The following is a 288358-nucleotide window of genomic DNA, read 5'->3' as shown; positions in this document are numbered from 1 at the left end:
CTATGTACCTCGGATATAGCAGTGAACAAGGCAGTCAAGCTCCTTGCCTTCATAGAGCTGGCAATGTTTTTTGATTTTTTTTAATATATATAATTTTTATTGTGCTTTAAGTGAAAGTTTACAAACCAAGTCAGTCTCTCACACAAAAACCCATATACACCTTGCTACACATTCCCAATTACTCTCCCCCAATGAGACAGCCTGCTCTCTCCCTCCACTCTCTCTTTTCGCATCCATTTCGCCAGCTTCTAACCCCCTCAACCCTCTTATTTCCCCTCCAGGCAGGAGATGCCAACACAGTCTCAAGTATCCACCTGATCCAAGAAGGTCACTCCTCGCCAGCACCCCTCTCCAACCCATCATCCAGCCCAATCCACGTCTGAAGAGTTGGCTTCGGGAATGGTTCCTGTCCTGGGCCAACAGAAGGCCTGGGGGCCATGACCACTGGGGTCCTTCTAGTCTCAGTCAGACCATTAAGTCTGGTCTTATGAGAATTTGGGGTCTGCATCCCACTGTTCTCTTGCTCCCTCAGGGGTTCTCTGTTGTGTTCCCTCTCAGGGCAGTCATCGGTTGTAGCTGGGCATCATCTAGTTCTTCTGTTCTCAGGATGAAGTAGTCTCTGCTTCACGTGTCCCTTTCTGACTCTTGGGCTCGTAATTACCTTGTGTCGTTGGTGTTCTTCATTCTCCTTTGATCCAGGTGGGTCGAGAATGATTGATGCATCCTAGATGGCTGCTTGCTAGCGTTTAAGACCCCAGACGCCACTCTTCAAACTGGGATGCAGAATGTTTTCTTAATAGATTTTATTATGCCAATTGACTTAGGTGTCCCCTGAAACCATGGTCCCCAGCCCCCTGCCCCTGCTACGTTGGCCTTCGAAGCATTCAGTTTATTCAGGAAACTTCTTTGCTTTTGGTTTAGTCCAATTCTGCTGACCTCCCCTGTATTGTGTGCTGTCTTTCCCCTCACCTAAACCAGTTCCTATCTACTATCTAATTAGTGAATACCCCTCTCCCACCCTCCTTCCCTCCCCCCTTTCATAACCACAAAAGAATGTTTTCTTCTCAGTTTAAACTATTTCTCTGGTTCTTATAATAGTGGTCTTATACAATATTTGTCCTTTTGCCTCTGACTAATTTCACTCAGCATAATGCCTTCCAGGTTCCTCCATGTCATGAAATGTTTCACAGATTCCTCACTGTTCTTTATCATTGTGTAGTATTCCATTGTGTGAATATACCATAATTTATTTATCCATTCATCTGTTGATGGGCACCTTGGTTGCTTCCATCTTTTTGCTATTGTAAACAGTGCTGCAATAAACATAGGTGTGCATATATCTGTTCGTGTAAAGGCTCTTATTTCTCTAGAATATATTCCAAGGAGTGGGATTGCTGAATCGGATGGTAGTTCTATTTCTAGCTTTTTAAGGAAGCACCAAATCGATTTCCAAAGTGGTTGTACCATTTGACATTCCCACCAGAATTGTAGAAGTATTCCCATCTCTCTGCAGCTTCTCCAACATTTATTATTTTGTGTTTTTTGGATTAATGCCAGCCTTGTTGGAGTGAGATGAAATCTCATTGTAGTTTTGATCTGTTTTTCTCTAATGGCTAATGATAGTGAACATGCCCTCATGTATCTGTTAGCTACCCAAATGTCTTTTTTAGTGAAGTGTCCATTTATATCTTCTGCCCATTTTTTAATTGAGTTATTTGTCTTTTTGTAGTATCGTGTAGATTTTAGAGATCAGGCACTGATCAGAAATGTCATCGCTAAAAACTTTTTCCCAGCCTGTAGTCATTTTACTCTTTTGGTGAAGTCTTTGGATGAGCATAGGTGTTTGATTTTTAGGAGCTCCCAGTTATCTACTTTTTCTTCTGCATTCTTTATAATGTTTTCTGTACTGTTTATGCCATGTATTAGGGCTCCTAACGTTGTCCCTATTTTTTCTTCCATGATCTTTATCGTTTCAGATTTTATATTTAGGTCTTTGAGCCATTTTTGAGTTCGTTTTTGCGCATGGTGTGAGGTATGGGTCTTGTTTCATTTTTTTGCAGGTGGATATCCAGTTATGCCAGCACCATTTGTTAAAAAACTGTCTTTTCCCCATTTAACTGTTTTGGGGCCTTTGTCAAACATCAACTGCTCCTATGTGGATGGATTGATGTCTGGCTTCTCAATTCTGTTCCATTGGCCCATGTATCTGTTGTCGTACCAATACCAGGCTGTTTTGACTACTGTGGCCGTATAATAGGTTCTAAAATCAGGTAAAGTAAGGCCTCTCACTTTGTTCTTTTTCAGTAATGCCTTATTTATCCGGGGCCTCTTTCCCTTCCATATGAAGTTGGTGGTTTTTTTCTCCATCTCATTAAAGAATGTCGTTGCGATTTGGAGCAGAATAGCATTAAATGTACAGATCGCTTTTGGCAGAATAAACATTTTTATAATGCTAAGTCTTCCTATCCACGAGCAAGGTATGTTCTTCCACTTATGTAAGTCTCTTTTGTTTCTTGCAGAAGTGTACTGTAGTTTTCTTTGTATAAGTCCTTTACATTCCTGGTAAGATTTATTCCTAAGTATTTTATCTTCTTGGGGGCTACTGTAAATAGCATTGATTTGGTGATTTCCTCTTAGATGTTCTTTTTGTTGATGCAGAGGAATCCAACTGATTTTTGTATGTTTATCTTGTATCCCGATACTCTGCTGAACCCTTCTATTAGCTTCAGTAGTTTTCTGGAGGATTCCTTAGGGTTTTCTGTGTATAAGATCATGTCATCTGCAAATAGAGATACTTTTACTTCTTCCTGGTGCTGGCAATGTTTTTAATAGGAAAACTAAAGGAGGGGGTAATGAGCAATAAGGGGTTCAGATGTAGGGGATGGTTATAAATGATCCAAAAAAACCAATAGGGTATTGTGTGTTCTGTGCAGTCTCTAAAAAGGCTAAAATTGATCTGTAACCATTGCAAGCCGGAGAGTAAAGTAGCAATTTTTTCCCCCATAAGAATGGAGGACCGCGCATCTTGGGCTAGAAGCAGCATTCAGAATCCAAAAGCACTATGTCTCCACTTAATCCCAAGGGAAATGGGCTGTGGGTGTGGGGGAGAACAATCCCATAAGAGAGTTGCCAGGAAATTTGGGTCATTTAGGGTGAGATGTAATGGAGTTTGTTTGCCTGAGATGAGACATTTCAAAGAGCATTCACAGGGCACGTGAAAAGATATGGAAGGAAGAGAGAAAGAGCGGACAGGAGTGTTAGAGCAAAAGCATTGAGTATGTGGAAATTAAGAGTAGGGGAGACCCTACAGGACCCGCCTGGAGTTTACATTGGTGGGAGTAACCAAGGTTCATGGGCATGATGAGACTATCTGATGCCATTTCTCAAAAGAATTAATCAGCACCCAGTTTCAGCTTCAAAATAGAAAGACCTTGGAAGCAGGGCTTCAAACCAGCTCAAATCAGCTCAAACCAGTTCACTTGGCCCACAAAGCAAAACAGGAAAAGACTTGAAGTTTTACAATTTGGCAAATTCGGCTCAGTATCTGAAACAAGAAAAATCAAGGGTCAGAGCCCTGGAATGGGAGACTCAGAAAAGGCACTGTAAGCCCTTTCAGGAGTCTGATATGTGAGACTGAATTATTGGCAGGACTGTAGGAGAGCAGTACATTCAAAACAGCACAGTTGGCTGCCATCTTTGAGTGGGGCACTGCCATCTTTGAGGGGGGTACAGCATTGATTCAGGCTGTGCTCAAAATCCAAGGGCAAGAGGTTTGGTTGCTATGTTCTCTAAGAGGGGGATTAAGTTTCTAGCCGGGCTTCAACCTATAATTTTTCCATTTCCTGCTATCTTTCTGATTCACAGTAACTTTAAAGATTTGGCTCTGTTCCAGTGACACTTCCTCGGCCATAACTGAACATGACTGAACTGGGCAGAACCAGTTTGAAGCCCTGCTTGGAAGTCATCATCACCATCCTTACAACAAGAAAAAGCTGAACAAACTAAAAATCATGAACTTTTCTTGAACCCATCTGAGAACTGAGATAGCGAGGAAATACCACCACCCAAAAGCGTGGAGAATTAGGTGAATCTAGAGAGAGAGAGAAACTGAGATCTGCTTACCTGGAACAAAATCCAGTAGAAGCATAAACTGGCAGGAACAATTAACTGGTAATACTGGCAAATTGCTGAAGGTTAAGTGAGAGTGAGAAACACCTGGAGGCCACAGTCTTGGGGAGGGTGAAAGGTACCCAGGAATTTGATTAAACAATTCATTTTTAAACAAGAAACTGTTATACTGCCCAAGAGGTCAGGCCATCAGGATATTCCATACCTGACTTTTATGAGAAAAAGCAAGTAGCTAGTAACTCAAACAAACAAAACACCCCCATATCAGAGATTTCTTCAATAAAGTCAAGTCTAGGTGTTCTCCTAGTGTTGGTCTCCTTTCCCACGGTCCATACCACTGACCCTTATCATTACAGTAAGAGCTTTATCCTCAGCACTTAAAGGTTTGGGGAAAGAATGGCTAAGAAGTGGTGCACATGCTAACAGTTTACACTTATATTTCAATCCACTCAGCCCAGACTAGGTCTTATATTTTCCATTCAGTATTTCAGGGGCTCCCTCTATCCGACATATAGCAAGTCATTCTGGGTCATGACGCTTACTATTTACTAATACTTCCACAAATGTTATGCTATCTTATTTTTCAAGTAACGCTGTAAGATAAGTACCCACCTATCTCACTGCCATCGAGCTGATTCTAACTCTCATAGCGACCCTATATGACAGAGTAGAACTGTCCCATAGGGTTTCCAAGGAGAGGCTGGTGAATTCAAACTTCCAACTTTTTGGTTACAGCCAAGCTCTTAACCACTACACCACCAGGGCTCCACTAGGTGAGAATAGTACCTCCATTTTAAAGGTGAAAGAATCAAAGCAATGGTGTGATTCCAGGCAAAGTCCCAGCCTTAGTCTGATCCAGCAGAAGACTGCAAGGGGGCAGGACTTTTATGTGCTTCCCGAACCCCACCAAACCCCTGGCTGCACTCCCCCTACCCGCACTCCTCCACCTTCACCCCCTTCCATGATCATTGCCCTGAGTTGCCCTGGGGAGTGGAGGGATGGGGAATGTATACTCTCAGGCACTTTGGGCTCTTTAAACAAAAAAAGCAGTTGCCTGGGAGTAGACTCTGACTCATGGCTCCCTGATATGTGTCAGAGCAGAACACTGCTCTATAGGGTTTCCAATGGCTGGATTTTTTAAGTAGATCACTAGGCCTTTCTTTCGAGGTGCCTCTGGCTGGACTTTTTTCTTAGGTTAGCAGCCAAAAGTATTAACAGTTTGCAGCACCCAGATACTCTTTGGGCTCTTTGGCATGAAGTAATTAGGGTCCAGCAGCCCGAAGGCAGTGCTCCAAAGAGATGAAGGTTGCCAACCATTAGCAGCAATAGCCCACTGAAGCTAGGGGTGGATGCAAAGATGTGATAAAAACTATTCTAGGGGATTTGGGCAAAACACTGAAATTAAATACGGATCTTCAAACCAAATCGTCACTATTGGGTTGAGCCTTCCATTGTCTGAAAACATTGCTGTGGTTTCTACTAACTATGGTCTCTACCTGAGCCCTAACCTCCACTCACTCTGTGCAGACCTTGTTACAAAGCTACATGAAATCACGTAATAAATCCCAAAAGACATAATAATAGGCCCTGCTAACTTGACTGCTAAAAAAATAATAGGTAACATATTTTGTCATGTTACTGGTGATACTGTGGCTTCCTTCAGCATGACAAAGGCTGAGACATAAGAAGGAAGGACAGATGACTGTTGAAAGAATGACTTGAATAGACTATCTAAAGTAAGATGAATTTACAGGAAATGAAGCTTCATTCGCTCAGATGCCTCCATATGGAACTACTTGTTTGGTCAAGAGCTTTCCAGAAAACCATATGAAACCCTGGGAAATGTCTGTTTTGGATGCAAGAAACCTCAAGGGATTTTATGGATTCAAATCTTTGTTATGAAAAAAGAAACTTTGCATTTAGCCTGGGACGTTTGCTTTCTGGGAGACGTGCCAAACACAAAGCTGATGTGATTTGCAATAACCTAGTTAATCAACCATAAAAATCAGGATTTTATTGTGTTTTTTTTTTTTTTTAGAGATAATCACACACTGTAATTTTGAATAGTAAGACTTATTGTTGGAAAACCATGTGCTTTAGCTAGGGTATTTGCTTCCTTAAAAGACAACTAAATGCAAGATACTCAACCAGGAACATACTCTGTACATAAATGCCTATATACTGATGTTTTCAGATCCTATTTGCCTATATTTTTTAAAGATAAAGTGACTTCAGAGACATTTCAGGACTTAAACTCGTCTTTAGTTATTTTTTTTTCTCTTTTTATTTTTTAAGAAACTGATTTCCACTGACAAAGGTCAGAAATTCACTCATCATTTACCATGTAGTGTGAAGCCATATTTCACATGGACAAAACAGACTTTTGAAACTAGAACACGGCAGGCTCATTCTTACTGCAGGCTCTGTCTGAGACTGTCACTTCTCTTGAATAGTCAGAATTTTGCTCTGCCCCCCCTCCTTTTTTTTTAAATACAGGATGTCTGCAATCCTAAGCAGAAATTTCATAAAGGGGCTAGCAAAGCACTTTGGAGGGTCTGGCAGGAAAACAGGGTGGAATTGAAGAGAAAAGCAGATCAAAAATGTCACTTCCAAGAGAAATAGTGAAGAAAGCAAACTTGGGCTATAGGTTTTCTGTCTCCGACTTCCTCCCCCTCTGTTTTGAAAGCTCAATTTTGAAGCTACTCAGAATCCAGCAGTGGTTTTTATCCAGATATGCCCAGCAGAACAACCCATGGAGCTTCAAGAGATAAATAAAAACAGGACCTTGAGCCTTGCGTTTCTGGCAGTGTGGCACGCTGCAGCAGTTCCCACAGTGTGCTCTGGGACACTATCAGAGGTCTGCAGGGTTTAAACTATTTTCATGATAATGCTAAGATGTTATTTGTCTTTTCACATTGATTTTCCCTTAAGTGCATAGTGTTTTCAGAGGCTGTATGGAGTGTGATATCACAGCAGACTGAACACCAAAGCAGAAATGAGAATCCAGCTGTTTTCCATTAATCCAGACATTAAAGGGGTTCACAAAAATGTAAAACAATGCCACTTTTCTAATATTTTTATGTTATAAAATACCATTATTTCCCATTAAAATTATATTTGTTAACCTATAATAGGTCTATTGTTATTTTTAAATGAATTAATATTTTTTTAATTTCTCAGTTTTACCTTATAATATGAAAAATATTGATAGAGAGAATACACATAAATAAAAGAACTATGTACTGTTCAATCATTTTTAGGAGTGTGAAGCAGCTCTGAGACCAAAATGTTTAAGAACTGCTAGGATATAAGGATGACCCTCCTAATATAAAAAAAAATAAAGAACTAACACATTTTATAAAATCTAAACTACATTTTTAGATGCAACCTGAGCTGACAGAGTAGTGGAGGATTTGCAGAGTTCAAAACAGTAAAATTAGGCATTCTGAAATGTAAGCAAGAGACAAAGCCAATTGTGCTCTGATGGTAACCATTCAGCTCTGGAAATCTTGGGCTTCTACTTGGTGGTTGCAAAGGGGACAGGAGACAAGAGCTAAAGGTAGGCCCTCTGGAAAAACTGGAACATCAAAGGGTTATGCCATTACACTGAGACCCACAGTACCAAGTATGCCAAGGTGTGGCTACTGGCCAATAAGGAGATCATCGATGTTCTTTCCAAGGAAGAAATGAGTGAGGAGAAAGTGAACAAGTCTCTCCTTTCACCCCTGCACCTAGAACCATCACCAATTTATTGATAATAAATTGTACCACAAACAAGATAATGTGAAGAAAATAAAACACTCAGTGGATTGAGTAAACAACCAGATGTAGTTAAACAGACATGTCATGAGATAAAAGATCACAGCATAGTATGCAGAACACAGTGCAAAGAGAAAACAATTAGAAAGTAAAAAAAGATTAAGGGATGCAGAGGATAAAGTGTAAAGTTCTATTATATTCCTAATTAAAAGTTACAGTTTGAAATAATAGAAAGAAGAAAAAAGAAGCAATATCTGGAAACAAAATGGATGAGAATTTTTCAAAATTATTGGAGATCATGAATCTTCAGATCTAAGAAGCCCAAAAACAAATCCACACATATCATCTCAAAATGAAAGAATACCAAAAAATAAAAACTAAGAGCAAAGAGACAGAATAAATAAGCCAATATCAAAGGAATAAGTTACATTGAAAGTTGATTTTTCCATAGCCACCATGGAAGTTAGAGAGAAATAGAATAATATTTTAATCAATCTGAGAAAAAATAACTCTCAAACTACAACTTAATATTTAGCAAAGCCTCCTTTAAAGAGTAAAGACAAAATAAAGTCATTTTCATACAAACAAAAAGTAGGAGAATTTATCACTAATAGGTCCTCAGTAAAGAAAATTCTAGAGACAATATGACCAGATGGAAGGAATGACGAGCAAAGATTGGCAAATATGTGGAACATTCAAACACTTACAAATTGATTGATTGACTTCATAAAAGAATAACAATATTTAATTTGTGGAGTTAAAAACAAGATGAAAGTAGAATATTGAACAAAAGCGCATATAATTTTGGAAAGGATAATCAAGTTCAGAATAATCTAAAACACTGTCTTATTTAGAATGATAAAGATACTGATTTTCTTTTTTTTTCTGAAATGACTAAGCATGCATGTTAAAAAACACCTAGGATAAAACTAAAGAGCGGATATAAAGCATATAACTTCCAAGCAGGCATTGAAGAAAAACCTCAAACAAAAAAAGGGCAAGGAAGGAGGTTAAAACAGGAGAGAAGAAGCACAAAAATATGAAAACATAGAAAACACATAGTAGAAAAATCTAAATGTATCCAAAATCACAATAAATCTAAATGGATTAAATGATTGAGTTAAAAGACAAAAATCATCAAACAAAAAAATGTTTTTAACTACTTGGTGTTAAGTAAAACTCTAAAACAGAGTTGTCAAACTACAGCCACCAGCCCATATCTAGCTCACCAGCGGTTGCTATATGGCCTTTGAGCTAAGAATTGGTTTTCTAGGTTTAAAAGGTTTGAAGGAGTGGGAGGAGAATATTCAGCAGAGACCACATGCGACCTGCAAAGGCTAAAATATTCAATATCTGGATTTTTTGCAGAAAAATTTTGCGAATGCCTGCTTTAAAACATTAAACCAGAAGGTCCAGCATGATTGAAAACCAAAATATGGAGACAGATAGTTTTTCCCAAATATTCAAAAATTAGCTAGATGTCTTAGTTTCCCCATAACAAAAACACCACAGAGGGTGGCTTTGATTAAGATAATTTTATTTTCTCACAGGTAGAAGTCTAGAGTCTGAATTCAGTGCAACAGCTCTAGAGAAAGCCTTTTTCTCTCTGTCAGCTCTGAGGGAAGGTCCTTGTCTCTTTCCAGCTTCTGTTCCTTGACTCCTTGGTGATCTCCATGTGACACTGATCTTTCTCCATTTGTCTGGCTTGCTTCTGTGCCTGATCGGCCCTTTTTTAGCTCAAAAGTGATTAGCTTAATTAAGATACACCCTACACTGACATAGCCTCATTAGCATAACAAAGAAATCCCTATTACCAAATGAGATTGCATCCACAGATATGAGGGTGAGGATTTATAATACATAACTTTGAGGGGAGGGAGAGCCACAATTCAATCCATAACACTGGTTACATGTATAACTTGCTAAATACCACATTTGCTAACCTCCTTTGTAATTAGGCAGGGCCAATGAAAAGTGAACTGAAATGACTTATACAGCTTCCAGGTCAAGTCTTTATAAAGAATATATATGCCCCTTCCACTCCATTTTCCTACCTTCCCATAGAAAAGGGAAGAGGGAGCAAGGGAAGAAGGTGCACCATCTTTGACCACGTGGATGAGGTCATCGCTCTGGAGAATAGGACAGCAATAAGAGAGAAGGAGCCTGGGTTCCTCGATGACTTATGGGAAGAGATGTGTCCCTGTATGGCCCACCTCCAGATCACGACAGATTAGGTGGAAATAAACTTATCTCTGATTTAAGCTCTTGTTAGGTGGGGTTCTTTGTGACTGGAACTTAGCCTGTATTCTAACTAATACATCAAGCAAATGCTAACTAAAAGAAAGCCAGGTAGATATAATAATATCAGACAAAATAAACTTTAAAGCAAAAAGGGATTAAAGGGGCTATAATGCTAAAAGTTTCATTTTATTGGAAGAAATAACAATTCTAAATTTATCATTCTACACTTATGTATTTTCACAGAACTACAAGAAATTAACAAATCCACCATCATAGTGAAATATTCAACACCTTTCTCTCACTAGTCATTAGATGAAACAACAAAATAAAATAATCAAAGATTTAGACAGAAAATTAATATGGTTCTTCTATTGAACAGAGAGAGACTATTGCATCCAATAATTGAAGAACTTACATCCTATTAAGGCGCAAATAGAACAATTTCAAGAATTAAACACATTCTAGGTCATAAAGCTATCTTTAATACAATTCAAAGGATGGTAAGATATAGAACACACTCTCAGACCATAATAAAAATCAGCCAATAACAAAAATAATCCAAGAGAAAAAAAAGTGTTTAAAAATGTTATAAAATTCTAAGCAACTCAGAGATCAAAGAAGAAAGAATAATGCAAGTTACAAATATTTAGAAATGAACAGTAAAATACTACGTAAAGGCAAGGGAGTTAATTTACCGTACAGACCTCTTCGAGTTTGTTTTGTTGCAATGAACTAAGCATATGATTTATGAAGTTTGAAGAGAAAAAAAAACAGCAACATGAACCTAATGAATAAAAGATAAAGATAAGAGGAAAACTTGATCAACTGCAAAGCAAGCAGAGTGCCTACATCCACAACAGGATGCAGACAGCTGGAAGAGCACTGCCCCCAAACTGCAGCAAAGAAGAGCCAGACTTACTTCAAATTCATGACTTTTTTTTTAACCCACTAAGAGAGCTGAAATTGCAGGGCAACCAGCTGATCCAACATCTAAGGAGGCAGGATATGTGCAGGAAGAGAGAAGACATAAACACTGAGCCGGGGAAACCAACTGCAAGAGGACCCTAGTGAAACATATGACGCTACAATAGTAGAAAATTGGTGAAGGGACTGGCTAAGCAGTGTGGCACCCCTGGAGGCTGCGGAAATTGAGAGAGTCTGGACCTGATTGTAGGACCTTTGCCCACAACCTCCCTTGGGTGATCATAGAAAAGATCAGAAAGGGCCCTAAGGAGCATCCACTGTGGTAGAGGCAAGGGAGAGGGGAAGAGCTAAGTGCAGGAAAGACAAGAAACTGTTGCTGCCCTAGGACACTGGCGACAGTTCATAGCAGCTGGCAGAGAGAAAATTGGAAACCTTATACCTAGGGAAGGGGCAAGATTCCACCAGCCCAGAGCTATAGCCAGGGGAATGGCACACTGGCAAGACACAGATAAGCAATGAGTGCCTAAAATGGAGGATTAATCAAAACAGCAGAAACCAACAACCCCAGTTTCAAGCTAACAAGCTTCAAATAGTAAGTAACAGCAGATTATTGACAGGAAAGGGGCCAAAGAACAAGAGCATGGAAAGAAATCTTTGAGGTATGGTGCAAACAGAAGACCTAAAACTGAGAATTAAGCAGACAGACCCCCAACATAAACAAGACACCACTAAAGGGAGTACACTGTGGTACACTGAAAAAAAAAAAAAAAAATTGCCATCCAGTATATTCCAACTCACAGCAACCCAATCGGTCAGAGTAGAACTTCCCCATAGTGTTTCCAAGGAGCAGCTGGTAGCCAAGCTCTTAACCACTGTACCACCAGGACTCTGAGGGCTACCATAGCAACAATAAATCTCAAGCCCACCCAATCATATTCTGGGCCATGAAACAAACCACAACAAATTTAAAAGAACAGAAATCACACAAATTATGTTCTCAGACTATAACAGAATTAAATTGAAAATCAGTAATAGAAGAATATCTATAAAATTCTAAAGTGTTTGGATATTAAGTAACACATTTTCTAACTAAACCATGGGTCAAAGAGGAAGTCTCAAGAGAAATAAATACTTTGAACTAATTAAATGAAAACAAAACACATAATTTGTTGCCTACAGGTAAACTGGTGCTTAAAGAGAAATTTATAACCTTTGTATTATAAAATTTAAGAAGATTACAAATCAATAATATAAGCTTTCACCTTAAACTAGAAAAAGAAGAACTAAACCTAAAGCAAGCAGAAGACAAGAAATAATAAAGGTAAGTATACAAACCAATGAAATTGGGAAAAAAAAAAAATACATGAAACCAAAAGCTGATGCTTTGAAAAGATTGACTAAGAAAAAAAGAGAGGTAATAGTGGTTAAATGCTATGGCTGCTAACCAAAGGGTTGGCAGTTCAAATCCACCAGGCGCTCCTTGGAAACTCTATGGGGCAGGTCTACTCTGTCCTGTAGGGTTGCTATGAGTCAGAATTGACTGGACGGCACTGGGTTTAATACAAATTACCAGTATCAAGAAGGAAAGAGAAGGTGTTAGCACAAACCCCACAGATATTAAAAGAATAATAAGGGAATATTACAAAAACTCTATGCATATAAATTCAACAACTTCGATGAAATGGATCAACCTTTGAAAAACACAAATTATCAAAACCAAAACTAGACAAAGACATAAGAAAAGAAAACTATAGATCAATATTCCTAATGAATACAGATGTGTTGTTATAGTTATTGTTAGGTGCCATCCAGTGGGTTCCGAGTCATAGCAACCCTATGTACTATAGAATGAAACACTGCCCAGTCCTGCGCCATCCCTCACAATCGTTGTTATGCTTGAGCCCATTGTTGCAGCCACTGTGTCAACCCATTAATTGAGGGTCTGCCTTGTTTCCGATGACTGTCTACTTACCAAGCATGATGTCCGTCTCCAGGGACTGATGCCTCCTGATAACATGTCCAAAGTATGTGAGACATAGTCACACCATCCTTGCTTCTAAGAAGCATTCTGGCTGTGCTTCCTCCAAGACAGATTTGTTCATTCTTTTGGTAGTCCATGGTGTATTCAATATCCTTTGCCAACATCATAATTTAAAGGCGGCAATTCTTCTTCAGTCTTCCTTATTCATTGTCCAACTTTCACGTGCACGTGAGGCAATTGAAAACACCATGGCTTCAGTCAGATGCACCTAAGTCCTTAAAGTGACATCTTTGCTTTTCAACACTTTAAAGGGGTCCTTTGCAGCAGATTTGCCCAGTGCAATGCGCCTTTTGATTTCTTGACTCCTGCTTCCATGGATGTTGATTGTGGATACATGTAAAATGAAATCCTTAACAACTTCAATCTTTTCTTCATTTATCACGATGTTGCTTCTTGGTCCAGTTGTGAGGATTTTTGTTTTCTTTATGTTGAGGTGTAATCCATACTGGAGGCTGTGGTCTGATCTTCATTAGCAAGTGCTTCAAATCCTCTTCACTTTCAGCAAGCAAGGTTGTGTCATCTGTGTAATACAGGTTGTTAATGAGTCTTCCTGCAACCCTGACTCACCGTTCTTCTTCATATAGTCCAGCTTCTCAGATTATTTGCTCAGCATACAGACTGAATAAGTATGGTGAAAAGATACAATCTGATGCACACCTTTCCTGACTTTAAACTACTCAGTATCCCTGTTTGAATGACTGCCTGCCAAATGACATATCCCTCCCCCCAAAATTCTGCAACAAATTACCAGCAAATCGAATCCAGTGATATACAAAAAGGATCATGTATCATGACAAGTGGGATTTATTCCAATGTGTAAGGCCAAATTAACATTCTCACATCCATTAATGTATTTGCAACCTCCTGTGAATCTGTAATTATTTCAAAAGTTAAAATAGATTTTAAAATAAAATGAAACTAAACACAAAAAAAAAAATTCCTTCAAGGTCAATTCAGAAAATCATTTAACGAAAGTTCTTTCAAAATAAAAACTCTCAGCAAACTAGAAATTAAAGAAACTTTGTCAGTCTGATAAAGGACATCTTCAAAAAGCCTACAACTAGCATCATATTTGACGTGAAAAATTGAATGCTTTTCTCTTGAATTAAGAAACAAAGGAAAAATTCTTCTATAACCTTCCTATTTAACATCATACTGGAAGTCCTCCCAGTAAAAAACCCAGTGTCGTCGAGTTGATTCTAGCCAGCATAATAAGCCAAGGAAAAAGGGGGGGGGGAGACCATATAGATCAGAAAAAAATAAAAATCTCTATTTGTAGACAACGCTATTGTATACATAAACTCCCCTCCCCCCCCCAAAAAAAAATCCATTGCCATCGAGTCAATTCCAACTTATAGCGACCCTTCAGGACAGAATAGAACTGCCCGTAGGGTTTCCAAGGAGTGACTCCTGGTGTATTTGAACTGCCAAATTTTGGGTTAGCAGCCAAGTTCTTAAACACTGTGCCACCAGGGCTCCACTGTATATATAGAAAATATCATTTTAAAAAAAAAACTAAGAATCATTTCCTAGAACAAATAAATGTGTTTGGCACTGTGACAGAACATAAAGTCAACATACAAACAGCAATTTTTATTTCTATATACTAGCAATAAACAATTGGAATTCAATTTTTTTTAAGTAATAACATCTGCAATAGCACCAAAAAATGAAATACCTGAGTGTAAACCTAACATACTATATGCATGATTTCTATGCTGCAAAATATGTACAAACGATGATGATGAAGGAAGACCTAAATGGTCTGAAACAATGAACATGGTTAAAATGCTGTATCACTCAGGGGTCAACGTGAGAAACTGTATCAATAGGACATAGATACTGTAGACATAAAGATAAGGCAGAGGTTGATTTATTACAAGGGTACAGTTCAATCTTTAACAGTGGGTGAAGTGATTTTTACTTATTTCCCTAGCTCCAGAACTGACTTCACATCCTTTTTTTTCTCCATGATAAGTTTTATCTTAAAAAAAACTAAAGAATGAGCTGCATCCTTTCATAAAGCTGTCTTTACCAAAGGAAGTTTCATACAACCGATCTTAATTGGCTCATCCTAAAGGTGTGGTGGAAGATGAGGGGCTATATAAAATTAGCCAGGCTCAGTATTAACTACGCATGAACCTCAGCAGCAATTCTTTCTTTTCAAAGCGATGACACACCTTGAATTCACAGGGCGTGGCAAGGCATTCTAGTCTGAGTTTTACTGATCGATTAAGTCCCCAGCGATTTTTCTTCTAGGTAGTGTTGAATTCAGGACTTCAAACCAGTTCTTTCTAGTTTGAACTCCTGCTGAGAATTTGCATTTCCATCCTAGATATACTGAATCAGAATCTACACTTTATTAAGATCCCCAGGTGATTCTTATGTATAACAAATTTTCACAAAACCACTGCTCTACTAGTGGTTCTAGAATTGGTCCCTAACCAGCAGTATTAGCATCAACTGGGAAATTGTTAGAAGTGCAAATTCTTAGCAGGGGTTTGAACTGGAAAGAACTGGTTCAAAGCCCTGGTAGAATTAGATTTAACCTGACAGCTTCTCCAGGCAGCTTGTTTTCTTATATCAAGTGTTGAACTGAATCTCTTTCTTCTGATTCCCTTGGTTCTTTTTAGTTGAGAATAACCCATCTAATCAGTTCTACATTCTTCCTGGATTTAAATAAAACCTTTAAGGCCTTCTTGACTTAACATCGCAATAAATACATCGAATGCAGGTAAAAGAAGAAAAGAGAAAGGGAGTTGTCAGCACTAAAAGAAAAGAAAGGCCTGGACAGATCTTCTTTGTGTCTGACAAGAAAAGAGAACCCTTCCTGATATATATATTTTCCTCTTTAGGATCTTAATACAAGGTTATGCAATCAATCTCTTGATAGCAACTGACAATGGACATTGTCATTGTCTTAATACATATTATTTAAACATTAGTGTATGAAAATGACTTTTCCCACCACCCATTTGTAGTATGTCATACTGTGGTGGCTTGTGTGTTGCTACAACTGGAAGCCCTGCCACTGGTATTTCAAATACCAGCAGCGTCACCCAGGGAGGACAGGTTTCAGTGGAACCGCCAGATAAAACAGACTAGGAAGAAAGGCCCGGCAATCTATGTCTGAAAATTAACCAATGAAAATCCTATGGAGTACAATGCTCCACTCCTGCCCATGAGCCAAAGCTGAGTCGATGGCAGCTAACAACAGCAGGTTTACCTGTAACTCCAAATTTTCTGACATTTTACCTTTGCCATTGCAACAGAGTCACCGCTGCAGTCCTCCGTGTCAAGTGAAGTCTTAGAGGAAGGCCATGCTAAGATGGCAACATCTGACCCCAGAAACTCCAGGTCATAAAGCACCCATTCATTGAACTACTTTTTTGTGAACAGGCAGATTTCTAGTGATGGAGTAGTTAACGTAAGTTTTTATGGCCCTGCCTGATTTTTAAGGTCACTCTCCATAACCTAGCACCATCCTATCTAACCAAAAAGACCCCACTGCCGTCGAGTGGATTCCGATCTAGCCATCCTTAATTCCAACGTTTTACCAGTACAAAGTCTCCATTTCCAGCAAGCAGTTTGCCACAGATTTACAAAGACTATTGGGAATTTAGGGATGATATTCTAATTTGTGGAGCCCTCTCTTTTTGCTCCACCTATCCTAATGTTTTTTATCCTAATGTTGGAAACCCTGGTGGCATAGTGGTTAAGAGCTCTGGCTGCTAGCCAAAAGGTTAGCAGTTCAAATCCACCAGACACTCCTTGGAAACTCTATGGGGCAGTTCTACCCCATCCTACAGGGTCGCTATGAGTCGGAATCGACTGGATGGCAATGGTTGTTTGTTTTTTGCTTTTAATCCTAATTTTTGCCGGTCATCAAGATCCACACTAACTGCCTCCACCTTCAAGAATGATTTCCAAGCCACTCTGGCCTTCATTAGTTTACCCTTTACCAAGCCTCAGGGCACTTAAATACTGCGCCACCCAATTGGATACTCAATTGTGATGGTTTTATAAGGTCGTTAAATGGATCCATGTACACTTCTCATATATTATATTATTTCATTCTTCTCAAGTAGTAGGTAATTTCCCCAAGGACAGAACCTATATCTTATTCATCTCTTGCATTTTAGGATAGCATGGGCATGTAATATAATAATTTATCACATAGAGTACAATTATTACTACCAGGCAAATTCCTAGGCATTTTAGCTGAATTATTTAATTTAATACTATAAGGTCAACTTTTATTATTCTCTGTCATAAAGATGAGCATTCTGAGGTCTGAAACTAAATACCTGGCCCAAGGTCAGAGAGCTAGCAAACCACAAAACTAAGAGTTAATTCCAGGAATTTTTTAATCCAGGTTCTAGATTATAGCAGGTCTTTAACACAAAGTTGATTGTTGACAGTTCTTTACTACCAATTTTCTCTAATAAAATTTCAACTTGTTTGTAAGAAAATGTCACGTAATTAGCCTGACAAACCTATAGTATTCCAGTGAATAAGAGAGCATAGGGCAAATTTTTCCAAGACCACTGAGATTTTTTTCAGTTTGTTTTCGGAAATTTCAGTTCTACGTCATATTTTCCACTTGTAGAAATAAAGCCCACCCCAATGAGGACAGAGGCGGGGTAATCAGAGCTTGCTGTAGCGAGGGACTCAGCGACCATCCCTTGCATTGGGCAGCGATTCAAAGGCAGGCTACTGGAAGCAGAATGTCTTATGTCTGATTGGCTGAAGAAACATATTTGGCTTTTTCTGATTGGTTCTGAGTTGAAAGGGCGTGGCAAAAACCAAGGGAGGTGGCGGTCATTGACCAAGACCTGACCATTCTGGGCTGACAGCTAGGGGTTGTGATTTGGTTCTCCACGACTGTTGGCTGCAGAGGTTGGGGGTCAGAGTTTCATTGTCATGAATGGTATGTCTAGCTATTCTCCCTTGGTATAGTCGGTTTCTCACACTTACCCTTCTATCCTAATTTACATTTTGCAGGTACTCGGAACTCTGATTCTATTTTTGATTGTAAAGAAATCCAATTTTGTTTCTTTCCAAAGACTTAAGTTTAGAGGGTTAATAGATTGCTTCCTTAGAATACGCAATTTTCTATAGAGGCACCTCACTCTTAAACAGTAAGTTTTTTCCCCCAGAAGTATGAAGAAATAATTAAATCAAAGTATGACTACAAATCTGACCTTCCTGCATAAAACACTCAGTGAAATTCTAGTGACAAGAATGAATGCTAGTTCAGCCACCTTAATTTATAAATAAGGACACTGACATGGTTTCGATACATACATCAGTAAGCCCTCTCCCATAACTACACTCAATACTACCTTAAATCTGTGAAGGCTTTGACATTTCTAAGCTTGTTTTTTTTTTTTTTTTCCATTTTCACAAAGTTCTACCTCGCTTGTTTCAGATAGTACCCAAAATGTAAAAGGAAAGACCCCATATGGAATAATTTTTTTTTCCTGGTAACTAAAAAAAAAAAAATATAACTAGCTCATTTTAATTTTTAAGTAGACTTTATTATTTTGAAGCCGATTAAGGTTTACAGAAAAGTTGTGCACAAAGTACAGGCTTATCATATGCCCCCTCTCCCTGCTGCACACAGTTTTTCCTATTATTAATTTCTTGTGTTCATGTGGTACGTTTATTACAATTGATAATCCAATAAACCCATTGCCATCGAGTCAATTCTGACCCATAGGGACCCTACAGGACAGAGTAGACCTGCCCCATAGGGTTTCCAAGGGGTGGCAGGTGGATTCCAACTGCTGACATTTTGGTTAGCAGCCTGAACTCTTAACCACTGCGTCACCAGGACTCTGATAACGCAATATTGATACATTATTAACTAAAGCCCATAGCTTACATTAGAGTTAAATCTGTGTGTTGTACAGAGCTTTGACAAATATATGTATAACGTTGTGTGTTCAATAACACAGTACCATACGGAATAGTTTTACTGCCCTAAAAATGGCCTGCGCTCGCACTTCATCCATCTCCTGTTAACCGCTGATCTTTTTACTATCTCACAGTTTTACCTTTTCCAGAATATCGCTTGGCTGGAATCATACAGTATGTACCTTTTCAGATTGAATCATTTAAGCTTCCTCCATGTCTTTTTGTTTCTCAGTAGCTCGTTTCTTTTTACCACTGAGTAATATTCCATTGTATGGATGTTCCATAGTTTGTTTGTCCATCCATCTATTGAAGAAATCTTGGTTGCTCCCGTTTTTTGGCATTTATGAGCTCATTTTAATTTTGGCCAGCTAATTTTGTCAAACCCAGAGATTTAGGGTCTTTGGTCTCTAAAATGTTTATTTATTTAGATGTTCATTTTCACCAAGCCAGTTTCTCCTGGATACTACTGTAAATTAAACAATTCTCTTTAAGCTGCTTACATCAAACTGGAAACTGGAATTGGTTTTATTCAAAGCTCTATTCTTGGGTACCAAAAAAAGAAAAAAAAAACCCAAACCCATTGCTGTTGAGTCAATTCTGACTCATAGGTACCCTAGAGGACAGAGTAGAACTGCCCCACAGGGTTTCCAAGGAGCGCCTGGTGGATTTGAACTGCTGAGCTTTTGGTTAGCAGCCATAGCACTCAACTAGTGTGCCACCAGGGTTCTTGGGCACAATAGTGTGCAATTCTCCATTATTCAAAAGAGTGTCATTATCTCTTACTTGGAAATAAGGGGAAACAGCTTATTCTTATCAAAAAGATAAGCAATTTTCTCAGCAAAAAAGAAGAAATAATAAAAATCTTTTTGAAAATTCTGGATTCTTAAAAAAGAAGATTAATTAATGCATAACACTTTGTGCTATGGGCAAAAGAAAAAAAAAAAAAACAGAACCTGACCTAGTTTTCAAGATATTAATGCATTCATTAGCATGTACTCCAAAACAAGGGCAGAAAGCAGGGTAGAAAGGAGAAGATACAAAATATTGGTATGAAGGATCAAAGAGGGGAGACTTCCTGGAGGAGGCTAATCCTCAGCCAATTCTTGAAAGATGGCAGAAACACAGATTACATTTATAACAACATATGTTAGAAAATATTTTAAATATATTCTATTAATTGATGGTGGCCACCAAAACTCCCTTGACTGCTTGCATCTGCTTGACTTCAACTTTAGAGCTGTAAATTCTGGCACTATCAACTTTGGGCCTAATTCTGCCCCTCAGTGGGGGTAATAGGGAAATTTTTCAGAATTCAGCATCATACCAGCCCAGCTGCCAGTCACAACGTTATGTTATGCGTTATGGGTGATAATATACTGTACATTAAACACCTGGCAGCACAATTGCTTTGTATATAAGAGATGTGAGATACACATGTTGAATGCGGGAAGCTGTTGCATTCGCTATGTCTGGTTAGGTCAGCTAAGTCCCGTCCTCCAGTCAGGATTTCTGAACTCTCTTATAATTATGGGACCACAGACATATATGTGGTTGGATGTTGCCTGAATGGACATTATGCAGCACATGACTGTGTGTGTATATATATATATGTATATACATATATATAGCATATTTACACTCACACACACATATATATATACATAGGGAGAGAGAGAGATTGATTTTAAGGAATTGGCTCTCACAACCTTTTGGTTAGCAGCCGTAGCACTTACACTATGCCACCAGGGTTTCCTCACGATTGTAGGGGCTGGCAAGTCCAAAATCCATAGGTCAGGCAATAGGAATGGTGAAGAGTGGAGTTCTGGCAAAATGTCTCTTTATAGTCTGGAGGTCAGAGTACACCCTAGGAAAAAGTCCCCTTTTGCTCTTAAAGCCTTCAACTGATTGGATGAGTTCCACCCACATTGTGGAGGGTAATCTGCTTTACCTTCGGCCAACTGATTTAATCACAAGTAACTACTTCATAACATCATCGAGACTAGTGTTTAACAAACAACTGGGCACCATAGCGTAGCCAAATTGACCCCTGAAATTAACACCCTGCTTAGTGAATAAATAATGTGGCTTACTCTTCCCAACATGCTTCCAGGTAAACATGTTTTCCTGCTTCCTCTACTTCTGCTGACATTAAAAAAAAAAAAAAAACTTTAATGTGTGGTGTTAGAAACCAAAAAAACTACACCCATTGCCGTCGAGTTGATTCTGACTCATAGTGACCCTACAGGACAGAGGGTTTCCAAGGAGCGCCTGGTGGATTCAAACTGCGCACCTTTTGGTTAGCAGCCATAGCATTTAACCACTAGGCAACCAGGGTGGTGTTAAAAAAAAGCCTAGAGTAAATTAATCGGCATTAGTACACACACACGCGCGCGCACGCGCGCACACACACGCACACACCTTAATACTTGCAAAAGCGTTTGCTTTTCAACCCAACTGAATAGGTGAGTGATATGATTTCAGGTAAAATTTGAAAGTCGGCCTCAGCATGTGTCTCCTACCTGTGACCGTTAACTAAGTCATGTGCATTTAAGGTCAGCCCTGGAGAGAAGGAAAGAGCTGCGTTTGTGCCCCCCAAAGTAATCATCTCTGTACTTGTCTCCCCCACGCTAGGCTGGGAGCTCCTCCAGGGCTGGGGTGAGTTGGCAGTAACTCCCTCAGGGAAGCAAATGAAAGATCTCACTGCACTTCTGCCCACCTGCATCACTTTCTCGTCCTTGGCAAAGTCAAACCTTCCATTGTAAAGCATTTTGATTTTGGTCTCATGGAAGCCATGGTAGAATTACTTCTAATTTGGCAACTGCTTCATTGCTTCACCTCTGGAACCAGCAAAACAAAGCCAACTCTCTCCCCAGGGTGTTTGACTGCATTGTTACTGAGCACCACGCGGTTTGCATGTGGTCTTTAAATAACAGTAAGTCTGACTTTCCCAGCCCACAAGCATTTGTGGACTAAGTGCCCTTGACAACTGCAGCCGAGCTGGGATTTGACGATGAACTAGATTGGATGTGCCTGCACTGGGGTAGGACACTCGACCGTCTGCTAAAGGCTGATTATGAATAACTTACAGTAAGTGATCAGGCTGAAGTCATGTCCCTGATAACAAGACTGTTTGGGATAGCAAATACCAAACTTTTTAAGAAATATTAGAGATAAAGGGTATCTCCTGAAATGCCTGGCCTGGTAGTTAGGAGCCAGTTTATAGTCTTCCAATTAAAGTGATTCATTCTTGGTTCCATGAGGGGCAAGAAAAAAGGAAAGCCTTGGAAAGAAGAGCAAATCATTAGGGTAAAGCTATTCTGAAGTATAAACAAACGATTTGGGGGCATGATATTAAATATTTAACCACTCTTTAACTGCAATATCTGTATAGTGGTGATCATGAAACACAATGGAAGAGAGGAAGATGAAGAGAAAGGAGGGAAGGATGGGGAAAAGGAAGGAAAGAAGGGAGTAACGGAGGAAGAAAGAAAAAAGAAAGTAGCTTCCGTACTTTCTCAGGTTTACCTGACAGTTTTTCCCTCCTCAGCACAGTAGCTGTATCTTTTAAAGTAAAGAATGAAAAGCTGTATGAATGAAGACGTGTTCATTATGCCCACAGTAACTCAGATATGAGAGAAAGATTAATAAAAATTAATTCTGACCCAGAAGTAGAATTAGAAATACAGGTTCTTTTAGTGGTAAATCAGATTTTTTATGATTTTCAAACTAAAAAAGGAAAAACCTAAAATCAGCCAAACCAGTAACTGATGGAAAAGTCTTTCAAAAATGCAGAAATGAATTGAAAATTTCTGCACACAATTTTAACGATAGTGGGGTGTTGTTTTTGTTTTTATTTTGTTCTGTTTTTAGTGTTTCTAAGATCTCCAGCTTTGAGCTAGGTCCCAAGTTATCATTCCATTTCAGCACATTTTAATGAAGGGGAAATGGCAAACACTGCTCTCTGAATTTTGCTGTAGTAGTTTTCAGCAGGAAACACTGGTGGCATAGTGGTTAAGAGCAACAGCTGCTAATCAAAAGGTCAGCAGTTTGAATCCACCGGGCGCTCCTTGGAAACTCTATGGAGCAGTTCTACTCTGTCCTGTAGGGTCGCTATGAGTCGGAATTGACTCGACGGCAATGGGTTTGGTCTTGTTTTTTTTTTTTATTTTTCAGCAGAGTGCCACGACTGTGTGCTCAGTACTTTGGTACTAACAGGATTTAGAAACCACTATGGTGGGATGAAGCTTTGAAATTTGTGTTTTCAGTAAAACAATTTAATAGCATTAGTTTCCCTCGATAATAAAAAGTGATTCTTCTCTGGAATTTCTAAGCATTTACAAAGAAGTAGGGCACGAAATATCCCCAGCACAAGCTCTAGCTCACAGGCACTTGTGGTCTAATATATATTTCTCACACGTAAACCAAACCAAACCAGAGCAAACCCGTTGCTATCGAGTCGATTCCGACTCATAGCGACCCTATCATAGCAACCCTAAAGGGCAGAGTAGGGCTGCCCCATAGGGTTTCCAAAGAGCAAGCAGCTGGTGGATTCATACTGCTGACCTTGTGGTTACAGCCTGGGCTCTTAATCACTGCGTGGTGTTTAAAAATGTACTCATATTCATCAGCTTCTTATAATTTTATAAAGATACGGGAATTGAAAGATAATGCACTTTGAGACAGTTTCTATCAATAGATTCTCAGCTGGAAAAAGTTAAATACGATTTTAGGTTTCTTAAGAGAGTAGGGACTACGAAAAAACCTCAGTCATTAAAACCATTCCATTGCCGTCGAGTCAATCATTAAGACATTAAAAAGTTGTGGGCGGCAAATTCTCATAAAAAGACCAGACTTAATGGTCTGATTGAGATTGGAAGGACCCTGGTGGTCATGGCCCCCAGGCCTTCTGTTGGCCCAGGACAGGAACCATTCCCGAAGCCAACTCTTCACATGGATTGGACTGGACAATGGGTTGGAGGGGGATGCTGGTGAGGAGTGAGCTTTTTGCATCAGGTGGACACTTGAGACTAGGTTGGCATCTCCTGCCTGGAGGGGAGATGAGAGGGTGGAGGGGGTTAGAAGCTGGCTAAATGGACACAAAAAGAGAGAGTGGAGGGAGGGAGCAGGCTGTCTCATTAGGTGGAGAGTAACTGGGAGTATGTAGCAAGGTATATATGGGTTTTTGTGTGAGAGGCTGACTTGATTTGTAAACTTTCACTTAAAGCACAATAAAAATTATTAAAAAAAAAAAAAAAAGTGGCCACAGGGAAAATACTTCAACCAAAAAACCCTGATAAACTGGAAATTTAACAAAGACCCAATCTGTGACACAGTATAGGGGAGACTATCAAGATGACAGCCTTTGGGTGACCTACCACCCACATGTTACTCTGGGCAGGAAGCTGGGGCCCCAGAAACAACACATGTAGGGCATTAACAACGTCCCCATGTACATTTCCAAGCTAGCTCCTACGGTACAGGAGGCACATGCCAAATTACTACCTTTGCTTCTTAAAATATACGCACTTTAAAATTGTATTCCGAATTGAGTGAATTCAGTGAAGAAATAAGTAAATTTGACTGTTGAAACAGGTGCAAGTGATTCCCTAGATTAATAAGTCAGTCAGCTGTAAAAACTACTGAAGGTGTTTAATGATCTCTAACAGCTCAAATATGCTTACTGAAAAATAATAATGTTATAACAAGCCAAAATTAGGAATGGTAGCCTGATATAGTTTAGTGAGAAAGCATGCTTTGTTGTTAATTGCTTGCTGAAAATTAAGTGAGATCAGAATTTGTGGGCTCTCACCCAGATCCTAAGGGGCCAAGAGGTCTGACCGCACGTTGTGCGGACTGACTCCTTCTTACCCAACTCTCCCAGCCCGTGTCTCTGCTGGAAAATCCCCTTATTTTGAAGTCCCAGCTAGAATGCTATTTCCTTCATGAAACCTTCTCCGAACTTCCCCTCCTCTCCAAGTTCACTGCTCTCTTTTCACTGTACTTTGTGGCACTCTTCCTGGCAGCCTTGACCAGACACAGCACAAACACTGACTCGTCTGTGTCTTTGAATTCCCATGGTGTTGTTGTTAGCTGCCTTCAAATCGGCCCCCAACTCAGGAGCCAATGTACAATGGGAATGGATCATTGTGATCCATTTCCCACCGATTGAATTTTAGAAGTAGATCACCAGGCTTTTCTTCTTAGTCTGTCTTAGTCTTGAAGCTCCCCTGAAATCTGTTCAGCATCATAGCAACATACAAGCCTCCACTGACAGACGGTGGTAGCTACACCTGAGGTGCCCTGGCCAGAAATTGAACCCAGGTCTCCCACATGGGTGGCAAGAATTCCACCAGTGAGCCACTGCTGCTTCCATTGAATTCCCATAACGCCTTTAGTAAACTAAAAATAACAGCAGCTAACTCAGACAAAATGCTTACCACACACCAGGTGCTGTTCTAAGTATGTGTATTAATGCATGTCTTCCTCAGAACATCCTTGAGGAAAGTAGTATTTTTATCCCCATTTTTTCAAATGAAGAAACCCAGCAAGGTTAGGTAACTTGCCCTAGGTCACATGGTTGGTGAGTGCTAAACTGTCTGTCACATGATAAAGAATCAAATTCAGGGCACAGGCCTAGATTTATTTGTTCAACCAACCAAAATTAGCCATGAAGAGTTTGGCGAAGTCACCCTACCCTTATCAATTTATTCTTGTGAAGTGTATCTGTGTGTGTGGATGTGTTAAAAAAAAAAAAAAACCCATTGCTATCAAGTTGATTCTGGCTCATAATGACCCTACAGGACAGAGTAGAACTGACCCAGAAGGTTTCCAAGGAGTGGTTGGTAGATTCAAACTCCCAACCATTTGGTTAGCAGCCAAGCTCTTAACCACTATGCCATCAGGGTTCCGTATGTATGTGTTGGAAATCTAAACCTATCTAGCCTCTCAGAATAGTTTTTTAGAGATTTAAGGTTTTATATATATATATATATATATATATATATATATATATATATATATATATATATATATTTTTTAAGCATGATCTGGAACAGTGAAGACAAGCCTGGAATACCAGCTTGGGACAACCTGACTCTACCTAGCAACACCACGCTGTGAATAACCAAAAATACCAGTCTACTCCAGTCCTAATAGAAGAATTGCCACTCTGTGTGGCAATGTGTTCGTACTATTAGAAAAAAAATATCATTTTTACTTCCTTGAACAAAATTATTCCTTTTCCTTTCTTCCTTTCAGTTCTTTTTATTTACATGATAGCAAACTGGTTATCTTTTTCTGCATTTTGTATTAGGTTTCCACTGCTGACTTAACAAATCACCACAAATTTAAACAGCAAAACACAAATTCATCATCTCACAGTTTACAGGGGTATAGTGAGGGTAACGAGCAAATTGCATCCCACCTCCCAGTTTCAAGGTGAATAGGCCTTGAAAGCAGGATGCCTCAGAAGAAGCGCCTTCCCCCCTTCTTGTCCGGCTGCCGTAGTCAGGCGCCTGTCATATTTGTGGCCCCTCAGAATGTCATTCTGTGCCTTCTCCTGGGACCCCTTGAACTTGCACACCTAGGGCAAGTGTCCCCCCCTCTAATCCACCCACCCACCCACACCTTTGACATATTGTAGGTCAGAAGTCAGAGTTGACTTTGCCAGCAAGTTGTAGGGTGGTGTTGTCTGTCCAGGCTTGGGTAGTCTTGACCACTACTTTCATCTCTAATTTTTGCATAGATTTGCTGAGGGCCATTCTGTTATCTCTTGGTGCCATGAGCTCCTCCTGCATTCTCCTCCTCTTCTCCCTGACTGTCAACATGCGATTCTTGTTCATACATTGTTGTTAGTTGCTATGATATTGACTCCAACACATGGCCACCCGATGTGTGCAGAGGACGACAGCTCCACAGGGTTTTCAAGGCTGTGATCTTTCCAAAACATATCACTAGGCCAGGTACTTCTGGGTGGGTTCAAACTACCAATCTTTTGGCTAATAATCAAGTGCTTAACCATTGCGCCACCCAGAGACTCCTTTTCGTTCATGAATAAAAACAACTTATTTGGGCACTATCTTCAGCCTCCGTTTGTACAGTAATAATAAACGTTATGGTTCTGATCACTTCACTCTAGGTATACACTCAGCAAGAGCCAACCCTACAAGCCATTTCTTTTCACACAAAACATAAAATGGGAAGGAGCCCAGTGAATGGGGATTTTCTCTACTTTCACCTGCCTTGAATTTATAATAATTTGTTTCCTGATAGATGATCTCATTCAAGAATCAGGCTGCATTAGTATTCCCATTTTACAGATAAATAAACCGAAGTTCGGGACACTTAAATAATTTGCTGAAGGTCTCAGAGTAGAGGCGGGATTCAAACTTAGACTTCCTGCCTAAAATTCCATGCTCTTTCTAACAAAACATGATGCTTGCCCAAATACTCCTTGTTTCTCTCACTCTCCAATTCTGTCAATCTAGTAACTCTATCAGAGTCCCTGGGTAGTTCAAATGGTTAACGTGTTCAGCTGCTAACTGAAAAGTTGGAGATTCAAGTCCACACAGAGGAGCTTCAGAGGAAGGGCCTGCCAATTTGCTGCCAAATAACCAGAGGAACTGTTTTTCTGTCCTTGAAGAGGACAAGCAGAGAGAAAAGGACTTACTGCTTTGGTGTGCCTCTTACCTTCCAGGGTCTACCGTGCTCTGTACTTACATTCATTTTCTCTTTTAATTTCCACAAACGCATTGTAAGTTAGGAAGTAGTACCAGTACCTCTATTTTATGGATAGTAACACAGATTCAGCAACAAACACTAACTTGCCTGATCTACTCAGGTGCTGGCAGTCAAGCTAAAATTTCATTCCGGATCTGTCCGGTTCTGCTAGACCAAGTTACTACCCACAGTGCGCGCTCATTCCAAATCTCGGCTCCTTTTCCATTCATTCTTATTGATTGTTTCTCGGAGAACTCAACGTTTCTGTAACTACACCTGTAAGTTATTTTTGTAACATAGGGTAGAACCTATACTGCTATGTGGACACAAGTAGAGATCCCAAACACCCTTTTACTGTCAGGTGGTACTAATTTCTTCTCATCATTGTTAGTTCCCTCTTAATGTTTTTGACACAAAGTCAGATGTCAGCAGTTCAGCCTTCCCCTTATCCTTTGTTAATATCGTATATCTTTCTCAAGCAGAAGAGCTCTTTTTTCCTCCAAAAAGCCATTTTTGCTGTCTTGAGCATTTTTCAGAAGCTTCAGCGCAATCTGGGCTTAAACTTTCTTTGTTGCTGCAAACTCTATGATTACAGTGCTACTTCTTCCAGAAGTTTTTTCCTCTTTTAAACAGCAGCAAGACTTTCCTCATGGGTGAGAATGAAATTCCCAGGAACGGTTCCCAACTCACTGAAAGAAGGAAATTGGTCCATAAAGCAAGCCAGGTATTTATTGAAGATACAAGTTAGCCAGCAGGTGCCTGGATGGCAGAAGACCCCAACACTGCGGCATGATGTGCCATTTTCATTATCTGTATTAAAACTGAAGGAACATAAGAATAAATTTTATCAAATTCTGCTGAATGGTGTTAAAGCAGTGTTCCAAAAGAAATTAAAACTTCAAATATTTATATTAAAAAAGACAGAAAGTCTAAAATCAGTGATCTAAGCTTAGGAAGCTAGAAAAAGAAGAGCAAATTAAACCCAAACTATACATAAGTAAAAAGATAGCAAAGATGGAAATCAGCAAAATAGGAAATAGAGAAAAATCACTGAAACCAAGAGTTGGTTTTCTGAAAAAGACCTATAAAATTGACATCTCTAGCTAGAATGATCGAGAAAAAAAGGAGATAAATATTAATTATCACTATCAGAAACAAAGGAGGTGACTGCTAATAATCATACAGACATTAAAAGGGAAATAAGGGAATATTAAGAACAGCTCTATGCCGATATTTGCAACAACTTGTGTAAAATGGACAAATTCTTTGAAACACACAGATTACCAGAACTGGATCAAGAAGAAATAGATCATTTGAATAGTCCCATCCAATTTAAACTGGTGTCTTCTTTGAATCATGGTGTTGGTCAAAAATACCAAATATCCCATGGACTGCGAGAAGAACAAACGAGTCTAGAAAGAAACACAGCCAGAATTCTCCGTAGAAGCAAGGATGGCCAGACTTGTCTCATGTACTTAAGCATGAGACAAGTGATTTCATCTTCTTTGTATTTATGTCATAGGACATCATGCCTGGTAAAGTGAGGGGTCAGCAAAAAAGAGGAAGATCCTCAACAAGATGAACTGACCCACTGGTTGCAACAATGGGCGCAAGTGTAACGATTGTGAGGATGGTGCTGGACCAGGCAGTGTTTTCATTCTGTTGTACACAGGCTTGCTATGAGTCTGAACCAACCCCATGGCACCTAACAACAACAATTCAGTTTTTAAAAATCCATTTATAATTGTAAATCTTCTCACAAAGAAAACTCCATCCCAGATGACTTCACTGATGAACTCTACCAAATATTAATGAAAGAAATAATAACAACCCCACACAAACTTTTAGAATTGGAAGAGGAGATATTCTCAGCTCATTTGGTGAGGCCATTATTTTTCTGATTCCAAAACCAGACAAAGACATTATAGAAAAGAAAATTACAGACCAATGTTCTTACAAACATAGATGCAAAAATCAGTAACAAAATATTAACAAATTGAAGCCAGCAATATGTAAACAAAGAACACATTATGACCAAATAGGGTTTACTGCAGGAATGCAAGATTTGTTTAACATGAGAAAATCAGTCAATGTAATTCACCATGTGAGCAGACTAAAAAGTAAAAGCCGAATGATCATCTTGATAAATACAGAAAAATCATTTGGCAAAGTTCAACACCCACTTACGATTAAAATTCTCGGCAAACTAGAACTAGAAGGAAACTTTCTCAACCTGTTGAAGGAGATTCATTCAAAACAAAACTACAGCTAATCATGTGTGGTTTGTATTCTATTTCTATTTGACAGCACTGATCAAAGTTTTCACAATCAAAATATCAGCAAGCTTTGTTATAGAAATTGACAAGTTAATTCTAAATAATATATGGAAGTTCAAAGGACCTGGAACAGGCAAAATGATTCTGAAAAAGAATAAAGCTGTAGAACTTGTTGTGAGGTACCGTAGAGTCAGTTCTGACTCATAGCGACCCTATGAACGACAGAGGAAGCACTGCGTGGTCCTGCTCCATCTTCACCATCGTTGTTACGTTTGAGCCTATGATTGCAGCCACTGAGTCAGTGCATCTTGTTGAGGGTCTTCCTCTTTTCCGTGACCCTCTACTTTACCAAGCATGATGTCCTTCCCCAGGGACTGGTCCCTCCTGATAACATGTCCAAAAGAAGAATAAAGCTGTAGAACCTGCACTCCTTGTTTTGAAGAGTTACTCTAGAGCTAGAGTAATCAAGACAGTGCACTATTAGCATGAGGAATAAGCACATAGACTAATGAAAAAGAGCAGAGTCCAGAAATAGGCCTATATTTACATAAAAAACAAAAACCAAACCCAGTGCCACCGAGTCATAGGCAGCAAATTTTCAACAAGTACCAATGTAATTCACTGAGGAAAGGAGAGCCTTTTCAATAAATGGTGCTGTTGTTGTTGTTCTTGTTGAGTGCCATAGAGTTGATTATCTGACCCATAGTGTCCCTATAGGACAGAGTAGAACTGTCCCATAGGGTTTCCCAGGTTGTAATCTTTGCAGAAGCAGATTGCCAGGTCTTTTCTCCCATGGAGTTACTGGTGTATTCAAACTGCTGACCTTTTGATTAGCAGCCAAGCACTTAAGCATTGTGCCAACAGAACAACTGAATATCCATATGCAAAATCAATCAAATAAAAAACGAACCTGGACCTTTACACCAAATACAAACATTAGCTTGAAGTAGATCATAGACTAAAATTTAAACATAAATTATTAAACTTGCCAAAGAAAAAAGTGGGAAAATATATTCATGAGCTTGGAATAGGAAAAGATTCTTAGATAGGACAAAAAAACACTTGAATCATAAAATTAAAAATTGATAAATTAAGCTTCATTAGAATAAAAAAGCCTGCTTTCTGAAAGACACCATTAAGAAAATAAAAAGGCAAGCCACAGACTGGGAGAACAAAACCACAATACATAAATCATGCAAAAGACACAAATCCAAATATACAAAGAACTCTTATAATTTAATAATAGAAGACCAAAAAAAAAAAAAAAAACCTAATAAAACAATGGGCCAAAGATTTCAACATATCTATCACAAGAAAAGATATATTGATGTGCCAATAAGCAAATGAAAGAACGCTCAGCATCATTAATCATCACAAAAATGCAAATTAAAGCCACAATGAGATACAACTACACACTTGCTGGAATATCTAACATTTAAAAGATTGACAATATTAAGTGTTGACAAAGACCCAGAGCCACTGGGATTGTTACACATTGCTGTTAGGACTATAAAATGATGCAAACATTTAGAAAGCCATTTGGCTGTTCCTTACAGAGTTTAACATACATTCACTACATGCCTCGGCAATTCAACTAAGCTTTTACCTAAGAGAAGTGAAAATATATGTTTCCACTAAGATTTGTATACCAGTGTTAAGCAGCTTCTTCCTAATAACCCAAAACTGTTCAGCAACAGCTGAGTGGATAACCAGATCATGGCGTACTCATGCAATGGAATGCTACGCAGCTATGAAAAAGTAAACTGCTAATACATGCAACAACGTGGTTGAGTGAAGAGTAATTATGCCGAGCAAAAGTTGTCAGACAATAGAGAAAGTATACTATATGATCCCATTCGATGAAATTCCAGAAAAAGCAAAACCAGTCTATAGTAACAGAAAGCAGATCAGTGCTTGCCTAGGGCTCGAGGTACAAGTGGGAATTAACCAAAATGGGCAGGCCAGAGGGAATTTTGGGGAGGTGATGGAAATGTTCTATATCTTAATAACAATGGAGGTTACATGGTTATATACAGTGGTGAAAACTTACCAAGCTTCACACTTAAAATAGGCGTACTTATTGTATATAAATTATAACTCAATAAAGTTGATTTTTAAAGTGTATCCACAGAAATAACGAAAAAAATACAGAGGTACATAAATCAAGGTTTTAAGTGGTTTGGTATTCCTAGGTGGTAGGATTGTGGGTAATTTTTGTTTTCTTTATTTTGCTCTTCTGAGCAATCCAGTCCTTCTAAAATGATTATATACAATGCCAGCAATTAAAAAATACATTAAATTAAAAATAAGTCATTCATTTTTTTTTTAAAAGTTGTATATTTTTCTCGTCTCCTTTAGTACTTTTTTCATCTCTTCATGATAACAAGAGCAGGCTTATTTACCTGTTTACCACCTACTGAGCCCAGAGCCCAACAATGTTGAGGGAATTGAACTGAAATGTTAGACTCACTTTGGTTGTCGTGCGTACCTAGACTGCCTTGCCTGCTTCCTATTGAGAATCATTTAGAACTTTCTTCATCCATGCTCTTTTTCTGGGCCTTTTATATTGTCCTCCACAGCCAACTAGTTTTATAGTTCTGTTATTGCTGTTAGTTGTTGTCGAGTAGGTTCCAACTCTTAGCAGTCCCATGCAAACAGGACAAAACAGTTGCCTGGTCCTGGGCTACCTTCACAATGGTTGGTATGCTCTAGTCCAGTTGTTACAGCCACTATGTATTTTGAGTGCCCTCCAAAGTAGCAACTCATCCTTCAGGACTGTATTGAATAATATTCTGTTGTAATCCATAGGGTTTTCTTTGGCTAATTTTCAGAAGTAGATTACAAGGCCTTTTTTTCTAGTCAGTCTTAGTCTTCAAGCTCCACTGAAACCTATCCACCGAGGGTGGCCCTGCTGGTATTTGAAATACTGGTGGCACAGCTTCCATCATCACAGCAACATGCAAGCTATCGTAGTACAACAAACTGATAGAACGGTGGTGATTTATATTTGTTTGGGCCTTTTCTCCTCTCACTTCAAATTTTTTCCAGTGTCTGCTAGGTGCTGGGTTTCCTGCAGGCTCTCCTTTCCCTGTAAGACACAGCAGGTAACAACCCTCTGTGGGGCATCACCAAAACTGCCAATCCCTTCTCCCGGAGCAGGGCCAGGCCTTTTCCAGGATCTGAGCATGCTCTTTGGCAGGGAGAGGTACTGCTTCTTCTTAAGGCCTGACGCACCTCAAACATATCGGTGAGCTCCATTTGGGCAGTGTTCTCCTGGTATTTCCTCCATGTCTCAAATCTTTTTTTGCCTGCTTTTGTAGGCTTCTGTCATTGTTTTTTGATCTTATGAGGAATTCCTTCGTCCTCCTAGAAAGTTAGATGATACAAGTGTTACTTCATTCCTTTCCCTTCCTCATTCCTCTGGCAGCAAAGTGGTTTACATTTGCATCCCAGGCCTTGGGGAACCTCCTCCAAGAAAAAATAAAGAAAATACCTAGTCTATCCCATGGAGTACAGGAATGCCGTCTTTGAAGCCAGGGCAACAGAACTGATAAATGACATCAGGAACAATGGGATTGTCTCATGCAGAGGAAGTTAACTTTCAAAACACCAGGAAGCAGCGAGGCAGGCACAGGGCAGGAAGCTTAGAAAGGTATAAGGTATCCACGTGTCTGATCATCTTCTTCCACTGTACCTCCTCTAAGTGTTACTTTTTTTTTGGCAAAGTTTTAAGCATCATGTCAACAGATCACCTGAAAAAATCGCTGAAAAGATGCCACTTCCAGAAGTGTGGTCAGGGGAGTTGCCTCCCTGCTTAGCCATGCTTCCATTTGTACAACAGAGGTACGGGGCACTGAAGAGGCCAAGAGGCTGATGGGCTGGAGAGGACAATGACCTGTGGTCCTGAGCTGCTGGAGCCAAACAGAACTAGAAGCAGTGACAGAGTCCAGAGCTGTAAAAACTCTATTGTGGAACCCTGGGCTTCTGCTCTTGGATGCAGCCCACTTCCACCTCAGAAGAGAAAAGAAAGGCTGCTCTCCATCTTCTCTCCTCACATTTCCAAGCACCTGATCCTTCTAAGCTATGTCAACTTCTTCTGCTCCTTTAGGTTTGGTCATGGGGGAGTCAACTTCAGACGTTGTATCAAGACCAAGTTATAGCACTACTTTGGGTTTCCAAGTTTCAAAATGAATTATGCTCTCTGTTTCTCACCTGCAAAACCTTCTCTGCTACTCTACATTTTTCCAGGGAACTATTGTTTTGTTTTTTTTGTTTAATAATTTTTACTGTGCTTTAAGTGAAAGTTTACAAATCAAGTCAGTCTGTCACATATAAGCTTATATACACCTTACTCCATACTCCCACTTACTCTCCCCCTAATGAGTCAGCCCTTCCAGTCTCTCCTTTCATGATAATTTTGCCAGTTTCTAACCCTCTCTACCCTCCCATCTCCCCTCCAGACAGGAGATGCCAACACAGTCTCAACTGTTCACCTGATACAAGTAGCTCACTCTTCATCAGCATCTCTCTCCAACACATTGTCCAGTCCCTTCCATGTCTGATGAGTTGTCTTTGGGAATGGTTCTTGTCCTGGGCCAACAGAAGGTTTGGGGACCATGACTGCCGGGATTCCTCTAGTCTCAGTCAGACCATTAAGTCTGATCTTTTGATGAGAATTTGGGGTCTGCATCCCACTCATCTGCTCCCTCAGGGGTTCTCTGTTGTGCTCCCTGTCAGGGCAGTCATCAGTTGTGGCCGGGCACCATCTAGTTCTTCTGGTCTCAGGATGATGTAAGTTTCTGGTTCATGTGGCCCTTTCTGTCTCTTGGGCTCATAGTTATCGTGCGACCTTGATGTTCTTCATTCTCCTTTGATCCAGGTGGGTTGAGACCAATTGATGCATCTTAGATGGCCACTTGTTAGCATTTAAGACCCCAGACACCACACTTCAAAGTGGGATGCAGAACGTTTTCATAATAGAATTATTTTGCCAGTTGACTTAGAAGTCCCCTTAAGCCATAGTCCCCAAACCCCCGCCCTTGCTCCGCTGACCTTTGAAGCATTCAGTTTATCCCGGAAACTTCTTTGCTTTTGGTCCAGTCCAGTTGAGCTGACCTTCCATGTATTGAGTATTGTCTTTCCCTTCACCTAAAGTAGTTCTTATCTACTAATTAATCAGTAAATAACCCTCTCCCACCCTCCCTCCCTCCCCCCTCTCATAACCACAAAAGAATGTGTTCTTCTCAGTTTATACTATTTCTCAAGATCTTATAATAGTGGTCTTATACAATATTTGTCCTTTTGCATCTGACTAATTTCACTCAGCATAATGCCTTCCAGGTTCCTCCACATTATGAAATGTTTCACAGATTCCTCACTGTTCTTTACCGATGTGTAGTATTCCATTGTGTGAATATACCACAATTTATTTAACCATTCATCCGTTGATGGACACCTTGGTTGCTGCCAGCTTTTTGCTATTGTAAACAGAGATGCAATAAACATGGGTGTGCATATATCTGTTTGTGTGAAGGCTCTTATTTCTCTAGGGTATATTCCGAGGAGTGGGATTTCTGGGTTATATGGTAGTTCTATTTCTAACTTTTTAAGAAAATGCCAGATAGATTTCCAAAGTGGTTGTACCATTTTACATTCCCACCAGCAGTGTATAAGAGTTCGGGAGCCATTGTTTTTATGTAGCTCCTGGGTGGTGCAAATGGTTAATGTGCTCAACTGCTAACAAAAAGGTTAGAGGTTCCAGTCTACCCAGAAGCTGGACTATATAAAGAAGAACTTGGTATCAGGTTTGGAGGAAGACTCATTTACCTGTGATATGCAGATGACACAAGCTTGCTTGCTGAAAGCCAAGAGGACTTGAAGCACTTTCTGATGAAGATAAAGACTACAGCCTTCAGTATGGATTGCACTTCATCATAAAGAAAACAAAAACCTTCACAACTGGACCAATAAGTAACATCATGATAAATGGAGAGAAGTTTGAAATTGTCAAAGATTTCATTTTACTAGGATCCACAATTAACACCCATGGAAGCAGCAGTCAAGAAATCAAAGAAGTGTATTGCATTGGGCAAATCAGCTGCAAAAGACCTCTTTAAAATATGAAAAAGCAAAGATGCCACTTTGAGGACTGTCTTAGTTATCTAAAGTGCTATTATAACAGAAATACCACAAGTAGATGGCTTTAACAAACAGAAGTTTATTCTGTCACAGTTTAGGAGGCTAGAAGTACGAATTTAGGGTGTCAGCTCCCGGGGAAGGCTCTCTCTTTCTGTCAGCTCTGGGGAAAGTCCTTGTCATCAATCTTACCTTGGTCTAGGAGCTTCTCAGTGCAGGGACCCCAGGTCCAAAGGATGTGCTCCCATCCTGATTCTTCATTCTTGGTGGCATGAGGTCCCCCTCCTCTCTGCTCACCTCTCTCTTTTATATCTCAGAGGAGATTGACTCAAGACACAACCTAATGCCGTAGGTTGAGTACTGCCTCATTAACATAACTTCCTTTAATCCTGCCTCATTAATACCATAGAGGTTAGGATTTACAACACATAGGATAATCACATCAAATCACGAAATGGAGGACAACTACACAATACTGGGAATCATGGCCTAGCCAAGTTGACACATATTTTGGGGGAACACAACTCAATCCGTAACAAGGACTATAGTGCACCTGACCCAAGTCATGATATTTTCAAGCTCCTTAAGCAGGACAATGAATTAGGAAGACCAAAGAAGAGTTGATACCTTTTAATTATGGTATTGGCAAAGAATGTTGAATATACCATGAACTGCCAGAAGAACACACAAATTTGTCTTGGAAGAAGCACAGCCAGAATGCTCTTTAGAAGAAAGGATGGTGAGAGTTCATCTCATATACTTTGGACATGTTATCAGGAGACACCAGTCCCTAGAGAAGGACATCATGCTTGGTAAAGTAGAAAGTCAGAGAAAAAGAGGAAGATCCTCAATGAGATGGATTGACACAGTGGCTGGACCAACGGGATCAAACGTAACAACGATTGTGAGGATAGTGCAGGACCGGGCAGTGTTTTGTTCTGTTGTACACAGGGTCTCAATGAGTCAGAACCCACTCAATGGCACCTAACAACAAAAACAACCCAGGATTCACAGAGCTGCATGATTCTGTAGAACAGATAGTGAAAATTTTTTACTTACTTTACCTCTTAAGGAAAAAGATAAACAGAAAAATCTGTGGGGTATGAAATGAGGCAAGCCTAGCTAGGTCTTTGTGATATTTAATATTTAAAAAGAGCATTTATAAGTGATGAAATAGGTCTTTGAATGGCAGGAAAATAAACCCTTTCATCCTAGTATACTAGGTGTTCTCCATGAATGAGTGTACTCTGCTGAACTGAAGCTAAATGGAGACACAGCACAATCGATGTATTATGCCAAACTGAAATCCAAAGGCAGTGGAAAATGCAATCCCCTCTTCTTTCTCTCCATATTCTCTATTGCACTTAAAGAGAATGCTTTTTTAACATGTCTTATCTGTTATCAGTACAGCGTGCAATACATAGAATCATTCACCTTCAACAGTTGCTCATTAGAAATCTTTGAGATGTTATTGTGTGATCTTTTGCACTTTTGGTTCAATGTTCTTTTGTCTGCATACAAGGAAGCCACCAGAGCTTTAATTAAGTGTGCCCAATGAGATTACCCTTGGTAAATTCTTAATTATGTAGAAGAATCTATTAATTCATACAAAAACTACCATTTTGTCTGCAATTTACAGCTTTAATATTTAAATAAAATATTTTTGAATCCTAATGTGCTTCAGTTACATGAGATCAGGAAATTCATTTATTCTAAAAAGGAGAGAAATATATAATCCTATAAATAAAATAAGTCAAAATTTAAAATACATATATATTATTGATTATTAAAAAAGTTTCCTTAGTATTTCAGTAAAGCAGGCTCACAATAAAGCTAGCTCTTAAAATATTAGGATGTCATTATACAAAAATAAAATCATAATATATGTATAAGTTAACAACTTTCCTATTTCAATCAGAGCCTATTTTTCAGGCGAAAATATAGTAAGGTATCCTTTAGCAGCTATCCCTAAGAATTAAAAATAAAATTGCACTTTTTAAATATTATTATTCATGCATTTCTGAAATTACTGAAGAATATTTTAATTTGTTCATTAAACTAATGAGATAAATAGGTTTGATAAGTTGACAACTTAACTGTAATTTTCATTTTCATCAAATTTATGAGTCTCAATTCTGGATGTATAATAAGTAGCTATTCTGGAATTGATTGTCACTCATTATTGTGAAGGGGAAAGTGGAATATGGCTAAGAATTTTTGGACTCTACTAACAATCTGTTATCTGTGCTCAGAAAAAGATGGCATCAATGGCCTAAGCCCTGAGTCTCAGTACTCTGCACAGATATTACTTGAAAGGACCTTTCTTGTTGTAGGATTCTGTAACGTTACAACTCAAATCATACTTATGGGTAGAGCAGAACAGTCACTCTGAATGCATTATGTTACTCTCTGCAGCCCATTCTCTCTTACCTGTTGGGATTTTTGAGCTGGCACAATACTCAGCACCATTCTTCCCTATCAGAGTCTTAAACAATGGAAAAACAAGACAATGGGATAAGGCAGATGAAGAATAAGGCAGGACTGGAGAATGTGGCTCATGTTTGAATTCACCCAGGGAAGCTTGGAACTAAGGACAATTTGGGGCCAGGGTAGTCTCATTTCCTTCCCCTCACATCTTCCTTAGCCTTATCTCCCCTCCAGAGTCTGTTCTGGGAGGGACAGTAAAGGAGAACTCTTATTACCTATAGGCAACTTACTTCCAACACACGCAGACTGTCCTTCCAAAATCACCTATGCCTCACTCCATTTCTCTATGGATGGAATGAGTAAGAGACACAGAGACAAACAGATGCTTTTCCAAATGCAAGGATATATCAGAATGACTATATCCCATAATATTGCCCTTGGGAGACTTTATCAGTGTGTCTTATGTCAAGGTTTGGGGGTCTGAGACTAAGCCATGTCTATGTCTAATCCAAGGAAGGCAAGAGGTCTCATCCTACAGGATAAATCCCATGACCGTGACAGATCTTCCTGGAATACTAGCTGGTGAGGATGGTGGAGACATATTTTGCCTCAGTGGGGAAGAATGTCATGATGGTTTGGTGATACCTAACACAGATAGGCATGGGAAGATGAGTGACTGAAAATGTGCTATCAATTTCCCACCATAACTCCTGGGGCCTGTGAATGGGCTCTGTGACATCAGCGACCATCCAAGGAGTCGAAGGGGGATAACGTGGATTCCAAATCCTGCATTTACAATTTCTCCCACCAAAAAATAAAAGTGTTTTTATTATGCTGCTCCACACTCAAAAACTCAAAGTCTTCCCCAGCGCCTCTGGAATGAGGTCATGTGCTCAGCCTCTCAACTAGTATCTACATTTCTGCCATGAATCTCCCATGCCAATCACAATGGACTCCGCCTCCACTTCCATAAAATGGATTGACTCTCTGCCTGTCCTCCCAGCTCGAATACAGAGTGTTTTACCTGGAGAGCATGGGTGAAAACAGCAGTTGCCACCAAGTCGATTCTGACTCATGGTGACCCCATATTTGTCAGAGTAGAGCTAAGCTCCAAGGTCAATGACTGACTTCTAGAGAGCAGAGAGTAGGCCTTACTTCCAAGTTGCCTCTGGGTGGACTCAAACCTCCAACCTTTCAGTTAGCAGCCAAGCATGTTAAATGTTTGTATCACCCAGTGAGTCCAGAACATGGGTAAGAGTTAAGTAATCTGTGACTCTTTTGAAATTGGTTGAATACGTTTGTATTTTTCTTGGAAGGAGTTTCATAGCTTTTTCAAAAGAACTAGACCCCCAAAGGGAACAACTCTGCTCATCATCGTCCCTGGCACAGGTAATGGGACAGGTCATGGCACAACACACTTTCCTAAAACACCCTCTTTGTCCTAGATCATACTTCACCTGGACCACTCTCCCATGTAGAAACATGTCAAAGGTGCTGCCTTTCATCAGATGAGGAACAGGGAGATAGATATTCTGTGTGTTATTCAGATAGTTTGGTGCTGTCCTTTGCCTTGCTCCGTTACAATCCTAGCTTCAGTTGTTATCGCCTATCACTGCCATAATTACAGACCTGACTTTTTGCTCAGATTCCAACAAATGCCACCAAACCCAGGGCCTACCTTTTGGAAATATCCATTGACTTTGGTCACTGAGAATTTCTTGATTCTGCTTTTTTTTTTTTTTTTTTAACCAGTTAGCCTAGTTGAGCAAGTTTTCCAGTAGAGACTTGGTGAATCCTTGTGATACTGAATACAGCTTTCTCCAAGAACTGTAAGTGCTGGACATGCAGTTGGCCCAGAAGGGAAGTTTGGCTGAGATGGAGTTCGTCTCAAGTTTAACATACCTCCTGCTGTTGTTGCTATTGGTTGCCATGGGGTGGGCTCCAATTCAGGGTGACGCCAGGCACAACGGAATGGAACATTGCTAGGTTCTGCACCATCCCCATTATCTCTGACATGGTTGAGTCCATTTTTGCAGCCATTGTGTAGTGCCTTCCAAATAGAGGGTTCATCTTCCAGCACTATTTGGATGATATTCTGTTGTGATCCATAGGGTTTTCATAGGCTAATTTTCAGAAGTAGATTACCAAAAAAAAAAAGAAGTAGATCATCAGTCCTTTCTTCTGAGTCTGTCTTAACCTGAAAACTCTGCTGAAACCTGTCCACCATGGTGACCCTGCTGGTATTTGAAATACCAATGGCATAGCTTCCAGCAACACAGCAACAGGCGAGCCATCTCAGTGCCATAAACTGATAGGTGGTGGGTAATTCCTTCTAGTGGGTCGGAGAAACATGCTCTGCTAGCATTGACTGCTGTTTGTGGATGCAAATTCCAACATAGGGCAGAAAGCAAACCACAGTTCTTCAGGTGCTTGACCTATCTTAGAACATGAAAAATTCCTATCCTGGCCCTTCACTGAAGAGTCTTTCTACAAATATTGTTTCAAAACGTGGTCTATAAAGGCAGGAACTAAGTTGATGCAGATGGCTTAAATCTCCTCATAAGTTTTCCAAGATATCCTATATCCTGATGAGCTGGAAAGATTACTGAAGAACCCTTACCACGATGCCTTGCACTTCTTTGTATATAATTCCAACTCAAAAGAGAAGAGAAATGTTTGTGGAAACCTAAAAATAAAGGAAAACAAAACAAAACAAAAAACCCACTTTCTTAGACCTTCACTTAATGAAGCCAAGACTTCTCTTTGCTCTACCATTTTAAGAGTACTTTATTCTGGAAAAAATAACCAAGCAAGTGTTTAATTCAATTTGATTTTAAGAGAAACATTGGGAAAAATTGAAGAGGTTGCATAAACATGAAATTTAATTCAAAGTGCACTTCCAGAGTCTCTGCTTCACTCCTTTGTTTTGCTTCCTATTTGAAGTGAAATTTTTATTTAGACCCAAGTCATGGATTATTAGGGGCATGTACTAAAAGGTGTTGAATGTGCAGCTTAGCCAAAAGGATTCTTTCTTCCTCTTTCTCCCATCTCACAAACAGGGAGAGAATTTGCTTCACTGCACTTTCTGGAAACCAGAGCTGCAGCCTAAACTTGGCCTGTAAACGCGGGAGGAACTTATTCTCTGCTAATGTGAGAGAGACAAATTCAATCTTGTCCCCAGGCAGAACTGGTAGCATCTGTGGTGGTTTTTCTGTATTCAGAGCCCCCCCTCCCCCACATCCCTGGCCAAATCCCAGGCCCCACTCAGGCTCATGAATTAGGACTTGGAAGTGAGAAAACCCAGAGAAGGTTCTGAGGGAGTATCATCTATCTTACATCCTCAGGAATGTACCTAGTACTAACCTCCTCACCCCAAGGAAGCAAATCAGGCAGAGTTTAACTTGGAAAGCTTTCAAATCCGAGCTCTTTTGCTCTAAGGTGAAGTCTCCAAAATTACATTTGAATCAAATTCGTGCATTTCAGTTACAGAGGTAATAAATTCTCTTGTATCAAGTCATGCCGTTAATTTTTTTTTTAATTTCTGAATTAGAATAGATAATAAAGTTACTTGTTAATAAAGTTTGTCAGTTTGCTTAATTATGCTAATAACTGCTATTTGCTAGAAACATCAGTGGGTTAAACAAATGCCCCTCTTACGTTTTCATTTCAACGGTTTAGTAGAAAAGAAAAATCAGTGGAGAGGTCTTGAGTTACACTCAAATAACAGAAAAGAAATATTTCCAAGGGATTTCTTAGTAGAAATGTTGATATACTGGCTCTTAGCTAAGAAGAATCCACTTATGAAAATATTTGGAGTGGTCTATGAAACATCATTAAGTTTAGAAGAACACTCTTGGGTAAAGCCCAGGTATCATGTTGCAAAGCCTAACTTCATTCATGTGATTGTTATCGTGCTGATCTTCAAATTAATGTTTCTACATAACTAAGAGTGAAGTTTCTCTGAATTATGATACTTTCTAAGTACTTAATCTCAGTTTTCATATCTGAACGCCAGACCCAAGCCCCTGAAAGTAGATAACGACAAAGTGAAGCTAGACGTGATATTTCCTATTAGAAACCATGCATGTCGTGGTGAAGCCGACGTTAACAATTTCTCTCCACGGTTACTTTGCACAAATCATGAATTTGATGCATTTAAAGATCATGCAGTTTTAAAAAGGAATGCCAGCAATACAGTCCGACTAATACCTAGCCAAATGACATATTTCATCCTGAAGGAGCATTTATAGTTGAGTGAAAAGTTGGGATTGAATGAAGAACACATCCGAAATCCCGTCTCATGACGGAGCTGCCATAAGCACGCTCTGCAGAGGTCAAGTTGAACTTACAAACTGGTGACACAGCCCCTCCCACTCCGCTTTGTGTGGGCCAACAGAATTCTGGCGCGTCTGTGGTTCCCTGGCCTACAGCTGAAGTTCAGCCTGGAAAGGGTCCTTAATGAAAGCTCCATTTCAGAATTGTTCCTAGGAAAAATGGCAAGGGTGAATGACCTCCAAGTGGGCTGATTAGGTTGGGGCCTCCCCCAGAATTCAGACACGGTTGTAGAGAGTTCTCCAAATAAACTATAAATAAACTACTCCACCCCATGCAGATCCAGCAGTGCTAGGCTGAGTCAAAGAGCAACAGTAGATACAAGCATACGTTTGTGCATCATCTGCTCTTCTCACACACAGCTAAGAAACAAAACATAGCCTGGTTTTATGGGTCATTAATGCTTAGTGTTCTTTCTTTAATAAAATACTTAGTGGTTTTCTAATTTTCTGATAAAGTTATTGCGCTTAAGGCTGAAACTTTGTAGGCACGTGTGTGCTTGTATATCTCTGTCAGAGCAGCTCAAGGAGAGACAGTAAGACACCTTGTTCTGCTCAGTCACATCAGCAGCAAGGACACGGTATTGAAAGACCTTGTTTTTTTTAAATCACAGACCTTGAGAACTTAGTGTTTAAAACCGTATCAGGGAACACAGAACAGAATAAACGAGCTGTGCCCTGGCATAGGTCAGAACGCAGAGCACGGTAACACAGCCTTCAGTCAGTCTGGGAGCCAATGGAAATCTTTTCTTCCTTCTGATAGAGCTGGTCATAATCTTTCCGCTTGCATTAGAGCTCATCAAAACCTTCTGCATTTATCCAACACGATATGGTATGTAAGATCTGCTCATATACTGGTGAAACCCTGCTTCCAAATGCAGGTCTTGTTGCCCACCAAGTATAATGAATTCGGTTTTGTCTTGTAGTTGCTCTCGTATTCTTCTTATCATGCATGTCTCTAAAATATATTTGTCTGGTCAAACTTTGATGTCCTTGTATTTATTGTGTAGGCAGAAAACTCAGAGCATGAAAACATCTTACTGGTATCCATTTAGTCTGAAGCCAGTCTCTTAAGCCTCTCTGAACCATTGCTCAAATATAAATAAAGGTTAATTATTAGAGATTAAATTGCATTCCCACAAAATACATGTTGAAATTCCCACCCACATACCTATAAATATGACCGCTCGGAAACGGGTTTTCTTGTGTGGTGATAATGAGGTCATCCCCGCACCTGGTGAGTCCTAAACCCAATCACTTCCGAATTATAAAAAAGCAGAAGAGACACAGACACAGAAGGAAGACAAATGCCAAGGAATGCCAAGGAACTCCCAGGAGTTCCCAGGACTACCGGCAAGGAAGGCTCTCCGCTGACAGCTATGCCCTGAATTTGGACATTCAGCCTCCAGAAGTGTGAGAAAGGAAATTTCTGTTCTTTAAAGCCAAGCCACCCACTTGTGATATTTCTGTTATAGCAGCAACTAAGACATTCATATTCACAGGATTGTTCTGAATAGCAAATGCAGAAACACTGTGTAAGACATATAAAGTATTTACAAATGTTCGTTATTTTTATAGTATATAAATGCATTTACTGTATTTTTCCTTAGCTTCTACACTACAAAGAAAAATTAATACTGTAATCATAAACATCTGCAAACACAACTTTAAAAATGCTCACCTATTGCTTTTGAAATACTCTTTTTCAGACCCTGAAATTCATTAACTTGCATAAGAGTATATATATGTGCACATATGTATATATATATAATCTTGAAAACTACCAATTTAAAAACATTATTCACCATCTACATACACTATGTGCTCATATCATGCTACATGTTAGACTGAATATGTTAATATGCATAAAAGACAGCCCCTAGTCTCAAAGAATATATAATTTGTTTAAGGAGATAAGACAAATGCATACAAAATAACTAGAGAGTAATGTAATACTAAACATCATGATCCAGAATAAGATACAATGTGAGTTCAAATAAACAATTATAAATGAAAACTTGGCTTTTTGGTTTTTTTTTTACACTATTTGAAAACTAGAGAATCTCATTAAGAAAGAAAGCAATCCATAAGACTAAGAGAAATAAATCCATCAGACTAAAGGTACTAAACATAAGTGATTCTGGAACTCAGTTCCATGCTCTAGGTAAATCATATTCTCATGGTTTACCTTGGAATTATTATTGCTATTATTCTACAGAGAACACACAGAGAAACAGATCTAAGGAGTGAAAAGAACCCATAGAGCATGTGCTCTTTTATCACTTCAAGGAGTAAACATTTTAAAATACCTCACCAGCTGGAAAAAGTGTATCATTTAATACATATAATTAGAAAACTTTGCCCAACTTTTTGAGAATATGTATCTTTCTTAAACACACATGGAACATTTATAAATCTTGGCCACATTCAATATAATATGGGCTACAGTGTGTGTCTATAACAAAGTGAAGGGAAATTAAAAACAAAATTAAAAGTATGTTTGGAAAATTGAAATTATACTTTTAAATAGCTATTTTTATTAAAGAATACATAGTGAGGCGGGACCAGGATGGCTGACTAGGGAGAAGCTACCTCCGATCCCTCTTGCAACAAAGATTCGGAAAAACAAGTGAATCGATCACATACACGACAATCTACGAATCCTGACCATCAAACACAGATATAAAGAGTTGACCTGAGTGGTAGAAACTGAGAATGAACAACCACGGGGAAGCAGCAACTGTTTTCGGAGCCTGGAGCCAGCGTCCCGGTCAGGAAACCTTGGCACCGGGCTTTGGACTGGGAGCAAGGAAGCTGAGCACGGCATCCTGAAACGGCGCAAACACGGGATGCAGCCCTAGCCCCCAGAAGTGACCTCAGGGGAAGCCCAGCCAGTGCACACAGGCAGCGCAGTGATGCAGCTAACAGGAGGAGAAGTCATCAGGAGGCAGCAACTGATTTTGGAGCCTGGAGTGCAGTGTCCCAGCCGGGGAACCTTGGCACTGGGCTTTGGACTGTGGGCGGAGGAACTAACCACGGCTTCTGAGACAGCGCTAGCACGGGACGAAGGCCTGACCCTCGGGGGCAATCTCTACCCAGCCAACACACACAGTCAACGCGCCCCTCGGGAATCTCAGATAAAATGGTCATCCCAAGCAAGATAAGTAACTTTGCCTATATTCCTGGGTTGAACCCTCCCCACCCCTTCACAGGCGGCTTAATTAACATTGGAATTTCCTGAGCCAGAGAGAGAAGTGCACTGTGGTTTTTCTTCCCTGTTTTTTTTTTTTTTTTGATCTTTTCCTAACCCATTCTCCTGGCCTGAGAGAAGCAGCTACAAAAAACCCAGGGACCAAAAATCCTTCCCTAATTGGACTAAAAACACAGAACCAGCTCCAGCCAAACATATCTGATCCACAGTCTCGGGCTTTCATCCCTACAGGGAACAAGGTGGATATTATAATGCAAAGGCATTTCTGATAGGGATCTGACTGTAATTGTTTTAGCAGATTACTAGAAAGACAAGTTTCCCAGGTCTGATATATCCACATATTCAACAGAGCCCTCACTGACCCACAACAGGGAACTGAGGGCTGAAGCTCCGCACAGACCACCTAGCCTCCTGCCTTAGTGGTCTAAGGAGGGTGACACCTACCAATCTGTAGAGGTACATGCATTGGGGGCCTATGGTACAGCTGCAGAGACCACCCACCAAAGTGCTTTAGGAATAGAGACACACCTACCTCACTGGCACTTGGGAGAAGCCTGTCAGCATCCTGTCCCCCCACCCCCGGAGTGTGAAACCCTGCTGCTACTAGAATCTGGTGCACACAACTATCATCACTACTTCTCCAGCTGGATAGGTGACTGTCTGCACCACACACTTGATGACCCAAAATCAGATCCTACTCAAGAATAGTAAATGGACTCTTAGGCTTACACATCTGGTAACAGCCCAAACCAGCTAGTAATAGGACATAAGTGATTCAAGGGCTACAACAATCAAGACAGCACAACCTAGTAGCCCAACTACGTATATTGAAAAAAAACAAAACAAGATAAGACTCAATGAGCAAATATAGAATAAGTCACTACAATATCTTAGAGATGGCTTGGAGACAGCAGTCGATATCAAACCACATAAAGAAGCAGACCATGATTGCTTCTACAACTCCCCAAATTAAAGAATCAAAATCTTTCCCAAATGAAGATACAATCCTGGGATTACCAGATACAGAATATAAAAAACTAATTTATAGAATGCTTCAAGACATCAGGGATGAACTCAGAAATGAAATAAGGCTATCTACAGAAAAAGCCAAGGAACACACTGATAAAGCAGTTGAAGAACTCAAAAAGATTATTCAAGAACATAGTGGAAAAATTAAAAAGCTGCAAGAATCCATAGAGAGACAGCATTCAGAAATCCAAAAGATTAACAATAAAATTACAGAATTAGACAACTCAATAGTAAGTCAGAGGAGCAGACTAGAGCAATTGGAATGCAGGATGGGGGATCTGGAGGGCCAGGGAATTGACACCAATATAGCTGAAATAAAATCAGATAAAAGAATTAAAAAAAATGAAGAAACCCTAAGAATCATGTGGGACTCTATCAAGAAGAAAACTTGCATGAGATTGGAGTCCCAGAACAGGGAGGGATAACAGAAGATACAGAGAGATTAGTTGAAGATCTGTTGGCAGAAGACTTCCCTGACATCATGAAAGATGAAAGGATATCTATCCAAGATGCTCATCGAGCGCCATTTAAGACTGATCCAAAAAGAAAATCACCAAGACGTATTAACATCAAACTTGCCAAAACCAAAGATAAAGAGAAAATTCTAAAAGCATCCAGGGATAAAAGAAAGGTCTCCTACAAAGGAGAATCAATAAGAATAAGTTCAGACTACTCAGCAGAAACCATGCAGGCAAGAAGGCAATGGGATGACATATATAGAGCACTGAAGGAGAAAAATTGCCAGCCAAGGATCATATAACCAGCAAAACTCTCTCTCAAATATGAAAGTGAAATTAAAACATTTACAGATAAACACAAGCTTAGAGAATTTGCAAAAACCAAACCAAAGTTACAAGAAATACTAAAGGAAATTGTTTGGTCAGAAAACCAGTAATATCGGATACCAACACAACACAAGGTCACAGAACAGAACATCCTGATATCAACTCAAATAGGGAAATCACAAAAACAAATTAAGATTAATTTCAAAAAGAAAAAAATGCTCAAAACAGGGAATCATTGAAGTCAATATGTAAAAGATCACAATAATCAAAAAGAGGGATTAAATACAGGTGGCATAGAACTGCCATATGGAGAGGGATACAAGGCGATACAGGACAATACAAGTTAGGTTTTTACTTAGAAAATTAGGGGTAAATATTAAGGTAACCACAAAGAGGTATAACAACTCCATAACTCAAAATAAAAACCAAGAAAAACATAATGACTCAGCAAACATAAAGTCAAATACAATGAAAATGAGGAACGCACAATTTACAAAGATAAACATCTCAGCACAACAAAGTAAGTGGAAAAACGAAATTGTCAACAACACACATAAAAAGGCATCAAAATGACAGCACTAAACCCATACTTATCTATAATTATGCTGAATGTAAATGGACTAAATGCACCAATAAAGAGACAGAGAGTCTCAGACTGGATAAAGAAACATGATCTGTCTATATGCTGCCTACAAGAGACACACCTTAGACTTAGAGACACAAACAAACTAAAACTCAAAGGATGGAAAAAAAATATCAAGCAAACAATAAGCAAAAGAGAGCAGGAGTAGCAATATTAATTTCTGACAAAATAGGCTTTGAAGTTAAATCCACCACAAAGGATAAAGAAGGACACTACATAATGATTAAAGGCACAATTGACCAGGAAGATATAATCACATTAAATATTTATGCACCCAATGACAGGGCTGCAAGATACATAAAACAAACTTTAACAGAACTGAAAAGTGAGATAGACACCTCCACAATTATAGTAGGAGACTTCAACACACCACTTTCGGAGAAGGACAGGACTTCCGAAAAGAAGCTCAACAGAGACACGGAAGACCTAATTGCTACAATCAACCAACTTGACCTCATAGACTTATACAGAACACTCCACCCAACTGCTGCAAAGTATACTTTTTTTTCTAGTGCACATAGAACATTCTCTAGAACAGACCACATATTAGTTCATAAAACAAAAGCATCTTCTCAGACCATAAGGCCATAAAAGTGGAAAACAATAACAGAAAAATTAGGGAAAAGAAATCAAATACTTGGAAACTGAACAATACCCTCCTGAAAAAAGACTGGGTTATGGAAGACATTAAGGAGGGAATAAAGAAATTCATAGAATGCAACGAGAATGAAAATACTTCCTATCAAAACCGCTGGGACACAGCAAACGCAGTGCTCAGAGGTTAATTTATTTCGATAAATGCACACATACAAAAAGAAGAAAGAGCCAAAATCAGAGAACTGTCCCTACAACTTGAACAAATAGAAAGTGAGCAACAAAAGAATCCATCAGGCACCAGAAGAAAACAAATAATAAAAATTAGAGCTGAACTAAATGAATTAGAGAACAGAAAAACAATTGAAAGAATTAACAAAGCCAAAAGCTGGTTCTTTGAAAAAATTAACAAAATTGATAAACTCTTGGCCAGACTGACTAAAGAAATGCAGGAAAGGAAACAAATAACCTGAATAAGAGACGAGATGGGCCACATCACAACAGACCCAACTGAAATTAAAAGATTCATATCAGATTATTACAAAAAATTGTACTCTAACAAATTTGCAAACCTAGAAGAAATGGATGAATTCCTAGAAAAACACTATCTACCTAAACTAACACAGTCAGAAGTAGAACAACTAAATAGACCCATAACAAAAAAAGAGATTGAAACGGTAATCAAAAAACTCCCAACAAAAAAAAGCCCTGGCCCGGTTGGCTTTACTGCAGAGTTCTACCAAACCTTCAGAGAAGAGTTAACACCACTATTACTAAAGGTATTTAAAAGCATAGAAAATGACGGAATACTACCTAACTCATTCTATGAAGCCACTGTATCCCTGATACGAAAACCAGGCAAAGACATCACAAAAAAAGAAAATTACAAACCTATATCCCTCATGAACATAGATGCAAAAATCCTCAACAAAATTCTAGCCAATAGAATTCAACAACATATCAAAAAAATAATCCACCACGACCAAGTGGGTTTTATACCAGGTATGCAAGGCTGGTTTAATATTAGAAAAACCATTAATGTAATCCACCATATAAATAAAAGACAAAAACCACATGATCTTATCAATTGATGCAGAAAAGACATTTGACAAAGTCCAACACCCATTTATGATAAAAACTCTCAGCAAAATAAGAATTGAAGGAAAATTCCTCAACATAATACAGGGGATCTATACAAAGCCAACAGCCAACATCACTCGAAATGGAGAGAGCCTGAAAGCATTTCCCTTGAGAACGGGAACCAGACAAGGATGCCCTTTATCACCGCCCCTATTCAACATTGTGCTAGAGATCCTAGCCAGAGCAATTAGGCTAGACAAGGAAATAAAGGGCATCCAGATGGGCAAGGAGGAAGTAAAATTATCTCTATTTGCAGAAGACATGATCTTATACACAGAAAACCCGAAGGAATCCTCCAGAAAACTACTGAAGCTAATAGAAGAGTTTGGAAGAGTCTCAGGTTATAAGATAAACATGTAAAAATCATTTGGCTTCCTCTACAAAAACAAAAAGAACATCGAAGAGGAAATCACCAAATCAATACCATTCACAATAGCCCCCAAGAAGATAAAATACTTAGGAATAAATCTTACCAAGGATGTAAAAGACCTATACAAAGAAAATTACAAGGCACTCTTGCAAGAAACCAAAAGAGACCTTCATAAGTGGAAAAACATACCTTGCTCATGGATGGGAAGACTTAACATAGTAAAAATGTCTATTCTACCAAAAGCCATCTATACATACAATGTACTTCCTATCTAAATTCCAATGAAATTTTTTAATGTGATAGAGAAACAAATCACCAACTTCATATGGAAGGGAAAGAAGCCTCGGATAAGTAAAGCACTACTGAAAAAGAAGAAGAAAGTGGGAGACCTCACTCTACCTGATTTTAGAGCCTATTTTACAGCCACAGTAGTCAAAACAGCCTGGTACTAGTACAACAACAGGCACATAGACCAATGGAACAGAATTGAGAACCCAGATATAAATCCATCCACATATGAGCAGCTGATATTTGACAAAGGCCCAGTGTCAGTTCATTGGGGAAAAGATAGTCTTTTTAACAAACGGTGCTGGCATAACTGGATATCCATTTGCAAAAAAATGAAACAGGATCCATACCTCACACCAAGCACAAAAACTAACTCCAAGTGGATCAAAGACCTAAACATAAAGACTAAAACGATAAAGATCATGGAAGAAAAAATAGGGACAACGTTAGGAGCCCTAACACAAGGCATAAACAGAATGCAAAACATTACCAAAAATGACGAAGAGAAACCAGATAACTGGGAGCTCCTAAAAATCACCTATGCTCATCTAAAGACTTCACCAAAAGAGTAAAAAGACCACCTACAGATTGGGAAAGAATTTTCAGCTATGACATCTCCGACCAGCACCTGATCTCTAAAATCTGTATGATTCTGTTAAAACTCAACCACAAAAAGACAATCCAGAAGTGGGCAAAGGATATTAACACGCACTTCACTAAAGAAGATATTCAGGCAGCTAACAGATATATGAGAAAATGCTCTCGATCATTAGCCATTAGAGAAATGCAAAGTAAAACTACAATGAGATTCCATCTCACTCCAACAAAAAAAAAAAAAATTTTTTTTTTTCTGGCATTAACCCAAAAAAACACAAAATAATAAATGTTGGAGAGGCTGCAGAGAGATTGGAACTCTTATGCACTGCTGGTGGGAATGTCAAATGGTACAACCACTTTGGAAATCTATCTGGCATTTTCTTAAAAAGTTAGAAATGGAACTACCGTACAACCCAGAAATCCCACTCCTCGGAATATACCCTAGAGAAATAAGAGCCTTCACACAAACAGATATATGCACACCCATGTTTATTGCATCTCTGTTTACAATAGCAAAAAGCTGGCAGCAGCCAAGGTGTCCATCAACGGATGAATGGTTAAATAAATTGTGGTATATTCACACAATGGAATACTACGCATCGGTAAAGAACAGTGAGGAATCTGTGAAACATTTCATAACGTGGAGGAACCTGGAAGGCATTATGCTGAGTGAAATTAGTCAGATGCAAAAGGACAAATATTGTATAAGACCACTATTATAAGATCTTGAGAAATAGTATAAACTGAGAGGAACACATTCTTTTGTGGTTATGAGAGGGGGGAGGGAGGGAGGGTGGGAGAGGGTTATTTACTGATTAATTAGAAGATAAGAACTACTTCAGGTGAAGGGAAAGACAATACTCAACACAGGGAAGGTCTGCTCAACAGGACTGGACCAAAAGCAAAGAAGGTTCCAGGATAAACTGAATGCTTCGAAGGTCAGTGGAGCAAGGGCGGGGGTTTGGGGACTATGGCTTAAGGGGACTTCTAAGTCAATTGGGAAAATAATTCTATTATGAAAACATTCTGCATCCCACTTTGAAGTGTGGTGTCTGAGGTCTTAAATGCTAACAAGCGGCCATCTAAGATGCAGCAATTGGTCTCAACCCACCTGGATCAAAGGAGAATGAAGAACATCAAGGTCGCACGATAACTATGAGCCCAAGAGACAGAAAGGGCCACAGGAACCAGAGACTTACATCATCCTGAGGCCAGAAGAACTAGATGCTGCCTGGCCACAACCGATGACTCCCCTGACAGGGAGCACAACAGAGAACCCCTGAGGGAGCAGATGAGTGGGATGCAGACCCCAAATTCTCATCAAAAGATCAGACTTAATGGTCTCACTGAGACTAGAGGAATTCTGGCGGTCATGGTCCCCAAACCTTCTGTTGGCTCAGGACAGGAACCATTCCCGAAGACAACTCATCAGACATGGAAGGGACTGGACAATGTGTTGGAGAGAGATGCTGACAAAGAGTGAGCTACGTGTAGCAGGTGGACACTTGAGACCGTGTTGGCATCTCCTGTCTGGAGGGGAGATAGGAGGGTAGAGAGGTTAGAAACTGGCAAAATTGTCACAAAAGGAGAGACTGGAAGGGCTGACTCATTAGGGGGAGAGTAAGTGGGAGTAAGGAGTAAGGTGTATATAAGCTTATATGTGACAGACTGACTTGCTTTGTAAACGTTCACTTGAAGCTCAAGAAAAATTATTAAAAAAAAAGAATACATAGTAAGGGGAATTAGAAAATTCTTAGAACTGCTTGAAAATACTATCATCTAAACTTGTGGGGTAAAGCTAAAACAGTGCTTAAGGAGAAATTTATAGTATTAATTTCTTATTTTAGAAAAGAAGAAAGGTTGAAATTTAATGAACTAATTCTCAAAACAACAGCAGATTAAATAAATTGATCCAAAGAATATAGAAGAAATGAGATTATAAAAATAGGAACAGAAATTTAAGATGAGAGTAAATATATCACAGTGGTGATGCTCACAGCCAAAAGCTGTTTTGTTTTTTGCTTGTTTGTTTGTTCGTTTTGGAAAAGATTGATAAAATAGACAAAAATCTCATCAAAAAAAATAGCACACACAGACACAAACAACTTAACAACAAGAAAAGGGATTATAGCACAGATACATCAGAGATTAAAAAGATAACAAAATAATAACATAGATGACTTTACATCTATGAAATTTAAAAATTATGTAAAACATATTCTTAAAAAATACCATTAAACGAAGTTGGGTAAAAGAAAAATACAAAGCCTAAATGATTAAGGAATTGAACCAGTGGTTGACAATCTCACCACAAAGAAAATATCAAACTTGGTCACATTATGGGCCATTTCAGTTTTATGCAAAATTTTCCAGACAAGAGAAAAAGACAAAACACTCTCTAGCTCCTTCTTTGACACTAAAATTACCTTGATGCCAAAATTATCAATCCAAGCAACATACCTAAGAGTTTAAACAATCATATCGTACTGTTATATCTCAAGAATTCCAGGTTGGCTTAGCATTAGAAAATCTATTAAAATAATTCAGCGCATCAGGGCTCCAGTAGATTGAGAGGGTAAAAATAGATCATATTCTTAAAATACTCAGATAAAATCATGATAAAATTCAAAATCTAAGAAAAAATTTTTAACTTAAATTAGAAACAGAAGAGGGTATATACTGAGGATATACAACAAATATACTTAATAATGAAGTAGTACAAGTATTTCTTTTTCAATCAGAAACAAGGAGTGTCTTACGTCATTGTATCTAATAAATGCTCCAGAGCTCCCAGAAATCAAACCTGCGTAAGTTGTGCACGAGACTTCCAAATGTCACAGCGCCAACAGCCATAGTTCCAGCCACACAGCTAGGACAGGGCTGGCACCTCACATGAACCTGCTTGTCATGGAGTTTCTTCATAAAAGCCTCCCAAATCATAGCCAAAGGTCTCATATACATAGGCATTAAAAAGCGGATATCAGTCCGGAAAAGAACCCTGGTGGTGCAGTGGTTAAGCACGAGGCTCTTAACCAAAAGGTTGATAGTTCAAACCCACCAGCTGCTCCAGGGGAGAAAGATATGGCAGTGAGCTTCTATAATGACAGAAGAACAAGCAAGTCTGTTTTGGGAGAAGTACAGTCAGAATGCTCCTTTGGATGGCGAGACTTTGTCTCACATACTTTGGTTGTGTTATTAGGAAGGATCAGTCCCTGGAGAAAGACATCATGCTTGGTAAAGCAGAGGGTCAGTAAAAAAGAGGAAGACCCTCAATGAGATGAATTAACACAGTGGCTACAACAATGGGCTCAAAATATAGCAATAATTGTGAGAATGGCACTGGGTTGGGCAGTGTTTGGTTCTGTTGTGCATAGGGCTGCTATGTGTTGGAACCAACTTGATGGCACCTAACAACAACAGAAACATGGAAGCCTGAGATGTATCACATTTCTTCAGCCAGATTTAGGAGGCAGCCTGCAGTCACTGAGCTCAGTGGTAAGAGCACCACCACGCTCATAAAATCTGTGATGTCCAGATGATCCTAACTAAGGAAAGCCTTTGTAGACTGTGCTTATTCAGAAACTCTCCCTCAGCAGACTCCCCAGTCCATTCACATGACTGAAATTTTCCATTCCTGGTTTCTGAAGGAAGGCACTCCTAGCATTCTTGATGTCCTAGAACACTTGTTCTCTGCCGTGTATTAGATTCCTGCAGCTGCTGTAACAAATTACCACAAATTAGTGGCTTAAAACAACAGAAAATTGTGTTCTCACGGTTGTAGAGATCAAAAGTCCTGAATCAGTGGCACTAGGGACAAAATAAAAGGTGTTAACACAGCTGTGCTCCCTCTGGAGGATCTAGGAAAGAATCCGTCCTCTGCCTTTTCTGAATTCTAGAGGCTGCCGACATTCCTTCGCTTGTGGCCACATCACCGCAATCTACCTCCATGGTCACATGGCTTTCTCCTCTATGTATGTCAAATCTCCTTCCACCTCTCTCTTATAAGGAAACTCGTGATTGGATTTAGTTTACCCAGATAATCCAAGATAACCTCCCTTGGCAAGATCCTTAACTTAATCACATCTGGGAAGACCCTTTTTCCTTATAAGGTAACATTTACAGATTCCAGGGAACCTGGACCTATCTTTGGGGGGCATTATTCCCTGAGTGCATTATAAACAACTTGGTTCAATATTTTTTGTCTGGTCCTGGGCTGCAGCCTGCCCTGTGATTGGTATGCACCTTACAGGGAATTGTTAATATACTATGTAAATGAGGTGAGTTGTAACCCATCCACGCCTACTATGCAAATGAAGTGTCTGTGATCTATTGAGAGGGGATTGGCTAGTTCGTTGCCCTGGTGGGAGTGCCATGTCTTGAAATTGACAAGGAGTTGTGTATTTAAGCAGCCAGCCCTCAGGGATTTTGTCAGACAGAAAGAAGCAGGAAGAAAGAGAAGAAAAGAAGCAGAGAGGAGGCAAGGAACCTCCTAAAAGAGCTGTAATCCTCTGTTGGAAATCTGGATCATTTAGATTCAAATAACTTCTCATAAAGCCATCATAAATGTAAAGGTTAAGAATCTTAAAATGCAAAAAATACCATCTGGTTGGTGTACTGTATTTACTGAGGAATGGATTTTTTTAAATATAATTATGCTCAAAATCTAATGTCAAATTCACAGTGTATCGCTATTCCTCATCTTCATCTATACTCTTTCCAAACCTTCAATAAACTTACTAAACATTCTCATTCTTTTAGACTCACTTGTCAGATTTTTTTTTCATTGTTTTCCTATACCCGTTTCATGACTGGGAGTGAGGGTCCTTCTCCCTAATCCTCTGGCTGAAGGGAGAGTTGGGCACATTCCTTGTCCCTTACCCAGCTATTTCTAAACAATCTTAGTCTAGAAAAGAAATCAGATGCCTTACTTTCTGCTTTATGGGAGGGCTATATTTAAAATATTGAAGAAGTGAGAAAGAAGAGAAATCAGTACAGAATTAAAAATTCCAAGCCAGGCCAGTACCAAACGGGTAGTCCTGCCAGTTGCTGACAGACGTTACTTCTACTATAGTAATGCTGAGCTTGGTGAGGACACTGGCTTTCACCAACTTGGCATTGTATATTGAGGTCACTATGTATTAGAAAAGGAGCCCTGATGGCGCAGTACTTAAAGCACTTGGCTTCTAACCAAAAGGTTGGTGCTTCAAACCCACCCAGCTCTCTGCAGGAGAAAGATGTGGCAGTCTTCTTCCGTAAATATTACAGCCTTGAAAACCCTATGGGACAGTTCTATTCTGTCCTATATGGTCTCTGTGAACCAGAATCGACTCTATGGCAATGGGTTTGGTTTTTTGGTATGCCCTAGGGACAGTGCAAGGCACTGAATTAGACAGGACAGTCTCTGGCCTTGAAGAAAGTCCCTTACCCATTATAACAGTCCTGAACCAAATGATTGTAGAAAGAGAAGTTCACACGCAGTGCATGGCAGGATACAGAATCTGGACACGGCATTAGATAGTCAGGAAGTGTTTCACCAAGCTGATATCACATTTGGTATTTGAAGGATGTGGAAGAATTCCCCAGGCTGAAAAAAGAGGAAAGTGGTAATCCTGATAGAAAGAAAACTGCGTACAAAAGAAACCTTGTGCAGAAATTCCTGAGGCCACTGAGTGGTCAGGAGTCTACAGAGTGCACGACAAGGGAAAGAGTAATACATGACACAAGAAGTGCAGACTGAGGCCAGATGATGAAGGATGCTGGTCATCATCAGAAGAGTCTGGATTTACCATGTAGTCACTAGGAAGACCCCAAGGTTTTGGAAAAATAAGAGAAAGATGATCAGATTTGGATCTGGTGAAGCAAGGACAAGAGAGAGTTAAAGTGGAGAAGAGCTTGGTGGTGGGGAGATCATTTGGGAGGCATTTCTTGTCAATCCAAGTGAGAACTGATGGAGGTCTGAAACAAGCCTGGAAGCTGGTGGAGTGAGGAGGCGGCAGATTTCAGAGAGGTCCAAAGGTAGACTCAACTGGATTTTTCACACTTGGCCAGAAGAGAAAAATGACATCTATTTCACCTGGGCTTGCTAGCTTGCTTGAACAGTGTGGGCAGGGTGTTTAACTGAACTATTCATAAGAGAAAGAACAGATGGGGTACAGGTTTTAATAAGCTCTGTTGAGGTGACCCACTGCCGTCGAGTCGATTCCGACTCACAGCGACCCTATAGGACAGAGTAGAACTGCCCCATAGAGTTTCCAAAGAGGGGAGGGAAGATGAAAAGTACTAATGGTGAACGTGGATAGGATTAGAAAGCATTTAAAAGTCAAGCAAGACAGCTCTATGCATATTCTAAAAATCATTGGATTATATGCTTAACATGGGTGAATTTTACCATGTGTGAGTTATGTCTCAATAAAGCTGTTTAAAAAAAAGAAAAAAGACCAGGGAGGAAGAAGCCACAAAAACAACTGGAGCAAAGGTGACAGAATCTCAGGGAGAAGAAGGTGAATCCCTTTACATCGGTCCTTCCTTTTCCTACCTTTTCATTCCGGAAACCCCCTACTCCTTCTGTCTGCCTTTTTCCTATTCCAATTCCCACCAGGAGGGGCCTGCAACCCATTTTTCCTGGAATCCAAATTCTGATGACTGATTCAGTAGTAAATTCACTTTTGCTAGAATTTCTCAGAAGGGAACTTGTGACTTGAGGATAATTGTTGCGTTTTTATTCGATTGAGCATATGCAGAATGCCATAAAAATTCAGTGCACTGTAACTAGAAGATATGCTTTATCTAATTGGTTTTTAAATGATTTTTGAACAACCATATTGGGGAATCTTAGCCATATACAAATGCTAAAATGTTCATTCAGAGTAAAAATTATTTGTATTGGGTACATTCATAATCCTGAGTGTTCTACACTGTGATAAAGTCACATTGATACACTCATGATGGTGCCTGAGGGAAAGGAAAAGTAATCTCAAATCATTCAATTTACTCAATGCACTAGAAGGTGACAACGTAAGTTTTCTACGTGGGAGAACTATATTACCAAAAAATTAACACTGAAAGAGCACTACATGCTAATTTACTAAAAAGGAGAAAAACTAGTTTGGAGTGATCTGTTCAAACACAGGCCAGATCAAGTCACTATTGTGCCTTCCCATCTTATCTACAATAATACAATGCCAAGGGCCTTTTAATGGCCTGTGGCCCAGCTCCCTAGGACTTTCCTCCTGACGCCTCCAACCCAGTCTCAGTTTCCTGTGAGCACTTGCTCCTGTAACCCTGGCTCTCTCGCTCTCCTGCTGTGCCTTGAACACACTACGCAAGCTCTTGCCTTAGCCCTGGCTGCTGCTGGGCCCTGTGGCCGGATAGCCATGTGGATGGCTCCATCGCCTTCTTCAAGGCTTCCTGGTCTCACCCCTGAACCTCCCTGTCCTCCTCCCTGCTCTGCACTTTCCCATAGCATCTGTCCCTTCAAATAATACTTTACTTCTTTGGTTTCCTGTCCAGTTCCCCACACTTCAACATTGCCTCCTCAAAGGCAAGGACACTTGTCTGTTTTGTTTATTTGTGTCTTCCCAGCGCCCAGAGGAGGGCTGGCACATAGAAGCTCTCAATCAAAATTTTTTTTTTAATTGTGGTGAAAATATATATAAGAAAACATGCCATCTCAAAAACTTACACATGTACAACTTGGTGTCACTGACTATGCTCTTCAAGCTGTGCGGCCAGTCTTGATGTCCCTTTCCAAATCATTCTACTACTGTTAACATACCTCAGTGTCACCTAAGCAAAAGCTAGCCCTCCTCACCTTCCCCCCACCCCGGTAACCCTCACAGCGTTTAGTGTCTATGCACTCACTTATTTCGTGTAAGTGAGCTCATACAGTACTTGTCCTTTGCAACTGCTTACTTTGCTCAACATGATGTTTTCACAACATTTATCCATATAGTGAAATTTTTTTGAATGAATGAAAGAATCTATTCCTTTAAGCTTAGGCAACACATATTTATTCAATAAGTATTGTAGAAATTAATACATTTTGGACAATTAAAAAGAATTTTTGATTAACACATATTAAGAGGTGTAGTATATTTCTAATTTAGACTTCACCTCTATAAAGTGCTGTGAATCCAGTATAAATCTTAAATAATTAAATATTATGAACCCTATAAAGGACATAATTATATATAAAAATTATTTTTAGTCCAGCTTATGGTTCGTTGCTATTAGCACCTCACTATATATATCAAGTATCTATTAGAAGCTAATCCAAACAGTGAAGAGTGCTGAAAATCTATGAATACATATCTCTATTTATAAAAACAAGTTTATACAAAAATAATCTTAGTAAAGTCCCTTGAATTCTTTTGCACAGGTACATATGCTTTGTTTGAACACATTCTTATTTTTCTCCAATGTTTTGTACTATTGTGCGATTGTTGACTCTTTTTTTCCTTGTATCATTTTCTTCAGTTTTACTAAGTAGACTAAAGACAGTCCATAATATATGTTGTTGAATTTTGAAAGCACATAAAGAAAAGACTGAGAGGAAGGACTGCATGTATGACATTTTTGGAATAGTCCCGAGACACAATTAATTTGATTGTTTCACAGTCATTGTTATAGATTGAATACCACCCACCAAATGGTGTCCTCAAAAAAGACATGTTGAAGTCATAATCCTTGTACCTGTAAACGTGACCTTATTTGAGAATAGGGCCTTTGAAGATGTCAGTTAGGCTAAGATGAGGTCATGGTAGAGTAGGGTGGATCCTAACCCCATCTGACTATTGTCCTTGTAAAAGAGAAGAGACACAGAGAGACAGAGGAAGGATGGCAACATGAAGATGTGTCTACAAACAAGGAACGCCTGAGGCTACCGGAAACTGGGGAAGACATGAAAGAATCTTCTCCTAGAGATTTTAGAGAGAGCAGAGCCCTGCCAACATCCTGAATTCAGACTTCCAGCCTCCAACCATTAGACAATAAATTTCTATCCTTAGAAGCCACCAAGTTTGTGATATTTTGTTAAAGCAGCTGTCGGAAAGTAATACAGTTGTTTTGTCCATTACTATCTCTTCATGGACTGCCAAAAGTGAACAAATCTGTCTTGGAAGAAGTATAACCAGGATGCTCTTTAGAAGCAAGGATGGCGAGATTTTGTCTCACATTTTTTGGGCATGTTATCAGAAGGGATCAGTCCCTGAAGAAGGACATCATGCCTGGTAAGGTAGAGTGTCAGGGAGAAAAAGGAAGACCCTCAATGAGATGGATTGACAGAGTGGCTGCAAAAATGGACTCAAGCATAACAATGATCGCAAGAATGGCACAAGACCGGGAAGTATTTCATTCTATTGTACAGACCTGAATGGCACCTATCAAACAAACAACCTCTTCATAGAGTTCTACTCTGATTGAATAAATAAATAAATGAAAATCCTTGTCATTTATAATGTTTGAAAAAATAGCCCCTGAAGAGCCAAAAAGAACCAAACCCATTGCCATAGAGTCCATTCTGACTCATAGCGACCCTATAGGACAGGGTAGAACTGCCCCATAGAGTTTCCAAAGAGCACCTGGTAGATTCGAACTGCCAACCTGAAGAGCTATCTGAAAACACACACACATACACATTTAAATGAGAGCTTCCGTTTCAGAATCTTAAGAACATCTGGTGCATTGGGGAACTTAGATCATAATCTTAAGAATCTGGGGTGGCTAAAGCCCAAGAGAATGAAATGCAGTGGAAAATATACTCAACACTATTGGAAATCTGTTTTATTGCAAAACAGTAAAGATTTACGATAGAGTCAAGAGGGTTAGCAGTACAGCTTTCTTACTTTCTCATATACATAAATCATATTAATAATAACTTTGTAAAACATCGGCAAGGTACAGGGCAATTTTTAAGCCACATAATAAACAGTGACTAGAAACATTACTAAACCAATTAAAATTTATATTCAAAAATCCCTAGTAAATTCAACCATAATTATTTTAGAGGTCTGTGAAGGTTTCCATCTCGCCGACCTCAATTTAATTACTGCTGAACATGTTTTATGCAAATCTGTTTAAAAGAATGTTTTATATAGATTATTAATTAACATCTCCTATTTCCCTTGTCTGGTTGAAAGGCATATAAACAAGAGAATTAAGAAAGTGTAAAATTTGCTGTGTATTCTTTTGTCCCAGGTTTAATACGGTATAAGTGTTCTTCATTTAGAAATATATTTTTCAAGGATAATTTCCTTAAACGTAAATAAAAGACATTAGTAATGCCATAAAGGCAAAGCTAGCCATATAGTAGCAAGGTAATTAACTAAAAGTCCCTTAGGAAAGTAGATTTTCTGACAGAATGTAGTGGAAGATATATTCTGGGATTTGTAATAAATAGTCTTTTGTGTGTGTGCTTTAAGTGAAAGTTAACAATTCTAGTCAGTTTCTCATACAAAAACTTAAGCACACATTGTTATGTGACCCTAGTTGCTCTCCCCCTAATGAGACAGCACACTCCTCCTCTCCACCTGTGTTTCCCCGTGTCCATTCAACCAGCTCCTGTCCCCCTCTGCCTCCTCATCTCGCCTCCAGACAGGAGCTGCCCACACAGTCTCATGTGTCTACTTGAGCTAAGAAGCACACTCCTCACCAGTACAATTTTATGTCTTGTAATCCAGTATATTCTTTGTTTGAAGAGTTAGCTTTGGTGTAATAAATATTCTGACTTCAAATTTTATTATATTAATTCTTTCTTTATGAGTTTTAAGGATATGGATAGAATTCTACTGGAATCCTCAGAACCTCACTGTCGATGTGGTGTTAGCAGGCAAAATTTTCAGATCCAAGTTTTGCTGCTCAGGCTGCTCAGCTGAGCTCTATAAGCACCACCTGGGGGCTCCTTTGCCCCTAAATAAGTCCACTTACTCCTTTTAGGGAAACATAATACAAGACATTTGCAGAAGTATGGTGTAAGATCAGTCAATGTTCCCTAACAATTCTAAATTCAGATAAGAATGTTCTCTTATCACTAAAGTCAAATTATAAAGCCTGGAACTCCAGGGGGAAAAATGCTAAGCCCCCAAATATAAATATCCAAGGAGTACGTTACCTCTTCCAGGACTTTCCCCCACCCTCTCAGCCTCTGTCTGACTATAACTTGTCTCCCCAACTAGCATGGGCCACAGGAGGTTGCTAACCAGGAAAGACCTTCTGCGAAGCAAATATGGAGGGAACTCCCAGACTCTAGTTTGGGGGTAATTTCCATAGGCCTTCTGTTGCCTAGCTGTATCTCTGGGTCCCAGGGCCTCCTCCATATCATTCTCTTCTCCACCCTCTGCCTTCTGACCTTTTGGAAGCAGGGCCAACTTTACAGAGCTAGTAACCCAAGTATATACTATTCCTGGGGAGATATTGGGCTGGCCTTATGTCCAGAAACGTCTCTATCTTCTCCTCTTGTGAAACCTGACATTTCATCATTAAAGAAAAATTCACACCTTTGAGTTTCCTTAACAGGGAAACACCAATGGAAGGCCATAAATGTTTCCAGACTTACAGGTCTGATGGAAAGGAACTAACACATATGTTAAAAAGAAGTTGTCAGGCTTCCTGTTTAATGAGAAAGGGCCCTACCACCACCTGGTTCACTGTTTCCCAAATGTCCATTAATACTCTAAAACTTTTTTAAATATATATATACAATATGTATATTATATTATATATATAGCTTATATCTTGGAAACCCTGGTGGCGTAGGGGGTAAGAGCTACAGCTACTAACCAAAAGGTCAGCAGTTCAAATCCACCAGGTGCTCCTTGAAAACTCTATGGGGCAGTTTTACTCCATCCTATACGGCCACTACGAGATGGAATCAGCTCGATGGCAATGAGTTTGGTTTTGTAGCTTACATCTGTTTTGTAAACTAAGAACAATAGAAGATGACAAGCCAGAGTCTAGGGTGAAAGTTTACTGCCTGCTGCGTTAGTAGGGCTCAACTGCAAAACAGAATAATGGTTAAAAAACCAAAACCAAAGTCATTGCCATCGAGTTGATTCTGACTCGTGGCAACCCTATAGGACAGAGGAGAACTGTCGCATAGGGTTTCCAAAGAGCAGCTGGTGAATTCAAACTCTTTCGGTTAGCAGCCAAGAATCATGATTACCCCACAGTAAACCAGTACAATATGGTTGGAAGGAAGAAATGAGAAAAAGGTTTTGATTTACTACCACCATGTCTCCTTAGCTAAGGCATTCATTTAAAACTTCCATCCCTACTGCCCACCAGAGACTGAGGCAGCCAACAGCCTAGACTACAAAGAAACTCTAAGGAAAAACACTAGGTGAGAGAAAAGTGCTCAAAGGAATTCATACTAAGGGGTTTTGTCTTTTGTGTACCAAATTCAGACCAAAAAGAATTACGTTCTAAGCAGTGAGAATCTGGCAGGTAAAAAAGAATAACACCAATCTTACCCCTCAACTCAGTCTAAAGGAATGGCACTGTATAAACAGTGTTGATCAAGACTCTGCCGGAAATAACAGGAACCTAAATTGTCTTAAGCCAAAGAGGAAACTTCATTAGTTCGGATATCTACACTGCAGAAAGGGCAGAGGTAAAGCTGAACTTGGGGACAACTACATCCAAGTGTCTCTCCTTCCTCCTGCCTGCCTACTACGTGATCCAAGAAGCCTACTCCTCACCAGTATCATTATCTGTCTTATAATCCAGTCCAATCGCTATCTACAGAGTTGGCTTCAAGAATGGTTCCTGTCTTGGGCTAACAGAAGGTCTGGGGACCATGACCTCCGGGGTCCCTCTGGTCTCAGTCAGGCCATTAAGTCTGGTCTTTTTACTAGAATTTGGACTCTGCATCCCACTTCTCTCCAGCTCCTTCAGGGATTCTCTGTTGTGCTCCCTGTCTTGGCAGTCACCGGTTGCAGCTGGGCACCATCTAGTTCTTCTGGTCTCAGGCTGATGTAGTCTTTGATTTATGTGGCCCATTCTGACTCTTGGGCTCATACTTACCTTGTGTCTTTGATATTCTTCATTCCCCTTTGCTCCGGGTGGATTGAGCTAATTGTTGCATATTAGATGGCCACTTGCTAGCATTTAAGACCCCAGGTGCCTCTCTCCAAAATGGGATGCAGAGTGTATTCTGAATAGTTTTAATTATGCCAATTGACCTAGATGTCCCCTGAAACCATGGTTCCCAAGGCCCCACCCCTGCTACTCTAGCCTTCGAAGCCTTCAGTTTATTCAGGAAAATTCTTTGCTTTTGGTATAGTTTAGTTGTGCTGACCTCTCCTGTATTGTGTGTTATCCATCCCTTCACTTAAATTGGTTCTTGTCTACTATCTAATTAGTGAGTCCCCCGTCCCTCCTTCTCTCCCTCCCACCTCTTGTAACCATCAAAGAATATTTTCTTCTCTGTTTAGACTATTTCTTGAGTTCTTATAATAGTGGTCACATACAATATTTGTCCTTTTGCAACTGACTAATTTCACTCAGCATAGTGCCTTCCAGATTCCTCCATGTTATGAAGTGTTTCATGGATTCACCATTGTTCTTTAACAAGGTGTAGTATTCCATTGTGTGAATATACCATAATTTACTAACCATCCATTGATGGGCACCTTGATTGCTTCCGTCTTTTTGCTATTGTAAACAGTCCTGCAATGAACATGGGTGTGCATATATCTGTTCGTGTAAAGGCTCTTATTTCTCTAGGATATATTCCAAGGAGTGGGATTGCTGGCTCATATGGTAGTTCTATTTCTAGCATCTTAAGGAAGCGCTAAATCAATTTCCAAAGAGGTTGTACCCTTTTACATTCCCACCAGCAGTGTATAAGTGTTCAGTCTCTCCACAACCTCAACATTTATTATTTTGTGTTTTTTGGGTTAATGCCAGCTTTGTTGGAGTGAGATGGAATCTCATTGTAGTTTTGATTTGCATTTCTCTAATGGCTAATGAAGGTGAACATTTCCTCATGTTTCTGTTAGCCACCGGAATGTCTTCTTTAGTGAAGTGTCTATTCATATCCTTTGCCCATTTTTTAATTGGGTTATTTGTCTTTTTGTTTTTGAGTTTTTGCAGTAACATGTAGATTTTGGAGATCAGCCGCTGATCGGAGATGTCCTAGCTAAAAACATTTTCCGAATCTGTAGGTAATCTTTTTACTCTTTTGATGAGGTCTTTAAAAAAAAAAAAAAAAATTATTTTTTTTTGGATGAGCATAGGTGTTTGACTTTTAGGAGCTCCCAGCTATCTAATTTCTCTTTTGCTGTTTTTGCAGTTCTAGTAATGTTTTGTATACTGTTTATGCCATGTATTAGGTCTCCTAGCGTTGTCCCTATTTCTTCTTCCATGAACTTTATCATTTTAGATTTTATATTTAGGTCTTTGATCCATTTTGAGTTTGTTTTTGTGCATGGCGTGAGGCCTCATTTCATCTTTTTGCAGATGGATATCCAGTTATGCCAGCAGTATTTGTTAAACAGACTTGTCTTTTTCCCATTGGGCCTTTGTCAAATATCAGCTGTTCATATGTGGATGGATTTATGTCTGGATTCTCAATTCTGTTCCATTGGTCTATGTATCTGTTGTTATACCAGTACCAGGCTGTTTTGACTACCGTGATGGTATAATACCTTCTAAAGTCAGGTAGTGTGATGCCTCTCACTTGGTTCTTCTTTCTCAGTAATGTTTTACTTATTCAGGGCTTCTTTCCCTTTCATATGAGGTTGGTGATTTGTTTCTCCATCTCATTAAAAAATGTCACTGGTATTTGGATTGGGATTGCATTATATCTATAAATCGCTTTGGTAGAATAGACATTTTTACAATGTTGAGTCTTCCTATCCATGAGCAAGGTATGTTTTTCCATTTATGAAGGTCTCTTTTGGTTTCTTGCAATAGTGCCTTGTAATTTTCTTTGTATAGGTCTTTTACGTCACTAGCTAGATTTATTCCTAAGTACTTTATCTTCTTAGGGTCTATCGTAAATGGTACTGATTTGGTGATTTCCTCTTCATTGCTCTCTTTGTTGATGTAGAGAAATGCAACTGATATATGTATGTTTATCTTGTATCCTGAAACCCTGCTGAACTCTTCTATTAGTTTCTGTAGTTTTCTTAAGGATTCTTTAGGATTTTCTGTGTGTAAGATCATGTCATCTGTAAACAGAGACACTTTTACTTCTTCTTTGCCAATTTGCATGCCCTTTATTTCTTTATCTACACTTATAGCTCTGACTAGGACCTCCAGCACAATGTTGAATAAGAGTGGTGATAAAGGGCATCCTTGCCTGGTTCCTGCTGTCAGTGGGAATGGTTTCAATATCTCTCTGTTTAGGATGGTGTTGGCTGTTGGCTTTGTATAAATGTCCTTTATAATGGTTAGGAATTTTCCTTCTATTCCTATTTTGCTAAGAGTTTTTTATGAATGGGTGTTGGGCTTTGTCAAATGCCTTTTCTGCAACAATTCATAAGATCATGTGGTTCTTGCCTTTTGTTTCATTTATGTGATGGATTACATTGATGTTTTTCTAATGTTGAACCATCCTTGTGTACCTGGTATGAATCCCACTTGGTTGTGGTGAATTAATTTTTTGATATGTTGTTGAATTCTATTGACTAGAATTTTGTTGAGGATTTTTGCTTCTAAGTTCATGAGGGATATTGGCCTGTAGTTTTCTTTTTTTGTGGAGTCTTTACCTGGTTTTGGTATCAGGATTATGCTGGCTTCATAGAATGAGTTTGGGAGTATTCCATCCTTTTCTCCCATGATGTCTTGTAAAGAGTAAGTTTTTATTTTTGGTATAGTTCAAGCCAACAATTTTTTATTTTTTATGTTCTGTGCTTTTGGTGAGCCCTGGTGTCACAGCAGTTAAAGCACTCAGTTGCTAACTGGAAGGTTGGCTGTTAGAACCCACCAGCCACTCTGCAGGAGAAAGATGTGTTAGTTTGTGTCCATAAAGATTTATAGACTTGGAAACCCTATAGGGCAGTTCTATTCTGTCCTATAGGGTTGTTATGAGTAGGAATTGACTCAGTGGCAAAGGGTTGGTTATTTGGGTTTTATATATGTATAAATAGGCAGATACAGAAATTGATAACAATTTTTTTATCAGTCTGAGGTCTCAAAGGTTTTCTGCCTGTTTTCTTCTAGAAATTTTATAGTTTTAGATTTTATATTTAGCTACATGACCCATTTTGAGTTAATTTTTGTTTGTGGTGTAAAGTAAGAGTTGAGGTTCTTTTTTTTTATTTTTTTTTTAATTTTTAATACAGCTACCCAGTTGATCCACCATCATTTTTTAAAAAGGCTTTCCTTTTCTCCACTGCATTTTCTTGCCATCTTTGCTATAATCAATTGATAATATATATGTGGGTCTATTTATAGATTCTCTGTTCCTTTCCATTGATCTATGTGTTAATCTTTTCAATAACAGATAACTGTCTTGATTAACTTCAGAAAAAAAAATTTTTTTTTTGCAGGTCTTAAAATCAAGTAGGGTAAGCCCTCCAATAATCTTTTCAAATTTTTTTCTCCATCTTAACTCCATTGCATCTGCATATATATTTTGGGATTACCTTTTCCATTTTACAAATAAGCCAGCTAGAACTTTGACTGAGATTTTGTCAAGTTTGTAGATCAATTTAGGAAGACTCTCGTCTTAAGAAAAATGTGTTCTAATCCATGAATATAATGTGTATCTCTCCATTTTCTTGTTTCGATCTTCTTTAATTTCTCTTTCTACTCTTCAGTAGTTCACAGTGCGAAGGTCTTCAACTGCTTTTGTTACATTTATCCCTATGTGTTTGTATCACTCAGGGATCAATCAGAGAAGCAAAATCACTATAATGTATCAATTTGTAGCAGGAATTGGACCTTTTGCAATTGTGGGAACTGGTTAAACAGTCTCTAAGGTTGTTGTCTTTGTGTCTGATGCTGAAGCCTACAGACCACAGGGCAGGAAATAGAAAGGGAAGATAGATGTAAAGCCGGGAAGAGCAAAGACAAGCAGAGCCCAAGAACATAACCTGAAATCCATGATCATGAGTTGCTTGGAATCTACAAGGCCAGACTGGAACTCTGTCAGTTCTCATTGTCATTGTCTTCACCTTGTTGAGTGGGTTTTGCAGGTGAAGCTAACACTTGCATCACATGATAAACACACACCTTCCCAGAAGTAGAAGATGAAGAAGGATTCAAGGAAAAGTAGAGGGGCCACTGGCCTACTGCTGCCCCTCATCAATGAGGCAAGCTAGCATATAAGCAACAGGATGAATGAGCTACTGAAAGAGTCTGCCCAACCTCCTGAGCATATTAACAAAATGGTTGTGTCTTAGGCTGGGTTCTCTAGAGAAGCAAAACCAGTGAAGCGTTTTGTGTGTCTGTCTGTGTGTGTGTGTGTGTGTGTGTGGAGGGGGAAGAGAAAGATTTATCTCAAGGAAATAACTCACACAGTTGTAGAGGCTGGCAAATATCAACTCCACGGGTCAGGCATCAGGCTGGAGGCTGCTCCTGGCTTAAGCAGCTGCAAGGGCTGGTGAACCCAAGGTTGGTAGGTCAGATGGCAGGCTGCTGCCTCATGGACTGTGGAGGCTGATGAATCAAAGATCAGCAGGTAAAGCAGCAGGCTGCTGGCTCAGAGCCTGCACAGGCTTAAAAATCCCAAGATCAGCAGACAATATGGCAAGCCACTGGCTCGAGTCCCAAGAACCAGAGGTCAGAAGGTGACAAGTCAGATGTAAGATCCAGAGCAAGCAAAAGGCAGCAAGCTTTGCCAGAATGTCCATATATATTTGATGCAGATCACACCCCTGAGGAAACTCCCCTTATGACTGATTGGCTGATCACATCAGATCATATCATGGAGGTGATTACATTATATCACAAAATGGAGGATGACTGCATCATTATATAACTGCCAGATTACATCATTACATAACTGCCAATTACATCATTACATAACTGCCAAACTACATCATTATACAATTGCCAAACTACATCATTACATAACTGCCAGGCCACTGAGAGTCATGGCCCAGCCAAGTTGACACAACCTTAACCATCACAGGCTGCTTCCTCACTTCTAACCTCCAAATCTTGCATGAAATCATCTCTTGTGACCCACCCTAACTGGACATATACAAGGAAGGGAATCCCAGGAAACAGTTCATTCTAGACAAGTTGACACATTTCAAAGCCACCTCAGTTCACTCCTTGTCAACTTGACACTTCTTGTCAACTTGTAAACATCTCTTTTTACCATACTTAATATCCAAATAGAAACAATAACATGGCCACATTCCCACCAAGCATGAGCCAACTACCATACATACAACTAAAACTTGGTAAACCTTTTCCCAAAAGGAGAGGCAAAGAATTTTCACTGTCTTGCGTTGATGTTCATTCTTCTTCTAGCTGATTCACACCTCTCATTTGATATTCTGTAACTCAAATATTGAATAGAAAGGTAACACAACTTAGATAGTAGGAGATTGGGAATGGGGAGAAAAACAAAAATATTGATTAATACATACCAAAAAAAATTTTTTTTAACATATCATATGAAAGAATAAATACTCAACTGTCACAGTACTCAGTTCTCTAATCAGACACATGGTCATAGGTGGTCATTATAACACAATTTCTCCACTACCCTTCCAAATTCCCCTTGCCCTCAGCAAGCACTTCAGCTGTCATGGTTCCTTACCTAGTAGCTGACCCAAACTTTCATTATTGAAGCATATGAATTATAAGTAGATTTGCTTGAATTTGGGTTGTTGTAGTTTTCCATTCACTTTAATCACACGGCAAGGGAGTACTAGGAAGTGTCCTGCATTTCAGACATACTTCTTACTCCCATTGTATAGTAGCAACTCAATCGTCCCTTATAGGTTAGGATCAATCACTCCAGCCAGAACAGTAACTACTTTTTTTTTTTGCCTGTTAATTCACTTGCCTGAAGATCCCAAACTGGCCAGGTGGCAGTCTCAACTTTCCATTCAGTGGAATCGTTATTGTGTCTCTCTGTGGGGGCGTTTTTCCCTTTGGAATTAAGATCGCCAAATAAGCAGAGTCTAAAGTTGCAGGAACATGATGCAAAAATCTTGCTGGTGAATCACTAGGGTTAATAGTAAGAGGAGACACTCCCATATGTAAAACTTAATTCTTGAATGTGTGAATCCTGGCAATGGGAGAAACGCCACCATATATCAAATGCTATATTACACCTTATACTGCATCCTGGAGGACATTCCTCAACACCCCCTCCAAGGTGTTGCACCTACCTGATGCTTCAAAAGGCCACTCCACCATTTGTTCAAGCCACCTGCTTCAGAATGACAGGGAAAATGGTAAGACTCAAGATCAGTGAATTCCATGAGTCTGAGCCCACTGTTGTGCTTCATTTGCTGTGAAATGAGTTTCTTGATAGAAGCTATGCTGTGTGGAATACTATGATGGTGAATACAATTTCTACAATTCCACATATGGTGGGTTTGGCAGAAGTATTGTGGGGAATGAAGACAAATGCATACCCAGAGTAATTGTCTATTGAAGTGTGAAAAAAAAAAGCACTGCATTTTCCATGATGGAAATGGTCCAGTGTAATCAACCTCCCATCAGAGAGCTGGCTGAACACCCTGGGGAAGGGTGCCTTATTGAGAAGTTAATGTTAGTCTCTACTGTTGGCAGGTTGTACACTCAGCAGTGGTTATAGCAAGGTTGGCCTTGGTAAGTGGAAGTTCATTTTGCTGAGCCCATGCACAACCTCCATCCCTATTACCATGGCCATTTTGTTCATGAGCACATGGAGCAATGATAGGAGTAGCTGGGGAATGAGGTTTATGAACTTGCACAGAACGGGTCATCCTATCTACTCGATTATTATAATCCTCTGCTAAAAAAAAAAAAGGCCACCCTTTAATAAGCATTCACTAGGAACACAAATTTTTTTTTACTGAGTAGGAAAACAAATAAATTCATACTGTGCCCATTCCGTAAGGTCTATCCACTTACCTCTTCCCCTGAGGATTGTCACTTGCACTAATTGGAGAGTGAATACCTCCTTCGATTTTGTGCGCTATGCACTTCACTTGCCTTGCCCTCGTCCCCACCCTGGGACATATTCCTAAGTACAAGTTATTGAAAGACCAGGAGTTCTTAGAACTTCTGTTGACTAATTTTTTAGAAATTGAGGAGAATGGAAAAGATGCCAGAGGACTGAAGTGGAAAAGATATTGGCCAGCCTTGATCAGAAATTTCAGAAACCACTCATTCACTTATTTGACATGGACTGCATGCCAGGCTGAGTAGTTGAGACTTTATGGTGAAAGTAGCTGGGTGCCATTGAAGAGATTTAAGCTAGTGGAGAAGGATTGCCATCATTAGGTTTACCACATTACCCTATGTGGATGGTTGTATCTGATTACAGTGTGGAAGATGGAATGAAGGAGTAAGAGTTTGGAGACAGGGAGGACACAACTTCTTCCTGAATGTGCGTAAAAGAGGTGGTTGTCATTATACTTCATTGAATCTGATCAGAAAAGAAGTAGTGGTCAGTTCTCCTCAAGACAGCCTAGGCTTAGGGTGGGGGTATTATTGAAATGAGAGCCAAAGAAAAGCTTATAGAGTCTTAGAAAAACATATAAATACTTAAAAGATGATAAAAAGGGGAAGAAGCATTGCAGGCAAAGAGAGACCTGATGATGGAGATTCAGTTTAGCAACCATCAGAGTATATGTTGTTGTTGTTGTTAGCTGCTATACACAACAGTTGAAATCATGAGAGTAGTTACTATGGACCTGGACAAGATAATATTGGAGAACATCAGCCCCTAGGGAAGAAGGAGATTTTTTCATGAAACCCTGGGAAATTTTAGAGTAGTACTTTGAGCCCTCATGCAATTAATTCATTTAACCTCTCTCAGCCCCAATTTGCACAAAACTGTGAAAATTATTATGAGGACTCCTAACATCCAATCCATTACAAAAAACAAACTCGTTGCCACAGAGTCGACTCCAACTCATGGCTACCCTATAGGACAAAGTAGAACTGTTCCATAGGGTTTCCAAGAAGTGGCTGGTGGATTTGAACTGCCTATCTCTTGGTTAGCACTCATAGCTCACCATAGCTCCCCATAGGTCTTAACCACTGCACTACCAGGAATGTTCATAAATGGCCAAGAAAATGAAAACCAAACCCAGTGCCGACAAGTTGATTCTGACTCATAACGGCCCTAAAGGACTTCCCTATAGGGTTTCCAAAGCTATAATCTTTACAGAAGCAGACTGCCATATCTTGCTCCTGCAGAGCAGCTGATGGGTTTCAATCACTGACATTTTGATCAGCAGCCACTTGCTTTAACTGCTATACCACAAAAAAAAAAAAAAACCACCAGGGCCCTCATAAATGGCAGTTATTGTTATTGCAATTATTAATAAGGGTAACTCCCAAATTGATAATTAGTGGATGTCACCCTGAAATGGAATGGTTGAGTGTCACGAATGATTAACTGCTCAACTACTAACTAAAATGTTGGAGGTTTAAACCCACCCAGTGGCACCTCAGAAGAAAGGTCTGGCAATCTGCTTCTGAAAGGTTGCAGCCTTGAAAACCCTATGGAGCACAGCTCTACTCTGCAACACATTGGGTAATGAATGAATCAGAATCAACTCAATAGCAACCAGTGCTGTCTTTTGGTCTTACCCTGAAATGAGATCTTGAACAGATTCTCTGTTAGGGTCATTCTTGGTTTGGTCCTATTCAAAATATTAGCAGTAGCTTAGATAAAAAATGGAATATAGGCTTATTAAATTTACAAATGACACCAAGCTGGGAGAAAAAGTTCATTTGCTGGCAAATTAGATTTCAAAAAGCGATCAAAATTGATGGCAGGTTAGACTTCAAGGCACAATTAGCAGAAAACAATAAGAAAAGATGGAAGAAATACAGAACCATTGTACCGAAAAAGAGGTGGTCGATGTTCAACCATTTCAGGAGGTAGTATACGATAAAGAACCAATGGTATTGTGAAGGAGGAAGTCCAACCTGCACTGAGAGCATTGGCGAAAAACAAGGCTCCTGCAACTGACAGAATACAAATTGAGATGTTTCAACAAACAGATACAGTGCTGAAGGTGCTCACTCACCTATGCCAAGAAATTTGAAGGACAGCGACCTAGCCATCTGACAAGAAGAGGTCAATTTTTGTGCCCATTCCAAAGAAAGGTAACCAAACAGAATGTGAAAATAATTGAACAATATCATCAATATCACATACGAAAGTAAAATTTTCCTAAAGATAATTCAAAAATAGCTGCAGCAATACATTGACAGGGAACTGCCAGAAAGTCAATCTAGATTCAGAAAAGGGCGTGAAATGAGAGATGTCATTGCTGATGTCAGATAGATCTTGGCTGAAAGCAGAGAATACCAGAAAGATGTTTATCTGTGCTTTATTGCCTATGCAAAGGCATTTGACTGCATAGGTCATAACACATTATGGATATCACTGAGAAAAATGGGAATTCCAGAACACTTAACTGTGCTCATGAGGAAACTGTACATAGACCAATAGGCAGTCGTTCAAACAGAACAAGGAGATACTGCATGGTTTAAAATCAGGAAAGTTGTGCATCAGGGTTGTATCCTTTCACCATACTTTTTCAATCTGTATGCTCCCAAAATAATCCAAGAAGCTGGACTATATGAAGAACGGGGCATCAGGATTGAAGGAAGACTCATTAAAAACCTGTATTATGCAGATGACACAACCTTGCTTGCTGAAAGTGAAGGGAGTTTGAAGCACTTACTGATGAAGATCAAAGACTACAGCCTTCAGTGTGGATTACGCCTCAACATAAAGAAAATAAAAATCCTCACAATTGGACCAATAAGCAACATTATGATAAATGGAGAAAATATTGAAGTTGTTAAGGATTTCATTTTACCTGGATCCACAATCAATGTGGAAGCAGCAGTCAAGAAATCAAAGGACATATTGCACTGGGCAAATCTTCTGCAAAAGACCTCTTGTAAAGTGTTGAAAAGTAAAGATGTCACTTTGAGGACTAAGGTGTGCCTGACCGAAGCCATGGTATTTTTAATCACCTCACATGCATTGGAAAGCTGGACAATGAATAAGGAAGACTGAAGAAGAATTTATGACTTTGAATTATGGTGTTGGCAAAGAATGTTGAATATTCCTTGGAGTGCCAGAAGAATGAACATATCTGTCTTGAAAAAAGTATAGCCAGAATGTTCCTTAGAAGTGAGAAAGGCAAACTTTGTCTCACATACGTTGTGCTTGTTATCAGGAGGAACCAGTCCCTGGAGAAGGATATCATGCTTGGTAAGGTAGAGATCAGCAAAAAAGAGGAAGACCTTCAACAAGATGGACTGACACAGTCGCTCCAAAAATGGGCTCAAACATAGCAAGGATTGCAAGGATGATGCAGAACCACGCAATGTCTTGTTCTGTTGTGCATAGACTCGTTACGAGTGGGAACCAATCTGAAGGCACCCAACAACAACAACAACAACAACCCTGTGGATAGTAACATTAATTTATACAAGTTAATTTTAAGCAGGGGATGACAAATTCTTATCTATTTTCTATAAGAGTGATTCAAATATTGATATATATTATTTCTCCCTGATTTTTTTTCTTAAGACAAACGTATTAACAGTTTGTTCAACCATTAGTCACATACCACTGTTTTGATTTCATCCATTATCTTGGTTGCCGGTTTCCACGAAGAAAATCCCAACTTCTGGCAACTCCATGTGTGTCAGAGCAGAACTGAACTCTATAGGGTTTCCAGTGGCTGATTTTTTGGAAGTAGATCACCAGGCAATTCTTCCAAGATGCCTCTAGGCAGAGTTGAACTGCCAATCCTCTAGTTAGCAGCCAAAAGTGTTTTAACCATTTATACCACCCAGGGACTCTGTTATCTTGGTTATTCTCCCATAAATGTGTTTTATGTTGCCAAAATTCTTTACGGATGGGTTTCAAACACAGAGCAGAGCAGGATTCTCCCCGTTTTCTTATTAAAAAAAAAAAAAAAAAACATTGCTGTCGAGTCAATTCTGACTCATAGCAACCCTATAGGATAGAGTAGAACTGCCCCATGCGGTTTCCAAGGAGCGCCTGGTAGGTTCGAACTGCTGACTTTTGGTTAGCAGCCGTAACTCTTTAACCAGTATGGCACCAGAGTTTCCTTATAGGTTATAGATTTATTACTGCCACCTAATGACATTGGGATATCTGGTAAACACACCATATTATGAAATTAAAGTCAAATGAGTCTCCGAAGTCTAGCAGGCTTCCATTTCATGAAGTTCAGTTGGGATGTGGTGGGTGTTTCTGCAAACTCAGTGTCTATTTCTGTGACAAGGTTATTTGATGGCATTCACAAATACAATAAGCCCCAACATATACTGTTGTCAGGCTTTTTGCGTCTAGGTTCTGCCTAGACTCAGATGTATACTGCTGGTCCCATACTCAGCATCCTTCCCTCCTCTTTTCAGGGAGTTGCCGTTTCCAAGCTAATGTAGAAATAAAGTAGGGGCCACACGTAGGGAGGCCGTGGTATGTTCTCTGAATTGCATGACTCCTGTTTTCTGTGTTGGTTGGCAGGGAGTGAGGGAGACATTGCTGGATTCCAACCTTCATTCTTGCCAGCAGCTTTGCTCTATTTCATCTGACCAAATAGCTTTCGGCTATCAATTGCAATTCTTAATTCAAGTCCACTAATATTTTAATACTTTATGGGAATTTGTCTCAGATATTTGCAATAGGTCGACTGATAGTTTTGATCTGTTTAACCCATTTTCGCAAATTTATAGCTGTTTTAGAGAAAGGTTAATGGAAGTAACTTAGGGGCTACTATCTAGGCAACATTTTAACCACTTCGATCCTCTCACCCATACTCCTTGAATTTCTTTACACGTACTGTTGGTAGCTTTGTTGTTGTTAATAATGTTGGTTGCCATGAACTCAGCTTCAACACATGACGAGCCCACGTATAATAGAACAAAACGTTGCCCAGTCCTGCACCATTTTCATGATCGATAGTATGTTTGAGTCCATTGTTACAGCCACTGTGTATTTTGAGTTCCTTCCGACCCAGGGAACTCATCTTCCAGCACTATATCGGGCAATGTTCTGTTGTGACCCATTGGGTTTTCATTGGCTGATTTTCAGAAGTAGATCCCCAGGTCTTTTTTCCTAGTCTGACTTAGTCTGGAAACTCTGCTGAAACCTGTCCACCATGGGTGACCCTGACGGTGTTTGAGATACTGGTGGCATATTTTTCAGCATCATAGCAGCGTGCGATTCACCACAGTCCGACAAACTGAAACATGGGTGGTGATTGGCTCCTCAGGGTAGATTAGCTGTTATTCTTTTCAACTCATGAGTAGAACTCTATACTTGTATTTTTTAAACTTCACCTTTGTAAATTCATTTTTCCAACCTCTTGAGATTGCTTTAGAACCTGTTTCTGTCCTCTTTTCACTTAATTATATGCAATGTTATATTTTCTATGACATAATAGGCTATGTTCTTGGTTAGAAATTTTGAAGTGTGAACCCTTTTCTTTGTACTTTTTCATAGATTTTATTGAAATATAACTTACATCATACATACATATTTACATTTTTAAAAATATCATTTACATACAGAATTACCAGTTGTCATTGAGTTAACTCCAATTCGTGACAACCCCATGTGTGTCAGAACTGTGCTTCATAGGATTTTCAATGGCTGATCTTTCAGAAGTAGATTGCCAGGCCTTTCTTCCAAGCCACCTCTGGGTAGACTCTAACCATTAACTTTTCAGCTAGCAGCAGAGCACTTAACCATTTGCACCACCCAAGGGCTCCTACATATAGAGTTACATACATTTAATTAAAATATAACATAGTTTACAAACATTAACCTTAAGCTTGATGAATTATTCACAAAGCAAACCTCCATGTAACGGCTACCCATTCAAGAAATGTCAAATTACTGCTCCTTCATAAGCCCTCCTTGTGCCTCTTCAAAGTTACTAACCCTATTCTCTCCCCAAAGTAATCACTATGCTGAGTTCTGAAAACACGTATTAATTTTGCCTGTTATTAAACACTGTATAAATGAAATCCTATTGTGCATTTATTTTGTATCTGCCTTCTTTTATTTAATGATATGTTTGTGAGTTTCATCTTTGTGGTTGCGTATAAGAAGCACATTTATTTTCATCGTTGCATAGTTTTCCGCGGTACGAATATACACACTTGATTTAACCATCCCACTGTTGATGGACATTGGTTTGTTCCCAGTGTTTGGCTCTAAAGAATACTGGTGCTAAGAGCATTCTTGTGTATGTCCTTTTGGTTCACGTATGTATGCATTTCTGTTGAGCATGTATTTAAAATTAGAATTGCTGCGTCACAGAGTTTGGGATGTTCAGTTTTAGTAGATATTGATAAAGTGGTTGTACCAATTCACATTCCAGTTGTTCCATGACCTTCACAGTTTTTGTTTTTAATGTTAACCTTCTAGTTCGTGTGTAGTGGTAACGTAAGTGGTTTTAATTTGCATTTCCCTGGTTATCAATGAGGCCGAATATATATATATGCATACATTTTTCCCCCTCAAAGATTATCAGCCTTTCGGGTATCCTCTTGTGAAATGCCCATTCAAGTCTTTTGTTTGTTTTTCTCTTTCTGTCAAGTTCTTTACATATTTTGCCTATAAGCCTTTTGTTTGTTGGATATATTGGATATATCTTCTCCTAATTTGTGGTTTAGCTTTTGCTCTCTTAAAGGAGACTTTTGGACGAAACTTCCTAATTTTAATGTGTTGTTGTTGTTAGGTGTCATTGAGTCAGTTCCAACTCGTAGTGACCCTATGCACAACAAAACGAAACACTGCCCGGTCCTGAGCCATCTTTACAATCGTTGTTATGCTTGAGCTCATTGTTGCAGTCACTGCGTCGGTCCACCTCATTGAGCATCCTCCTCTTTTCTGCTGACCCTGAACTTTGCCAAGCATGATGTCCTTCTCTAGGGACTGATCCCTCCTGACAACATGTCCAAAGTATAGGGAACATGTCCAAAGTATAGGAAACCCTGGTGGTGTAGTGGTTAAGAGCTGCAGCTGCTATGCAAAAGTTTAGCAGTTCAAATCTACCATGTGCTCCTTGGAAAATGTATGGGGCAGTTCTACTCTGTCCTATAGGGTCAGTATGAGTCAGAATTGACTCAACAGCAATGAGTTTTTTCAATTTTAATGTAGCCCATATTACTAATGTTTTATTTTATGATTAATTCCTTTCATATCCTGTTTAAAAAATCTTTGCCTACTACATGGTCATGAAGATTTTCTCTTACTTTTCTATTTAGATTTTTTGTGCTACATTTTGTATTTAAGAACTTGAAATTGACTTTTGTGTATGGTGTGAGTTAGGGATTCAAGATTTTCTTTTTCTTGTATAGATATCCAACTGCCCCAACACGGTTTATTGGGAGATCATTCTTTACCACTGCTTTAGAGTGCCACTTTGTTATAATCTATTGTCCATATGATTGCAGGTCTTTTTCTGGACGATCTATTCTGCTGTATTGATATATTTGTCTCACCAGTTGTCTGACCAATACCACGCTGTTTTAATTACTGTAAACAAACAAACAAAAAAACCTGTTGCCATCGAGTTGATTCCAACTCATAGCCACCCTACAGGATAGAGTAGAACTGTGGTTTATTTCTTCTTTATGTGTGCATTTTTTTCTTTTTTTATCCAATAGGTAATAAGCTACGAAAGGGCAGAATCACCTTTTTTACTAGGAAAATGAATTACAAATTATGCAGTTTTCACATATGTGCGATAAAATCTCTCTTCTGTTTTCTTCCGTGAACTAGATTAAAATCCCTGCTGGGACCAAAATGGAATGAACAGTGTTATCTGATAAACCTTGGTCCATATTCAATCACATCAAGTGATTGGGTGAATTTAAATGCATTTAGTGGATGTAAAGCCCTGCCTTAACATTATGGAACTATATGGCCTTTTTTTTTTTTTTTTTAGACAACCTTAAGTACCCAAAACTTATTATTTTCTAGGGAGCCCTGGTAGTAAAGTGGTTAAGAGCTTGGCTGTTAGCCAAAAAGTCAGAAGCTAGGGTTGCTGTGAGTCGGAATCAACTCAACAGCAAAGGGCTATCACTTTCTAAGTGAGTTTTAGGGCTACCTGATGTCGTTGTTAGTTGCCGTCAAGTTGGTTCTGACTTACGGAGATCCCACGTGTGTAGATTAGAACTGCTCCACAGGATTTTCAAGGCTGTGAATTTTTGGAAGCAGATTGCCATGCCAGCCTTTCAAGGCACCTCTGGGTAGGTTCAAACCACCAACCTTTCAGCTAGTGATCAAGTGCTCAACCATTTATGCCACCCAGGGGCTCTGTTAGGATTACCAGACTCATAAGAATAATAAGGTGTTTTGCTTCTAAAATCCGTAGAGTTCTTCCCAGTAGCAAAATGAAATATTTTTTATTTCTAATTGATGTCACTTCTTTATACTTAGACCTCTACAGAAATGCACAGCAATTGATCAGGCTGCCGTGTGCCTCACCCCCCAAATTTTATACACTTTAAGAATTTTTGTCTCTTCTCAAACCTCTTTTGACCTACTTTCTACTATTTTAAAAGTCATCTTTGCTACCCTTGAAATATGGTGGTCAAAGTCAGACAAAACATGAAGGAAGTGCAGGTCTATTTTTCAGACCCTGGAATTAATATTTTTTCCAAATATACGTTTCCAGCATCATTTTGGCCTTTTTAAAACAAAAGGTCTCAAAAAATAGCTCATATTTAGTTTATGATCAACTATAATGAGGTAAGCCCTCACCCATCCCTGACACCTCAGCCCGATTAATTTTGTAGGAACAAAAAGCAGATTATACAGCTTTGTCGAGTGGCTTCTCACCACCCTAAGAATGAGATGTCAGATGCCTACCATGGCCTTGCCTTTCTCCAGCCTCACCTCCCACGCCTCCTTTCTCTCTAAATTCCAGTCACACTTGTCTTCCTTTTCCTCAAATATACCTACCTCACTCCTGCCTCGGGGGATTTTCAAGAGATGTTTCCTCTGCCTGGAATGCAGATTCTCCTCATCTTTGCCTGGCTGGTTCCTTCTAGTTCTGCAGGTCTCAGCTCAAATGCCATCTCCCCAATGAGACCTTCCTGATCACTTAATCTGATTCCACATTTCCAGAGTTACTTGCATTCTGTCATAACATCATCTTAAAAAACAAACAAAAAACTAATCACCATTCGAAATTATTTTATATATTTATTATTAATTGATTGGTGTCCCTGGGAGGTGCAGATGGTTAATGCACTCAGCTGTTAAACAAAAGGATGGAGATTTGAGTCCAACCAGAGGCACCTTGGAAGAAAGTCCCGGTAATCAGCTTCTGAAAAATCAGCCACTGAAAACCCTATAGAGCACAGTTCCACTCTGACACACACGGAGTCACCAGGAGTCGTAACTGACTGAATGGCAACTGGCACTGGTATTATATGATTGCATTTGCTTTTCCACCATGAGAATATGGTGGCTCCATGAGCACAAGAACCTTGCCTGCTTGTTTGCTCCTGTGTCTTTATAGCCTTAAGCAGAGCTTAGAGAGAGAAGGTTTGCAAGGTATGCAGGCAGAATAAATGAGTGGACAAATGAAAGAGTGACTGAACTCTTTTATAATATGTCCGTTACATCCGCATTTTCATCTGCTGTCTTTCTCTTAGTTCTGACTTATTATTATATGTCATGGATTGAAATGTGTCCCCCAGAATATCTGTCAGCTTGGCTAGATCATGATTCCCTTGTATGATTGTATGATTCTCTACCATTTTATCTTCTGATGTGATTTCTCTATACGTTGTAACTTCTATCACTATGATGTAATAAGATGGCTTAGCTGCAGTTATATCGATGAGGTCTACAAAATTAGGTAGTGTCTTAAGCCAATACCTTTTTTTTTTTTTGAGTTCGAAACATCACACTTCCTCATCATTTTTATTAAAGGGTTTCTGTTATCAGTTACTATATTGTTTGTATCTGTCAGCATTGATAGCGGGACAGTTAAGTCTTGAAATATGATTGTGATTATGTCATTTTTTAAAAAATAATTTTTATTGTGCTTTAAGTGAAAGTTTACAAATCAAGTCAGTCTGTCACATATAAGCTTATATACACCTTAATACAAACTCCCATTTACTCTCCCCCTAATGAGTCAGCCCGCTCCTTCCTTTCAGTCTCTCCTTTCGTGACCATTTTGCCAGTTTCTAACCCTCTCTACCCTCCCATCTCCCGTCCAGACAGGAGATGCCAACACAGTCTCAAGTGTCCACCTGATACAAGTAGCTCCCTCTTCATCAGCATCTCTCTCCTACCCACTGTCCAGTCCCTTCCATGTCTGATGAGTTGTCTTCGGGAATGGTTCCTGTCCTGAGCCAACAGAAGTTTTGGGGACCATGAGCGCCAGGATTCTTCTAGTCTCAGTCAGACCATTAAGTCTGGTCTTTTTATGAGAATTTGGGGTCTGCATCTCAGGAGTTCTCTGTTGTGTTCCCTGTCAGGGCAGTCATTGGTTGTGGCCGGGCACCATCTAGTTCTTCTGGCCTCAGGATGATGTAGTCTCTAGTTCACCTAGCCCTTCCTGTCTCTTGGGCTCATAATTACCTTGTGACCTTGTTGTTCCTCATTCTCCTTTGATCCAGGTGGGTTGAGACCAATTGATGCATCTTAGATGGCCGCTTGTTAGCATTTAAGACCCCAGACACCACACTTCAAAGTGGGATGCAGAATGTTTTCATAATACAATTTATTTTGCCAATTGACTTAGAAGTCCCCTTAAGCCATAGTCCCCAAACCCCTGCCCTTGCTCCGCTGACCTTCGAAGCATTCAGTTTATCCCAGAAACTTCTTTGCTTTTGGTCCAGTCCAGTTGAGCTGACCTTCCATGTATTGAGTATTGTCCTTCCCTACACCTAAAGTAGTTCTTATCTACTAACTAATCAGTAAATAACACTCTCCCACCCTCTCTCCCTCCCCCTTCTCATAACCACAAAAGTACGTGTTCTTCTCAGTTTATACTATTTCTCAAGATCTTATAATAGTGGTCTTATACGATATTTGTCCTTTTGCCTCTGACTAATTTCACTCAGCATAATGCCTTCCAGGTTCCTCCATGTTATGAAATATTTCACAGATTCGTCACTGTTCTTTATTGATGCGTAGTATTCCATTGTGTGAATATACCACAATTTATTTAACCATTCATCTGTTGATGGATGCCTTGGTTGCTTCCAGCTTTTTGCTATTGTAAACAGAGATGCAATAAACATGGGTGTGCATATATCTGTTTGTGTGAAGGCTCTTATTTCTCTAGGGTATATTCTGAGGAGTGGGATTTCTGGGTTGTATGGTAGTTCTATTTCTAACTTTTTAAGAAAATGCCAGATAGATTTCCAAAGTGGTTGTACCATTTGACATTCCCACCAGCAGTGTATAAGAGTTCCAATCTCTCTGCAGCCTCTCCAACATTTATTATTTTGTGTTTTTTGGATTAATGCCAGCCTTGTTGGAGTGAGATGGAATCTCATCGTAGTTTTAATTTGCATTTCTCTAATGGCTAATGATCGAGAGCATTTTCTCATGTATCTGTTAGCTGCCTGAATAGCTTCTTTAGTGAAGTGCGTGTTCATATCCATTGCCCACTTTTTGATTGGGTTGTTTGCCTTTTTGTGGTTGAGTTTTAACAGAATCATATAGATTTTAGAGATCAGGCGCTAGTCGGAGATGTCATAGCGGAAAATTTTTTCCCAATCTGTAGGTGGTCTTTTTACTCTTTTGGTGAAGTCTTTAGATGAGCATAGGTGTTTGATTTTTAGGAGTTCCCAGTTATCTGGTTTCTCTTCGTCATTTTTAGTAATGTTTTGTATTCTGTGTATGCCTTGTGTTAGGGCTCCTAACGTTGTTCCAATTTTTTCTTCCATAATCTTTATTGTTTTAGTCTTTATGTTTAGGTCTTTGATCCACTTGGAGTTACCTTTTGTGTGTGGTGTGAGGTGTGGGTCCTGTTCCATTTTTTTGCAAATGAATATCCAGTTATGCCAGCACCATTTGTTAAAAAGACTATCTTTTCCCCAATTAACTGACACTGGGCCTTTGTCAAATATCAGCTGCTCATATGTGGATGGATTTATATCTGGATTCTCATTTCTGTTCCATTAGTCTATGTGCCTGTTGTTGTACCAGTACCAGACTGTTTTGACTACTGTGGCTGTATAATATGTTCTAAAATCAGGTAGAGTGAGGCCTCCCACTTTCTTCTTCTTTTTCAGTAATGCTTTACTTATCCAGGGCTTCTTTCCCTTCCATACGAAGTTGGTGATTTGTTTCTCCATCACATTAAAAATGTCATTGGAATTTGGATCGGAAGTGCATTGTATGTATAGATGGCTTTTGGTAGAATAGACATTTTTACTATGTTAAGTCTTCCTATCCCTGAGCAAGGTATGTTTTTCCACCTATGTAGGTCCCTTTTAGTTTCTTGCACTAGTACTTTGTAGTTTTCTTTGTATAGGTCTTTTACATCTTTGGTAAGATTTATTCCTAAGTATTTTATCTTCTTGGGGGTTATTGTGAATGGTATTGATTTGGTGATTTCCTCTTCGATGTTCTTTTTGTTGATATAGAGGAATCCAAGTGATTTTTTTATATTTATCTTATAACTTGAGACTCTGCCGAACTCTTCTATTAGTTTCAGTAGTTTTCTGGAGGATTCCTTAGGGTTTTCTGTGTATAAGATCATGTCATCTGCAAATATAGATAATTTTACTTCTTCCTTGCCAATCCAAATGCCCTTTATTTCTTTATCTAGCCTAATTGCTCTGGCTAGGACCTCTAGCACAATGTTGAATAAGAGCGGTGATAAAGGGCATCCTTGTCTGGTTCCCCTTCTCAAGGGAAATGCTTTCAGGCTCTCTCCATTTAGAACGATGTTGGCCATTGGCTTTGTATAGATGCCCTTTATTATGCTGAGGAATTTTCCTTCAATTCCTATTTTGGTGAGAGTTTTTATCATGAATGGGTGTTGGACTTTGTCAAATGCCTTTTCTGCATTAATTGATAAGATCATGTGGTTTTGTCTTTTATTTATATGGTGGATTACAATAATGGTTTTTCTGATATTAAACCAGCCTTGCATACCTGTTATAAATCCCACTTGGTTGTGGTGAGTTATTTTTTTGATGTGTTGTTGAATTCTACTGGCTACAATTTTGTTGAGGATTTTTGCATCTACAGTCATGAGGAATATAGGTCTATAATTTTCTTTTCTTGTGGTGTTTTTACCTGGTTTTGGTATCAGGGATATGGTGGCTTCATAGAATAAGTTTGGTAGTATTCCATCCTTTTCTATGCTTTAAAATACCTTTAGTAGTAGTGGTGTTAACTCTTCTCTGAAAGTTCGGTAGAATTCTGCAGTGAAGCCATCCGGGCCAGGTTTTTTTTTTTGTTGTTGGGAGTTTTTTGATTACCTTTTCAATGTCTTTGTTATGGGTCTATTTAGTTGTTCTACTTCTGGTTGTGTTAGTTTAGGTAGGTAGTGTTTTTCTAGGAATTTGTCCATTTCTTGTAGGTTTGCAAATTTGTTAGAGTACAATTTTTTGTCATCATCTGATTTGATTCTTTTAATTTCAGTTGGGTCTGTTGTGATATGGCCCATCTCATTTCTTATTCAGGTTATTTGTTTCCTTTCCTGTATTTCTTTAGTCAGCCTGGCCAATGGTTTATCATTTTTTAATTTTTTTCAAAGAACCAGCTTTTGGTTTTGTTAATTCTTTCAACTGTTTTTCCGTTCTCTAGTTCATTTAGTTCAGCTCTAATTTTTATTATTTGTTTTCTTCTGGTGCCTGATGGATTCTTTTGTTGCTCACTTCCTATTTGTTCAAGTTGTAAGGACAGTTCTCTGATTTTGGCTCTTTCTTCTTTATGTATCTGTGCATTTATCGATATAAATTGACCTCTGAGCACTGCTTTTGCTGTGTTCCAGAGGTTTTGATAGCAAGTGTTTTCATTCTCGTTGAATTCTATGAATTTCTTTATTCTCTCCTTAATGTCTTCTATAACCCAGTCTTTTTTGAGCAGGGTATTGTTCAGTTTCCAAGTATTTGATTTCTTTTCACTGATTTTTCTGTTATTGGTTTCCACTTTTTATTTATTTATTTTTTGGTTCCCACTTTTATAGTTTTGTGGTCTGAGAAGATGCTTTGTAATATTTCGATGTTTTGGATTCTGCAAAGGTTTGTTTTATGACCTAATATGTGATCTATTCTAGAGAATGTTCCATGTGCACTAGAAAAAAAAGTATACTTTGCAGCAGTTGGGTGGAGTGTTCTGTATAAGTCTATGAGGTCAAGTTGGTTGATTGTAGCAATCAGGTCTTCCTTGTCTCTATTGAGCTTCTTTTTGGAAGTCCTGTCCTTCTCCGAAAGTGGTGTGTTGAAGTCTCCTACTCTAATTGTGGAGGTATCTATCTCACTTTCCAGTTCTGTTCAAGTTTATTTTCTGTATCTTGCAGCCCTGGCTTTGGGTGCATAAATATTTAATATGGTTATATCTTCCTGGACAATTTTCCCTTAATCAATATGTATTGTCCTTCTTTATCTTTTGTGATGGATTTAACTTTAAAGTTTATTTTGTCAGAAATTAATATTGCTACTCCTGCTCTTTTTTGCTTGTTGTTTGCTTCGTATATTTTTTTCCATCCTTTGAGTTTTAGTTTGTTTGTGTCTCTAAGTCTAAGGTGTGTCTCTTGTAAGCAGCATATAGGCGGATCGTGTTTCTTTATCCAGTCTGAGACTCTCTGTCTCTTTATTGGTGCATTTAGTCCATTTACATTCAGGGTAATTATAGATAAGTGTGTGTTTAGTGCTGTCATTTTGATGCCTTTTTGTGTGTGTTGTTGACAATTTCGTTTTTCCACTTACTTTTTTGTGCTGAGACATTTATCTTTGTAAATTGTGTGTTCCTCATTTTCATAGTAGATGAATTTTTGTTTGCTGAGTTGTTATTTTTTTTTTTGGTTTTTATTTTGAGTTATGGAATTGTTAGACCTCTTTGTAGTTACCTTAATATTTACCCCTATTTTTCTAAGTAAAAACCTAACTTGTATTGTACTATATCGCCTTGTTTTCCTCTCCATACGGCAGTTCTATGCCTCCTGTGTTTAGTCCCTCTTTTTGATTATTGTGATCTTTTACATAATGACTTCAATGATTCCCTCTTTTGAGCATTTTTTTCTTTTTTAAAATTAATCTTAATTTGTTTTTGTGATTTCCCTATTTGAGTTGGTATCAGGATGTTCTGTTCTGTGACCTTGTGTTGTGTTGGTATCTGATATTATTGATTTTCTGACCAAACGATTTCCTTTAGTATTTCTTGTAGCTTTGGTTTGGTTTTTGCAAATTCCCTAAGCTTGTGTTTATCTGTAAATGTTTTAATTTCACCTTCATATTTTAGAGAGAGTTTTGCTTGATATATGATCCTTGGCTGGCAATTTTTCTCCTTCAGTGCTCTATATATGTCATCCCATTGCCTTCTTGACTGCATGGTTTCTGCTGAGTAGTCCGAACTTATTCTTATTGATTCTCCTTTGTAGGAGACTTTTCTTTTATCCCTGGATGCTTTTAGAATTTTCTCTTTATCTTCAGTTTTGGCAAGTTTGATGATAATATGTCTTGGTAATTTTCTTTTTGGATCAGTCTTAAATGGCGTTCAATGAGCATCTTGGATAGATATCCTTTCATCTTTCATGATGTCAGGGAAGTTTTCTGCCAACAGATCTTCAACTATTCTCTCTGTATTTTCTGTTATTCCTCCCTGTTCTGGAACTCCAATCACACGCAAGTTATCCTTCTTGATAGAGTCCCACATGATTCTTAGTGTTTCTTCATTTTTTTTAATTCCTTTATCTGATTTTTCTTCAGCTATATTGGTGTCAATTGCCTCATCCTCCACCTCCTCCACTCTGCATTCCAATTCCTCGATTCTGCTCCTCTGACTTCCTATCGAGTTGTCTAATTCTGTAATTTTACTGTTAATCTTTTGGATTTCTGAATGCTGTCTCTCTATGGATTCTTACAGCTTATTAATTTTTCCACTATGTTCTTGAATAATCTTTTTGATTTCTTCAACTGCTTTATCAGTGTGTTCCTTGGCTTTTTCTGTAGATTGCCTTATTTCATTTCTGAGGTCATCCCTGATGTCTTGAAGCATTCTATAAATTAGTTTTTTATATTCTGCATCTGGCACTTCCAGGATTGTGTCTTCATTTGAGAAAGATTTTGATTCTTTAATTTGGGGATATGTAGAAGCAATCATGGTCTGGTTCTTTATGTGGTTTGATATCAACTGCTGTCTCTGAGCCACCTATAAGATATTGTAATGATTTATTTTTATATTTGCTCACTGAGTCTTATCTTGTTTTCTTTCAATACACATAAATGGGCTGCTGGATTGCACTGTCTTAATTGTTGTAGCCTTTGAATCACTTATGTCCTATTACCAGCTGGTTTGGGCTGTTACCAGATATATAAGCCTAAGATTCCATTCACTAGTCCTGAGTGGAATCTGATTTTGGGTCACCAACTGTTTGGTGTAGACTGTCACCTATTCACTTAGAGGAGTAGTGGTGAACATTTTGTGCACAAGATTCTAGTAGCAGCAGGGGGTCACAGTGCAGGGGGGGCAGGATGCTGACAGGCTTCCCCCAAGTGCCAGTGAGGTAGGTGTGTCTCTATTCCTAAAGCACTTTGGTGGGGGGGCTCTGCAGCTGTACCTTAGGCACCCAATGCATGTACCTCTACAGATTGGTAGGTGTCACTATCCTCAAACCCCTATGGCAGGAGGCTTGGTAGTTTGGATGGAACTTCAACCCTCGGTTCCCCGTTGTGGATCAGTGAGGGCTCTGTTTAATAGGTAGAGATATCAGACCTGGGAAACTTGTCTTTCCAGTAATCCACTAAAACAATTACAGTCAGATCACTATCAGAATGCCTTTGCATTATAATAGCCACCTTGTTCCCTGTAGGGGTGAAAGCCCAGGACTGTGGATGTCATATGCTTGGCTTGAGCTGGTTCTGTGTTTTCAGTCCAGTTTCGGGAAGTCAGGGAAGAATTTTTGGTCCTTGGGTTTTTTGTAGCTGCTTCTCTCAGGCCAGGAGAATGGGTTAGGAGAAGACCAAAAAAAAAAGAAAAGAAAAAGAAAAAACCGCAGAGCACTTCACTCTCTGGCCCAAGAAATTCCAATGTTAATGAAGCCCCCTGGGAAGGGGAGGGGAGGGATCAGATAGATAGGAGAGAGTAGCACCCAGGAATATAGACAGAGTTACTTATCTTGCTTGGTGATGACTGTTTAGTCTGAGATTCCCGAGGGGTATGTAGCCTGTGTGCGTTGGTTGGGTCTAGATTGCCTCTGAGGTTCAGCCCCATGTCCTGTGCTTGTGCTGTCTCAGAAGCCGTGGTCAGTTTCTCCACTCCCAGTCCAAAGCCCAGCACCAGGGTTCCCCGGCTGGGACACCGCACTCCAGGCTCCAAAACCAGTTCCTGCCTCCTGGTGACTTCTCCTCTTGTTAGCCGCATCGCTGCACTGCCTGCGTGCACTGGCTGGGCTTCCCCCAGGTCAATTCTGGGGGCTAGGGCTGCATACCGTGTTTGTGCCATCTCAGGATGTCGTTCTCAGCTCCTCTGCGCCTAGTCCAAAGCCCGGCGCCAAGGTTTTCTGACTGGGATGCTGGCTCCAGGCTCTGAAAACAGTCACTGCTTCCCCGTGGTTGGTCATTCTCTCATTAGCCACGTCAGTGTGCAGCCTGCTTGTGCTGGCTGAGTCTCTGTCACATAGGTCAACTCTTTAGATCTGTGTTTGATGGTCAGGGTTCGTAGATTGTCATGTATGTGATCGATTCACTTGTTTTTCTGAGTCTTTGTTGCAAGAGGAATCCAAGGTAGCTTCTACCTAGTCAGCCATCTTGGCCCCGCCCTGATTATCAAGCCAATCTCTTTTGAGACATAAAAGAGAGAAGCCAAAAGAGACACCCAGGGACCTCATATCACCAAGAAAGCAGCACTGGGAGCAGAACACGTTCTTCAGACCTGAAGTTCCTGCACTGAGATGCTCCCAGACCAAGGGAAGACTGATGCATCACAAGGACCTTCCTTCAGAAAAAGAAAGCCTTCGCCTGGAGCCAGCACCCTGACTTCAGACTTCTAGCCTACTGGACTTCTCTTTGTTAAAGTCATCCACTTGTGGTATTTCTGTTATAGCAGCACCAGATGACCAAGACACTATACAAACATTACATGCACTCTGCACTTACGGTTTGTCTGAGCCTATAACTGCTGAAGTCTTATCTTACTTTATGAATTTTATGAGTCTATTTATATACCCACCACCTGTCCATCAGTTTGTGTAGTGTAGTGGCTTACATTTTTGCTATGATGCTGGAAGCTACAACACTCATATTTCAAATACCAGAAGGGCCACCCATGGTGGACAGGCTTCAGTGGTGCTTCCAGACTAAGGCAGGCAGGGAAGAAAGGCCTGGCACTTACTTCTGAAAATTAGCCTATAAAAACCCTATGGATCAGAACAGAATATTGCCCCCTACAGTGCTGAAAGATGAGCCCAGGTTGGAAGGCACTACACCATGGCAGCAATGGACTCAGACATACCAACAATCATGAAGGTGGTACAGGACTGGGCAACATTTTCTTCTGTTATACATGAGGTCGCCATGAGTCAGAGCCAATGGCGACTAACAACAACAACATACAATCATTATCTTTAGCATATAAATGTTTTAGATTCTTTACTTTTTGATCAGTTGCATTGTTTTCAATGATTGACAGGCTGTACTTGCCATTTGGTAACCAAAAAACCAAACCCATTGCCGTTGAGTCGATTCTGACTCATAGCGACCCTATAGGACAGAGTAGGACTGCCCCATAGGGTTTCCAAGAAGCGGCTGGTGGATTCAAACTTCCCACCTTTGGTTAGCAGCTGAGCTCTTGACCACTGCGCTCCCAAGACATTTCATGCTATTGCTGCATCTAAGTAACTTTATAAATACCTGAAATTTCTGTTATATAAAATATTCTTAGGTTCTCTTTTAAGAGTTTTGAAGCTTTTCTTATCGTTCCAGAGGGGGGAAAAATCTATGTAAACTAAAAAGGATAGAAGCTGGAAATATGTTAGCACGTTTGCAGCTGGGTTTTTTCTACTCCTTGTACATTATGTGGCTTACCCCAACTTGTGGAAAAGTACAGTAAGTTTTCACTGTAAAGGATGTTGTTACAGTATTATGTGGCTTATATGGTTTATTCTTTCTTGCAAATATTTTATAATAAACACAAAATATGTTGAAATCTTTTATCTATGATTAAGGTCAATTTGCTTAATGAAATATATATTTTTACCGATAAAAGTTCTTTTTAAGACGGTATATTTATGCCAGTTTTTTGCCTCTAGTGAAAAATCTCGAATCCCACAAATGTGCCTTTAGGTTTACTGAAGTCATTTATTTACAGAAGTTTATGTGGTAAGTCAGAGGTGTCCATTAGGAGAGACAAAAAGAAAAATTCTGAGTTATTACTATGCCAGGTTTGCTTACAAAAGCAAATGTACAACTTTTATGCTCCAGATAACATAATTTTTCTGCTGTACATTTATGTGTACAGTGTATTCAGTGTGTGTTGCTGTTCGGTGCCGTCAAGTTAGTTCCAACTCATAGCGACCCTACATGTCAGAGTAGAGCTGCCCCCATAGGGTTTTCTTGGTTGTAATCTATGAAAGCAGATCACCAGGTCTTTCTCCTATGGAGCTGCTGGGTAGGTTCAAACCTCCAACCTTTGGTTAGCAGCCCGGCACTTAACATTGTGCCGCCAGGACTCCTTATCTAGAATATATGCTCCATATATTACATTCAACATCAAATGTTTTTAAAAAGTTCCTAGAATTAATCACAATTGTATGATTTTGCTTCTTTCTGAAACTCTCAATGGTCTCTTGTCCATTTCTCTAAAAAGAAAAAGCAATTTTTTTTTTTTTTTTTTTTTTGCGTGTGTTTAAATTGAGCACTTAGAGGCCGTTAAAGGTCTACAGCACTATTTTTCTTTGGAAATATGAGAACTCATGGAAACTTAATATTATTTTGTTATGTTTCCATTAATTCTGATTTATACATACTAATGACATTCAAAAACATAGACTGAAATTTTTTTACTTCAAAATCTCACACTGGTGTAATTTCAAAACACCTGTTTTATATGAAAACTTGCTTAATATTAAACCAAATACTTATGATTCATATTATTGCATATTTTAACTTAACCCTACCTTTATTTGTACATTAAAAAATCTTATTTTACCATTTTATCATGCCAGTCAACAACAGAGGTAAAAAATACTCAACAATGGTATTCTATGATGAAGTTAGAGATAAATGACTAAATGGCCAGTGACTTTTTAATCTAGAATATTTTTAAATCTTTCTAGAAGCTGTTATGGATTGAATTGTGTTCCCCCAAAACATGTGTTAGACTCCTGGCCCTTGTATGTGTGGATGTAATCCTGTATGGGAATAGGGTTTTCTTTGTTATATTAATTAGATCATACTTGAGTAGTATTTTTTTTTTTTTTTTGAGTAGTATGGGTTCTAAATCTAATCACTTCTGAGTTATAAGAAAAGCAGATTAGACACAGAGACAAGAACACATGGGGGAAGAGAGATGCCGTGTAAGGATCACCTGCAAGCCAAAGATCACCAAGGAACCAAGGAATGCCTGGGGCTGCTGACAAGGAAGGACTCAGCACTGCTGAGACCCTCGTTTAGACTTTTAGCCTCCAGAGCTGTGAGAAAATAAACATCTGTCCTTTAACACTATCCAGTTATATTATTTGTGTTACGGAAATACTAGGACATTAAGACAAAAATTATCATTCAATTTGCTGATGTGCTATTGGCCATTCACTAAAGATGCTTGATTTTATCATTCCTATCCACATTACCTTTCTTTTCAAAATCTTCATCTCCCATAGACTTCTTAGAGAAGTCATAGATTTTCTTTTTTATCTGTCTTCTTTTATTTACAATTGTCATTTCTCTATAAGAAAAACCCTCCCGCCTGTTTTTAACCCTACCGTTATGTAAAGTCTTGTTCCAACTTCATTTCTTCAAGGAAACTTTTGTAATTATCCTCAAGGAAACTTTTGTAATTAACCTGATTTGTCTTTGAGGCATCTGTCTGGCAGCTATTTGAAATCAGTCTTGCGGTATACTTACTTGAGCTTGTTGATCTGTTCAGCTTTTTTAATGCATGTATTCTGTTGCCTAAAAAATTGAAAACTTCTTCTGGATAGAAATCACATCTTAAAATGTGCTTGTGATTCCTCCCAGCATCGCTGCATCAATGCACAAAGGACATTCTACAATTTAGTGAGTGGATTATGGGAAAAACCCTCACTGTGACAGAACACCATTATATACAGGTGTGTTCTAGGTTTGTAGTTGCGGCAGATTAAGCCTATACACACCAATCTATTGCTCAGACTGTGGTTTATTAAAATGCCCTTTTAAAATATAATAAGCATCTGCATTCAAATAGGTTTGTCCTTGCTTAAAAGAGTCAATAGTTAAGAACAGCAGAGTTTCTCTGCTGAAATTATTAACACATAAATAAACATATATTTAGAAGCTTATGGACAACATAGCTATTCATTCGCTAATGTCACACTGACATATTTCCGAAATGTTCACTGTAAGTCACAAAACAGTTTGCAAAATGGTTTACAGGGCACTCACAGTTACAACACTGAGTCTATTGTGGCAAAGCGGAAGTCAGGGTCTGTGGGAAAAAAAGACAAAAAATTCACAAAAAAAATTGTTCTAGCCCCAGGGTTCCTGTGTGCACTAACACAGAGAGCAATATTTGTAGCACGTGGCACGGGCAGTGCAGGTTAGGTGGCTTCATTTGGCAGCCCTGCAGAAACTAGACAGTGTACAGAGGGAGACTGCAAAACTGTAAACTTCAGTATCACTTCTTATTTAAATAGCCTTGAAGCTATTATGGATGTTACATCAGTCTACAACCCATGATGCCAAAATGTGCAGTGGTCCTTACCAACCATTTTAGTTAGTAGAAAATAAAATACGAAAAGAAGTAAATCATATACTTATAACGTATATGAATAAATAATATTAGTGGATAAAGCACAAAATATGACAGGACCAACATCTAAATATCAAATATTTTTGATAGTCTAAATTGTCTATGGATGTACCATGATCATTAAAAATGTCTGTTACTTATATGAGGTTTATGTCTCTAAATAGGAAAAAAAAATTGTGGTGACATTTCAGTATCTAAATAATGTCACCACAAATTTTTTTCCTACAAATAACACTATCATTTAGAGAAGTTAAAAATAATGGTCTTATGCTAAGTTAAAGGCAGATTATGAGCTTTCTTATTAATTATGTGTTCTGGGTTATTTCTCAGTTACATAACAGTATCTTTTAGATATTAATCAGCCACATGAAGCATATTGAAAACCAAAATTTGCTACCTAACATATTCAGAAAATAAAATAGGCTTTCTAACTTAAATTCTTTTTAGAAGAAGTTGAGGCACAGGAAAACAAATAAACATAGTATCTCTTCCATCAACATTTTATTTAGTTAAATTAAGGAGTAGATTGCAAGTGTTTATCTGACAACTTTTCTGTATGAATGTGGAAAATGTAATCTGTGTGTTTTATATATTTACATATACACATATATGTATATATTTACCAACGATAAAAAAGGAAATGCAATATTTGGGTGGGAAAATAGTATGCATGTGGGCACACACCCACTCAGACAGACTATAAAGTTAGATTATACTTCCAATTTAATTAGCCAAGAATATATTTAAAAAATTATATTTATACACATATATATGTACGTATATATATTTAAAAAGAAAAAACCATTGCCATTGAGTCGATTCCAACTAATAGCAACCCTACAGGTCAGGGTAGAAATCCACTAGCAGCCAAGCGCTTAACCACTGTGCCACTAGGCATGTATATATATATATATATATATATATATATATACACACACACATATAAAAACCACCTAGATGCAGCAGCAAGTAACCCAGGCTGCACAGGGAAATGCTCTTGGATGCGACAAGCTCAATAACTCTTCTGCCCATGCTTTTTTAAACTTGGGGTTTACATCTCCATCCTGGAAGAACTAAAATTATCATTTAGGAAAAAGTTAGCAAGGCCACATTCTCATGGGGGAAGAAAGCAGAGACGTTTTCAGGCTTGCCTAATGAATACCCATGCCTCCAGGTTACCAGTCTTCTGAAAAGCCCATTTTCTTACAGTTCTTCCACCATCCTCACAGGCCTGCCTAGAGTGATTCACATACTGTGTGCTTCAAGAATTGTCATCGCAAATCGATTGTCTCAACTATAATATTTGCATTTATAGAGAAATTACACCTAGTTCACAGGAGATTAACTATAATATTTTATTATTGATAGTTTTTGATGTATGGTGTTATGGACTGAATTGTGTCTCCTGAAAATATGCATTGAAATTTTAGCTCCTATGCCTGTGTTATACCTGTAATAGTGGCAGAAAGACGTGGCAGACTGCTTTCATAAAGATTACAGCCTTGGTAACCCTACTGGGCAGTTCTACTCAGCCCTGCAGTGTCGCTATGAGTCAGAATCAACTCAACGGCAGTGGATTGTACCTGTAACATGATCCTGTTTGGAAATAGGGTTGTTATGTTAATCTGGTCAACCCAAGTAGGATGGGTTCTAAATCTAATCACTTCTGAGTTATAAAAAGAACAGAGTAGACACAGAGACACACACGGAGGAAGACAAATGCCGTGGGAAGATTGTAAGCCAAGGAACCAAGGAATGCTCCAGGCTAAGGACTGAAGGAATCAACACTGCCAAGACCCTGATTTGAACTTTTAGCCTCCAGAACAGTAAAAAAAAAAAAAAAATAGGTTTCTGTTCCTTAAAGCCAATCATTGTGATATCTGTGTTATAGCAGCACTAGGAAGACAAGCCCCCATGTGTCTGTCAGTTTGTCATACTGTGGGGGCTTGCGTGTTGCTGTGATGCTGGAAGCTATACCATCGGTATTCAGATACCAGCAGGGTCACCCATGGAGGACAGGTTTCAGCTGAGCTCCCAGACTAAGACAGGCTAGGAAGAAGGACCTGGAAGTCTACTTCTGAAAAGAATTAGCCAGTGAAAACCTTATGAATAGCAGCGGAACATTGTCTGATACAGTGCCGGAAGATGAACTTCCTAGATTGGAAGGCACTCAAGGAAGATGAGTTAATACAACTATTATTCAATTTACGCACCAATCACGAAGGCCAAAGACGAAGGAGCTGAAGATTTTTATCACCTTTGCAGTCTGAAATTGATTGAACATTCAATCAGGATGCATTGATAATTACTGGTGATTGGAATGCAAAAGTTGGAAACAAAGAAGAAGAATTGGTAGTTGGAAAATATGGCCTTGGTGACAGAAACAATGCCAGGGATCAAATGATAGAATTTTGCAAGACCAACGACTTATTCATTGCAAATACTTTTCTTCACCAACATAAAGGGCCACTATACACATGGACCTTGCCAGATGGAACACACAAGAATCAAGTCTATTACATTTGTGGAAAGAGACAATGGAAAAGCTCAATATCATCGACTATCAATTGCTCACAGGCAAGTTCAAGCTGAAACCGAAGAAAATCAGAGCAAGTCCACGAGAGCCAAAATATGACCTTGAGTATATCCCACCTGAATTTAGAGATCATCTCAAAAATAGATTTGACACGTTGAACACTAACGACCAAAGACCAGACGAGTTGTGGAATGACATCGACGACATTGAACTTGAAGAAAACAAGAGGTCATTGAAAAGACAAGAAAGAAAGAAAGACCAAGATGGATGTCAGGAGAGACTCTGAAATTTGCTCTCAAACATCAAACAGCTAAATCAAAAGGAAGAAATGATGAAGTAAAAGAACTGAACAGAAGATTTCAAAGGGCAGTTCGAGAAGACAAAGTAAAGTATTATAATGGCACGTGCAAAGAGCTGGAGATAGAAAACCAAAAGGGAAGAACACACTTAGCATTTCTCAAGCTGAAAGAATTGAAGAAAAAATTCAAGCCTCGAGCTGCAATAATGAAGGATTTTATGGGGAAAATACTAAACGATGCAGGAAGCATCAAAAGAAGATGGAAGGAATACACAGAGTCATTATACTGAAAAGAGTTAGTCGACGTTCAACCATTTCAAGAGGTAGCATAAGATCAGGAACCAATGGTACTGAAGGAAGAAGTCCAAGCTGCACTGAAGGCATTGGCGAAAAACAAGGCCCCAGGAATTAACAGAATACCAATTGAGATGTTTCAACAAATGGATGCAGTGCTGGAAGTGCTCACTCTCTATGCCAAGAAATATGGAAGACAGTTTCCTGGCCAATGACTGGAAGAGATCCATATTTGTGCCTATTCCCAAGAAAGGTCATCCAACTGAATGTGGAAATTACTGAACAATATCATTAATATCACACGCAAGCAAAATTTTGCTGAAGATCTTTCAAAAGTAGCTGTGGCAGTATATGGACAGGAAACTGCCAGAAATTCAGGCTGGATTCAGAAGACGACGTAGAACCAGGGATATCATTGCTGATGTCGGATGGATTCTGGCTGAAAGCAGAGAATACCAGAAGAATGTTTACCTGTGTTTTATTGACTGTGCAAAGGCATTCAACTGTGTGGATTGTAACAAATTACAGATAACATTGTGAAAAATGGAAATTCCAGAACACTTAGTCATGCTCATGAGGAACCTGTACGTAGATCAAGAGACAGTTTTTAGGACAGAACAAGGGGATACTGAGAGTTTTAAAGTCAGGAAAGTTGTGCGTCAGGGCTGTATGCTTTCACCATACCTATTCAATCTGTATGCTGAGCAAATAATCTGAGAAGCAGGACTATATGCAGAAGAACGGGGCATCAGGATTGAAGGAAGACTCATTAACAATCTGCGTTATGTATATGACACACCCTTGCTTGCTGAAAGTGAGGACTTGAAGCACCTACTAAGGAAGAGCAAAGACCACAGCCTTCAGTATGGATTGCACCTCAACGTAAAGAAAACAAAAATCCTCACAACTGAACCAATAAGCAACATCATGATAAATGGAGAAAAGATTGAAGTTGTCAAGGATTTCATTTTACTTGGATCCACAATCAACACTCATGGAAGCAGCAGTCAAGAAATCAAAAGACGCATTGCATTGTGCAAATCTGCTGCAAAGGACCTCTTTAAAGTGTTGAAAAGCAAAGATGTCACCTTGAAGACTAAGGTGCGCCGGACCCAAGCCATGGTATTTTCAGTTGCATCATATGCATGTGAAAGCTGGACAATCAATATAGAAGGCCAAAGAAGAATTGGCACCTTTGAATTGTGGTGTTGGCAAAGAATATTGAATATAACATGGACTGCCAAAGAACAAACAAATCTGTCTCAGAAGAAGTACAGCCAAAATGCTCCTCAGAAGCAAGAATGGTGAGATTGCATCTTACATATTTTGGACATGTTGTCAGGAGGGATCAGTCCCTGGAGAAAGACATCATGCTTGGTAAATTAGAGGGTTAGCGGAAAAGAGGAAGAGAGTCAGTGGGTGGATTGACACCGTAGCTGCAATAACGGGCTCAAGCATAACAATGATCGTAAGGATGGCGCAGGACCGGGCAGTGTTTCATTCTGCTATGCATAGGGTTACTATGAGTCGGAAACAACTCGATGGCACCTAACAACAACAAGGAAGACGTGGTTTTATGAATCTTCCTGTGATCCCTCATTCCCACTCCTTCCTGGGTTCTGATGTGCACCACCAGGTGGGAAAGAGGCCCTGGTGGTTGCTGGTAGCTGCACTCAGATTAGTGGACTCAGAACTTGGAGGATTAGGAAATACTGCAGTGTAGACAGTCCACACCATTTCCTAGGGATGGGAAGTCTGTGAATGTAAAGTGCTACATTAACTGTAACACTATCAAAGTAAGGTGTTATCTCATTGAGTGCCTGACACTCCTTTGTCAGTTCCTCTGATTTTGCTAAGCAGTGTGGGAGATATCAAAAGAGAAGTTAGCTACATCCCTTGTTCTCATATAGCTTACAGTCTAGAAGCTTAATATGGAGCCACCCAGGACCATGTTTATTAAAGTGCTTAATTGCATGGGACAAATTATTTTTTTTTTTAGTGAGGTTTGGGATTGATACCCTGGGTGGTGCCAACGGTTAATGTGCTCAGCTGCTAACTGGAAGGCTGGTAGTTTGAATTCATCCAGAGGAGCCTTGAAGAAAGGCCTGGTGATGTACTTCCAAAAAATCAGCCATTGAAAATACTATGGTGCACAGTTCTAGTATGACACACAGGGGGCCGCCGCGAGTCAGAATCAGCTCAACGGCAACTAGTTCTTGTTTTGCCCTTTTTTAAAAATTTTTTAATGAGGTTTGAGTTAATAGCAATAGTAAAGTTTGAAATCTAAGAAATACGAGAACTAATAAAATATAATATTGGAAGACCGTCTAAGAATGGCGTGATCAAGATGTTTACTAGGAGTTTGGGAACCTAGCCAATCCAAAGCTCCTAAGAGATTATCATGCTTTATAATTATGGGAAAACCGATTGTGCTAGTATTTTAGATTTCTGCTTACCTTTTTCTTTCATAAATTCCCAACTATCAACTAAGAGGAAGTGGAGGCTGTTAGAGGAAGAAGTGTATATTGATAAATGTCATGATCACATCTTGTTATTTTTTTTGTAGCCTATGCTGACTGTGGAAACCCTGGTGGCACAGTGGTTAAGAGCTATGGCTGCTAATCAAAAGGTTGGCAGTTCGAATCCACCAGCTGCTCCTTGGAAACCCTATGGGGTAGTTCCACTCTGTCCTTTAGGGTCACTGTGAGTCAGAATTGACTCGACAGCAACAGGATTATGCTGACTGTGTGTGTAGCCACACCTCTGTTAGATCAGAAACATCAAAATGGCAACACACACTAATTTCCTTTTCCAAAAGATTTCTTTCTGTATATTTTCTAGCAGTTTGGATGAAGTTATTTTGCATTGGGTATAGTGGTGACTGGGGAGTAGAGACCTTCGTGCCCCACACGTCATTCAGTCTTCCTAACCTGTGTCTCCCCACCCCTCTACCCCATCCCTCCACCCACCCCTCTTCTATGACAAACTGCCTAGGGATTTGCGAATCTTAATGTTGTAGAAGAATACCTATTTAGAAGTCTTGGCTAGCGGAGGACACACGAGAAGAGGAAGGACATGTGTATTTTTATGAGTAAATAAAATGGGTTGGAGTCAGTGAACTACTACTGCTCAAAAGATTGATTTTTACCGATTTGGAGACTAGAAGGATAGTCACAGAAGGAGTAACAAAGAATGCAGCTGCCTGCTCCTTCAGTGGCACGGTGCGTGGGGAAAGCTACTGTACTGGACGCAGGTCGCTGGGGCTAACTAGGCGAGGGAGTGAAAACACTGAAAGTGAGATCTAGAGACAGAATGAGTGAGGGTGGAGTGTGTGGGTGAACGAGCCAAAAGTCACATCTCTACCAAAATCACTCTGGCATTTTGTTAAAATTTGCAGGTGATTTCTGCAAATCTCAAAAATACCATTGCTCGTCCTGTAGATTAATACCAGCTGACTAAAAAATGGAAACTCTGGTGGCGTAGTGGCTAAGAGCTGCAGCTGCTAACCAAAAGGTCAGCGGTTTGAATCCACCAGGTGCTCCTCGGAAACCCTATGGGGCCGCTCTACTCTGCCCTATAGGATTGCTATGAGTCAGAATCTACTTGATGGCAGTGGAGTTTTTTTGGACTAAAAAATAGACTGCCTGCGTGAAATTCTGAACACATCTTCTAGTTTCAAATTGTTACCAAATGCTTAGAAATCACAACATACACTTCTAAAAAGAGTTAAAAAAAAAAAAAAAAGTACACGTTGAACCCTAAGTCTGAGCAACACAAAGTCTCTTGAATAGAGGAAAACAGTTACTCCGTATTAGGTGGCTCGCAGTGCTGATATTCCCTACTGTCCTCCTGTGTTTGCTGCCTACTTATTACCTGTTTTGGTCGTTAGCGTCTCTGCCGTGTGAGGGCAGAAAGGAGAAGGAAAGCGCGAATGAGTTGATCCTTCTGGTGACTAATGAACTGGTTTAATATTCGGTTGCATAGAGGTTTAAATGAGATTAGGGATGTCAGCTCTTTGTGCCACTCCCATATTTGATTCTAGGAATAATGGGAATTAGTGAGCTTGACATCAAATTGAGAGGAGCCCTGGTGGTGAAGTGGTTAAACCGCTCTACTGCTAACCAAACAGTTGCCAGTTTGAACCGACCAGTCTGCTTCAGTGAAGATTTACAGCCTTGGAAGCCCTATGGGGCAGTTCTACTCTGTCCTACAAGGTCACGAGGAATGGAAATAGACTACATGGCAAGGGGTTTGGCACCAAATTGGTTTATATTTCTATTAAGTAGTCTAGCATGCTAAGTTTACCTTGCCACAAATTGTTTAAAAATGTTCTACCTATTTAGTACATTATTTCACATCGTCTGTGACAGTACGAAGGCATGTATAAAAAAAACAAAACCCAGTGCTGTCGAGTCGATTCCAACTCACAGCGACCCTATAGGACGGAGTACAACTGCCCCATAGAGTTTCCAAGGAGCGCCTGGTGGATTCGAACTGCCGACCCTTCAGTTAGCAGCCGCAGCACTTAACCACTACACTGCCAGGCTTCGCAGAAGGCATGTATAGTAACCTAATATTCCACATGCTATGCAAGCAAATTCTGACAGCTTAATCCTTTCAAAATAGTTGAAAATCTGGAAGTAAGTGAAAGTCCCAGGCCAGATAAAAATCAGAGCGCACGGTCTTACTCCACGGAAGCAGACACTGCACGTCGGTTCTCAAGCACAGGTCACAGTGTTACACCTGGGAAGGGCTGAAACAATTTCGACTCCCTCTGCATAATTATCTTGTTAAAACCCAAACCAAACCCACTGTTGTCAAGTTGGTTCTGACTCATAGCGACCCTGTAGGACAGAGTAGGACTGCCCCATAGGGTTTCCAAGGAGCGCCTGGTGCATTCGAACCGTCGACCTTTTGGTTAGCAGCTCAGCTCTTACCCACTGTACCACCAGGGCTCCAATTAACGTGTTATACACAATATTAGGTCATCTAGAGTTAATCAGGAAATTTTTAATTCTGCTCTGTGTCAATAACAGGATAAGAAAAACGATTTTGTTCAGCTCAGTTAAACAGACAGCATCTCTCTCCTCCACGGCCTCAGCTCCTGTGATCAGTCCTTGGTACTGACCAGCCCCTGGGTTCCAGGGATACCGCCTCCTCCTTAAACTACGTCCTTTGTTATAGCAGTTTCCTGCTCTTGCCAAAATCTGGGTTGACTCACCTTCCCATTTGTCCTGTCAGCTTCCCTAGCACTTTTGTACGCTGCTGTTGTTAGTTGCCATGGACTTGGTTCCCACTCACGGTGACCCCATGTGCACTCAGTAGACTGCTACATAGGGTTTTCAAGGCCGTGACCTTTCGGAAGCAGATTGCCAAGCACTTAGCACAACTTTTCGGTTAGTAGTTGAGCACCTAACCATTTGCACCATCCAGGGACCCTAACCCTAACTCTGTGCTCCCTGACTGGTACCTGACTGAGGCAGTGGGGTGATTATAACTTCAGTTATTGACAGGTGATGGCAGTGGGCAGTGGAGGCCTAGGGGATATCTGCGTGGAGTCAGGAACAGTATTTATTTGTTTAATTTCCAATCCACCATAGTCAGATATTTACATGAATATAGGACAATATGCAGTAAGATGCCCCAGCAAAGCCAAATTGCCATACAAGTTTCTAAATGGCTGTTTTCACATTCTAAATGTATCCCGCCCCGAGCTGTTACAAACAATTCATGGGCCAGCTGGACCACAGCTGACTCACAGACTGCACTTTGAGTAGCCTGAATCTAGGACAGAGCTAGAAAAAAGAAACTGCTCTGAAGATCAAAAAGTAGGTGGCATTTGAGATGGAAAGTTCTGGAGCCACCGGCAAATAGGTAGCTGGAGACGTGGAATTGGAAGAAACCACATAGGAAGAGCACAAAGACAGAAAAGAGAGGTGGATTGAGTACAGGACCCTAGTGAGCAAAGAATTTGAAGGGCTACGGAGAGCAGGTCAGAAAGATGACTAACAACAAGCAGACCCTTGGAAGAGAGAAGCCAGAAGTGAAGAAGGTGGAGGACAGAGAAGCCAAAGGGAGGGGAGAGAAGTGTCAGCTCAATAGCACGCAGTTGGGTCCGTTTAGAGTGGGTGAGCACCTTGGCCTGCATCCCTCATAAAGGCACCCAGTTCAGTGTGCTCTGCAGATTAAGGCAGACACACACACGTATTACACTCTTTAGGAAGTATTCCATCCAAACAGTGTACATAAAGGGTTTGCAGTCCTTTACCTGGGAAATTCAGCCACGGAGAAAACTGAAACCACAGCAGTTGCTGTCCAATTGGTTCTGACTCATGAGAACACTGCGTATGTCAGAGTAGAATGGTGCTCCACAGGGTGTTTTTTTTTTTTTTTTACAAACTAACTTCTCATTAAAGAGTTAATACACATATTGTTTTATGACATTGGTTAACAACCCCACAACATGTCAACACTCTCCCTTCTCGACCTTGGGTTCCCTGTTACCAGCTTTCCTGTCTCCTCTCCCCTTCTAGTCCTCGCCCCTGGGCTGGTGTGCCCGTTTAGTCTTGTTTTGTTTTACGGGCCTGTCTAATCTTTGGATGAAGGATGAACCTCAGGAGTGACTTCATTACTGCACTAAAAGGGCATCTGGGGGGCCATATTCTCAGGGTTTCTGCAGTTTCTGTCAGGCCAGTAAGTCTGGTCTTTTTTTGTGAGTTAGAATTTTGTTCTACGTTTTTCTCCAGCTCTGTCCGGGACCCGCTATTGTGATCCTGGTCAGAGGCTCCAGGGTTTTTAATGGCTGATTTTTCTGAATTAGGTTGCCAGGCCTTTCTTCTGAGACACCTCTGGCTGGACTTGACCCTCCAACCTTTCGGTTAGCAGCCGAGCACTTAAACATTTGTACCACCCAGGGACTCCAGTCATACAGACCACAGCCTTAATTGATAATACGGATAAATATGTGAAGCATTGGTGCTACCCAACAGAACTTTCTTTGATAACAGAAATGCTCTTTATCTGCACTGTCTGACAGGGTCCTCACCTAACTCCTATCTTTCAAAGTTATGGCTTCTCATTTGCGATTGCCCCTGCATTCAGAGGCTCGGGGGCATAATTTTATATCTACGCAGCTCACTCCCCAACTACCAACACTCCCACTGTTCACACTGACCTGTGAGTAATGTTTAAGTAACACACCCATTAGTGTAGGGATGCTCGTTTAGGTAATAGTCAAATACTCTTACATACTTTGAGAGACAAAAATCTCTGTGAAACAAAAGAATTCCAAGTCAAGACCAATGGTCCACTTCCCCTGAACTATGTACAGCCCAATAAATTCCAGTGCAACATGTCCCTAAAAGCTCATGACAGTCCCTAAAATGTTCATTTTCTAAAAGAGGAAATGTCCTGTGTCAGGGAACGCTGGGAATTGCAAAGGATTATTTTACTGGTGTAATTGACAAGATAAAAAAATTACTGGGATGTTCTGGTTTAGATGTGTTTTGTTTTCTCTCTAGTGCTCTAAACACATTTTTTAAAGTTTTTCGTTATGGTGAGGGCAGTGTGAGAATATTAAGTCTGCACTAGGCAGTAGTAAGGCCCTAAATAAGAACCTTGTTGTTCGTGGAGTCGGTTCCAAATCATGGTGGCCCCATGTGTGCAGAGTAGAGCTGCTCTGTAGGGTTTTGAAAACTGTTGAGTCAGGAGACCTTTGAGCCCAACCCTTTCCAAGAGACACGTGCTCTGACTTATCTTCCTACACTGCAGAGTAAGCTGCCCTTTCTGAATCAACTCGAAGGCACTAGGCTTGCTTTTTTTTTTTTTTTTGGTTTCTTCTGAAATTGTCCTTGACAAGATAACCACAGAATGGGCCATAGATGGCCTCAACCCACCTCTGGGTGGAGACTTAATATCTTAAAAATGAAGAAAAATTCATCCCCTCCTCCATCCTGGGGGATAGAGCCCTTGCCTAAAGAAAATGCACAGTCATCCCCAAGCTCTGAGGGCCTGCGGGAAGGTCAATCCTGAATATTCATGATGAATTTGCATTTCCCTGTCTGCTCTCTGTAAAACCCCACCACCCCAAGCTGCTTGTGAACAGCCTTGGAGGCAGCAGCCCCAACTGCTCCTTTCCTTGTACAAAGAAATAAAGGCGTCTTTCTGATCTCCCACCTCGGCTTCTTGTTTATTAGCTGTAACAAGTCAGGCCAAGCAATACCTGGGGTTTTCACCCGGCAACATTGTGACCTTTTGGAAGTAGGTTGCCAGGCCTGTGGTTTGAGGAGCCCCTGGGTGGGTTAGAACTGCCAACCTTTAGGCTACTAGTTGAGTACTTAACTGTTTGCACCACCCAAGGACTCCTTGTTGTTGTTAGGTGCTGTCTAGGCGATTTCAACTTATAGCGACCCCATGTGACAGAGTAGAACACCTTCACAGGGTTTCCTTGGAGCCCTGGTGGCGCAGTGGTTAAAAGATATGGTGAGGTATGGCGGACTACAGCTACTAACCAAAAGGTCAGCAGTTCAAATCCATTGGTTGCTCCTTGGAAACTTTACGGGGCAGTTCTATACTCTGTCCTACAGGGTTGCTATGAGTCAGAATTTACTTGATGCCAACAGGTTGTTTTTTAAATAGGTATAAGAGAAATCTTTGCTACATGTTTTTGACAGTAAATACTTACTATGTGAGTGGTTATTCCGTTCAAATTTAGTCATTTTGATAAGTATGGATTTCATCTTCTGAGTTCTCAATAGCAAAAACTAAATTAGAATATGTCTGTTGTTAATTTGCTGTAGACGTGACTCTGACTGATGGTGACCCCACGTGTTAGAGAGCAGAACTGCTCCACAGGGCTTTGTGGGCTATAATCTTTACAGAAACCGACCTCTAGGCCTTTTCTTTGAGGTTAGGTTGGTGGCCAAACACAAACAGCTCGTGTCATCTGTTGTTGTTAGGTGCTGTCCAATCAGTTCCGACTCACAGAAACCCTACGTACAACAGAACAGAAATACTGTCTGGTCCTGCACCATCCTCACAATCATTGTTATGCTTGAGCCCATTTGTTGCAGTCATCTTGTTGAGGTTCTTCCTTTTTTCCATGACCCTCTACTTTACAAACATGATGTCCTTCTCTAGGAACTGTTCCCTCCTGATAACATGTCCAAAGTACATCTTCTAAGAGGAGTTTTCTGGCTGTACTTCTCCCAAGACAGATTTGTTTGTTCTTCTGTAAGTCCACCGTATACTCAATATTCTTCGCCAACACCATAATTCAAAGGTGTCAATTCTTTGGTCTTCTTTATTCATCGCCCAGCTTTTTTGCATGCGTATGAGGTGATTGAAAACACCATGGCTTGGGTCAGGTGCCCCTTAGTCCTTAAAATGACATCTTTGCTGTTTTAACACTTTAATAAAGAAGTCTTTTGCCGCACATTTGCCCAATGCAATGCGTCATTTGATTTCTTGACTGCTGCTTCCATGAGTGTTGGTAAAGTAAAATGAAATTCTTGACAACTTCAATCTTTTCTCCATTTATCACGATATTGTTTATTGGTCCAGTCGTGAGGATTTTCGTTTTCTTTATGTTGAGATATAATCCATACTGAAGGCTGTACTCTTTGGTATTCATCAGTAAGTCCTCTTTGCTTTCAGCAAGCAAGGTTGTGTCATCTGCATACCACAGGTTACTAATGAGTGTTCCTCTAATCCTGATGTACCACTCTTCTTATAGTCCAGCTTCTCAGATTATTTGCTCAGCATACAGATTGAATAAGTATGGTGAAAGGGTACAACCCTGACGCACACCTTTTCTGACTTTAAACTATGCAGTATCCCCCCATTCTGTTTGAATGCCCCTTGGTCTTTGTACAAGTTCCACAAGAGCACATTCTTTGTAATGGTATCCATAATTTGTTATGATCCACACAGTCAAATGCCTTTGCATAGTCAATAAAACACAGGTAAACATCTTTCTGGTATTCCCTGCTTTCAGAACAAGGGATATCATTGCTGATGTCAGATGGATCCTGCTGAAAGCGAGAATACCAGAATAGTGCCACCAGGGTTTCCATAAAAATCCAAGATTTCCAAGAAGTGGCTGGTGGATTTGAACTGCTGACCGTTTTTTGGTTAGCAGCCAAACGCTTAACCATTTGCACCACCAGGGCTCCTACTGTCACCTAGTCTTCCTAAGACAGCAAAACTCTAAAAAACAAAAGAAACACACACACACTCACAAAAACCCAAGTTACTAAACACATCTACAGCAAAATTATTACTAAATAATAAGTTGTGAGATGGATGGTTGTTCGTTGCCATGGAGTCTGAGAGTAACACTACTCCATGGGGTTTCCAAGCCTGTGACCTTTTGGAAGCACGTTGCCGGGCCTGTCTTCCAGATGCCTCTGTGTGGGTTCAGAACCACCAGCCTTTAGGCTAAGTAGTCCAGTGCTTAACTGTTTGCATTGTCCATCTTATGAGATGGATAATGATGCATCCCAAAACACTGACTTAATTTTGAAACACTAGCTGGCTCACATTCTAGGAACAGTACACCGTGCTTGAGATTTTTCTATATGCTTTATTTTCTTCAAACATTTTTTGAAATCTTAAAAATGCCTTTAGAAATGAAGCCTGCAACTGTCAAGATAGCCCATCTGGGTATATGAAAGTCAGTAAACAGAGAACGTTCTCAGGGTACGAGATAGGCCAGGTAGGTGGGCGTCCCAGTAGGGTTACCGCATTCACCGAACTGGAACAGGCTCTCGGGAGTGCTGCGTAGACTGAACTGGAGTTTCCGGGCAGCCGGTCCCTGAGCTTTTCCCCCCAGGGTGGGGGTGAGACAGGAGTGCAGAAAAGGATGGAGGTGGGGATGGGGGAGGGGGCACGGAATAGAGAAAAGGTGGGGCGAGAATGGGGGGAGGGAGGACAGGTAGGGCGGGGGTGAGTGGGGGAGGTGCGGGGTGGGGGTGGGGCGGCAGAGGAGGGGCCTGGGGCGGGGCCGGCGCCTTAGGGGCGTGCACACACGGCAAGGACACGCGCTCTCGTCCACAGCAGCTCACTGAAGTTCCCTCCCTCGCTTTCTCGGCGACGAAGCCTCAGTCAGACCGAGCCTTCGCGGCCCCGCCAGCCTGGCCCTCCCGGGCTAGCGCGTCCTAGGCCGCTCGCTGACCCCGTGCGCTCCTCCCTCGCTGGCGCCTCCGCGCGTCCGGCCCGGGCCCGCGTTGCCAGCCGCGTAGGCAGCGAGGACTCCGCGGTCCCCGGCGGCCGGTGGCGGGCCCGCGCTCGGCCTCGCGCCCTCCTCTGGCGGTGGCGGCCGGGATCTCGTCTCTCTCGCGCCCAGACTCTCCCTCCGCGCCGTCCCCGAAAGCCAGGCGCCCGGACGCGGCCGAGGTAAGACTGGGCTGGGGCCGGGGACAATGCCGAAGCGGCTCCCGGCCGGGCAGTGCGGAGCGAAGCCGGGTCCGCGCCTGCAGCCTCCCGCCCGGCCCGGGGCCCCGCCAGCCCTAGACGGAGCCAGCCCCGGGGCCGCAGTGGAGGCGCCACGCCCGCCGCCTGTCCTGCGCGCCCCTCCATCGCCTCCCGGGCTGGGTCCGCGGCGGGCGCCGTGGGGTCCAGGGCCGAGTGGGTGTGGGGAGCGCTCGCCGGCTGCTGGGGGACGAGTCGGGACGCCGCTCGGCCCTTCCAGTTCAAGGTCTCTGGCTTTGCGCGCAAGGAAAGACAATGTAATCTCGGATGCTGAGTGCTTGGGCAGTATCGGTATTTCCTAATCCCTGGCCGGGAGTTATTGCAACTGATGCAGATTCAGAGGCTCTGAAAGCTTGTTTTTGTTTTGTTTTGGGTATTTCCTCCAGTTCCACCCACATACTCCATTGTCTATACTTTCTTTGAAAGCATGCAGATTTGAAGTCGAATTGAATGATCTTTGGCTCCCTCGTGCCCCCATCACTCCGCAGAGCTCAGTCACTTGGCAGTGACACCCCTGCGGGCCGTGGGGAGCCCCTGTACTGCCGCCCAGTAGAGAGTCCTGCTGTCGAAAGAACCGAAGTGACGTATGTAAATGGCAGTGACACTTCTCCCTCTTGAATAGGTCCTGGGAAAGGAACCTGAGATAACTTTGGTGTATGCCTTGATGACCCTGTGACATGGAAAGAATGCACCTGGTGCCTGGCTTTTTAACCGTTCAAAGAGTCAGGCCGATTTTCCGGGCCACAAATAAATGAGCAGGCTTCTTTTTCTGCCTCAGGTACAGGCAAGCTCAGGACTTTTCTCCTGGCCAGGTTATGTATGGCCTGTGAAAAATCTGGCATACATCTGTGACCACATGGTATGGCTGGGTTGTCCAGACCACAAGTTAGGCTGTTTTTGAACAGGAATTTGGTAGTAGAATAAGCATTTTTGCAATATGAATAGTATGACTTCTATTTTCTTTATTTCTCCTTTAACTTTAAAGATATTTATGATTTCTTTATATTTCGAGGAAAATAGCAGTATTAATTTGTTGTACTTATTTTGTGACATCTCAACCCCTGGTGATTCCTATGTGCTCTTTACGAAGCAGAGTAATTTTAACATAAGGGCAATTTAATGTAAGCCATAAATCTCTGTTGGCAACGTCCTGCTGATTTACTCTATGCCAGTTAATCTGTGATATCACTGTCGACCATAAAGTCACTGATTGAACAGGGAGGTGGCTGTGCTTTGTCAGGCGCTTAGAACGGTGCCCTGTGCTTAGTACTGTGTGTTAAAAAAAAAAAAATAGCTAGCTTTAATTTTTATCATCAGTCCAGGTATTTCCTCTGTTTGGCAAAAAGGTTATTTTTCTGTTTTGTTTTTTAATCTCAAATCTTTTAAATCGTGGTCTATTTTAAGCCTATGGTTTAGTTTTAGGTCAGACTTGAGGTTAAGCGGTGGTTTTGCTTATGATCGAAAGCTGCTCTGTATATACTTCAGTGAGTCTTATGTAGGGGGTCTGTAAGGGCAAGACCACAGCCCTGAACCCCGTTGTACCTGGACACATTTCCTAAGAGAGAGATCTAATCGTATAAGGCGTATCAGGTGGGGCCTAGACATTAGGAGGAGCCTTGGTGGTGCAGTGGTTAAGAGCTCGGCTGCTAACCTAAAGGTTGGCAGTTCGAATCCACCAGCTACTCCTTGGAAGTTCTATTCTGTCCTGTAGGTTCCCTATGAGTCAGAATCCACTCAACAGCAATAGGTTGGGATTTTTTTTTTTTTTTTAAGACATTAGGAAAAATCTGGGTCCTTAGCCCCATCCCCAGGCTCCCTAGTTCTTAAGGTCTAGAAATAACCCTTCCAATTCTTAGTTGAAAGAACCTTGTTGGCAGAGCAGGGTTAGCTGACTTCTGCTGTGTTAAAGTCTAGTAGGCGATAGATACATGTACTATATATACATTGACCAGAGCATGTATTTCTTATTCCTGTATTGAAACGTTCAGAACAGGATGTATAGCCTAACTAGCTAAAAGGAGAACAGTTACAGCCCTGCTTGTCCTTGCGTCAGTCACCAAAAGGTTATGTTTGCGACCGAGGTGTTCTAGAAGATGTCTGGGACATTACTCCCATTTCCAGTTTCTTCCCCCACCCCCCCTTTCTCTTTTACTTTGGAATATCTTTTTCATTCTTAAAAAACTTAACTTACCTAAGGAAAAGTGTGTTATTAATGCCTGGGCCCTGCAGAGCAGAATCAAAGCTGCTGTCGGCAGTAGATGGTGCTGTGGCCAGCGCTGGTGGACGGAGCCTCAAGTATGGTCACGTCTAATTGGAAGAAATTAATTTAGTATTGCCCGTGGCTTGCCGCCCCCCAAGATACTCTCATTCACACAGACAGTGCCTAACAATCTTTTTAAGAAGGCATTTTTTAAAAAAAGTTTCCCTTTGTATTTTCAACTTTTTTAGACTCTTTGCTTGGTCAAATGTTTCTTTCTGAAAACCACAGTATTTCAGGTGTTAGCCAAACATTGCTTGTAAAAATAGTGCTTATCAACTGTCCACTTTCCTCTCGTTTTTTCCATACTAGCATAAGATTGATCAGCTGGAACCCAGAGGACCTCCAATTAACCTGATTTGTTTTTTTTCCCAATATTTAACATTTAGGAGAGAGAAAAAATGATAACAAACCTCCTTGCATCTTGAATTTATTTAAGAAAGCAGCTAGCTGGGGTCAGTGATCATTTATTCTGATTTTTACCATTTTTTCTGACTCCCGATATGATGCAGTGAGAATTGATATTCCGAATGAAGATGCTGAAGCCCTGCAGTCATGACTCATCCAAGAAAAATATATTCATTCACTTCAGCACAGGCACCGAGGCTAGAGAGGAGCAAGGTACACTCAGAAACAGGGGTTCTGGTCCGTAGGAACAGAGGCTGAGCCCTGGCCCTGGCCTGTGCAGTCAGCCAGTGTTCTCTGTAATCCTACAAGACTGCACAGTTGCCGGGACCTCCTAGGTGAGGTTAAGTGACCTGCCCGAGTCATATAACTAGTAGGTAGCAAGGCCCAGGCGTGCATGCCTCCAGAGCCTCGAGATTTTCCCCCCACATGCAGAATGTCCTCTGCTTTGTGCATGCTTAGATTAGGAAGTAATAAAGAATGTTGGGTTCTTTTTGGCTCCATTGCTCCGGTATTCTGGGGAAACTCACAGCTTCCTCTTGCTCCTCCAGTGCCATTGTTTCCTGTGGGTTATTGATGATGTTAGCTGCTGAGAGTCACCCCGACTCATGGTGACCCATGCACAGTGGACCTAAATGGTGCCAGGTCCGGCACTATCTCCATGATCTGGTGTTATCCCCAGATTGGAAGTTTGTGATCCATAGGAATTTTATTGGCTGATTTTCTGAAGTGGGTCCCCAGACCTTTCTTCCTAGTCCATCATAGTCTGGAAGTGCCACTGAAACCTGTTCAGCATCATAGCAGCACGGCCAGCCTCCATTGGTGGATGGTGGCTGTACACGAGATAAAATTGGTTGGAAACTGAACCCAGGTCCCTGGCAAGAAAGGTGAGAATTCTACCATTGAACCGTCACTGCCGCTGTCTCTTTGAGTCAAAAGAGGTTTGTTAATTCTGATCATTTAAGTACCCCAGCCCTTGTCTATTAGCCAGAAGGTTGGTGGTTTGAGCCCACCCAGAGGCACCTTGGAAAACAGGCCTGGTGATCAGCTTCTAAAAGGTCGCAGCCTCGAAAACCCTATGGAGCTGTTCTGCTGTGTACGCTTGGGGTTGCCATGAGTTGGGATCTCCTGAATGGCAACTAACACCATCACCGCCAGCACCAAGTACCTCATTTTGATGATTAATGAAATAATGGATTAAATTTTCATTCTGTATACGTGTATATTTTTAATTTCACACTTTAGGCAGAATCTTGTGTGAGTTTTTAAATACGGTAATTTTTTTTTTTTGCATTGAAAGCATTACAGAAATACAAAAAATTAATATTTGACAGTTGCTTAGAAGAAAACCTGAATCATGGCCAAAGTGTTGTTTATTATACTTGATCTTAGCCAAAAGGCTGAGAAGTGATGGGTGTTTTTTATTAAAGAAACTAAACATAATATTGACTCTAAGCTTTGAAAATATAAGTTGTGGGATGATTTAGCATGAAAGATTATGAAGAACTGTGGTAGAATTTTTTAGTTTTTCATTTTTCGTGAACGTCATCATCTAAGCAAATAACTGCAGATAATTAAGGTATAGGCAAGGCTTCTCCATTGTTTCCAAATCCCTTTTCGTCCCGTTTTTAAATTGCCCAGGTTTGTTTCTGAATAATGCTTTTGACCATTTAAACTGTCTTTATTGTGGTGTAAAATTAAGGGACTTAAGGAATCCTTGGGTAATGGCAAACTGTTAACACCCTTGGCTGCTAACCAAAAGCTTGGAGGTTTAAGTCTCCCCAGAGGTACCTTGGAAGAAAGGCCTGGTGATCTGCTTCTGAAAAAACCAGCCATTGAAGACCCCGTGGAGCACAGTTCTACTCTGACACTCATGGAAACCCTCTGAAGACAGCCGGTTTCTTCGTGAACTGACATCTTGCCTCTGCCTGTTTTGACACCTTGCGTTTCCTTTGCGTTATCAGGAAAAGGGATTGAGTGACATCTTCACAGGTTTAGTGTTTTGCAGTTTGGGTCTCATAAGAAAAAGTAAACGTCCAAGGACCTGAGCCTTTTTTGGCAGTGTTTTTAGTAGGTGAAGCAAATTACTTCCTTTTTCCCAGTATGTTTGGTGATAAAAATAGCAAACGTGGGCGATTAAACATTTTTAAACTGACGCTCGGCTGGGATTTTAAAATTGTAAACACTTTAAAGAGAAGTTCAAAGGTGAACACCTAAGCAGAGGGAAACAATATGTCATTTGGCAGACAGGTTTTTGGAAGAATTATAAGAATCCTGCAATGTGTTTTATACATCAGAGCAAGATCAGTGGGTTTTGAAATTGTCCAGTTCCAGATAAGGCTTTTAAAAATACAGTTCACATGTATCTGGGAAATTTTTGAGTGGTTATATTGTAATAAAATACGCTTTTTTCTCATAGCCCGGATGGAAGTTTGTTTCATCTTTTTCCGGAGGAATCACAGATATTCTTCAAAATGTATCATTCTTGCCAGCCTTTTTTTTTTTCTTTTTTGTCCCATTGACTAGAACTTAACGTAAAGAAAATAACTATGCAAAAGAACATAGGTTAGTAATTTTTTCTATTTTGATCATTATATTAAAAATGTATGGGGGACTTACTGTATGCCGGAAAGATGTTGGGATGCACAGTGACCATAAAAAACAAGGTCACTGCTTTTTTGAGACTTAGGTGTCACTGAATTAAATAGTAAATAAACAAATGAAAAAGCTCATTAAAACAGTGTTAAGAACAAGATCAGCAGGGTCCCCATCTGTATTGGGTGGTCTGGGAGGCCATCATGGGTGGCGTTGGAGCTGAGACCTGAGTATAAAGAAGAGGCAACCTTTGAAGGTCTCTGTGCAAAGGCCCTGTGGCAGGTAAAACCTGTCTGTGTCAGTCAGGTCTGCAGGGCCTTGTAGGACATGGAGGGAGTTGCCATTTATTCTGAGTTACCCACCTTGAATTCCAGCAGGTCTGGGGTCTTTGTTTCACCATTGGGAGCATGACAGGAAGAGGGGTTGGTTATGGACACGGGATTCCTCTCAGGCTGACAACCTAATTATAGGCCAGCAGTAATAGGTGAGTAAGTGGTTCCCGAGACTGAGAAGGTACAGGTTTGGTAGTTGATCCTGCCCTGATGCAAACACTGGCTCTGCTGTGTGTAGTTGAGCGGGTTACTTAGGTTTTTGAAACCGTAGTTGTCTTCTCTTCTCTGTAAAATGGAAGAAATAACAGTACCTACTTTGTAGACCGCTACCCATCTGTCAGTTTGTCTTACTGTGGTGGCTTGCGTATTGCTATCATGCTGGAAGCTATGTTCCCCATGTTTCAAATGCCGGCAGGGTCACCCATGGTGGACAGGTTTCAGTAGAGCTTCCAGAGGAAGAAAGACCTGGCGATGTACTTCCAAAAATTAGCCAGTGCAAACCCGATGGATCACAGTAGGGTATTGTCTCATATAGTGCTGGAAGATGCGCCCCGTAGGTTGGAAGGCACTCGGAATACACAGTGACCACCGAAATGGACTTGAGCTTACCAACGATCGTGAAAATGGCACAGAACCGGGGAGAGTGTTGCTCTGTTGTACGTGGGGTCACTATGAGTGGGAGGAGACTTGATGGTGACTAATGACTTTTAGACGTTCTGATGCTTAAAGTAAGATTTTTGTACCATGCTGAGCGCTGTGTTGAGGCTCTTTGCTGTGATTTGTTTCTGTCTCAGGGATTTTGCACTTTGTCCTTCTATCTCATCATGCAGGACGGTGTCGCTTTTTCAAAGACTTCCTAGCCACGGAAGCAAAGGAACCCCTTCTCCAGACGCTCTCTTTCCTTTTGTCCTGTTTTATTTTATGCACACCTCTCATCCCTGACTGAATTGTAGGGTCTGTTTACATGTTGAACAGACATTTCCCCTCAGTTGCAAGGGGCTCTGTCTTGTATGCTGCCATATCCCCAATGCCTGGAACTGCCCCAGGACACATCGCAGGGGCTGGACACGGATCTCCTGACGAATTATAAGGATGATGGTAACAGTTATGCGGCCTTTGCCCTCTGGGGCCTTGAAGGTACAGCTAAAAGGCCTGATTGCAAGCAATTATTTTCTTGGTGCTATGAGATGATGGCTTGCCAATTGGAGTTTATATACCTGAGGTCCAGCAGGGAAGTTCCAAGTAGTCTGATAGGTTTTGGGGAGGGGGGTAAGAGGAGTGGGAGAGTTTGTATTTGGAAACAGGGATTTCTTGGGGTAGTATTACTTGCTGTTGTTTTACCTTGGCATTTCATAGGATGTCATTTGCTTCATATTCAAGCTCAGTGTCACCTGAGGCCTACCTAATGCCAGAGATGCCAGCTTTGTTGGTAGTTGCGTCAGGTCAGCTCCGACTCATGACAGCTTTATGTGTAGCGTAACGAAAAGTTATCTGGCCCTGTGCCATCATCATGATTATTGGAATGTTTGAGTCCGCTATTGTGCCTATCCACCTCTTTGAGGGTTTCTGTTGTTTTTGCTGACCATCTACTTTACCAAGCATGATATCCTTTTCTAGCTGTTGGCCTTTCCAGATGACGTGTCCAAAGTAAGTGAGCCAAAGTCTTGCCATCTGTCATGGATTGAATTGTGTCCCCCCAAAATATGTGTCAACTTCGTTAGTTTTGTGTGGTTGTCCCCCATTTTGTGATTTTCCTTTGTGTTATAAATCATAATCTCTGACTGTGGTTAAAGAGGATTAGGGTGGGATGTAACACCCTTGCTCAGGTCACATCCCTGATTGAATATAAAGGGAGTTTCCCTGGAGTGTGGCCTGTATCACCTTTTATCTTACAAGAGATAAAAAGAAAGGGAAGCAAGCATAGACTTGGGAACCTCATACCACCAATAAAGAAGGACCTCCCGGAGCGCGCGTCCTTTGGACCTAGGGTTCCTGCTTGCAGAAGCTCCTAGTCCAGGGGAAGATTGATGAGAAGGACCTTCTTCTAGAGCCAACAGAAAGGGAAAGCTTTCCCCTGGAGCTGACACCCTGAGTTTGGACTTCTAGCCCAGTAGACTGTGAGAAAATACGTTTCTGTTTGTTAAAGCCATCCACTTGTGATAGTTCTGTTATAGCGGCACTAGATGACTAAGACACCATCCTTGCTTCTAAGGAGCATTGTGGTTGCATTTCTTCCGAGACTGATGCCGGCTTACAGGCCCCTGATTCATTATAGAAAAGCATACGACAGAGTAAACACAGTAAGGAAATACAACCACCCTTGCTCGTTAACGTGCTTTGTCTACCACAGAAGCTGCCTTCTCCCGGGGCTGGAATTCGGGCTGGAGCTGGCAGTCCGCTGGCACCCCGCCACACCTAGACTATGGCTTTTCCCCATCTCTGCTGAACAGCGTTGTTACTTACGACAGTGTGTCCCGTTGTAATCGCTTTCAGTGGTGCGTTGGTTTGAACGCCACTTTATTTTTCAGAAGGAAAGCGTATCCAGTTTGGAATGCAGTTTTGTGGCATTTGCTGGTTGACTAGACTGTGGGTGAAGTTCAGTGAATAAAAGACAAAGGCATCTCAACCATAGATGTAGGTACATATTAACTCACACTCGTACAAATATGTCATTCTCCTTTGCCTGGCTACCAGGGGGCCGCCGTTCCCACTCTTGGTCAGAAATAGACAGCTGGAAATTGGGAACTCAGAAATGTTGGGAAAATACCAGTGAACCCTTAAAGCACATCTGTTTTGACTACACAGTTAGAACGCAGTGAGGAAGCATTGCATGCTGGACTTTTTAATCCTTTTAATCTGTCCTTCGCCTGTGCTCATTCAAATGATCATGAATTGGAATGTTGTGATTTTTAAGAATTATGTTTTTCTTTCCAATAAGTTTTGTTCTTGTTTATTGACCACGAGAAAACAAGGTAAATCCTTGTGTTGGTTTTTAGTTGGACTAGGAAACCTTGGTGGCATAGTGGTTAAGAGTTTGGCTGCTAACCAAAAGGATGGCAGTTTGAATCCACCAGGCGCTCCTTGGAAACCCTGTGGGGATGTTCTACTCTGTCCCATAGTCGCTATGAGTTGAAATGGACTCGATGGCAATGGGTTTAGTTTTTTTTTTTTTTTTTAGTCTTGGAGTACTGTTCATAGCTTCAGTTGACCTGTAAAATGAATTGAGTGTGAAATTATAAAATGTTTTGGCCAAAGTAGCCACCACCTTTAAAGGGATAAACTGGCAGTCTGGTAACTTAGTTCTTGAGTTTAATGATGATTTTGTTTTTTCCCATTTTGTTGGTGAATTTATATTGAATGCTCTTACAAAAAAAAAGCCAGACCAGTTGCTGTTGAGATGATGTCAACTCCAGGTGACTCTGTGTATTTCGGGGTAGAACTGTACTCCATGGGGTTTTCAACAGCTGTGATCGGTGGCATAGTGGTTAAGTACTTACGGCTGCTAACCAAGAGGTTGGTGGTTTGAACCCACCAGGTGCTCCTTGGAAACTCTGTGGGGCAGTTCTACTCTGTCCTGTAGGGTCACTATGAGTCAGAATCGACTTGACGGCAGTGGGCTTGGCGATCTTTCAGATGTAGATCGCCAGGTCTTCATTTGGGGGAGTCTGTGGGTGGACCCTGGTGGCTCAGTGGTTCAGAGCTCGGCTGCTCACCAAAAGGTAGGCAGTTTGAATCCACTTGCAGCTACTTGGGAACCCTATGGGGCAGCTCTCCTCTGTCCTGTAAGGTCCCTATGAGTTGGAATTGACTCGACGGCAGTGGTTTGGTTTGGTGGGTGGACTCAAACAGCTAACCTTTCAGTTAGTAGGGGAACGCTTAACTATTTGAGCCACTCCAAAATAGGGCAAAGCTATTATATAAATTTTGATTTTGTGGGTAATTGAAATATTGTTTTAGATAATGCCAGAGAAGATGTATGGTCCATCTGTATTGTTTGAGAAACCCTGGTGGCGTAGTGGTTAAGAATTGTGGCTACTAACCAAAAAGGTCGGCAGTTCAAATCCACCAGGCGCTCCTTGGAAACTCTATGGGGCAGTTCTACCCTGTCCTATAGGGTCGCTATGAGTCGGAATCAAGTTGACTACAATAGGGTTTTTTTTTTTTTTTATTTAGGAATTGGCTTTAAACACGTTTTACTTGGAAGCGATGGGATGTGAAGGGTGAACGTCCACATGGCCACACCACGTTTTCCCAGTTAGACACCATTTTGCCCTCCCTTCAGTGTGATGTGGTTTTTGACTCACATGGCCTGATTTGCTTATCTGCTTTCTCCTACAGGTATTTTCCTTTCAGGATTCACTTGCACCAGACTGAACTGCTTTTGTCCTTAATCCCTCATTTGTTTTCCCACATGCTTCTTCACTCCCCCCGCCCCCCCACAGCCCCCAAGTACTTTTCATGTGCAGCTTTCAGTGCTGAAGCGGTGGCTGAGAGCAGACTGTAGAAAGCTCGGTCCCAGTCCCAGACGGCTTTGAGGTACTGTGAGCTTATGATCAGAAGGCCTTCCAGTCGGCATACCTGTATATTATCAAGTTACCTTAACATTTTGTGTCTGAATACTTAAATTTTTTTTTTTAATTTGGATTTTTTTTTTTTACCAGAGAGTACTAATTACTCACATATGCCTGTGATGTCATCACAGTATTTCAGCAGGTAGGCCCATTGTTTTCAAAACACTGCGTTAGAGGCCTTTTGACAACGTTGGTATAAATGGCCTGGCTCCTGGAGCACTGAGAGCAGGTGCCAGTCTCTGGGCCCCACTCCTCTGAGTCTTTCTCAGTAGTACCAGCCACGTTATGCGTTTACCGTCCACACTGACCCCCGCTGGCTTTATTCAGCCGAGTGCAGTATTGTGTGATGTGTCCTTGGTTTTGTGAGCATCTCTTCGGTGAGACGGTAAGTTAATCAGGAGTGAAGACAGCATCTGTATTTCTCCACAGTGAGTGTAATCTTAACGAGTTAGCCTTCCCTCCTTCAGCTGCGCCTGTGGCGATGATGTCTGTGGTCATGGGCAACTCTTGGTTCTGCACAAATTCCAACTTTATGGTTTATCTGCAGCACAATTGATAGTCACGTTTAAAGTGATGGCAGTTACTTTGTATAAATACGTGGGATTTGCCCTTTCACTCTTATTTGGTCTTCACCTTTAAACCAGGTAGGGAAGTGTTTTAAAGCTTGAGAGTAAACATTGTCTTGTTTCAGCAGACAGTGGGTGTTTGATTTGATGGTTGTTGTTGTTGTTAGCTGCTGTCAGGTCGGCCTCCAAATCATGGCATCTCCGTGCACCAGGGATTGAAAGCTGCCTGGTCCTGTGCCTTCCCCATCGTCATTTGGGGACTGGACCTTTCATCGGCTGATTTTTGGAAGTAGTTTGTCAGGCCATTCTTCCTAGTCTGTCTTATTCTGAAAGCTCTGTTGAAACCTGTTCAGCAAAATAGCAACACGCAAGCCTCCACTGACAGACTGGTAGTGACTGCAGACGAGGTGCCTTGGCCAGGAAGCAAACTCATGTTTCTTGCATGGAAGGCAAGAATTCTACCACCGAATCAACACTGCCTCAGGATGTGATGGTAGAAACTGTTGATTGGCCAACATGATGAGTATCTGAAAGGACTTGAGTGGGATGTAATTATTTTAACACTTACATTATTCACACCTCTGATTTTTCCCCATTAGCACATTAATCTATCATAATAATAATGGTAATGCTGTCGTTATTGAGGCAACACTTATGTCATTCATACTGTGTTCCAGGCACTGTTCTTAGCACTCTAGCGACATTTTGTATTTGTAATGAGGCCCCGTCATCATCTAGGCAAAATACTTCATGTATTCCTCCTTATGTACACTATTTGTGTTTTGCTTTCTGTGACATTTGGCTTCAAGAGGTAAAGAGAGGATCAGTTGAGCATAACTGAAACTCAAGAGTTCATTTTTAAATTTGCTTGTTGGGAGTGCTCTGGGGTTTTCTAAGCCCCACATCTGTATCTCTTTGAACCAGGAGTGGAATTGAGACTGGAATCAACCACAGGAGCAGCTGAATACAAGATACATGGTAATGGCAGTGACAGGAGCCACATGACTGTGGTGTAGTTGTCCACATTCCAGTAGGCTGATTTGTTGATCTTTGGTAAACCCCAGGGAGAGTGTTATCTAGAAACTTGACTTCCTAAGGAGAAACTGGCCAGGTCCAAGGGTACTGAGAGCTAGAACTTCTTGTCAAGCCTGTTTTCGCCAGTAGGAAATAAGCACCATACTTCACTGAACTCCCCCCACCCCAAAACCAGTGTCTGGATTTTGACCAGCTGAGACGGTGTGATGTGACTAGTGGCATGAGTAGTCACTGACACCACTCCCACTTCTTAGTCAGCAGCTAGTTGAGTGCAGCCTGGTGGGATGGAGTCTAATCTTCCATTTCTGAAAGGCTAAGTGGCTCAGAGCCATCCTCCAGCCGTGTCTGTTAGGACATCACTTCTCGGGTTATAAACCGGAGTCAATGCTGTTGTTGTTAGTTGCTGTTGGGTCAGCTCCAGCTCATGGTGACCCCAAGTACAACAAGATGAAATGTTATCTAGTCCTGTGCCGTCTTCATGATTGTTGATATGCTCAAGTCCATTGTTGTGAGCACTGTGTATTTTGAGTGCCTTCCAATCTGGGAGGCTCATCAGCTAGCATTGTATCAGACAGTCTTCTGTTGTAATCCATAGGGTTTTTAAAAATATGTATCTCTTGTTACATTAAAAAATTTTTTTCAGGGCCCACCTGACTCTGCCCCTGTACAGAAAGGGTTAACTTTCCATTTACAATATCACACATCACAGAGTGGGGGCAGGTGATGGGGGATGCAGAGGATGGTTGGGGGGCTGGAAAATGGGCGGGGAGTGGCAAGTCAATGTGTGACTGTTGTGGTGGTTGTTGTTCGATGCCGTTGAGTTGATTTCTACTCATAGCAACTCCATGTGACAGAGTAGCTAAGACCTTCCAGAACAGACAGGTGTTAAGAGACTGGAGTTATCTCACTCCTGTCCCCAACCCCTCATGCTCTAGAGTGATCTATCCTTTCAGATACCCCCAGCGAGATCCCAATATTGGGGTCTACCCTTTCTTCTCAATCCCAGCCCATTCCATCAAGACCAGGGAGCAGAAATTAAGCACCCAGGTTTTGGGGTCCCTTCCAACTTCAAGGGCAGTCTCAGTCACTTAAACCTCAGAGGCCAGCCTGCTTTCATCACAGCCCCCTCCCCAAATGAGTAATATGGGGAGACCTGGAGAGTTCTGCCTGGGAGGAGGGTATTTTGGGGGTGAGCCAGTTTTGGGGGCCCCCCTTTAATCCCTGACCAGGTGCTGGGCCCCACACTCACTCGTGGAGACCTCAAAGATGTAGGCGATGCACTGTTTGTCACCACCTGGAGGATGCTCCAGGATGCTGTTCATCACGTACCACCCGGGCAGCTGCTGCAGCTTGTGCAGGAAGTTCACCAGGCACTTGCACATGGGCAAGCACAGCAGGCAGTACATGAACCACTCGTCCTCTAGCTTCGCATGCTCCTTATCTCCCATCTCCACCACCAGCTTGCCAGAGGAGCAGCTCTTGGAGGAACAGGTGAGGGTCATGTGCCCTAGGCTCTCATACCGGCTGCTCAGTCTGTAGAAGCTGCTGCCACTGGCACCCACCCATCTGCTCACCACTTGGGCCGCAATTCATGTCCACCCAGAACTGGACCAGGAAAAAGGCATGAGAGGGTGTACAATCATATAGCTCCCTCAGACAGCCCTTTTTCTTGGGGAATTTGTCGGAGGTCTGCTGGACGTCCATGCTCTCAAGTGGGCGAGCTCCGGGGCTGGGGCAGTGTGAGCTGATGTGTAGGAATGGGTGCCTCTGGTAAGAGCCAGCAGCATCCAGCGGTTCTACAAAGGCTGAGAACTCCACCAGCTGCAACTGGGCAGTGCCCACAGCTGAGCCTGCCAGGCTGCGGGTGACATGCAGGTGGGGGCAGGGCCGTGAGTGAGAGGGCTTGCGGGGGCTTGTACCCTGGGAGGTCAGTGGATGGGGAGGCAGAGACAAGGAGAACGGCATCTTTGAGAATGACTTCACGTCTGGAATATTCCAGGGGCCCCAGACCCCCTGATCCAAACTGGAAAATCTCAGAAGCCTGAAGGCCTGTGGGACCCAGTTTGGCCTGCAGGGAATGTGCTGAGATGAGCTGGGCTGAGAACATGGTGGTCATTTTCTGGAAAGCCTTGTCCTTGGAAACGTGGTCCTTGAGCTTGGACTGGATTTTTCTCAATTTCCTTTGGGCCAAAACCTAGATGTGAGTAGAGATCTGTTTGCAAGTTTGGGTCTTCCTGGTTCTGAGCTTGATATAGTGGGCAAATGGTTCATTCTCACCATACATCTTGCCTTCATCGAACAGGATGATCTTCCACTGACCACAGGGTGGATAGATAGCCAGGGTCTCCTGGAAACTTTCCTTGATGTCCGGGTTCCAGACACTTTCCACATCTGGGCCATCTCACCCAGCCCCCTCCCTGCGGCTCGTGCCGTTAATGGTGGTTTGTTCCCTGGGTGGTGCAAATGGTTAAGTGCTTGGCTACCAACCAAAAGGTTGGCCGTTCAGATCTACCTAGAGGCACCTTGAAAGAAAGGCCCGGTTGGTGACCTACTACTAAAAAAATGGCAGCTTTTGAAAACGCTATGGAGCGCAGTTCTATTCTGACACACATGGGGTCACCATGAGTTGGAATAAACTTGACAACAACTGGTTTAATGGTGTTCGGACCCCATCCATTCTCTGAAATGTCCTGTTGCCGTTAGTCAAATTGTCAGTACACCTAGTGCGGTGGAATGGCATATATCACAGTACTGCCTGTTTGGGATCAGGGGTGCGGTGCACCTGGAGTGAAGACAAGTCTTTAGGAGAAAAATGAAGCTTTAGTAGTTTTATCTTTAGTTTCACTTTCCGTCCTTCCACTTCCTCTTTAAGCAAAAACGAACACATGGAGAAATGCTATATATAACAAGGTGTTTTGTATTCTTGCATTTGACTAAATGAAGTAACAAAACACCTATAACAAACTTTTTTCTGCCAACAAGAGGGTTGTTATTATTAGGTGCTGTCAAGTCGGTTCTGACTCATAGCAACCCTGTGAACAACAGAACAAAACACTGCCTGGTCCTGCACCATCGTCACAATCATTGTTATGCTTGAGCCCGTTGTTGCAGCCCCTGTGTCAGTCCATTTTGTTGAAGGTATTCCTCTTCTTCCCTGACCCTCTACTTTACCAAGCATGGTGTCCTTCTCCAGGGACTGGTCCCTCCTGATAACGTGTCCAAAGTACATAAGACAAAGTCTCGGCATCCTTGCTTCCAAGGAGCTTTCTGGCAGTACTTCCAAGACAGATTTGTTCGTTCTTGTGGCGGTCCATAGTATATTCAGTATTCTTCGTGAACACCACGACGAAGAGGCGTCCATTCTTCTTTGGCTTTCCATATTCATTGTCCAACTTTCACATACATATGAGGTGATTGACAACACCGTGGTTTGGGTCAGGCAAACCTTAGTCTTCAAGGTGGACTTTTTTTTTTTTTTTTTTAATACTTTAAAGAGGTCTTTTGTAGCAAATTTGCCAAATGCAATGTGTCATTTGATTCTTGACTGCTGGTTCCCTGGGCATTGATTGTGGATCCAAGTAAAATGAAATCCTTGACAACCTCAGTCTTTTCTCTGTTTATCATGATGTTGCTTATTGGTCCAGTTGTAAGGATTTTTGTTTTCTTTATGTTGAGGTGTAATTCATATTAAAAGCTGTGGTCTTCACTTTCAAGCAAGGTTGCGTCATCTGCATATTGCAGGTTGTTAATGAGTCTTCCACCAATCCTGATGCCACATTCTCCTTTTGAGTAAGTATGATGAAAGGATACAACCCTGACGCACATCTTTCCTGATTTTAAAACACTCAGTGTCCCCTTGTTCTATTTGAATAACTGCCTCTTGGTCTATGTACAGGTTTCTCATGAACACAATTAAGTGTTCTGGAATTCCTGTTCTTTGCAATTTTATCCATAATATGTTATGATCCACACAGTCAAATGCCTTTGGTGTAGTCAGTAAAACACAGGTAAACACCTTTCAGGTATTCTCTGCTTTCAGCCAAGATCCATCTGCTATCAGCAATGATAACCCCTCGTCCCAAGTCATCTGCAAAATCCAGCTTGAATTTCTGGCGGTTCCTTACTGATGTGCTGCTGCAACTGCTTTTGAATGATCTTTAGCAAAATTTTACTTGTGTGTGATATTAAAGACATTGATGATTTCCACATTCCTTTGGATCACTTTTTCTTTGGAATGGATAAAACATGAGCCTTCTTCTTATCAGTTGGACAGGTGTATCTGTCTTCCCAATTTCTTGGCATAGATGAGTGAGTGCTTCCAGTGTTGCATCCATTTGTTGAAAAATCTCATCTGGTATTCCGTCAGTTCCTGGAGGCTTGTTTTTTGCCAGTGCCTTTAGTGCAGCTTGGACTTCTTCCTTCAGTACCATCTGTTTGAACATCAACCAATTCTTTTTGGTACAGTGACTCTGTGTATTTCTTCCTTCCTTCTTTTGATGCCACCTACGTTGTTCAATATTTTGCCCATAGAATCCTTGAATATAACAGCTCAAGGCTTGAATCTTTTCTTCAGTTCTTTCAGCTTGAGAAATGCCAAGTGTGTCCTTCCCTTTTGGTTTTCTCCTAGTCTGTGCGCGTTTCATCATAATACTTTGTCTTCTTGGAGCTTTCCTTTGAAATCTCCCGTTCAGCCCTTTTACTTCATCATTTCTTCCATTCCTTTTAGTTCCTCTTCGTTCGAGAGCAACTTTTGGAGTCTATTCTGACGTCCATTTTGGCCTTTTCTTTCTTTCTTGTCTTTTTAATGACCTTTTTGCTTTTTTCGTGTATGATGTCCCTGATGTCATCCCACAACTCATTTTTGGTCATTAGCACTCAGTGCGTCCGATCTGTTCTTGAGATGGTCTCCAAATTCAGGTGGGATGTAAGCAAGGTCGTATTTTGGTTCTTGTGAACCTGTTTTAATTTCCTTCAGCTTCAATGGCAACTTGCATATGAGCAGTTGATGGTCTGTTTTGCGGGTGGCCCCTGGCCTTGTTCCGACTGATGATACTGAGCTTTTCCATTGTCTCTTTTCACACACGTAGTTGATTTAATTCCTTCTATCTGGTGAGGTCCACTTGTGTAGTAATCTTTTATATTGTTGAAAAAAAGTATTTGCTGTGAAGAAGTTACTGGTCTTGCAAAATTCTATTATGTGATCTCTGGCATCGTTTCTATCACCAAAGCCATACTTGCCAACTGGTGATCCTTCTTCTTTGTTGCCAACTTTCACATTTCAATCACCAGTAATTATCAGTGCATCTCAATTGCATGTTTGATCAATTTCTGACTGTAGAAGTTGGTAAAAGTCTTCAGTTTCTTCACCTTTGGCATTGGCAGTTAGCACGTAAATTTGAAAAATAGTCATATTAATTGGCCTTCCTTGTAAAAAAAAAAAATTTTTTTTTTTTTATGAATATTATTCTATCACTGACAGCATTGCATTTCAGGATAGATCTTGAAATATACATTTTGATAATGAATGCAACACCATTCTTCTTCAATTCGTCATTTCTGCTATAGTAGGCCATATTATTGTCTCCTTCAAAATGGCCAATACCAGTCGATTTCAGCTTTTTTTAATGCTTAGGATATTGATCTGTATGTGTTCCATTTCAATTTTGAAGACTTCCAGTTTTCCTAGATTCATGTTGTGATTATTAATGGATGCTTTCAGCAGTTTCTTCTCATTTTGAGTCATGCCACATCAACACACGAAGATCCGGAAAGCTCGGCTCCATCCATGTTGTTACAGTTGACTCTACTTTGAGGAGGCACCTCTTCCCCAGTTGTATTTTGAATGCCTTACGGTCTGAATGGCTCAACTTCTGGTGCTGTATCAAACAATGTTCCGCTGCTATTCATAAGGTTTCACTGGCCAATTTTTTTAGAAGTAGATTGCTGGGCTAAAAAGACAGGAGAGAAAGAAAAGACCAAAATGGATTTCAGAAGAGGCTCTGGAACTTGCTCTTGAATGAGGAGTAGCCACGGTAAATGTAGAGTAGCCAAGAAAGAAATGACGAAGTAAAAGAGCTGAACAGAAGATTTCAAAGGGCGGATCAAGAAGACAGCGTATTCTAACGAAATGTGCAAAGACCTGAAGTTAGAAACCAAACCGGAAGAACATGCTTGGCCTTTCTCAAGCAGAAAGAGCTGAAGACAAAATTCAGGCCTCGAGTTGGACTGTTGAAGGATGGTACGTGCAATAACTGAACGACGTAGGAGGCATCAAAAGAAGATGGAAGGAATACACAGAGTCACTGTACCAAAAATATTTGGTTGACGTTCACTCATTTCAGGAAGTAACACATGATCAAGAATCCACTGTAGTGAAGGGAGAAGTCCAAGCTGCACTGAAGGCACTGGTGAAAAACAAGGCTCCAGGAATTGACAGAATACCAACTGAAGTGTTGCAACAAATGAATGCAACACTGGAAGCAATCACTCATCTATGCCAAGAAACTTGGAAGACGGCTACCTGGCCAACCAACTGGAAGACATCCGTATTTGTGCCTATTCCAAAGAAAGGTGATGCAACAGAATGCCAAAATTATGCAATAGTTTCATTAATATCATACACAAGTAAAATTGTGCTGAAAATCATTCAAAAGTGGTTGCAGCAGTACATCGACAGAGGACTGCCAGAAATTCAAATTAGATTTTGTGGGTGACTTGGAACGAGGGATATCATTGCTGATGTCAGATGGATCTTGGCTGAAAGTGGAGAATACTGGAAAGATGTTTACCTGTGTTTTATTGACTATGCAAAGGCATTTGACTGTGGATCATAACAAATTATGGATAACATTATGAAGAATAGGAATCCAGAACACTTAATTGTGCCCATGAGGTCTGTACACAGACCAAGAGGCAGTTGTTAGAATAGAACAGGGGATACTGAGTGGTTTAAAATCAGGAAAGATGTGTGTCACTGTTGTTCCCTTTCACCACACTTATGCTCTGTATGCTCTGCAAATAGTGAGGCTGGACTATATGAAGAAGAGTGTGACATCAGAATTGGAAGAAGGATCATTAACAACCTGTGATATGCAGATGACACAGTCTTGCTTCCTGGAGGTGAAGAGGACTTGACACACTTAGTGATGAAGCTCCAAGACCACAGCCTTCGGTATGGATTACATCTCAGCATAAAGAAAAGAAAAGTCATCACAACTGGACCAATAAGCAGCACCATGATAAAGAGAGAAAATTTTGAAGTTGTCAAGGGCTTCATTTTACTTGGGTCCACAGTCAACACCCATGGGAGCAGCATTGGGCAGATCTGGTGCGAAAGACCTCTAAAGTATTAAAAAGCAAAGACGTCACTTTGAGGACTAAGGTCCTCCTAACCCAAGCCATGGTGTTTTCAGGTGCCGTGTATGCATGACAAAGCTGGACGATGAATAAGGAAGACCAAAGAAGAGTTATCGTGTTAACAAAGAATATTGAATATACTGCGGACCGCCAAAAGAAGGAACGAATCTGTCTTGGAAGAAGTACAGCTAAGGGTGGCGAGACTTCGTCTACACTTACATTGGTTATGTTACCAGGAGGGACCAGTCTGTGGAGAAGGACGTCAGGCTTGGTACAGTAGAGGGTCAAGGAAAGAGAGGAGGACCTTTAAGGAGATGTATTGACACAGTGGCTGCAACGATGGGCTCAAGTATAGGAACAACTGTGAGGATGGCGCAGGACCAGGCAGTGTTTCATTCTGTTCTAAGTAGGGTAGCTGTAAGTCAAAACTGACTCTAAGACACCTAAGAAAAAGATCTACTTCTGTAAAGATTTTAGCCAAGAAACCCTATGAAGGGATGAATTGGATGAACTCCATTCCAGGGCAGTGTGTTTGTTTGTTTTTGTTTACTTATCACTTTCCTCAGCAGTTCTAAGCCCTTATTGCATTCAGAGCAAAGTCACTTTAACATGCCCTTCCAGATCTCCCTGACCTGGCCTCAGTGTCTCTGCGGACAATTTCCTGGGTGTCTCCTGCCGTTACTGCTGCCTCCTCTCTGCTTTGTGCAGCCCCTAGAGGGTCAGTGGGTGTTCAGTGGTGGAATTCTCACCTTCTAGGCTGAAGACCTGTGTTTGATTCCTGGCCAGTGCACTTCATGCGCAGCCATCTGTCAGTGCAGGCTCTTCTGTTGCTATCTGTGATGCTGAACAGGCTTCAATGGAGTTTCTAGATTAAGATGGACTAGAAAGGCCTGGTGATCCTTCTCATAATCAGCCAGTAAAAGCTACACGGATCACAATGGTTCAATCCTGTTGTACATCACATTGTCATGAGTTGGGGCTTGGATTGGCAGCTAATAACAGCAGCAGTCATCCTAAAAGGTTTATACCACGCCTCCTCTCTAATTATTTTCTGCAACCTCTATGGACTGAGCTGATTTGTTGAGGAGATTCTGCTTGATCCCCAATTTCTAACCTTGGCCATGAAGGATGGCTTAGTATTCATTGGTCTGAAATGAAACACATTCTTTTTCATTGTTCATAGCCAAAAACTTCGGGCAGTCGACCCTCCGAAAATTCCGAATCTGAAGGTTCCGCATCTTTGCATTTCAACCAACTGCAGCTAGAATATATTCAGGAAAAAAATGTTATGTTGTTTCTGATGTGTACTTTGTAGCTAGGCCTATGATGTTTGCATCTGTACTGAACATGTACCAACTTCTTTTTCTTGTCATTATTCTCTAAACAATACAGTACAACAACTGTTTACATAGCACTTGCATTGTAAATATTATAAGTAAATATAAATATTATAATAAACATTATAAGTAATCTAGAGATGATTTAAAGTATAGTTGGCTCTTCATATCCATGGGTTCTGCATCTGCAGATTTAACCAACCGAGGGTCAAAAATATTTGGGGAAAAAAAAATAGACTTTTTTCCTTTTTTTGAGGTTTAATGTAATGTAATTATTTCTATTGTACTTTAGATAAGGTTTACAGAACTAGTTTCTCATCAAATAGTACACACGTTGTTCTGTGATATTGGCTAACAATACCACGACATGTCAGCAGTCCCCCTTCTCAACCCTGGGTTCCCCATTACCAGCTTTCCTGTTCCCTCCTGCCTTCCAGTCCCTGCCCCAGGGCTGGTGTGCCCCTCTAGTCTTGTTTTGTTCCTTGGGACTGTGAATCTTTGGCTCAAGGGTGAACCTCAGGAGTGGCCTCATTACGGAGCTGAAAGGGTGCCTAGGGGCCATACTCTCAGAGTTTCTCCAGTCTTCCTCAGGCCAGCAAGTCTGGTCTTTCTTTTTGAGTTAGAATTTTGTTCTACATTTTTCTCCAGCTCTGTCCAGGACCCTCTATTGTGATTCTTGTCAGAGCAGTCAGTGGTGGTAGTCGAGCACCATCTAGTTTTACTGGACTCAGTCAGGTGGAGGCTACGGTAGTCCTTTGGACTAATCTTCCCCTTGTATTTTTAATTTTCTTCATTCTTCCTCCCAAAGGGCTGAGACCAGTGGAGTAGCCTAGATGGCTGCTCATAGGCTTTTAAGATCCCAGACGCTACTCACCAAAGTAGAATGTAGAACATATTCTTTATAAACTATGTTATGCCAATTGAGCTAGATGTTCCCCAGGACCATGGTCCCCATAGAACTCAGCCCAGGAATTTGGTCCCTCAGGAAATTTGGATGTGTCTATGGAGCTACCCTGGTGGCGTAGTGGTTAAGTGCTACAGCTGCTAACCAGAAGGTCAGCAGTTTGAATCCACCGGGCACTCCTTGAAAACTCTACAGGGCAGTTCTACTCTGTCCTGTAGGGTCGCTATGAGTCAGAATTGACTCGACAGCAACGAGTTTGATAGAGCTACCATGACTTTGCCGTGTACAGATTGTGCTGGCTTCCCCAGCATCGTGTACTGTCTTACCCTTCACCAAAGAGACTTTTTTTTTCTTGTCATTATTCCCTAAACAACACAGCCCAACTATTTCCATAGCATTGACATTACATTACATTAGGTATTACAAGCTAGGGATGATTTAGAGTTTACATGACGATGTATTGTGTCATTTTATATAAAGGACTTGAGCATCCTCAGATTTTGGTATTTGTGGGGGCTTCTGGAACCAATCCCCCATGGATACTGTGGATGACTGTATATAGCAAATTGATTTGTTTCGTGAGATTTCTCTACACCTGTGGTAGACAGCTTGGTGTATTATCTGCTTTGAAAAATTTCCAGGACAGAAATCTTTTTGATAGTGAACGTACTACAGTGTAGACTCTTCCAGTTTACTGGATCTGAGTTTGCTGGATAGAGTGCACTTCAAACTGTTAAATGATCAAAGAACTTTCTGGCTTTGCCTGTTAGTTGCTTTGACTCACGGTGACCTTATGGATAAGAGATAATAGATCTATGGATAATATGGGTAATAGATCAAATAGATCAAAATGTTGTCTGGTCCTGCGCCATTTTCCTAATCATTGCTATGTTTGAGTCCGTTGTTGTGGCTAGGATGTCAGTCCACCTTCTTGAGGGTTTTCGCTAACCTTCTGCCTTGACAACCATGATGTCCTTTTCTAGCGATTGGTCGTTTCTGGTGACATGTCCAAAGTCAGCGAGCCAGAGTCTCATCATCTTCACTTCCGAGGAGCATTCTGGTTGTACGGGGTACTTATTCGACTACTGCATCCATACAGAAGTAATTCTGTATTCTGGTCTGACTTTTTGAACTTTGGCTACAAGTTAAGAACTTGCTGAGTTTTTAAAAATCTGAGAGGCTTGCTTGTTGTGGAAGATTTTTCAAGACTTTATGGAACCCATTTACTGCTTTGGTTACTATAAGTAGCTCGAGGCAGTACCTAGGGGTGAAGGAGTTGTCTCAGAGCTTCGGAGCAGTATCCCTGCATGTCGTTTGTTGGGGGCTGTTCCTGAGACATCCCATCTCACTGAGTCTGTGGTAGAAACGCCTGACACCTCGTGTGTCATTACTGCCCAGTGTGTTTCACCCTTAGATGCTCATTTGAAAAATCGGTCAAGAGCTTGCAAAGTGAGTAATTTCATTAAAAACATAAGCAGTAAACCTTAGGCAAAATCAAGGCTCAATGATCGCAACTTTTACTAGGCAGTTTCGTCTGGTTTCTTCTCAGTCTTGATCTCTGTAGTCTCTGCTTAAATTTTTCCTAAGTCCTCAAGTTTTTATTTCCTGTTCTCCTCTTATTTCATTTTGTTTGTGTATTTTCTTGGAAGTGATCTCACATCTTTTTGTGAAAGAAGTCAGGGTTCACAGGAAAACTAGAGGCTTTCTCAGTGTTGTTTTTGGTCTCAGCTGGTTCTGTTTAAACTTCTTACACTGGGAAGAACCAAAACCAAATCTGTCGCCGTTGAATTGATTCCGACTCATAGCAGCCATTTAGGATACAGAACTGCTTCATAGGGTTTCCAGGGAGTGGCTGGTGGACTCGAACTGCCGACTTTCTCGTTAGAAGCCGAGCTCTTAACCACTGTGCCACCAGGGCCCCTACACTGGGAAAGTAGGAGGCATATCTTGAGCCTTTTTGAAACTTTAAATCAGGGTGGACAATTACTTTTTGTTTGTAGATGAAAAAAAATATTTACAGTTTACATTTTTTTCCCATTCAAAATAAAAAATTGTATTGAGTCTTATGGGGGAAAAATTAGTAAATTCTTACAACTTAATTATCTCCTTTGAGTAGAAAAATACCCAAGGGGATCTTGGTACTGTTTCTTGGCCGTGAACGTAGTGCTCTCAAGTGTGGCGTGTCTGAGTGGTGTGACCTGACCTCCTGCTCTGTGTCTGTGTGGGGCATCGGCAGTCACCTGTGGTTACCTATCCCCACTGTGTCTCAGTAACCTTGCAAGGTTGGTGTTAACTGTGATCATCCCCACCCTGCTAATGAGGACATTGGCGCAGAGAGGCGAGGTGGATTCTTACAGTTGTTTGGGAGTGGAAGAGCTGGTGCAGAAGTTGTACTCAGTGCTCCCAGTGCTGGGGCTGGCGGGTGGGCAGAGATGGAGGCTCCCCCTGGCCGTCCACCCTTTCCTGTGGCTGCAGGTCTCATCCTACCCAGCCTGGCAGTGTGGAGCGAGCCTGCAGGGAGGTGCGGGGGAGGGCTCCCTCGCAGCCCCTTCTAACAGCCCTGCCTTCCCCTAGGGTCTAAAAAAAGAGGGCTGTTAATGCCTCTCAAATATGTTTTTTGAGTTTGGAATTAGTGGGCTGTGTCTGAAACTGAGGCTGACTGAGCCTTACTTAGCATCAGTTTTTCACAATACCGAAAGAGGCTGTAAATACCTAATGGTACGTAAACTTTACTCCACAAGGGTCAAAGATGTAATAGCAGGAAATGTCGAGTTGAGCATCAGGGTGTAAAGCGGATGGTTTGGGGTGTGTGCGATTGCAGGGTGTCTGTCTTCAGGCACGCCAGAAAGCTCACTGAGGAGTGGGAAGCCCTGTTCGTGGCACTGCCCCAGCCCAGCACACGTGGGGCTCTGTAAACAGTAGTTGACTGTATTAGAAAGGTGGTCCCTGAATGGTGTGAATGGTTAATGTTCTTGGCTGCCCACAGAAAAGTTGGAGATTCGAGTCTACCCAGAGGCACCTCAGAAGAAGGGCCTGGCAATCTGCATTTGAAAAATCAGCCATTGAAAACTTGGTGGAGCACAGTTCTACTCTGACATGCATAGGGTCACCGTGAGTCAGAGGCTCTAACTGGTTTTTATGTTGAAAAGACCTGCATAAGATGCAGGGATTAGCTAATTATGTGCTTTCCAGATTGCCCAAAGAAGACTCATAAGGGAAAGTGATAGAGAGGCAGGATTCAAGGTTACAGAAGGCCAGAAGTGACCCAGACAGAGTGGTTGGGGGGGGTGTGTCACAAAGGGGCTGGAGAGTCCTCTCTCTGTCCTGCATGCTGGGCCAGAGATTTTTTAATCTTAAAAGGAGTAACCTTAGTTGCCGTTGCTATTTGTAGCACTGTCTTTTTTACTTCTCATTATGGGTTTATTTCATCATGCCTTAGAAGCTCTGCATGTGTTTGGGGCTGTCTCTCAGGGGCACAGTGTTTGAAAATTAACGTTATGTCGTTCTTTAACACCAAAATAAACTGATAAATGTTTGTAAGCAGTGTGTGGGGAGGAGTGAAATGGTTGGCCCTCATGTGGAACCGATGATTCTGGGCTGTAAACGTGAAGGGACCCTGAGCTTCATGTGAGCTGGGGTTCAGTCTGCGTCCAGGGCCTGGCATCTCTGTGTAGAGTTGCACTTTTGCCTCTTTCTCTCTGGCTTGGCAAAGGCCCCAGTAAAACTACGACTGTCAGGGCTAAAATGGCACAATAGGTATCAGTTCTTGCTTTTAAAGATTACCTTACCCCAGTGGTTCCCAGATGTTGGCCCAGCAGGAACACCTGGGCGGGACTATGGAGAGCACTCCCCGGGAGACTGGAAGGCAGGGAGCTCTAGGAGCCATTGATCTAGGCCAGGGGTTTGCAAACACATCAGAATCATCACCTGAAGGGCTGTAAAAACATAAATGCCCCCCAGATTCTGATTCAGTAGTCTGGGGAGGCCCGAGAATTTACATTTCTAACAGGGTTCCAGGTGCTGCTGTTTCAGGGGGAGGAGAAGCACATTCTGAGATCCCTGGATCTAGGCGAAGTCCTCGTTTTAGAGGTGCCTGTTAAAAAATTTTTTTTTTTTTTTTTTTGTGTGGCGCTAAGGCTGAGAGGCCCCAGGCACAGGAAGCTTTGCAGAGTCCTGGACAGGAGGGAGGATGATTGCAGACTGATGTCCTCATGGAGGATACCTGGTGCTAATGGTTAATGAGCTTGGCTGCTAACCAAAACGTTGGAGGTTCAAGTCCACCCAGAGATGCCTTCGAAGGTGCCTTGAAAGAAGGTTCTGGTAATCTACCTCTGAAAAACAGCCCTTGAACACCCAGTATTGCGCAGCTTTCCTCTGATACACGGGGTCACTGTGAGTCAGAGTCAACTTGATGGCAACTGGTCTTCAGGGAAAATGCTGCAAGGGGCAGAAAGGGTCGCAGAAGTTCTCCTGATAAAGATGATTTACGATGTCAAAGACTTTTTCATCAAGAATGTTCAAATGAGTCCATAATTTTTAGCACTTATGCTGAAAAGCCAAAATGCATATACATATATGCTTTTTCCCAGGCTTTTTACGTTTGTCTTTAGTCTGTATAGATTCTCACATCTAGAATATTTCACTGATGCTTTTTGGAACCATTTATTAAGCATTGTAGATACTTGGTGCAAACTTGTGCTGTACATTTTTATTTTAAAAGGAAAATCTGTTTTCGGAGTGTATTTTGCTTTAATAAATAATTTTCAAATGTGGTGTTTATAAGAAGTCTTTGTTAAGCTCAAGACTTTAGGTAATGAGCATATACTTATTTCCTTAGACTGAAAAAATACTGTTGAATTACAAACTAATTTTCTTTTCTTGGGAATTTAATTTTTTTAGTTGAGGAATTAATGTTTTTTATTTTGAGATAACGTGGCTGAATTTTGTTTCTGTTTTTTCCCTTTGCCATGGCACGGCACTGTTACTGCTCCTGACTTTAATTTTCCAATATTGATTTTGTGCCTTGGAAACTCTGGTGGTGTAGTGGTTAAGCATTACGGCTGCTAACCAAAGGGCGGCAGTTCAAATCCACCACCTGCTCCTTGGAAACCCTATGGGGCAGTTCTGCTCTGTCCCATAGGGTTGCTATGAATTGGAATTGACTCAAGGGCAACAGGTTTGGGTTTTTTGATATTTAGTGTCTCTATTTATTTATTTTTTCTAGACTGCAATCTTTTTTTTTTTTTAATTGTGCTTAAGATGAAACTTTAAGCTCAAGTTAACTTCTTATAAAAAAATTCATACAGATAGTGTTGTGTGACGCTAGTTGCAATCCCTATAATGTGACAGCACACTCCGCCTTTCCACCCCGGCTACCTCTGTCCATCCAACCAGCTCCTTTTCTGTCTTCTCATCCTGCCTCCAGACAGGAGCCGCCCACTTAGTCTCCTGTATCTGCTTGAACTAGATGTCCCCCGAAACCATGGTCCCCAGACCTCAGCCCCTACTACTCTGTCCCTTGAAGGGTTTGGTTGTGTTCAGGAAACTTCTGTGCTTTTTGTTTAGTCCAGTTGTGCTTACTTCCGTTATTATTGTGCATTGTCCTTCCCTTTAAAAAAACCTTTTTTTTAACCTTTAGCTAAGATAATTCTTATCTACTATCTAGTTAGTGAATACCCCTCTCCCTCCTTCCCTCCCTCATTTTCATAAACATCAAGAATGTTTTCTTCTGTGTTAAAACCTTTTCTTGAGTTCTCATAATAATGGTGTCATACGATTATTTCTCCGTTTTCGACTGACTAATTTCAGTTAGCATAATGTCCTCCAGATTCATCCATGTTGTGAGATGTTTCTCGGATTCTTCATTGTTCTTTATCACTGTGTAGTATTCCATTGTGTGAATTTACCATAATTTGTTTATTCATTCGTCTGTTGATGAGCACCTAGGTTGTTTCCATCTTTTTGCTATTGGGAGCAGTGCTGCAAAGAACATGGGTGTGCATATATTTGTTCATGTGATGGCTTTTCTTTCTCTAGTATATGTTCGTAGGAGTGGGATTGCTGGATCGTATGGTAGTTCTATTTCTAGCTTTTCAAGGAAGCACCAAATCGATTTCCAAAATGGTTGTGCCATTTTACATTCCCACCAGCAGTGTATAAGTGTTCCAGTCTCTCCACAACCTCTCCAACATTTATTATTTTGTTTTTTGGATTAGTATTAGCCTTGTTGGGGTGAGATGGTATCTCATGGTAGTTTTGATTTGATTTCTCTAATGGCTAATGATCATGAGCATTTCCTCATGTATCTGTTAGCTGTCTGAATGTCTTCTTTGATGAAGTGTCTGTTCATATCCTTTGCCCATTTTTTAATTGGCTTATTTGTCTTTTTGTTGTTGAAGTTTTGCAGTATCTCGTAGATTTTAGAGATCAGACCCTGATCGGATATGTTGTACCACAAACTTTTTCCCAGTTTGTAGGTTGTCTTCTTACTCTTTTGGTGAAGTCTTTTGATGAGCATGTAAGTGTTTGATTTTTAGGAGGTCCCAGTTATCTAGTTTCTCTCCTGGCATTTGTGCATTGTTAGTAATGTTTTATATACTGCTTATGCCATGTATTAAGGCTACTAGCATTGTCCCTATTTTTCTTCCATAATCTTTATCTTTTTAGGTTTTATATTTAGGTCTTTGATCCATTTTGAGCTCGTTTTTGTGCATGGAGTGAGGTATGGGTCGTTTCATTTTTTTTGTGATGGATATCCAGTTATGCCAGCACTGTTTCTTAAAGAGACTGTCTTTCCCCATTTAATGGACTTTGGACCTTTGCCAAATATCAGCTGCTCACAGGTGGATGAATTTATGTCTGGATTCTCAATTCTGTTCCATTGATCTATGTATCTGTTGTTGTACAAGTACCAGGCTATTTTGGCTACCGTGGCGGCATGACAGGTTCTAAAACCAGGTAGTGTGAGGCCTCCCACTTTGTTCTTCTTCAGTAATGCTTTACTTACCTGGAGCCTCTTCCCTTTCCATATGCAGTTGGTGATTTGTTTCTCTATCTTGTAAAAAATGTCCTTGGAATTTGGATTGGGATTGCGTTGTGTGTGTAGATCACTTTGGGTAGAATTGATATTGTTACAATGTTGAGTCTTCTTATCCATGAACGAGGCATGTTTTTCCACTTATGTAGGTCTCTTTTGGTTTCTTGCGGTAGTGTCTTGTAGTTTTCTTTGTATAAATCTTTTACATCTCTGGTTAGATTTATTCAGAAGTATTTTATCTTCTTGGGGGCTATTGTAAATAGTATTCATTTGGTGATTTTGTCTTTGAAGTTCTCTGTTGGTGTATAGGAATCCAGCTGAGTTTTGTATGTTTATCTTGTATCCTGAAACTTTCCTGAAATCTTCTATTAGTTCCAATAGTTTTCTTGTAGATTCCTTGGGGTTTTCTGTGTATAAGATCATACCATCTACAAATAGGGATACTTTTACTTCTTCCTTACCTGCCTGCAGGCCCTTTATTTCTTTTTCTTGCCTTATTGCTCTGCCTAGGACCTCCAATACAATGTTGAATAAGAGTGGTGATAAAGGGCATCCATAGCCTGGTTCCTATTCTCAAGGGGAATGCTTTCAGACTCTCTCCATTTAGGATGATGTTGGCTGTTGGCTTTGTATAAGTGCACTTTATTATGTTGAGAATTTCCCTTCTATTCCTATTTTGCTGAGAGTTTTTGTCATGAATAGGTGTTGAACTTGGTCGAGTGCCTTTTCTGCAACAATTGATAAGATCATGGGACTCTTCTGTTTTATTTATGTGATGGATTACATTGATTATTTTTTTACGTTGAACCATCCCTGCATACCTGGTATGAATCCCACTTGGTTATGGTGAATTATTTTTTGATATATTGTTGAATTCTATTGGCTAGGATTTTGTTGAGGATTTTTGTGTCTAAGTTCATGAGGTATATTGGTCTATAATTTTCTTTTTTTGTGGTGTCTTTACCTCATTTTGGTATCAAGGATATACTGGCTTCACGGAGTGAGTTTGGGAGTTTTCCATTCTTTTGTATGCTCTGAAATACCTTTAGCAGTAGTGGTGTTAACTCTTCTTTGATAGTTTGGTAGATTTCTCCAGTGAAGCGGTCTGGGCCAGGGCTTTTTTTGGTTATTGTTGGAAGTTTCTTAATTACCTCTTCAAGCTTTCCTTTTGTTATAGGTTTATTTAGTTGTTCTACCTCTGTTTGTGTTAGTTTAGGTAGGTAGTGTGTTTCTAGAAATTTCTAGAAATTTGTCCATTTCTTCTAGGTTCTCCAATTTGTTGGAGCACAACAAATTTGTTATAATTTGTTATATTCTGTAATAATTCTTTTAATTTCAGCTGGGTCGGTTGTGATAACACCCATGTGGTTTCTTACTCAGGTTATTTGCTTCCTCTCTTGTTTTTCCTTTTGTCAGTTTGGCCAAAAAGATTTTGTTCATCTTTTCAAAGAACCAGCTTTGGTCTTGTTAACTGTTTCAATTGCCTTCTTCTGGTGCCCGTGGGTTTCTTTTGCGACTCTATTTGTTCAAGTTGTAGGGTTAATGTTTTGATTTTGGCCTTTTCTTCTTTTTTGGATGTGTGTGTTCATTGCTATAAACTGACCTCTGAGCACTGCTTTTGCTGTGCCCCAAAGGTTCTGGTAGGATGTGTTTTCATTCTCATTTGATTCTATGAATTTATTTTTTCTGTCTTTGATTTCTTCTATTACCCAGTAGTTTTTGAGCAAGATGTTGTTCAGTTTCCAAGTATTTGATTTTTTTTCCGTGCTTTTTCTGTTATTGATTTCTACTTCTGTGGCTTTTTGTTCAGAAAAAGATGCTTTATAGTATTCCGATGTTTTGGACTCTGTTAAGGCTTGCTTTGTGGCCTAATGTGTGGTCTATTCTGGAGACTGTTCCATGTGCGTTGGAAAACAAAGTATACTTGGCTGCTGTTGGGTGGAGTGTTCTGTATATGTCTATGAGATCAAGTTGATTGTGGCATTTAGATCTTCCATGTCTTTATTGAGGTCCTTTCTGGATGTTTTGTCCTTCACCAAAAGTGGTGTGATAAAGTCTCTTACTATTATTGTGGAGCTGTCTATTTCTCTTTTCAATGCTGTTAGAGTTTGTTTTTTCTATTTTGGAGCCTGCCATTGGGTGCATAAATATTTATTATGGTTATATCCTCCTGGTGTATTGACCCTTTAATCATTATACAGTGTCTTTCCTTATCCTTTGTGGTGGATTTTGTTTTAAAGTTTTGCTGAATATTGCCACTCCTGCTCTTTTTTGATTGTCATTTGCTTATTTTTTCCCTTCCTTTGAGTTTTAGTTTGTTTGTGTCTTTGAGTCTTAGATGTGTCTGTTATAGGCAGCATATAGACCCATAAAATCCAGTGCCAGACTGTGTTTTTTTTAACCACTCTGCCACTCTCTGTCTCTTTATTGGTGGGTTTAGTCCATTTACATGCAGTGTAATTGTTGATAGGTATGAGTTTAGTCCTATCATTTTGATGTCTTCTTTTCGTGTGTGTTGTTGACAGTTTCTTTGTTCCACTTAATTTTTTGTGCTGAGTTGTTTTTCATTATGTATTTTCTTTTCACTGTTGATTTTGTATTGCTGAGTCTTTATGTTTTTCTTCTTTTTTATTTTGATGTGTAGGATTGTTTGTTTCCTTCGTGGTTACCTTAAAATTTACCTCTATTTTTCTAAGTTTAAATTAATGTTTTATTTCTTGATATTGCCTTGACTTCCTCTCCATATGAAAGTTCTAAGACTACATTACTAAGTGCCTCTTTTTTCTTTTAATGCTGTCGTCTTTTACCTATTGATGGCCTCTGTTTCCCTATTTTCAGTGTTTTAGCTTTGAATTGTTTTTGTGACTTCCCTATGTGGGTTGATATCTGGTTACCCTGTCCTGTGTTCTAGCCTTGGGTTGTTATCTGATTTTATTGATTCTCTAACCAGAGGACTCCTGTAGTATTTCTTGTAATTTTGATGTGGTTTTTACATATTCCATTAATTTATGCTTATCTGCAGATGCCCTAATTTTGCCATCATATGTTAGAGACAGTTTTGCTGAATATATAATTCTTGGTTGGCAATTTTTTTTTCCCCTCACAGCTTTATATATGTTATCCAATTGCCTTCTTGTCTGCATAGTTTCTGTTGAGTAGTCAGAGTTTAGTCTTGTTGACTCTCCTTTGTAGGTGACTTTTTGTTTATCCCTAGCCGCCCTTAAAATTTTCTTTTTATCTTTGGTTTTGGTAAGTTTGATTATAGTATGTCTTGTTGCTTTCTTTTGGGATCTACCCTGTGTGGGTTTGGATGAGCTTCTTGGATAGATATCTTCTCATCTTTCACAATATCAGGGAAGTTTTCTGCCAACAAATCTTCAACAATTATCTCTGTATTTTCTGCTATTCCCCGCATTCTGGTACTCCAGTCACTCGTGGGTTTTTCTTCTTGTTAGAGTCCCACATAATTCTTAGGGTTTCTTCATTTTTTAAAATTCTTTTATCTGATTTTTCCTCAAATATGTTGGTGTCAAGTGCTTTGTCTTCAGTCACACTAATTCTGACTTCCATGCCTCAATTCTGCTCCCATGACTTTCTACTGAGTTGTCTAATTCTGAAATTTTGTTTTTAATCTTTTGGATTTCTATTTGCTGTCTCTCTATGGATTCCTGCAGCCTGTTAAATTTGTCATTTTGCTCTTGCATAACCTTTTAAGTTCCTCTGTTGCTTTGTCCTTGTGTTCCTTGGTTTGTTCTATGGTTTGCCTGATCTCTTGAAGAGCTCTGTATATTAATGTTTTGAATTCTGCCTCTGGTAATTCCAAAACCTTTCCCTTTTAGAGGTTTCCTGGTTCTTTGTTTTGGTTGCTTGCTGAAGCCATCATGTTCTGCCTCCTTATGTGATTTGATATTGACTATTGTCTCCAAACCTTCAATAAGTTATTATATTTATTTATTATATGTTTGCTTACTGTGCCCCAGCTTCTTGTTTTGTTTTAATAATGCCCAAATAGGCTGGTTGTGTGAACTAGCTTGATTATTGGTGCCTTTGAAGCTCTCACGTTCTGTAACCAAGTGGTTAGAGCTTCTACTAGGTCTGTTAGCCCTGAGTCCATTTACTTTTCTTGTGTGGATTCAGCTCAGGTGTCCAGGTCATCAGTCACCTAGTTTGTGATGCAGGCTGTCATCTACAGTCCTAGATGGGCAGGGCTACATAGGGGTGATTTCAGCAGGCACAGTTATCTGGCTGCCGAGCAAGGTAGGGGGCTCCTAACTGTCCCTGAGTGTCTGGGTGGAATGCGTATCCCTGTTCCCTAGAGTGCATAGGTGGGTGGCTTTTGGAGCCAGAGTTTGGATACCCAATGCTGTCTGCTGTTAGGACTGGAGGTACCACTTATTCTTGGACCCCTGTCGTGGGTGGCGATTAGGAGCATGTGAAGCCTCCCGTCCTCAGGCCGCTGATCTGGGTAGGTAAGGATCCTGCTTAATGGGTAGGGTGGGGTCAAATGTCATGAATCTGCCGATCCCCCTTAGCTGTTGTGGTTGAAAATAGGCCTCAGGTATATACCCTGTTACACTGTGCTAATGAGGGCCTACGCTGTTGAAATGAGCCCACACAGGACTAGGCAGGAGTGAAAAGTGTTCAAGTCCATGGACTCCTTATGCCTGTGCTTAGACAAAGGGGCTCTGCCTGCCCAGAGGACCTGGCTTAGGGGAGCTGGCAGATTATTTTTTCCTGTTTTTTAATTTGTTCCCTCTCCAAAGCCAGGAAGATGGCTCAGGACATTTGACTGGCCCCACTTCTGGCCCAGGAGGTGCAGCCGTCACTGAAGGTGGACTAGGACAGAAGCAGAGTGTGTGGGGGGAGGATGGGTGACCGGGAGAGAGGCACGTCCCAGCGGCGGAAGGCTTATTTTGATCCTGCACATTAGGTTAGATGCTTGCATTTAACTTTCGCAGATCCAGAGCCCCTTCCCCTGGTTGCGAAGGATTGTGTAGACTGCCCACCTCTCAGTTTCTCCCCGTGTGGAAGACGCATCCTGCGCTCTCCTGCTGGCCTCAGCCCATACGTGTTGGCCAAGCCAGCCTGCAGGGTGCCGGCCAGATCATGTCTGGAAAATCTGTGCTGCTTCTGAACAGTCTCCCTCCCTCTGCTGCTCAGTCTGACTCCTCAGCTTTGATGTTCAGGGCTCCTAGATTGTCAGATATAATCGATCCACTTGTTTCTTTGGGTCTTTGTTGTAAGAGGGACCACGGGAAGCATCTGACTACTCCACCATCTTGGCCTGCCTCCTGACTTTTGTTTTAAGGTACATGTCTTAGTCCGGGTTTTCTAGAGAAAGCAAAATCAGTAAAGCATATAAATGTATATACATATGTAGAGATTTATATCAAGGAAATGGCTTATCCAGCTGTAGAGGCAGGAACCCAGCTCCTGGGTCAGGTTAGAAGCTTCTCTTGATTTACATAGCCGCGAGGGTGTCAAACCCAAGATCAGCAGGTCAGACAGCAGGGCTCTTGCTCACAGGCTGTGAATACCAGTGAATCCCAAGATGGATAGGTAGGCAAGACAGCAGGTAAGCTGCTGGTTCGAGTCTCAAGAACTGGAGGTCAGATGAACAAGAGCCAGTTGCAGGATTCAGATGGAGCAAAAGCCTGTGAGCCTTAGCCAGAAAGTCCACCTATTGGACGCAGGCCACACTCCCAAGGAAACTCCCTTTCAACTGATTGGCTACTCATAGCAGATCCCATCATGGAGGTGATCACATTATATCAGATGTCATCATGGAGGTGATTACATCATCATAAAAAACAAACAAACCCATTGCTGTCTAGTCGGATTCTGACTCACAGCAACCCTGTAGGACAGAGTAGAACTGCCACATAGGGTTTCCAAGGACTGCCTGGTGGATTCGAACTGCCAGCCTTTTGGTTAGCAGCTGTAGCTTTTAACCACTACCCTAACAGGGTTTCCATGGACTGCCAAATTACATCATAACTGTCATAAAAAATAAATAAATAAAATAACTGTCATACCACTGAGAATCATGGCCCAGCCAAGGTGACACACAACCTTAACAATCACAGTACATAAAATCTACTCTCTAGGAAAAATTTTTCTTATTTAAAAAAAATTAATATAGGTATTATTAAATTTGGTGTAGCATAATTAAATAATCCCTAAACTTAGTTTTAGGTTCTTAAATAAAAATTCTCTCAGTAAATGCAAATATACTTTTTGAAAGATTGCAAGGATTTAAACAAAATCTAGGAAAGTGTGTATTCTATAATTTTAAAAAGTTCTTTTATTCGGCTGTATGGTTGCTATGAGTTGGAATTGACTTTATGACAATGGGGATTTTTGTTTGTTTTTCGTTTATTTGGAAACAGATTTAATTCAGAATATCATTCACTTCATTCCACTGTAATGTAATTATACAATTGACTGTTTAATCTGAATACCTCACAAAACAGAGACTAAGTAGGGCATCCTTTAAATAATTTTAGAATCCTAGAAATCTGATAATCTGTTCAGAGAGCATGGCAGAGGGAACTAGAACATGTATTCTCAATGCCCCTTTGATGACTTTTTATCTATGATGTAGATACTTTTAGATGAGCTGGGCAAAAAGAATGCTAGGAGTTCAACTTCAGATCTGTATTAGTTATCCGTTGTTACCTAACAAATTATCCCAGAATATAGTGACTTGATACGATAAAGATTTATTAACTTCACAGTTGCTGTGGGATTCAGGAGTGTCTTAGCTGGGTGGTTTGGCCTTGGGGTCTCCCATAAGGTTGGAGTCAGGATGTTAGCTGGGGCTGCAGTCACTTGGAGGCAGGCCAGGGGCTAGAGAATCCACTTCCTGATGCTTCAGGTGGTACTTCAGCTGTCTTGGTTGTAGGTCAAATTTGCTTCTAGGCAAGAGCCTGACAGGTTTTTCTTAATGTCCCAGCCTGGTAGCTCCCCAACTCCGCTTACTCAGCAAGGTTTTCCTGACGGGCTGCCTTGTGTTGGGAAGTGCTCCAGATCCTTAGGCTGCAAAGATGCCTGCTGTGTTCTTTGCCCTCCAGGAGCTCACAACCTACCAGTTGTTGTTGTCGGGTGCTGTCAAGTTGGTTCCGACTCATAGTGACCCTAGGTACAACAGAACAAAACACTGTCCAATCCAGCACAGACCTCACAGTCATTGTTATGCTTGAGCCCACTGTTGCAGCCATCGTGTCAGTCCATCTCGTTGAGGGTTTTCCTCTTTTTCGCTGGTCCTCTATAGACTTTACCAAGCATGAGTTCCTCCTCCAGGGACTGGTCCCTCCTGATAACTTGTCCAAAGTATATGTGACAAAGTCTCATCATCCTAGCTTCTAAGGAACAATCTGGCTGTGCTTCTTCCAAGACAGATTTGTTTGTTCTTCTGGGCAGTCCATGATATATTCAGTATTCTTTGCAAATATTATAATTCAAAGGCATCAATTCTTCTTCAATTTTCCTTACTTATGGCCCAGCTTTCACACACATCTGAGGTGATCAAAGATACCGTGGCTGAAGTCAGGCACACCTTAGTCCTCAAAGTGAAATCGCTGCTTTTGAGGACTTTAAAGAGGTCTTTTGCAACAAATTTACCCAATGCAACACGTCTTTTGATTTCTTGACTGCAGCTTCCAAGGGCATTGATTGCGGATCTAAGTAAAATGAAATCCTTGACAACTTCAGTATATTCTCTGTTTATTGTGTTGTTGCTTATAGCTGGCCCAGTTTTGAGGATTTTTGTTCTCTTTATTTTGAGGTGTAACCAATACTGAAGGCTATAGTCTTTGATCTTCATCAGTAAGTGCTTCAAGTCCTCTTTGCCTTCAGCAAGTTGGATTGTGTCATCTGCATAATGCAGGTTGTTAATGAGTCTTCCAATCCTGATGCCGTGTTCTTTTTCATATAGTCCAGCTTCTGAGGTTATTTGCTCAGGATTCGTTTGAGTGAGTATGGTGAAAGGATACAACCCTGACGACGCACAGCTTTCCTGATTTTAAACCACGCATTATCTCTTTGTTCTTTTCCAACAATTGCCTCTTGGACTATGTACAGGTTCCAGGTAACCACAATTAAGTGTTCTGGAACCCCCATTCTTCACAGGGTTATCCATAATTTGTTATGATCCGCACAGTTGAATGCCTTTGCATAGTCAACAAAACACAGGTAAACATCTTTCTGGCATTCTCTGCTTTCAGCCAAGATCCATTTGATATCGGCAGTGATGTCTGTCTTTCCATGTCCTCTTCTGAATCTGGCCTGAATTTCTGGCAGTTACCTGTCGATGTATTGCTGCAATGACTTTTGAATGTTCAGCAGCAAAATTTTGCTTATGTGTGATAACTGGTACATAATTTCCACATTCTGTTGGATCACGTTTCTTTGGAATGGGCGCAAATATCTCTATCAGTCAGTTGGCCAGGGAGCTCTCTTCAAATTTCTTGGCACAGATGAGCGAGCACCTCCAGCGGTATGCCTGTTTGTTGAAATATCTCAGTTGGTTTTCCGTCAATTCCTAGAGCTTTGTTTTTCACTAATGCCTTCAGTGCAGCTTGGACTTCTTCCTTCAGCACCGTCGGTTCTTTATTGTATGCTACTAACTGAAATGATTGAACATCAGCTGATTCTTTTTGGTAGAGTGTCTCTGTGTATTCCTTCCATCTTCTCTTCATGCGTCCCGCGTTGTTCAATATTTTGCCCATAGAATCCTTCAGAATTGTAACTTGAGGCTTGAATTTTTTCTTCAGTTTATCAGCTTGAGAAATGCCGAGAGTGTTCTTCCCTTTTGGTTTTCTATCTCCAGGTCTTTACGCATGTCATTATAACATTTTAATTTGTCTTCTCATACCACCCTTTGAAATCTTCTGTTCATTTACTTCATCATTTCATCCTTTTGCTTTAGCTACTCTGTGTTCAAGAGTAGGTTTCAGAGTCTTCTGACATCCATTTTGGCCTTTTCTTTCTTTCCTGTCTTTTTAATGACCTGTCGCTTTCTTTATGTATGATATCCTTGATGTCGTTCTACAACTTGTCTGGTGTTCGGTCATTAGTGTTCAGTGCTTCAAATCTATTCTTGAGATAGTCTATAAATTCAGGTGGGATATACTCAGAGTTGTATTTTGGCTTTCATGGACATGCTCTAATTTTCTTCAGTTTCAGTTTGAATTTGCATATGAGCAATTGATGGTCTGTTCCTCGGTCGGCCCTTGGCCTCGTTCTGACTGATGATATTGAGCATTTCCATTGACTTTTTCAACAAATATAGTTGATTTGATTCCTGTGTACCTGGTGAGGTCCGTGTGTATAGTTGCCAGTTACTCTGTTGAAAAATGGTATTTGCGATGAAGAAGTTTTTGGTCTTGCAAAATTCTGTTATGTGATCTCTGTTGTAATTTCTATCCATAAGGCCATTTTTTCCAACTACTGATCCTTCTTCTTTGTTTCCAGCTTTTGCATTCCAATCACCAGTGATTATCAATGCATCTTGATTGCATGTTCAATCAGTTTCAGACTGCAGAAGTTGGTAAAATTTTTTTCATCTTTGGCCTTAGTGGTTGGTGTGTAAATTTGAGTAATAGTTGGATTAACTTGTCTTCCTTGTAGGCAAATGGATATTATTGTATTAGTGACTATTGTAATTTAGGATAGATCTTGAAATGTTCTTTTTGACAATGAATGGGGTGCCATTTCTCTTCAGTTTGTGATTCCTGCCATAGTAGGCCATTGATAATCGAATTCAAAGGGGACAATTCCTGTCCATTTCAGGTTCTAATGTCTAGGATATTGATCTTTTTGTGTTCCCTTGTATTTTTGATGACTTCCAATTTTCCTAGATTCATACTGCGTACATTCCATGTTCTGATTATTAATGAATGTTTGCAGCTGTTTCTTCTCATTTTGATTCCTGTTATCTCAGCAAATGAAGGTCCCAAAAGCTTTACTCCGTCCATTTCATTAAGGCCAACGCTACTCTGAAGAGGTAGCTCGTCCCCAGTTTTATATTGAGTGCTTTCCAGCCTGAGGGGCTATCTTCTGGCACTGTATCAGACAGCGTTCTACTGCAATTCATAAGGTTTTCACTGGCCAGTTTTTTCAGAAGTAGCCTACCAGCTCCATCTTCCTAGTCTGTTTCTAGCCTAGAAGCTCCGCTGAAACCTGTCCACCATTGGTGCCTCTGCTGATGCTTGAAATTCCAGCGGCAAAGCTTCCAATATCACAGCAACATGCAAGCCACCCCAGTATGACAAACTGGTAGACGAATGGTGAATAAACCACTAGAGAGTTGACCGAATCCAGGATCCTAAGAGAAGGTGGTGCAGAAAGTGCCAAACCTGAAAGATATGGGTCCAGGGAGGCTTCCCTATAGAAAGTCAGGTCTGCGCTGGTCTTAAAGGAAAGGTGGGTGTTAAGCTGGTGAAGAGGATGAGCGGAAGTGGGGAGTCATGGAGAAATTCAGGAAGGAAATTACAGGGAAATGGAACAGACTACAAGAGACTGAGGCGTGAAACAGCCTGGCAAGTCTGGGGAACTTCACACAGCTTTAGTTTTGCTCATGTGTAAGGTGAAATGCTTGTGTTTGGGAAAGGCAAGAGGAACAGAGAAAACAAATGTGTCATGAAACCCAGTTTGAACTTCATGTAAGTTCGTATGTCTCAGCCATGGTCTTGGGCACGTGGTCACGTTGCCCACCGTGGGTGTGTTCTCATTTACTCATTCAACCTGCAAGATTTAAGGCATCATGCTGCGTCACTTCATCCTGCATGGTTAGGTGTGTCTCCTTTTGACGGACGGGCGACTGGTGTAGGGAGATTCAGAGACTTGCACAAAATCACAGCAACCGGTAAATGGCAGGGCTGATTCTTTATCTGTGTCTTGTGTGAAAACCTTCAAGTAGAGTTAAGATACAAATTAGTTTTTCGTAAAAATCACCTGGGACACATACTTGAAGATTTCAGTATGTGAAGAGCTTCAGGTGAGATAATTCAGCAAATAGGAATATAAAAGGAATCCCAGTGCCTGTCTGCTTAAATCTTGCACCAGTGAGGGTAGGGGGTTGAGGGAGAAGGATGCAGGGCCTTCTTTCTATGGGTTGAGGGGAATGAAGACCAAGGATGATTTTACTGGTCTTCGTTGGTCTGACATTACAGTCTTATATTCTTTCAAGAAATTTCCAACGTCTCTAAGAAATAAGTTGGAAGATACCCATAAGCCTCAGTGAACTATTTTCTTTTTATATTTGGCATTTTATTTTTTTTATAGTTGATATTTGATTTGATACTTCAGAGCGAATAGCTGAAAGGTGCTAATGAGGTATTTAGTATTTGTACTGGAACCATAGGGACCCCTGGTGGCCCAGTGGTAAGATCTTGGCTGCTAACTGAAAGGTCCGCAGTTTGAATCCACCAGCTGCTCTGCAGGCAAAAATTGTCACCATCTGCTTCCATAAAGATTACTGCCTTGGAAACCCTATGAGACACTCTGATACAGGGTCCTTATGAGTCGGAATTTGATTCGTCGGCAATGGGTTTCTGGAACCAAAAGCTGAGAAATACTAACCAGTATTAATGTCCTAGAGTTCCCTAGGAGTGGAGAAAAAGAGTAGAATTACTGAACATTATTTGAGAGGGATACTTTGGGGTTCAGGATTGCTCTTTATGTTATGAATTGCGGGACCCTATTCTAAGCATTTTATGTGAATTATTTAATCCTCAAAAACTGGCCAAAAAGTTAGGCTTCTGTCTGTTTTGCAGTGCTACAGGATATGAAGTTTACTTAGAAAAGGACTTATATACTGTTAACAATTATGTTCTTAAATGCTCAAATGAATGTATTAAAATTTTGTTACCCTTATCTTTTTTGTGTGTGTATCTACTTTTTCTGTCAATTGCTGAGAACAGAACTAAAAATTTCTAACTATGATTGTGGATTTGTCTATTTCTCCCTTTAGTTCCATAAATTTTTCCTTCATGTAATTTAAGGTTTTGTAATTAGGTGTATATGCATTTAGAACTGCTCATACTTTTTTTTACTGAATTGGCTCTGGTATCATCTAATGCCCTTCTTTATCTCTGGTAATACTTCCTGCCTCGAGGTCTGCTTTATCTGATATTAATGTAGCCATAACAGGTGTCTTCGGGTTAGTGTTTACATGGTGTGTGTTTGCGTATGTGTGTCTGTGTATATGTATATGCGCATATAAGAATGTATATATTCTTTTATTTTTTTAACATGTTTAGTACTTATACTTACAGTGTGTCTCTTGTAAAAAACATGTAGTTGGATGTTGTATTTTTATTGTCTTGACAAATTCTCCCATTTAATTAGAGAGCTTAAGTCATTTATATTTGATGTCATCATGGATATGGTTGATTTTAAACCTAGTGTTTTAGTGTGTGTGTTCTATTTGTCTGATCTGTTTGTTCCTTCTTTCCTGCCTCATTTTGAATTAGTCAAGTTATTTTTCAATATTTCGTTTGTCTTCTTGGGTTTTTGGCTAAACTTTTTGTTTTATGTTTTCACTGGTTACTTTAGCGGTTACAATACATATTGTTATCATCTCACTGTTTGTCAAATTGATATTATATTCCTTCCCATTTAATGTAAGACTCTTACAACTGTATGTTTCCATTAATGTTCCTCCCATCCTTTGTGTTACTGTTGTTATAGATTTTACTTCCCTATAGGTTATAAACCTTGCAGTACATTATTATATTTACTTGGAACAGCCAATTATATATTTTTTTAAGTAAAAGAGAAAAAACTAGTTTTATATTTATTTATTAGATATGTATGTATTTATATTTTCTTATTTACGTAAATATTTTACATATTTTTGTTAAATATTTAAAGATTTTTTTTATGTGTATTTACCCACAGATTTATTATTTCTGTGCCATTCTTTCCAGTAGTTCTGAGTTTTTCTATTTGTTTTTATATCCCTTCGGCTGCTGCCGTTTATCAAGAGTGTGGGGGTCTGCTGGTGATTAATTTTCTCAGCTTTCATTTCACTGAAAGTGTCTTTATTTTACCTTAATTCTTGAGGGATATTTTTTCTGGATATGGAATTCTAGGTTAACAGCTTTCTTTTTTCTTCCAGTACTTTAAATATGTGTGCCATCCTGGCCTCCTTTGTTCTTCTCTACGTTCCCCCATTTGTAATCTCTTTTTTTCCTCTGGCTGCTTCTAAATTTCTCTTTATGTCTTTTCAGCAATTAGACTTGATATGCCTAAGCGTGATTTTCTTTGTATTTACCCTGCTTGAGGTTTATTGAGCTTCTTGGATTGGTGGGTTGATGTTGCTCAAATTTGGTAAATTTCATACACATTTTTAAAAATATTTTTTGTTCCATTGTTTTCTCTCCTTCCATCTCCCCTAATTACCCATCTGTTTGATTTTTTTATATTATTTCACAGGTCATTGATACATTGTGAATTTTTTTATGTTCTTTTCTCTCTCTGCTTTTTTGGGGGAAGTTTAGTTTACTGATTTTTTTTCTTCTATACTGCCCATTTAGCAATCAGTACTTTAAAAAAAATTTTTTTTTTTATTTCAGGTGTTGTACTTTTAGTTCTAGACTTTTAAATTAGTTATATTTTAGAGTTTCTTTTTCTGTCCTAAAACATTCCGTCTCTTCTGCCCTTATACCTTTATTTTTCTATAAATTCTGTAGATCCATATGTAGTGCAGATGGTTTGTGCTCAACTGTTTTTAAAGGTTGGTGGTTCTGAACTCACCCAGCAGTGCCACAGAGGAAAGGTCTGGTGATTGCTTCCATAAAGATTACAGCCAAGAAAACCCTTTGGAGCAGTTCCACTCTGTGACATGAAGTCTTTAACGTATTTGTGATAGTTGTTACAAAGTCCTTACCAATGAATTTCATTAACTGGGTCATCTTTGCTTCTCTTTTTGTTGACTGTGTTACCTCGTACTTATGGATCACATTTTCCTGTTTAAGATTTTTTAAAATTATAGTCCAGGTGTTGTGAGTAAAAATAATGGAAACTGAAGTATAATATTTTGTTTTGTTTCAGAGATAGCAAGCTCTTTTTTCTTAAATGGAGATTTAAGTGAGGAGCTGAATGTTCACATCTTCCAGAATTTAGCTAGGGTCTGGGTTGCAGTTCTAATTACACTGAGTTCACCTAATCTACCGCTTTAAATCTGTCAGTATTTCAGCTGGGAGGGAGCTGGACTGCAGTTTCAGATGTTTTTGGATTCTGTGATTTCTCTCTTTTCTGCCACTGCTTTTTTTAAAAATCAGATTTTGGAGGTGGGGACAGAGGGAGAGATCTGTTGTGGAGAGTAATTTGCTTTTGCACTCGCTGTTGCTCCAGACTCCAATCTGACCTGTTGGTTCAGTGACCCGTGGGTTTAGACATCCCTCTAAGGCTTCTGTAGCTCTGCCAGGTCCCTCCGTCTCTATCAGCCTGCTCCTCCGTCCATCTGCATCCAGGCTGGGCACGGTCCTCAAATATGGAGGCTGCTGTGGGTCTCAGACAACCTATGGAGGGCTTGTTTCTTGTTGAAATTAGGGTCATCAGGGTTTCTTTGTATTTACCACTTGTTGCTAGACTTGTAGAATAGTATGTTCTTGTTTTGTCTGGGTGAAGTGTCTTCTTACCATGGCATCAGAGATCTTTCATGTCCTCTGTATCCTAATTGGAAATGGAAGTCTCATTTGTATTTTTTTTTGAATAATTTTTATTGTGCTTTAAGTGAAAGTTTACAAATCAAGTCAGTCTCTCACACAAAAACCCATATACACCTTGCTACACACTCCCAATTACTCTCCCCCTGATGAGACAGTCTGCTCTCTCCCTCCACTCTCTCTTATCGTGTCCATTTTGCCAGCTTCTAACCCCTCTACCCTCTCATTCCCCCTCCAGGCAGGAGATGCCAACATAGTCTCAAGTGTCCACCTGATCCAAGAAGCTCACTCCTCACCAGCATCCCTCTCCAACCCATTGTCCAGTCCAACCCATGTCTGAAGAGTTGGCTTTGGGAATGGTTCCTGTCCTGGGGCAACAGAAGGTCTGGGGGCCATGATCACCAGGGTCCTTCCAGTCTCAATCTGGTCTTATGAGAATTTGGGGTCTGCATCCCACTGCTCTCCTGCTCTCTCAGGGGTTCTCTGTTGTGTTCCCTGTCACGGCAGTCATCAGTTGTAGCCAGGCACCATCTAGCTCTTCTGATCTCAGAATGATGTAGTTGCTGGTTCATGTGGCCCTTTCTGTCTCTTGGGCTCATAATCACCTTGTGTCCTCGGTGTTCTTCATTCTCCTTTGATCCAGGTGGGTTGAGACCAATTGATGCATCTTAGATGGATGCTTGCTAGCATTTAGGACCCTAGGTGCTACTCTTCAAAGTGGGATGCAGAATGTTTTGTTAATAGATTTTATTATGCCAAATGACTTAGATGTCCTCTGAAACCATGGTCCCCAGACCATTGCCCTTGCCACTCTGGCCTTCGAAGCATTCAGTTTATTCATGAAACTTCATTGCTTTTGGTTTAGTCCAATTGTGCTGACCTTCCCTGTATTGTGTGCTGTCTTTCCCTTCACCTAAAGTAGTTCTTATCTACTGTCTAATTAGTGAATACCCCCTCCCACCTTCCCTCCCTCCCCGCTCTCGTAACCACAAAAGAATGTTTTCTTCTCAGTTTAAACTATTTCTCAAGTTCTTATAATAGTGGTCTTATACAATATTTGTTCTTTTGCAGCTGACTAATTTCACTCAGCAAAATGCCTTCCAGGTTCCTCCATGTTATGAAATGTTTCACAGATTCCTCACCGTTCTTTATCAGTGTGTAGTATTCCATTGTGTGAATATACCATAATTTATCCATTCATCAGTTGATGGGCACCTTGGTTGCTTCCATTTTTTGCTGTTGTAAACAATGCTTCAGAAAACATGGGTGTGCATATATCTGTTTGTGTAAAGGCTCTTATTTCTCTAGGATATATTCCAAGGAGTGGGATTGCTGGATCGTATGGTAGTTCTATTCTAGCTTTTTAAGGAAGTGCCAAATAGGTTTCCAAAGTGGTTGTACCATTTGACACTCCCACCAGCAGTGTAGAAGTGTTCCAATCTCTCCACAGCCTCTCCAACATTTATTAATTTGTGTTTTTTGGATTAATGCCAGCCTTGTTGGAGTGAGGTGAAATCTCATTGTAGTTTTGATCTGCATTTCTCTAATGGCTAATGATCGTGAACATTTCCTCATGTATCTGTTAGCTACCTGAATGTCTTCTTTAGTGAAGTGTCTTCATATCTTTTGCCCATTTTTTAATTGGGTTATTTGTCTTTTTGCAGTTGAGTTTTTGTAGTATCATGTAGATTTTAGAGATCAAGTGCTGATCAGAAATGTCATAGCTAACTTTTTCCCAGTCTGTAGGTAGTCTTTTTACTCTTTTGGTGAAGTCTTTGGATGAGCATAAGTGTTTGATTTTTAGGAGCTCCCAGTTATCTAGTTTTTCTTCTACACTTTTAATAATGTTTTGTATACTGTTTATGCCATGTATTAGGGCTCCTAATGTTGTCCCTATTTTTTCTTCCATGATCTTTATCGTTTTAGATTTTATATTTAGGTCTTTGATCCATTTTGAGTTAGTTTTTGTGCATGGAGTGAGGTATGGGTCTTGTTTCATTGTTTTGCAGATGGATATCCAGTTCTGCCAGCACCATTTGTTCAAAAGACTGTCTTTTCCCCAGTTAACTGTTTTGGGGCCTTTGTCAAATATCAACTGCTCATATGTGGGTGGATTTATGTCTGGCTTCTCAATTCTGTTCCATTGGTCCATGTATCTGTTGTTGTACCAGTACCAGGCTGTTTTGACTACTGTGGCAGTATAATAGGTTCTAAAATCAGGTAAAGTAAGGCCTCCCACTTTGTTCTTCTTTTTCAGTAATGCCTTATTTATCTGGGACCTCTTTCCTTTCCATATGAAATTGATGATTTGTTTCTCCATCTCATTAAAGAATGTCCTTGGGATTTGGATCGAAATTGCATTAAATGTATAGACCGCTTTTGGTAGAATAGACATTTTTATAACGTTAAGTCTTCCTATCCATGAGCAAGGTATGTTCTTCCACTTATGTAAGTGTCTTTTGGTTTCTTGCAGAAGTGTACTATAGTTTTCTATGTATGTCTTTTACATCTCCGGTAAGATTTATTCCTAAGTATTTTATCTTCTTGGGGGCTACTGTAAATGGCATTGATTTGGTAATTTCCTCTTCGAGGTTCTTTTAGTTGGTGTGGAGGAATCCAACTGATTTTTGTATGTTTATCTTGTATCCTGATACTCTGCTGAACTCTTCTATTAGTTTCAGTAGTTTTCTGGAGGAGTCCTTAGGGTTTTCTGTGTATAAGATCATGTCATCTGCAAATAGAGATACTTTTACTTCTTCCTTGCCAATCTGGATGCCCTTTATATCTTTATCTAGCCTAATTGCTCTGGCTAGGGCTTCCAGCACAATGTTGAGTAAGAGTGGTGATAAAGGGCATCCTTGTCTGGTTCCTGATTTCAATGGGAATGTTTTCAGGCTCTCTCCATTTAGGGTGATGTTGGCTGTTGGCTTTGTATAAATTGCCCTTTATTATGGTGAGAAATTTTCCTTCTATTCCTATTTTGCTGAGAGTTTTTATCATGAATGAGTGTTGAACTTTGTCAAATGCGTTTTCTGCATCAATTGATAAAATCATGTGATTCTTGTCTTTTGTTTTATTTATGTGGTGGATTCCATTAATTGTTTTTCTAATGTTGAACCATCCCTGCATACCTGGTATGAATCCCACTTGGTCATGGTGAATTATTTTTTTGATATGTTGTTGAATTCTATTGGCTAGAATTTTGTTGAGGATTTTTGCATCTACATTCATGAGGGATATAGGTCTATAATTTTCTTTTCTTGTGCTGTCTTTACCTGGTTTTGGTATCAGGAATATGGTGGCTTCATAGAATGAGTTTGGTAGTATTCCATCCTTTTCTATGCTCTGGAATACCTTTAGTAGTAGTGGTGTTAACTCTTCTTGAAAGTTTGGTAGAACTCTGCAGTGAAGGCGTCCAGTCCAGGGCTTTTATTTGTTGGGAGTTTTTTGATTACCTTTTCAATCTCTTCTTTTGTTATGGGTCTATTTAGTTGTTCTACTTCTGTTTGTGTTAGTTTAGGTAAGTATTGTGTTTCTAGGAATTCATCCATTTCTTCTTGGTTTTCACATTTGTTTGAGTATAGTTTTTCATAGTAATCTGATATGATTTTTTTAATTTCAGTTGGGTCTGTTGTAATATCGCCCATCTCATTTCTTATTTGGGTTATTTATATTTACTTCCTCTCTTGTTTTTCTTTTGTCTTTGACTCATTTTTTAATTGGATCATTTGTCTTTTTCTTGTTAAGGTGTTGTAATATTTTGTAGATTTTAGGGATTAGACCCTTGCTGGGTATGTCATAGCCAAAAAAATTTTCCCAGTGTGTACGTTCTCTTTTTACTTTCAGTGAACCCTTGACAGTCTTATGTAGATAACTTTTATGAGCAAGTTAACAAATACATTGTACCTATGATAATAGCTTTTGCTCCACAAACTCACCTTAGAGCATGAAAGCTGTCTTTGAGTTAAAAATGTATGAATGAAAAAAATTCTATTTATATCTAGGTCTGTTGGCATAAAAAGTTTGTTAAGAAAATGTTCTGCATCCTACTTTAATGAGTGGTGTCTGGGGTGTTAAAAGCTTGCAAGCATGCATCTAGGATGCATCAGTTGGTCCCAGCCCATTTGGAGCAAAAGTGGATGAAGAACACCAAAGTTATAAGGAAAATATTAACCCGAAAGACAAAAGGGCCACATAAATCAGAGACTCCATCAGCTAGAGATCAGAAGAACTAGATGGTGCCCGGCTACCACCAGTGACCACCCTAACAGGGAATACAACAGTGAGTCCCTGATGGAGCAGGAGAAAAGTAGGGTGCAGAACTGAAATTTTAGTAAAAAGACCAGACTTAATGGTCTGACTGACACTAGAAAAAAAAAAAAAGAGGAACCCCCAAAGACATGGTCCCTGAACTGTCTGTTAACTCAGAACTGAAATCATTTCCCAAAGCCAACTTTTCGTGCAAGGATTAGACTAGAGTGAAGCTTGTGCTTCTTAGTTCAGGTAGATACATGAGACTAAATGAGCAGCTCCTGTTCGGAGGCAGAACGAGAAGGCAGAAAGGGACACGAGTTGGTTGAATGGACACGGGAAATCCAGGGTGGAAAGGGGGAGTGTGCTGTCACATTACAGGGATAGCAACTAGAGTCACATAACAATGTGTGTATAAATTTTTGTATGAGAAATTAACTTGACCTTTAAGCTTTCACCTAAGGCACCATACGTACATGCATACATACATACATACAATATTACCACAGCAGGCTTCTCTCTACTAAAGTGCTGATACAAAAGGAGCAGCTACCAGGAGAATAACTACACATCTAGCCATGCAACAGAAGGATCAAAGCAAATACCTCGACTAACTCCTAATTTTTATGGGCATTAGTTGACTATGGATGTTACACTTAATAATCAGTTTAGTATTTTTGCCAATTATAGACCTTGCCCAGTAGGATCATGAAATAAAAGCCAGCTTGGTAGCTCCCAGCTGAGAAAATTCACCCATACATCAGATTTTAGGAATTCAGTGACACTTTTTAGTAAAATAGCAGTTGTGGTTAAAATCAGGTAACACTTAAAATTTTCACGAGATAAAAGAAAAATGCTTTTTGGATGAATTAAAGAAAGTTGTCGCACTCTTGTCAATTAAATATGTTCAGTATTTAATAGGCTATGTATATATGTGTGTGTGTGTGTATAGCATTTTATACGAGTTTTAAGAATTGATAATTGGCAGAAATAAAAAGCATTCCCTCTAAGTAGCTTTAGTTAGTTAAAAGTCAAAGCTTAATGATCTCCCAGAGTTATTTTAAGAATTAAACAAACCCAAACCCATTGCTGTCAATTCCGACTCACAGCGATCCTGTAGGACAGAGTAGAACTGCCCCATAAGGTTTCTAAGGAGCAGCTGGTGGATTTGAACTGTTGACCTTTTGATTAGCAGCCAAACGCTTAACCACTGAGCCACCAGAGCCCCTTTTAAGAATTAATGAAGTGAATTAGTCACAGCCTTTGGCAGTAGTTAGGGTGGCATGTGGTCTGTGTTGTTAGGAGGGCAACAGCCCAGGTTCTGCCAGTTTGTCTGGTTTGGGGCCCACCTGAATTCCATGGTCTTCAGCAGTGACTCCTACTGCACAGCCGTGAGTCTGAGTCCAGGACCAGCTCTTCCCTGCCACCTTGCCCCTCCCCAGGTGGGATGTTAACTAGTAGAAGTTTTATCTTTTTGTTGCCTCCTCTGTCCCCAGGGCTCAGAACAGTGTCTGTGTCAACTAGAAGCTGCTCAATAGATAATCACTAAATGAATGGATTGAACTACTTACTGATCTGATACGAACTACGTATGTACTCATGAGACACAAGTATTACGTGTTTCCAGGAGCAGCTTTATTTTCTGTGTGGCCTTTTAGTGCACTGGACCCAGCTTTTACTGTGCCATGTGATCACTCCGTCCCGGGTTCGTCGGGCAACATACCGTTAGTTGATCATAGTTATGTCAAATCAAGTTTTATCTATTAAGTTTGGTGGCCACCTGTGATAACCACTGCTGTGAGGAACACAAACCAAACAGTATTTTTATCTTGTGAAACTAAAACTGTATTAAGATTGCAATACCAGAAGGGGAAGGCATTCCTTTAAAGGAGATTTTTTTCCTACTTTGAGCTCGGGGTATTAACATCAAGAAAAGAAAAATGTGATACTCAACTGAGCATGACGGCTAAGTTAGCATTATCGGATTAGCTGTAATTGAATTTTCAAATTTTATGCACTTAAATTGTCAAAACCAACTCTTACTGTATATTAATAAACAGCTATAGCCCAGTGGTTACGAGCTAAGCAAAGCAAAAGGTTGGCAGTTTGAATCCACCATCCACTCCTTGGAAACCCTATGGGACAGTGGTCTATCTTAAAGGTAGCTGTGAGTCGGAATCGGCTCAACAGAAAAGGGTATAGATTTTAAAATAAAATTTTAATAATTCAGTCTTTGAGGATTTCTGGATTTTCAGAAGTCATTCATACATTTTGTGGCAATTCTGAAGAGTTCCTCTTTCAAAAATGAGGGACTGAGGCACAGGAAAGTTGTGACGGCCCAGGAATTACCCTTCGGAGATAAACCTAAGTCTTAGGACTGTATGTACTGGGTTCTTTCTACCATGTTACGTATACCAAGGCTCTTCATTAAGTACATCGTCGCCCATTAACAAACCTGACTTAACCAGAAAGCCTTAGTTCCACTTACACATACCTAATTCTCCGCGCTGGTTCAGCTGTAGGAGGCGGTTAGGGTGGAGGTGCTAAGAAGGAAGGAACCCTGTGTTTGCGTCTCACGGAGGAAAAGCAACATTTGTTAAACTTCAGCATTTACACTAGGGCTTCGAACCGCTTCATTCTGGTTCGAACCCTGCTGAGAATTTGCATTTCCACCCCGGATATACTGAATCAGAATCTACATTTTAAACAAGATCCTCAGGTGGTTCTCATGTCTAATAAATTTTGAGAATCATGGCTCTACGAGTGGTTTCAAAACTGGTCCCTGACCAGCAGCACTGGGAACTTGTTAGAAATGCAAGTTCTCAGCAGGGGTTCAGATTGGAACTAGGGCTTCAAAGCCATGATTTACACCTCCTCATGCCCTGGTAGCACAGTGGTTAAGAGCTACAGCAAGCTATGGCTGCTAACAAAACGTTGAGAGTTCAAAACCACCAGCTGCTCCTTGGAAACTCTATGGGGCAGCTCTACTCTGTTCTGTAGGGTCGCTATGAGTCAGAATTGACTCCATGGCAACAGTTTGTTTTTTTGGTTTTATGCTCACTTTTGCAAAGAGTGGTTAACGCCAAGTTAGACAACGTTAGTGGTAAGGTGTTATGTATTAGGTCCCCAGGCTTCCACTAGGACTTTGCCGTCTGCTGAATGATGGCTGTGGGGTCACAACTTACTGTAACAGTCGTGGTCCATTTGAACGTGCACTGCTTGGTGGTTTTACAAATGCTTTATAGTACGTATAAATAGTTTCTGGAAATGGCTTGAATTGAGAAGCCTGTTTTATATATATATATGTTTTATATATATATATGACAGATTTCTAGAGCTGGCAATGTTGACAGACATACTTTCAAAGCAGAATAGTGCTGGGTCAAAGAGCTGTGTAGAGAAAATATTGGTGATGGCAGGGGGCATTTCTAAACAATACTGAAGTAGTATTCCAGGAGTGAACCTAATTAGGTAGAAAATTGAAGTCAGTAGATTTATTTCATATGAAAACAGTAAAGACAACATAAGAGTGAAGACTGTATAATAATGAAATACTCAGCATTTTTGGGGAGCAGTGGCAAGAGCATTCTGTAGGATTTAAAATGATGAAACAACCCTTATGCCTTAGTCCAGGGCGAGTCCCAGCCTCTGTGGGAAGAGGTGAATGTGGAGTACCTTTGGCACTTCAACGCCGAGGTCTGTGTTTGAGGCGGATGTTTGTAGTGAGGTTTGAGGACTAGGGGATGTATTCATAGCTGTAGCTGTATTGGGGCACACCTGGAAGCTGCCATTCTTGTTTCTTCCAGAAGTTCCTGGGTGGAGAGAGCCATGCTGGGGTGTTGCTCTCCACCCAGTCACCTCAGAGGCATTCCTGGAACCACTGGGTGTGGGCTGTCCTGTGGTTCCAGTCACTGAGCCACAGTTGACTAGAGGCACCCTGGACCTGGTCGAGTTGTAATTAATCGTCATCCTCTTTTCTTTCCTTCCCCCTGCTCCCCCTTGCTTATATAGATCAAGCGATGTTTTGTTGTTGTTTCCGGTTGCCATTGAGCCGATTCCAACTCCTGGCGACCCTTGTGTGTCAGAATAGTACTGTGCTCCGTAGGGTTTCAGTCACTGATTTTTGGAAGTAGATTGCCAGGCCTTTTTTCCAAGGTGCATGTGGCCAGAGTCAAACTTCCAGCCCTTTGGTTAGCAGCTGAGTGCATTAACTGCACCACCCAGGGACTCTCAAGCAAGGGTACTGAACAGATATTTGAACAGGTAGTTTCCTGTCAAACAGTGATAGAGGAGGAATTCTGTCACTCTGCAATTTATCTTGTTTTGGTAAATGACTGCTCCCTGTAAAACTTGAGAGGTTTCTCTGGGCTATTTAGTTTGCGTAATGAATATTGAGATTTAGGATTTTAAAAAATAGCTTCCCCATGTAGGAGGTTAGTGTGCTTGGCGGCTGTTCTGAGAATTTTGAAAATGAATTTTTTAATGTCAAAGTGGGACTTAATTTAAACTTTAGCTTCTTCATTTTAACTTTCAGCTTCTCCAGAGCAATTATTAGCATAAAAGCTTAATGAATTCACATCCCCTGGGTTATGCATGTGTACATGATATTCAATGTTGGTTCCACATACTTCCTTAAAAAAACACAAAACGTTGCCGTCGAGTCAATTCTGACTCACAGTGACCTTATAGGACAGAGTAGAACTGCCCCATACGGTTTCCAAGGAGCAGCTGGTGGATTCAATCTGCCGACCTTTAAAAGCCGAGCTTTAATAATCTTTAAATCCATGCCACGATTCTAGGGTGTTTGAGCCTTGTTCAGTACTATGACAGGTAAGTCAGCAGCGACTCAATCAGCAAAGTGTTTTATGGTGGTTTTTCTTCAGCTTAGTTCCTTTCAGAATCTGCACCTGCAAACTCTTTTCCAGAAAATTATCTGTTCATATTTTAAGCATAAAAATAGAAGCACTGATGTTCGTTTAGTGCAGGTTTTGTGAGGATACTTTGAATAGTTTTTATTTCGGAAGGAATGTTAACATTCATCTCACCATTGTACTACTTGGAGCTTCTCATCTTGTTACTCCCCCAACACCTCCCCCCACAGTGGAGTTGCCCATTTACTGGGGAGAGGGCGTCCTCAGGCCCCCTGCCTCCTGTCCCGTCCTGACTCTCCTCCTGAAAAGATGTCCATGTTTGTTGTCACCGAATGTTCCTTCTCTCCACCTCCCTCAGCTCTGCCTCTTTCGTATTTTCTCTAGCACCTCAGTCTTGATTTTCACTCCCCTTTTTCCTGTTCTCTCAGGACCCTGTACCTGGCTGCTCCATTTTCTCTCATCTCCCCTCCCTGCCTTCTTCACTGGGTCACTGCCTGTCCCCTCAGTCTGTGCATCTGCCAGAGGTCAGGCTTGGCCATTTGGTTGCTTTTCGCCAACTCAAGGTGCAAACAGTTAACCATGTGCTTGGCAGCCAACTGAAAGGTGGGAGGTTTGAGTCCACCCAGAAGAGCCTTGGAAGAAAGGCCTGGTGATCTGCTTCCAAAAAATCAGCCATCAAAAACGCTATGGAGCACAGTTCTTCTCTGACACACTTGGGGTTGCCATGGGTCGGAATTGACTCGATGGCAGCCGGTTTGGTTTTGGCTTATTGTTTTAACTTCTCATGCTTTGTTTTGAATTATTAGTGATATTTCATTGTTTCATGTTTTACTTTTTCATGTGTTTATTAGCCACATCTCTACTGTAGATGTATGAACTCCCTGTGGGCAGGGACCACTATGGTACTTTTTACTGCATTCTGTCAGTGCTTGAAGGGCCTGTTTTTTCTACACACTGTTTTGCATCCTTGATTTTGTCTCGCACACAGCAGGTGTTACATACCTGATGACTGAGTTTAAGAAATTTCTTTTAGGAATAATTTCCAGAGGAGGCATTTGAAAATAGCTTGTGTGAAGGGTCACAGCTCATTCTTTGAAAAAGGTTGCCAGATAAGACAAGCATTATCATGGGGAAATTTCTCACTCAAGGAAAATCATTGCAGAATAATGAGGATTGAGGTTTTCATTTATTTCCAGCAGGACCAGTATAACGGATGCTCTGTGTGTGTTAAATTATAATGTTGAGTATTTTCTCTCTTCATCACTCTATCTTCCCAGGAACAACACTACTGTCAATTTACCTTGCTGGGTCAGGAATGAAAGGATTAGTGTGTTTCATTTCGGTCTCGAGCTATTGTCTACTCGGTTTCTATGGTGTCCGTTGGTTTTAATGTAACTTCCTGTTTGGAAAATTTTAGTGGTTACTGGTTAAAATAGCTCCCTTGTTGTGGATGGGCAAAATTTCGTGGTTCTCAGTCTGTTGTATTAGGTGTGGCATCTTAATTGTGACAGGTTAAAACACTGTCAGCCGCCTTTCATTTGTAAGCAGGCTACGTTGGATAGAAATGTTTCTTAAAAAGCTAGTTTTCTTTAAGAAAAAATGTACGTGGTCACTGTCCTTAGGCACACAACAAATATCAGAACTACTTTTAGAGCTGTAAGATATTCCTGTTCAATTTGTAATAGTCTTGGCTTGACGAATGGATGGATAAACAGATGGAGATATTAAAAAAAAAAAAAAAAAAAAACCCATTGCAGACTCATAGCAGCCCTGTAGGACAGACTAGAAGTGCCCCATAGAGTTTCCAAGGAGCTCCTGGTAGATTCAAACTGCTGACCTTTTGGTTAGCGGCCATAGCGCTTAACTGCTATACTACCAGGGTTTCCAGTGAAAATATGTACACTGTTAATTGATAGCTTGCCACTATCACACCAAACGCTATTTAATTCCTAGGCTGAATGAAATTGTTTCAATTCTCAATAGATTCGTTTCTATCAGTAAGGTGTGAGGGTCTAGAGAACAGGGCTGTCTTCTTTATCTGCTTTGTTAGTACCTAGCAGAGAGCCTAACAGGGAGCAGAAACATAACAAAAAATCAGTTGCCATCGAATCTATTCCAGCTCATGGCCACCTTGTGTATGTCAGAGTAGAACTGTGCTCCACAGGATTTTCAATGGCTGCTTTTTCAGAAGTAGATTGCCAGGCCTTTATTCTGAGGAGCCTATGGGTAGACTCGAACCTCCAACTGTTAACTGTTTGCACCACACAAGGACTGCAGAATCAGAACAAGTGTCTGTGAATTGGAATAACAGCAAGATCACTTATAAAAGCAAAATGAGATGTGGAATATTTATGTTTTAGTAGTTAATGTTTATTCAAGTAAAACATTGGGCAAAAGATCCTACAATATTTACCTTTTTTTGTAGTAATCTGTGAATGGCATGTTTTATTAGCATTCTCTGATGGCACAGTGGTTAACAGCTTGGCTGCTAACCAAAAGGTTGGCAGTTCAAATCCACCGGTTGCTCCTTGGAAGCCCTGTGGGGCAGTCCTACTCTGGCCTACAGAGTTACTATGAGTTGGAATCAAATCGATGGCAACGGGCTTGGTGTTTGGTTTTTACAACCCGTTGCCGTGGAGTCGATTCCGACTCAAAGCCAAGGCCAGAGTAGAACTGCTCCATAGGTTTCCAAGGCTGTAATCGTTACGGAAGCAGACTGCCACATCTTTCTCCCTCAGAGCAGCCGGTGGGTTTGAACCACTAACCTTTGGATTGGCAGCTGTTCACTTAACCACTGTACCCCCCGGGCTCTCTAAGTACTTACAAAGGACCCTGTGTGTAGTAGATAGTCAATACTTCGATGAATAAAAGATGAACAGTTTTCCTAATATACCCCATAGAAACCTAAATATATTACTGATGTTGCTGTTATTGACATGAGCATTAATAAAATATCACGGAAGGACTAATTCCTATTTTAGCATTTCTGACAAAAACTGCTTATGCGTGATCTTTAAAACAGTCAGTAACATTAAAGACTTATATGTTCAGCTTGTTCCCAGATATCATGGTTTTTCACTTGTTGCCTGTGAGGACAGATGACAGTGCAAGGATAATGTTATTTTTATTTAAAGAATTTTATTGAGTTTCTGGTGAAAGTTTACATAGCAAATTGGGTCCCCACTTGACATGGGTTACATTTTCCACAGTGTGTCAACATTCTCTTTATTTCCGTTCTGGTTAATCTGCTTCCATTAATCTAGCTTCCCACCCATCCCACAACCTTCTCATCTTTGCTTTAGGGTAACTGTTGATCACTTGGTCTCACATAGGAAAAAAAAAAAAAAAAAAAAATTTAAAGGAGCACAGCACTCACAGGTGGTACTGTTTATTTTACGAGCCAATCTGTTATATAGCTGAAAGGTGACCACCGGGAGTAGTTTCAGTTTAAAGTGTATCTCAGGGTTTTTTTTTTTTTTAATTGTTTTATTGTCAGAAAAAATATATAACAGAACATTTGCTAGTTGAACTTTTTTTTTTTACATTTTACAGTAACATTTATGTTCATGATGTTATGTGACCCTTTTTGCTGTCCTTTCTGGGTTTCCCAAATTATTCCACCACCATTAACAGAAACTCCCTGGCCCCTGAGCACTAGCTCCCCCTTCCCCCTGTCCCACCCATGGAAATCGCTAATAAGCTTTCATCTCAATGCATTTGCCTGTTTCTCACAGAAACCTGCTTCTCCCTTATTGACTGTCTCTTTATCAGACATTTCACATTTACAAGAGTAAAAAACAGTCTACAGCTGCTTTGCATATTAACGACATGGCAGGCATGGTAGCAAAGGCTGTGTCGTGTCCCTTACCTGGAGGAGGGTCTGCTTCCTGGTGGCCTGTGGGAAGCTGGGCCGCATGCTCCTGCCAGCGGGGGCACCACATCCAGCTGCCGCCTGAGGCTAGCCTCCACCATGGCCGTGGCCTCCAGGCGGACACACAGACAGCACCAAGCAGCAGGTGTCTGTTCTGGGCTCCCATGTGGCCTGAGTCCCTGGAACTCAAAATTGCCGTGGGGTGGGAAGGGAGGAAGGTGTTTGGAAGAAATGAGTTCACGTTTAATGACAACCCAAAGCCTGAAGCCTCCACTTTGGTAGGGCAGGTTGCGTGGCCAGGCTCCCAGCGCCCTTGCAGGAAGCCTGGCGTCTCGCTGACTCTCCCTGCCTGCAGGGCAGAGCAGGCTCCAGGATTGTGAACACAGGGTTTGCAGGGATGGGATTGGAGCCTGGAGGCAGCTCTGTGGGGGAAGCTCTGACCCAGCACTGGAGGAAGGTGAAGTGGCTGAGCTGTGGGTCTCCAGTCACACAGCCTGGCTTTATCCAGCTTTGTCTCGTCGAAGCCTCCTTCTCTGCAGAGAAATAATGCAGAACTGGACTCGTCAAAGCGATGAGCACATCAGTAAATCTAGTTGTTATTATTTCTATGTTTATATTTTCCAGATAAGAAAAATCAGACGGATGGTCTGAAAACAGAAAAAAAAAAAAAATCCTGTATTTTCATATAATGCCGATTTTCACATAGAACGACCTGGTTTTGGGGGCTTAACCGTGTTTATCTCTTTAGGTTAACCACATTTGTCTCTTTGTGTCTGACTTATTTCACTCAGCATAATGTTTCAAGGTTCATTCCTGTTTTTGCATGCAGCAGGACTTCATTTCTCTTTATGGCTGAGTAGTATTCTATGTATATGGTACATTTTGTTGATCCATTCATCTGTTGATGGGCACTTTGATTGTTTCCACCTTTTGTTGTGAACAGTGCTGCAATGAGCACTGATGGACTTGCGTCTGTTTGCATCCTTGCCTTCAGTTCTTCTGGGAGAACAGATCAGTGGGTTAAGATGGGGACTGCTGGGTCGTGCGGTAAGTTTATGTTTAATTTATTGAGGAAGATAATGTTATTTTTATGTGGACAGGCAAATGGAAGACTGGGCTTAGAGGAAGGCGTATTGGCTTTCTCTTGCTGCGTAAGTTTTCCACAGACACCGCCCACTTCTTGGCTCTCAGTTCTGTAGGTCCTGGTTCAGCGGCATTCTCTGCCCAGGGCTCGCTGCGTGTTGGAGTTGCCTTCTAATTTGAGGCTCTGGGGAAGATTCTCCTTCCACACTTATTCAGGCTTTTGTCAGGCCTGAGGTCCTTGTTTGCTGGTTATGGCTAGTGGCTGCCTTCATTCCCTGGAGGTTCTAGAAGCCGATCTGCCCTTCTTTGCCCTGGGCTGTCTCACTGGCCTTCTCACACCGTCCCAGCCAGCAGCAGGACATCTGGTTAAATCTCCTCAGGCTTTGAAAATTCAGCTTTTAAAGGGCTCTCTTCTTTTTTCGTTGCATTATTTTTTATTGTTTTTACAATTTATTTTGTTTCTGTTGTTGTTGAGAATATACACAGCACAACATACCAATTCAGCAGTTTCTACATGTACAATTCAGTGATATTTGTTACATTCCTCGACTTGTGCAGCCATTCTCACCCTCCTTTTCTGAGTTATTCCTCCCTGGTTAACATAAACCCACTACCCCTAAGGTTCCTATCTAATCTTTTGGGTTTTGTTGTCAATATGATTCCATATAGATAGATCTTAAAAGAGCAGCGCAGTGCTTAAGGTAGCCATTTTTTACTAATTAAGCTAAACTATTGTTTGGTTTTAAGAAGACTTCAGGAAACAGTTTTGGTGTAAGGTTTAAAGATTATCTCAGGGCGGTCACTTCCAGGGTTCATCCAGCCTCTGTGGCTCCAGAAATTCTGGATTCCATGAGAATTTGAAATTTTTTCTGCATTTCCCCCTTTTGATCAGGATTTTTTAATAGAGTCTTTGATCAAAATGCTCAGTAATGGTAGATGGGTACCATCCAGTTCTTCTACTGTCGTGGCAAAAGAGGCAGTTGTTCATGGAGGCAATTAGCCACACATTCCATTTCCTCGGATTCCTGACTCTCCTCCTTCCTCTGTTGCTCCAGGTATTGCACCTTGGATGGCCCCATGCAAGCTTTTAAGACCCCAGGCACTAGGCAGTGAACTAGGAGCTAGAACAAAAGCACTAAACATGTTAGGCCAATTAACTAGGATGCCCCATGAAACAACGACCCTAAACCTCCAAACCAAGAAAGCAAATTCCATGAGGTGTTTGGTTGTACATAAGTAGCCTCAGCAGCCACTTTCGTTTTGTGTGTGTGTGTCATTGTAAATATGTCACACAACTTTTGCCAATTCAGCTTTTTACAGGTGTACGACTTGTTGATAGCAAGTACGTTAATTGACTGTGCAACCCCACCTTTAATCAGTGTGGTTTTTCTGTCATCATAAACTGAAACTTAGTACTCCATAAGCAGTAACCCCCTTCCGTTCCCCTTCTCTCCTACCCCTGATAACCACTAATAAATTTTGGTCTCTATACATTTTTTAATATTTTATTGTATTTTTGGTGAAAGTTTACACAGTAAGTTCTCGTTTCAGAATTTCCACACAAATTGATTGATAACATTTACATTTTTCACATTTTATCAACTTTCTTTTTAATTGTGTTCCATTTCCAGTACACTAGTTTCCTTGCCCCCTTATCTTCTCATCTTTGCTTTGGGTTGAATATTGGCCTTTTAGACTCATATCGTTGGTTTTTTGGTAGATCACTGATCTAACAGGTAATACCCTTTATTTTGTGTGTCACTCTGCTTTATGCTAAAGGTAGTCTCAGGATAGTTTTGGTTTAAGGTTTAAAGAATATCTCAGGGCGATAATCTCAGGGAGTCCTCTGGTCTAAGCTGGCCCAGTTAGTCTGGCTTTTTTTTTTTTTTTTTTTTTTAAGAATTTGAGTTTTGTTTGTCATTTTTCTCGCATTCTAACCAGGATCATCCATTGTGACCCCTGTGAGATCGGTCAGTGGTGGTAGCTGGGCACCATCTAGTTCTTCTGGTCTCAGGGTAGATGAGGTCATGGCTTGTGTAGGCTATCAGCCTTGTAGACTTGTTTCTTCTCTGAGATTCTGGTTACCTTCTTATTCTTTTGCTCATGACGAGTAGAGACCAATAGCTATATTTTAGACGGTTGCTCGCAAGTTTTTAAGATTCCAGGCTACTCACTTCACTAGGATGCAGAACATAAGCTTTGTGACTTATAGTAAGTATCCCAATTGATTGAGTTGTTCTATGAGACTATGGTCCTAAGCTTTCCACCTCAGAAAACTAGTCTCGGAAGTATTTTAAGGAGTATCTGTAGTTGTGTCTTCAATGAATATATATGCTTGCCCATGTATATCTGTAATTACATGTTGGCATAGATACTTCTCTTCTCACACATGTATACACTTGTACCTACCTGTATACATATATGCCCATACCCATCCATATGTGATCCTAGACTTGTGTTTTGGTCTTTGTTAGAGTTGTTGCCCTCATGTATGGCCAGTTCTTTAGTGCAGACATCCTCTTCTCATGAGTGCCTCTCAGTGACATCATTTTCTTTGGTCATGCTGTGCTCACTGAGCCACATTCAGTGCCAGTTTTTGTCTCTATACACAAGCCTCTTCTTTTTTTATGTGAGTGATGTCATATAATATTTGTCCTTTTGTAATTGACTTACCTCACTCAGCCTAATGTCTTCAAGCTTCACCCATATTGTAGTATGTATCAAAGGGCTTTTAAAAAAGGTCACTGTGCCATATAGCATAGCCTAATCACGGAATAAAGTCCATTATATTTACTGTCCCGGGATTTTGCAGGGCGTGTGTATACACCAGGGAGGTGGGACATCCTGGGGCTGTTTTAGAATTCTGCCTCCACTGAGAGTTCAGTTAAGATGCTCCAGAAATGCGTAATTTACCTTAGTGCTTATAATATGTTTACTTTAAGATGCTGAAGACCGCGTTTTATGAACTTTCTTCTTTCTTCACCTTGTGGGGTTTCTCTGGGAAAGAAAAGCACTTCTGTGTATACAGAGATGTTACTGATTTACATTCTCTAGGGCCTAGGGCTTGAGGCCTGTGGTTTTTGTTCATTCGTCTGTATTGTTTTAAGCCATTTGGTGGCCAATAATGACTGAGTTAAGTCTGCTAAGTCTTGGCAATTAACATCAAAACCCAAATAATCCAGGTTAAGGGCTATGAACACGACAAGGTATGACCACGACAAGGTATGACCACGACAAGGTATGACCACGACAAGGTATGACCACGACAAGGTATGAACACGACAAGGTATGAACATGACAAGGTACACCATAGGAAGCTGTCCTGAGTTCATGCCCAGAGGAGTAACTTGCCAAAGTCACCATTTCTGGCACATTAGCATGGAAGTTGTATGAATGGTAAGAGGGGAGAAGCCAGAAGCAGAAACCAGCCAGGAATTCAGACGTTAATTCTCATTTATTAGTGGCAAGGTAGATTGAGAAATTTATTGTGTTCCCTGAATTACATTCATAGTAGTAATTGTCACTGTTAGTTGTTGTCGAGTCAGTCCCTGACTCATGGTGAATCCGTGCACAACCAAACAAAATACTGCCGGGTCCTGTGCCATCCACATGATTGCTTGTGGATTGGACCATTGTGACCCGTAGCATTTTCACGGGCTGATTTTCAGAAGTAGATTGCCAGGCGTTTCTTCCTAGTCCATCTTAGTCTGGAAGTTCTGCTGGAGCCTGTTCAGCATCACAGTAACACTCAGGCCCCCACTCTCAGATAGGTGGTGGCTGTGCTTAAGGTGCGTTAGCTGGTAATTGAACCTAGGTCTCCCACATGGAAGGTGGGAATTCTGCTACTGAGCTACCACCCCTAGTAGGAGTCCAGGTAAAATAAAAAAGGGTGGGGATAAAAGTAGCTGGTTTAGGCCTTACCTTTTAAATTTTACTCATTTTGTATTAAAAAAATTTTTTAAATAAAAATTATAAATTGTTGAATAAAAATGGAAATAATGTGTGTGGGGTTGGGGGAAGAAATTGGGGTAGCATAACTAAGATAAAAGAGGAAAATCAGGCTCTTTGTAGGACCTGTGGCCACCTGGGCGGCATCAGGCCGCGTTTAGTGGGACCAGGTGACAGTGGTTTCAGGGTGCATGCAGGTAGAGGTGAAGTCACCAGTTTGTTGTGGAACTTTCGCAGTTGCAGCTGGGTTTACGAGTCTGAAGTGCACATCCATGTGTTTTCTTTATCACCAAAAAAAAAAGAAAATTGCTAACCAGAGGCACATGGGCAAAATGGATACCAAATGTGTGTTTTACCTCAGTTGTATTTCGTATTTATAGCGTTTGGGCTCTCCTTTCCCCCAGCTTATAAAAAGCGACGTTCCTTTCAGTGAATTGGATAATGGATCTGTAACATTTATTACTGCTAGTGATAGGACAGGAAACCCTGGTGGCGTAGTGGTTAAGTGCTACGGCTGCTAACCAAGAGGTCAGCGGTTTGAATCCGCCAGGCGCTCCTTGGAAACTCTACGGGGCAGTTCTACTCTGTTCTGTAGGGTCGCTATGAGTCGGGATCGACTCAACGGCAGTGGGTTTTTTAGTGATAGGATGGTCATTGCTTCTGAATACCAGGCCTTTCTCTTGATTTGAAACACTAACCCAGTCGCATACTCAGAGTTTTCTTGGAGTCAGTATTCAAAGAGAGTTTTTGCTTCTACTTCCTATTCCCCCCATTGTTTGACTGAAGAGTTTTTTTAAATAAAAAAATAAAACAGAAATAATCTGTGAGCCTGGAAACCGGACAGTGAAAACATTTGTTTTCATGTCAGTATAAAATGCTGATTTTACGAATATCCAATGGGGAGTTCTCACCACAGCCTTGGCTGAAACTTTCCATGTTTGGCATGGAACTTGAAATGGAAATAAAACTATATAGCTTTGTTGCCGTGGGAAGGGTAACATTTAATTTCATGTGTGTGACTAAACAAAGCCCTAACGCAACACGACTCCAGTAGCAGCCTGCAGCTTCACAGCAGAGCTGAGATGCAGAGATCCTGATGTCTGAAAAGCAGGCCTCTACGTAGTCAGTCACTTATTCAATCGGTAAATATTCTTTGATAACCTATTCTGAACCAGGTACTATCATTCTACAAGCTGGAGGTGTAGCAGTTAACAAAAACAGCTGAAAAGTTCTGCCCTCATGAAGTTTATATTCCAGTGAGAGGAAGCAGAGGTGAGGATAAAAATATAAAATATTTGATATTTTAAATGGGAAAAAGTGCTACAAAGGAAACTAAAACAGGGCTATAGAAAGAAAGGGAGTCCCTGATGGTGCAAGAAGTTAATGTGCTTGGCTGCTAACTGAAAGGTTGGAGGCTGAGTATACCCAGAGGTACCTCAGAAGAAAGGCCTGGCAAACTGCTATTAAAAAATCAGCTACTGAAAACCCTGTGGAGCACAGTTCTTCTCTGACATACATGGGGTTGCCACGAGTCAGCGTCAACTCGATGGGCAACTGGTTACTGGTAAGGGGAGAGTATGTGTGTCTTGCAGTGGTGGAGTGGTGGTAGCAATTTAGATAACGTGGTAGGCAGAGTTCTGAGGTGACCCCTCCCATAAGCCCCATTCTGTTTTCATCTTTCCCCTTGAGTGTGGGTGGGACCAGTAGAGTGTGGTGAAGGTTGTGGGATTGTCACCCTTATTTGGGTTATGTTATATAAGACTTGTCTTGGCAGACTGGAGGAAGGCTTTCCTGCTGGCCTTGAGCAGGTGGGCAACCTTGTGATAAGAGGACCTGCAGGAGCTGTACGTCGCAGGGATGTGGGGGCTTCTGGTTGCTGAGGGTCACTCTGGCTCACAGCCAGCAGGAAAACAGGGACCTCAGTCCTCCAGCTGCAAGGGGCTGAATTCTACCAACAACCACGTGAACTTGGAGAGGACCCAAGCTCCTGAAGGTAGGCGGCCCTGCCTTGTCTTGATTGCAGCCTCTGAGCTGAGAACACAGTGAAGCCGAGCCTGGATGCCTGACCCACGGAAGCTGCATGGTAATAAATGGGTGTTGTTTTAAGCTGTGGAGTTTGTGGTGATTTGTTACGCAGCATAGATGACTAGTAAAGATTGGGTGGCTAGGGAAAATCTCGCTGAGGAGGGAACGTTACAGTCAGGGCTGGCGGAAGGGAGGGTGTGAGCTCTCAGCTGTCTGTGGAAAATGTGTTCCAGGCTGGGGTGGTCCGGGAGCAGCAGGGAGAACCCTGTTTATGGAGTGGGGTGAGGGGCCGCCATGCAATCAGTTATGAGCTTGGAGAGTGAACTTGGAGCCAGGTTGGAAAGCGCCGGTGGGCAGTCATAGGGGTTTTGGCTTCTACTCTGAAGGAAATGGGAAGTCATTAGAGGATTTTAGGGAGAGTGACCCGGCCTGACCTGTGTTTTAACAGGACATCTGGCTGCTCTGCGGAGAATAGACTGCAGAGGGACTAGGATGTTTAAAGGGCTGAAACAAGAGACTGTTTTATAATTCTCAGACTGTTGCAATAACTCGGACCAGAGATGGTAGTGGCTGGGAATGGGTGGTAAGAATGGTTAGGTTCTGGAGATGTGTCGAAATTTGAGTGGATAGGATCTAATGACAACTTGGACGTGAGGTGTGATTGAAAGAGGAGTGTGAAGAATGAGTCCAAGGTTTTAGGTTTTTGGCCAAAGTAACTGGAAAAAAAAAATGTCATATTGATATCCTACTTTGGAGTTAGGGAAGGAGTGTGGACTGGAGATATAAATTTCGGAGTCATTACCACATTTGTATGATCTGGATGAGGTCTCTAAGGTAGTCAGTATTGGTAGGTAAGAAAAAAGTCTAAAGTGCTCCACTAAAATATTTGCAGTTCTTTTATCTCTGTGATTTCTGTTACAAGCTTTTGTTCGATATTTGGCTTGACTTAATTTGTTTTCCCTATTCCTCTCAGGAACTTCAGCTCTCTTTAAAATATTTTCTGTTTGTGTTCCATATGTAGTATTAGGAAACCCTGGTGGTGTAGTGGTTAAGTGCTACAGCTGCTGACCAAAAGGTTGGCAGTTCGAATCCACCAAGAGCTCCTTGGAAGCTCCATGGGGCAGTTCTACTCTGTCCTCTAGGGTCGTCATGAGTTGGAATCAACTCGACAGCAGTGAATTCGGTTTGGGTTGGTTTTATGTAGTATTACGTAAGGGACCTTGGGGGGTGAGGAAGTGAAGCTGGATACGAAACCCACGTTGCTACCTCCTGGTAGGAGGATTCCAGTACCATTAGGAGCAGTCCGCACCAAAGGGCCCCAGAACCCTTTTTCTCGAAGGCAAATAATTGTTTAAATTTAAAGTCTTCTAACTGCAGCTGAATAAGAGCAAACAGAGTGTTTATATACTTCACCCTAGTGCTTAATTTCATTATCTAAGAATAGGTAAACAATTGACGTGACTTTTCAAAATGGGATTTACAGAAGACCTATTGCCAGCTGGGTATAGTTTGCTGTAGTTCTTTAGTTACACGCAACTAAACTAATATATACACAAGACTAGGACATGGACTCTGTAGGTTTAGAGGGGAGGAGAAGATTGAGACTGACCAGAAGAGCAGCCGATAGGAGGTGAGAGAGTAGTCTCTGGTCGCCTTTTGGAGCCACACTAATGGAGAGTCCTGGGACCAGGGTATTTGGAGCTAGAAACTTGTCGGGGGCAGCGGTGATTTAGTGGTAGAATTCTCGTCTTCCATGCTGGAGACCGGGGTTTGATTCCTGGCTAGTGTACCTCATGCGCAGCCACCACCTGTCTGTCAGTGGGACCTTGCATATTGCTTTGATGCCAAATAGGTTTCAGTGGACCTTCCAGGCTAAGACAGACTAGGAAGAAAGGCCTGGCAATCTACTTCCTAAAATAAGCCAGCAAAAACCCTATGAATTACAATAGTACGATTCCATTGTGCATGAAGTCGCCACAAGTCAAGGGCTGACTCGGTGACAGCTAACAAGAGACTTGTCAGAGTTGAGGGTGAGAGTAGATGAACCTTGTGGCCCTAAAGCAGTCGCCCTCTCTCTGTGGGTGGCTCTAGTCTTCCTTGAGCAATTCCATCTATCATACATTTCCTTTTCAGGCTAATTACGTGTTTATCTGTACCTTAAACAAAAATGAGCAGTGATCTCATAGCACTTTCTCAGTCCTTGTTGCTTTCTTCTGTTTTTCTACCCGAGATTATCAGACGTTCTGTTTAGTCAAGTATTTGATTGTTCTTGACAATGGGTAGTTCTCTAAGTGGCACCTTTTCTAAAAAAAGAATGATACAGAAGATGACATAAAACCTCTGGGAACTGGGAGAGTTATTCATACCCTCTCCTGTTCCACAAAGGAACTCCAGGCGGCAAACTTGGGAAGTTTGGGTTTCAGGCTGTTTGCTGCTGTAATGAGGACATGGCAGTCATGTTGTCTTACCACTGGGGATTCAGCAGTGGGGTCAGACAGCAACAGCATGTCACCACACGCACCCTGCCACACGCACCCTGATTTACAGCGTGAAGGTTCAAGTACCTCCCTGCTTGGCCTCCCGTGAGCCCTGGCACACATCTGACCAGCAGATGTGCCATGCTGAGGAGCCTGCTCAAGCCTTCCTCATTTGGATAGATTGACCCTTCTTCTTGCCTCTACGGTCTCCCCGCTTTGTTCTTTTCATTTGAGGCTATGTTTCTTTCTGGCACATAAACAGTTACCATTCTTGATTTAACGATTACATTTTAATTAATTTTCCCTGAACCTGCAGACACAAATTCTTTGGCGTCATCTGAGAAGGATGCTTTTGTCTGCTTCCCTTGGAGTTCTGTGTGTTTTTAAAGCGTGGCATTTTCTGTGCCCTTTTGAAGCTGAGTGAATCAATTGTGTTCTTAAGTGACAGAAGTAATTTTTTCTTTTTAAGGTGCATTGGGCCTGGGGAGATCTGATCTCAGTCAAATAAAGCATCCTCTTATAAGTAGATAGAACTCTTTATTTATCCGTCTGGAGTTACACATAGGACGTGCTCCGTTTTCAGCTTTTCATTCCTGTTAAGACAAAAAAAGAAAAAGGAAAAAACACCATCAAATCTTATGTTTCATGCTTAAAATTAGTACCTTTCAGGGGTTTGGGAGAAAAATTTCCCTCATTTGAATAGTTTTTTTTTCTTGCTCTGCTGTATCAGTTTCTGATATTACAAGAGACCTGGTTCCATCCTGTTTTAGTCTACCCTGGATCAAATCTGGCCCGCCACTTGTTTGTGTAAATAAAATTTTATTGGACCACATTTGTTTATGTATTGACTGTGGCTTGTTTCATGCTACAGTGGCAGAGCTGAGCAGTTACAACAGACGTTGTGATCTGAAAAGCCTAAAATACTGCTGTATTTGGCCCTTTACAGAAAAAGTTTGCCAGCCTCTGGTCTAGATTTATCACTTTTTTTTTTTTTAAACTCAGAATTTTCTGTCATAAAATAATTTTGAAATAATGGATATTTTTAGCTTTCTAAATTTGTTAGGATGAGCCCATCTAGAGAGTATCAAATGGTTTAAAATAAATGAAATTTAAATATTGTTTCACTTTCTAGTACCATTTCAATTTCTACAGGCTATAAAAATTTACTTAAGAAGCATATTGTGGGAAAATGTAGAATAAAAGACATCTACTGAGACTGCAGGAGGACGCTGGTATGTCTGTGTCAGCCTAAGTATTAGGTTGCATTTTCATAGAGCTCAATAGCATTTAAAACTAAAATCTTCATGAAGGCATAATTCACACCCCTGTCGAGGTCTCTGGGTAAATTGCCCAAAATGGCATGTTTATGGACTGAAGTGGAGGATGGATATGCTTTGACTAAAAGCAAAGCAGAGCTTAGTTTGCACAGGTTTCTGTGTGTATGTGTTTGTGAAAGTTTCAGGCCCCCCCCTTTTTTTTTGGTGGGGGGGAATACCAAAAACAAAAAGCCAAACCTGTCGCTGTTGAGCTGATTCCAACTCATAGCAACTCTTTAGAACAGAGTAGAACTGCCCCATAGGGTTTCCAAGGAGAGGCTGGTGGATTCGAACTGCTGACCTTTTAGTTAGCAGCTGTAGCTCTTAAACACTGCACAACCAGGGTTTTTTTTTTTTTTTACTAATGCATATTTTATTTGAACTGCCATTCAGTTTTCCATAGCTTCGGGTTGTTGACGTGTGTTCCAAATGTGGTTAAGGATGGGTTTTCTTTCCCAGCCTTCTTCCTCACTCCTGCCCCTAGGGAAATGGCTGGGTATTGAGTGTTCTCTCCATCAGATTTTGTACTTTCATGGGTTAGGGTGGAACACGAGCTGAAACTGACGAAGCCTTTATTTTTTGTCTAGTGCTGGGAAATAAGGGTAACAAGGATTGTGTTAAATGCTGCAAAATCTAATTATGGCTTGATTTACAGCCCCATTTGCGCCCAGGCTCAGAGTTGAGTTCCCTGCCAGGAAAACAATCTCAGGTGGGCTCCCTGCTGTGCCAGCCTCCTGGCTGGGGTGCCTCGAGGGTGGCCGCTTCCCTCTGCTGGCACCTGCCTGCCTGCTCTCCAGGGCTAGCAGAGAAGCTCACGGTGTACAGCCCGGGCCAGCACACTTCTGGGGCAGTTGGCCAAGGGAGCCTGCGGCAGCTCCTTGTGCTGTGGAGGACAGAAGATAGGGCTTGTTTGCAGAGTACCTGCTGTGGTTTCTCTCACCTCCGGCAGATAATGTGCTCCTTCCTGGCTCCCTTGTCCACCAGGAAGAGGCTTGGACACACACGCACAGGCACGCATGTGCGCATACACACAAGCGTGTGCACACATGCTTAGGCAACGGAGCATGCTGTTTTGGCCAGGCCACTCTTCTCTATTTCCTGAACATGGAGAAATCAGGCCACAGTTTATTTTCCTAAGAATATTAACTGGGGCCCCTGCCCTAGTAACTTCTCTTATTTCTCGGTACTGCTCTGAGCCAAGCTTGGGGACCCACATTTCCCCACTCTGTTTTAAATCAGGACTTGCTCCCCGCCACTCCCCCCCCCCGCCTCCAAATCTTCCCAGTCACCTTCTCAAGTCAGTGGAAAGGCATGGTAGCTCAGAAACAACAGTGCGGCTTCATGGCTCAAAGCTCCAGTCCTGGGCGTGATCCTGGGGTGCCCTGGTCTGACAGCTGAGTAGCTCGCAAATGGTTTCTTCAACTGCAAAATGTGTGAAGGGGGAGGGAGGCAGCTCCCACTCCCCCTCCCCTTTCATAGCTGTGGTTACAACGATTTCTGTTTAAGAAGAAACTGAGTCTTAATTTAAGTAATTTAACCAAAATTCTTAAAGCTAGTAAAGAACAATGCAGGTATTTTACTCAAGACTGTTTTGAAAAGCCCCTTTGACCCCAAGATGCTTAGCTGTGAGTTTGTTGTTGAGAGGAGGAGGAGTCAGGAAGAAAGAGGGCCAGTGCATCTACAGTAAAACCTGCGGAAGCTGGAGCCTGTGGAACACAGAACCTGCCAGAGAAGGAAAATGCAAATATTTCCCGCTAAAACGAGCCATAGAAAAGTGGTAAGACTGCACATTGTCAAAGGCAGAAAACGTTGGAGACCCGGAAGAACAAGGCAGTCATGTCAAGTTCCAGCTCTCACGGGTTTCACCATATCGCTGTTCCAGCTCACAGCGACCCTGTGTACAACAGAATGAAACACTGCCCGGCCCTGCACCATCCTCACAGTCGTGTCTGTTTGAGCCCATTGTTGCAGCCACTGTCAGTCCATCTCGTTGAGGGTCTTCCTCTTTTTGATGACCCTCTGCTTTACCAAATACCTTGTCCTTCTCCAAGGACTCGTCTCTCCTGATAACATGTTACTTTCATGTAAAAAACTTACCAGTTTCCTCCAGAAAACTGCTTTGTTATTACAGACATGAGACAAAAGAAAAATTTGTCCGGTAAAAAAGCTGAAGAGGCAAAAATGTTAGGTGAAAACTTAAAAAAAAAAAGAAGTGTTTTAAATGGGCGTTAACAGTGATAACTAACAGTAATAGAAAGAACAAATCTGTCCTGGAAGAAATACAACCAGAATGCTCCTTAGAAGCAAGGATGGCGAGACTGTATCTCCCAGCCTTTGGACGTGTTAGGTTAACTTTAAAAGAAACAGTCCGGCTTTCACATCGGCAGCACGTGAGAATCCCAGTTGCTCCGTCTCCTAGACAACATTTGGTTTTTTAGCGATTTTGGTGACTATGAAGTAGTGTCTTATTGTGGCTTTAATTAGCATTTCCTTGATGACTAATAACGTTGAATACTTTTTCATTTCCTTATAGGTCATATGTATATCTTCTTTTGTGAAGTGTCCGTTCAAGTATTTTGCCCATTTTTTAAAAAAATCTGACTGCTTGTCTTTTTGTTGTTGATTTGTAGGGGTTCTTTTATTTTTTCTGGCTCAAAATCCTTTGTCAAGTATAAGTACTACTAATTTTTTCTCCCAGTTGATACCTTGTCTTTTCACTTTCTTAACAGTGTCATTTGATAAGTGAAGTTTTTAATTTTTTTTAAGGACCAATTTTTTCTTTTATTGTTAGTATTTTTTGTAACTTAGGGAATTTTTACCTACCCCAATGTTGCAAAATATTCTATGTTTTTTTCTGGAAGATTTATAGTTTTAGTTTTTACTTTTAGGTCTGTGATCTATTTCAGATTGTTTTTTTGATGTGAGAATGAGGTTCAAGGTTTATTATTTTTCCAAATGGATATCCAGTTCTTCCTTCGTCATTTGTTGAAAATACTTTTTTTTTTTCATTGAATTGTTACAGTGTCATTGTCAAAAATCAGATGTATATACATTGGCCTCTTTCTGGCCTCTCTCTCCTCTGCTTCATTTATCTGTTTATTTACGTTAGCACCACAATGTTATGGTTATGATGTCTTTATAATATAGCCTGGCCATCCCTCTGGGGTTGAGGATACTTTCATATCAGTGGGAACACATCTGGCCCACCCATCTATAGTCAGATGATTCCACAGATGCAAAACGTCACCATACAATATTCTGACATGGAATTTTGCAGGTGGAATGTGCTATGCCATTGGATGACTTCCAGTTTGTTCAGATACGAAAATTCGGTACAACACATTCCATTTCACTGTGATTTAGGTCAGAATAATGCTGAAAAGAAATGTGTATGAAGGCATGAACGAGCACTGACTACAGTGTGGCCCAAAACTAGTAAGCCAAGGAGGAAGACAGATTAACTGAAGCTCCGGTTAATTTTGCTCTGCTGAGAGCAACTGTTATCTTAGATAACAGTGCTTTAAAATTGGTTTTTGTTGAGTACCAACAGAGTAGTTCCCCTCCCCCCCCATAAAATAACATCCTTCTAAAAGGTACACAGCACACGGTATATTAGGGGCAAATAGAAGCTGTTTTGCAAAAAGAATAAGGATGGAAAAGAAATTCTATGTTAATTCCATTGCTGAAAATGAGGAAGTTAAAAAACAGAAAAGGAGTAATTACAAATAAAAATAGATTTTTTTTTTTCCTTCTCTGGCCTCCCTCCTACAGAGCACCCATCAGGGCTGAGGTTTGAGGATGGGTTCCCTGCCCATCAGAGCAGGGCTTGGGCTCTCTCACCCAGAAGGTCTCAAGGAGGAAAAGTAGAGTGTTAATTCTTAGGACCGCCCAACACCACCAACGGAGGAGGAACGCCTGTCAGATTTTCTGCCTCACCCAGAGAGGCCGGGACCCACTCTCTTCTGTGTGGCTGAGCTGCAGCCATTTGTAGATAAAAATAAAGTAACTAAGAATCCCTACCTCCGTCCACAGACACGTGTGTGCACATGGTCTGTCACAACTCCTGGCACACTCACCCACTTCACTTACCAAGATCACACGTTCACATTGTTTCTGTTCCTTACACAACAATGAAAGTAAATGCTTGCCCTTTGGGGAAGGATGATGAAAACTGTAAAAGCTTCTTTAGTCTCTAAAATGTGCAAAACACCGTCAGGAACTGAGGTGGGCAGATTCAGTTGCTGCCCTGTGGACTCGGGCAGTGCTTTCTTACGAATCCATTAGGTGCGTTGTGACGTTTATTCCTATCACAGAGCATTGCTGTGACATTAATTTAAAAGCCTTCTCTAAAATTTAAAATTTAGTACATACACCACTTGGGTAGGCTTGACTCAGACTTTATGATTCAAAAAAAATTTTTTTTATCATCATCTATTTTATATAAGACGGACTTAAACCCTCCTCTTCATTAGAAGGCCTGCCTGCAGTGGAATGAAATAGCTTCTCCCTGAAGCCAGATGGGAGCACCAACTTGGCAAAGATCATGAGCATTCATTCTGGGTGACTGTAATCTAATACTGGAAATATAAATGAGTTTGTAATCTGACTTTGAAAATAAAGTAGAAGAGAAACCCAAGAAAGTTTCCTTAAGGTGAAGTAATGTCCTTCAACTCACTTTCACTTTCCGTAGCTAATGATGTAAACATGATAAAAGTAATGGGCCAATGAAGCTTATCTTTGCTCGCACTTGTTCTTACCGCTGCACTGGTACTGTGCTCAGAAAGGTGCCCTACGTAGGAGGAACTCAAAAGTGACTTTCAGATCTCGCCACAGGTACACAAACTGTTCCAGTAACGTTTTTAGGAGTAACTTTTTGAGTAACGTTTCCAGTAACTTTTTATTATTATTATTATGCCCATAAAACATAAATTGTTGACCCAAGAAAGAACCTTAAATAAGAGATTTTTGTCTTTATTTAGAAAGCATTCTGATGTTCATATTTTCAGAGGATTCTTTCTCTTCAGATAACTTCTTCCTCATTTTTGAAGGACAAACTACTTTTTCCTGTGAAAATGACTGGCTGGTGTAGGCTCCTGAAGAAGAATGAACCTTAAGTGAAAAACGTCCCATAATTATTGTGACTGCCTTTAACAGGGTAATGTAATGAAAATCATTTCTTTGCTGTAAAAGAAGAATATGGAAAATGATCTCTTTTCATGTTATTGCATGAAAATAGCAATGGGAGAAATATAGAGAATGTAGATAAAAATAAATAATCACCATCTCTAAAAAACTAAACAGTCAAAAAAGAAGTCGGAGTGTGACTATTTTCAGTAGGAAAAAAAGTCTTGTCTTTTTACAGGTAATTACACTCTTAATTGTATAGATGGAATAGAGCAGAGTCTGCTTCAAGGCAGATTTCTGTTACACTAATCCTACTTGCATGCTAGTTTCTATAGTCGAACTTAAAAAGAGTCTCCCTTCAATATAATAAAACCACCTCTGAAATGTACACGTATAACTGGAAATTTTTGACAAAACCATTGAGTTGTTATCTATTACTGATACTGAGCCATGGTTTCATACATTTTTTAAACTCTGAAAGTAAAAATGTACTCAGTAAAGGCAGACAGACTGAAATACAGTTCCTTTGCTTTACCTTTAAACTTGATCCCTATTAGAGTCTCAACAATCCATAAAGCTTCAGAAACTTGCCAGCATTCCGATCTTGAATCATGCCAATATTTTTAACTTTATATCCAAAGCAATTATTTTCTATTTGCTTCATTACTTAAACTTCCTGGCTTCTTTTCAGACGCTTGAACCTGGCCACATCTTCTAAGCGTGTAAGAATGTCTTTAGATAAAGTACAGAATGGCCCAAATAACTAAGGAGCAGCATATCTGAGCCTGACTTAGCTGTGAGGATTCGCATGCATCCCAACAGCAGCTTGACCTTGTCTGTAAGCCACCTAATGTCTAATGATAATCAACAAATTGGCCGACAGTCCTGGGCTGAACTTTTGGTTCCCCGCCTCATGGCTTGACTGATGGCTGGGAATGGTTAACACATTAGAATCCCTTTTACTGAGGCTGGCACTAGCTAGCCGGTTCTCTGAGCTCAGCTGCCTTTGTAGACTGGCGGACCTGGTTGGACCAGATGACCAGGGTGTGATGACAGCAGGAGACTCTGTATCTAGACTTCAGAAGGGCTTATTAAACAGGTCCCTTGGTAGTTCAAACAGTTTGCACTTAACAGTTAACGGAAAAGTTGGCAGTTCAGATGTGCCCAGCAGGGCCACGGAAGAAAGGCCTGGCAGTCTGCTTCCATAATAAAGATCACAGCCAAGAAAATGCTATGGAGCAATTTTACTCTGTAACACATGAGGTCAGCATGAGTCAGAATAAATTCGTCAGCAATGGGTTTTGTTTTCTTTTGGTTTTGGTTCATTTAAATACTTGCCACCCACAGGTTTTCTTTTCCTTGGGTGGGAGTGGGAAGAGATAAAAGTTTTTATAAACAATTTATCTTCAATGTTAGCTGCAACGTAGTAGAAAAACCAAACAATTCAGACAAGTCAGTCATTTTATCATGCAGAGAGAAAAAACTATCCACACTGCTGTTTGCCTCTAGACATTTTCTACGTATATATTCCTAGAGATAGATGTGTATGTGCACAGAGATAATTTTCACAAAAATGGAATTATATTATACGTTGAGTTATAACTCTCAATATTCAGCTGTATTTCCATTTAATAAATACTTTTTTATAATATCACTTTTTAAAAATAGACTTTATATTTTTAGAGAAGGTTTAGGTTTATGGAAAAATCTAACATAGTTTACACTGGAGACAGCGGTGGTTAGTGGTAGAATTCTTCCCTTCCACGTGGAGGAGACCCAGGTTCGATTCCCGGCCACCGTACCTCATGTGCAGCCACCCCCTGTCCATCAGTGGAGGTTTGTGTGTTGCTATGATGATGAACATGTTTCAGCAGAGCTTCCAGACTGAGAGGAACTAGGTAGAAAGGCCTGGAGATCTACTTCCAAGCCAACAAAAACATGGTCTGATCCGAAACCAGCCATGGGGATGGTATAGGGCCCTGTGGGGGTCACCAGGAGTCGGGGCCAGCTCTGCAACAGATAAAAATAACAACAACATAGCTTACTGTAGATGTACAGTTCTTTGGTTTTTGACAGTTACATGATATCATGTGTCCATCATTATTGTATCATGCAGAATAATGTCACTGCTCGGAAAATGCCCTATGTGTATAACATCACTTTTAAATACTGTATAAAAAAAAAAAATAAGGGTCCATTAAATTTATTTATACACCATCATTTATTTGACCAATTGGGTACTGTTGAATATTACTGTTGTTTTCTTTTGTTCTTTTTTTTTTCCCCTACATAATGAAGACTGTGATAAATGTCTTGTTTCTGTATTTTTTTTGCACATATTCTCAATTATTTCCAATTTTTTTTTTTTTTTTTTTTGCATATGCAGTGCGACTGTTTCTTGAGGAGGAACTTCCCAAAGTGAAATGCCCAGGGTTAAGGACATACATAGTTTTCAATTTCAAGTTTTCCCACATTGCCACATATCAAAAGTTGTGCTTATGTAAGTTCCAGAATTTCCAGACATTATTAACTAAGTTTTAATACATTATTATTTCTTATCTGGGTTGTACTCAGGATGTTACGGCTGTATATTTATATTATATACATCTTTCTTGGAGGGGTGTCAGTTTTTCTAAGACTATTAATATCATTTGGCTCAGCCAAGTGTGGAAAACTTATGTAATGTTTACTAAGTGCCAGGCACTTTCTAAATGCTTTGTATATATTAACTTGTTTAATCCACACAACAAAACATCCTTGTGTACAGATTAGAAAGTTGAAGGCTAGAGGAATTAATTTACTCAGTTACCAGCTAGGAAATAGCTGGGTTGGTGTTAAACGCGATGGAGTAGGAGAGAAGTACAGAATGACACTGTTCTAGCAACAGAATTTCCCCCAAGGAGCATCACTGAGGATTTATCCTCCAGCGTTTTGATCTGACCTTTTCAAAATAGCTAAGCTTTGTTCCCCTCTGACTTTAGTTTCAGGAAGACCCCAGATGAATTTCCTAACGAATGTGTTCTGTCATCACAGATTTGTTTGGATAAAAGTCTATAGTCTTTTGGAATTAATAAATAATGTTTACTTAAAAACGTAATTATGGACATTCATATGCCTTGCATACCTTGCGTTCTTCCAGAAACTTTTTCCTTAAAGCAGCAGCATGCCTTTCTCAGCTTGGTAAATGGTACATGCCTTGATTTTTGACACTAAAAACAGAGGTACAAACCAGTGCTGATGCTGTAGACATAGAAGGAATATTTAAATTATAGGAAAACCTTATTTAACTGAAACGTTTAGGCACCTCGCTTTAGGAGGCAAAGCTAACATTTAGGACATTAGCATATATGTTTTAATTTAAAGTTTTGTTGGATGTATTCTGTGGTGAAAGGTGGCACAGTTGACGCTCATGTGGTAACTGAAAGGTTGGTGGTTCAGATCCACCCAGTGGCACCATGGAAGAAAGGGCCTGCTGGTCTGCTTCCTTAAAGATTGCAGCCAAGAAAACTGAGCTGCAGAGCTCAGTTTTACTCTGTGACGCATGAGGTCACCGTGAGCCGCAATCGACTCTACGGCACAAGCCAACAACAACGTCCGGTGGTGAACAGAGGAGGTCCAATCCCGCGTCCTCTCGTGGTACGGAGGTTAGTGGGACTGGCAACAGGGCCTAGTAGGTAAATGCTTATCGTCCTAGAAGGCGCTGTGATTTAGGAACAGAGGAGAGCTGATGAGCTCAGGGCCGCTTCTGCACCGTAATGCCTGGCCCTTATTATCTGCCTGTGTGGTGATTAATTTTTGTGTAGGAGCAAACATGAGGAGAAAATTGCCTTTGAGTCTGGGGCCCCAGAGCAAGCCATGTAACTGCCCTGGGCCGTTTCCTCCTTTCTAAAATGAGAATAATAATATAAAAGACCAACCTGACTGCATTCTGGGGAATCTCAAAGCAGATGATAATGTCTGAAATTTTCTTGTCAGTTTTACAGCCCTGTTCACGTTTGATTGTTGGCATTATTTTATCTGTCTCCCACTTTGTGGAAAGTCCTTGCAGCCTGGGCCATTGTTCTCCTTACCTAGCAGATAATATAGGAGCTAAGTAACCAAAAAAGCAAAACCAAATCCAGTGCCGTCGAGTCAATTCCAACTCATAGTGACCCTATAGGACAGAGGAGAACTGTCCCATGGAGTTTCGAAGAAGTGCCTGGCGGATTTGAACTGCGGACCGTTTGGTTAACAGCCATAGCATTTAACCACTAAGCCACCAGAAGCTAAGTAAACACTACTTAAATTTCACAGTGAGGGGAGGGAGGCCCCAGTAAATTCCAGGCCTGGCATAGGGGTAGCAGTAACCTTGCAAACAACAGGTCGTTATGCGCCTGGCAGTAAAGTTCTCAGCGATTGATATGTAGATTGATATGTAATTTTGTATCTAATCATCACAAAACCTCCAGAGTTCCTCTGTTTTCCTTATTTTTCTAGTTGAGGACACAAGGACGCAGATGGGGTGAAATAACCTGCCTGTGGCCCCGGGCTTGTGGGGTGGAGCCCGGACCCCTCACTCTCATGCCTGACCCTGGCCAGCGCCCCCACTGGACTAGCATTGCCCGTGAGCCTCCCTCTAGCGTCTGGGTGCCAAGGCGATTATACTCACCTTCACTTTGTCAGTGCCTGCACTTGAAAAGCCTTTCATGTTTGCTGTCCAGGTCTCTGCGCTCCTCCATTGGACAGGTTAAAATGACAAACCGCCAGAGAGGCTGAGGTCCGGAAAGACTTCATAATGCATTCTCATCCAGTCAAATCCTGATTCATAGCGACCATATACCACCGAGTAGAGCTGCCCACAGGGTTTCCAAGGCTGTAAATCCTTATGGACGTTGACTGCTACATCTTTCTCCTGCAGAGCAGCTGGTGAGTTCAAACTGCTGAACTTTCTGCTACAAGCCAAGTGCTTAACCCACTGTGCCACTAGGGCTCCTAAAAGACTTCATACTTGTGTTTATTATAAAGGGCCACAGCAGGAAAGAGGCTCTTGGGGATGGGAGAGATGGGGGGTGGCTCCTGAGTGACAGCCCCTCTGAACACTGGGGTCAGATCACCCTTGCCTCATGCTGTCCTGTCATGCCCACTGGCGGTCCCTGAAAAGCCCCTCCACAAGGGGTTGGGGTTGCAGCTTCCTTGTTTGGGGTCTTCCAGAGCCACCACTGTAGCCAGCCCCTGGCAGCCAGTGTTGTTGTTGTTGTTAGGTGCTGTTGAGTCGCTTCCAACTCATAGCAACCCCATGCACAACAGAAGAAAACACTGCCCAGTCCTGAGCCATCCCCACAATCGTTGTTATGCTTGAGTTCATTGTTGCAGCCACTGTGTCAGTCCACCTCTTTGAGGGTCTTCCTCTTTTCCGCTGACCCTGTACTCTGCCAAGCATGATGTCCTTCTCCAGGGACTGATCCCTCCTGACAACATGTCCAAAGTATGTAAGATGCAGTCTCCCCGTCCTTGCCTCTAAGGAGCATTCTGGTTGTACTTCTTCTAAGACAGATTTGTTCATTATTTTGGCAGTCCATGGTATATTCAATATTCTTCGCCAACACCACAATTCAGAGGCGTCAGTTCTTCTCCAGTCTTCCTTATTCATCATCCAGCTTTCACATGCATATGATGCGATTGAAAATACCATGGCTTGGGTCAAACGTGCCTTAGTCATCAAGGTGACATCTTTGCTCTTCAGCACTTTGAAGAGGTCCTTTGCAGCAGATTTACCCAGTGTAATGCATCTTCTGATTTCTTGACTGCTGCTTCCATGGCTGTTGATTGTGGATCCAAGTAAAATGAAATCCTTGACAACTTCAGTCTTTTCTCCATTTATCATGATGTTGCTCATTGGTCCAGTTGTGAGGATTTTTGTTTTATGTTGAGATTCAATCCATACTGAAGGCTGTGGTTTTTGCTCTTCATTAGTAGGTGCTTCAAGTCCACTTCACTTTCAGCAAGCAAGGCTGTGTCGTCTGCATAATGCAGGTTGCTAATGAGTCTTCCTCCAATCCTGATGCCCCGTTCTTCTTCTATAGTCCAGCTTCTCGGATTATATGCTCAGCATACAGATTGAATAGGCATGGTGAAAGAATAACAACCCTGACGCACACCTTTCCTGAATTTAAACCAATCAGTATCCCCTTGTTCTGTCCAAACAACTGCCTCTTGATCTGTGTAAAGGTTCCTCAGGAGCACAATTAAGTGTTCTGGAATTCCCATTCTTCGCAGTGTTATCCATAATTTGTTATGATCCACACAGTCGGATGCCTTTGCATAGTCAGTAGAACACAGGTAAACATCCTTCTGGTATTCTCTGCTTTCAGCCAGTGTCCATCTGACATCAGCAATGATATCCCTGGTTCCACGTCCTCTTCTGAAACCAGCCTGAATTTCTGGCAGTTCCCTGTCTATATACTGCTACAGCCGTTTTTTAATGATCTTCAGCAAAATTTTGCCTGTGTGTGATATTAATGATATTGTTCTATAATTTCCACGTTCAACTGGATCACCTTTCTTGGGAATAGGCATAAATATGGATCTCTTCCAGTCATTGGCCAGGAAGCTGTCTTCCATATTTCTTGGCATAGACGTGTGAGAACCTCCAGCACTACATCTGTTTGTTGAAACATCTCAACTGATATTCCATCAATTCCTGGAGGCTTGTTTTTCACCAATGCCTTCAGAGCAGCTTGGACTTCTTCCTTCAGTACCATCGGTTCCTGATCATATGCCATCTCTTGAAATGGTTGAACATCGACTAACTCTTCTTGGTATAATGACTCTGTGTATTCCTTCCATCTTCTTTTGATGCTTCCTGCATCGTTTAATATTTCCCCCATAGAATCCTTCACTATTGCGACTCGAGGCTTGTATTTTTTCTTCAGTTCTTTCAGCCTGAGAAACACCGAGCGTGTTCTTCCCTTTTGGTTTTCTATCTCCAGCTCTTTGCACATGTCATTATAATACTTTTCTTCGTCTCCTTGAGACGCCCTTTGAAATCTGTTCAGTTCTTTTACTTCATCAATTCTTCTTTTTGCTTTAGCTGCTCGACGTTCAAGAGCAAGTTTCAGAGTCTCCTCGGACATCCGTCTTGGTCTTTTCTTTCTTTCCTGTCTTTTCAATGACCTCTTGCTTTCTTCATGGATGATGTCCTTGATGTCATTCCACGACTCTTCTGGTCACTAGTCTTCAATGCGTCAAATCTGTTCTTAAGATGGTCTCTAAATTCAGGTGGGATATACTCAAGGTCATATTTTGGCTCTCATGGAGTTGCTCTGATTTTATTCCGGTTCAGCTTGAACTTGCATATGAGCAATTGATGGTCTGTCTTTTCAACAGTCGGCCCCTGGCCTTGTTCTAACTGATGATATTCAGCTTTTCCATTGTCTCTTTCCACAGATGTAGTCAGTTTGATTTTTGTGTGTTCCTTCTGGCGAGGTCCATGCGTATAGTCGCCGTTTATGTTGGTGAAAGAAGGTATTTGCAATGAAGAAGTCATTGGTCTTGCAAAATTCCATCATTCGATCTCCACCATTGTTTCTGTCACCAAGGACATATTTTCCAATGAGTGATCCTTCTTCTTTGTTTCCAACTTTGGCATTCCAATCACCAGTAATTATCAATGCATCTTGATTGCATGTTCAATCAATTTCAGACTGCAGCAGCTGATAAAAATCTTCTATGTCTTCATCTTTTGCCCTAGTGGTTGGTGGGCAGATTTGAATAATAGTCATATTAACTGGTCTTCCTTGTAGGCGTATAGATATTATCCTATCACTGACAACGTTGTACGTCAGGATAGGTCTTGAAACGTTCTTTTTGATGATGAATGCAACACCATTCCTCATTGAGTTGTCATTCCCAGCATAGTAGACTATATGATTGTCTGATTCAAAATGGCCAGTACCAGTCCGTTTCAGCTCACTAATGCCTAGGATATCGATGTTTATGTGTTCCATTTCATTTTTGACGATTTCCAATTTTCCTAGATTCATACTTTGTGTATTCCATGTTCTGATTATTAATGGATGTTTGTGGCTGTTTCTTCTCATTTTGAGTTGCGCCGCATCAGCAGATGAAGGTCCTGATAGCTTTATTCCATCCACGTCATTAAGGTCGACCCTACTTTGAGGAGGCAGCTCTTCCCCAGTCATCTTTTGAGTGCCTTCCAACCTGGGGGCGCACCTTCCAGCACTATATCAGACAATGTTCCCCTGCTCTTCATAAGGTTTTCACGGTCTAATGCTTTTCAGAAGTAGACTGTTGGGTCCTTCTTCCTAGCCTTAGTCTGGAAGCTCAGCTGAAACCTGCCCTCCATGGGTGACCCTGCTGGTATCTGAATATCGGTGGCATAGCTTCCAGCATCACAGCAACACATAAGCCGCTACAGTATGACAAACTGACAGACACGTTGGGGGGCAGCCAGTGTGTTGTCCCTTAATACAGCAGCTGTGACCGGCCACCACACAAGCCTCCTTAAAACATCCCCCTGAGCCAGACTTGCTCACAGATTGAGTACGTGGTTGTCTCCTTGTGCCCTACCCTCACGTCTCTCCCCGTCAATGACATTAAAACAAAAAACAAAAAACAAAACTTGGTGTTGAGAGAACACAAGACAAACAAGTGGGTTATAAACCGAGACCCATAGAGAGACCAACACAATTTGCTTCTGTTGCCTGGCAAGGTGATTCCCCCAACATAATATCCTTTCCCACGGGTGTCTTCCTGGGAGGCGCCTAGAGCTTGCTCACGGGCTGGTCTTCTCACTGAGGCACAGGGAACTGCAGATACCCAGCCTGCTCTGCCGTGGGCCCGCCCGTGGTAAACAGCTCGGGGGATGACGGCATCTGTCTAAGGAGAGGGAGTAAGCGCTGCAGCCCAGCTTTGGAGGAACTTGAGTGAGCGACAGCAGCCTGGCTCTCTTCCCTAGCCCAGCCGCACTGCAACCAGACCACGCGCCCTCAGTGCTAAACCCATTAAAAACCAAGCTCATTGCTATTGGGTTGATTCCAACTCATGTTGACCCCGCATGTGCAGGATAGCACTGCTCCGTAGGGTTTTCAGTGGCGCTGGCCTTTCGGAAGTATATCACCAGACCTTTCTCCCGAGGCACCTCTGCATGGGTTCAGACCACCAACCTTTTGGTTATTAGCCAAGTGCTTGACTGTTTGTGCCGCCCAGGGACTACGTCCTCTCTGCTAGGCTTAAAAAAACCCCATATCTTGTGGATATTGGAGTCCCTGGGTGGTACAAATGGTTAACATGTTTGGCTGCTAACCCAAAGCTTGGAGACTCAAGTCTACCCAGAGGCACCTGAGAAGAAAGGCCTCATGATCTGCTTTGAAAAAATCAGCCGTTAGAGAACCTTGTGGAGTGCAGTTCTACTGTGACACACACGGGGTCGCTGTGAGTTAGAACCGACTCCGCGGCAGCTGTTCTGGCTTTGGTTATTATTGTTGAGAACAGAAGGAAATGGCCCCATTACCCCTATGCTTTTCCGCCAGTAGTGCTGTCCTAGTAGCCGGGAGTTACTTTACCGCCGGAGCGTTTTTTCCCTTGCCTGGGTGTGGTTTCAGTGGGGTGCTCCAGTGCTTGCATAGATTTGGGGGAGCCGCTTTTGGGTGTCTGCCCACCTCCATTCAAACGCTGCTAACCAGCCCTACCCCAGGAGGGCTGTCGCACTCTCCAGCCCACCACTCTTCACTGTGGACTAGAACCTGAGCCTCATCCTGGACCGAGCCTGAATGCTGGGACCCCTCCCCCTGCCTCTGGCAAAGCTAGGGGAGCAACGCCCGGGGCTCCCTCCAGGCACGTGAAAGAAGCTTCAGGGGAGGTGACCCAGTGTGTGGTCAGTGGGTCAGGCACCTCCCTCAGCCCAGCTCTTGCTCATCAGAGCACAATAGCTCCTCCTGGCCCCTCTCAGGAGCCCTGGTGGCGCAGTGGTTAAGTGTTTGGCTGCTAACCAAAAGGTCAGCAGTTTGAGTTTACCAGCCGCTCCTTTGAAACCCAGTGGGGCAGCTGTGCTCTGTCCTCTAGGGTCACTGTGAGTTGGAATCGAGTTGACAGCAATAGGTTTGCATTTTTATGGGCCCTTCTCAACTAGATGGAGGTTGGCAAATGTTTGCAATTGAGACACTTGTGGCCAGAATATTCTGGCCAGTCTAACGTTATCTGAGCCCTGAGTTTAAGCAGAAATGTATTTAGTTCATGAACCCTAGCTTCTTTTCCAAGGGAGAAAACTACAATGCCATCCTATGAAAATACACAGGCGACTTGCTTTCCTCTCCTCCTCCTCCAGAGTTAGAGAATCAAACCTCGGAAACCGAGTTAGTGAGGGAAAGGCTTTCTGTGGTGCCTGCTCCTCGTGCCCAGAGCAGCAAGGGGACCGCGAAACGTACACATCTTCAGTGCTTGTGGAAAGGATGGTGGCGGTGACTTGACTTGGAAGATGATGGAAATTTATTACTAAAAGGAGGAGTCCCTGGGTGGTGCAAATGGTTAATTCATCAAAAGGTGGGAGGTTTAAGTCTACCCAGAGGTGCCTCAGAAGAAAGACCTGGCAATCTACTTCCAAAAAATCAGCCACCGAAAACCCAGTGGAGCACAACTGTGCTCTGACACACACGGGGTCACTATGAGCTGAAGTTGACAGCAAGTGGTAACGGGTACTACTGAAGAGGAGAGCGTGCAGGAATGAATTGGTGGTCAGTCTTCCAGAGGGCTTGGATTGCACCCTTTTCCGTCTGTATGTTTTGCTGTGTATATTCTCAACAACAACAAAATAAAATCTTTTAAAGATTTGACTCAATCAAGTTCAAGGACAGAAGCGCTTATTCCAGAGGTTAAAGAAAAGCTAAGTGTCGATAAGAAAGATTGCCAATTAACTGTTACTCCGTTTCAAAACAAATACTGGTTTTGAATATGTTGAAAGATAAGACCTAAACAAGGACACTTGCTTCCTTCTTCTAGAAAGTATCTATTTAATGTCTTATAAAATAGGCACGAAATGAATTTATCAAACAGCTTTTTAGTGCCTGATTTGAGCTGGCAGTCCGTTAGGTGAGAGAAAGAACGAGGTGTTAGATGTTTCCTAGATAAATGCCTAGAAGTTTGACTGTCCGCTGCTGGTAGCCGGCGGTGAGCTGTGCCTTAGGGAAACCACTGAAGCCGGTTCCTCTGGGATTTTTACCCCTGATAATGGTGATTGCACTTTGGTAATTCACATGGATGAATGCTTCCCAGCAGCGGAGGTAGCAGTAATTTTCTTTAGCAGGCTTGTTGCCAGCATATTTTTCTAGAATTTGCTTATGTGTCTACATTTCTACAGATTTTTTTTTTTTTTTTTTACTCTTGAATTTATGGGCCATGAGTTTTTCTGATTTTCCTTAAAGTTTACGGGTCTTGCCATTGCTTTCACTGGTTATTTCCCAGTTTGTGGTGTGCAGAGATTGAAGGATGAAATGCCCGTAGTCGATGTACCTTTTCCGTCGCTGCTAACTAAACCCTGGGACGATTTGGTTCCCAAGAGTAAATTGGAATGCCCCTGGAGCATGTAGCTCTTTGTAAAGGTCTTCAACTGAAAAACAAAACAAAAGTGCAGGAATGAGAAGTCTGCATTTTATCATTGAATTGGAACTTGACTGGTGGAACCAATTTCTGGGAATTACCAAAAAAAAAGGTTTACCAGATTAACTGTTTTGAGTAGCGTCAGCCTGGAACTGGAAGTCTATAGAATATATTTAGAAGAAAGAAGTGACTTTAAAGAAAAACAAATGGATGGGTTGTGGGGCTGAAGGCTGCATTTGGCTAGCTGACTCTTCTGTTCTCCCCTAACACGTAAGTTTGTCATTTGAAATTAAAGCAAACTTTTCCTCATAGGGTCGCTATGAGTCGGAATCAACTCAACAGCAGTGGTTTTGGGTGGGTTTTCCTCATTACAAGCTTTCTCCATTTTCTGTTCCATAGAAAACACTTTAAAAATATATGCTATCCTGAGCTTCTGTGAAGAATGATGGAAAACATTTGGAACAGATACGGGTGATGGTTGAACAACATAGTAAACGTAATTAATGTTTATGTGAGCAGTTAATTAATGTACATCTGAAAAGTGTTGAAATGGAAACATTTTTGTTGCATATATATTTACTGTAATAAAAAATGTATAATACCATTTAGTCTATATTGCAGATCATTAATGAAATAAAATTATAAGCCTATAGTTTCCTGAAAAGTCCTTTTAAAATTGGTTCTAAAAGAATCAAGTAAAATTTGAGACTATTAATATCCAAATAAAAGTAAATGCAGTAACTTTCCTCCCTACAGTGAGTGCTGATCGTGGTATAGTGTGATTGATCAGGTTTGCCATTAGCTTGTCACCAACGGTTACTTCTAGGTGGTGTTCCTGACAAATCTGTACACTGGGGAAGTGCTTACATACCTCTTGCGAGTGGTGTGTGTGGTGTAGTGAAAAGATTGCCACTCCTGACGCGAGCTCCTGCTTCATCAGAACTCATTCTGTGCCAGGTCCTGGGCTAAGTTGCTTGCTGACAGTAATCCTAGAACGTGACACGGAGAAGTTGAGGCACTTACCCAAGGTCACACAGCTAGGACGTGCAGGTCCAGAGCTCAGGCCCACGCCTTCTGGCTGGAGAATCCAGACTTTTTAACTACACACCACACAGCCTCCCTTAAGACCTGGCTTCTAGAACTAGTTTTGCCGTCAAGTTGTACACTGGGCAAATGGCTTTACTTTGCTTTTACAGTGACTTCTGGGAACCCGTTTTGGTCCCGTGTAGCTCTAAATTACTGTTGATTACTGTCATCAAGATTATGATTTTTGACACCTTGACCAGCACTTTCCCACTATGGATGAAAATTTGTGTGGTATTTCCAGTTATATTGTAGTGAGATTAGCACTTTCTGACAAATAAGTGGCAGGTTGCTAATCAACATGAATAAAATGAATGTCAGATTTGGGAGCAGTACTACCAGTATTTTCACAATACGGATTTTACATTTACATTTATTCCTAGATCTGTTAAGCTGAAATAAGCTGGCAGTACAGTGCGTTGATTGAAACACTCTTTGTTTCTTTAGATTGTGGGGGGCGGACAAGAATACACTTCAGAAATCACTTATCGTTTATAAGGTGCTGCATTAATCCTCAAAATGACGGGAAGTCAAGATGATCTTGTCGGTGGCGTTTAATTTATCAGAATGTCGTTTGCTCCTGCCCTCTGCTCCAGTAGCTCTGAGCTAGCAAACTGGCTGTAATTAGATTAGCAGCCAGCCTGCTACTCGCGCTGACAGCCTCAGAGAGCATGTGCTGGATTCCGCATGTGCCCGCTCCTCATTGGCTGTAGCCGCTGCTGCTCGCCTGTTGGATAGGTTTCCACAGTAATCTTTATGCTGCATTAGAGACATAGATACAGAGGTACTGTACTGTGTTCTTGCAGCGGTGGAGGTGGGCAGCTGGCAGCCCTGGGAAAGAATCAGGCACCAGGAGAAGGTGTTTGTCTTTGTTGGAGAGCTCACCGCTAGTTCACGGCTGCTGGAGGAGGTCACTCGAGGAGTTGCTGGTAATTACCTTCCATCCTTTTTTTTTTGTCGTGAAAACCATGGCCATGCCTGAAAGGAGGAGTGTTCTTCCTGTCAGCTATGTAATCTCTTCTTGCTATTGTTAATGTCATGTGCACTCTGCGTTCCGTGCTGAAATGTTTTTTCCCAGGGAAGACGTGGCAGGCACCCCGCTGCCCTGTTCAGGAAAGAGCCTTGTTTTTACCTGGATTTTTGCGTCCATGTGCCTGTGGGCCATTCTCATTGGCTCTCCTCTGTTTTGGACAGCCCGATGTTGTGTCCATCTAGCTGTCTTTGCAGGTGAGTGCCCTACGCGGCGGACTTTGTTTGCATCAAGCCCAGACTCTCGTGAATAACGAGCAATCCAGGAGAGTCGAATGAGGCACACTTTAATTAGGACAAGGCAACGACTCTCCGATGTTGTTGCCAGGTCTTAGTGGGAGAAGTCACGTGCTATTGTTTCTTCAAAGATGTGCGCTGCCTTCATTTTGGGTGGTTTTCTTTGTTTGACCTTTTGTCGTTTTCATTAAGCCTTTTTTATCTAGAGAACCTGAGCATATCCCATTCTGCCACCAATATTTGTAGGTGTAGGTACAGCTGTGCCTAAAAGAGAATTTTTGACTCGTGGCTTTGTTTAACAGGGACGTTGCTTTTGAAGTTGAAAGAAAATTGCAGGAAGGTGGGGTTCTCGCCACTTACTTTGGTGAATGTTTAACAACATTTTTTTATTCCTCCTAACAATTGCCTGGATTATTTTCCAAACCGAACCATAAATAATCTTGAATTCTGTAATAAAGATGGTACATCACAGACGGGAAAAAATTTAAATGGGCCAGTCTCAGCCTAAAAAACCCCGAATGAAATGTGAGCCTTTACTTCCCCAAGAACCTTCACCGTAGGATCTAGTTTTATGCCAGCAGAGCTCCCTGCTCCCAGTTAGTCCTCAGACTTCAGCGTCAATGTCCTCCGGTAGCAGACGGTGGAGTCCACAGAAACTTGTGTATTAGTCGTCGTTCATCTGGCTGGCTGGCTGCCACCATGCGTCTCCTGTCAGTCGGAGCTCTGCTGATATCTGGAAATAAAAAAAAAATAGGCAGGCGTTAATTTCCCACTCTGCAAGAATCAAACATTGCAGTTTGGATATTTTGTTGAAATAACTGCTTGGATTTAAAACCTTGTCTTGGCTCAAGAGACCCAGTATGTTCTTTGGCGGAGTAAAACTTAAATACTAACTGTGCCTCAGCTCCGTACCCCAGACTCCCTCCCCAGGTCACCCTGCAGCATCATAAATCATCTGCCGTAATATTTCCCTGAAGTAACAGTTGTAAGGGAAAAAAAGTGAAATATTATGAAGTTGATCTTTTATTCTAGTCCAGTGCCTCTCTGACCTTAAACAATTTACAGTGGTGTTAGATTTAAGATACCTTACGGGATGAAATAAACATGGGAACAATCTCTGTTACTCCCACTTATTAGTCATATTTGGACGCACGTGATGAAACCACACCTCGTTTGGATTTCGGAAGACAGGGGATTGCAGTCTCAGTTACAGTGATTTTGCTCTTCTTCAGAAATCCAGGATCCTCTCTCCTGGGTGCCTCCTTCCTTCTGTGCACGGCATGCTTCCCCACTGCGGACTTGGAGGACCGTCCTGTGTATCAGCAGTTAGGTATGGATAGTCATTTGGGGAAGGATACCAAACCCAGTGCCGTCGAGTCAATTCCAACTCACAGCAACCCTATAGAACAGTAGAACTGCCCCATAGAGTTTCCAAGGAGCACCTGGAGGATTCAAACTGCCGACCCTGTGGTTAGCAGCCGTAGCACTTAACCACTATGCCACCAGGGTTTCCTGGGGAAGGGTAAATTGATGCAATTCCTTAATTTTCTCTTTCTCGGTCTCCCTAAGTGGCCTTGGTATTAGAGAATTTCTAACAAGTAGGCTGCCTTACTGTCAGACCACTGGACAGACGTAAACGTACAGAACATCCTTTTGTGAGCACGGCCCTGCTGAGCTGTGTGTAACGTAAAGACGTGGAAAGTAGTTCTAAGTGATGTCGCTTCTCAAGGGGTAGACCTCGAAGACTTTCAGTGTCTACAAGGAAGTTCTTAAAATTTAAAATATGTATGTTTTTTGGGACTGGGTATGTATACTGTGTTATGTACCAGTACAGTGATATCCTAAAAAACAAAACAAAAAAAAACCTAGATAGCCTAGTGATATCCTAGAGGGCCTTTTAAGATGTAGTATAGGAACATTTTTATAGCAGCACTAAACAAAATGTTATTTATGTTTTTTCAGAGTAACAAACTATGCACTTTTATCTTTAGGTGCAGCATATTTTTTTTTTTCACCGTACGTTTAGGGAAATCTTTGTATATTTCTGAGATAAGAAAGTAAAAATGTATTTCTTGGATACTTGAAAACTGTGTTCTCCCTCCCTCCTTATAATTGTACAGCTCTTCACTGACAGGAGAGTGACATTTCTGAACAAAGTTAGGTGTATCTGTATGTGAGCCAGAGTATAAAATAAGTCTTGGCGGCTCCTGCCGCCATTGAGCTGGCCCCCAACTCACGGCAACCCCGTGCACAATGAAGTGACACACTTTCTGGTCCTGCGCCACCCCCATGATCGATTGCAGATCTGATTATTGTGATTTATAGGGTTTTCAGTGGCCGATTTTCAGAAGTAGATCACCAGGCCTTTATTCCTAGTCTCTCTCAGTCTGGAAGCTCCACTGAAGGATGGGTGGTAGCTGTGCATGAGGTCCATTGGCCAGGAAATGAACCTGAGTTTTCGACATGGAAGGTGAGAATTCTACCACTGAACCACCAATGCCCCTATAAAACATGCTGTATTAAAGAATTAAAACATTTGTTTTAAGTGATAGTTTTTAAGGGTGGGGTTAGTCCTAGGGGCTTAGAATCAGTTTAAAATCTGAGAGTCATTCCACGTAGAATAAGTTGTACCACAGAGTTACAGGGCTGAACAACACCAGTAAAAGGAACGGAGCAGCCAGCCATCCATGCGACTGAACTTCTGAGTCCCATCGCAAGTGGCTCGTTACTTGGTGATCGGTGACACCAAGGAACTGAGAGAGATCTGTCCTTACCAATTGATACATGTTTCATGGTTAGCCCTCCTGAAGTTGTCTGGATTAGGAAAATATTTGAAGAGACATTAGGCTTCTCATCTAAGCATATTTATTTATTTCTCTCATAATTTTATTCTATAATTGTAGATACGTGCTATGTGCTAGAAACGGTTATCATGGTTAACATGCTTGGCTGCTAACTGAAAGGTTGGAAGTTTGGCACTGCCCAGAGGTACCTCAAAGAAAGGCCTGGTGATCTGATCGACTTCTGAAAAATCAGCCATTGAAAACAGTATGGAGCACAGTTCTTCTCTGGAATCAACTTGACACCAACTGTTTTTTTTTGTTTGTTTTACTATATGCAAAGCTCTATGCTAGGCCTTAGGGAGAGAAAGGTGGAAGGCACAGTCCTTCCCTGGAAGAAGCAATCTGTTGAGGAGTTAGGGGTACCAGGGGCCAGAGAGGGCTTGGTGGTTCGTGGTAGAATTTCTGCCTCCCATTTTTTTATGTGGGAGACATCTCATGCACAGCCATCACCAGTCTGTCATTGGAGATATAAAAATGGCGTGGAGCAGCGTCTCACCTCCTCTAACTTCACAAGGGGAAGGAGAACCGAGATCAATGGCTCAAGACTGATTCCTATGATTTGGATCACTGCCATCTTTACCAATTCTGACGCCAGCTTCCCCTCCCACGGCACGCTCTGCTTCTCTGCTGGGTTCGATAATTCATTGCAGTGGCCAGACTGAACTCACAAATGATACTCAGGATTGTGGGGTTTATTATGGAAGAACAGGTTACAGTTCAGGTTCAAGAATGCCCAAGATACAGTTCTCCCACCAGGACAGTCTCTTCTCAGCTGTGGTGCAGGCAGGGCTCTCTCTGGCCTCTCAGCCTCTGCCCCTGCTTGAGCAAGTGTTACCAAGCTCTTTTACTTCTGCTGATAAGTACCCTGAGGCACCCCACTCCACTAGTAAGCCTCAGCCCAAGGCGCTCATCTCTAGCTCCACAGGTTGGCAAACCTAGCTTTACACCAAGTTCCTGGGGGCACCCTGCTCTGCCAGCCTCCTGTCCAAAGGCACTGAGCTTTCTCACGCCGTGAGCTGTGAAGCTCACCACACTGTCTCCTGCTGGTCTCTCATGCCACCATTTCTCTGCCACCACTTCTTGCCGTCTTCAGTGTTACAATTCCCTTTCCCTCTCCTCTCTTCTCCCTCTCCCTCTCAGTTCTAGGAACTTCTCAGCACAGGAATCCCGAGTTCAAAGGACATGTTCTGCTCTTGGCTCTCCTTCCTTGGTGGTGGTGGAGTACTCTCTCTGCTCTGGGATTGGCTCTTTTTTAAGCCTAGTGAGTTGGTAAAACTGACCAGTCTCCTTGGTGGCCACAATTACCTTATTTGCACAGTCCTGCCCAGTCACTTGGGTGAGAGTTACAAGACCATGATGAAAAAGGCCACACAAAAGTGATCTATCACACTGCAGGAGGCTTTCGTGTTGCTTTGATACTGAACAGGTTTCAGTGATGCTTCTAGACTAAGACAGACTAGGAAGAAAGGCCTGGCGATCCACGTCTAAAAATCAACCAATGAAAACTCCATGATTACAACGGTCTGATGCGCAACTGATCATGGGGATGTCACAGGACTGGGCGGTGGCGTTTCCATCTGTTGTGCATGGAGTTACTATGAGCTGGGGGCCAGCTGAGCAGCAGCTGGCAACAACATGGAGCTAGAATGCCAGCACGTAGCTTGGTGGGGCAAACAAGGGTGATCAAACCTTTACGAAGGGGGTGGGGCGCCAGGGAAGAGAGACGGTGCCTGAGCCAGAACTTCGTGTCTCCCACAATCTTGGCACTGTAGTCACTACTAGTTGTAGGCCACTGGTCTATTTTATGTTTTGTATTGACTTTTTAGTTCACCATGTCATCTGGGTGATACCTAATAAATGTAAGACACGTGCATTAAAAATGTAGTACTTCTTTTCTTTTCCTTAACTCTTCTCATAAAACACACTAGGTTGTTGTGTAGACTTGTTTATGTTTTTAATAGATTTACATAACATGGGATTTGAGAATAAGAAGCATATCCAGTAATTTAAAATTGTGCTAAAGGGACTGCAGAACTCTTTCATCACCAGTTGGACTCCTCCAGAGCTAGCCATGATCCTTTGTGTCTTGGATGTCTGTTGTCTCTCGCAAGTCGTTTGTTGTTGTAGAAGCTCATTAAAGACCAGCTCGTACAGTGGGGTCTCAGATTGTAACACTTGCATTTAGCCTTACTTTGATGAAGGCATTCTGCTTTTCTTAGACATTTCATTGAATAGAGGTATACTTTAAATCTTGCCAAAACTGGAGGGGAAGTTGACTTTAAGTTCACGTATTTGGATTAGATCTTGCCCTCCCGTGAAAGCATATTGTGCAGTCTCTGGACGTGTGGTCCAAGAAGGTTCCTGACTCTATAGCGTTTTACCCTCGTCAGGCTTCCACACTTACCTTTTTCATTCACGCTTGCTGACTCAAAAGCATTCTCCCTTATGAATTCATTGCCACTTCCTGCAGCTCTTTGCCCCTGCGGACCTTGAAACAACTACGTTGTGTTTAACACCTGTCTCTGATGGTTCCTTTACAGTCTCCTTCTTTTCTGCCCACCTTTTAAAAAGTAGATATTCTCCAGGGTCCTGTGTTTTTCATATTCTCCGCCCATGCCACTCTCTTTCCCTCGGTCGCCTCACTCGTTGCCACAGGCTCAGCCCTTTCCTCTGTGCTTGGTGTTGCCCTGCATTCTGTCCCTGATACCAGCCACACTGGCCTCCTGGGCTCCTTGCACAGGCTAGGAGCCCTTCTGCCTCAGGGCCTTTGCACTTGCTGTTCGTTCCACCTTGGATACTCTTCTCCAAATAGACAAGGGTTATTCCCTCACTGCCTTTAGGATTGTGCTCAAATGTCACCATCTCAGTGGGACTTTCTGAGATATTATCCATTGTATTTGTTTGTTATTTTTTATCTCCCCTGTCTGGGATATAAACTCCATGAAGTCAGAGGTTTTTGTCTTTACCCCCAGAGCCTTGAACAAGTACTTGGTCCATAGAGAGTGCTCAGTGAGTACTTGTTGAATGAAGAATGAATGAATGAATGGAGTGTTGGCATGGGAGCATTACAGCATGGGAGAAGGGTGACCCTGTGGCAATCAAGAGCGCCACCCCAGCCAGCTGAGTTTGTGCCAAGCCCCTCTCTAAGGTGGCCTCTGTTTGCTGTTCTGTGAAATGCAGAGTAAAGTACCAGATCAGCCTTCGAGTCGATTCCAACTCCTAGCGACCCTATAGGACAGAGTAGATCTGTCCCACAGGATTTCCAAGGAGCAGCTGGTGAATTCAAACTGCTGACCTTTTGGTTAGCAGCCTTAGCAGTTAACTACTGCGCCATCAGGACATTGCCCTCCTGTCCCACTGTGGGCAGACCCAGACGGGGGCAATGAGGCCCCACTTGTGAACCTTTATTTATGCGACTTCTTCCAATTCTTTCCATATAGTTGCTATCCATGATTAAATGCTACCCTTAAAAATAAACAATAGTTGAAATGAGTGAAACATTTACTTTGAAATAAGGTATGAAAGAAACTAATTTATTTTGGTTTATTGACATGTTTGCTATTTATTTTAAAAAGTGTATTGACTAATTTTTAACAGTGTAATTGTTGTCTGTTGCCATGTATTTAATAGCCTGCCTATTTTTTCAATAAAAAAGGAATAGCAATCTTTTTTTCCCCCATCTTTAGATATTTCATGCTACAAAGAATACTTTAAGAAAAGAAGGCTTTCCTGTGACATCTGCCTGCCACCTGTAAAACTCATTTCCCTTTCAAGTAAGTACAGTGCTTTGATCTGTTCTGAGCAGAAGGTATTGTCTCAAAAAACCTGTATCATTAGAATAATAAGACATACTGGCCCAGGTTTCTCTTATGTTGCCCTCTGGCACTTAAGGGAGCCCTGGTGGTGCAGGGGTTAAGTGATAGGGCTACTAACCAAAAGGCTGGCCTTTCAAATCCACCAGCTGCTCCTTGGAAACCCTGTGGGGTAGTTCTGCTCTGTCCCATAGGGTCGCTATGAGTTGGAATCGACTCAACAGCAGTGGGTTTTTTTTGCCCTTGGGTGAGTCCAGGGCCTGAATACCAGGCGTGGTGATTGGTCTTTCCAAAGGTTTCCAAGGTGTGCCTTCCACATAACCACTGCCAGTTACAGTTTATAAAACGCTAGATTATCTTTACCTGTGATGTTCCAGGCATTTCCAAACCAAAACAAAACCCAGTGCCTTCGAGTCGATTCCAACTTGTAGCGACCCTATAGCGACCCTACAGGACAGAGTAGAACTGCCCCATAGAGTTTCCAAGGAGCGCCTGGTGTATTCAAACTGCCGACACTTTGGTTGGCAGCCGTAGCATTTAACCACTAGGCCACCAGGGTTTCCTCCAGGCATTTAGAAGGTGCCTATTATGTATATAGAGTTCCTGGGTGATGCAGATGGCTAACGCACTTGGCCACTAACTGAAAGGTTGGTGGTTCGAATCCACCCAGAGTGCTTCGGAAGAAAGGCCTGGTGATCTTATTCCCAAGAATCAGCCATAGAAAATCCAGTGGAGCACAGTTCTACTCTCACACACCTGAGGTTGCCATGAGGCAAAGTTGACTTGACAGCAGCTAGTTTATTACGTGCACAGATGTGAAGACCATTTAAAAAATGAAAACCCTTACAGTCTAACAAGAAAGACACTGGCTGTGGTTGGAGAGTGAGATGGTGTTTTCGGATTGGGTCAAGTGGCATTGTGCCAGGCGCAGGGGTGCTGGGAGAGGGCATGGCCCTCCCACCGAGAGGCTGTGACCTGGAGGCGAGCAGGGGTTGTAGGATGGCCAACCTGGGGATGCGCCGGCTCCCCAGAGGGCTCCGTGGGGCTGCTTTGCTGCATGTGCATGCCCTCCTGGACATACTTTCTGGTCCCCACAAGCTGATGGGGAGCCCCTTTCCAGAGGAAAGAGGAAGCACCCTTTCCAGGTCTCTTCCTATCACCAGACCCATCTTCCCATGAAGGAGCTGAAGAAGTAGATAACGGTGGTCCAGGTACAGACATCCCCTGCCCCATTGCAGAGGAGCTGATACCTCACATCACAGAATGAGGGGTCAGAGTGTTTAGGGAAGTAGAAGACAGCTCTTCAGTTAGCACCATCTCCTGCAAGTTGGGGGACAGTGATAGTTCTGTGGTAGAATTTTTGCCTTCCATGAGGGATACCTGGGTTCAATCCCCAGCCAGCACACCTCATGCACAGCCACCACCCATCTGTCAGTGGAAGTTTGCATGTCGCTATGATGCTGAGCGCAGGTTTCAGCGGAGCTTCCAGCCTAAGGTGGACACAGAAGAGAGGCCTGGTGATCTACTTCCAAAAGTTAGTGAAAACCCTATAGGTCACATAGTCTGCAACCAGTCATGGGGATTTCGTTCTGCTGTGCATGGGGTCACCATGAGTCAGGGCCAACTCCGTAACACCTAACAGCACTGCTGCACTTGGAGTAGTGGTACAGAGCACCTGCGTGGGATCACACAATCTTGACCTCAATGTTCACATTCCAGGTGACCAGATGTCTTCCTTAAGTCTGCTTTCAGCAACCGTATATAATATACCATTACTTACATAGTAGGCCTCACATTTTATTATTTACTATTGTTGGATTGTGCAAGATACAGCTGGGTGGATGTTATTGCTCCTCAGGAAACCCGTTGCCGTTGAATCGATTCTGACTTAACAGCAACCCCATAGGACAGAGTAGAACTGCCCCATAGGATTTCAAGGCTGTAAATCTTTATGGAAGCAAACTGCCACATCTTTCTCCTGGAGTGGCTGGTGGGTTCAAACCACTGACCTTTTAATTAGCAGCCAAGTGCTTAACCACTATGCCACCAGGGCTCTTTTATTGCTTCCCAGGAATCTCAGAATCTAACTTAGGCTGACGTATAAGAATCGGCCTGTGCTGGGTGGAATTCTGCAAACTGCAAAGAGAAGAACCAAAGAAAAATCTGACAGCAGCGTGAGATCAGGGATGCACCTGACATCCATCACTCTTACTCTGTCCTGTCCCACCTTATCGCGGATGTCGGAAGTTGTGGTCTGAGAGCCTTGGGCCCCTGTAGGCCGGAAGGAACTCAGCAGCTCTCATCCCCAGGCCCTTGTGGAGCCCAGGTTGTAGAGTTGCACCTGAGTGCAGGTGAATTTAATGGCCAGTGGCTTTCCACTGGGCCTCTCTCCCCTTTGCCGTGGTTCTAGGGAGACCCTCCACCCTGGCTTGCCCCAGACCAAGGGGTTTCCCAGGACACAGGACTTTACTGTTGAAAGCAGTAAAGTTTCCAGCAAACCAGAACAAGTTGGTCCCTTGTGATTCCCACCACCCCACCCTCTCTGCCAGCTGTGTTTCTCCAGTTAGGGGCAGGATTCAGGCGGCTGTTGAATGTGCAAACCTGGTGGCCAGAAAAGAACCGGGGAGTTGGGTGGACAGGGGCCCAGTCTCAGCTGCGCTGGTGACCGTGCAAATGAGATGGCCTCAGGTTGCTTTCTTGCTCTGAGCCTCAGTTTTCTGCATGCCACATAAGAGCCATGCCAGCTGGCAGGTAGGGGTGTTGGAAGAGTTACATGATGTGGCTCTGGGAAGTGCCTGGTACAGCACAGGCACTCGAGAAGGGGGGATCCCTGCTTGCCCCCAAGACAGACTGTGTAGAGGAGTCGTTTGGTTCCCCTCACAGGCACGAGGGTCTTGAGCTCTGTCAGTACCGTTGCTAAACTAGGCCTTGAAGTTAGAGAGGATTCATCATGTGGCTCATTAATGCAGCGTCAGCTGGGCTGTTGTCTTATGCCTCTTCTGGGGACAGTTTACATTTATCAGATTACCGTTTTCCATTGATGTAAACTGCTTTTGAAATACCCTGAATTTATGCCATTATATATTTGAGATTCTAGTGAGAAGAAATGTCAGGATAACTCTCTTAGAATAAATGTTAACCCCTGTGTCTGATTCTCAGAATAAAGCCAGATAAGTGTGCAAGTTATGTTGAGTTGTTTTTCTATCAGTTTTTCCATAGACAAATAAGATTAAAACTTTTTTTTTAAAAAAAAGGGACCGTAAAGAATGTTGTGAAAAGCATAGTTTTTATCTTATCCATACAGTCGGTCTTCCATATCCATAGGTTCCACATCTGTGGACTCAGCCAACAGTGGATCGAAAACATTCGGGGGGGAAAGAAAGAAAGAAAGTTCCAAAAAGCAAAACTTGCGTTTGCGGCGCCGAGCCCTCCACTGAAGGCACGTGAGTGACGGGATATGCAGGCACACTGAGCTGTAGCCTCCCGCCATCTCACAGACCTCAGTCTCTCTCCAGCACTGGGCTTTTGAGCACTGTTCGCCTGGCGTCTCCTTAGTTCAGTCCTTGTGTCGTGTGCAGCCTTCGTGGTTCTGTGAAAAAATGACTCCTCAAAAGCAATTAAGTGGTCAAAGCAATCCCTCAAAGGCTGAGAGACATTGTACGTAAAGTGCTGTATCCCTAAGAGAAAATAAAAATCTTAGATTTTTTGAAAAGTGGTACGTTGCTTGCCGAAGTAGGCCATGAGGTCAGTAAGAACGAATCGAACGTTGGCACATGAGAGCAGAAAGAAGCTGAAATTTGTGGGCATGTTAGCGCTACCCCTGCCAAGGCAAAAATGGTCTGTCTGGTTCCTGATAAAGTGCCCGCAGAGACCAAGAAAGCATGAAGTGGTAAGTATAAGCATTACCAACTGTTTACGTAGCTTTTACATTGTATAAGGTCCTGTAAGTAATCTAGAGGTGATTTAAAGTATATGGGCAGATGCACAGGTTATATGCGAATATTACGCCATTTTGTATAAGGGCCATGAGCATCCTCGGATTTTGGTATCCTTGAGGGTCCTGAAATCAATTCCAGTTCCCCGCCAGTATGACTGTATTACTGATCAGTAGTCAAGGATTTGGGAAATGTTTTTAACTGTTCCAGGCTATTACTAACGCTTGATGTTTGTTAAAGCTTTGTTCTTTTCTAAACCCTTAAACTATGGATAAGCAGCCGTGTGTGTGTGTGTGTGTGTATTATTTTTTTACCTGTTGCCATTGAGTTGATTACGAGTCATGGCAACCCCATGTGTGTCAGAGTAGAACTGTGCTCCGTAGGGTTTTCGATAGCTGATTTTTTGGAAGTAGATTGCCAGGGCTTTCTTCCCAAGGCACCTCTGGTGGACTCGAACCGCCAACCTTTAGGTTATCAGTGCAATAATTGCAGTAATTGCACCACCCAGGGACTCCAGCCTTATATATACATATGCATTAGGCATGGGTGCTGTAAGTGGTTGACCCGAGTTAGGCTGCTTACCAGAAGATTGACAGTTTGAGTCTACCCAGAGATACTTCAGAAGAAAAGCCTGGCATGAAGTAGGAGTGGACTCAGTGGCAACTGGTTTGGCTATTCTCGTTATTAAAAATTTTTCTCAGTACATGTATTAAGATTGCTTTCTTTTTGGAATACCACCTGAGACTTTCAGTGGTCCTTTGTTTAAGGAAATTAAAAAGGAAAATGAAGACATGAAATAAAACGACCTTGTAATGTTCTTTTGGTCAAGTTTTAAGCGGTTTTTCAACCTAGAACATGAACCCTCCTGAGCTATGTATAAATAAGTTACCTTAATCAAACTTAAGTACTTGATAAGGTTAGTTTCTCCTGGAAAGTGTCCTTTTTAAGAACATGAACTTCTCCAGGGCAGACGTTTGCTCTTTCATCCTGTGAGTGCTGGATGCTTGAAAAGCTCCCAGAAGCAGACAGCCCTTGTGCATTTCTCTGTTAAATGGTGCTGGCCAAAACTATGTGCCCGTTTTCCCCAAACACCTTCTTCCATTCAGCATTTCCTAAAACTGGTCCCTCCATAATGAGCGATCCGTCATTTGCCTGTGACTCACCTGCCTCCCCCCAGTGCCCCGACTCCAGCCTCTGCCTCCATCAGCTCAGTGCCAACCCGGTGACTCAGAGCTCAGCATGTCCAAGGCAGAGTCACAGCTGACCTTGAGCAGGGTCTCCTCAGAAGCCAGGGAGTACCCCAGGTAACCACCCACTGCATGGTCTAATTGGCCAGGCTTCTTTGTGACTTTGTAGAAGACAGGAGGAAGATTCAAGGGCATTATCTGGGAAAAATAACTGGGATTTTAGGTATTTTGTTCTCCTTAAGCACAAAAATTGCATAGACTTCTGTAATGATAGATATACAGATATTCTCTTCTCTAAAAGAAAATGCCCCTGTACTCAGGAAAAAAGTATAATTCCTGTTTTGACAATGTAACAGACATTTATTACAAAGCTCAGGATCTGCTGATTACAATTTAAATTGTTAAATTACCCATTAGGTCATTTGGCATATTTGAAATGCATATTTTTGAGAAAATTGAAAGACAAATCCTATAAGTTTCTATGTGTGCAAAGTTAGTTTTTTTATAAATTATTAATGGGTATTAAAATATAGGAGTCTCTGGGAAGTGCAAATGGTTAACACTCGGCTATCTATCATAAGGTTTGGGGTTTTAGTCTACCCAGAGGCACCTTGGAAGAAAGGCCTGGTGATCTACCGCTAAAACATCAGCCATTGAAAACCCTATGACACGCAGTTCTACTCTGACATACATAGGGTTACCATGAGTCAGACCCCAGTTGATGGCAACAGGTTTGGGGTTTCTCTGTCTGTGTGTTACACTATAAGCCAGTTCATTGTCAATGCAGGCAAAGATCGGAGGAAAGCGGGACCCCGTGCTGATAAGACCATCATCTGTGGAAGCCTGCTCCGTGACACTGTGCTAGAAGCTTTATGTACCTTATCTGTAGCCTTCACCTGCCTTGCAGAGAGGGTATTGCAACCTTTATTTTGTAGGTGGGGGAAACCAGGGTCAAAGAGGTTAAACCTCATACCAAAGGTCAACCATGTGATAAGACACATGCTAGATATAAAACCTAAGGCTCTTCTATTCAACCCCTTCCCAGAACCTTCCTACCAGTTGATATCCTTACAATGATGGGGTCCTAAATGGAAGCGGTATCTGGTTAAAGGAAACTGGGCAATGGGAAGGTGGAATGGGGCAGTTGCAAGGAAACGTGGATGTCTGGTGGAATATCAGACTGATTCTGTAGAAGCAGTGAATGCTTTGATTAGTAAGACAAAGGAAGAGACCAGAAAGTCAGGTAATGGAAACAAACTGAAGGAGCCACACATTGAAGAGAGGAAGACCCATACAGAGAGAGAAGAGCTAGGCTACCAGACTGGTGCACTTTATTCCCCCATCTGTAAGGAGTCTGCTGCTGTCAGTAGGTGGGGTGAGAAGGTGCTCATGCTGCTGACCACTGGCAAGTCGAAAGGTGGGACGCTCCCCAGGACCCTGTGCTCGGTGGGCAGAGAGGGCTCCTCTCACCCTGGTTTCTCCTTGAAGGCCTAAGATAAAAGTATGTTAAATATTCAGTTCTCTTGTTATTTTTTTATGTATCTGTGTTTAAAGATGCAACAGAGAACCTGTAAGTACTCTCAATCTGCATTTCTGTTTCTTCAGGAAGTTCCCCCTAATTCTCCCTCTCTATGCTTTGTCCTTGGGTAGTATTTGGAGGTGCTGCCTCTGATAGCTTCATGAAACACTGGTCTGTCATTGTCCCAAAAGGTTTCACCCTTGCCTTGACTTGAGCCCACGGGTCTAATTCTGTGTAGCACAGACTTAAGTCCAAGCTCAACACTGACACCACACCACCATGGAAGCACCATCCCAGGGCAGGAGGCCTTGACGAGGGCTCCCTTGCTCTTTCTCTTACACCACTAAGCCATCAGGCCCTGCTGGCTCTTCCTCCGAGTCTTCTCACCTGGGCACAGCCACCGTCTTCATCACCAAGCGTCTTGTTGGCTAACGTAAGCTCCTCCCCAGTCTGCCTGCCTCCTGCTGTCACACCAGTCCAGCTAGCGACCAGAAACTGAGTTTACACACACTGTTTTCATTATGTTACTTCCCCGCTCCAAAACCTAGGTCTCTTTCAGTTACCTATCAAATTTTGATTCCCGAGCCTGGTGGTAAAAGCCAGCACTCGTCTGTCTAGGCTCTCAGCACTCGTCCAAGGTCAGGATCCGTTACTCCTCTGTTCTGCACACACCTGGCTCATTGGCGTCTTCCTCTTCCTGCCTGGACTCTCTTTATCCCTTCCTCTCTCCCACTGCCCAGGAGTCCCTTTAAGATCCATTTCAAAAGTTTCTTTTCCCTTAAAAAACACTTTTTTGATAAACTCAACCAATTCTTACCATTCATTCATTCAACAAATTCATGCAGTAAATTTCTTCACAATATAGCATATGCCATGGGCCTTATAAAGAGCAGTGGTGGTTCCGTGGTAGAATTCTCGCCTTCCGTGGGGGAGAGACCCAAGTTCTTTTCCTGGGCGATGTACATCATACGCAGCCACCACCCATCTGTCAGTGGAGGCTCACGTGCTGCTATGATGCTGAACAGATTTCAGCAGAGCTTCCATAGTAAGACAGACTAGGAAGAAAGGCCTGGCAATCTACGTCCAAAAATCAGCCGGTGAAAACTTTGTGGATCACAATGGTCCGGTTCACGACCGATCATCAGGATGGCACAGGACTGGCAGCGTTTATTCTGTTATGCGTGGGGTCACCATGGGTCAGGGCCGACCCAACGGCAGCTAACAATAACAACAGTATACATTTATAAGTAGTTTTCAAATGATTTTTTGTTTATTTAAGCAATTCCGTCCTATCTCCCAAACATTTAAAAATGTTTTCTTAATGCATAGGACATGAGCTTTCAAATGTTTGGATGGATGAATAAACAGAGTCTGGCCACGCCACCCTGGAGGCTTTCCATAGCAATACATGCCCTGTGATAACACGCATTGTGGTTGCAATCACAAAGGAAATGTTAGATCGTTTTGCATCATCAGCACTGTTCGTGAACTGAAGAGAAGTGCAGTTACTTACCAACCTGGTAAAAGCTTCATAAAGATAATAGTTTTAGTCAGTAGCACAGATTGAAAGCTATTGTCAGTTCTTATTCATCCATAATATAGTGACATCTACATAGACGTAGAGAAAACACAATCAAGAAGAAAATAATAACATCTCCTTTGAAACATAAAACAGATTTGCTGAGAACAAGAAGCATAGCAAGTAGAAATTCTGTCAGGGTCCCATAAGTTTTGAAGGCCCAGCTCAGATTTCAACTACTGTGTGGAGACTTGTCTTATTCCTAAGTCTCCGTTTACTCATTCTGAGCAATTTGCATTCTGTGTTCTCATAGACCCTTTAAAAAAATCTCGTATCATCAAAAAACAAAAACAAAAACACAGCACTCACTGTTGAATCAATTCTGATTTGCAGCAAGCAACTCCATGTGTATCAGTGTTTTCAGTGGCTGATTTTTCAGACGTAGATTGCCAGGCATTTCTTCTGAGGCGCCTTGAGTGGGTTCTAACTGCCAACCTTTTGGTTAGCAGCTGAGCGTCTTAAGTGTTTGTACCACCAGGGACACCTGCCCCTGTCAAAGGGCACTTATAATTGGAATTACGTTACAGTAAATCTTTTTCTGCCTATTTCTAACAGACTATAAGCAATTCAAGGGTCAGAGTTGTGTTTGAACTCTGAATCTTTATAATCCAGCACAGAATCTACTAAACAACCCGTAAAACCCCATTGCCATTGAGTTGATTCCAACTCATAGTGACTATACAACAGGGTAGAACTGCCCTATAGGGTTTCCAAGGAGCGGCTGGTGAATTCAAAGTGCTTAGTTTTGGCCAGCTGCCAAGCTCTTAACCACTGCACCACCAGGGCTGCAGTAAACTACAGGGGATTAAAAATGCGTGTGGGTTTAACAGGACTGAAGGGCTTTTTATGCACATGCAGGAGAGTGACTACAGCTTTCTCGTCTGCCTGATCAGTCACTGCCTCCCACAAAGCTCTACAAGCAGCGTCTTCAGGCATGAGAACTAGCAGCCCGGGTTCACGGGGCCAGCAGCATTGTTGCTTTGCAAGAGAGAGACCCCATCTACAGGTGGATCAAAGAGGGAGAAAACTAAATCACAAACAAAAGAGGAATAAAACAGAGGAATCCGGAGTGGGTTGCTTATAGTTGGTTACCTACACATTGCAGTATAGAATTATAATACCCCAGCTCTACCTTAACTTTAAACTACTTAAACTGAGTAATGAAGGCATAATTAGCTCTTTAAATCTAGACTCAATTGCACTTAAAATTTGGTTTTGTTCACAAAGTCAGTTTAGGTATAATTTTGGCTTTTTAGCTCAAATTGAGTGTTCCTGAGGAATGGCACAGGACCAGTCAGCCGTGCCTTCCATTTTGCATGAGGTCACCATGAGTCAAGGCCAGCTCGGCAGCAGCTACAAAAAACAGCAGGGACTCACCGATTTAACGTTCAAAAATTCAATTATGTGTAATTGATGCCAAGTTCAATAATTGTCGTAGTCCTGCAATTTTGGTAAAATACCAGTTCAGACCCCCACACCAGGGCCAGTGCACTGGAGTGAGGAATGGCAGCCTACCCTGTGTTCCCATCTCATCCAGACTCCCAAGCTCTGTTGCACATGGTAGAACAGTTGTGTTTCAACTAAAAAATGTCCATCCAATGCCTTGTGCTTCCAGGGCTTCACCGGAAGCTGAGAAGCTGACGTTCCTGGTGAGATGAAAGCTTTCGATCTCAAAAATCACTGAGAGACTGAGACCAGAATAGTGAGATAGTGCCTGGCTACCACCACTGACTGCTCTGACAGGGATCACAATGGAGGGTTCTGGACAGAGCTGGAGAAAAATGTAGAACAAAATTCTCACCTCAAAAAGAAAGACCAGACTTGCTGGCCTGAAAGAGACTGGAGAAACCCTGAGAGTATGGCCCCTGGACACCCTTTCAGCTCAGTAATGAGGTTCACCCTTCAGCCAAAGATTGAACAGGCCCATGGACCAAAGGACTAAAGGGGCGCACCAGCCCTGGGGCAGAGACTGGAAGGCAGGAGGGAATAGGAAAGCTGGTAATAGGGAACCCAGGGTTGAGAAGGGAGAGTATTGACATGTCGTGGGCTTGTTAACCAATGTCGTAGAACAATGTATGTACTAACTGTTTGATGAGAAACTAGTTTGTTCTGTAAACCTTCATCTAAAGTACAATTAAAAAAAAGAAAAGAAAAAATCACTGAGATAAGTCGCAACTACTAGTGCCGAAGTTGGAAATGAAGAAAAGTAAAGAAGTGTGAAAAAGGGCAGGTTTTACCCAGAATTGAAGCTCTGGTTCAGCAGACGAGTAGAGAGAGTGGTACGGCTGATTCACTGATACCAAGAACCCATGGCACAGGAAAGATTGCCTCACTGAATTGCATATTCTGGTTTTCAGGTTCGGAGCACCTGTGGGGTAGTGGTTAAGTGCTGCGACTGCTAACCGAAACACTGGCAGTTCAGATAGACGAGCTGCTCCTTTGAAACCCTATGGGGCAGTTCTACCCTGTCCTGTAGGATTGCTGTGAGTCAGAATCGACTCGACATCAACAGGTTTGGTTTGTTTTTGGTGGTCTTTAGGTTCAGGCTGGCAAATGCCAAGGGCCTGTGGGTCCGTATTCCCAGAAGTCTCAAGTATATCTCACTTGAACATCTAGGCTCACTGGAGGAGCAGTTGAAATCAAGATCTTGCTGGCTGACATTTGAATTATGTGTGTTGTTATTGTTGTCAGGTGCCATTGAGTCAGTTTCGATTCATAGCGACCCTGTGTACAACAGAACAAAACACTGTCTGGTCCTGCCGAATCCTCACAATAGTTGTTATGCCTGAGCCCATTGTTGCAGCCACTGTGTAAATCCACCTCATTGAGGGTCTTCTTCTTTTTCACTGATCGTACACTTTACCAAGCATGATGTCCTTCTCCAGGGACTGGTCCCTCCTGATAACATGTCCGAAATAAATGAAGTCTCTCCATCCTTGCTTCTAAGGAGCATTCTGGCTGTGCTTCTTCCAAGGCAGATCTGTTCATTCTTCTAGCAGTCCGTGGCATATTCGATATTCTTTGCCAACATCATAGTTAAAAGGCATCAATTCTTCTTTGGTCTTCCTTATTCATTATCCAGCTTTTGCATGCATACCCGGCAACTGAAAATACCCTGGCTTGGGCCAGGCACACCTTAGTCATTACAGTGACATCGTTATTTTTTAACACTTTAAAGAGGTCTTTTGCAGCAGATTTGCCCAGTGCAATGTGCTGTTTGATTTCTTGACTGCTGCTTCCATGGGTGTTGATTGTGGATCCAAGTAAAATGAAATCCTTGACAATGTCAGTGTTTTCCCTGTTCATCATGATGTTGCTTATTGGTCCAGTTGTGATGATTTTCATTTTCTTTATGTTTTTTATGTTGAGGTATAATCCACGCTGAAGGCTGTAGTCTTTGATCTTCATCAGTAAGTGCTTCAAGTCCTCTTCACTTTTCGGCAAGCAAGATTGTGTCATCTGCGTACCGCATGTTGTTAATAAGTCTTCATCCAATCCTGATGTCTTATTCGTATCCATACAATCCAGCTTCTCAGATTGTTTGCTCAGCATACAGATTAAATTAGTATGGTCAAAGGATACAACCCCAACACGCACCTTTCCTGATCTTAAACTACACAGTGTTCTCTTCTTCTGTTCGAAGGACTGCCTGTTGGTCCATGTACAGACTCCTGGTATGCACAGTTAAGTGTCCTGGAATTCCCATTCTTCACAATGATATTCATAATTTGTTTTAATCCCTACGGTTGAATACCTTTGCAGAGTCAGTAAAACACAAGTGAACATCTTTCTGGTGTTCTCTGCTTTCAGAAAGATCCGTCTGACATCAGCAATGATAACCCTCGTTTCATGTCTTCTGAATTTAGCTTGAATTTCTGGCAGTTCCTTGTCACTGTACTATTGCAACCGATTTTGAATGATCTTCAGCAAAATTTTACTTGTATATGATATTGTATGATAATTTCCATATCCTGTTGGACCACCTGGCACAAACTTGTATCTCTTCCAGTTGATTGGCCAGGCAGCTGTCCTTCAAATTTCTTGGCAGAGATGAGTGAGCACTTCCAGCACTACATCCATTTGTTGAAACATCTCAGTTGATACTCTGTCAATTCCTGGAGCCTTGTTTTTCGCCAGTGCCTTCAGTGCAGCTTGAACTTCTTCCTTCAGCACCATCAGTTCTTAATCATAGGCTACCTTCTGAAATGGTTGAAAGTCGACCAATTCTTTTTGGTATGATGACTCTGTGTATTCCTTCCATCTTCGTTTGATGCTTCTTGTGTCTTTTAATGTTTTCTCCAAAAATCCTTCAGTATTGGAACTCAAGCCTTGAATTTTTTCTTCAGTTCTTCAGCTCGAGAAATGCAGAGTGTGTTCTTCCCTTTTGATTTTCTAACTCCAGGTGTTTACACATTTCATTATAATACTTTACTTTGTCTCTTGGAGCCGCCCTTTGAAATCTTCTGTTCATCTTTTTTTACTTCATTATTTCTTCCTTTTGCTTTATCTGCTTTACATTCAGGAACAAGTTTCAGAGTCTCTTTTGACATCCATTATGGTCTTTTCTTTCTTTCCTGTCTTTTTAATGACCTCTTGCTTTCTTCATCTGTGAAGTCCTTGATGTCATTCCACAACTCTTCTGGTCTTCAGTCACTAGTGTTCAGTGTGTCAAACCTGTTCTTGAGATGGTCTCTAAATTCAGGTGGTATATACTCAAGGTCATACTTGGGCTCTCATGGACTTGTTCTAGTTTTCTTCAGTTTCAACTTGAACTTGCATATGAGCGGTTGATGGTCTGTTCCACAGTCAGCCTCTGGCCTTGTTCTGACTGATGATATTGAACTTTTCCATTGTCTCTTTCAACAGATGTAGTCAATTTGGTTCCTGTGTATCTGGCATACCAACAATTGCAAAGATGGCGCAGGACCCCGCAACATTTCATTCTGTAGTTCATGGGTTGGAGCTGATTTGATGGCAGCTAACAAGTATGATACAGAAAAATTATGAGTATGTGACCTTGACACTCTTATTAAGAAGCAGTAAATTAAGAGATCACTTGAAGACATGTTGTATCAAATCTGTAGTATTTTAGGATTTCTCATTGTGTGTCAGTAATGATGCTTAATATTATATATGTTTGTACAGTATTTCACTATTTTTAATACAACAGGTATGTTTTGGAGCATTTTATGATTACTAGATATTTGCATCCAATCAGTTTTTATTTTTCAGGACATTAAGATATGGTTGTGAAGTGCTATCTGAAATATTCTTGCATCTTGAACTAATACGGCACCACTTCATGGGCACTTAGCCTCGTAGATATGTAGGACTGGACTACCTGGTGATTCTTAGGATATCTCATAGCGTGTTCTACTTCTGTTTTAAACTTGTGCATTGTTGCTGCAATGTGTAAGACACTTTACAACCCGCTGCGTTGTGTCTTCAGTCCCTCACTTGTCAGTCATAAATCACGGTGCTCTAAGAGTACGCTTCAGCAGTGCTGGATCTGCCAACAGAGACAATGAAATACTGCTGTGCAACAACTAGAAGACTGGGGAGTTGGTGGTCTGTGTAGTGTTTCTGGGACGTGTTCTCAGAGCTGGGATCCCTGGGTGACACAAGTGGTTCAGTGTTCAAAAGTAGTAACTGAAAGGTTGGTGGTTGGAACCCCCTCAGAAGCTGCATGGAAGGCTGGCTCACAGTCTACTTCCAAAAGATCACAGCCATTGAAAACCTTGCGGAGCACAGTTCTACTCTGACACACATGGGGTTGCCAGGAGTCAGGGACTGACTCGACAGCAGCTAACAACAGCCATAAGGTGTGTTTATAATGCAGTTGACCAGGAGTAACTGACTGGAAGAGATCCTTACCCATGCCTATTTCAAAGAAATGTGATCCTACAGAATGCAGAAATTATTGAACAGTATCATTAATATTACACGCAAGTAAAATTTCACTGAAGATCGTTCCAAAGCAGTCGCAGCAGTCCATCAGCAGGGAACGGCCAGAAATTCAAGCCAGATTCAGAAGAGGACATGGAAGGAGGGATATCATGGCTGATGTCAGATGGATCCTGGCTGAAAGCAGAGAACACCAGAAGGATGTTTACCTCTGTTTTATTGACTGTGTAAAGACTATGTGGATCATAACAAACTATGGATAACATTGCCAAGAATGGGAATTCCAGAACACTTAATCGTGCTCAAGAACCAGTCAGGAAAGGTGTACATCCGGGCTGTATCCTTTCACCATACCTATTCAGTCTGTATGCTGAGCTGGACTATATGAACAAGAACGAGGCAGCAGGATTGGTGGAAGACTCATTAACAACCTGCGATATGCAGATGACACAACCTTGCTTCCTGAAAGTGAAGAAGACTTGAAGCACTTACTGATGAAGATCAAATACTATGGCCTTCAGTAGAGATTACACCTCAACATCAAGAAAATAAAAATCCTCACAACTGGACCAATAAGCAAACATCATGATAAATGAAGAAGAGATTGAAGTTGTCAAGGATTTCATTTTACTTGGATCCACTATCAACAGCCATGAATGCAGCAGTCAAGAAATCAAATGACACATTGCACTGGGCAGATCCGCTGCAGAAGCCTCTGTAAAGTGTTCAAAAGCAAAGATGTCACCTTAAACACTAAGGTGCACCTGACCCAACCCATGGTGTTTTCAGTTGCCTCATATGAATGCTGGCCAATGAATAAGGAAGACCAGAGAAGAATTGATGCCTTTGCATTACGGTGTTGGCAAAGAATATTGAGTATACCATGGACTGCGAAAAGAACAAACAAATCTGTCTTGGAAGAAGTACAGCCAGAATGCTCTTTAGAAACAAGGATGGCCAGACTTCTTCTTACATACTTTGGACATGTTATTGGGAGAGACCAGTCCCTGGAGAAGGACATCATGTCTGGTAAAGTAGATGGTCAAGGAAAAAGAGGAAGACCCTCAGTGAGATGGACTGACATGGTGGCTTCAACGTTTGGCTCAAGCATAACCATTGTGAGGATGGCGCAGAACCGGGCAGTGTTCCGTTCTGTCGTACACCGGGTCGCTGTGAGTTGGAAGTGACTCAGCAGCACCTGACAACAACAGTGCAGTGAGCAGCGCTCTCCATCTTGCTCTGCCCTTCCTGGGTGCCCTTGGAGGGATCACTTAGTGTTGGAGGACTGAGGTTGCTGGACTTTCCCTCCCAGCTCTCTGATTTGAGACTGATACAGCCGGAGCAGTAGCATTTTGCATTTTTATAGGCTTACAGATTTTACATTGCACTTGTATGTCAACAACCTTGAGGAGTGGGAAGTTGTTATCTCAGCTTCATAGATGAGGCCGCAGAAACGTAGAGGAGTGATTCCTCACAGTCATCTGGCTCATCATAAGAAAAGCCAGGGTGCCGGCTCATTCCTGTCCTTCTCCATCCCAACTGCAAACTCGCCCTCTCTCTGACCAGGACCTCGTTCCTGCATCTGTGTAATGAATGGACTAAATGACATCAGTGACTTTCAAACTCTGTTCCCTGGGGCTCTGATGATTCTGGGGCTGAAGGGGGATTGAGATTCGGGGCTGTGCTTCAGGCAGAACTTCTGTCTGCAGACCTTACGACCCAGTGTTCCGCATAATCTTTCCTTTAGGGAGAGCTTCTGCAGCTAGAAATTACTTTGAAGACTACCGAACATAAAAATTCTTAGGACGTTCTAAGCTCTCGCCTCTAGGGCCCACTGCCAATTCAAAACTCAATGAAATTAATAAAAACATGAGTAAGTTGTCAACGGGAAAATTTAATAATTTGGCTTACAAGATTAATTTGCAGCTTTCCAAAAATAGATCTGTTGGGTGAGACCAAGTGACCTCCCAGAAGTAAAACTCCCTAATCCCTGGTTCAGTACTGAATCCCGAGTTCACCCCTAATCTTTGCATCTTCACTGGCCTGTTGCTGCTCCTCTCGCCTCTGTCTTCTTCACATCAGATCTTTTCTGCACAACTGAATGAGCATAAGCAATTTAAAACATCACGTTGCTCCCATTTCCTGGGTCCCATCACTTCCAAGATCAAGTTCTGGCTCCTTAATGTAGATAACAGTTTCCACATGGATGTCTGTCTCCGTCACCAGCTCTGCCTTCCTCCTCACAGATTACCCTCCAGGACCTTGAAAGGACTCTTGCGTCCCTGTAAACACCAGGCTCTCTCAGGCCCCTGGTCTCAGGTTCATACTCTTCTTGTGCCTGCGGCTCAGATTCAGGGGTCCGTTCACACTTCTCTCAGGAGGCCTTTATATAACCCTTAGGCTCTGGGACTTAACTCTTAGCACCTGATATGGACCTTCATCTCTGCCCTTAACCAGATCCTTTCAATTCAAATGCCATTTCTTTTCCTTTCTAGTCTGTGATCTCCCCTAAGGACAGAGAACATTTTTCAAATGTTTTCGTATACCCCATGCTTGGAATAGTGCCTGGCTCATGGGAGAGGGCTGGTGTCTGCTAACTTGAAATTAAATCAAAATCCAGTTTCATTACGGTATGTACTTTAACAATGCATAACCAAACCAAACCAAACCCTCTGCTGTCGAGTCAATTCCAACTCATAACGACCCTATAGGACAGAGTAGAACTGCCCCCATAGAGTTTCCAGGGAGCACCTGGTGGATTCAAACCGCCAACCTTTTGGTTAGCAGCCATATCTCTTAACCACTATGCCACCAGGGTTTCCAAACAATGAATACCCAGTGCCATTGAGTCGATTCCGACTCGTAGCGACCCTATAGGACAGAGTAGAACTGCCCCAACAATGAACGGGATATCTCAATTTTACTTATTTTACACACATTGTATCCTAGAATTGTAAATACTTCACAGTTAATTTTAAAGGGTGGTCAGAATTCTTAGTTCCTGTATTAAATCCCTTTTTAGAACATGCATACATATATTTGGTGGTCTGTGCCAAACACAGAAGTCTTCCCTCTTCCCCAGTTACTCAGTAGCTATCTTCATTATTTTACTGACTTGATGAATATCTACTTCTGTCAGGGCCCAAGTGATGTGTGCAAGTAATACATCCAGTTTATAACTCCTACAGTAAGATGACATTTCTAGATAGAATTCTCCATCTTTCATGTTTAAGTTCTGAATTCAGTGAAATGTTTCTCTTTCCATATATATGTATATTATACATTTCTTTTTCTGTTCTTGGAAGAGCTTTGGTAAGAGGGATTGTATGTGTTTCTTTTTATAGGATGCTATGAGCACCTAATTTAATAAACCGAATTATAGTTTCTCTGATTTTCTGAACTTTGGAAAGGTTTATGATGCTTGATTGATTTCGCACACTAAAATTTGTATGGAAGTGATGAGAAACTGAACAGTGCTTGAGAATTATAACTTCGTCTTTTGGGGAAATCGTTGCTAGAGCGAGAGGACAACCATGGAGGGGCTATGAACGGGGTACCCAGGTGAAGGTGTATTTTGTCCTAAAACCCATCAAGGATAGATTTTTCTGCTTTTAATGCTAGCTTGAAACCCTGGTGGCATAGTGGTTAAGTGCTACGGCTGCTAACCAAAGGGTCGGCAGCTCGAATCCACCAGGCGCTCCTTGGAAACTCTATGGGGCAGTTCTACTCTGTCCTGTAGGGTCGCTATGAGTTGGAATCGACCCAACGGCATTGTTTTTTTGTTTGTTTTTTTGTGACTAAGAGGGCTACAGCTGTCCAGCATGTAGCCATGAAGCCTGGCTGGGCCACCCCTCGTCTGTTTGAGGGGTGGGTATCGCAAATGGCTCCTGCATCTTGGCTCGGTCTGCTCTTTGTCCCAGGGCTCAGGATCAAACTTTTCTAACGAAGTCTGCTGTCACTCACAACATAAGATTAAAGTCAATCCTATGGACGGCTTACTGACCACCAGGCATGTCTCCGTCATAGCACACGCCTGGAGGTAGTTCACAGACTAATGAACAAAGGCAAAAAAATGTAAGCTCCGGTGACTTTTAAAAATGAATGCCGCATACCCCATTCATCATTCGCATAAAGATAAAAAATCCTACCAAAGTCATAAATGATGGTCACACTGAAAACCCAGAACGCAGCTCTGTCTTCTCCGGTGTGGTCACAGTGTTCTAGGGAATGTGTGAAATGAGGTCTCCAGTAAAGGTGTCTGTTACCCTGGAAACACACTTCCTAGTTTCTGAACCCTTCAGGCTAGTTCCGGGAGCGTTAACTCTATACTAATGTGAAGAAGTGGAGCCCTGGTGGTGCAGTGGTTAAGAGCTTGCTAACTAGAAGATCAGCAGTTCATATCTGCCAGGCGCTCCTCGGAAACCTTATGGGGCAGTTCTGCTCTGTGCTGTAGGGTCGCTATGGGTCAGAATCGACTTGACAGCATCTAACAACGATGTGAAGAAAATAAAAATAAGTGTACGGTTAATATCTAGCTTTGTAGTAGTTATAATCCTGAAAGAAAAGCATTCTTGTCAAGTTACGAATAGATGCTTCTCATCTGTAAAGTATTACATTTAGTATGATTAATACTACTACTTCAGATAAGCAGAGTGACCCCTGCTGGTAGTCATATTTAAACCACCAAACCCATTGCTGGCAAGTCGATTCCGACTCATAGTGACCCTGTAGGACAGAGTAGATCTGCCCCATATAGTTTCCAAGGAGCCCCTGGCAGATTCAAACTGCCGACCTTTTGGTTAGCAGCCGTAGCACTTAACCACTACTCCACCAGGGTTTCCAGAGTCACATTTACTTGCTGCTAATTGAGACTTCCTTTTCCTTGTCACAGTTTGGGCTTGGTATCAAAGTCACCAGGGGGATTATAATTTTGTTTAATCATAGTGTCTTAGATAGCAGCCAAATTCTTAACCACTAAGCCACCAGGATGTCTATATCTTAGTTATCTAGTGCTGCTATAACTGAAATACCACAAGTCGGTGGCTTTAACAAACAATTTTATTTTCTTACAGTTAGGAGGCTAGAAGGCCGAATTCAGGGCACCACCTTAAGGGAAAGCTTTGTCTTTCTGTTGGCTCTGGGGGAAGGCCTTTGTGTCTTTCTGGCTTCTGTTCCTTGGTTCCTTGGTGGTCTTCATATGGGGTGGGGTCTGTCTTCGCCCACCCGTGCTTGCTTGCTTTGCGCCTAATCTGCTCTTTTTATATCTCAAAAGTGATTCGTTTAAAATACACCTTGCACTGATCTTGTTACTGGAATAAGGTTCTTGCCTCTCACTGGTCAAGAATGAGCAGGTGAGGCACGTAGTTTTCCACAACAGCAAAGCTTTATTGAAGAGGCTTGCAAGCGGAGACGAGGAGGGCCTAGAACAACGCTTACACCCTTTTCAGAAAACAAAAGACGAGCCTAAGTTTTTAAAAGTTCTTGGGCTGGGAAAAGATTCATGTTTATTCATAGGCACAGGCAGGGATATGTTAACTAAGGTGCACGTGCAGCAGCTTTCCAGGATGGCTCCTGTCCTGGAGGCCTCTGGGATTCGTAGCAGGACTTACTGTGGGATGTCACGCCTGCACAGTCTCTCGTTCCCTGGGTTCGATTCCCTGGCTGGGGCTGTAGCCCGTCACTGCCCCTGGTGAAAGGTCACATGGCGGTCACAGGTGGGTGTTCTGCACATGTCCCTGGGCCTAGTTTTCTCCAGCTGCTTCTGAAAGGCAACTTTAAAGATTAGTTCGTGGGCTATTTTTAGATACCCTGCCCCCTTGTTCTGGGGAATGGCTTGGCTTCTGGACCCTGGCCCATTTCTTGTTACTTTGTTTGCAGATTTGGGGGTCCCTCTGTTGTCTGTCTTACTAAGTATCTAGGTTTCACGCTGAACCAGATAAAAACCCAGTGCCGTTGAGTAGTATAGTCTGTTTCTCTTTTACTTGCTTTTCTAACCACACCAGTCACCAGTCCCTTGGCTATTTCTCAAAACAGGCACCCTCTGATCTCAGGGCCTTTGCTCCCTGTCTTAATGTGGCCTTATTAACATAACAAAAAACTCTATTCTCATATGGGATTACATCCCCAGGTATAGGTTAGAATTTATGACCCATATTTTTGGGGAACACAATTCCATTCATAACATATAGTTTGCATTTTATTATTATTTTTATCTTTTAAATCTTAGCATCTTTATGAGACATGATACATGTCCAGACAGGGTGAATAATTGTTCACTTTTTCCTCCTTGACGGTAGACTTCGTGTACACTGTTTATAAATTCCTTCTTCTAATCTCTTAGCTTAAAAGTGAAGATAACATACCAAGGGATGGACAGAATGTTCAAGGTTACACAGTAATGAATGATCGCACACTTAAATATTTCACTGTAGTTTTAAAAATTGAATGCTTAATACAGTTTTAAAAAATTAAACACTTAAATAGTTTGAGTATTTAAATATATTTTTGAAACTCTAAGGAAAGTTAAGTTTGTTTATTCAGTCTATTGAGTTCTTGCTTAAGAATTCAGTCCTGATTCTCCTCCTTGCATGGCCCCTCAGGGCGCTCGTACACTGCATAACTTTGCAGACATTCTAAGTTATCCTATATATGTGACGATAATAATGTTTTGATTTGCATCACCAAGTAACGCCGCCCATTTGTTATTACAAGCCATTGTATGTGCCTTGAATTTTTAATATAACAGGGCTTCATGAGCATTCGTAACCCAGGGGACTATGTGTGTGTGTGTGTGTATAAAATATACATATAATATATATCTAATATGCATGCAAAAGCTGGACAGTGAATAGGGAAGATCAAAGGAGCATTGATGGCTTTTGAATTACGGTGTTGGGGAAGAATATTGAATATACCGTGGACTGCCAGAAGAACAAACAAATCTGTCTTGGAAGATATACATCTAGAATTCTCCTTAGAAGCCAGGGTTGCCAGACTTTGTCTCACAATATTTGGACATGTTATCAGGAGGAACCAGTCCCTGGAGAAGGACTTCATGCTTGGTAAAGTAGAGGGTCAGCAAAAAAGAGGAAGACCCTCAAGAAGATGGATTGACACAGTGGCTGCAACAGTGGGCACAAACATATAGCAATGATGGTGAGGGTGGCCCTGTACTGGGCAGTGTTTCCTTCTGTTGTACAGTTGGAACGGACTCTGTGGCACTTAACAACAGCAGCAGATACATTTCTTTGTCTGCATTTATATATATATATATTTATATATATATTTATATATATACACACAAAATTGTCATCTCTTTCAGTATAGATTCTCATCTTTTTTTCCTTTGTATTTTCTTATGATAATTTTTTTTTTTCTATTCTGTAGCATATGGTATTGCACATAGGTGGACTTAGAAGGCTATGTCTTTGTGTGCTTCGTTTTCATTTGTAAGATTTGTGTTGATTTTTCTCAGATTTTTCATCTTTTTTCCTACTCCTTGATTGCTAAACACTCAAGAATATCACACTTTGGCTTTAGCGCCCTCCTCATGCATTTCATGCATTTGTCCACGTGTTCTGCTCCAAAGGAACACTTGGTCACTGGTGTCAGCTAGCCTCCTCCCTGCTCTGATTCCTGCCTGTCTCCTGCTTTTCTCTTGTCCCTGAGGAGTCTAGGGAAACCCTGTGGAAGCCAGGCCTTGCAACCTCTGCACTCCAGGTTCTGAATAATACGCATTCACAATCTGCAAACACTGAAACGCTACTTCTTAAACTTAGTCTGGTTCTTTGTCCTGTTCTTTGAAAAGAACAATAATTGATTCAGTTTCGAGTGATTGCACTTATTCCCATAAAATAATATTTGGGGAGTTGTTGGGTTCCATCATAGGTAGCAAATGCAGGCTGTTGTATTTCGGTTTGATTCTCACTTGAATACGTTTCACGTATTACAGTAGAATTGTTTTGTATTCTGAATCTCTTCGGTGATTTTGTAACAAGTTAATCTTATGTTTGGTTCAACATACAAATCAAACATCATTGGTGTGAAAGCGCTTAACAAACCAAGTCTTGAGTGTTTACGCTTTGGCAGGCTTCACTGAGCAGCCTGATGTTCATTACTTTGAGGACTCATTTACTGAAGTGATCATACGAGCTCAGCCTCATTTAAAGAATAAATTAATTGCTTCTAAACTTGTGCCAGCAATTGTTATTTCCAGACGACAGTGAAATCACTTAGCATCATTTTTAACCTTTTCATCAAATTATAATCTCGTTTTAATCCAAAAATAGCCTTTTTTCTTTTTCAAACAGGCTAACCATAATGAATATTTAATCAAAGTAAATCATAGTATATTATTAATTACAGTAGTATTGATTTCCAATCTAGGTAAACTGACTTCCTTCAAAACAGAATATTTTCCATGTTTCAAGGTTAGTTTGTTGATGTACTCAGTTACATTGTAATTTAATCTATGATGGATTGAAGTCACACATGGTAGGACAGCCACATTTCTAAATAACAAGTAGCATCTGTAAGGGGGAAGGGGAGAGCTTGTACCTGGGAAGAAGAAGAGGCAGGGGGTGGTGACATTCCTCAGTAAGATGGTCTCTACATAGTTAAACTTTAAGCCAAGGAAATGATCTTTACAGGAGTCCTTAATTTGATGGAGTCCTTAATTTGATGGAGTCCTTAATTTGATAATGTCCTTAACTTGATAAGGTCCCTAACTTGATAAGGTCCCTAACTTGGTAATTAAACTTTAAGCCAAGGAAATAGTTTTCATTGGGGGTCCTGTCCTGGCTGTTAAATGTTAGCAGAGAGAGATAAGAGACAAGAGGGGTATAACCCCCCCCCCCCAAAAAAAAGACGACTATTGGGAGCACTCAGATTCTTTCTCTACCTGAGTAGCCCGCTTGACGCTTCCTGGTGAAGTGTACTTTTACTGCTAACCCTCTACTTGTTAATAAACCTCTGCTCACTTGACGTTATTTGTCTCAGTGTTTGAATTCTTTCCTACACCGTAGACAAGAACCGAGGCCATTCTCCAGTAACACACCCAGAGGCTCACAGCATGTCTTATACCTCTTGGTACCCATTTCCCTTGAACTGAAGGGGCAGGTCTTGCCCACCAGCCATGACCCAGCAGTAACTGTCTTAGTTGGGATCCCAGGGCATATGTTTCATTTATACCCCACCCCCACAAAAAAAAAAAAAAAAACCTTTGCCATTGATTTGATTCTGACTCCTAACAACCCTATAGGATGGAGTAGGACTACCCCATAGGGCTTCCAAGGAGCAACTGGTGGATTCCAACTGCCGACCTTTTGTTTTGCAACCAAATTCTTAACCACTGCGCCACCAGGGCTCTTTTATTCCCAAGGGAAGGCGCAACATTTGATGGTTGACTGGAAGTTCATTCACTAACCAGCCTGCTGCTCCTTGCCTCCTGCCCTTCCTAGCTTTGAGAATTGTACTCGCAGACGTCACCAGTGACCTCTTAGACACTGAGTCTAGTAGCATCCCTTCCGGGGCCGTGCTGCTCAAACAGGGAGATGCCTGAAGTGCTGAGTGCCCCCTGCATCCTCGACACAGGGGCCTGACTCTCAGCTCTCAGCCCACTGCTTGGATCATTCCTTCTCTGACAGCTGAAGCTGTCACATTTACCAGCTTGAATTTATTCTATTTAACAGTGCTCAGGTCCTACCACTGAAACTGGAAAGGAAAGAAAATCTTAAAGATGAATGCCAATTTTAGTTATTTTCCAGACCATCCTGTCTTTCTCCTTTTTTCATTCAATAATGCTAACTTATTCATCAGTACTTTTCAAGAATATGTTTAAAGTGGGGGGAGGATGTTAAGAGATCCGTCTTGCATGTAACTTTGTTACTGCTTGCAGCGTAGTTCAGAGCGAGTCCTCCTGCCTCAGTTACGGAAAGGGAAACTTAGAAGTGGGAAAGGACGTCAGAGCAGCAAACATATTCCCACAGTTCAGTTTGCTTCTGTTTTAGAGCAGAGTTGGGAAATTATTTATCCACAGCATAGCCGTTCCTTAGTGTATCACTTGATTTTAATGATAGAGGATTTACCGTTGTTTATGTACTTTGACCTGCAGCAAAATTACATATCCCTTGAGTCTAACATTCCTAAAATTTTAGAGTATTTCTAGATTAAGTGACTAAGAACATGTTTTTAAATGTAGCAAACTACTGTAGACTAGAGAATATGATTTCTAGTTATGAAAAGGAATTTAATTATGCAAGTATTACTATAAGCTAATTATATTTGTTGCACAAATGAGTTGATTTCCACCAAGATCATACCAGTATATCTCATGTGCAACAACTGAGGTGAGGCTTCTGAGCTTTGTGGCCTCTCTCTACCGTCAACCTCTGTCCCCTTCCTAGAGCCATCTCTGACTACGTCACTCTTTGGACTATAGTCTTCCATCAGCACTAACCACACCGTGCTTGCTCACTGTGACTTCTATAAAAAAAAAAAAAAAGCACTTGCTATCCAGTTAATTCCACCTCACGAGGATCCCATGTGTATGTCAGAGTAGAACTGTTCTCCATATGGTTTTCATGGGCTGATTTTTTAAGAAGTAGATTGCCAGGCCTTTCCTCGAGGGCACCTGTGGGCGGACTCAAACTTCCAACCTTTTGGTTAGCAATTGGTCACATTAACCGGTTGCACCACCCAAGGACTGGCCTTCGGCTTTCGCTGGCTCTCATTCACTAACCAGCCTGCTGCTCCTTGCCTCCTGCCCTTCCTAGCTTTGAGAATTGTACTCGCAGATGTCACCAGTGACCTCTTAGACACTGAGTCTAGTAGCGTCCCTTCCGGGGCCGTGCTGCTCAAACAGGGAGATGCCTGAAGTGCTGAGTGCCCCCTGCATCCTCAACACAGGGGCCTGACTCTCAGCTCTCAGCCCACTGCTTGGATCATTCCTTCTCTGACAGTGACTTTTCCTTTGCGCACATCTTAAATGTCAGTGTTGCCCCAATACAGGCCTCTGCTTCTTTCTTCTCTCTTCTCTCATTTTGTGCGTGTTTTCAATCGAAGTGTCTCCACTTCCATGAGGTCCTGACTCTGTACTTCTCGTCCTGCACATCTGTAACTCCACGTGAGCCTTCTCCTGTCTTGCGTATATTCCCCTTGTGTGCTAACCGGAAAGAGCCCTGGTGGTGCAGTGGTTAAAGTGCTTGGCTGCTAACTAGAAGGTCAGTGGTTTGAACCCCCCATCTGCTTCCGTAAAGATTTACAGCCTTGGAAACCCTATGGGGCAGTTCTGCGTTCTATAGGGTCTCCATGAGTCAGAATCAACTCAACACGACTCAACAGCAGTAGGTACTAGCCACACCATAGAATGCCAAGATGGACCTCTGTCAGTTTATGACAGTATCGGAAACTTCTAAACCATTAAAGAAGTTGAAGAAGAAAGTAACACAGTCAGACTTGTGCTTTAGAAAAACTACTTGTCGTGGAGTTGATTCTGATTCATGACGACCCCATGTGTTTCGGAGTAGAACTGTGCTCCGTAGGGTTTTCAAGGCTGTGACCTTTCAGAACCAGATCACCAAGCTTTTCCTTCCAAGGAGCTTCTGGGTGGGTTTGAACCACCAGCCTTTCAGGTAATAGTTGCATGCTTAACCATTTGCCCCACCCAGGAAAAGTCCATCTTAATCTTTATCTGTGCACTATTATATGGTACAGTGCTTATTGCAAAAAGAACTATTGAATTAAGCATGTGTGCAGGGCGAAAAGGTGGTGAGTATTCTGTAGCTAATGGTCTTAAATCTGAGTTTTTAAAATTCTGTATTCTGTTTAAGGGAAGTTACGGTTCTCAAATTAGTTAAACTTAGTAGAGCTACGGAGAGGTTTATGCAGTTGACTCAGCTAAGGCAATATATAAAATAAGACTTGTCAATATAGAATAAAACATGTCTGTCGACCTTGATCACAAACTCCACAAGTGCAGTATCTCATTGTCCTATCATTTTCACAGCTTTAACCTTTTTTAACCCCTTCCAGGATGTAAAAATTAAAAAAAAAAAAAGAGTCTGAATAGCTCACTGAGCTTTGCTTTTCTAACACATCTGTTTCCTGACCTGGTTTTCCTTAGAATATATGTGAATGTGAGTGAGGATCCAAGTAAAATTCTTGTTCTTCAAAATTCAATTCTGGCATTTCCACTTCTAGAAAAGCCCCTTCTCCACCGCCATTCCCCTCCCCCCCAAACCCTGCAGTTACTTAGGTGCCTTTCCTTAAAGGTCCCGTAGTGTTCAGTTCAAAATTCTAACGAGCTGTTGATGGCACTCAAAGGTAATTATAATTGTCTGATTGCTTCCCCAGCAAGAGCATGGCTCCCTAAAGGCAGGAACATTGCCATCTTTGACTCTTACCCCACCTAGTGCTGGGCTCACTCAGCCTCCCCGGTATATATTTGCTGGATGAGGGAACAAAGGTTAGAATAGAGATGTCTGGGCTCTAAGTCCAGCACCTTAACCTTTGCTTCGCTGCACACTTACATTTTGTAATAAGATTTTTCTCAGCGCTAGTCTTTCAAGGTTTATCTGTCAACTTACGCAACACGTTGGTTGGATGTTTCTTGGATCTGTAATATGGAAACATGGAGTTAGAAAGAGACACTACAGTTCCACCTGTTTGCCACTGTAGTTCACCTGTGGAGTTGCAGCAAAGCCTTCACAATTTGACAGGCATGTGGCAAATTTTAAGGAAGTATAACCAAGGGGGTTACAGAACACCTGAGAGCAGGTTGGATCCCAGGAACAAGTAGAAAACCATCTGTTGAGACTACAAAGAAAGATGGAATGCAAAGGTTTCTTTTTATTTTTGGACCGTTTCATGTTCATCTTCTTTGCACCTGAGGGATGGTAGTAGCACGGGGCTAGATTACAGAGAAGGATTATAGACTGTCCCCCCTCTTTTTGTAGATTTTGTAATAACATCAAATTGATTGTAAATGGTGAAAGTCCACCGGCAATAATTTGCTTGTAGCTTTCTGTGTTTTTTTTTTTTCTGTGTTGCAAAACAAAATTTAACTGCTTTTGAAATAATTACTCCCCACAGTTTTTATTAAGTTCTTTATTTTTATGTTATAGTTACATTTTTTCTAAAATTCACCATATTTGATTGCCTTTTAAACTATTTAATATTTGAAATTGTGTTTTTATATGCGAATGTAACCAATCTGAAGAAAATTACATTTGTGAAGTAACGTTCTGAAAAGATTCTTAAGTGTTAGGGCTCACTGATTTATTAAAGTATGGAAAAACTCTTTATTCTGGAGAAAACCGGAAGTCCCACTTCTCCTGAGAACACAGGTTGAATTTTAATGGAGCAGCTTTGCATCAGCCACATCATATTACTGACGTGTATTAGGCTGCAGCTTTCTGTACCAACAGTTTAAAATAAAAGTCTCCTTTTTTCCTGCCTTTTCTAGGAAATAGCACTTCCTGAGATGGAAAATGGTAAACTGTGGGACCTAAGTGCCTTAATAAGCAAGTGGAACTAGGCGCTTTGGGCGATCGTTGTCTTTTGTCTTAGAGAGGGGATAGTTTAAAAGACTAGTCTTTTCCATTTTCTTAATATTGCTTCAGTCTCCAGTGTTACCTAAGGTTGGGGAACAAGTTCTAGAGCCAGATGAACCTTGGTTGTCATCCAAAAGCCATGCTTTAATCGCTGGCGATCTTGGGCAAGCTCCTTCTACTGTAAGCCACTGTTCTCTCAGGGTTGTGTGGGTAAGTGAAAAGATGAATGTTCCCTAGGAAGTGCTCATACAGATATCATTTACAGTTATTATTGTTTTCATGGCCCAATTTTTATTGCATTGAAAACAATTTTTAAGTTATTTTTCTATTTAAAAAAAAATTTTTTTTTCCTATATTCAGGTGTCTTTTTCAATTCTTGGCTTGTAATACAATGCTTTGGAATTTGGTTGTTGTGCCAACATAAACAAATACGAAATACTCTGTTGTAACTTATGGAATTAGAATCTAGTGGATTTGAATATGCCCAGTTATTTCTCTTTAATGTAGGCAGTCTTTGCTTTACATGGTTCGAATATGCATGCATTTCAGTGACCACGTTTTCGTTAAACCAGTCCACCAACAACAAACTTCACCTTTCGGTTACCATAGTGTAGTGACTGAGTAATTGCATGAAGTACAAACTTGGCCACCAGCTCTATAGTGCACGAACCACTAAGTAAAGGACAGGCAGTCATCCTGGTTAGTGAGCAGCAGACCACTGTCGCTGGTTGGTCGCCAGCCATACTCAGCTCACGCATAGGCAGCAAAGCATGTACAGAGTTGTGTCATGTTGTATCTCCGTGGCAAACTCGCGAGACATCTCACAAAAATGGACACTGGAAAGTGCAGCAGAGAAATGAAAAGTGGTAATGCTGGAAGTGAAACTTGAGTCAAATGTGGATAAAAACAGCTGACTGTGGGAATGCAACACAGCGCCATTCAAGAGGCCCTTCAGATGCAGCCTGAGGAGCTTGGCGGCAGAAATGAGCCAAGTGGTGTGGAAAGGGGTGAAGACGTCCTAGAGGAAGTGATGCAGGCAGAGACTTCACGGTAAAGGAACTCTCAGGGATACTGAAGACACTGGAAGCACAAAGGATACAGTGTTGGAAGTTGATCCAAGTTTAGAAAGGATAGGTTCACTGTGAGTCAGAATCAGCTTTTTGGAACGGGTTTTGGTTATAGCAATTCACAAAGACACAAAAAAGATGCTCCTTCATATCTCAGCTATACGAGGAGAAGGCACGCACTGCTCAAAGTACTCTTCGTTAAGTTTTTACCTAGAAATAAAACACTTTAATTTTCAGTGTTTCTAACGTTTGGAATTGTAGCGTTCATTTCCGTATGCATTTGAAACCCAAGATACCAGAAAACCAAACCCACTGCCGTCGAGTCAATTCTGACTCATAGCGACCCTATAGGACAGAATACTGTTGCCCCAGAGGATTTCCAAGCAGCCAGTGGATTCCAACTGCCAACGTTTTGAGCCCTTCACCACTTTGCCACCAGGGCTTCAGCCAGCAACAAGAGAGTTTTTAAGGTTTTAACAAACATTTTAAAGGTCACAAAACAATCATAATTTTTCCCGTTGATTATTAAGATCACTTTGCATGGTTTCAGTTTGTGTGGTTATTCTTACTGTCTCTCATTACCACGCAAAGCGAGGCTGTAGGCAAAATAGTCCAACAAATCATGTTGCCGTTTAGATTCAGCGTTACCGAAAAATTAATTCGTGTTCCTCTTTAATATCAGGATTGTCAAGGATTTTCCTAGCCTTTTAAAGACTACTCATATAACAATAGATGCTTTGTTGATTATAGAACTTCCCTGATTTTTCTAATGTATGTTATTTTTAATTTTCAAGAAGTCTGGAAATTAAATATGCAGAAACTCATTTTTCCATGGCATTTTTAGTGAAATGTTTTTGCACAATGAAAGTTTTTTTGTGTGGATGTTTTCCTTGTAAAAGAAGGCCCTGCTGGCAAACAGCCAGGTCCCCACATTGTACGTAGCTTGTTCTAGTGACAGAGCAGTTGTGATTGCTGGATTTACCATTCATGTCAGCTGTCCCTGGGGGGTGAGAAATGTACTCTTGTTTACGTGCTTAAGTCAACAAGCTCTAGTGCCTCAGTGTGTATTTTGTGATACGCATGAAGAATGTTTTTAATTTCAATAAGTCTGAAATAATTAAAACCGTCTTGTACATTCAACTTTACATAAATAACTTATCATTTGAAACTTAGAAATTGGATGGCTTGGAATGAATAAGAGCCTCTGGATTCTTTGTAATGCATCAGATCTCGTGCTGTGGTCTGTGGGAGAGAAAGCAACCCTGGTTCCAATTTTGGAGAACATTCCCCGTGCCACTAGCGTGCTCTGGTGGGTTACCACATGATTGGGCCATTCCCTGCAGGGTCTCATGCTAACGACATGCTTCATTACAGACAGTGATGAAAAGTCTCATTTGGGAAATGTTAGTGTTTTTGGAGATTGGTTTCGTCCTTTTTTTTTTTTTTAAGTCCTGTTTGGGGAAAGAAGCTGATTTAAAAAGCTCTGAAAAAAAAAACAGAGTGGAAAGGTTGACTTTCTGTTTCTTTACTAACTTAAGTAGCTGTGTAGCAAGAAACAAATTGATTTTGTTCGTTAGGGCTTGAACCTCTTTATGTACAGGAATTTGCATATTTTTTTAAATTGTGGCAAAAATATACATATATATGTATATAAATTAAATAAACCGAAACCAAACCGTTACCATCTCAAGTTGATTCCAAGTCATAGCAACCCTATAGAACAGAGTAGAACTGCCCCATACCGTTTCCAAGGAGCGCCTGATGGATTCAAACTGCCGGCCCTTTGGTTAGCAGTTGTAGCTCTTCACCACTATGCCACCAGGGTTTCCATGTAAAACAAAGAATCTGCCAATTCAGTAATTTTTACATGTACAATTCAGTGACACTGGTTATATTCATTATGTTGATCAACAATCACCACTGTCCATTTCCAAATTATACCACCACCATTAACAGGAACTGTCCCCTAAGCAATATGCTTATACGTTTTCATATAATATTTTTCATTATATTTATCAGTTTTACAAATAACAACTTCAATCTTTTCACTCCATTTTTGTGTGAACCTGAAGTGAAGATTACCAGCAAGAATAATTGAGCAAGAAGACAGCAGTGTGAGTAAAGGAAGGAGTCAGAAATGTATATTTTGAAGATCTTTGCTCATACCCAAATTCTTTTGAACTTCCCTCTATAAACAAAGGCTATTTCAGGAATGAGAAGAGGGAGGAATATGGGCCTGAGCCAGGGTCGAGGTGGGTGAGACCCTCAGAATCCTTGTTGGGCCGTAGCAAGGTGCCCTGACACCACTGCAGGTCAGGCTTTCATCTCAGGCCTGATCTAAGAGTATGTGGGTCCCCTCGAGGTCTTGACCCATTATATTTAGCTGCAGAGGTCATGATGTCAAAGAAAAAATTTAAATTTTAATCATCTAATCCAGTTTCTTTCCTTTTTCTCCTCTGTAATTTAAAATACATAGTGTCCTAAGTAAATTCCTCTATGTATAAATAGATTTCTTTCTCCTTTTCCTAAGCATAGCATTTAATAGTACCTTCTGATTTGGGGCAAATTAGACTAATAAGTACATTTCCCCTCCAACAAATGAGTACGATAATGTCATAACCACCTGCCTGGAAGAATTTCTTGAATAAGTAATTCCAAACACCCAAGTATAAAAATGGATACTAAGTAGACAGCAGATTTAATCCCTGCTAGTCCAAAATTCTGGAAGGAAGCTTCAGACTTGTGACGTCCCATATCTGTTTCTCAGGGAATTATGTTCCCGTATGTTGTTCATGGGGGAGCCCTGGTGGCACAGTGGTTAAGGGCTCGGCTGCTAACCAAAAGGTGGGCAGCTCTACTGCGTCCTATAGGGTCACTATGAGTCAGAACCGACCCGACAGCAGCCAACAACAACAACATGTTGTTTCAGCGAGTGTTTAGTAGGCAGGAGTGGGAGCAGAGAATCCTTGTAGCACACGTGGAAGGCGCAGTGTTCTGAATGTGCGGTTTGGTGCTGTTTCTGAGCCACTCACAGCGGCCCCTGAGAAAGCCAATTGAGTAAGTCGCAGTGAATGGTTCTCTTCCTGGCCTGACTCACTCCCATAATAAATCAAATGCACAGAAGGGCAGATTAATTACACAAGGGCGATGGGGTGTTATTTGGTGTAAGGGTCAACACAACACAGCGGGCTCAATCGCTCTGGCTAGGGCGGATGCTCTGCTTCCCCGATGTCATTGGGAATGCTGCCAGGCCGTTTGGAAATCCCATCAGTGTCCCGGGCACATTGCCACTGTCCGGGATTGGAGCACACAGTCAGGGAAGAGGCGAAGCCACTCTAGACACCAAAAAGTACTCCTCCCCAAACTGTCCTCTTAATGCTGCCTGCCCAAAAAAAGACCCATGTGGGATCAAAGAAAAGAAATTGCCACTAATTTGACTCTAACTCATGGCGACCCAATGCGTGTCACAGTAGAACTGTGCTCCACAGGGTTTTCAGTGGCTGATTTTTGGGAAGCAGATCCCAAGGCTTTTCTTCCAAGGCACCTCTGGATGAACTCCAACCTCCAACCTTTGAGTTAGCAGCTGAGCACGTTAACTGTCAGCACCACCCAGGGACTGCATGTAGAATCAGTACAGCAAAAAACAAAATCATCTTTCCTCACTGCCCATTAACAGAAACAGCTCCCATGTCTTTCTTTAAGACCAGTAAATAAATTAAGCCCTGGGGTCATTAAGAACCCTATATACCTGGATTCTCACTTTGTAAGACTGGAATTTGTATAGATAGCAGAGAACTTCTTCCATAAATATTAAGTTTGTAAACTGGATTTTAATCTTTCTTCCTGCCCTACTCTGTAGCTAGTTGGCAATTGACTCGAACTTCCATTCTATCACTCACTTGGTCCTCAGGGAAACGTTTATTTATGGGACATGGGCTGTGGGCCAGGCAGGGTCCTGGAGGCCTGCGGTGGGGGTGAAAGTGATACACAGACATGATACAGAGGAGTTCTTGGTCTAGTGGGGGAGATAAGAATGAAGGAGGTAGGCCGTAATGTAACATGTGACATGCTATAAAAGAAGAAAAGTGTGTTCCAACCCAAACTCCACCATTTCCCAGCTACACCTTGGGCAAGTCACCACTCTGCACCTCAGTTTCCCCATCCATTAGAGACTATAAGGCTGACCACATAGGGTTGTTGGCTGATTAGGTGAGATCATGCATGCCAAGGGCCACTTGTGTAACCCAGTAAACAGGAAGTATTGTGGTCATTCAGGATAAATTACTTCTGGAAACCAGGCGAAGAAGTAATTGAGCTCCTCAGAGGGGTGGGAAAGAAGCCTTCAGCATTTTAACTGCAGGTTACAAAGTGGCCTAGTGGGAGAAGAAACAGTCTGAGCAAAGCAAGGACCCACGAAAAGCCAAAGAAAGGCAGATGTGTTGGTTCAGGGAGAGAGAGAGGAAAAGCCAAAGAAGGGCAGATGTGTTGGTTGAGGGAGAGAGAGAGAGCAGGCGCTAAAGCTGGGAAGGCGCGTGGAGCTCTGCCAGGTGCATCTGCTCAGCTTTTGGTGCTTTGAGGAAGGCAGCTCAGGCCACGAGGCCCAGCACCACCAAAGGGAAAGCTGAGGAAACTGTTGCCCGGGAAGCTGGTTGGAGCTGTTGTCTGAGTCACGAGCAGCAGCAGATTGCAAGCCATCCATTTTCCTGATGATGCCAGAAAGCCTTGAATGGGTTTCAGATCAAGAGAGGGGACCCACATACTCTTAGATCAGGCCTGAGATGAAAGCCTGACCTGCAGTGGTGTCAGGGCACCTTCCTGTGGCCCAACAAGGATTCTGAGGGTCTCACCCACCTAGACCCTGGCTTGGGCACATATTCCTCCCTTTTCTCATTCCTGAAATAGCCTTTGTTTATGGAGGGAAGTTAAAAAAAAAAAACTTGTTCATCACTCCAAACAGAAATCTGCACCACTGACCAGTAGCTCTCTATTCCCCTGACTCCTGGTAGCCACTAATAAACTTTTGTCTCTGTGAATTTGCTTATTCTAGACATTTCATATAAGTGGGAACATATTACGTTTACCCTTTTGCGTCTTCACGGTTTATCTGTGTGGTGGCATATATCCAGACTTTATGACTGAGTAATATTCCATTGTATGAATATACCACATTTTGTTTACTTAGTCATCCATTGATGGGCACTTGAGTTGTTTCCACCTTTTTGGCTGTTGTGAATAGTGCTGCAGTGAACACTGGTATACAAGTATCTGCTGAAGTCCCTGTTTTTAAGTGTCTTTTGCTGTATTCCCAGGAGTGGAAAAAAAAAAAAAAAAAAACCTGTTGCCATCAGGTCAATTCTGACTCATAACAATCCTATAGGACAGAGTAGAACTGCCTCATAGGGTTTTCCAAGAAGCAGCTGGTAGATTTGAACTACCAACCTTTTGTTTAGCAGCCTGAGCTCTTAACCACTGCACCACCAGGGCTCCAAGGAGTGGAAAGACTGGATCATATGGTAGTTCTGTGTTTATCGTTTTGAGGAATCACCAAACTGTTTTCCACACCTGTTGCACCAGTTTACATTCCCACCAGCAACGCACGAGGGTTCCTAGTTTCTTTGCTGATTGTTATTTTTCTGTGTCTCTGATAACAGCCATCCTAGTGGGTGGGAGGTAGCATCTCATTGTGGTTTTGCTTTGCATTTCCCTAATGACTAAAGATGTTGAGCATCTTTTCATGTGCTTATTGGCCACTTGTGTCTCTTCTTTGGAGAAGTGTCTATTCAAATTCTTTGCTCATTTTTCAGTAAGGTTTTTTGTCTTTTTGTTGTTGAGTTGTAATGCTTTATATATTCTGATAGGAGACCCTTATCAGACATATGATTTGCAAATATTTTCTTCCTTTGTGTAAGTTGTCTTTTCACTTTCTTGACAATGTTCCTTGATGCACAGAAGTTTTTAAATTTGATGAAGTCTAGTTAATCCATTATTTCTTTTGTTGTTTGTGCTTTTGGTGTCATATCTAAGGGTCCATTGCCAAATCCAGGATCCTGAAAATTTACCCCTATGGTTTCTTCCAAGAGTTGTGTGTATTTAGTGTTTTAATATTTGAGTTGTTGGTCCATTCTGAGTTAATTTTTGTACTTGGTGTGAGATAATGGTCCAACTTAATTCTTTTGCATGTGGAAATCCAGTTGTCCCAGCACTATTTATTGAAGAGACTATTTTTTTCCCCACTGAATGGACCTGGCACCCTTGTCAAAAATCTGTTGCCAATATATGTATGCGTTTATTTCTGGACTTGCAATTTTATTTCATTGGTCTATACCTGCTTCAATTTTGGTCTCCCATAGTCTATTCTCAATAAAACATACAGAGAGCTTCCTATAACTCAAGTCATATCCCCTATGTCTTGGATTCAAAGCCCTGCAGTAGACTGCCATTTGACGTGAAGATGGCCATGGTCCTTATGGTGTTCTGTAGGGCCCCGCATGATCATGCCTGGTTAGCTCTCCCACCTCCTCCCATGTCAGTCACAGGCCTTCGCACTTGCCTTTCCCTCTGCTTGGAATTTTCTTTCTTTAACATCACTGTGATTACCCCCTAGCCTACTTCAAAACTGCTCAGCTGTCACCGTTTCCAAGGGACCTTCCCTGTTTGAATTTGCACATCCTTTTCCGCTCCCGATAGCACTTGCCAGCTTTCAACACACTAAGTAATTTTGTGTCTTGTCTGTCTCCCTGACTAGACTATACATTCCATGAAGGCAGGGATTTTTTTTTAATTTTCTGTTTGTTGCTCTTCCCTTGGCATATAGAACAGTGCTTGCAGACAGGAGGAGCTAACAAACATTTATTGAATATACAGTTATGCCAACTCTGAACATCAGGCCAGATATGTTCCTTAATATTTTTAATAGTTCTGCAACCCACGGGTACAATAAATGAGCCTATTTAGAATGTCTCGGGAGTTTTCTTCCTCCCAGACACTGAGATTTGCGTATTCCATGGTAGTAAACCCAGAGGTTATGAATGAACGAACATTTAGCTTCTTATGAAAAGAAAAAGACAAGTGAATTACCTCATTTGTTCTTGTCCAGAATGTATTCTATCTCTAGCTTGTAATTGTCAATCCCAGAAGCTAGAGGATATAACAGATTAGATTATAGAGCATCAGTAATGGTTTGTTAAGGCAAAACCGTTTCTAGCTACTTAATGCCTCTAGGATTCCAAGCCTACCTGCTCCCTTAAGACCGAAGGAAAGTAAGCAGGAAGGCCAGGGAGAACATTGTTTCAGGGACCCCATGGGATGGCTTAGAGCAAAGAGCCACTGTTATGGCAGGCTTATTTTAATAGCATTTTTGTGCAACTCTGTCCAGAATCCCTTAAGCAGGGGAAAAAATCAATAGTAGATAAACCAATGAGGGGATCTAAATGAAGTAGTTTCTCTGAGTCCAAATAAAGCAAGAGGCCAGTTGAGCTATGTGGAAAGAGTGGTGCTTTCTCAGTGGTAGGTAGACACAGGTAGAAGAGCCGAGAGTGGTTGGGTCAACTTTATTCCCTGGCAGAATATTCCATGAACCAGCCAGGGAAGATTTAGGAAGGGGAAAGCTGCAGAGGCCTCTATTTTTAATGTAAGCTCAGAGCCACAGCACAGCCACCAAAGGTGGGGGTGGCCAGTGTGGGGGAGTCCTGAACCCCTTAGCACTTCAGTTTCTTCACCAGTCAGATACTGATAGTGAAAGGCATCTAACCTGGACCTCAGTTGCCTTGTTCAGATTCTGGCTTCACCTCCTTTTAGCATTTTCTCAGGCAAAATATTTAGCATCTTCTTGAGGTCTCAGTTTCTTCATGTGTGAAATGAAGGATAGTAATAGTTTTCTACCTGGTAGAGTTGTTGTAGGAGGTAATGTGTTAATATTTATAAAGTGCATTTGAACAGTCTGAGCAGATGGCAAACATCATCTGAGTCTTATTCCTGTAATCATTATTATGTACCTAATGAATAAAAAAAAAAATTTTTTTTTTTTATGAATAAGTATATTAATAAACATAGTCTATAACCAGAAACCCTGGTGGTGTAGTGGCTAAGTGCTACGGCTGCTAACCATAAGGGTTGGCAGTTCAAATCCCCCAGGCGCTCCTTGGAAACTCTACGGGCAGTTCTACTCTGTCCTATAGGGTCGCTATGAGTCGGAATTGACTGGACGGCACTGGGTTTGGTTTTTTGGTTTTTTATCTTTATAACCAGAGGCGTTTTTGCAACTTCCTTATTCACTAATCTGTGTTAAGCTGAGTAAAGATTTAGGTTCTATGTTAAAGTCTTTTAGAAACCTCCCCAGTTGCCATCGAGTCAATTCTGACTCGTAGTGACCCTATAGGACAGAGTGGAACTGCTCCATGGGGTTTCCAAGGAGCACCTGGTGGATTCAAACTGCTGACCTTGTGGTTAGCAGCTGAATTCTTAACCACTCAGGTTTCCTTTAGAAACCTAAAAGGGATTAAATACAGGACAGCATTTTTTAAAATTCAGGTCAAAAACATCTACAACTAATTATGCAACACTGTGAAGTCTCTTAGCTTCCAAAAAGTCAGTGAGTATTAGATTTTTGAGTAAGATCCTTGGATTGTAAAAAGATATATACTGTGTGCATAAATGTCATTAGATTTTAAAAATGTTTATCCTGTTACCATTGATCTCTTTATTGATGAGAATGCCACTTCCCTAATCCCAAGAAACTTCCTTTTCTCTCTTTCCTCATCTCTGCACTTTCCTTGTCCTCTGACATCATTTTCCATGTGTTTGATGAATGAGCACGTTTGTCGTGGAAATGCAGATCCCTGCTCCTCAGCCCAAGCAGGTTGATAAGGCTAAGAAGCAAGAACCAAGCATAAGAGCCAGATAGCTGTGGGGAGATATTGACAATGAGAAAGGAAACCAGCTACATTCCATACCTTTCACGATGTTCAGATTTCAAACAGTCTCCATCCCAAAACTGGTCATCTTTTTTTTTGGCGTGGCTCGGGGCACCACCTGTGCGATCAGGGTGTTGTGTTAGGTTAGCTGGCTAGCTTAGGTAAAGTGCATCGCCACAGCAAGCTCCTTGCAAGGTTGTGGGGCCGAGGACGTGGAGCCCAGATGCTTCTGCCAAGACACTGCACAAAGGAGGATGCTTTACTCGACACACTTGTATTTTAGTAGCAAGCAGCGCTCTGCAGCAGCTTCAGATGTGGGCATCTTCCAGGCCACGTATGGGTTAAAAACTCTCAAACTGCCCTTTTGAAAAGCACCCTTTATTATGGATTGACTTCATGACCTCGTTTGGTGCAGACTGATGCAAACTGCTTCCCTTTGTTGCCCTAAAACAAATCACAGTGATAATAATGATAAATGTAAAAAGCCACTGAGCCATATTGGTGCTTCTAGGCTCAGAGTCTCATTTGCAGGTTCTCATTTTAACATTGCCTGCAGACATTATTCTCATATATTACTTTGAGACATTCAGAATTCATGTTATTCATGATTCTTCTGAACAAGTCGGATAATGGTGTCCTTTGGTAGCCAGAAAACAAAAGCCCTGTAAAAAGGACCTATCCACCTGCCTGCTATCTTGGGACAGGCTTGTCTGAAATGCAGGGTGACACTCATAAAACTCAGACAGCACCCCTGAAGAAATTCAGGGCGCATGTTCTCCCTTCTGTCTTCTCCTAATTTGGTTTCTCTTAGTTTTTGTTTGAGGGAAATAGTGGGGTCTTAGTCTCCTAGCCCCGCAGTGACCAAATGGTGTTCACTAACAAAGTAGGCATCTTAAAGAACAGAGATTTATATTCCTGTAGTTCCGGAGGCGAGAGGGCTGTGCTCTCTGTCTGTCGGCTTTTGGGGAAGATCCTTCCATGTATCTTTCAGCTACTGGCAGCCCCAGGTGTTCCTTGGCTTGTAGTCAGATCCTCAATGCTGTCCTCCCTCTGTGAACGACCCTGCTTCCCTTCTCTCTTCTTGTAAGACATCACTTAGGCGGGATTAGGACTAAGACCCACGTGACTGACTTCGGTATGACTGAACTGATAATATCTTCAAGAAACACTGTATTTCCCAAGTCAAGGTCCCCTTCACCGGTGCAGGGGTTAGGACTTCAACACATCTTTTTGGGGGACCAGACCAGTTCAGTCCATCACAAGTGGTATGTGAAGTTCTAATTGAGATAGAAGAGCTAACATTCCAACTAACTTGCTTCTCATAGGTGAGTTTTTGAGAAACTAGTTGAAATACACCCACTCCTCACTTATCAACATGGTTAGGTTACAAAGACCAGGTCGTTGTGTGAAAACTGATGTTATGTAAAAATGGAGGATTTCCTGTTTTCAGACCATGCATGTCTGAATTTTCTTATTTAGAAAATATGACCATAAAAATAATAACAGCTAGATTTACTGATGTGCTCATTGCTGTGACGAGTCCAGTTCTGGATTATTCCTCTGCAGAGAAGGAGGCTTGGAGGAGACAAAGCTAGATAAAGCCAGGCTGTGTGACTGGAGGCCCATGGCTCAGCCACTTCACCTTCCTCCTGTGCTGGGTCACAGCTTTCCTCGAGGAGCCTCCGGGCTCCAATCCCATCCCTGCAAGCCCTGCACTGATGATCTTGGAGCCTGCTCTGCCCTGCAGGCCTGCTGACTCACCAAGGCCTGGGGCTTCCTTCTAGGTGCTGCAAGTCTGGCTGCACACCTGGCCCCACCCAGGTGGAGACTTCAGGCCCAGGTCCGCTCACTTTGGGATGTCATTAAACTTGTAGGCATTTCTTCCAAACACCCACTCCGATGCCTCTTTCTTTCCTCCCTTCCCACCCCACAGCAGTTTTGAGCTGCAGGGCCTCAGGTTGCATGGGAGCTGGGAACTCAGAACAGGTGTCCGGCGGCTTGGCACAGCGTGCACATCTGTCCAGAGGCCACCACAGAGGAGGCCAGCCCCTCGAGGCATCTGGATGTGGTACCCCCTGCCAGCAGGAGGGAACACAGGGTGCAGGGCTTCGAGGTCCACCTTCCCAGAGGCCGCCTGGAGATCCTCCTCCAGGGAGGGGACACACTGAAGCCATTGCTGCCATGCCTGCCACCCCCTTAATGTGAAAAATAGTTGGATGGTAGATTTTTTACTATTGTAAATGTGAAATGTCAGATAGCGAGATAGTCGAGAAGTGAGGAGTAGGTGTACACTCTTTACTCTTTCTTGTGAGTCCTTGTAGTCTTCTTGCAGTGGCCATAGCATGTATTCAGACAGCTCTGATTCCTTCACGTCCATCCTTTCGGTTAGCAGCCAGCATGTTAACCCAGGGTTCCATGAATGAATAACATATTGCTGTCTTACTGGGATTGCTTTAGCAAATCTTCTTCATCGCTTTTTCTGGGTTCTTCCCTTTTGATCATTCTGAGCTTTTCATGTCTGAGTTAATCTGGTACACTGTTTATGAGTGAGGAATGACGTAACAATAAGAGAATAATGCTGACACTCATTACCTGCTGGGAGAAATTCCAGACAGGGTGCCTCAGGAAGTACCTCTGGTATTTCAACAGGTGAATATCTCTCCTGGTAATTTATTTTTTAATTGAATCAAGTGCTTACAGATGGCTGGCTCCCATTCCAGCTCTGGCTGCCCTTCTACTCTAGATAATAAAAGTGCTGTCGATCTCAAAGGAGGGAATACTAGCCCATATGCTTGAGGTTTTGATCAGGAACCAATGGTACTGACGGAAGAAATCCAAGAAGCATTAAAGGCACTGGCAAAAAACAAGGCTCTGGGAATCGACGGAATACCAGCTGAGATGTTTCAGCAAATGGATGCAGCACTGGAGGTGCTCACTAGTCTGTGCCAAGAAATTTGAAAGACAGCTGCACGGCCAACCGACTGAAAGAGATTCATGTTTGTGCCCTTTCCAAGGAAAGGTGATCCAACAGAATGTGAAATTATCAAACAGTATCTTTATTATCACATGCAAGTAAAATTTTGCTGAAGATGATTCAAAAATGGTTGCAGCAGTACATCAACAGGGAACTGCCAGAAATTTAAACGTGATTCAGAAGAGGACATGAAAGGAAGGGGATATCATTGCTGGTGTCAGATGGATCTTGGCTAAAAGCAGAGAATTACCAGACAGATGTTTACTTGTGTTTTATTGACTGTGCAAAGACATTCAACTGTGTGGATAACAAATTATGGATAACATTGTGAAGAATGGAAATTCCAGAACAAATAATCATGCTCATGCAGACCCTGTACCTAGACCAAGAGGCAGTCATTCAGACAGAACAAGGGGATGCTGTGTGGTTTAAAATCAAGAATGGTGTGTGTCAGGGTTGTATGCTTTCACCATACGTGTTCAGTCTGTATGCTGATCAAATAATCTGAGAAAATGAAGGTTATGAAGAAAGAGGCAATGGAATTGTAGGAAAACTCATTAACAACCTGAGATATGCAGATAACACAACCTTGCTTGCCGAAAGTGAAGAGGGCTTGAAGCACGTAACTGATGAAGAGCAAAGAATACAGCCTTCAGTGTAGATTACACCTTACCAAAAAGAAAACCAAAATCCTCACAATTAGACTAATAAGCAACATCGTGATAAACGGAGAAAAGATTGAAGATGTCAAGGATTTCATTTTACTTGGATCCACAATCAACACCCAAGAAAGCAGCAGTCAAGAAATTAAACAACATATTACATTGGGCAAATATGCTGCAAAAGACCTGTAAAGTGTTGACAAGCAAAGATGTCACTTTGAGAGCTAAGGTGTGCCTGATCCAAGCCATGATATTTTCATTCATCTCATATGCATATGAAAGCTAGACAGTAAATAAGGAATACCAAAGAAGAATTGATGCCTTTGAATTGTGATGTTGGAGAATATTGAATATACATACCATAGACTTCCAGAAGAATGAACAAGTATGTCTTGGAAGAAGTACAGCCAGAGTGCTCCTTGGAAGTGAGGATGGTGAGACGTCTCACATACTTTGGACATTTTATGAAGAGGGACCAGTTCCTGGAGAAGGACACCATGCTTGGTAAGGTAGAGGTCAATGAAAAAGAGGAAGACCCTCAACGAGATGGACTGACACAGTGGCTGCACCAATGATCTCAAACGGCAACAATTGTGAGGATGGCACAGGACCAGACAGTGTTTCATTCCACTATGAGTCAGAACCAACTCAGTGGCACCTAACAACAACAACAACAGAATTTTAAGTACATGCCTCTGGGATACCTGCATTAAAACTCTAGAGGGGGATGGAATCAGAATCAGCTGAGGTGTTTTTTTCACCTCCCCCTTTCCCCACAACAACCTCTCAAAGTGAGGTGCAAGTCGAGGGTTAGTGATTTGGCGTGTTCACTGCGAGGAGCACCAGTGTGGGAGATACTCAAGGTAAAGCTGCTTTTTTTTTTTTTTTTTTTTTAACCATACAAAACCTATAGTAGTGTTCTAAACTCATTTTGTATTGCTTTTCCCTTGACTGGCCCATGAAATACACTGCAGAGTGGAAATTATATACCATTTAGACTATGGCGCCTTGCTGGTACAGTGGTTAAAAACTCCGGCTGCTAACCAAAAGGTCAACAGTTCGAATCCACCAGCCAGTCCTTGGAAATACTATGGGGCAGTTCTACTCTGTCCTGTAGGGCCGCTATGGTTTGGAATCGACTTGATGGCAACAGGTTTTAGACTCTTTATAGTTAACTTTTTTAAGTTAATTTCACGTGAACAGTATATCTACATATTCCATGTAGCTCATGTACTACAACCGTGACACCTTTCTTGTAAAAACCTTCCTTTTTCATGGAGTTATTAACGACCCTCTTTAGTCTTTTGGTTTATTTTCCAATATACCTAGAGTCAGTTTATTCCCCAAATGTTGCAGTTATTTTTCTTGTATGTCTCTGAATAATTGGAACCTCTCGTCCACCCCTCCTGCATGTCTTTGTCTGCAGGGTCATTCCTGGGCCAGTTGCCCTCTCGGCTGCTCAGCAGCTGTTGTGCTGTGACTTCTCCGTGAGCTTAGAGAACCGCCATTTGCTGCTTGTGGAGGGGGGCGGGGGAGACTCTTTTGTGGATCCCATGTCTTTTTTTACACCCCCCCCCCCCCCCGCCGAAGTTTATTCTCTCACCTTACTGAAGCACATCCTTTAGAAACTTCCTAACTGAAAGCACTGGGGAGGTCTATTTTTACATCCCTGCATGTCTGAAAGTGTTTTTCTTCTGTCCTTGTGCTTGAAGAAGGATTGCCTGGGTATAAAACTAGGTTAAAAATCATTTTCCCTCATAAGTCTGAAGACGTTGCACTACCTTTTTTTTTGGAATCAAGTGTCACTCTTAAGTACATCATCATTCTGATTCCCCATATGTGGCCTATTTTTTTTTCTCTCTAGAAGATATTAAAAAAATAAACAGTTTCTGTCAAGTCCATTCTGACTCATGGAGACACTGTCTCAGAGTAGAAATGTGTTTCAAGGGTTTTCAGTGGCTAATTTTTCAGAAGTAGATCTTCTAAGGTGCCTCTGAGTGGCCTCAGAATTCCAACCTTTAAGTTAGTAGCTGAGTACGTACGTAAACTGTTCACACCACCCAGTTAAGATCTCTTCTTTATCCCTGATGTTCTTAGATTGCACGGGGACATACATTATTGTGGATTTTGTGTTTGTTTCTTTATTCATTGGACTAATATTCTGGCTTCAAACACCTGTATTCTGTCAGGAGCCCTAGTGGCACAGTGGTTAAGTACTCGGCTGCTAACTGAAAGGTTGGCAGTTCAAACCCACAAGCCGTTCCATGGAAGAAAGATGTGGGGGTGTGCTTCCATAAAGATTATAGCCTTGGAAACCTTCTAGGGCAATTTTGCTCTGTCTTGTATGGTCGCTATGAGTTGGAGTCAACTCAGTGGCATTGGGTTTAAGTTATTTTTCTGTCTCACTAATTTTTGGTAATATTTCTTAAATAATTTCTCCCCTTCAGTATTCACTATTCTCTTTGCCTAGAATTTGTGCAACTCAAATATTAACCTCCCGAATGAGTTCTCTAATTTTTGCCACCTTTTCATTTCTATTTTCTAACTTTTGTCATTTTGCTCTATGTCTTAGTTACCTAGTGCTGCTGTAAATACAGAAATACCACAGGTGGATGGCTTTAACAAACAGAAATTTATTCTCTCACAGTCTAAGAGAGTAGAAGTCCGAATTCAGGGCTGCAGCTTCAAGGGCAGGCTTTCTCTTTCTTTTGGTTTTGGGGGGAAGGTCCTTGTCATCAGTCTTTCCCTGGTCTAGGAGTTTCTTGGTGGTAGGAGATCCCTCCCCTCTGCTCGCTTCTCCTTTTTATATCTCCAAAGAGACTGACTCGAGATACAACCTAATCCTGTAGATTGAGTCCTGTCTCGTTAGCATAACTGCCTCTAATCCTATCTCATCAACCTCATAGAAGTTAGGATTTCTAACATATAGGATAATTACATCAGATCACAAAATGGTAGACAACCACACAGTACTGGGATTCGTGGCCTAGTAACATTGACACACATTTTGGGGGGACACAATTCAATCCATAACACCCTGCTTTCTGGTAAATCTCCTTGATTTTCTGTTTTTCTTTCAGACCTTTCTATTGAAGATTTTTATTTTAGTTGTATTTAATTTTTAAAGTTTATTTTTTCCCTTTTTTATTGTGTGTGTGTGTTTAAGAGCATTTGGTTTTTATTTTCGGGCTGCAATAGCTTCCCTTATTTCTCTGGACTATTAGTCCTTTTTAAGTCTTTTTCAAATGTCCTTTGAATATCTTGTTTTCCTCCATGTCCCTCTTTTTCTGTTTGATTATTTGAGTCTCCAGCTTTCATGTCAGAGACTTTGCTGCCATTAACACTTAAAAGGGAGTTACTAAAAATCTGATTGGAATGTCTGTATATGAAGGTGGCAGTTGTTGATGGTGGAATGTACTGTATGAAATCATATGATGAGCCAGCTTTTTCTAGATAGGAACCCCAAACACCAGTAGGCACCCTGCCTCAGCGCCTCCCGCCCCCCAAACCCCAGGTTTCTTGAGAGGGTAAGGAAAATTCACTGCTGGAGAGTGTCCCATGTCCTGGTCCCGGAGCTGTGAGAGGCCAACAGAGGAGGGACGTGAAGGCCCGTGCCTTCACTCATCTGTACTTACAAAGCCAGAAACCACACCTGTTACCATTGAGTCAATTCCAACTCATAGCAACCCTCTAGGACAGAGTAGAACTGCCCTGTAGGGTTTCCAATGCTGTAATCTTTACAGAAGCAGACTGCCTTATCTTTCGCCTGCAGAGCAGCTGGTGGGCTCCAAATGCAGACCTTTTCATTAACAGTCGACCACTTCAACCACCCCACCACCAGGGTTCCTCTATATTTACCAAACCCAAAACCCCTTGCCGTCGAGTCGATTCTGACTCATAGCAACACTGTAGTACAGAGTAGAACTGCCCCATAGAGTTTCCAAGGAGCGGCTGGTGGATTCAAACTGCCGACCTTTAGGTTAGCAGCCAAGCTCTTAACCACTATGCCACCAGGGCTCCTGTATACTTAGAGTTACCCATTAATTACAGCCAGAAAGGATACAAGTGAAAAGATGCATCAGGCAAGGTCTGGGAGAGTTCCTGGAATGGGGCCGCCATTGACCCCAGGGACAGTGTCCCCCTCTCCCTTCCGTAGATGTTCTTGCCAGTCCAGGAGGCCCCAAAAGAGAGTTCCAAGGCCCAGGATCCCTTAGATCATTGGGACCTCAATGTGTATGGGTAGTTATGATCGATCCAATCAGTGAGTATGCAAAACTACATCATGCCCTCTCCCTCCCTGAGGCCTATTGCAGGGTGGGGTCTGTACAGCGCCCCTACTCATGTTTAACCAAAAAAACCAAAAATCTCATTGCTGTTGAGTCGATTCCGACTCATAGCGACCCTATAGGACAGAGTAGAATTGCCCTATAGAGTTTCTAAGGAGCGCCTGGTGGACTCGAACTGTCAGCCTTTTGGTTAGCAGCCATAGCATTTAACCACTACACCACCAGGGTTTCCTACTGATGTTTACAGATGTTTAGTTTTTGCCTGGCTGTAGGGTCTCTGTGAGTTGGAATCAGCTCGATGGCAATGTGTTTGGTTTTGTTTTGGTTCGGATTTTGGAAAACAAAGAGCACCTTAAAAAAAAAAAACTTAAGCAGGAACAAAAGCCAAACCCCAGGTTCTTTGTCCCCCACAGCCCCGTTCAGTATGTTCGTGTTAACCCAGCCTCCCATTTCAGCACTGCTCTCTGGCCTTCCTTGGAGGGCCTGTGGGTGCTGGTGGAGGTGGATAAGAGAGCTTGCCTAGCGGTGGTGTTAGGGCCAGAGGTCTGGGGCCCACCAGCTTGATATGTGGAGCTCCATTGAGTGCCATATTTTCTGCCTTGTTTCTGGTTCCTGTGTTCTGGGCCTGTCCCTTATCCAGGCCCTGCCTTCTATGGGGCTTGTGTCGGGCAAACCCACTAGCTTTTTTGTTCATCGGCATCCCCCATGGCAGACACTTAGATGGTAACTTCCACTCTTCCTTCAGGTGAGTTACTGCTTTTCATCCAGTTTTTGTCTCTCACTCTTTTTGTCCTTTTTTTTTTTATTTTATTCTAATTTTACTGAGGTTTTAGGGTTGAGAGGGAAAACAAAAGGAGCCATGTTACCCTTTAGAACCAGAAGTATCATTCGGGCGTTTTGACCACATTCTTCCCATGCATTTCACGCTAATGAGATGTGTAGCTGTCCCTTTCCTTAGCTGATCCCCACTGTACATGATGCTACAAGCTTTAGAAACCATGTGCAGAAGACACTAAATTTTGTAATAAATGAACATGGTATGGTAAGGATTTTATACACTGACAGCAATTATGAATTATTTGATTAACTCTGACTTCTGCGTTGTCAAGTTTAACTAAGAAAGGATTTGTTGGTTGCGCCAGACTTGTTTTTGTAGCTGTCTTGATTGTGGATTCTGAGATTCAGTTCCTTGCTATACAGGCTGCCTCTGGGGGATGGAATAAAGGCACCTTTTTAAGTTAATTAAGAGTGTTTGTGACAGTGGTTTAGTTTTTCTATTTATACAGACAATGTTTTTTCTGATTCTTTACCAACGAGGAGGAAATCCATACAGCAAAAAGGCCTTAATGATTTTGTATCCACTGTCTCTGTTGATCTGCTTTCCGTTCCTTTGTTTCTACCTCACTTTCTTACTTGGGGAAGGGGTTGCCTGATTTTTTTTTTTTTAAATACGAGTGTCTTCCAACAGAACAAGACAATGGAAGCGTTCAGCCCTAGAGGAGAAGGCCAGGTTCCCTAGTAAAATCTCATTGTCCGATAGACTTAATAATTAGAGTGGGCCTCTCCTCATACACGAGCCGCATCTTCAGTACTGGATTAACTGGGATACTCAGTCACCCCATGATAAATTGAAGTGGAGTAGATGAATCTCTTAGAAGTCTCTTTTGACTATGAAATTGTGAAATTCTCTCTTTCTTTAGTAGCAAAGGCATCTTGGACTGCTGAGGAGAGTTCTGAGGGATCCATTTTTGGTTGCACTGTCGCCCAGAAATAATTCTCAAAGCCAAACAGACCTAATTTAGACTTGTTATGAATAGACATTGGGTCTCATATGGTAGTGCTCATGTACCTTTTTTATTAGACCTTCCTATTGTCTGTTTTACACTCCTCCTTAAATCCCCCAAAACATTGTAATAGCCCACAGGCTAGTGATACGTTATGTGTGCAGGGAGACGGAAGGCAAGAGCAGTAATGTATCCCAAACATTTCACAGATGCTATATGACTCAAAAAAAAAAAAAAAAAAACTGCCTTTTTAGCATCACTGATACTAGAAGAGATGGGTTTTTTTTTTTCAGCAAGTGATGCTTATTTGCTGTATTTTGTACAGTGAAAAAATTGTTCAATGGTATATCTATGTGTCTACACCTGTACAATTTATCTCTCTATATATGAGCTTGTTAATGACTGCAATGATTATATTTTTTAAATATTTAAACTTTCATGTGTAACAATTATTTGATGAAAACTTCATACAGTACAGAGTGCGATGAAAAAGAAAAAGAGCAAATCTTTGCTATCTCCATCCCTGCCATTTTTACCTCTAAAAAGTAAGCACTACCATAGACTTGAAAGTTCTCCAGACTTTTTTCTATGCCTGTAAACATTAAGTACAGTTTTTACATATTTTGATATTGTTTCATATCTTGCTTTTTTTAAAATTGTGCTTTAAGTGAAAGTTTACAAATCAAGTCAGTCTCTCATACAAAAACTTACACGCACCTTGGTATGTACTCCTGGCTGCTCTCCACCTAGTGAGACAGCACACTTCTCCTCTCCACCCTGTATTCCCCATGTACATTCAGCCAGCTTCTGTCCCCCTGTGCCTTCTCATCTTGCCTTCAGATAGGAGCTGCCCACATAGTCTCATGTGTCTACTTGAGCCAAGAAGCTCACTCCTCACCAGTATCATTTTTTATCTTATAGTCCAGTCCAGTCCAGTCCTGTCCCTGTCTGAAGAGTTGACTTTGGGAATGGTTCCAGTCTTGGGCTAACAGAGGGTTCAGGGGCCATGACCTCTGGGTCCATTTAGTCTCAGTCAGACCATTAAGTCTGGTCTTTTTATGAGAATTTGGGGTCTGCATCCCACTTTTCTCCTGTTCCATAAGAGGTTCTTTGTTGTGTTCCCTGTCAGGGCAGTCATCAGTTGTTGCCGGGCACCATCTAGCTCTTCTGGTCTCAGACTGATGTAGTCTTTGGTTTATGTGGCCCTTTCTGTCTCTTGGGCTCATATTGGTCTTGTGTCTTTGGTGTTCTTCATTTTCCTTTCCTCCAGGTGGGTTGAGACCAATTGATGCATCTTAGATGGCCGCTTACTAATGTTTAAGATGCCAGGAGATTGTCACATTTTCGTTGGTAAATGAAACTTAAACTTGAAAAGTATATTTTGTTTTTAAAACTTTGCCAGTCATTGTAGGCATAATGCCATTAAAATGGTTAAGATACAGAATTAATAAAAAAAAAAAAAAGACCTGGAAAATGTCATATATGATGTCTCTGAGTCTTGTTCTTCCAAGCAGATTTCAGAGATGCTGGAGAATTTAAAGAGAAAAATGGTTCATTCCTTTTAAGATTGGTAGACCAGGAAGTCATTTCTGCCCAAAGTTCTTTTTCTTTGATGCTGTTTTTTTTTTTTTTAAATCAAAATGCGGTTTTGTTTGGAATAAGAAATCATTGAAATCTGGAATAGTTGTATTTGGATTATATGGAATCTTTACATGAGAATATTACTAAGAAGGGAGCCCTCGTGGCACCTTGGTTAGGAGCTACACTGACTAACTGAAAAGTTGGCAATTCGAATCTACTAACTGCTCTTTGGAAACCCTGTGGGGCTTTTCTGCTCTGTCCTATAGGGTTGCTATGATTCTAAATCGACTCAAAGGCAAAGGGTGTTATGGAGAAACTAAAAGAACATGATACATGTTTAAAATTTCTTTCTTGTCCCACCTTCTCGTAAATGTTCAGTTTGGCATCCTCATAGGCAGGGGTGGGCACGAGTAATTTCACATGATGGTGCCTGATCGCCTTCGGCTATGCACGCCATATTCTGAGCTATAATAAGGGGAGAAAATTTTTTTTTGAAAACAAGGTATATTAGAATTTTGGAGAAATTTAAGAAACATAGTTCCATCTCTCTGATTTTTGAGGCCAAAGCTTGAACCTTAGGTTGTTTTCAGTATTAAAATATGAGAAATTGTACAGCCTATTTCTACTTGTAAAATGTCGTATAATCTCATAACCCTGTTAATTCCTATTGTACTTTAATCTCCTGTGTTCTTAAATCCATGACGGTTTTCTTGATTTGAGGTGCAGATTCTCTGGGTTTTTTTTTTTTTTTTCTAAAGCTTTTTATGTTGAAATTATTATAGATTCAAAGACAGTACAGAGAGGCCCTGTGTCCCCTTCACCTGGTATGGGTGTGTGTTATACAATTTCAGCACAATTCCAAAACCAGGAAATTGACATTTGTGCAATAAGCGTGTGTGTGTTGTTGTTGTTATTAGCTGCCGTTGAGTCAGCTCTGACTCATGGCGACCTTGTGTATAACAGGACAAAACCTTGCCCTGTCCTGATTGTTAGTATGTTTGAATGGTCATTCGTATGTTTGAATCCATTGTTGAGCTTATTGTTTCAATATGTCTCTTTGAAAGTTTCCCTTGTTTTCATTGGCCCTCCATTTTACCACACATGATGTCCTTGGCGAGTGATTGGTGTTTAGTTCTGTGCCTGGGTGATCCCGTTTCTCTGCGTTCTCATCAGCAGTGGCGGTGTCACCATTTTTTTATTTTAGTTGTTCTAACAGGTGTGTGGAAACTCTGGTGGCGTAGTGGTTAAGAGCTACGGCTGCTAACCAGAAGTTCAGCAGTTCAAATCCACCAGGTGCTCCTTGGAAACTGTGCGCAGTTCTGCTTTGTCCTATAGAGTCGCTATGAGTTTGAATCAACTTGACAGCAGTGGGTTTCGCTGTTTTTTGACTTACCAGGTGTGTAGTGATAGCTGCTTGTGGCCTTAATGGCTAGTGATACTGAACATCTTCTCATGTGTCTATTTTTCATGTATCCTATGACATGTCTTTTCATGACTTGTGCCCATTTTCTAATTGAATTTTTTTTTTTTAAGTCGAGTTTTGAGAGTTCTAGATATGAATCCTTTTGTCAGATGTGGTTCGTAAATACTTTCTTTCACTCTGCAGCTTGTCTTTCATCCTCTTAACAGGGTCTTTTACAGAGCAAAAGATTTTTGTTTTTTTAATTTCGACGAAGTCTAGTTTATCAATTTTTTTCTTTTATAGATTATGTTTTTGGTATCATGTCCAAAAACTCTTTACCAAGCCCAAAATCCTGAAGATTTTCTGCTGTGCTTTCTCCTAAAAGTTCTGTAGTTTTATATTAAATCTGTGGTCCGTTCTGTGTTTATTTTGTATCAGATGTGAAGTTTAGGTTGAGGCTCATATTCTTGCCTGTGGCGCGGGCAGTTGCTCTGCCTCTATTTGTCAAAAGACTATCCTTCCACCATAGAGTTGTTTTGGCACTTTGTCAAAGTCAATTGACTGTACTTATGTGGGTCTATTTCTGGGTTCTCTATTATGTTCCATCAATCAGTGTGTTTCTCCACCTATCAATACTGCACTGTCTTGATTCCTATAGCTATGTAATAGTCTTGAAAATAGGTGAACTGGTTCCTCCCACTTTATTCTTCTTTCTCAGAATTGTTTCAGCTATTCTAGTTCTTTTGCCTTTCCATATAAATTTTAGAATAGACTCTGCATATAACTGGTGCGAAGTTTTGGGTGACACTCATACTTCCTCTCGTATCCATCCTGCCCACTTTGCTTATAACCTGCTCCTTCTCTGTTGTCTATCTTGTCTGATATGATTGTCCATGTTAAAAAAAAAAAAAAGCCAAGGAATCTACAAAAAAAAAATAACCCTAGAAGTGAGTTCAGCAAGGTCACAGGATATAAGATCAGCATACAAAAATTAATTGCATTTCTATACACTAGTAATGAGCGTGTGGAAACTAAAATTAAAAACAAAATACCATCTACCAGCCACTCCTTGGGAGCTCTATGGGGCAGCTCTGCTCTGTCCTGTACGGTTGCTATGAGTCAGAATTGACTCGACAGCAACGGGTTTGTACTCCTGTATCACTTTATTGACTGGTTCCCTGCAAGGCTCCCTTTTGAGTATTCCCAGTCTGCCATAAGATTCGAGTCCTGGCTAGAGAGCTAAACCCAAGGATTTTATTCAATTATCTACCTATAAGGAAATATACTGTTCAGGATAACTTTTTTTTGCAAATTTTGATTGAAGAGCTTTTCCCATTTGTCAAAGAAGGTTGGCGATACAAGTATTTGTCTTTTGCCCTGTGAGCAGGAGAAATGGGTTTTGGAATGACTCATCATTTTTCTTTTGTGGCAGGGGAAACGGGTCACTTTATGCTGTTTATCATAATGTTTGAAAAAGCTGGCATTGAAAACTGAAATGTTGAATATTGCGTAGTTCTTTGCCCAGAGACTACAAATGTATCACCAAAATGTTTTCTCAGAGAGACACTAGCTTTTTGATGCTGGGTCTTTTGTCACTGCCTTTTTGCTAAGCTGGATTTCATTTTAATGGTCAACTATAGCTTGGTCCAAGGAGTCATTTATTCTTCATATATGTATTGCCTGCATTTATTTGTATATCTAGATATATTTGTAAACACAATAGGGATCAGCCTCCCCGCGTTCTGGAAGCAGTTGGAGTGAGCCAGAGTGCCTATTAAATAAAGTTTAAAAGCCTCTGTTTTTAAAGCTTTTAAACAAAAGAGAAAAATCCAGTACCCTCCCTCTAAAAATCAGTAAAGAAAAAAGAATGCCACAAAAGAGATTCTCTCTTAGCTAATAGAGGGGGAAATTACATGAATCAAAATGTTCATTTGGAGACGCAAGTATGGCATCCAAATTGGTCTCTGCAACATTTCTCAGCTCCAAGCTAGTTCTAAGTTCTGGCTTCAGGTTTAGCAGGTTATGGCTGGAGGAGTTAATGGCTTTATTACTAAACTGCAGTTGCTGGCTAAATGTTTTCTGGAGAATATGGGATAGCATGAACTTAGAAATAAAGTATGCACATTATATACAAGTACCACGCTACCTTTATCACAGTTTACTATAGCAACACCTCTAGGCGGCGCCTCTCACCTCCCAAGCTTCAGCTTCACCCTCCCTGGCCCCCATACCACACCACACCCACCCATTGCCATCGAGTCGATTCGACTCATAGCGACCCTATAGGACAGAGTAGAACTGCCTGATAGAGTTTCCAAGGAGCGCCTGGTGGATTCGAACTGCCGACCTCTTGGTTAGCAGCCGTAGCACTTAACCACTACACCAGCACAGCAAATGGCTCCTACACTCTGGTGGCCAGCCTCTTACCAGGCCGTGCTTTAAGTGCTGTATGCATTCTATGCATCGATTCTGAAATATGCTGTATAAGAAGTATGTGAGATTTTGGGCTGTAAAGGGGTAAGAGATTAACCATTGCATAGACCCTGCTGACCAGAACAGTGAGGAAGGACAGCAGACCCCTTACCAAGGTCACTCAGTGATTCGAGGTTGAGTGCCTAGTCTCTGTTGGGAACAGCTGATGAGAAGCCCTGTTGCTCTTCCTTCCTCACTCTCTTAATTCTCCTAGCCCACTTTCTTATAGCTTCCTCTTCTTTACTGTCTATTTTCTTAATCTTAAGCTGTTTATCAAAATTATTCTTGCCACTTCTTTTATGTGGTGGTGGTGGTGGTGGTATGTGCCATTGAGTTAATTCTGACTCATAGCGACCCTATGTGAGAGAGCAGAATTGCCCCATAGGGTTTCCTAGGCTATCATCTTTACAGGAGCAGATTGCCAGGTCTTTTCTCCCATGGAGCAGCTAGTGGGTTCGAACTGCCCACCTTTCAGTTAGCAGCCTAGCGCTTAACCATTGTGCCACCAGGGCTCCCTTCTTTAATGTATTCTATTGCAATTTTTCTTTTAATTATTATATTTTACCTTCAAATTTTTCATTTGCCCTCTACATGTTCCTTTCTTCTTGCATTGAAAATAGCAAATTAATTCTAGGCAGTAAAAAAAGCTTCAAAGAAACAGAACTTACTGGAAAGAAACTACACTCATCCTCCACTCCCTCCCATCCGTTACAGGAATTGCCTCTAAAACATCTTGGACAGACATCGAGCCAGCTCCTGCACCAACACTCCCTGGGATAAAAAGCTCGCTTCTCTACAAAGCAGTTAATTACAGTTTTGGACAGCTTTAATTGTTCAAAAGTTCTTCCTTATATTGATCTCCACACTGCCTCTACGGTCTGTGATGTCCACCGAATAGCACTTTCTCCAGCTTATGGAAAGAATAGTGGCTAATAGTATTGTCCCCTGTGCTAAGATAGGTCCTAGTATCATCTGCATTTCACGATAAGGCATGTAAGGCTTGGAGAAGCCATTGCCCAATGTCGCAAGGTAGTATCTGGTGGAGCCAGGTAGGAACTTGTATGGTCTGACTTCAGAACTCCACACACACCAGCTCCCTTTCCTTGTGGGCACTCTCCTCAGAGTCCATACATGCTCTCATTCTGGGCCTCCTTCCTTCATGTTTGCTACCCCTTTAGGATCCCCTGTCCTGTTTTTCTCAGGTGCCATCCCCTCAGCATCATCACTAGAGTAGTTGTGGGTTAGTATGATCTCACCTTGCCAGGGGGCAGGGAATCTTGTCTGTTTCACTCACACCAGTGACTCCAGCGCCTGGAAGGGTGCCTGGCACGTGGTACATGCTTGGTAACGATTTGTCAAGTAAAGAAGTCCCTTCCTTAGCTCTTAGACGCTCCGTGAATGCCTAATTGATTTTCCCTGGAGGTTCTGATTCTGTCCATCTTTTCCACACTGCCCCTCTTGGTAAGCTTTAAATTCACTGAGCCAGTACTTTCTCCCTCTGTCTCGTGTTGTTGTGTTAGGTGCCATCGAGTCGGTTCCGACTCATAGCGACCTTATGTAGAAGATAAAATTATCATGCATCAGATGTTTTGCTTTTGACAGAAGGAGACTTCCAGCAAATGGAGCACTGCAGCTTTCTGAGTTAGGTTTTGCCCCAGGGCCAGTTTATAATCCGTACTGGAAGGTAGCTGCTGACGCACCGGGGTCTCTGAACATCCCCACAGCAACAGCACTTTTGTTTTTGTCTTTCGGCCTCGGCCAGATGTTCCCTGACCAGTACCCACCCTCGGCCTCTGAGGTGTAGGGCAAGCACAGCCCTGACCCCGGCAGCGCTCTTTCCTGTGGTTCCCTTTAGAGCTGCTGTTATTTATAGAGATTGTCCCCACTGCCACGGGCCAGTCATGAAAACCCCCTGCAACCTCTGCCCCCAGGAGCCGGCAGACTGCCGTCTGTTGAGGTGGTGGACTCAGTGCATAGTGTAAAGTCTCTCCTGCACCACATGCCTTACTCTCTTTCTAGGGTGTCATTCCCATCATCATGCAAATCTGCTGTCATTTCCACCATCTTAAAAAAGAGCCTGCAGCTGTCACCTCTTCTCAGAACTTCTGACAAGAGCTGTCTCTACTCACTGCCTCTACTACCTTCTTCTCTCCTGATCCTGCTGTTACTCAGTGAACAGTAATTTCCACCTTGCTGAGTCCTTGCCTTATTTTTCTTTTTAGAATCTGTAATGCTCGTACGGAGCCCTGGTATGATCGTACAGAGCACAGTCATTAAGAGCTGGGCTGCTAACCAAAAGGTCAGGAGTTCAAATCCACCAGCCACTCCTTGAAAACCCTATGAGGCAGTTCTACTGTGACCTATAGGGTCGCTTTGAGTCGGAATCAACTTGAAATCAACTGGTTTATTATTATTATTATTGTGCTTTAAGTGAAAGTTTACAGTTCAAGTTAGTTTCTCATACAAAAATTTATACACACATTGTTGTGTGAGCCTAGTTCCTCTCCCTATAATGTGACAGCACACTCCTCCTTTCCACCCCAGATTTCTTGTGTCCATCCAGCTCGCTCCTATCCCTTTTTGCCTTCTCATCTTGCCTCCAGACAGAAGTTGCCCATTTAGTCTCGTGTATCTACTTGAGCTAAGAAGCACTCTCTTCATGAGTATCATTTTATGTCTTATAGTCCAGTCTAATCTTTGTCTGAAGAGTCGGCCTAGGGAATGGTTTCCCTTCTGGGCTAACAGAGAGTCCGGGGCCATGTCTTCCAGGGAACTGGTTTGGCTTTAATGAACATATTGAAGGTATCAATATTCAGTGATAGAATTCTCGGCTTCCATGCCAGAGTCCCAGGTTTGATTCTTGGCCAGTGCAGCTACCACCTGTCTGTCACTGGAGGCTTGCGTGTCACTGTGCTGCTGAATGGGTTTCAACAGAGCTTCTAGACTAAGTTGGGCCAGGAAGAAAGACATGGCAACCTACTTCCAAAAATCAGCCAGAGAAAACCCTGGGGATCACAATGGTCTGATCTGCAAACAATGATGGGGTTGGTGAAGGGCCAAATAGTGTTTGGCTCCATTGTGTATGGGGTCACCGTGAGCAGGATACCAGCCCAACAATAGCTAACAGTGACACAACAGTAATCATACTGCATATTTGTTTATCTTTTTTATTGCCATCTCTTTTACCAAAATGTAAACGCCATACATCTGTGCCCCTTTTGTTCACTGCTGAACCCCAACAACAGGTCTGGCCCATAGTGGATGCTCAGTGAGTATTTTCTGAACAAACAAGTACACTACGGTGCTTCATGCGTTCTGTTCTTCCTATTCTTCTGTCATAGACCCTTGCTTAAATGTGCCGCCGCCCCCCACCCCGCCCCCGTCAGTTCCCTTGAGGGCAGGAGCATCATGGGGAGTTGTTCTTGTCATGCCCAGTGGTTCTCTGCTCTGAAGGAAGGATGCCCTGTGTTGGCAGGCCCAGGGAGGTGTTCAAGCATCGTCAGAATTGAGTCCGATTTTTACCTAATCAGATTGTTATTTTTCTGTGGCTCAGAGGATAGGCTGATTTCCTTAGCAAGATATTAGAATAACTATTTCCCATTAAGGAGGGTTTGATGACGTTCTGAGAGTCCTTTGGAGAATCTTGCCACACAAAGAGCTTGTATTATCATGACGATGTTTGGATGTCCTGGGCCTGCTTTTTATACTATGTGCATGTCTTCTCACAGTTTTCAGAAAAATGCCTTCCTGCCTCTCACCACCCCTTACTGGGCCACAGCTGTGCCCCACAGCAGAAAGGGGCTCTTGTGACGAAAGCCTTGTATGGGTGGGGGCGGTGAGGAGAGCCGTAGCAAGCACTCACTTGTCTGTCCCTTCCTGCCTGTCTCCCAATTCCAGCCCTCCTTCCTTCTTTGCATCTACGATGTCCCTGTAACCAATTAGAACAGGACCAGAGCACAGGCCTGGACCATAGATATACCTGGGGTTGACAGCAGCTCCTTCACCTGACTAACCTCAGGCAGGTCACTTAAACCTTAGTTTCCCCATCTGCAAAGTAGGACCTGTGCTACCTACGGGGCAGGGATGTTAAATAAATGTAAGGGGGTACCCACCTGGCATGGTGCTGGCAGATGAAAAGCACCCAGTAAACAATTGCCACTGCATTTCTTAGACTTAAGGCAGTTGTGCCCGGAATGGAAAGTTTGAGGATAATGAAGCACTAAACATCAACAGTACCTTGACCATGGGCAGAATTATTCATTTTCTTGTTAAAACTTAATTGGAAACTTCATTTCTCCCTAAACAAAACAACTACTTAGAGACTGAGAAAAATACTATTTCCAAAAGTCAGCTCCCTTTTTTCACTTGGTATGAGTCACTTTTCTTTAGTAAACAAAAACGAGAAGCCTAACAATTAATCAAGATAGAGGCAGATAATATTTTAAAGCAGAGGCATCAAGGAAGAGTGTAAAAATTATAAGTACATTATTTTTGAACGTCTATTGAAGGCCAAGTTTTCAGATGTAAGGAAAGATTCGTTCTGTCAGTCCAGCTGTGTCTGCAGTTTTTCGTTTCATGCATTTATCAGATTACTTTTAATGTAAGTTTGAGATTATCATCCTTAGAGAGCCTCTTAAGTGAACTCCCCTGTTCTGTTTGTTTGTTGTTTTTCTATTTTGGCAGCAGGAGTCAGGCAGGAAGTAAGCAAATTTACAAAAAGCAAAGCCTTCCTGTTAGTACATTAGATTATGTTTTAGATTTTTATTCTTTCATGTTGGGGAAAGGACACATCCCTAAGTGGACCCATGCCCAGTGACAGTCCTTGGGACAGGAGACAGGGAGCTGTGCCCTGCCAGCCTGGGCCACTGAGGAGGGGCAACACCACCACTCACCACCCATCACTGTAATGAGACAGGTCGGGGGGCTAGCCTGGCAGCTGTGAGGATGCTTTCAGGCCTTCCTGAGGAGGACAGGGGCAGACTGCAGGGGTGTGGAGGCCTCAGAAAGCTGGGCAGGACAGTGTCGTGGTGGGAGGTGAGGCTGGACAGGTGGGACAGGTAGGAGAGGGATCATGTTATGGGTTGATTTGAGTCCCCCTCAAAATATTTGTTGGATTCCTAACCCCCCATACTTGTGCGGAGCCCTGGTGGCACAGTGGTTAAGAGCTCTGCTGCTAACCAGAAGGTCAGCAGTTGGAAACCACTAGCCGCTCCTTGGAAACCCGGTATGGGGCAGTTCTACTGTGCCGCACAGGGTCGCTATGAATCAGAATCAGCTGGATGGCAGTGGGTTTTTGGTTTTATACGTGTGCATGTAATCCCATTTGGGAATAGTTTTCTTTGTTATGTTAAGGAGGCCATATCAATGTAAGGTGTGTCTTAAACCTAAAGACTTTTGAGATATAAAAAGCAGATGAGGCGCAGAGACAAGCAAGCAGGAATGCGGAGAACATAGATGCCATGTGGAGATCACCAAGGAACTGAGGAGCTCTGGGGCTAGAGAAGCTGAGACAAGGATTTTCCCCCAGAGCTGGCAGAGAGAGCGCCTTCCCCTAGAGCTGGTGCCCTGAATTTGGACTTCTAGGCTCCTGAACTATGAGAAAATAAATTTGTGTTCGCTAAAGCACCACCCACTTGTGGTATTTCTGTTACAGCAGCAGTAGGAGACTAAGATGAACCACGGATCCCTGGTCTCTGCCCCTCCCTCCTAGCACCCTGCCAGCCTCCAGATGTCTAGACCAAGCTGCCTGGCATACCCCACCAGGCCCTCCTAAACCTGCTGTTTTATTTCCAGCAATCTCAGCGGTGGAGCTGGAACCAGCCTGGGTAAGGTGGAATGAACTTTTGAGTCATTCCTCAGCTCCTTATCACTTGAGCCAAAAAACAGTATTCCAAGTGCAAATCGTGGTGAGGCCTTACTTTGCACTATTCTAGGCTTCAGCGGATTTTATGGAAAATTTGCTAAGTGCTGAAAGATGAAAATACATGCTGCAAAAATAGGTGTCTACCTGTCTTGCATGGCTTATTTTGAAAATTATTATTTACCCCACAGTTCATCCTGAACCCTTAGAAATGAAGAAACACCATTTGTCTTTTCTGAATACACCTGAGACAAAGAACTAGTTGTTCTAACAGCTGCTGTACTAAGAGCCCTTCAGAGGTGAAACATAATTCCCTGTGTTCCTTGACAAATGAGATGAACAGAACTAGTTCTTTTTTCTGAGTGATCCTACTGGCTCTGCCTTAAAATTCTACCTTGTGTTGATTTCTGTCTGCACCGGGTTTGTGTTCTGAGCACAGTTCAGTGCAAATGTGTTCAGGTTGTAAATAGGCAGTTCTCGTGCATTCACGCACTATAGCAACATGCTGTCCCATCAAAAGGAGGCGAGTTGACTATTGTTTCAAATCCGTAAACAGTGTGTTCCAAACTCCCCGAGATTTTATCTGACAGCTTCATTGAGTCTGTACAATATAAAAGGTGTGTTAGATATTCTACTGAGTGTCTAGCATTTAGATCAACTCAGTAAACGTGGCAATGAGTGCCTACTACACGCATAGGAGACCCTGGGTGGTGAACAGGCAAGGCACTTGGCTGCTAACCAAAAGGTTGGAGGTTCAAGTCTACCCAGAAGTGCCTCAGAAGGAAGGCCTGGTGATCTGCTTCTGAAAAATCAGCAACTGAGAATTCTGTGGAACATACTTCTACTCTAACGCACACGGGGTCATCGTGTGTCAGAACTGATTCAACAGCAAGCTGAGGGCTTTAGTAGAAATAGCAATAAAAGTCTGTGATCCCTGCTCATCAAATGCTCTAACAACACAGAGCAAAGCTAAGGGCTTATGTTGCTTACTGTTCTTTTTAATATATCTTTGATTATTTTCATCAAAGTTGCGCCAATGTTGATAGATCTGCAGCCAGCAGGGTAAAGAAAGAAAATTAAAAACTAATGAAACCCAATTTATAACCATTTTACGTTCTCTACTTGATCATTTAAGCTGTAAACAAGTAGCATGGTTATTTGGTTGAGCAGAGTTTTTTTTTTTTTTTTTCTTCTCTACTTTGAGGGAAGACGGTATTAAGCAAGAGTAAGTTTGAGAAACTAAAGTATAATTAGCGTGGATACTTGAGTCATACTGTTTAAATATAAAGCATTTAAAAATACCTTAAATGTTTCCTATGTGTCTGTTGAAGAGCTGGAGCTGAAGTGTGACGTGTGAAGTGGCCCAAGGCGTAGGTGCACAGACGTCTGTGTGGAGCCTAGCTGAATATCTTAGACAAGTTTCTTAATTTTCTTAGACCTCAGTTTTCTCATCTGTAAAGTAGAGATAATAAACCTTGCTTTAGAGATAGTGGCAGGACTGAATTTTAAAATGTATGAAAATCAGTAGTACAGTTCATTAATGGACACTTTTTTAAGCAAATTATATAGTAGTTTATCTCATACATTCATTGTGAACTTGGCTCACTCCCAAAACATACTGCTTAACTCTTCCTTCTCTGAAGTTTAAATGTTTCACATTTTTATTATAACACATGTTTTAACATTTACTTCACAGTAAATTTATTTTTAATTGTACTTTAGATGAAGGTTTACAGAACAAACTAGTTTCTCATCAAATAGTACACACGTTGTTGTATGACATTGGTTAACAACCCCACGACGTGTCAACATTCTCCCTTCTCAACCTTGGGTTCCCTATTACCAGCTTTCCTGTTCCCTCCTTCCTTCTCGTCCTTGTCCCTGGGCTGGTGTGTCCATTTAGTATCATTTTTTTTTTATGGGCCTGTCCAATCTTTGGTTGAAGGGTAAACCTCAAGAGAGACTTCGTTACTGAGCTAAAAGGGTGTCCAGGGCCACATTCTCGGGGTTTCTTCAGTCTCTGTCAGGCCAGCAAGTCTGGTATTTCTTTCTGAGTTAGAATTTTGTTCTACATTTTTCTCCAGCTCTGTCCAGACCCTCTATTGTGATCCCTGTCAGAGCAGTCAGTAGTGGTAGCCGGCCACCATCTCATTGTTCTGGGCTCAGTCTGGTAGAGGCTGTGGTAGATGTGGTCCATTAGTCCTTTGGACTAATCTTTCCCTTGTATCTTTAGTTTTTTCTTCATTCTTTCTTCCTCCCAAAGGGGTGAGACCAGTGGAGTATCCTAGATGGCCGCTCACAGGCTTTTAAGACTCCAGACGCCACTCACCAAAGTAGAATGTAGAACATATTCTTTATAAACTCTTTGATGCCAATTGAGCTAGATGTTCCCTGAGACCATGGTCCCTGCAGCCCTCAGCCCAGGAATTTGGTCCCTAGGGAGTTGGGATGTGTCTGTGGAGCTTCCATGACCTTGCCTTGTACAGGTTGTGCTGGCTTCCCCAGTATTGTGTACTGTCTTACCCTTCACCAGAGTTACTGCTTATCTATTGTCTGTTAAGTTTCACAGTAAATTTTATCCTTTTGCCCCAAGGTCGTTTACTAGAAATTAAAACTGTTTTCGGAAATAAATGTCCTGTCCATCTGTATTGGCAGTGTAGTAAGCTTTCTGACTGTATGTGCTAAAGTCGCCTTAGAGTTCAAGATGCACAGCTAAGGTAAAGAGCAATCACACGCAAAGTGCAGATGTGTAAAACTGTTCTACATGTAGGGTGGCTATGAGTTGGTCAGCACCTAACAATGACAACCATGGCCTCACCATTCTCGAAGCTAAACATAAAGCTGCAAGAGCCCTCCCCAGGAGAGGACAAAACTGGCACCAAGTAGGACCGTCTCCTATTTGTTTGGATAAGGCACACAGTCCTATTGGATTTTCATTAAGAATTCTAGCAGTGCCGCTTTTTAATTACTTGTAGTAATTTTCATCAAGCAAGGCATTCTGTTCCGAAACAATTTTTGGCGTTGGCCACGTGCCGTCTCGGTCTCTGTAACCCAGGTAAGAGGCTGTGCTCTCTGCACGGCCCCAGATTGGCGGCCTCTCACAGGACGTAATACATTTTTTTACCTTCTGCCAAGGAAGAGTGTCGAATCAGAAATGGGGTTTGTTTCTGACTTTGTTTCATTTTAATTGTCTTAAGTCAGTGGAAGGCATTTTTAAGAGACGCCTAACATTTTCCATAATGAGTTTATCTGCAAATTAAAACGAAGCATGTGAGCAACCTTTCTAAATGACCTTAGTGAATGACGTAAGAATCCGTCACAGGTTGAGATTTGACCTGCTGTTCTCCTCCTCCCAGTTGTAGGTTTGATTTCCTTTTCAATAATGGCATTATTATTTAGCCTTTTCACTCACATAATCTTTTGCTTTGAAATCTGAAACTGCGTGTTTTCTTTGTAACTCAAGTAAAATCGGGTTCGTACAAATGACTTTTGAAACAGAAACTGCGCGATCGTTCCCGTTGACAGAAACAGCACGTGCGCCATCCTTGGAGACTGCTGGAGTCATTACGAGGCAAAAGCCCGGTCGGTTACCATAAGGCCTGCGGTCTAACCATGGTGATTATCAGCACCAAGTATGGACACCGGGGAAAAATTTTAATGAAATTTAATAATAGCTCACGTTTCCTGAACACTTTTTGCCAACTTCTGCACCAAGCACTTTCAGCGCATTATTTCACTGCATTTTCACGTTGGCTCTGTGAGGCGTGTGGTTGTTTTTGTCATTAGCTGCCTTCCAGTCAACCCACAACTTACGGTGACCCCAGGCACGAGATCAGACTGTTGTGATCCACAGGGTTTTCATTGGCTCATTTTCGGAAGTAGACTGGCAGAACTTCCTTCCTAGTTTGTCGTAGTCTGGAAGCTCTGCTGAAACCTGCTCAGCATCACAGCAACACAGAAGTCCCCACTGGCAGACAGGTGGTGGCTGCAATGAGGTGTGTTGGCCAGGAATCAAACATGGGCCTCCCACATGGAAGACGAGAATTCTACCACTGAAGCATCGGTATTCCTCTGAAATCATCATTATCAACGTTGTATAAGCTAGGAAACTGAGGTACACGAGCTTAAGAAACTTCCCCAAGGTCGCAGAGTTTTAAGTGGCAGGTGGGCCCCGGCATCAGCATAGGTCTGGTCCCAGACCAGGTCTTAGTGGAGGAGCTGTGAACAGGGCCTCCATCTGCAGGACTGTCCTGCAGCGGCTTCCCAAAGAGCCAGGATGCAAGACTGAGTCCAGGCAGACAGGCGGAAAACGCCTGGAAACGTTTTATTTTCTGGGCTGGATTCACTGGAGGATAAACAGGAAGAGAGTTCATTCTTTTTCTTGCACCCAAATAAGTCACCCTGCTGAGTCGAGTTCTCCTTCCTATCCCTGGGGTGAAATCTCCCAAGGACCCGTGGCCTTTCAGTTGATCTTAAATCATTTGAAGTCCTCAGGTCCTTTTCAGGCATGACGGAGGCCCATCCAGTGTCTGACCAAAGCCCCACCGCCTCCCCTGTCCCAGCTCAGCCTGTGTGGTCTTGGGAGGGGACTTCACTTGCTTTGTCTAGCTTGTCTCTCACTCACTGACTGTTAGGAGTACTCCCACCTCTCGGGGCAGGCCTGGGGGTGTGTGTGTGTGTGTGTGTGTGTGTGTGTGAATGTGGGGGCGCAAAGAGTGAAGAGGGGAGGTAAAGCCCTGTCTCCCTTGGCCCTCACCGCTGTGGTCTGGTCCTCTGTCCCGTGGGTGCAGCAGATTTGGCCCGGTTTTTTTGGGAGCACTTGGGTCCCCTGGGAGCCACTGAGCCTCTCCTCCAGCTAGTGGGTGCTTGCACAGTGCTTGGGCCAAACAGTCCCTCTGGTAGCATCTTTCTGCCTCTTCAGAAGTCTTCTTTGGGTGGTGGGGTGGGGGGCGGGAGAGGGCTTTTTTAAGATAACCCCAGAAAACCAGCTTTCCCCAAATACACGTGGGGCCCAGGAAACACAGTTGCCTGAAATCAAGGGGTTAGCAGGGTTGGTTGCTTCTGGAGGCTCTGAGAGACAACCTGTTCTTGCCTCTCTCCTACCTTCTGGTGGTTGCTGGCAATCCTTGGCATTCCTTGGCTTATAGCTGTATCATGCCAGTATCTGCGTCTCTTATCACACGGCCTTCTTCCCTATGTCAGTGTGTCTCTCCTGTATCTTACAAAGGCACCAGTCATTGAATTCAGGGCCCACTCTAATCTAGTATGACCTTAACTAGTTACGTCTGCAAAGACCCTGTTTCCAAATAAGGTCACATTCTGAGGTTCTGGATAGACATGAATATTTGCGGGACACTAACTGCTCCTTGGAGATCCTACGGGACATCTCTCCTCTGTCCTATAGGGTAGCTATGAGTCAGAATCGACTCGATGGGAACGAAAAAAAAAAAACATTAAAATGAAGTAATGGAAACCTGGGACAAGATAATACTTTTGTTGCAAGCCAGTATATAAATTTTTTCTTTTTTTTTTTTATTGTGCTTTAAGTGAAGTTTACAATTAAGTTTCTCTTACAAAAACTTATACACACATTGTTATGTGACCCTAGTTGCTCTCCCCCTAATGAGACAGCGCACTCCTCGTCTCCACCTGTGTTTCCCCTGTCCATTCATCCAGCTCCTGTCCCCCTCTCTGCCTTCTCATCTCATCTCCAAACAGGAGCTGCCCACACAGTCTCATGTGTCTACTTTAGCCAAGAAGCACACTTCTCACCAGTATCATTTTATGTCTTATAGTCCAGTCCAATCTTTGTCTGAAAAGTTGGCTTCAGGGATTGTTTTAGTTTGGGCTAACAGAGAGCCTGGGGGTCGTGTCCTTTGGGATCCTTCCAGTCTCAGACCATTAATTCTGGTCTTTTTCCTAGAATTTGAGGTCTGCATCCCACTTTTCTCCTGCTCCCTCAGGGGTTCTCTGTGTGCTCCCTGTCAGGGCAGTCATCGGTTGTAGCCAGGCACCATCTAGTTCTTCTGGTCTCAGGCTGATGTAGTCTCTGGTTTATGTGGCCCTGTCTGTCTCTTCCACTCATATTTTCCTTGTGTCTTTGGTGTTTGTCATTCTCCTTTGCTCTAGGTGGGCTGAGACCAATTGATGCATCTTAGGTGGCCACTTGTTAGCTTTTAAGACCCCAGATGCCACCTACCAAAGTGGGATGCAGAACGTTTTCTTGTCTACTATGTAGTTAGTGAATACCCCGTCCCTCCCTCCCTAGCCTCGTAACCATCAAAGAATGTTTTCTTATGTGTTTAAACCTTTCCTTGAGTTCTTATAATAGTAGTCTCATACAATATTTGTCCTTTTGCGACTAATTTCACTCAGCATAATGCCTTCCAGATTCCTCCATGTTATGAAATGTTTCATGAATTCATCGTTGTTCTTTATCAATGAGTAGTATTCCGTTGTCTGAATATACCATAATTCATTTATCCATTCATCCGTTGATGGGCACCTTGGTTGCGTCCATCTTTTTGCTATTGTAAACAGTGCTGCAGTGAACATGGGTGTGCATATATCTGTTCGTGTAAAGGCTCTTATTTCTCTAGGATATATTCCAAGGAGTGGGATTGCTGGATCGTATGGTAGTTTTTGTTTTTTTTTTTAATGGTAGTTCTATTTCTAGCATTTTAAGGAGGCACCACATCGATTTCCAAAGTGGTTGTACCATTTTACGTTCCCACGAGCAGTATATGAGTGTTCCAGTCTCTCCACAACCTCTCCAACATTTATTATTTTGTGTTTTTTGGATTAATGTCAGCCTCATTGGGGTGAGATGGTATCTCATTGCAGTTTTGATTTGCATTTCTCTAATGGCTAATGATCGTGAGCATTTCCTCATGTATCTGTTAGCCACCTGAATGTCTTCTTTGGTGAAGTGCCTGTTCATATCCTTTTCCAGCTTTTTAATTGGGATTTGCCTTTTTGTTGTTGAGATTTTGCAGTATCTTGCAGACTTTGGCAATTAAATAGACGCTGATTGGATTTGTCTAGCCAAAAATTTCTTTTTACTCTTTTGATGAAGTCTTTGGATGACCATAAGTTTTCATTTTGGGGAGCTACCAGTGATAATACTTCTTTAATAACAAGTGAAGACCTGCTCTAGCCAACTGAAAGAATAATCTAAAAAATGACTAAGACACTGAAATCAAAAATGTCAATATTAGAAAAAGCCAATGGTTTCAAAGAACATACAAAGTGCTAGTGTTGTTGGCTAGAAGGTTAATTTACTTACAACTTCGAGCTGATGACTGGCAGCCACACCAAGGTCAATAAGGACAAGATTTAGCCCTCAGAACTGTAGGTTGTGAGGGATTTTACTGTGGAGATAAGAATGGAGACACCTCATTTAGTAACTGAAAAAGTACAGGCCCTGAAAGGGTGGGGGTTTTGGCTTAATGTGTCCAGATGGCTGGCCCTCTAATTTCTTAGTTTCCAGTCAGTTTAGAGTACGAAACTTCAGTCCCTTTGATACATACTTTTGTTTGCCTACCCCTTCAATTCATTTTTTCACTTTTGTTATTTTCATTTACAAGTTACCCTCACGGTATGAAAGGAGTTAATAACAGTGACTGTGTATGTGCCAGGGAGGGAAGGAAAAGGGAAGATGTTGGAAAACGGATGGATCTTAGTAATTAAATTAGATAAATTAATGTCTTCCAAATGGGCCAACTCTGCTTCGTTTGACCCGCAGTAATTAAGCATTATTTATGAATACGTTTTGCTCTTAAGTATAATATTTTGTTATAACCACGGTATCGTTAACTGTTTATGATGCCTGTTAAAAGATGACAGGATTCATGCAATTCTCATTTAGAGGGAACGGCGGGTGTGTGTGAACAGAACGGTGGTTCAGAGGGACCGCCATAGTTCTTGTTTGGCTTGAGCCTGGGTGCAAATGAGAAACAGCAGAGGGTTGGACGGGAGAGGCAGGCAGGGCAGGAACACGAGGGCGCTGGGCACTTCCTCACCAGCTCCTTCTAGTAGTCCATCTGTCCTTGCTGCCTTCTTGCCCCCACATCCAGTTGGTCTCAAAGTCACATGCACTTCTGAACATCTCTTAATGCTGTCTGCACTTCTCCCCACCCCCAGAGGTAGTGCCTGATAGTGATAATATAAAGTCCCTTTGCAGCACCTCTTGTCTGTGCTTTTAGTTAACCTTCTCAAACCCCTGAAAAGGTAAGTGCTATTAGTATGCCCATTTCCACATGGGTACAGGAAGGTGAGGTAATCTGCCCAAGGCTGCTCAGACATTACAGGGTGAGGCAGGACTCAGACCCATAGGCAGTGCCACCTGTGCTCAGAGCCCAGTCATCACCTCTCCTCCCTGGACGGCTTTGACTGCCTCTCTACTGCCCACATAGTCCCCTCTAGTCCGTCCTCACTCTGCTGCCAGGGGGATGTTTTGAAAATACAAACCTGAACATGTCACAAATGCTTAGCCACCCTTTAGTGCCTTCCCATTATTCTGTGTGTAAGAATACAAAGAATTTCTTCCTGCCCCCAGTAGGTATCTCACCCCTCTATTCCTAACACTTGGCTCCAGCCACAGGGATGCAGTTTAGTTTCTAGAATGTTCCGTGAGCTCTCAAGAGTGTGTTTCAGTTTCTAGAATGTACCATGAGTTCTAGAGAGTTGCTTTGAGGGTTGGTGCCAACGTTCTACCTTATATACTTTTCCTCACGCAATCTCCCTCTTCACTGCGCCTCCTACTTCATGTCCTTGAGACAGTCCTGCTGCATTTATCAACGTTAATCAACCAATACTTCTTGTGTTCTGAATCTTTCTTCTAAATTATTGACTTTTCTGTTTTTGTTTTGTTTTGTGTTTACACCTTACGGGTAATTGCTCAGTGAATAGGTACTGGCCTATTGATTGAACACAGTCCATAATCCAGTAAGCACTCGTACATATGAGTGTATTCCCCTTTGCGTTTGGAAAGATTCAGATGTTAGCATTGTCATAGGAATTGTGCATTTTTTACTTCAATGACAAGGATGTGATTCTGTTCTTAAATGGGGGAAAGAAATAAGAATATAGACTTGAGAATGATCTCCCATCAAGGTGAAATCTTATGTCTAAAGTCAGTAAGCACAAATAATATTACCAAAAAAAAAAAAAAATCAAAAGCAGTATTTCGTGGGACAGTTTTATACATATTGTGTTTTGTGATCTGATATTAGGAAACTAGAAGAATCAGTTCTTCTCGAGCTCTTAACTAACCTCGAAGGTAGATTGATTCTTTGGCTGTTTGCCTCCCTAGAATAATAGAAAGTTTGAGCTGAAGACATTTTCAGGCTCACTGAATTCAATACATTCATTTTTATAGATGAGAAAATCAAGACACCAAGATGTTAGGTACCTTGCAGTTGAATTAGTCAGGTTCACCCTTTAAAATAGTAGGTTACCGTCTCTGTATTCTGCCTTAACACACTTGAGAAGTGACCCATTTTCACAGACTTCAGAAACCCCCATGGGTGAATTCAGGGTTTATTCAGGTCCCAGGTTCCTTGCTCTAACTCCAAAACTTTCCTTCCTGCTTGCAATTTAAAGATTGATGAAGCATGAGCTACCTTTTTGTTTTTACTTACCACAACAAAAATGGCACAAACAGCTGCTAACCGAAAGATTGGCAGTTTGAATGCACGCTGTGGTGCCACAGAAGAAAGGCCTGGCAATCTGCTTTCATAAAGATCACCACCATTGAAAACCCTATGGAGCAGTTCTACTCTGTAACACATAGGATCGCCATGAGTTGGTAGCAGCTCAACAGTAATGAGTTTGATTTTGGTTTTTTAGCAAATGAGCAACCAAGTCAGTCCCCAGTGTTTTAGTCAGAAATCTGAGTTTCCGACAGCAACAAGGAGCCATAGTCCCCAGTGGCAGGATGTAGCTGGGGTCCCCTTTACACAGGCTGTAGTCACCCAGTCTCCTGCCTCCATTCATGTTATCTGATAAGCATTTAGACACTCACTGCTTTAAAGGAACGTTCATATTAGCATTTTTTAAATAAATGGCTGTGCATATTGGGGCTCCTTTTGTATCAGTCACTGCTTCAAGGGTTAGAGATGTACTTAGGACCAGCCTGATGTCACAGTCAGTTAAGAGCATGGTCTTTACCTGTGAGCCCCTGTGAACTGCTGGCAGATTTGAAATTAGAAGGAGTCAGGCAGCTTTGATTTTTAAAAACTTCAGTTCTCTGAGATTGCTATTTCCATGCCTGAAAAGCCTCAGACTTTGCTCATGTAAGAGACAAGAAACCTTGGCATCTCAGCCCATTCCCTCTGTGCCAGAGGCACTTCAGTTCTTGTGAGGGGCTGGCTGCTCCAGAAATATGCTTCCTCCTGTTCCCCGTCCCCAGTGGGCCAGTGTCACCTGGGATCTGGTTAGAAATGGGACCCACCCCAAATTTGCTGCATTTGACAAGGTTCCCAGAGGATGAGCGAGCACATTGAGGAGCGTCACTACCGTGAGTGGGAGATACCGTCTCTCCCCCTCGCCCCTGCGCCTGCCGGTTCCCGCTGGCTCTCTGCACCAAGCCTCCCGCACAGACCAGGCCTTGCCCACCAGGCCTTGTTCCTCGCTGGGAGGAGCAGCAGGCACCGCTCAGGATCGTGGGCTGTGTTGCACCTCACCTCTGCCAAATTTCCTCTGCTCAGTCCTTTTTATGCTTTCCTGCAATTTTCAAACGAGTATTAAACAGGGCAAAATGTAGCCAAAATGATTTGTGAATGGAAGTTTCTCCCTCGGGCTGTCGTTCTCCCTCAGCTGTAAGTCATGGATCAAGTGGGGCTTTCTAATTACTTTTGTTTATGAAAACTCTAGTGGCTGAGCTCTCATTTTCCTTCCCCGAAACAACGTGGAGAGGAAAGAGATGCCCTCCCCATCCGTGTAGAGTCTTCCTGCAGTCTTGCATCAGGGTCACATGCCACAAAGTTAAAGGTATGTCACACTTGCGACATCAAAATGCAGTTCACATTTACCAGGTGTGTACCTGATCGGCCTCATTGAATGTACCTGGTCTACATCGTAACTGGAGTGCAGGCTACACCGGAACTTTTGGCTCTGCCCCTCCCAACACTGTTTAAAAACCAAAACGTAAAAGAACAGGAGTTGAGGATTAAGTGTTAAGAGAAGGAGCAGCCTAAGCCACCTTCATTATTTTTGAAGAAGGTTTAGTTTGTTGGCAAAAACAGGGTGAAAACTTGGAGCGTGCCTTGTGCTGATCCTGTACTACCCAGTCAGTTCCACAGCTTTTTCTGTTGTTTTGGATTCTTCCAGTAAGATGCTTCCTCCCCATCCCCACCCCCCACTCCCCACCCCCACCCAAAGAGTTCAAATTAAAAGCCTTAAACGCCAACCGTGGGTATCTTAATGATCGTCACTGTGTTGGAAAATTGGGAATGGCAAAGAAAGAGGGGGAACAAAAGGAAATAAAGTGTACAGTCGTTGCCAGTAGTTACCGTTTCTAACCTAATCCTTTCACACTGGTTTTACCCCCTGGTGATCGCGAAGTGGTTAAATGCTCCGGCTGCTAACCAAAAGTTGGCAGTTCGAATCCACCAGCCGCTCCTTGCAAACCCTACGGGGCAGTTCTGTTCTGTCCCACAGGGTCACTATGAGTCGGAATCAACTTAAAGACAACTTTTTTTTTTTTTAATTGCTTCCCAGGGAGTCCTTGGGTACACAAATGGTTAGTGCATTTGACTACCAAACAAAAGGTTGGAGGTTTGAGTCCACCCAGAGGTGCCTTGGGAGGAAGGCTTGGCAATTTTGAAAAAATCAGCCACTGAAAACCCTGTGGAGCACAGTTCTACTCGGACACAGAGGGGGTCACCATGAGTCGGAGTTGACTGAATGGCAACTGTTTTGTGTTTTTGCTTGTTTTTAACTGATTACTAAGATTGTAGGTGGGGAGCAAACAAGCATGGCCAGAGGCCTTTCCCCCAGGCCCTCCCAGGGTTTCTCTGCTATGTGACCCCACCTTTTCCAGCTTTTCGGGGAGTGCTTCCTAGAAGACATACTCTTGCGCTTTGAGAGTAATGAGTACTGAGTGTCTGGAGTGTATCAGAGCCCCACCTTAACAGACGGATTGGGCACACAGCCGTGTGAAGACAGTACCAGTAGATTTCTGAGCTTCTGGTGATAGAAAAGAAGACGGCCAAGGCTGGCCTGAGCCTTAATTGCGTTTCCAGGGACCCTTACCAGTGGACATTTTATGATAATTACAATCCATCATTCAAAGAGCATCTCCCTGAGAACAGTAAATTCAGCCATTCATCAATATTCTGATTTGCCATTTTGAAATGGGAAACAGCTAATCCTTAGCTCCTTGCTGTGGCAGTTATTGTTGTTGGTTGTCGTTAAGTCACCTTCGACTCATAGTGACCTCATGTACAACAGAACTAAACAATGTGTGGTCCTGTGGCACCACCTTCACGATGTCCATTGTTGCTGCCACTGTGTATTTTGAGTGCCTTCCAACCTCGGGGGCTCATCTTCCGGCATTATATTGAACAATGTTCTATTGTGATCCATAGAATTTTCATTGACTGATTTTCAAAAGTAGATAGCCAGGCCTTTCTTCCTAGTCTGCTTTACTCTGTAAGTCCCGCTGAAGCCTGTTCACCAGAGATGACCCTCCTGGTATTTGAAATACCGGTGGCATAGCTTCCAGCATCATAGCAACACGAATGCCACCACAGTAGGATAAGCTGACAAACAAGTGATGGTTCAGCTTCTGGATACCATATCGTTTTAGAGCTAGAAGGTATCACAGAAATCTAGTCTAACTACCTCCTTATCACAAAGAAGGAGACCGAGGCCCCAGGAGAAAGGATACAAGTTCTGTCTTCTGCCGTCCATTGGCTGGAGGTCTGCTTTGGTCCATAGGCACAAAGGCGATGGGCGCAGATGGGTACCCTTCATTGTGCCCCAAGCTTTCTGGCCCTCTGCCCTCCATGGATGCATTTTAAAAGCCCCAGAGGTGGTTGGTGGAAGGGGTTCCATGGCTCTCAGTGGAAGCATAGCCTATTCTGGGGCAACTCTCCCTCAGGCACCCTCAGTGTGACACCCAGGCTCTGCCTCCTCTTTCCAGCTCCTGAGCCTCTTGGTGGAGGAAGAATGAGGTTGTCCATCCTTCCCAGGAGAGCTGAGTTCATCTCTACTGGACCAGAAGCCCATGGTGGTAGACAGGCAGACAGCTGGGGCTGAGACTCGGAGGCTCCCCAGAGGAATCTAGGTTCCCCTTCTGGCACTTCATTCAAAATATGTTCAAAGAAACAATCTCATTTAATCTTAATGAGAGGAGGTTGTTTTAAAACAAAATTGAAGTATCGGAATAGAACTGCACAATCAGCGGAAACTAGAAATTGCCTTAGGCTTCTCAGATCTTGCATGGAAAAATATTTTTATTAGAACAAATCCCTTTGCAGATTACCAAAATTGTCTCTCACAAAACGATGGGTTATATTTAGAGAGCAAGTGTTTCAGAAGATGAGAACTATCAGGACTTTTTTTTCCCTGGGCTTGTTATTAATAGTTAATTTTCTTACCTGGGGAACAAATGATTTTGTAGTATTATCACCTTATTTACACTCCCCAACCCAGTGCCGTCGAGGCGATTCCGACTCATAGGAACCCTATAGGACAGAGTAGAACTGCCCCATAGAGTTTCCAAGGAGCGCCTGGCGGATTCGAACTGCCAACCCTTTGGTTAGCAGCCGAAGCACTTAACCACTACGCCACCAGGGTTTCCTTATTTACATTACAGATTAGTTATTTGACATGTTAGTTGAATCCATTACTCTCTTAATATTCTTAATTATAACCAAAGATGGCAATAAGGTTATTAACCAGTGGCTTTGGAATGCTGATGTGGGTGTAAGTGTTCTCTACCAGCAGTAACAGGCAACCACAGTGGGTCCCAGGGCTCCCGAGAGAATGCTACATTATAGGGTGTATTAAACACAAGACTCCTGACAGCTTTTATATTGGGAGTGTTGATAAATGCTAAATTATACTGGGTTTTTGTTTGTTTGGGGGGTAGTCAAGTTCAGAAAGTCTGTAAGTCCCATAAAATGCTTAACTATTATACAAGTTTTTTACAACATAAATTAAAATACTGGGTGTGGTTGACATCTTAAGAGTTTGTTCCTAATGCTGTAGGGGATTTGTGAGTATGAAATACCGCAAAGAAACTTGATTTCTGCTACTATACCCAGCGTATTTATAATCATATCTGTTAACGTAGTTAATCTACAAGTATTTCTAGATTTTTTTTTTTTTTTTGTAATTAAAAATTAGCTTGTATTTCAGGGGATGAACTCCATTAGTAGTCTTGGTTTCCAGGAGAAAGTTGTTTCCAAATATGTTGGTTGGCAACAGTAACAAACATCTGGACTTTTTTTTTTTTTTAACTGTTCGTCTTTACTGCCAGTCCCATTTCTTGTCCTTCTTTTCAGTTTCTGAAGAGTTAAAGAATTGATTATTCCAAGTGTTACTGAAGATCGGTAGCAAAGAGTCAGAAGTTTTGCTTCCTCGCAAAGGAGACATATGACAATCAGTTGGTAGCTAACCTAAAGCGGGTAAGGGACTCTTAGGAACCCAGCAGCACTTAGTGAACAGGAATGGGGTTTTTCTAAACCCTCACTTCTGTATGCATCAAGTATTTAATGGCTTTTAATGCAGATAATACTAACAGGGCATACCCCGAAGGCAGCTCTCACCAGTGGTGGGAGCGCTCACGCGTGGAGGGGGGGATCTCAGCCCGTCTGCATCCCAGGGATGTGCTCTGGGGCGCAGGCTCCGATGCACCGCCCCAGTCGTCCCGGTGATGGTAGCTGGCAGTGACGGCCACCCCGGCTTGCAGGGATCCTCAGACTTGCCAAGCGAGCGAGTGGGCGGCCGTGCGGCTGGAGGCGGAGGAGCTGCGGGCTCTGTTGCTATAGCTGTGATGTCACACGCCGGTCCTAACCTGTGGTTGGTTGTTTTCTGTTTCAGCTCCCTGCCTGCGTTGAACACAAAGACCTGGAGGAGACTCCTACATCCTTCAGCGAGAAGAAAAGAGGCGGCCAAGCAGATTAAAGGAACTTGTGGCTTGTGGCCTTTATTGTGCCGAGGCTGCGTTTAGGGGGAAAGTGAATCGAAGCCACAGGGGCATTTAATGAGCCGTGAGATGAATTGCTGCTGCTGACACTCAGACCCCGGGATCGCCTGCGCCCTTTGTGCTTCATGCACATGTGTCTATTCAGCCCCTCCGGAGGCGCCCAGAAGAGACTCCAACACGGCCGCCGGGGAAAGACCGCCCAACATGCCCACGGAGACGCTGCAGACAGGTAGCATGGTGAAGCCCGTCAGCCCGGCCGGCACCTTCACCTCGGCCGTGCCCCTGCGCATCCTCAACAAGGGCCCCGACTACTTCCGCAGGCAAGCCGAGCCGAACCCCAAGAGGCTCAGCGCCGTGGAGCGACTAGAGGCCGACAAGGCGAAGTACGTCAAGAGTCAGGAGGTGATCAACGCCAAGCAGGAGCCTGTGAAGCCGGCCGTGCTGGCCAAGCCCCCCGTGTGCCCGGCGGCCAAGCGCGCCCTGGGCAGCCCGACCCTGAGAGTGTTCGGCAGCAGCGCCAAGACGGAGAGCGGCGTGCAGAGGGAGAACCTCAAACTCGAGATCCTGAAAAACATCATCAACAGCTCCGAAGGCTCCAGCACCGGCTCAGGCCACAAGCACGGGCCCCGAAACTGGCCGCCCCACAGGGCGGACGCCACAGACCTGCACCGACACTCCTTCGCCGAGTCGCTGAAGGTCTACCCCACCCACGGCCACGGCCACGGCCACGGTGGCGTGCAGGAGAGCAGCTCCCAGGTGGGCAGGAGGCCCCTGGAGCCGTCGGCCGAGTCCTTCCTCCACGTCTCCCACAGCTCCTCCGACATCCGCAGAGCCACCAGTGTGAAGCCCCTAAAAGCAATCCCCTGCAGCAGTTCGGCCCCTCCTCTGCCTCCCAAGCCCAAGGTCGCCGCCCTCGGCACCACCAAGTCTCCGGAAGCCGACGCTTTGGAGCCGGCCTGCGGCGTCAGCCGGAGACCCTCCCTCCAGCGCTCCAAGTCAGACTTGAGTGACAGGTACTTCCGCGTGGATGCCGACGTGGAGCGGTTCTTCAACTACTGCGGCCTGGACCCTGAGGAGCTGGAAAACCTCGGCATGGAAAACTTTGCCAGGGCTAACTCTGACATCATCTCCCTCAACTTCCGCAGCGCGAGCATGATCAGCTCAGACTGTGAACAGTCTCAGGACAGCAACAGTGACCTTAGGAATGACGACAGTGCCAATGACCGGGTGCCCTACGGCATTTCTGCCATCGAGAGAAATGCCCGAATCATCAAGTGGTTGTATAGCATCAAACAAGCGCGGGAGTCGCAGAAAGTCTCCCACGTGTGAGGCCGTGCGCGAGGAAGAGGGAGGGAGGGGGTGTCCGTCTGTGCACACTCAGTTGTGAAGGTCGTGAGGTCCCCTTGCAGTCTTGTGAGCTTCCCCACGCTCTTTGTGTTGCTTGTTGTGCAATGTCTCCGAGTTGCATGCCTGTCAACGGGGGGATGACCTGGCTTCCGCAGGAACCATCGCCACAGAGCCTGGCTGCACACACGTCATCTGCCAAAAGTCCCGGACCGAATCTGATTAGGGCTTCCTTCTTCAGCAGAACTGTTTACACGAAAATAGCATACGACTTCTTCAATATTTATGTGGTTCTTGTGTTTTTATATCCCACGCTATTGTGTCTTAATTAAAAGTTTTATCAACTGGCTTATAAGTTGAGAGTAGAATCTTTTTAAAATAAAAAAGCTGATTTGCCTGTGTGAGAGACCATAACCATGGGAACACACTTGGGATCTGCTATTAAAGAGAGAGACCAAGTGGCCGGAAGTAGAAGTAAGTAGGTTGGATTTTCTGAGGCATAAAGTGGTGAGCTTGCTGTTAATCATTTACTTATGGAAATTCTCTTGCCACTTACTGGAGTGATTGTTGGGGCAACAGTGCTAAGTTTTGTGTTTGACTCAGTGTGTAAATGGTGGTGGTTCTGTGTAATACTGCTCCCAATGGAAGATGATCCAATACCATGAAGGGTGGATGACTACAGCTAGGAGGTTGGGTGTGGGGTTTTGTGGATGTTGTCTTGTTTGGGGATAATTCCAAAATTTCCTCTATTAATGTGTAGGCAGGACTGGCTATCCTAAAGCTGATACTGAATGCCTTAAAAAAAAATTTTTTTTTTTTTGATAGGGGAGAATCAGGAGCTAAGTCTATGCTGTTTCTTCCTCTTCCTTCTTTCCTCCCTAATTCTACCCCCCCCCCACCCCGTTCTTGTTTTACTTGGGAGAAGGGAGTAGGGCTTTTGTTCAGTTTGAGCTTTTTAAAGACATGAGCAGAAATGGAAGTACACAGCCATAACAGTATGAAGTCTCCTCTTCAAAGGAAACACATTTGGTGGCTGAGTCCTCTGTGAGCAACATGACTACGTTGTCTTGCATATGCTATTTCCTCAGGCTATAGACTTTGTTACTGCTCTAGGAAACTGCAGAGACATGACAGTGTGTGGCTTTTCCACCCTCATGCTCTCCAGCACTGCCTATCAACTTGCTCTTTTTCTTTTCAGTCACCTGTCCTCCAGGTTAGCTGGCTGTCAGCTGACAGCTGTGTTGGGGTAGCAGCAAGGTAACCTCACGGCGGTCTGCTCCATGGCTGCCGTGGTCTCACACTGAAGTACTTAGCAGCAGTACTACCTCAGACGCCATCAGCTCATAGGAAACGTTTTCTGCTGTAAATGCTGTAAGGCTGTATATACTTTAGTTGTTATGAAATCGTTAAAAAAAAAAGAAAAAGTTTTGCTAATAAATAGCTCTGGCACAGTCACTCATGGTGGTGGTTTCTCTCTCACCTTCCCTTTTCTCCCGCCACAAAAGTTTAACTTTAGATTGTGAGTCAGAAGTAGATTTTTGATAGCCTTGGAGAAGCATTATTTCATTGAGTTATTGTCACTGTCTGCCGGTTATTCTGAACAGCAGCATCCTTAGTCGTAGCCACAGCAGTGTGCTTTTGCTGAGAGAATTCCATCAGGGTTCCCAAAATACGCTGCTGCTGTGCTGCTTTACTTATTTCACACTTACTTGGGTTATTTTTATCTTTTCTTGAACATCAGGATTTTTCACATCTTCCACGAGACTCTTCAGTTGTAAATATTTATGAGTTCTTACAGAGGAAACATGACTTCGAAAAAGATAACCTTCCTTTTATTTGTACAAGCCCAGCACCGTTATCATGACCTGTATCCGCACGTTTATCCACCCTGTTCATTCATTCCTCTTTCAACTCGACGTTTGTTGAGTGACTACCTTGTTTGGGCCCCGTGTTAGGTACTGGATTTGCTGGGGTCAACCGCATGCTCTCTGCCTTCAAGAACAGGTCGTCAAATTTTATTTTTGAGAGAAATACTTTTCTTCGTAGTGTCTTCTTATTGGGACATTGAGCATTCTACAAGCATTTACTCACGGATTCAAGGTATTGGAAGATTAGTATTTCCTCAGAAATCCATATAATATGCAAATGAAGAAAGCATTATTTAGAAAGTAACTTTCAGGAACAGAAATTACATGACTGCCCGCTATTACTGTTATCAACATTTTCCTCCTGAAAAACAAATTTAGTTCCTTGACTCTGTCTACTGGTTTTGAATTCTTCCTGGTTCTCTAGTTAAATTTCTGTTGCACCCTCCTTTCCAGCAGAAACATTTTGGAATGCAGCGATGAGTGGTAATGATACAATGAATTACAGATAATAGGGTTAAAATAGGTTTTCTTTCCTTGCTACTGCGTACAAATGTGACCATTTAAAACAGGTATCTTAACAATTATACATCCAGCTCCTCCTAGGGCTTTTCATAGATGTTGTTTTCCTAAACTTATATTGCTGCCTGTACTATTTCAGCCATTGATTGTGTTTGAACCTTCCAGCATTTCAATACCATATGTAATCTGTATTCAGACAGGGTTATAAATCATCCCACTGTAATCCAGTCTCATCTTCTCTGGTCTTATTTATACAATGGACAAGTGTGAGGCTGCTGGGTCCTGTGGAAGGTGGGAGTTCATTATTTTCTCTTTCTTCTTGAAATTACAGTTCCTATAAAGGATTGTTTCAAATGCCTGGTGTTAAATCCTAGGAATGAGACATTTCATATTTGCAAAGTGCTATTTGGAAAGCGCTCGTCCTATTAGGCTATGGAAGTAAGTGTGTGTGTGTGTGTGTGTGTGTGTGTGTGTGTGTGTGTGTGTGTGTGTAAGATGGTGGTGTTGATATGCATACGGGGTTGCCATACTTTTTTCCTGTCCAGTGCAGGATGAAGCATGATTGTACTGGATCATTCTGGCAACCAGTTGTTTGTTTCTGAAAACCATCGCTCAAGACAATGCTCTCATGTCCATCTTCTCTGGCATTGCCTTAGCTCAGGTGCTCACCTTCTCTTACCTGACTGTTGTTCCTAGAACTTCCTAACTGAGGCTCCCCTCCCATCCAGTCTCTACCCCATCCCATGTAATGCCGGAGGCATCATAAGCAACTCTGATCCTGTCACTGACCTACATGAAAACATCCTCTGGCTTGAGTAGGTTTCTGACAGGATGAATCCTCACTTCTTAACAGAGCAGAGAACTTTGGACATCTATCTGTGACCTCATCTCCTATATGCCCTCCAGCTCCCCAGCCCAGGATCACAGGCTCCAACCAAAGGCAAGTTTCCATTGGGAACTTTCACCACTGTATTTGTTATCTGTTGCTGCATAACAAATTACCCCAAAACTCAGCAACTTAAAGAACATTTATTATCTTACAGCTTCTGTGATCAGGAAATCTTAGAATGACTTAGTTCTGGCTCAGGGTCTTATGAAGTTCAGATGAGATGTTGGTCAGGCCCACGTCCTCTAAGTCTTGACTGGGACTGGAAGACTCACTTCCAAAATGGCACACTCACACAACACTGGCAAGAATCCTCAATTTCTTGTGACTGTTGGCAAGAGACCTCAGTAACAAATGAGAAGGGCCTCTCCCAAAGGCTGCTTGAGAGTCCTCCTAACATGGCAGCTGGCTTCCCCCAGAGCAAGTGATCCAAGTGAGCAGACAAGAAACCACAGAACGTTTTACGATCCAGTCTCCCCAAGTGACACACCTCTACCACATTCAACTCATTAGAAGTGACTTGTGAAATAAATTTCACGCTCACAAGAAGAGTGAGGCACCATCTTTTAAAGAGAAAAATAAAGAATTTATGGGCATATTTTAAAACGTCTACACTCAGGGACGAATGCTCTCATATCTGTCCTTAGCCTTGTAGATGCTCTTTCAAGATTTCCACACAACAATCAGTCGGCGAAATTTGAGCTTCACTGTTCCCTTTTCCCATTGGATTGTTTTCTGTCATAGCCACAAACCCAGCCTTTGCTAGCCCAAATGATGCCTTTCTGTGGATTTATTAAAGGTGCACCCTCCTCAAAACATTTTATTTTCACCAGATAAAAACTGTCCTAGTAAATATACGAATGTTTGATGACTGTGATCTGAACCCCTGCCCCAGAGTTGGGCAGTACACAACCATACACAGCAGCCCAGAGTACACAGTAGATGCTAAATAACTGTTTACTGATTTGTTTTTATTACCTATATTAAATTCTGTGTTTGTTATGCTACAAATGATATCACAGTGAACCCACGGTGGTGGTTCTCCTTTAGAGTTGAAGAACCTCTGTTCCACGGAGATTTAGTACCTTAACCAAGATCCCAGAGCAAGTAAGTGCCACGGTGGGACTTGAATTCAGCTCTGTTACTCAGACTCTGCCCATCCTACAAACTAGTTCTAAACAAAGGGAGACAGACCGCAGTGTGTTTGATGAAAAAAAACCCAAACCCGTTGCCGTCAGTCAATCCTGACTCATAGCGACCCTATAGGACAGAGTAGAACTGCCCCCATAGGGTTCCCAGGGAGTGTCTGGTGGATTCAAACTGCTGACTTTCTGGTTAACAGCAGAGCTCTTAATTATTGCGCCCCCAGGGCTCCACGTTTGATCAAGGACTTAAAAGTAGTAGCATGCTTAAATTCGTCTTGATAATTTTATCTGCAGCCTGTGCTGTTTTTAACAGCCAAAATCCGCAATTTCACTCTTATCTAAAAGAGAATTGATAAATTTAGAAAAAAGCTTCAGCTGTTCTGTTATGAGCAGCCTACAGCCCACTGAGTCAAAGAGACAAAGCTTTTCAAACTCATTCTTCAGCTTTGAGGGTGCCATGTTTTGAAGCTACATCCTCTTTTCTTGATGAAGGACTTTTAGAAGGGTAAACAATAGAGAAACACGACTGGCTACAATTCAGCAATCGGGGAACACATTTTGACAATTTGGTGAATCAACATGACACTATTCTCTTGTTCGCTTGCAATTTATCCATCACTGAGGGACGTATGTGGTCTGGTCTGAACAGGATGTGCTTTGGGGAAAAACTAAAGAGCCTAGTGGTGTTCCAGAAGAACGGAATAGATTCTTAATTCAGCCAGAAATGACTACTAATCTCACCACCATTCTGAAAATGTCAAATTTGGCTTGTTCACTTAGCCCTGAAAAATGACAGGATTCTGTCAGTTTCCACAGTGTTGTCTAAGAGCTGTACTATGCAAGGTCACAGGCTTAGTGGCTGCATTTGCAGTCTGAACACATCACCCACGTAGAGGGTTTTTCTCAAGCCAAAAGTCAGGCCACCTTGCTTTGGTGGAAACCCAGCAAAGGGAAAGCCAGGGGGAGACGGATCTCCGTAGCCTTTGGAACCCTTTCCTCCATTCTCCAAGCCTCATCTGCCTAAAGGCTTCCCTCCATTTCCTCATGCGTAAAATGGGGCAACTGTCTAATGTATGTGTCACCCTGACCTCATGGCTTTGTGACAGCATTTAGAACAGTTTTTGTAGTGCTCTGATGCAGTGTGAAGGGCATGAAAACTCAGGTAAGGTCAGGTTCATGAGGCCTTATGGGACCAGAGGATAACAGAGTGGCATTTTTCACACTAGCTACCCTAGAGGTTTTTAGTTGAGGAAGGAACTTGAAGTCTGTAAATGAATGCTTTTCTGAATAGAAAGAATCTCCAGAAAGTAGAGTCAGTTTTATTAACCTTCAGCTTCTCAGAAGTTGCCAGAATTAGATGTGGCTGGGTACAGATTGATTTACAAAGCTGTGAGGATAATAATAATGATACAATCTTTCACTAGTTAAGTATTTAGTTCATTCAGCATTTGTGAAACATGTCTCAGACACTATGCTTAGCGTTTTTTCACGTTAACTCATTCTCACAAGAACTTTAGAAGGAAATTAGAATCTATTTTATTGATGAGGAACCTGAGTAAGTACCTTCTCAAGGGCACATGTCCAATAAGTGGAAAAAGTGAATGAAGCGCGTCTGAGGGCTCAATCTATACCTGTGAGAAGGGATTTTCAACATCCAGGTGTGGCAGGAGCCACCTTTGCTCGCTCACAGTGACTTGCATTGGATAATATTTCTTAGAAACTTAAAACACTATTGCAGGTACTGGTTCTTGATTCTTCCATACAGTGAGTGACTGAGAACTATGCATGGGATCTGATCATGCCAGGACCAAAGCTTCTGGGCTCTCAAGAGGGACTTTAGTGGGCAGCTGTCCCTCACTATCCTATTTTACGGAGGAGCAAACAGATGCAGTTAACTGGCAGATGGGGTAGAACCAGGGCTCCAGGCTTGAAGAATGAAGCTCCTCCAACCTCACCAAGAAACATCAAGGACCGGGAGAACTAGAACTAACAATATCCCACCATTCAAAGTGGGATCAACACGATAGCATGTGCTCCGTTACTCATGCATCGTTGCTTGTCTCAAAAACCACAAATCACATGTTTAAAGGATCTACATTTAGGAGTTTTTCTGTTAATATACATTAACTCCTTTTTAAATTAAACAGATATAAAATAATAAAAATGAAAAAATTTGGGAAGTTTCTGGCAAATTTGGAGATGACTACCACTATTTTAATATTATTTTAGTAACACCAGCATCCAATGACGGCCACTGTTCCTCAAGAGTTTAGGAATCACTATGCAAGCTGACCCCTCTGCCACCTTGTCAGTGGGGCGGACATGGCCTCTGGTTACGATATCTACTTCCCTTTTCCTGGACTCAAGAACCTGTTTCCTCACATTAGGCGTGGCCGATTACCTGAACAAAAGTGATGTTCTACTTCTGGGAGGAGACATGTAAGAACAAGTTCTTGCTTCTCCATCTTCTATTCCCCCACCCTGACACACGTACGCACCGGCACATGCATACACACACACACACACACGGCAACAAGCAAAGTTCCAGGAGGTGGGGGCTCTTTTAGCTCCCTGAATGAGGACAGTGTGGAAGAGCCCTCTGTCCCCATCTAGAATAGTAAGTCCCGGGGAATAAAATGTTACTGTAAGCCACTGAGAGTTTGGAATTGCTTTTTACTGTATCATGACCTAGCTGTCGTGACCGGTGCCTCTGCTGAAGAGTGACCCATCTGTCAGATGGAGAGGCAGATGCATGAAAGACTGCCACGTTTTTCTGCTGGAAAAAGGACCTGATGCCAGCTTCATGCGTTGTTTCTTAAACTGTGATCCAAGGAACACTACTTTTGAATTCCTTGAGGTTCTCAATAAAATGCAAATTCCTGAGCTCCACTCCTGGCCCAATATTTGCAGATGCAAGAAGTTTAGATAAACATCCCAACTTGTGCATGCTTATCAGGACTAAAACTCTGAATCTGTCGCCCCCCCAAAAAACCCGAAATAAGAGAATAAGAAACACTGAGATCATTCATGAGTAAAAATTATATTTAAATGTAAATTCCCTCCTTGCCCCTAGTGGCTTCCACAGAAAGAGGATAGACAATATTTTTAACAGATCAGTCAAAACCACATACGTAGGCTATGTCGAAAACAAAGTAAATAGCATGTGACGTTTTCTTAACAGACAGAAATCTGCCAACAAAATGCTACATAGTTATGTGTCTCAAGAGGTATGAATGATCCACTCCAAACCAAATTCCTCATCTAAATCCCAACTCGCTGCGTGGAATCCCCAATCAGTTCTACTTCCTACTCTCCTGTCTCTGTTAGTGACACCATCATTCTACAAATGGCAATTGGAGTTGGCATTTAAAAATCTTCCTCATATTGTCTGAAAAGGCAAACAGCACGTTTAAGGTAATGGAGCCCATAAGAGGTGCCTCTCTGTACGAAGAGGTTTATAAGCCAATATCTCTCAGGCATTGTGCAACTGCCTTTAAAAGGAAGGGAAAATCCTTTTCCCATTCTGACTCATGGTGACCCCACGTGTGCAGAGTAGAACTGCTCCATAGAGTTTTCAAGGCTGTTACCTTTCCGAAGCAGATCACTAGGCCTGTCTTCCGAGGCACCTCTGAATGGGTTAAAACTGCCACTTTTCAGCTAGTAGTTGAGCGCTTAACCGTTTGCACCACCCAGTACAAAAGCAGTGTAAAGTGCTGCTGGTAGAGCAGCCTTCAGTCCCGCAGATGGGGTGTTTATCCTGAGAGTCTCTGGTATTTTTCCCAGAGGTCGATAAGTTGTTAGCTGCCTTTGAGTCAGCACCAGACTCACGGTGACCCCATGCACCCTAAAACAAAACGCTGCCTGCTCCTGTGCCATCAGCATGATCTGTTGCCTTTTCTTTGCCAAAAATACAAAAGCTCACCCTTTACATGAAGAGACATGCTCAAAGTAGCGCTACTGGGTATAGCTCATCTGAGGCCTTCCTGGTGGCCCTTTCTTCAAAACGACTGTGGTCCAGGAACTGCCATTGTAGCGGTTCAGTGTGTGTGCACACTGGCCTCCCCACCAAGCAGTCACCCTCCTGCTCTCTGGGAATTTTGCCAACTGGGAAACATACCAGGAGTGAATACAATCAGTGATCCCTCAACTGGATAACACCATGGCTCGCAATTGATAATGAGGAGGAGAAAAGGGAGAGAGGGAGCTTATCACCAAAAAAACCAAACTCGTTGCTGTCGAGTTGATTTAGAGTCATAGTGACCCTTAGAACAGAGTAGAACTGCCCTATAGGGTTTCCAGGGAGCTGCTGGTGGATTCAAACTACCCACCTTTTGGTTAGCAGCCATGCCTCTTAACCACTCCGCCACCAGGGCTCCCCTCTTGCCACACCACCTCTTAAAATGCTGGCGTTAGCAGGTTTTGTCTTCCTATGCATAAGCAAGTTTGAAGCTTTCAAGGATTTCCAAGTACACTCAATCTTTGCCAGTTGTTTCCTCTTTTTTAAAATGGAGAAAGGCAACCAGGTGGGTAATTTATGTGCATCTCAAGCTCAGCTTCTGGCAGACAAGCACTGTGAGGGTGTCAGCCACACCATTTCCTTCTATTGTATTCTAGACCGTTTTTAAAGATGAGCTACTGAGCATTTTATTTTGGTGGGAATGTGCAGATATTCATTTAATAACTTTGTGGGCATGTGGCATTTCACAAAAGGCTTTTCATATTTCCTCCCAGCAAATTGTCAATTCTACATGGTTTAAGAATGTGGGGTGAATATGGAGGCTGCAGGAAAACAGGCTCCATGTAGAGAGGGCTTTGGTGGTTCAGTGGTAGAATTCTCACCTTCCATAAGAGAGGCATGGTTTCGATTCCCAGCCAATGCGCCTCACACACAGCCACCATCTGTCTGCCAGTGGAGGCTTCCACATTGTTCTCATGCTGAAGACACTTCAGGCGAGCTTCCAGACCAAGAAGGACTAGAAAGGAAGGCCTAGCAATCTACTTCCAAAATCAGCCAATGAAAGCCCTATGGAACACAGCAGTCCGGTCTGCAGCCGATCATGGGGATGACGCAGGACCTGGCAGCATGTAGTTCCATGGTGGATGGGGTCTCGGTGAGCTGGGGACCGGCTGGCCTACAGCCAGCAACAACAGCCTGGACAGACGTGTGGAGTGTGTTCGGCATGCTATGAACTTCTTAGAGCATCTCAGTGTGCAAAAAGGGGCAGAAAAACGATCCCTCTCCTCTGGATGCCCCCTGCTCCGAGCTTATGGATTTTCTTCCAGCTGCTGTTAATTCTTTGGCTTAAAGAATCTGTGACTCGAGATCTGGAGGGTGGTTCAGGTTCCCAAGGTTTAGTTTTCAGCATTTAATTCGCCACCTGATACCTTTAAAAACCAGTTTAATAGTTGGAATGGATTTGTGTGCTTTCTGCATGGAAGTGTTTCTGTGTTCATATGCCTGCACATGTTAGGTTTCTCAAAGAATTTATTCCAGACAAATGGGCTAAGGGTCAAATTTCACTACAGTTATTTTTAAAATTAAAATTCTGCTGATTCTTTTTGGTCTCTTCAGGAAGATTAGAAATGGTACACAGACTAGCAGATAAAAAACCCAAAACCAAACCCGTTGCTGTCGAGTCGATTCCAACTCATAGCAACCCTATAGGACAGAGTAGAACTGCCCCATATGGTTTCCTAGGAAGGCTTGGTGGATTCGAACTACCAAACTTTTGGTTAGCAGCCATAGCTCTTAACCACTATGCCAGCAGGGTTTCCAAAGCAGATAGACTGATTTTAAGTTGGAAATGGGAATTTAAAACATCTTTTTTTTCTCTAGCTCTTCGCTCTTCACCCTCTGTCCAGGTTTAGGGACCTAGGAGTTTCCAAGGGTTTCTGGTATGAAATACCACACCCTGGGGGACTTATTAGAATAGAAATTCATTATTTCACAGTTCTAGAGGCTAAGAGGAAACCCTGGTGATGTAGTGGTTAAGTGCTACGGCTGCTAACCAAAAGGTCAGCAGTTTGAATCCTCATGGGGCAGTTCTACTCTGCCCTATAGGGTCCCTGAGTCGGAATCAACTCCACGGCAGCGGGTTTGGTTTTTTCAAGAGGCTAAGAGTCCAAATTTAGGTGTCCATAGGGCCGTGTTCTCTCTGAGGCTCTAGGGGAAGATCCTTTCTGGTCTCGCTCAACTTCTGGTAGCCCCAGACATTCCTTAGCTTGTAGATGGATTTTCCTGTGACTGTCTCTGTATGCCTCCTCTCTCTCTTATAGACTACCAGTCAGATTGGACAAGGACTCACCCTACTCCAATATGACCTCATATCAACCTAACTGATAACATCTTTAAAGACCCTATTTCCAAACAAGGTCACATTCACAGGCACCAGAGGGTAGGACTTCAACATAACTTTGGAAGGGATGTAATTCAATCCATAGCAGGAAAAGAAGAGAAAAGGAAAAAGAGCAGCCATCTTGCCTGGTGAGAAGACAACACTACAGTGGTTCTGCTCACTTCCTCTTTTTGTCCACAGACATATGCCACTAGAATGGCACCTCTCCGAAGAAAGGCACTTTCCCACTCCTGGACTGCCAGTGCCTGGGTAACTGTCTGGCACATAGTGGGTGTGGGTGCTGAACAATGGCTGTTGAATGAATGTGGGATGGAGAGAACTCTAATATGAGGGAGAGACCAGAAAGGCCTTAGCAGCATGGCTTTCCATCAGGGTCACATCTTGTCCCTCATGGTGCTCCTTAAACTTGTGCTTCTCTGCCTTCTCTTCAGCCTTCACCATCTCATTTGCTCTCCCATGAGTCCTGACACTATTCCTGGCCCTGGGAACACAGCAGTGAGCCCGCCACAGAGCACCCAGGTGGAGCTCTATTTGCATGGGGAGATGGATAATAGATCAATCAGTCAGATCTATAGAATGGTAGACGCTGATGAGTGCTTACAAAAAAAATAAATAAATCAGAGATGAGAGATAGGACATGGCCCCGCTCAACATCATTTGAGTAAAAGTTGAAGGAAGCGAGGGAGGAGCCCTGCAAGTATCTGGGGGAAAGACCCCCAGTCTACAGGCACATCAAATAGAAAGGAGGCCACTGTGGCTGCAGAGGAGTCCCTGGGTGGTACAAACATTCTCTCAGCTTCTAACCAAAAAGGTGAATGTTGCACTCCACCCAGAGGAGACTCATGAGAAAGGCCTGGAGATCTACTTCAGAAAACTCAGCTATTGAAAACACTACCGTGATGGTTAAGCTTATGTGTCAACGTGGTTAGGCCATGACATCGCTGGTTTGGCAGATACTATGTAATCATCCTCCATTTTGTGATCTGATGTGAGCAGCCATTCAGTTGAAAGGGGAGAATCCTTGGGGATGTGGCCTCCGTCTAATATGTATAGATGTTCTGGCAAAGCTCGCCTCCTCTATATCCTGCATCCAACTCATTATCTTCCGACCTCTGGTTTTTGGGATGTGAGCCATCAGCCTGCTGTCTGACCTGCAGATTTTGGGACTTGCCCTCTCCTGCAGCACCATGAACCAGCAGCTTGCTGCCTGACCTGCTGAATTTGGGTTCATCAGCCCCTGCAACCACATGAGTCAGGAGAAACCTCCAGCCTGACTTCTGACCCAGAGAATTGGGACTTGCCTGCCTCCACAACCGCGTGAGCCATTTTCTTGAAATAAATCTCT

General features: G+C 41.9%; 1 protein-coding gene and 1 pseudogene across 4 annotated transcripts; one reads left to right on the top strand and one right to left on the bottom strand.

The window, feature by feature from the left end:
- The first annotated feature begins 108012 nt into the window (after nt 1–108012).
- On the top strand, nt 108013–278671 carry FAM110B (family with sequence similarity 110 member B). Of its 4 annotated transcripts, XM_049860094.1 has the most exons (3): nt 108013–108358; nt 200939–201025; nt 274790–278671. In XM_049860094.1, exon 3 carries the CDS (start codon nt 275100–275102, stop codon nt 276222–276224), a length of 1125 nt encoding a protein of 374 aa, XP_049716051.1. In that variant the 5' UTR covers nt 108013–108358; nt 200939–201025; nt 274790–275099; the 3' UTR covers nt 276225–278671. The 4 variants fall into 4 exon arrangements, 3 of the variants coding, with proteins under 3 accessions (XP_049716051.1, XP_049716052.1, XP_049716053.1); XM_049860095.1 differs by lacking the exon at nt 200939–201025; XR_007514069.1 differs by lacking the exons at nt 108013–108358; nt 200939–201025 and adding an exon at nt 182127–185373 and having other exon boundaries at nt 274790–274805.
- On the bottom strand, nt 108068–164596 carry LOC126063206 (transcriptional enhancer factor TEF-4-like; annotated as a pseudogene).
- Nucleotides 278672–288358: the final 9687 nt, after the last annotated feature.

Source organism: Elephas maximus, chromosome 19 (assembly GCF_024166365.1).
Source record: "Elephas maximus indicus isolate mEleMax1 chromosome 19, mEleMax1 primary haplotype, whole genome shotgun sequence".
NCBI lineage: Eukaryota > Metazoa > Chordata > Mammalia > Proboscidea > Elephantidae > Elephas > Elephas maximus.
This window is presented reverse-complemented; position numbering and strand designations above follow the sequence as displayed.

Coding starts and splice junctions, on each gene's coding strand:
- FAM110B (XM_049860095.1), top strand. CDS start 275,100: ATGCCCACGGAGACGCTGCAGACAGGTAGCATGGTGAAGCCCGTCAGC.